The sequence below is a fragment of the Oreochromis niloticus genome, linkage group LG8, assembly GCF_001858045.2.
Source record: "Oreochromis niloticus isolate F11D_XX linkage group LG8, O_niloticus_UMD_NMBU, whole genome shotgun sequence".
Taxonomy (NCBI): Eukaryota; Metazoa; Chordata; class Actinopteri; order Cichliformes; family Cichlidae; genus Oreochromis; species Oreochromis niloticus.
The window spans coordinates 4755208-4970490 of record NC_031973.2 but is presented as its reverse complement, the minus strand read 5'-3'; the positions used below and the strand labels follow the sequence as shown (position 1 = coordinate 4970490).

General features: G+C 40.6%; 6 protein-coding genes and 5 non-coding genes across 16 annotated transcripts; 8 read left to right on the top strand and 3 right to left on the bottom strand.

Annotated features, from left to right (window-relative positions):
* Window positions 1–8194: 8194 nt before the first annotated feature.
* kctd2 (potassium channel tetramerization domain containing 2) lies at window positions 8195–21665 on the bottom strand. 2 transcript variants are annotated; one of them, XM_005453734.4, is made up of 6 exons: window positions 20912–21665; window positions 20109–20217; window positions 19933–20024; window positions 19677–19772; window positions 18437–18562; window positions 8195–8404 (listed from the first exon to the last, which is right to left on the bottom strand). In XM_005453734.4, the coding sequence occupies exons 1-6, from the start codon at window positions 21269–21271 to the stop codon at window positions 8399–8401; spliced, it is 789 nt and encodes a 262-aa protein (XP_005453791.1). In that variant the 5' UTR covers window positions 21272–21665; the 3' UTR covers window positions 8195–8398. The 2 variants fall into 2 exon arrangements, with proteins under 2 accessions (XP_005453791.1, XP_003448686.1); XM_003448638.5 differs by lacking the exon at window positions 8195–8404 and adding an exon at window positions 9665–15362 and having other exon boundaries at window positions 20912–21660.
* A 1259-nt stretch (window positions 21666–22924) lies between these two features.
* trnad-guc (transfer RNA aspartic acid (anticodon GUC)) lies at window positions 22925–22996 on the top strand. The gene has a single exon. It is a non-coding gene; the product is annotated as a tRNA-Asp (tRNA).
* A 1797-nt stretch (window positions 22997–24793) lies between these two features.
* On the top strand, window positions 24794–24865 carry trnad-guc (transfer RNA aspartic acid (anticodon GUC)). Its single transcript has one exon. It is a non-coding gene; the product is annotated as a tRNA-Asp (tRNA).
* Window positions 24866–25573: 708 nt separating this feature from the next.
* On the top strand, window positions 25574–25645 carry trnad-guc (transfer RNA aspartic acid (anticodon GUC)). The gene has a single exon. It is a non-coding gene; the product is annotated as a tRNA-Asp (tRNA).
* A 2565-nt stretch (window positions 25646–28210) lies between these two features.
* On the top strand, window positions 28211–28282 carry trnad-guc (transfer RNA aspartic acid (anticodon GUC)). Its single transcript has one exon. It is a non-coding gene; the product is annotated as a tRNA-Asp (tRNA).
* Window positions 28283–28990: 708 nt separating this feature from the next.
* On the top strand, window positions 28991–29062 carry trnad-guc (transfer RNA aspartic acid (anticodon GUC)). The gene has a single exon. It is a non-coding gene; the product is annotated as a tRNA-Asp (tRNA).
* Window positions 29063–34816: 5754 nt separating this feature from the next.
* tubgcp2 (tubulin gamma complex component 2) lies at window positions 34817–45861 on the top strand. Of its 2 annotated transcripts, none has more exons than XM_005453732.4 (18): window positions 34817–34969; window positions 35334–35494; window positions 36388–36516; window positions 36774–36950; window positions 37757–37916; window positions 38009–38216; window positions 39100–39299; window positions 40046–40235; window positions 40313–40458; window positions 40537–40717; window positions 41675–41855; window positions 41933–42105; window positions 42346–42474; window positions 42562–42682; window positions 42785–42928; window positions 43648–43764; window positions 43920–44083; window positions 45491–45861. In XM_005453732.4, the coding sequence occupies exons 2-18, from the start codon at window positions 35345–35347 to the stop codon at window positions 45564–45566; spliced, it is 2646 nt and encodes an 881-aa protein (XP_005453789.1). In that variant the 5' UTR covers window positions 34817–34969; window positions 35334–35344; the 3' UTR covers window positions 45567–45861. The 2 variants fall into 2 exon arrangements, with proteins under 2 accessions (XP_005453789.1, XP_003448685.1); XM_003448637.5 differs by having other exon boundaries at window positions 34873–34958.
* A 1060-nt stretch (window positions 45862–46921) lies between these two features.
* adam8b (ADAM metallopeptidase domain 8b) lies at window positions 46922–63436 on the top strand. Its single transcript, XM_013273464.3, has 23 exons — window positions 46922–47201; window positions 49423–49532; window positions 50051–50124; window positions 50211–50286; window positions 50587–50663; window positions 50963–51161; window positions 51581–51646; window positions 51727–51789; window positions 51870–52039; window positions 52122–52203; window positions 52280–52422; window positions 52554–52740; window positions 53027–53116; window positions 54916–55132; window positions 56086–56188; window positions 56293–56461; window positions 56551–56631; window positions 57245–57329; window positions 59033–59153; window positions 59234–59393; window positions 59469–59516; window positions 60196–60246; window positions 60769–63436. Exons 1-23 carry the CDS (start codon window positions 47162–47164, stop codon window positions 60895–60897), a joined length of 2541 nt encoding a protein of 846 aa, XP_013128918.1. The 5' UTR covers window positions 46922–47161; the 3' UTR covers window positions 60898–63436.
* Window positions 63437–67023: 3587 nt separating this feature from the next.
* LOC100698148 (inhibitor of nuclear factor kappa-B kinase subunit alpha) lies at window positions 67024–91818 on the bottom strand. Its single transcript, XM_005453731.4, has 23 exons — window positions 91801–91818; window positions 91503–91639; window positions 90961–91080; window positions 90708–90802; window positions 88146–88263; window positions 87352–87421; window positions 87176–87264; window positions 86451–86540; window positions 85056–85180; window positions 84719–84826; window positions 84381–84516; window positions 82375–82569; window positions 81455–81557; window positions 81221–81344; window positions 79411–79562; window positions 79256–79317; window positions 78700–78809; window positions 75353–75402; window positions 75134–75239; window positions 74198–74345; window positions 73531–73667; window positions 71688–71787; window positions 67024–70003 (listed from the first exon to the last, which is right to left on the bottom strand). Exons 3-23 carry the CDS (start codon window positions 91063–91065, stop codon window positions 69938–69940), a joined length of 2289 nt encoding a protein of 762 aa, XP_005453788.1. The 5' UTR covers window positions 91066–91080; window positions 91503–91639; window positions 91801–91818; the 3' UTR covers window positions 67024–69937.
* Window positions 91819–93004: 1186 nt separating this feature from the next.
* On the bottom strand, window positions 93005–189038 carry LOC100697881 (PH and SEC7 domain-containing protein 1). 4 transcript variants are annotated; one of them, XM_025909663.1, is made up of 17 exons: window positions 188668–189038; window positions 158757–161150; window positions 158504–158621; window positions 157356–157911; window positions 156665–157132; window positions 149344–149535; window positions 148284–148364; window positions 143882–143994; window positions 143382–143440; window positions 141532–141621; window positions 118112–118155; window positions 106469–106662; window positions 104159–104229; window positions 101880–102037; window positions 100156–100300; window positions 99859–100002; window positions 93005–99768 (listed from the first exon to the last, which is right to left on the bottom strand). In XM_025909663.1, the coding sequence occupies exons 2-17, from the start codon at window positions 160884–160886 to the stop codon at window positions 99505–99507; spliced, it is 4827 nt and encodes a 1608-aa protein (XP_025765448.1). In that variant the 5' UTR covers window positions 160887–161150; window positions 188668–189038; the 3' UTR covers window positions 93005–99504. The 4 variants fall into 4 exon arrangements, with proteins under 4 accessions (XP_025765448.1, XP_013128919.1, XP_019217867.1 ...); XM_013273465.3 differs by having other exon boundaries at window positions 149344–149538; window positions 188668–189037; XM_019362322.2 differs by lacking the exon at window positions 188668–189038 and adding an exon at window positions 175390–175535 and having other exon boundaries at window positions 149344–149538.
* Window positions 189039–196170: 7132 nt separating this feature from the next.
* On the top strand, window positions 196171–210218 carry LOC100697613 (elongation of very long chain fatty acids protein 6). Its single transcript, XM_003448712.4, has 4 exons — window positions 196171–196479; window positions 201800–201931; window positions 204948–205099; window positions 207103–210218. The coding sequence occupies exons 1-4, from the start codon at window positions 196382–196384 to the stop codon at window positions 207531–207533; spliced, it is 813 nt and encodes a 270-aa protein (XP_003448760.1). The 5' UTR covers window positions 196171–196381; the 3' UTR covers window positions 207534–210218.
* Window positions 210219–215283: the final 5065 nt, after the last annotated feature.

Below are 215283 nucleotides of genomic sequence, written 5' to 3'. Positions count from 1 at the left end.
GTAGAAGTAATGTTAAACTTTGGCATGGGTTGGAATATCTAAATAACCGACAGACATACTGTGCTGATCTCCATGTGATTTTAAACCAACTGATACATAATTTTCAAGCTCAATACCTATATTTGGTGTTTTATAAATCTGATATCTGTATTTTTTTTTATCTTACTGACATAATGTGATAATGCATTTAAAAATCAATTAATTTTACTGTCACAACAAGATGTGGATTACACCTTTATGTTTAGCATAACTTGACTCAGCTGATTTCTTAAACACCCTAACCTTAACAGGGAGATGCTCGTATTTCTTACTTAAAATTTTTAATTTATCAGCCAACAAATAAAAATTATTTGCCGATACTGATTTATTGGTGGCCAAAATATTTATTAGCTATGATTTAAATAATTTTAACAAACGGCACCTTTAATACCTTGCTAACTAAGCTAGGTAACATTATCTGATAACTCCAGCACTCCACCCTAGAGCTCAACTGTGGTCACTTTGGCACATAACAAAAAACAATAAAAATGCAGCACTCCATTCTAAAGTCTTAAGAGTTTAAAGTGAAATGACTAGAAAGACATGCAGTTTGAGGGGATAGGTTAATTGGATAATCCAAATTGTCACTAGGTGTGAATGTGTGAGTGAATGTGAGCATGAATGGTTGTCTGTCCCTGTGTGTTAGCCCTGCGACAGACTGGCGACCTGTCCAGGGTGTACCCCGCCTCTCGCCCTATGACAGCTGGGATAGGCTCCAGCGCCTCCCGCGACCCTGGAAAGGATAAGCGGAAGCGAATGGATGGATGGATGGACTAGAAAGATTAAGAAATACAGTATTTATGTTCACCTCAAGATAAAGTCCAAGCAAAACCATTTACAAATATTAATACATGTTAGCATGCTCATATATATACATACATATACATACATACATACATACATACATACACACACACACACACACACACACACACACATATATATATATATACACATATATATACCAATTAAATCTCATCAATATTAGTGCGTCAAAAACTTACTTGAACCCATATTTACCTCAAACCACTGTTGAAAAGGTAAACTGTCTGCTGTAATTTTACTCACTTTGCTCTGACCGTGAAGGACTCACAAAATGCCAGCAGAGCCAAGGTTATAAACACAAGGAAATCAGACAATGACTCTTTATTAAAACAGGTAATCGGTTACGGAAAACCAGGGGAATGTCCGAGTTATAATAATCTCACTGGCCGGAATGAAGGTTTGTACATCCTGAAATAAAGGAAATTAAACTTGGCAACGCATTCCAGCCGACAGACGGGTGACTGTTGTGTTGCCACAATCATTAGGAATGATTTAGCTGCAGTCATGAATCATCCCATGATTTCTCCTGTGTGCAGAATGAAAGCCCCCATGGGACTACAGCGTCCACATTTCCAGTTAAAGGCCTTCACTTATCAGCATTTCAAAATGAGTTTAGACTGAGAGTGCACTGACAAAAGACGGGTCAAAAAGGTTTAGGGACAAACGTGGCATGGAAAGGGAGACTAAGTTGACACTAACATGAACTCACGTAAACCTTTGAATGAATAGCCCTCTTTTACTGTAAGTACCCTAGCAAAACATTTCCCAAAGATACAATTTCCAGATGTGTCAACTACAAAGCAGAGAAATATCTTCACGGATTGTATTCCCAACTCATGTGGACACAATTTTGCACCTTTACAATCCTGCTACTATAACTTTTTAAGTTTTAGGTGGATGTTGTTACCTAAAGGCAAGGGTGTCAATCATGAACTAAAATGAGTTTGACATCCCTGCATCAACAGCATCAAAAGTCATCACCCTCTAGTTCCAGTCTCTTTAATAAGCCATGATAACTAGCCTAACCACCATTGTGCTATGCAAACAGAAATTTGCACATTACAACCATTTACCATTGAAATTGGTAACCCTGATCAGCTTGTTATAATGCTTTGAGCCCAGACCACCCACCTAAGCATTATTCCAGACCATGCACCCGTTAAGAATAACATTAAATGTTGCTGAGCCACCTTCTGAGAAGGTAAAGACTAAAGGGTTTGTTGAGACCCTTCTAACCCCTTCACATAACTGTAAAACAACAGGACATTACACACTTATACAGTAACAACTCAATCACAAGCCAGACCAAGGTTTATTCTCCTTTGTCACTCTAATGTGGATAATGTTTTAAAAAGTGAACATTTTGTTTTATTCTGTGACACCTGAAATGTTTTTTCCACTGGGTAAATGATTACTTTGAAAGAAAGAATTGTAGCAAAATAGCTAAACTTAAAGCTGTATTCACATTAGCCACCTTTACAATGGTCAATTAATGTAGATATCTAATCGGCCAATCAGTTGACAGATACTCAATGCATTAACAGTGTGTTTCTGGATAAGTCAGAAAATTTTAGTGGAGCACATCCTCAACTGGAATTTTCCACTAGTAAAGAGACCAGCAGACCAACATATACCGAGTTAGCATTCCAAGATGGCGGCACTGAACGTAAACAGTGCCAAAACTGTTAACTTTGAATCTGTACTGCATTGTTGTGTATTTTTGACTTACTAAACAAGCCATATGCAGAGCACTGACCAGGCTCTATCTGTGAATTTGTTTTTTAAGTGCAAAAAAAATAAGTATTATGCTATATTACTACGATTGATAACTGAATGGCTCTACCTTGCTAAGAGCTAAAACAAATCCTGTTTTTCTTTGCTCTATCTGGAAGTTTCCTGAAACTTGGGAGTGATGTCACTCCCAAGTTTCAATATGAGAGTTCCGAGGTATCTGGAACGTGGTAATAGGCATGTAGATAACGTCAAGACAAACCAATGAAGTTCAAACTGGGCATCAGAATGGGAAGAAAGGTGATTTATGGACTGGGATTTTCAAGTGGAACCATCTGCAGTTTTTACAGAGAATTATCCCGAAAAGAGAAAATAGACAGTGAGTGGTACTTCTCTGGGAGAAAATGCCCTGTTGTCATGCTTACTAAGGAAGAAAGTGAGGCTCAGTTTGAGGTCTCAAACTGGTTTCTTGAACATTACAAGGACTTCACCGTACTCTGAGGCCCCCGTTGTCACCAGATCTCAATTGGAAAACGCACCTTTGGGATGTGGTGAAACAGGAAGTTGCATCACAGAGCCGACGAATCTGCAGTGACCGTGTGATGCTATCGAGTCAACATGAACCGACATCTCTGAGGAATGTTTGCAGCACCTTGTCAAATCTCGGATCTGAGGTTAAAATGGGTTTAATAACAACTATTACTGATAAAGTTGCCACTGATTTACCTTAGCCAAAAATAACTGTGGTGGTAGCTTTCTGACTTCTCGGCTATAACAAAACCTTAAACTAAATAACTGACTCTGACAGTTAGACATTTGATTTGTTGTTAATATCACTTTCAGGGTTAGCACACAGCGGTTTCTTTTTTTAACCCAGGAAGCTACGTCGCTCTTTTAGAGTTCAGTACTATTGTACTTGGGTTTTAGCTCTGTGCCGCGGAGTTAAAAGTTAGGCATGCTTTGAATAAAGCAGCTGAACAACTATGCAAAACCAGCGTCTATGCAGCTTTTATTTGAGTAGTGATGAGGGAAGTCACCCACAGGGAAATTCAGAGCTTCTGTCACTTGATTTATGATGAAAATGTATGTCAACCCAGGGAACAATTTAACACACAAATGTTGTTGTTTGTTTTTATTATGAGGGAGACATGCTTCAGCTTCTTACATCTCCTCCTGTGTTTTCCCCCTATAAAGTGTATATGTCTCCCTTTCTGAGTGGGTGAAAATGAAAGGTTTGACATATCTTAACAGACATCCTGTTTCCCCATTTTCACTCTTTGCACACTGCACAGCTGCCTGCAGACACTCTGCACATCTCATGACTGTAGCTTGAGGTGTCTGGAAGGAGGGGAGCGAATATTAGGAGAATAATCTGGTTTTTTTTTTTTTTTCCTTTTTTGAGCAGCTGATTTGAGATGCTGAGCAGCTGATCTTTCATGTGGGACAGCCCACGGAGAGGATGGCAGCGCTACATAACTGTCACTCAGTGCATTTAATATTAACGTATCTCTGTATATATACTCATCAGGCTCAAATTGAATTTCCCCTCGCTCCACATTTCAGCTGCATTAAAATGCAGGCTTCCCCCCCGACACACACACACCTTCACCCACGTGGCAGCTCGTCATTTTTCGTCTTATTTATGGCAGGAAAGCATGTCTAAAGCATATCTAGAGCTCAGACCCCATCGAAATGGCTCAAATGTGCCTTTAATATGTTTTGTTCCCTTCTGTGTAACAGACAGCCGAATGTTCCCAACATCCAGCACTTTCGCAGCAAGGAGGAAGCAATTTAAACATCAGCCTCTCCCGTGAATTTCTACACAAACGTAAAAGCCGTTACTCGCCTTGTTTTTGAGCCGATTCTGGTCGTCCGTGTCCGGGTTTTCAGGCAGCTCCACGGCCGCCGTCTCTCCACGGTGACTGCCGGAGGAGCAGCAGCAGTCCGCGGGTGTGCTCGTCACGGAGATCCTCAGTCCGTGGGCGGAGACAGTGGCAGGGTGGGGTGGGATGGGAGCTGCGCAGGCCCCAGCTGCTACACCGATGTTTGTGTGTTTGGGGTGTTTGTGCCAAAGTGATATCTAGTGTTTCTATGTGTAAGGTCTTTATTTATATTGTTAATAGACTTTAGTGAACAGGGTTTACAAAGGGGGTATAGCTAACATAAAGAAGTTACCTGTTTTGGAATGATCTACATGACCGCGTTATTGTACCCAAATTGTAATCAATTTAGTCCCTTTTTGGACACTTAAAATATCTTCATAGAACTATTGTTATATTTGTTATATTCCTGATAGCCTCGTGGCCTGATCACACTTAAAAGGGGGGGATTTTAATGTCAGTGAGATTTTTAAAGTGGATAAATAAAGACGTCAGTTTGCCAAAAAACTGATTGTGGCTTCTACCTTGTCTCGGGAGATTTGCTGATATCATGTATGAGGGATATATTAGACATATATTTCACATATAGGCCAAAGGGTGATTTATAGCAGTTTAAATACCAGAAATCGCTTTTTTGGGCAAAGGATCACTTTTTGGCACAGGAGATTACTTACTCTGGCTGTACTGCACCTTACTTATGATTTTCTGTTTAACTTTACTTAACTTTACTTTTTAAACCTTAAAAATTCTAACTGCACTACATCACCTAACTCTGGATGACTGTATTTAAAGTAGGAGCATTTTTGTAAAAGTAAATGAAAAAAAAAGTCAGAAAGAAAGAATAAAACAGCAGTGTATAATGGCAAACTTTAAGGGGATTTTTTTTTCATGTATACCATTTATTTTTCAGATAGAGACATCCATAAGTTTAGAAATTAACACCACCTAATAGCATGAATTTGAACCAGTGATTATTTTTATGAATGAAGGGTTTTAATAATATAGGCTTTGTTAAAGCCACAACAACAACAACTGGGAATGAATTCCACATTCCATGACTGTGTTTTGATTTGATGCATCACTGACATCATCAAAAAAGCCCAGAAGTTCCCTTTATATCTTTTAAAACACAATCAGTTTTTGTGCATGATATTCAAACAGGTAACCTGCACAGTAACAAGCAAATCAGTGTAAACATGTGAGAAAACCATGAACGAGTTTTTTGGAATCACTCTGAGAAAGGATATTTTAGGGTTAGGGGTTTTAAAGATATTAGAGATATTGGGCAAATGGAAAAAAGCAATCCTACATATTTGTTTAATATGTGCATTGAAAGACATATCCTGGTCACAAATGTCTCCAAGGTTCACAGTGTGAGAAACCGTATCTCCAAGATGTATAGGGCTGAGTACAATAACCTCAGTTTTATCTGAATTTAGAAGTTGACAATTAGAGGTCATCCAGATCTTTATATATTTAAGACATTCCTGCAGTTTAACCAATTGGTGTGTTTATCTGACTTTGTGGATAGATAAAGTTGGGTGTCATCTGCATAGCAATTAAAATGTAAGCTATGCCTTCTAATGTTAATGCCTAAGGGAAGCGTGTATATTGTAAACAAAATTGGTCCTAGCATGGAACCCTGTGGAACTCCAATATTAACCTTAGTGTGTAAAGAGGACTCTCCATTTACATTAACAAATTGGAGTCTATCAGATAGATATGATTCAAACCACTGCATTGCAGTACCTTTAATACCTTTAATATGTCATAATCTAATCTCTGCTCTAATAAAATGTTATGGTTGAAGATAATGAATGCTGCACTGAGGTCAAGCAGGACAAGCACAGAGATATGTCCACTGTAAGAAGCCATACGACGATCATTTGTAACCTTCACTAAAGCTGTTTCTTTTTTTCCTTTTTCTTTTTTTTTTTTAATATATATATTTATTGAGATTTTTTGATATAAGAAAAAACAAACAAGCAAAACAAACGAAAAAACAACAGACAACACAACAGCAAGGGCTAAAACACACAAATAAGACAAAAGTTTACACTGCAACAACGAAAATATTGCTTCAACACTGGCAATAAACAAAAATAAAACGCTAAGGTGGAAGGCTAAGTTATTGGTGATCGATCAAATAGGACTTTGTTTTAATACATGATCTAAAAATGGTTGCCACACATCAAAGAAATTACTAAGTTTGTCTGCTAATATATACCTAATTCTCTCCATATGTAGTAGAGCAGTCAGTTCTGTGAGCCACATTTTAAATTGAGGTACAATATCCGTCTTCCAAAGAGTCAAAATAATTTTTTTAGCAATTACCATTCCGAACAAAACTGTGGTTTGTGCAGCAGAGCTAAGGTGTAAAAGGGAAGAGGAAGATCCAAACAATGCAATTATTGGGTCCGGCTCTAATGTGCAATTATAGATATCAGAAAAACAGTTAAAAATATTCAACCAATAGTTATACAATTTGGGACAAGTCCAAAACAAATGAGTAAGAGAGCCTTCTCCAAGTTTACAACGATCGCATATCGAACTGATAGAAGGAAAAATCACTAAAGCTGTTTCTGTGCTGTGATGAGCTCTGAAACTCTTCAAATAAACCATTCCTCTGCAGATGATCAGTTAGCTAAGACAGCTGGGTCAGTGATGGCTTTTTAAGTAACAGTTTAACTACTGCCAGCTTGAAGGTCTGTGGTACAATTATTAGAGATAGGTTGATAATATTTAAGATTGAAACATTAATTAATGCTCTAAATAAATATCAATGGTACTGAAAGTAGCTGTACATAATGTCACGTCTTTGAAATGATTACGGTTATTATCGAGCTGTTTGGTGGTATTGTTGGGAAAATGTTGGCTTGCTCTTTATGTTGCAGAAAGACAGGGGTACGAGACCAGGCTTTTCATTTTAAGATGTGAGGTAACCATCCTGAACACATCATATTGAACACAAGATATTTCTTTCAATTTTTTAAATGATCAATATTAAGTGAGCTTTTAATATAAAATCTGTATAGTTTTTCATATTTATATCCTGTTCATAGCCTGTACATAGCTTGTACTCACTACAGCCTGTACATACTTATAGTTATAGAATATTCATAACATACTTCATACCGTGTACATTATAACATACCATAATAGACCCATTTCTGTAATATACTTACATATCTATATTATTGCTAATATATATTGTAATATATCTATATCATGGCTAAAGCACTTCTGGATGGATGCAAACTGCATTTCGTTGCCCTGTACCTGTGACATGTGCAATGACAATAAAGTTGAATTGAATTCTATTCTATTCTATTCTATTCTAAAAACAATAACATGAGTTTTTTGCATGCTGTTTATTGAATCGGATGATTGAAGTCTGGATAAACAAGACATATGGGCAATTTACCAATGTATTCCTTTAACAAATGGGAGCTTTAGTAGCACGTGGAAGAGCCATACACAGCCACAACAGCCTGGCACCTCCTCCTAATGCTTCCTTTCACCAGCTTGGTCACACTTGGTGGGATGGCATCTGTCGTGTTGTGTTTTTTTGAGAAAAGACAAAAGTGCTCAAATTATAAGTATTCAAAATTTATTATTAAACAGTTGTTATTTCAAGTTCATTCTACGATTCCTAGAAAGACCTCATCTGTCTTTCTAGAAATCCTAGAGACAAATGATGCCGCACCCAAATACTAAACAGTTTTATTATGTGCCATAAAAACTCAATACTAATGTGCTTGGTCAGAAAGTCAGGCGAAGACCGTGGCTTTAGACTTGGCTCCTCCTATTTGTCTTGGATTCTTCCCTCAGGTCATATTACGCCCTGCATGGCATGAACTTTTCACTGTAATATGAAGGCAATTCTTCCTACTTCGCCATGGCAACCATCTCTTGTCCTCTGGTCAGACCTGAGAGAGAGAGGACTTATATAGGATTTATGGAGGATTTATAGAAGACTGCAATAGCAATTGCTGGTAATGTTAATGTTCAGCAATAGTCTGGCAGAATCAACAAGACAGTTGTGTTGCTATAATGTGCAAAACCAGAGTTACAAATGATTGAGGTATAAAGAAATATTACAAGATCTGACCTAATAAATCAGCTGATGATTAACAGAACTGATATTCATTCCCTGTAGCAAAGGCTATCTGTGATAAAATGCACAAATTCAAGTAATTTATTTTCTAAGAATTGACATTCTTAGAAACACACCAGCTCTCAAGTGGGCGATCTTTGCTTTATAAAACATCCGTTTGTATGCTGTTATGGTTTAATGTTAGGGGAATACCTGCTTTCATTGCAAGGGATAAAGCAGTGCTAAAAGGAGTCACTGAACTGAACCTCACCACTGTATTGGCACTGTTTTTGATAAATTTATAATGGCTTCCTGTGTGGTACATAGCATCCAAGAAGTACGTCCAGTGCACGAATTAGCAGTTATCATATCCACTCATTGTTTATGAATGGAGCTTGATAACCAAACCTCGTAGCCTCAGATGCTACCACCATGATACCACCCATAGGTGAGTGAAGTCCTGTTATGAAGTCTTAAGGTGACCATTTTTGATCCTGACATCTTGATCCTTTGGAAGGCTGTGAAACCACAAGCTCATTGACCAACAGCTTGATTGGCTAGTTGTTAGACTGGACAATCCTACTTTCTCACACCTGTGATGACCATAATTTGCTAATGAGAAGCTCAATATGACCTGAAACTGGAGACTAACACATGGAAATCATTAGAAGGGTATTTACTGAGGTAGCAGAGAGGGAGCTGAGGGCAGTTTTCCTGCAACTATAAGGGTCCCTGCTGGTCATTATATAGAATGCAGGTTTAAGGCACTTCTGTATTGGCTTCATCCATCTTTTGTGCTATATATGGCAGTGATGAGTGAAAATCTAAGCCCGAGGCTTCAACATGCAGACTCCACATATCAAAGGACTGTTGTTAGAGTCTCATGGAAACTCACCACCACGGGACCACTGACCATGGTTCCACATCCAAGGGACTAAGACCTAGATAATGCTAGTCAGATGGTTTTAATATTGTGGTAGGTCTTAAAGCTTTGTCTCTAACATTCAAACTTGGCTGCAAACAGACATTTCCAAAACATATATTTTGTTATGAACTTCACTTTGTTTAATTTTTTTTTTTTTTTTTTTTTTTTAATCCACACTCAAAGGAACCAACAAATAGTCAGTGAGCCACATTTTAAAACACAGACACATTTTATGAATAAAAACCAGACTGGGCTTTTGTTAAAATTGTTACATGGTAGACAAAATTCAGAAAATATAAAATAAATAAAAGTGAACAAAACAAAACAAACAATCAGACAAAATGTTTTGTCGGCTTCCAGACGTTTCTCCACAGTCTCAGTTGACAATATTCACATTTGACATCAATACTGTTGATAAATGAACACAAAGTAAGTTAATAGGTGACATTATCAATACGTCTAAATGAGTGTACAAGTGTGCATGTCCACAAACGCATGCAGGTGTTTACAGGTTAACTGGCAAAATGATCAATGAATTTAAAAAAACTTCTTTTTTTTTTTTCGTTTTGTGTTGACCTGCAGGTCGCATAAATGCTATATAAACCAAGGTTATGGGGGTGGAAAGGTCTGCAATATCATCAGTAGGGTAATATGTGATTAAAGCTAGCTCTTGTTTCTACTTTTAAGATCAATTGACGTGACAAAGATACAAAAACGACAAAGAAACGGAAGCTGTGAGTAGGAGAATACGTCGACTTGTAGACCAACTGTTCCACTTAAGAAATCTACACCTACAAACCACAGAGCCATGCCGTCCCTCTGCTTCCCACCACCATGCATCACATTTAGTTTGCACTAACACAGAGGTCAGACAAAATCCAGTACACGACATCTCTAGTACAATGCATGCTCTCATGTTTTCACAAGTAATTTTTTGCAGATTTGTTAACATTGCACGTTATTTGTTGAGTAACTAGCACAGGTGAACGTAAAACAAACAAACAAAAACCTTAAAATAAAAAAACAAAACAAAACCAAAAAACAGAGGTCAAAAGTTATTTCTCCGTTTAAAGAAAATATGGTTTGAATAAAATATTGAGATAAACACACTGCCAAGTTTAGCTCGGTCAGAGGTTCCCAACTTTTTTGGTTGCATATTTCTACTTTTTAAAAACTTTTTAGCTTGTCTGAACAGTTTATTTAATTCCTCAAGAAATAAAACAAAGAGTTAACATCAACACGCTAACACTGTCACAGTGGCTAAACAAAACGTTATTATTGTAGAGGACAATTTAAAAAATAAATTATTGTATAACATTCTGTTTCATGATGATCTTGTCGTTTAGTTTTTTTATTTTCAGCTAAACTATATTTAAATTCAGGGGGAAAAAATAATCTAAAGCTTTGCTAGTTATTACATGAAGATAGTGTGGCTAGCTCGATGCTAACAAGAACTTAAAAACTAATTAGCTTAACACATAGGTGGCAGTTAACAATAAAATTAATATTTCCAAAAGACTCTTCTGACTGTGTGTTTTTTAAATAAAAATGTGTTAAACCCATTACACTGAATAATTAGAATTCTAAATTTGGCTTTAAAATGCTAATATCTACTAAACAAACTCTAAATCGGCAGTTTTATCATTAAAAATGTTTCTTCTTATTTCATAAATCCCGTGTATCTTTTTCCTTTATAGCAGTGGCTAGCCCAAACTCCCACCCTACCAGTCTGTGATATATTTAGTTCTATTTACAATATTTTTTATATTTTAAGCTGAATTAAAAATTTAAATTAATTAAAAGATAAAATTTTGTTGTATTAATGGGAAACTAACGATACCAGCAAAATATCTGCGATGATGCTTTTTTTCAGGCTTCTGTACTTGAACGTTTCCCATGTAATCACCTCTTTTGTCATTTTAAATACCAACATTTCCAGTCTATAAACTGACTGATACTCCTAAGGTCTTGGGGTACATTAAGTGCTTTAAACGTTGGTTACACACACTTACAAGTGGGGCCATTGTAGGTAGCTTCAGCATGCAGGTCAAGGAGAAAAGAAGCTGCCAATAAGTTTGACATCAAATTAATTGCCAAGTGCATTTTTGGAGTTTTACTAAGATACGAGGGGGGGAAAAAAGAAAAAGAAAAAAAAAAAGGAACCCAGCTTGGACTGGACTTCCTGTTGTCCACTTCACCAACAATGCCAACAAACCACCACAACAGAAATGTCAAACCTCCAGGAGTGTGAGGGATTGTGGTTGGATTGAGCTGGAACGCAATGGCACAAAGAAAGCAGCAATTTGTAAAATTTACATATAATAAAATATTGCCAAGGGTAATGTTTCTGCTTGGTTCGCCTCTTACGGAAACACCACCGATAAAAACCAGGGTAAAAAGACCACAGTATACATGATACCTCAGATACGTGCCTCCTGGCTTTTTTAAGGTATGGGAGGCACATTATGATAAGAGGGGAGTACAACTGTGCACAACACAGGTCAAAGGCACAACACTGGACAAAGACGAAGGGAATCAACACCCAAGGTGCTTTGAATGGGCCAAGAAAACCACAAGGGAGGAAATAAAAGTGCTTCTGAATGACATTTTTGGGCATTTTTAGCAGTATTTTTAGCAAGTCTGCTCATGACTCTGGTCTGTCGAAGAAAACAGCACAAACACACTCAATAGGTGAAGAATATATATATAAAAAAAACCCCTCAACAACAAAGAGGAAGTCACATCAAAGTTTGAGCTCCGAATCCTGACTGAACATGGTCAGGGACAACAGCAGGTAAGGTACCATTTTCCCCCAATAAAATGCATTATTTTTCCTCATGCTTGGTACAACATAATTGCATCAAATAAATTCTTTATACAAAGGATGGATTGCCAAAGGGGTCAATGCCAGTAATAGGTGTCTGCGATAACGACTGAGCGCTCCTCAGCTTTGATTAAAATGTGAACAACGTGATTCTCAGTTCTCCTTCTGATATGTGTAAATATGGCTCAAACTATGCATCAAGTTGCTCACATGAACGAGCTGCATTTACCCCAGATGGTGAAATGATTAGTCACTGACAGAATAAATATAATAATTAATTAACAAATGTGAGTCACTGATGAAGCAGAAATATTAAAGAAAATCGCTTTTCAGTGTGAGAATTAGGTGCATTTCTTCATCACCTGTCAGTTAAATTGATTTTCTTTGGGTCTTTGACTGCTCATAAGCAAATAAATGAATACTGGCTGAACAGTTAGTGATTATGTGAGTAAAAATGATCAAAAATAGGCTAAAAGGTGAGAGGTGGGCCATCTGAAGCCAAAATATTCAGACTTTAAGAAGTACAAAAAGGTATTTTGCTATTTTATTGTTTTGGGTTTTTTTTAAAATAAATGTGACTAATTGCCTAATTTTGATAAGGCCCATGAACCCTTTTTGAACCATTTGGACTCCAGAAACTTTTCATTATGTGATAAACTACAAATTAGGGAAGCACCGATCCAGTTCCAAACCAAACTATATTCAATTTACATAAATATGAAAAAGAAAAAGCAGAAAACTGAAAGAACAGTTGTCCTTTCTGCTTGATAAGTGACTTGATATTCAATTGTGGCAGATTAAAGGGGACCTACTGTGCTACAGTGGTGGGGTCTATTATCAAGCTGAGTTAAAGTTTCATGTAATGAGGTGAGCTTATGTACAAGTAATCCCAGGGAGCCAAAAGTTCAGTTTGTCTTTACGAGGGGCAGCCAATCAGACTAGAGTCCGGGATCCGGGAGCTAAAGGACCTTGTTTCAGTTCAAGGATGAGCTAAGCGGCTGAACCAAGGCCCAAATGTAGGACAAATAAGGATTAGTCTGAAATGTGACTCATGCAAAGCTCAAGAATAAAACTCTAGAGCTAAAATGAGCAGAACAGATCCCTGTTTATTTTCTGTCAACTGACAAATCACTGTTTTCGCTTCAGTACGAGCCAGTGCACTTGCACACATGTGCACAGATTAAAGCTTGACTTATACTTCTGTATTACAATTTTGCAGACGCTAAGCTGTTGTTAGCATTCACAGCTAGTTTGTTTTCTATGCCACTAATAGTTTACTAAAAAAAGCAAGCAACTGAAACTGAATTAATTAGTCAGGCAGGTTACTGGCTCCTGCAATAGCCCTGTAACCCCCATAACCCCATTATATGCATTATGTTTGCAAAAGTAATGTACTGCATTATTCACCACCAAGCAGCTGTTACAGTTGGTGTAGAAGTATAACTCAAGCTTACATCCTGGCCTGTACACAGTAGATTTCTATGTTGTTGAAAGTGTTTTTGAAAGCGTCAAAAACAGCACAATAACATAGCAACTTAATGTTAAGCACAAGAACAACATACTTCAGCCAAACTACTAAGGCTTCGCTCTCCAGCTCGAAAAAACTGAACTCACTTCCCGTCTGGCAGCGTTGTTTACACAGCGTATAAAACTCAGGTATCTCAGGGCTTTAAGCGGTGAGCGGTACAGTTTAGCTTGCGCCACGGTTGCTACAAGTGCTGCAGAGTGTAAGACAACACAGTCATTTTGGTGTGGCAACAAGAGGCAGCTGCAAAGTGAGCGAATATTGGCGAAGAGAATAGCACAAGGCCCGAGAGGAGAGGGGTGCTTCAGGGTTTTGAGGCAGCATACAGACTGGCCACAGTCCAACCTCTGCCACGCCACGCTTTGCTTGGACAAATGGCAATGACAGTAGTTTTCCTTATCCCTAATTACAATTTTAAGATATGCAATAGTTTAAAGTCGGATATTTAAGAGAAAACTTACCGGTGTTATCTTCTTTTTTTCTTTGAGGAACACTACAGAAAACGTGCAGCTGAAAAACTGGTGATATTTCAGTCATGAACAGAAAGCAGAGAGGCACTGCATACACAAATTCACACCCGTGTTAGCGGGTGGGAAAACTGATATTTTCTCCATCGTTTAAATAGACTCAACCACCAGAATATGTAAATATATCACAACTATGATACAGAAATCAATAATTACACCATTTGCATTCAATTTTTCATATAATTTCATCATGTAGCCTATATAGATTTATATAGATTCCTCACATGCCTTGACAAATTGTACACTAGTGTAGGTAAGTCCGTTTTTTAGTCATTTGTTTTCTTTTCTTACAGATCAAAAGGAGCCACTGGAGATTTCGTGGTTCGCGGAAAAGATGCCGCTCCAGGTTAGCTCATAAGGAGTGATCGGTCCGTGCATCATCCGCCTGCGACTGCTCCGTCTCGGGCTCCACCTGCAGAGGAGTCGATGCTCTCTCGGTCAGTCAGTGGAGTGTTTTCATTCCTTTATGTCCTTTGAGAGTCCTGAGGAGGTTTCTGCTAAATCAACAGAGCCAGATGTGTAAGACATGAGGAAATATTCCGTCTGATAACGACGATGGAGATCCAGAACGGAGGTGGAGATGGAGACGATGATTTCTGGTAGCTCTGTCCATCCAACTGAGAACAACAAGAGGCTAATATCAGTGCCGTAGCCTGCGCTGCTGTCACACTGACCACCAAAAAGCTGCAATGAGGAAAAGCCCTGAACCTGTCATCTCTCTTTCAAAGTGAAGAAGGAGAGACGAGAGACAAGACGACAAGCCAGGGTCACGTTGCAGCACTGAAGGATTGTGGGGGACGCCAAACAGCGCCCGCTTTGGAAAGGCACACCAGAGGAGAAGGGAAGGGGCGGATGATCATGATGATGGTAAAAGGTGGAAGGGGGTTGATGAAAAGTGAAGAAAACGTTCAACAACAACGTGGTTGTTGCTGATAAACTGTTGTTAAGCTCAGGATCTCTTCACATCCGCGAGCCTCGCTCCTGAAGGATCTGCAAAAGGCAGACGGAACAGAAAAAAGATGACTTTTAAACAAGAAAAAAGCAAGAAAAAACAACACTTAAATACTTCGAATTTTGAGGGGGTTTTTGCAATAAAAAAGGAAGTGTTAGCAAGCCCTTTCTTCCAGATGAAATCACAGGGTAAAAGTAATTTAGTAAACTGATTAAACTGACAGAAAAAAGCCGTGGTGTTCAGGTTCCTGCACAGAAAGCATTCTCAAATCTTTGCTTTTTCCCTTCAGGAACCATGCGTCACATTTTCTGAGACATTTAGGAGAACAAAGAGAGGGTCAGGCAGACTGAAATGTTGTAATCCAGTAAATATTTCAGCAGTCAGTGTGCTGTACTGCACTTTGTAACAACTTTCCACCCTCTATGCTGCTCATACTGGACTTAACATTTCTACATGTTAGCTCTACAGGTCACTTTTACCATTACACTCTATAGTAGTTTTACTGATATTATTAACATATTTTTAAAATAATATAATCCTCTGTTGAGCCAGTTGTAACAAAATTTAATTCCTTGCATACTTGTTTTATAATGAATGCAGATGCAGAATAACTGCTTGGGGTTTTTGTCCAGCTGAAATTTGTCCAAAACAAACAATTAGTCAAAGCAATCTGGGTTTCCTTTTAGCATTAGCTTCCCCTTTTCAGCCAGAGCATGGGAAATTATTTAAATTGCTATTCGCTGAGGGAAAAGCCTGGACACCATAATTATGGATGTGAAACTGAGGATGCAGCACGCCAGTATGCTGATACAGATTTGTAAATCTGAATTGTACCCTGCTTTATCACCTATATTTCTCTAAAACAGGAACTAAATTTTCAAAACAAGCAGCATGTTGGATTTAATAAAATATGAAACTAATGATTAACAGCATTAGATTACTTGGAAAGTTAGTGGATGAAGTGAGAAGTAGAAATCATTTCCCGAAAGACTTGTATACAACGTAGACTACAGGAGTGGCCCCCTGCTGGTCATTTGCAAGAATGCAGGTCTGCAGTGGCTTTACTTTCACAAACGCAGAAGCTAGGTTCATGTTTTATAAAACAGTTTATAATGAATACTTGGTCAATAAATGCTTTATACTTGAGAAAACGTGCTTTCATTGATACATCTACATCTGATAAACCGACTCAGTTCCATAAAAAAAGACACAAGAAGAATGAATGAAATCCGAGTCTTTGCATTGCTTTTATGGAAATGACCGCATACATGAAAATAATCTTGCAGATCTTGTTAACTCACTGTTAAGCAGGTAAGAACTACGAAGATAAGCGATAACACATTATTTGAACACAATAGCAGCAGTGGCTCAGTAAAGTTCAAAAGGTTCTTGACTTTTGTGGCATCCTGGCTGCCAGCACACAGACTATTTCTATCTGAGCTCATCCATACGGTTATATTTAGCTCCTGCATTTGTTGCAGCGCAAGCTTCCACATTAAGTATTTAATACAGCACAATAAACTAAGCTACGGTAAAAGTATAACATGAACTTTCCACCAAGTGAAGGTCTCTAACTTCAGAAAATGCATTTTTCATACAGATGCATTTTGACCTTCAGAGAGGCTGCTTGTGAAAAACGCCGAAGCCACATGAGATGGTAAGGTCCACTCTACCCAGTCTGATCCAGCATGGACTGGTTTATGGTCCAACAGTCAAATATTTTCATTAGGAAGGTTCCTCACTGAGTCAAGTGAAATGGAAGTATAATTAAGGCTCATTAAATTCTACAAACACTAAGGAAGGTGCTTCAATGCTACCTTTATTACCCATGTTGTGTCTACCGTAGTTTGGGTTAAGCACTTGAATTGAGAGGGGAAGGATTAGAGTTGACCACAATCTGAAAAATTATGAGATGTTACACACTGTACCTAAAATAAAGGCAGAAGTTATACTGGAGCGTCTCTTCAGCAGGAAGTGAAAATAAACTATTCAAGTTTTATGTCATGAAACATGTCTAGAATGGATGTTTTAAATTAAGTTCCCAGCACATAACTTTAATCTTGTAGACAACACTGTGAGTAGCTTTTGGCTCTGGGTTTTAGTCAATTATGGTTTCAGGTCTGAAGAGAAAACTGTGGCTGTAAAGCGCTACAGACCAAGGTGGAGCAATGTGCACATTGTATGTAAACAAGATGATAATTATAATTATAAAAATATGTTTCTTATTATTTTGTTGTAGCCAGCTCTGAGGTCAGTTTAAAAAAAACAAAACTAATTTCTGTTAGTTCTTAGTTCTGTTACCGCAGGATGGGCTAAGAATCTTGCCGTGGTGAAAATAGCATTGATTACGGATCATTTTCCAGGGTATCGGAATTGAATTTGAAATTCAAGTATGGACCCTAAACCATCAGTGCCACCGTGCCGTGATTGACTGATGTTGACCGAGCCCAGGTTGTTGGCATGCTGGATGCTGGCAGCATGCCGGAGAGAAAAGAATCAACAGCACATCCAGACACTTGTGTAGGCTGAATCTCGCATTAAATGTCTTGCATACAGCTATACTGCACTGCCGGTCATTAACATTCATTTAAAAACACAAACTTATTGTGGGATACATTTAATTCCACTTAATAAGCTGTTTCACTTCCTTTTCTTTAAGATTACAAACTAGATAATGAAGTAATCATTTTCCACCAGTGAACCTCTTTTATATGAAACATTTCATGGGCTGAACCTGGTATCTACGATGCCCTCATTTTTGCCCATCTTTGGGGCACTGTGGTTTTAACACAGCAGACTCACATCAACAACATCTGGCCACATTATTAAGGAGTCTAGTGTCAGAGCAGTTAGCTTGTCTGAGCTGATTATAACCTCTTCAGATCTTTTAGTGACCTCATGACATTTTCTATCGAGTTCAAGAGAAACTTATGGGCAAAAGGAAGTAGGATTTAGTGTTTTGGACGATTCAAGTGCAGCTTTGGTTCCTACACATGTATCCTGTAGCTTCTGTGGCTTATAAACTGAGTTTTAATATACAAACACAGTCCTTCTCTGCAGTTTGCAGGAGATTTTCAGACAGTCTGAACAACAGTATGAAATGTCGGCTTACCTTGGCCTTCTCAGTGGGCTCAATGACAATGCCGTTAGTGGAGTTGTTGAGTTCCCGGGAAACTACGCATAGAAATTCAGCCTGGTCCTCATTGCCATAGTTATACGAGGAGCCGATGCTTATAAGCTGAGGGCAAAAGATCCGGAGTTAGAAGACAGCCTACTTTTCCAAGACGTTTCACACTCTGCACCTTTTCAGTCAATAACTTGTGTTTTTTTCCATTTAATTTAGTTCTACCGTGTTATTTACTTTTGGTTGTTGTTTTAGAGAAACTGTTGAAAATGTCTGGAAAAAAACAACCCAACAACAACAAAACACAACACAACAACAACTACGGTTTCCAAAGACCTTAAAATCACTGGGGAAACTCAAAAAAGAAAATAAATCAGCAGTCTGTGGACAAACAGGTGTGCCTTCACAGCCAAAGCCGCTGGCTTATGCTTTGTTTATGGTCACCACATTGGCTTTGTTGAGCACCAACTGTGACATGCCGGTGCTTGAGGGTGGTTGAAGATTAAAAATTTTCCCCTAGCAACTGGAGGATGCCAAGGGTTTGCCAATCGGTCTCTAGACGACTGTGACTGAGGCCTTCAGGTTATTTTTCACAAACATGGATAGAGCTCAAAGTTTCCTGCAGAGCTTTATAGCAACTGCTTCACAGTAGGCCTAACAGTGCTACTAGATCTGTCATGTTTGTTGGTAATAAAAAAGGCAAATGAGTTGTGTTATTTTAGCTCTTTAAATTTAATAAATGCAACATATGTGGTATTTTTTATTAAAGTTAAAAGTACCAAATAGTCATAATCAGACCTTTGCGGAGTAGTCACATGTGGCAATGACTATAATTATTTACAGCTATTACTAATGTCAGTGGTTTAATCCATACTTACCTTCATTATAAGGCTCAAAGATCTTTCGAGGCTCTACACAGATTTTTGAAGATCAAAAAATTGATACAGGTTCATATTGATAATACACGATTACTAATATAGGGGAAACTACAAGGTGACACAGTCCGACTGCATACAGATTCAGGTCAACACCAAATGAAGTACTTTTAGTATCCATTCCTGCTCATGATTGAAACATTTTGTGCCCCAGTCTTTCCTGTGTGAAAATAAATACCTAACAATGTGCTGGCATACATTTCAGGGCAAGCAGAGCTTAAAACTGTGACGTTGAATCAACTAAAGCATGAACTAAAAGATGACATATATTTTAAAAGCTGTGTTTTCTGCACCTGCTCAAACTTCCAACCGTCCGACATGGTTGAGACCATCTGCGTGAGTTCCTCCTCTTGGCACTGTAGTACTCGATACACATGCTTCACAGGGCCCTGAGGGACACAGCAAAGGCACGCAGAGCATTGCTAAAAAAGCATCCACAATCTGCAGGCAGGCACACATTTTGTTTGAACACTTTACAAGCTACCTGGGTTACATTTGCACTGGAAGAAAGTCAGCCACTAAGACTTATTTTGGTTTAGTTTTGTTTACCTGAGATGTCCGGTTCTCGTTGTCCCGTATCCTCTCTTTCACCAGCCTCACCAGGGAAGCAATGTTGTAGAACTCAGCTTCCTCCAGAACGCCTGAAACACAAATCGAATGAACGTGTTATTTGGTGTCTGAGATGCTGCTCACTGACAGTTCTGCATTATGTTTTTGCTTTTTACCTTCTTCTGCCAGATTCTTATCCATAATCAGTTTTCCATGCCGAAGGTAATTCAAGATAGGGCCAAAGTACGTGGGGTCTCTGTCGATTAGATAGGCTCCTGTATCGTCCTGCAAGAATTAACAGGTTCCAAGGAGCAAGTTCCAAGTTAACAGAGGAGCAAGTTCCATGTTTTGTTTTGTTTTTTATTGTTTGTTTGTTTGTTTTTTAAATTGGAAAGTTTGTTCATGTATATTTATAGTTTTTTTCTTGTAAATTTGACAAGATTTCTTACAAATCTTATGGGGGTTTTTATTGTAAATTTTCAGGCTTGTTGATTTAAATGGATAAATTCTTCTTGCAGATTTTTATTCTTGTAAATATGTCAGGTTTATTCCTCACAATTTTTCAAGTTTGTTGACCTATGTTTGGTATTATTTCTATTAAATTTCTGTTTTTTCTCATAAATTTCCATATTTTTTTCCTTTAACGTTGAAGTTTGTTAATGTAAAATTTGCAATTTTTCTTGTAAATTTGTCTGTGTAGTTTTTCCTGTCGTAAAACGTGTAATTTTTTTCTCGCAAATGTGGGACAAATTTAGAAAATTCAAATTTTTAAAACTTAAGTGTATCGTCCTTGTGCTTTTACCTTCAGTAGTCTATAAACATTTTGTACAGGGCAGATGGGTACTACTGTGGAAATGGATTTTTCACTTTTTAATTTGTGCTTTTACAGTTTAGTGTTCATGGTTTTTGTGTTGTTTGCGCCCCTCTGCTGTGTGAACCTGTGTTGTATGTATTTGTGTTTTTCTGGCGTCCCACTCACCTTGTCAGAGTCCAGGTCCGGGTCTTCCTGACACAGGCGGAACAGGAAAGATTTGGGGTCCCTGCACAGCGTCTGTTTGGTGGTAATGAAGTAGGTACCACCGACGTTAAGCCGGACCCAGCGTGAGCCCGGCTTGTCCACTGGCTCGGACGGGGAGCTGGGATTGCTCTTCACCGGGAACCCGAACACCGACCTCCCGCCGCCGCTGCAGCCTGACACCCCGCCCGGGCTGAGCTGGCTGCTTCGCGGCGGAACCATGAGTGTGGGCGACGCCAGACGCACCGAGCCCCGGATGTCGCGGTGCTCGGGCTGCTCTATGGTGCCAGCACCGCTCGGTTCCACAACATGCAACTCAGCCATGTTTCCTCTCCGTCTGAAGAACCAGTCGCACAGCCGCACGGTGAGCTAACGACACACTGCGGGGAAACCGTCTCCCTGAACCGCCTGGTAAACACACCGAGGATATTTTTCTCCTTCTGACGGGCTGCCTGCTCTCATCGGGGCGTTGCTGCTCGCAGTCGACCGCCTCCACCTCCAGGCCCAGAGATTAGGACACAAAAACGACTATGAGAGGCTGCACAACAGGAGCAGCATCACGTTTAACCGTTTCTCCAAACGCTAAATTGGTCATTCTCGTCTATTCAAACGTTAACCAGAGAAAAGGCATTTCTTCCGGGTTGTAACGTGATTACTGTTTACTTCCGCCGTGTCACGGCTTTTCAAAATAAAAAGCGAATTCAGCATGCAGAATTATTTATTATTACAGAATTATTAGGAAAATTATTTATTTTCCTTGAACGGGCATAAATAACAGAATATTGCTTTAAATTCTATTATGTAAAGGAAGAAGACCTTAGCCTTAATTATATACGAACAAATCATACTTATGTGCAAGAATGGGGCTTTTATGAACATTTTTTGCTGCTTTAAAAGGGAGCAATATGAAATACAAAATCTAAGGTTAAACTCGGAAAGTATATTTAAATAGTTATGAAAAAATCACAAAGTACAAATGGAAGCACTAGTTTCACAACTAAAGAGTTCAAATTTTAATTGCTATGGAAGCACTAAAGGTGTACTGAGGTGGAAATAATTAGGGTGGGGTAGACAAAAACAAGGTGGGAAACTGGAAACAAATACAAATCTTGTAATAACATGACATGACTATATACACTTACGTGCTATATGTACTGTTTTCATTTTATGAAAGTTTTTTTTCTCTGTAATGATAAGTGGAGTATTTCTGATTCATAGAAGATCAAGGTTTCTTTGTGTAAACATGATGTCAAATTAAAGTTGGAGCTCAACTAGAGTCCAACTCTGTCAAACAACTGAGAGAAAAGGAATTTAAATGGAAAAACCACATGAACCACACAGGATTTGTAATGACCTTTAAGCAACCATTCAGAACTTCTTCTTTTTTTTACTGTAAAACAAAGACATGGCTTGTTTTTTTTCTGCTGGGAGTGCTTTTACTGCTCACTCAGCAAACTAGCTTTCATGGGGAAAAAAGGGGTTGAGATTATGAGATATGGATGAAGAAGTCCATGGGAGTGAGGGAGAAAGAGGTTCTCATAGTGTTGGTGATGGTATTAAGTTCGGCTAATCTTGAATGGTATGGGACAAGGGGTGAAATGATTCATTATCACACTATTATGCAAGGCACATATCACAAAACTCCTTTCACATGCAGCAAAAAGCATTTCCTGAAGGTCAAGGTTCATTCATAAATGATCTTTTAAAAGATTCCATACAGTGATGTGTCCCTGTCGGGGAATCGAACCCCGATGTCCCGCGTGACAGACGGGGGAAACTCATCACTATACAAATATATAACAGCGCCACAAGACCATAGTGGACAAAAATATATTACATCCGTAGTGGTTTAGCACTCCCTTAGAGAATGAAGATGAAACAGTTGAGGGCCGTTTAAGTAAACAATTCAAGAGAATATGTCCTAAAATATACGTGATGCAGTGATAACAGACACAGCATAACATCACTGCACACCACTCCTCGTTAGTATAGTGGTGAGTATCCCCGCCTGTCACGCGGGAGACCGGGGTTCGATTCCCCGACGGGGAGGTAACACCTTTTCATTCTTAGGAATGTTAGTCAGACTGGACACCACTGGAAAGGTCCTCAACTATTTTAATGTTTAAGGGTTTCCTTTAACAGACTCAGTAATAAAACAATATTAACACTAATGACAGTTAGTGATCTTTTCTAAACTGTAGCCTCAAACCTCCTCCTGGACAACACTTTGAGTGCTCAGGTAGGACAGAAAAGTGCTATATAAGAACTAGCCCATCTACCATCTACCATTTACCTCAGCTGTTTTCCATTCATTCTCTATGGGAGTGCTTAACCACTTGCCTTTTTCGTTGAAGGTAGAGAACACTATGTTGAGGCGTCTAGTTATTGTAGTTAGGGCTGGGTATCGTCACTGATTTAGAATCGATTCGATTCTGATTCACAAGGTCCCGATTCGATTTGATTTGAATTGGGGAAATTTTGCCTCAGACAGTCAGAAATATTATAATTCTGATCATTTATCAGCACATATCCATATTTTTATATCTATAAAAAGAAAGCTGACACTTGTGAGACTTTATCAGAGGTGTAAGCATCACAGCAGATGCCTTTGCGTCAAAGTAACAGAGCATAAAACACAGAAAAACATGAAGGAGATTTTCCTGGCCTGTCTTTTTATATCAGATAACCACCTTAAAAATATTCTGCAGTAGAACAAAAACAGAAGAAAACCATGAATCAACATATAAACATTACCTGATGCTGCTGAAGTGAAGCAGAGCAAAGTTATAGAGGTTTAATTAGAGACAGCTATTCATTTTGCAATTTCACATAATTTTCAAAAAGTTTAGATTTGTTCACTATTGAACAGCAGAACTGAGACTTTCTTGTTGGAAGTTAGTTAAATTAAAAACAAAAACAAAAACACAGCGGCTGATAACACTGTACATAATGGTAGACGTGTGTAATAAGCAAGTGAATGATGCAGAAAACAGAGATTTTTAGATGGGAAACTGTTCTTGAAGTACACTGAGAGAGAGATGTGCATGAAGCATCATTTTACCATGGTGGAAGCAAAACAGCAAAAGTAAGAAGGAATTCATGACGATGTCTACGTGAAGTGAAATATGAAGTGTAGTTTGGATCTTCTCCAAAAGTCGAATCTGTTCATCTGGACGTAGCGTTTTGTGGGAGAAACGTTTCGTCACTCATCCAAGTGACTTCTTCAGTCTCCAGTTTGGATCTTCTTTTGCTGCCAGTTTAGTCAAATTTGGTTGGAGAGAGACAAAGCCTACAGCTTCAGAATCTAGCACAAAAAAAGACCTAAACACAAAGCACGGACTGCCAAAGCATCAGAATCTGTGACCTGTGGGCTTTCAGCCCCGACTGCGTGTCTCTGTATGTGCTGTCAGGTGAGGAAGCCGACATCTCACTGATTCTGATGCGTTGGCGGTCTGCACTTTGTGTTTACGTCTTTGTGCAGAATCCGTGTACCTGCTCTCATTTCCGTTTTCAGCTCTTTGGTGGTTGCTGAAATTTTGTGAGGTTTAACCTGATATTCTGGCGTTTCAGGCAAAATAAATGTATATTTAAAAATCGATTCAGGATTTTAATGAATCGATATCGCGTTATTCAAGCTAGATCAGATTTTAATCGGAAAATCGATAATCAAAACTCATCCCTAATTGTAGTCTCTCTGCCCGCTGTTATTTACATGTTAAATTTGATACACATAAACAGGTGTGCACAATTTAAAACGTATTAAAACGGGGAAACAGCAACACTACCCCATAGTGGACATTATTGTGGCCAAGATCGGTACTGCAACATAAAAGTTGCTGGGCACCTTCCTCGTTAGTATAGTGGTGAGTATCCCCGCCTGTCACGCGGGAGACCGGGGTTCGATTCCCCGACGGGGAGGCATTAACTTTTCATTCTTGGAAATGTTAAAAGTTAGACTGCACACCATGGGAAAGATTCATATATACTGCGCAAAAAACTAAGGGAACAAAAATAAGACATCCTCCATCTGAATGAATGAAATGTTCTTATTCAATACTAAATACTTAAATACTATGTTCTTTACATAGTTGAATGTGCTGACAACAAAATCACACAAAAATTGTCAATGAAAATCAAGTTTAGCAACCCATGGAGGTCTGGATTAGGAGTAACGCTCAAAATTAAAGTAGAAAAACACAATACAGGCTGGTCCAACTTTGATGTAATGTCCTTAAAGCAAGTTAAAATGAGGCTAAGTAGTGTGTGTGTGTGGCCTCCACATGCCTGTATGACCTCCCTACAACACCTGGACATGCTCCTGATAAGGTGGCGGATGGTCTCCTGAGGGATCTCCTCTCAGACCTGGATTAAAGCATCCACCAAATCCACCACAGTCTGTGGTGCAACGTGGTGGATGGAGCGAGACATGATGTCCCAGAGTGCTAAACCACTACAGATGCAATATATTTTGTCCACTGAATCATACGTTAATTATGTTTGCTTTTTTGCCGCTTTCATTGATGGCAGAGAATTCTACGTTGAAAACAGTGAAACAGCGACACTATCCCATAGTGGACATTATTGTGGCCAGGATCGGTACTGCAACATAAAGGCTGTCAGGCACCTTCCTCGTTAGTATAGTGGTGAGTATCCCCGCCTGTCACGCGGGAGACCGGGGTTCGATTCCCCGACGGGGAGGCAACAGCTTTTCCTTTTTTTTTTCGATCATGTAAACAATACACAGGTACATTTAGCAAAGAAAAGAAGAGAGAAAAAAAATACTACACAAAATCTGTTCGCTTAAAATAGCGAATAATGAAGTGATGTCCCGTTTAATATCTGTTTTGCCTTGTTTAGGATTGCAATGCTTCTTGATACTTTGGAAAGAATATATCTTAGGTGAGCTCTCCAGTTAAGTTTTTCATCTATTATTACCCCTAGAAATGTATTTTCACTGACTCTTTCAATATCAACACCATTTATTTATTTAACCTACTATTTACAAATAACACAATTTTAGTTTTATTCAAATTTAATGATTTTGTTTTTAATCAAGCCAGAACTTCTCTTTTCTTACTTCATTAATCATATCATCCAATAAATGCTGCAGATCATCAACAGAGCAGAAGATGTTTGTATCGTCAGCAAAGAATACCATTTTTAATACTTTGGACACTTTACAAATGTCATTAATGTATAAGCTGTAGAATTTTGGGCCCAAAACTGACCGTTGTGGTACACCACAAGCAATGTCCATACATAAGGAGCAACCACCACTTAATTTCACAAACTGCTTCCTGTCACTTAAATAACTCAGGACCCAATTTAAAATTACCCCTTTTGACACCATAATGTTCCAGTTTTCTTATTAATGTATCGTGATCTATAGTGTCAAATGCCTTTGTCAAGTCTATGAATAACCCAGCCACATATTGCTTATTGTTTATGGAATTTGTGATGTATTCTATTGAATCTAATAGTGTCAGTGATGTTGATCTGCTTGATCTGAAGCCGTACTGACTCTCTTTTAGTAGTTTATGTTTATCTATAAATGTTTCCAGTCGGTTGTTAAACAGTTCTTCAAGAATTTTTGAGAATTGAGGTAGTAAAGAGACAGGCCTCTAATTTGTGAAATGGTGTTTGTTGCCAGATTTGTATAGAGGTATAACTTGTGCTATTTTCACTTTTGCTATTGTGAGAAACATAGAATGTGGATTTCTGTTTATCAATGTATCCAGTTTTTCCTGTGCTTTCCCAGGATCAGTGATTGTTCTTGTTCCAGCAGTTACAAAGAATTTATTGAGACTGTTTGCCACATCATCCATATTGTATTCTTCATGGTCATTATCAATGAAATACTTGGGATAGTTCTTTTGTCCAGCCCCATGTTTTATAACACTATTCAGTATTTCCCATAATCTTTTAATATTATTTCTATTTATATCTAATTGCTTCTCATAGTATTCCTTTTTACTATATCTAAGTATATTAATTATTTTTATATCTTTTGTGTCTGATTTCAGCATCTTCAGTTCTCTTTCTTAAGAAATCTCTGTATAGAGCATTTTTCTTTACATGCATTTTGCAGACCTTTTGTTATCCATGTTCAGTCCATATATTTATGTTTCCTACTATATTGCTTTATTGAACAGTTGGTATTGTACAATAATGTAAATATTCTAAGGAATTCTTCATACGTGTCTTATTTATCAGGAGTCCACTTACAGTCTTATTTTCAATGTCATTTGTAAAAATGTTGTCTATGAGAGTTCCACAATGTGATGTGATCCTGGTAGGTCTAGTAATTTTAGGGAATAGGTTCATACAGTACATTGTGTTAATAAATTCCTCAGTGGTTTTATGTTTATTTGGATTTAGCAAATCAATATTGAGATCTCCACAAATGAAAAGTTTTTTGTGAGCTATTTCAGTAAATGTTTCTTCTATCCAGTCTTTAAATGTCTCAATACTACTACCTGGAGCTTTAAGTGCTGTCATTGCTGTCAGCTGTTTTCCATTCACTTTCTATGGGAGTGCTAAACCACTACAGATGTAATATATTTTTATCCACTTTAGTCTTCTGGCACTGTTGAGAGTTTACCAATTATATGTAGTGTTGGGGAGTAACAGAATACATGTACTGGCGTTACGTATTTAAAATACAAAATATGAGTAACTGTATTCTGTTACAGTTACCGTTTACAGTTACTTTGTTGAAATAAATTGATTACACGGCAGTCTTTTCCTGTTTCATATGTTAGGCTATGCCCTTCCTATTTTTGGTAATTCCACCCCGGTGGAAACCCAAACAAAACACGCATTAAGAGGCTCTAATGCCTGGGTCTCAATCTCACGGCCCATGTCACCTCTACTTGCAGCCTGCATAATGACATGAATAAATATATTTTTAAAAATTATAATTCAAAAAATTATTCAATATGAAGGCAATAGGCAGAGTGTTACAGGCATAGCCCTAAAGAATGTAGCCTCATGGGCAGTGTAGTCTGTGCTGCAGGGAGAATGGACTGCCATACCTGTTATATGTCTGTGAGTCTGTTTTTTTGCTTTTTTCGTTGACGGTAGAGAACTCTACGTTGAGGTATCTAGTCATTCTAGTCTCTCTGCCCGCTGTTTAGACGTTTGATACACATAAATAAGTCTGTACAACCTAACGTATCAAAACGGTGAAACAGCGACACTATCCCATAGTGGACATTATTGTGGCCAGGATCGGTACTGCAACATAAAGGTCGTCAGGCACCTTCCTCGTTAGTATAGTGGTGAGTATCCCCGCCTGTCACGCGGGAGACCGGGGTTCGATTCCCCGACGGGGAGGCATTACGTTTTCGTTCTTGGAAATGTTAAAAGTTAGACTGCACATGATGGGAAAGCCCCATATACACTGCTCAAAAAAATAACACAAAAATAAGACCAAATCTTCATCTGCCACTCATCTTGTTGTTCCTTCTGCTCGCTTTGTCACTATGGGGCACAGAGCTTTCAGTCGCTCTGTTCCTTGGCTCTGGAACTCACTTCCTTCAGCCTTAACAAATATAGATTCCCTTTCCTTATTTAAGTCACAACTCAAAACCTACTTGTTTAAACTGGCTTACTCATTTTAATACAGATTTTACTTGTTGTCAAATCGTGTTTTTTTTGTCTTGTTTTTTGTTTTTTTAAATTTGTTGTTTGTGGTTGTATTTTCCTGTTTTTTGTATTTTAATTTATTAGAATGTATTTTAATCTACTGTTTTATTGATGTATTTTTCTCTTTGTAAAGTGACCTTGGGTTTTAGAATGGCGCCCTCAAATAAAATAATAAATATCATTATTATTATTATTAAAAGACATCCTAGATCTGAATGAATGATATATTGTTATTAAATACTGTGTTCTCTATATCTTTATATAGTTGAATGTGCTGACAACAAAATCACACAAAAAATAGCAATGGAAATCAATTTCAATTTCAACAACACTATCCCATAATGGACATTATTGTGGCCAGGATCGGTACTGCAACATAAAAGCTGTTGGGCACCTTCCTCGTTAGTATAGTGGTGAGTATCCCCGCCTGTCACGCGGGAGACCGGGGTTCGATTCCCCGACGGGGAGGCATTACGTTTTCAGTATGAATAGTCCTAAAACAGGGGTGTCCAAAATTTTTTCACTGAGGGCCACATACATAAAAATATAGGAGGGGCTGGGCCACTTACTAGAAATTAGGTATATAACCTTAACTGTAGTGTATTAAAGTTAGAAAAATCATTTAAAAGTGGTCAAATGTGTTATATTGTTGAATATAATTAAAGACAAAACAGCTTTGGTAGCTCATTCTCAGAACAGCAGCAGATTTCTTCTTGGACAGAAGATTTACAGCACAGAGAAAAAACAATGAAGGGGAAAATGGGACGGGTAAATTTCAAGCTTGTTATTTAAGTTCTTAGACTTAGCAACACACCTATTAACGTTCATTTGAAACGGTAATCAACATTAAAAGACTGAACTGGACTTAATAACATGAGTCCATATAATTTTAGTGAATTATTCTGGTGAGTATCAGCTGCGCTGGGTATGTAAATCGAGCCATCCAGCCGCGGTGCTCATCGTACGCCACTCGTGCCAAAAATCCGGACAAATGTCACTTGATCAAGGAGCAGATCTGCATCAGATGAGATCAGCTGACTTTGCGTGTGCGTGCGCTGTGCACAGCGGTGTGTACTCTGTGTGTTAACAACAGTGATGGGAATAACAGCGTTACAAGTAACAGCGTTACTAACGGCGTTACTTTTTTCAGTAACGAGCAGAGATGGGCAGTAACGCGTTACTGTAATCTGATTACTTTTTTCAAGTAACGAGTAATGTAAGGGATTACTATTGCAAAAACGGTAATTAGATTACCGTTACTTTCACGTAGGAACGCTGCGTTACTGCGTTACTAAAACCGTGATTTTTTGCAAGAACGTCTCATGACAGTGACGTAAGCGAGTGCGACGTTCGTGACAACAGCTGTCTGCAGATCATAATATATCGAGTGCGGGACAGAGTGTAGCATGCAGCGTTTAAGGCGTGGAAGTACTGACCTTATTTTGAGTTTGATTCCATAAAAAGTGACAAAAACATTAGTGTCCGTTGTGCGTGGGAAGAAAACTTCTTTTTACAGCGAAACACACCCCTAAACTTCCAAGCAAGCACCGAGTGTACTACGACGTAATGTGAAATTCACAGAGAAACTCGCGGATTCTTCCACTGACCGCTGCAGCACACCTGCACCAGGGTAAACCTCCGCCTACCCCAGTCCTGCTTTACAGGTGAAAATAGAGCAACAGGACCGCTAGTCTTTGATTTTATTTATTTTCTGCTGTGTTTTACTTGCATCTATTTGAAAGAGTGAGTGTAAACACAAAAAAATATTTTATTTTATGTGCTGGAATGTGCAGAAAATAGGTTTAAATGTTAAACAAATTTCTTCCAGTCAGAGAATGTTGCATATAATTTAATTTTTGCTTGATGCATAAAGTTAAAAGATTAAAACTAATAAAACAAGTTTTAAAAAGAGACTTTTCCATTTGATTACATTTTGTATGATGGATTATGCAGAAAAAGTAGAATTGGGCTGAAAGATCTATCGCTTTATCACCTATTCAGGTTGTAAATCGTGTTTTTAAAAAGTAACTAACTAAGTAACTAAGTAATTAATTACTTTTGAAAATAAGTAATCAGTAAATTAACGGGATTACTTTTTGGGGGAAGTAATCAGTAATTAGTAACTGATTACTTTTTTCAAGTAACTTGACCAACACTGGTAATGAGTAATCTAACTAATTACTATTCCTATCGTTACAACGGCGTTACAGTTACTAACAAGGAAACGCGGTCCGTTACTATTTTTCAACAAACAGACGGTTGAAGCTGTGTTCAGCTTACCGCATCTTATATCAGTTGCACGGAAGTAGCTGTAAGTAATCTGGACGCTACAGCTTTAAGCAGCTGCGCGCTCCCGCAGACGCTAATCACGATCACTGTCTAGCACAACACCTGGAGCTAAGGAGGCAAAACAATCGCATGAGTGCTGCTGTTTGACTGAGGAAGAATAAAGTAGTCATAAGTCAATCACATGACCACTTAAAGACAAAGCAACAAGGTGACAGTTTTTAAATTGTGTCGATAGGCCACGTAAAACCAGAGTCATGATAAACAATATATACGCGGCGTTTTTCCCTCAATAGTTTCGCCACGTTAGCGCTAGCAAGCACTCTCTGCTTATGAGCAAAAAAACAAAACAAAAAAAAGTTTTAGGAGTGACGGTGAGAGAAAGAGAGAGGGAGAGAGGGAGAGAGCAGGAAAAGAGAGAGAGCGAGTTTTGAGATGTGAGATTTGTGACGTTTAGCGTGTTTGGAGTGTGTAGTTAATGTGTTGTCTTGTGTAGTTAGTGTGTAGTGTTGTGGATAGTTTTGTGTTGTGTGTCAGAACAATGAGGCGACTGCTGTCTCCAGGTAGAAACAGGAGTGATACACCTGCTGCTGTCAGACCTGCAGGTATCAGGCTGTGATGTTCTCCTTTATAGTGGACAGAAATGATTTTTTTGGAGTGGCACAAATAATTTGTGTGGCATCTTATTGAAGAACAGCTGATTGTTCTTTAAATAGTTTGAAATGGTTATTTAAAAAAGGGGTAAAAAGTAAATGGATGCAAATAACTTTGTTGTTTGCAAAACTTGTGCATAGGATTTTAAAATTGACAATTAATATTTGCATTTGAAGTTATGAAATATGATTCATTAAACATGTTTATGGTTGTTACAGTAAAAATAACTTTTTCTACTGTGATTTTATGTTTTTTGTCTGATTTTAGATCAATTCTGGTTATACAGTATGACAAAATGAGAACATAACTGTAAATTCAGGCACGTGAGGTTGCGCTAAAAAGAATGATACCAAACAAGGCAAAGTAAATAGTTGTTAAAGGTAAAATGTGGAGAGAAAATCAAGAGTAGTAAAAAAAATGGCCAATTATACCCTGGACGCCAGGGGGTTAAACGTTCTTTGTTTTTGTTTTTTTAAGTAACGCAATAGTTACTTTTCCAAGTAATTAATTACTTTTAGAATATTGTAACTCAGTTACTAACTCAGTTACTTTTTTGAAGAAGTAACTAGTAACTATAATTGAATTACTATTTCAAAGTAACTTGCCCAACACTGGTTAACAAGAAAAACGCATATAAGAAAGTGGTGCGCAAAAGCAGGATAGTGACAGAATTGATGCGCATTATTGATATTTGAAGCATGTGTACCTGCACATGCATGCTTATTAACACACGGGTACTGTGGAATATATTTTTTACTCACCTAAAGTGCTCGTGCTCTCGTCCACTCCCCGCAAAAAAAAAATTAGCAGCTGTGCGGTGTCTGTGGCATCAGTGCTCGGATCGCATGCGATGGAGTAAAAATCAAAAGCACAGCTTTATCAGACAGTTGCAGTTTAATGTTGGCTGACAGTCTTCAGTGCGTGGCACAACTGTAGTTCTGGACATGCTGACATTGTTGAAGTCCTGCACTTTTTTCGGGCACATTATTTCGGTGACTTTAACGAGGCAGCGTTTTATGAGGTCTCCATCTGAAAAAGGCTTGCCATGTCTTGCGATGAGTTGGGCGACCTCATAGCTGCTATTGGAGCCTTTTCCTGGACAATTTGAGCACGAAAAAAATACTGTTGCTGACCCCGCATGATAGCTAGCATTTGCTTTAATTTCTGCTCTCGCTCAGCACCAGTGTAGGATGCATAGGCCTGATGTTTGGTTTCATAATGACGTCGTACATTATACTCTTTCATAACTGCCACAGTTTCAGTGCAGATCAAACAGACACACGTCCCCTTTAATTCTTTGAAGAAATATTCACTCCCCCCGTGTCTGAAATTTTCTGCATTCACTTTCTACCTTCTGCTTCTTTGGTTCTGCCATGTTTGGTAACTTGGGGTAAATTTCTTCTGTGATTGTCCTTTTTGGTAGAGCAACTGCCTTGATTAACAGTAGCTCCCCCTGGTGTTAAAACTAAGAAGTGCAATACACTCAAGCAAAAGTTGAAGTGCGGGCTATTTTCTATTCTATTTATAAAATTACTTGAGGGCCAATTAAAAATGGACCGCGGGCCAACGCCGGACTTTGGACACCCCTGTCCTAAACCGTTTATTCTGCACTGACCCCTTTCCAGGGCTGACTCTAGGATTTGGTGGTCCTAAACAAGATTTTACATGTAGCCCCAAAACTCTTTACGCACAGCACTTTGAGTGCACAGGTAGAATAGAAAAGTGCTATATAAGAACTAGTCCATTTACCATTTAGATCCACCAAATCATGCACACTGCAAAGACCCCAGTACATACCTCTGCAGATTCAGTTATGTCGGAGAAAGCTGTAGAAGCCTGTGGTGCCTCAGTAAAGTCCTCAGCTATGTTCGGGGAGGGAGTAGATGACTCTGAAGTTTTGGATGATGTCAGCAGTCATGTCAGCTGTGGTAGATGTGCTTGTTGCATCAGAAACTCCAAAATACTCCAGTAATGACCCTGAGAATTTTATACATTAGATTATTATTTTTATACACAGGGTGGATGAAATTAAATAGGCATATTACATGAATTAGGGCTATACTTTATACTTTCGTCATGTTTAACGATTAACTGATACTGTGAATGTAAGCGACAGCGATTTACAGCCCGAAAAGTTACATAAATATAAAATAATTCAGAATCATGTGATCTTTGCTTAAAGTGGTGATTATTAAGTGATTATTAAAGGCGACATGCTGCGTTTTTCCTCGAGTTTGATTGAGGAGAAATCATCCTTTCAGGACGGCCAGGTGAACCACGCCCTGACAGCGGCGATGAGGATGGTGATGAAGGAATATCTGATTCTGGTCACACAGCTGGAACACCGCCAGCAACAGAAGCTCTGGTTCTACATTCAGCCCACGATGCCCATGGTGGAGGAAGTCTCTTTGGTCGTGGATCTCCACTTCTGTGTGAAAGACGTACACACGATACCATGATATCTTAGTGAACTAGAGACCCTAATATTTGATGTACTTCCATTAGTTAAAGAATTAAACTGTTAGTGCGTTTATTAAAATAAATTATGTTTTCTGCTGTTTTCACATCATCATAAACAGTAGGTTGATTTATATTAATTTTTCACTAACAGATACTTAAACTAAGGCTAGTTCCTCTTATTTTATTTTAATTAGGTTTTTTTAGTTCACAAATTCTTTTCAATTAGTTTTAATTCTTTATCAGAAGTTTATCTTTATTTGTATTTTAGTTAACTAAAATTGTTTGGGTTCTTTTTTTTTACATCTAATTTTAGTTTTTTGTTTAGTTTTAGTTAACTATAATAACCTTGGTCAGCATCATAGTAGCTGCAGTTAATCTACAAACTTATACATAAGCAGACATCTACCCGGGTTCAAGTACAGTAACAAAAGCAGTATTGTGATTTTAGAGAAAATGCCTGTTTTATGATTGATAGATTTTTGCGAAATTGATTTTTAAAAGTAGTTATTATATTCCTTTTTGTATTACAATTCGACTTTCAGCCCCAGCATTAAGATATTATTACCTATTAACCTAATCTTATTTGAAATATTATTTTTGTGAGATTTTGAAACTTCTGCATTATCAATGTTGATTTTTTTCTCCTTGACAAACATGAATAAATTGCACAATACATTTCATAAGCAATACTTTGCACAAAAGAGCCAAAATGTTACAACTTTTAACTAATATATGTGAAATTATATTTAATTTATTTTTTTATTTGTCAGAATATTCAATATACACTCCGGTTTAAATAAATAAATAAATACATAATTTTCTGGCTATTTTTGTATGGTCAGGCGTCACAAGGTCACTGACCTGTAGGGGTCAGTGTGGCGCCGTCACTTCGCTGCTGGAGAAGAAGAAGAATTTGATAGTAGTGGGCGCGTTTGCTATCTGCCCCGGTAAACGCTGCAGAAAGGCGAGTGCCAGGTAGAGTGATGACTTCAGACTCTAGTTAAACCTGTAACAGGGCTTCATGTTACTGAGTTACGTTGTTATTTGCTTTTATGGCATTTCATGTTTCACTTGGCTCAGAGAGCTACTAGATAGCATCCCCCTGCTGTAGCAGGCTAACTAGCCAGCTAGCGTAAACAACTGTTAGCTCTGCATCACCACTGAAAGACAGGATGTCATAAACATACAGCCGTTAAACCCTCAACTAAGCTTCATCTGATGTTTGTCAGTGTGAGCCGGCAGCTCTGATGTTCATATCCATTGTGACCGCCTGAGCGAAATTCTTTCTCTTTATTTCTGCCCTCTCCTACAAAGTAAAACCTCTTTGTCGTTATGGCAGCTGCGGGAGCCATGAGCGAGTTCAGGATCCACCACGACGTGAACGAACTGCTCAGCCTACTTCATGTGCGAGGCGGCGACGGAGCAGAGGGCTACATAGACCTGCTCCAGAAACACAGGACCCCCTATGTCACCACCACAGTGTCCGCGCACAGTGCCAAGGTGGGCTATACTGTACTACACTGTGCTTCACTGCAGTGCTTTTCATGGCTCATCAGTTGATAATTTAGTTTTTAATTAGCATCTGTCCTCTTATCAGACACGCAGTCACACTACAGCAGACAAAGGCTCTCTCAGAAGGAGTGTTTTTCTGCACTTGGCACCATAGTAATGTTTGTTAACTCCTCCCAGAGACATTAATCTCGCAGTTAACTTTAGCAAAATCCCAAATGCATCATTATGACCGGCTGTCCTTCCAGATTGCACATGTACTAATGAGTACAGGGAGTTTGGTGAGGAGGCAGAAGGAGTACTTTAAGATTCTTATGAATGAAGAAAATGAGGAGAGAGGATGATGGGATAGATGGGGGACAGGTAGGAAATCAGGAAGTGCAGAGGATTAGTAAGGAGTAAGTGAAGGCGACAATGGATGGATCAAGAGTGAAAAGGCTCTTGGTTCAGATGACATACCTGACATACCAATGACAGAGTATTGAAGTTAATCTTGTAGAGTGAAAGGATGCCTGGGGAATGGAACGTATGGCTTCACACCAAGAAAGAGCAGTACAGATGGGATGCTTGTTTTGAGAATGTTGATGGAGAAGTGTAGAGAAGTTCAGAAAGAACTGAACTGTGTGTTTTTGTAGATCTAGAGAAAGTATATGATAAGGTACTAAGACAGGATTTGTGGTAATGCATGAGGAAGTCAGGATTAGTTGAGAAGTCTGTCAGGGATGTAATCCCACCCCCACCTTGAGCCCCTTTTCTTGTTTGCAGTGGCGATCACTTCCCTAACGCTAAAGTTTTATAACTTACTCTTAGTTAAACACCCAATGTTCGCAACAGATATGTTTCTTTGAATATTTTATTCATATTGCATGTTGTGTCACTTTCAGGTCAAGTTAGCAGAGTTTTCTAAAACCCCGGAGGATTTCTTGAGGAAATATGAGGAGCTTAAGTCCAAAAATGTTCGGAACCTCGACCCTTTGGTGTATCTGCTCTCCAAACTCTGTGAGGACAAAGAGGTAATGCCTCATTTACATGCTGCTTTTCATCTGGTTCTTTTTGTCATAGAGTCCAAATATTTCTATACTTCCTGGTCTAAAATCACAATTATTTCCTTATTATTAATGTTGAAAAGTAGTTTAAAAAATGTAATCTACTCCAGACACTGTACACAGCAAAAGTAAGAAATTTGCTGATTTATGTCCCTCCATCAGAGAGTTGGTTGATAAAATACTTGAATCTAATTTTGCATCCCTGTCTTGATATTGTTTTGCAGACCCTCCAGTTTCTGCAGCAGAATGCTAAAGAGAGGTCGGAGTCTTCAGCAAACACCACCTCAACCACGACAACCAGTTACTCTCTGCCTCAAACCAGCACCAAGATGTCCATGCAGGAGCTGGACGAGCTGCGTAAGAAGCTTGGCAATGTAACAGCGAGCTCCAACGCTCCTCTGGTGAGCATCTCTTACTCAGATGTTACTGATCTGAAGGTTAGATTAGCCTGTGAAACTCTACAGGACAGGTTGGAGCTAAAATAAGTTCAGCTAGAAACTTAATTAAGATAGGATGTATTTATTGGTCGATTTTATATATGGAAACAGATTCAGATAGTTTTTGTTCTTTTGGCTCTGTGTGATGTCAAAGAGAGCGCAAAGTTCCAACCACCTGCTGGTCAAATAATTTTTGAGGGGCAGTCACTCAGAGGAAAGTGGGTTTGAAGATGGGGGAGCTAAAACAGTTTGGTTCAAACAGTTAATGAGCTGGGAAGCTGCACAAAGGCCCAGTATAAGATAAAGAAGGCTTATTTTGGACTGTGAGTCATACAAGGCTGCTCTCTGGAGTACTACAATTAAGATGAGTTGGAGGTTCACAGAGATGGTCCTTTTTAAGTTTCAGAATATTTGTTCATAGAGCTATTCAGGTTTCTTTTTCTTAAAGTAGATCAGATCAGAGATGATGAATCTCAGGCTAATAAAGGGGATAAAAAGGATTAAAAAAGCTCTCATTCACATTAGATTCTCATTGTATTTCACATAGGAGTGATTAGACATGCAGATGATTTGTTTTTGGCCACTTGGGCTCAGCAGAAAGATCCTAACATCCTTTTTTCTGAATAAAAAGCTGCCTTGATCAATAGTTTAATCTAAAGGTTAGAAGGGTCAGTCTATTTCTATTGATAAATATTAAATTAAATTTCACTCGGTTTACCATCTGCTGCTTTTAAATCCTGAGTTTCTTTGTTTTTGGAATTCGCCTGCAGCCGGCTGAAGTCACACGGAAGATGCTGAGGGACAAACACAACAAGAAGAACCCCACCCAGCCCAACCCCGTCTTCCCCAATTGGGTGTATGATCGTCCAGCTCTCATCGGAGACTTCATCACCAGCCCCACCCCTCAAGGAGAACCAGCTGTGCCCGTTGGTAAGTTGGTAAATTTACACATTCACAAGTGCAGCATGGAGTCTAAATATAGTCCCCCTGTGCGTATTGATGTGGTTGCTGTCCGTGGTCAGGTACGCTGCCTCTGGGGACGCAGGAACAAGCTCTGGTGGAGGATCTGCTGTTTGTGCTGATTGGAGTCGACGGGCGAGACATCACCGCTCAGCCGGTGCTGGGGCGGCAGAACCGCTCCTTCATCGTTGATCCAACACTGGACATGTCTGTCAAAGAGCTTGTCAACAGAATATTACCGGTCGCTTCATACTACTCCACTATAACACGGTAAGAGCGTAGACTGTGCCCGGTATGAGCTACTGCTAACAAGCTTAAGTTCACAAATGCACATAATCACTAATGAGTTTTCCAGATGAACTACTAGGACCCTCAAGGTTGATGCAATGCAAAAGAAAAACCCAACAGCATCTCTTGTAACTAAAATGTTTACTTCACATCAGCTTTGAGTTTTTAGAATAACCTTGAATCGAAGCTTCAGTTCAGTGACTGCAGTTAACAAAGGTTAGTGACTCAGCTGTCACTCAAAAAAGCCACACACCTGACTTTAAGCTTTATTAAACTATAAATGGATGTACAAAGAAAAGAGAAGAAAATCATACTGTAGAGGTTTTAGGTTATTACATGAGGAAATTTGCTTTAGAGATCAGTTTTTGTAGCTGTAAAGTTGGAAATTTTAAAAGTCTTTTTTCAGCCCTCCAGGTTTCTGCATGGGTAAAAGAGGCAAATATCAGAGTACCTCCAGTCCTGAATATCTGTTCACAAAACAGTTTTTAAATTTTTTAAATTAAATTTTCTAACTTTAATTTCCAAATGTCTTAAAATGTGCTGCATGTGTTTTTTTGCATTATCTTTGAAAGGTTTATTTATATATATTATTTAGACATCTGATTCTATGTATGATATGTGCGCCTTAAATACAAAGTATATATTTTAACTGGTCTCTTGAGTCCTTTTATCTATTTTCTGTTGCTCTTTTGCATTAATGTCATGTTTAATGATTGATATCAATGGGAGTCACAGTGATTTAGAGCTTGAAAAAAGTGACATAAATATCAAATAATTCAGAATCATATGATCTTTGCTTAAAGGGTCTAAAAGAGATTATGTGTTATAAGATTATTAAAGGTGATGTGTTGCATTTGCCCTCCAGGTTCATTGAGGAGAAATCATCCTTCGAGTACGGCCAGGTAAACCACGCCCTGACGGCGGCGATGAGGACGCTGATGAAGGAATATCTGATTCTGGTCACTCAGCTGGAGCATCTCCAGCGGCAGGGCCTGCTGTCCCTGCAGAAGCTCTGGTTCTACATCCAGCCCACCATGCGCACCATGGAGATACTGTCATCAATCGGTAAGAAACTGAAGATGATGCATGGTTGTTGTTTGCAGCCATGATGAATTAAAAGTTGGCAAAGAAACATTGAAAGAAGGATGAGTTAGGGGCGCCGTGATCAGTAAAAGATTTGCTGGTGTTCTGGCACCATCCTGGTGCAAAAGGAGAACAAGTTGCAAACCAGAGGGTGGAGAAAGTCTCTTGAGAATAGAGTGCTACTTCTCCTTTGCCAGGGTGGACTTGATTTAGTGCAATGTATAACTTAAAGTTGGATGTTTATAGATTTGGGGATCTCTGCTTCTGCATACCAGCAGTTTATTGAATTACAAGCCCTAAAATTTCATCTGCTTCTAAACGGTCTTCAGATGTTGTTTAAAATAAGCATAAAAATGTTTAAACATATGTTTCACAAAGCAGATATTAAGAAAAGATGTTGATCTGTTGTAGAGATATAGAGCTGAATTTGCAGATTAGTGGTGAGGAGGAGTTCTGAATGTTTTCAATTTGTAAAAGTTAGTTTGTGGGTCACAGGTCGTAGAAGACCTGCAGTCTAAGCTTCTTTAAATGAGCACCAGAGAGTTCATTTGACTGGAAGGCGATCTGACCCACTTTATAAGAGAATGCAGCACATCAAACCGGGTCTAGATTCACCAACGCACCAACACAAACAACACTGAACACTTTGAAAATGCCTGATTAGTGTGGAATCTCACCTATTATAAAACAGATATTTAGTTAAATTATGCTTTCTGTTGTGTTCACAGCGTCCTCCGTGGACAAAGGAGAGTGTATGGGAGGGTCAACGTTGAGCCTTCTCCATGACAGAACCTTCAATTACACCGGTGACAGCCAGGCTCAGGAGCTGTGTCTGTACCTCACCAAAGCAGCCAGCGTCCCGTACTTTGAGATCCTGGAGAAGTGGATCTACAGGGGCATCATCAAGGATCCGTACAGGTTCAGCTGCTCCCAGAGTTTTAACTCTGAATAATGTGTGTTGTAAAATTTTAAGCTCATATTTTGTGTCTCCACAGTGAGTTCATGGTGGAGGAGCACGAGCTGCAGAAGGAGAAGATTCAGGAAGACTACAATGACAAGTACTGGGATCAGAGATACACCATTGTGCAGCATCGGATTCCCTCCTTTCTACAGAAGATGGCAGACAAAATACTAAGCACAGGTAAAAACAGAACATTTAAGACTTGTTGAACATAAAATGGGAATCCTTTAGGCGATGTTGAGATGTGCTATCGTGCAGGGAAATATCTCAATGTGGTGCGGGAGTGTGGCCGGGACGTGACGTGTCCTGATGCTAAGGAGGTGCTGTACACCCTGAAGGAGAGGGCCTACGTGGAGCAGATAGAGAAAGCTTACAATTACGCCAGCAAAGTGCTTCTGGACTTCCTCATGGAAGAGAAGGAGCTGGTCTCACGTCTGAGGTGAGTATTTAATGGTTATTGGATATTTTGTGGTGAGAGGATGAGATGATGTGTGACCAGTTTGTTCTGTTATATTTGACACACACAGAACTAAATTATTGTCAAGATTAAAACTGTGAATTTTGAAGTCAGTGTCTAGTGTTAGGGCTGGGCTATTTCTGTAGCTTCCAGTGGTTATGAAAACAAGATAACCTGGATGAGACGGTTACTTTTTGCATCCATTTTTGTTTCAACTTGTTTTGTCTTGTTATAATAACTCAAATATACCTTTTGGCTTCGCTGTGGTGCATTTTCAGCCCAGATTTACTCACAGTTTAGTTCAGCTTAAGCTAAGATGACTTAAACTGATACTTTGGTCAAAAAAGATCCCTCTAGAAAACATTAGTCTTAAAAAGAGGTTCTCCTGGGTCTCTATTGTTCTTTGTGTGGTTACTGTAAAGGTTTCTATAGATGCACAAGTTTTATTGACTTAAAATACAACTGGTTAGATTTGATCTTAATCTAAATGTAAATACATTTTCGACTGAGGTGACTATTATGCTATATATGATTTCAGTAATTTTTACAAATGTGCCAGATTTAAGTGTAAACAATTTAAATCTGGCACATTTATAAAAATGTAAACAAGCAGGTAAGACGGCTTTAATTTAAACCTGCTGTGTAAAACCAACCAGCAGGTGAAAAGCTCACTTTTCTTTATGTTTAAGCTTGTTAAACAGTCTGATGAAGGATTTCTTCCTTCATCATTCATGCATTTTCTTTACTTGTGGTACCAAGACAAAATTACGATAGTGACATTAACGTTAGTCTGTTTGCTTCTGATGTGAAGTCAAAGCCAGCGGCCGGCCAATCAAACTGCACTTTTGTTTGTGTTTTTTATTTTATGTTATGTTTAAGCCTATGATTATTTTATGAAGTGGTTTGATCATTTCAAATGTCTGTTCTCTCTTGTGTCAGATCAATCAAGCACTACTTCCTGATGGACAAAGGAGATTTCTTTGTGCACTTCATGGACCTGACGGAGGAGGAGATGAAGAAGCCGGTGGACGACATCGTTCCTCCCAGACTGGAGGCTCTCCTGGAGCTGGCTCTGAGGATGAGCACGGCCAACACGGACCCTTTCAAGGATGACCTGAAGGTGGGGGAAGTGTCTGTCTAGTTTGGATTGTAAAATGTGAACAATTAGCTGGTCTGACCTTCCTCGCCTGTCCACAGATCGACTTAATGCCTCACGATGTCATCACTCAGCTGCTGCGAGTGTTGGCCATTGAGACCAAACAAGAGAAGGCCATCATCAACGCCGATCCGCCAGACGTGGCCCTCAGCGGGCTCGAGGCCTTCTCCTTCGACTACATCGTCAAATGGCCGCTCTCGCTCATCATCAACAGGTTCAGAGCTCCAGTGGATCTTATCCCAGATAAATACATCTGAAGATATTTATTAATCCGTGAATTGTGATAAAATATAAAAAATACACGCTGTAAAATAAACAAAAAAATGAGATGGTTAAAAAAAAAAAAGACGAAAAATATTGGTTTTAGTTTGACTGAATTAAATGTGTTAAAAGTAGGAAATCACAAGACCAACCTGTTTATTTAGAAGCGCTAACGTTTGCATTATTTATCCAGGAAAGCACTGACGAGGTACCAGATGTTGTTCAGACACATGTTTTACTGCAAACATGTTGAGCGGCTGCTGTGCAACGTTTGGATCAGCAACAAAGACTTCAGGCAGTACTCCTTACACTCTGCCAAATGGTGAGCCGCCACGAATCTGAGGTGACTTCCTGTAAAAGTTTCAACCAGTAGAACGTTCTCACTTTTGTTCTTACCACCTGTGTGCAGGTTCGCTGCCGCATTCGCCCTCCGACAGCGAATGCTCAACTTTGTGCAGAACATCCAGTACTACATGATGTTTGAGGTGATGGAGCCCACCTGGCACATCATGGAGAACAACCTGAAAACGGTGAGTGATTAAAGAAGGACCCCCGAGGAGCACTGAGAAGAAGACGTGCCGGTTTCAGGGAAAATGTGATCTTAAGTTGTTTTTCTTTTCTTCTTTCTGCAGGCTTCAAACATCGATGATGTGCTTTGCCATCACACCAGCTTCCTGGACAACTGCCTAAAGGACTGCATGCTGACCAACCCCGAGCTGCTCAGGATCTTCTCCAAGCTCATGTCTGTCTGCGTCATGTTCACAAACTGCATGCAGGTATTTCCACAACTGCATGAAACCAGAGATAATGAAGTCACAGCCTCAAAAATATAGTATTTGGTTACAGCGCTCTTTGATTCATGAAACTAAAGTAAATTAATGTATTTAAGCTTAAACCCTTCCAAAACACTGCGGCACACACATTTTTAAATTGAAGCGTTCTTAGTTTGAATTTCATTCAAAGAGCCACATGTCTGCCTTTAAGCTGTTTAGCCACGGTGGATAATAAAGTCTGCAGACTTCTGATAAAATGTGAAGTTTTTGTGTGGGTAAATAGGAGAAGAGATCACTTTTGATCTTGTCAGATTATAACACATATTCCAACATGCTTTTTGGAGACTTGATGAAACCCAGACATGTGAAGAATATGAGATAGCTTTTTGCAAATTTAGTTTGGGCGCCTGCAGCTTTTCTGTGACCATCGACTCAGAGCCTCATCGACGTAAAAATCTGGATGCAGAATTGCACAAAAGCCTCAGCAGGCATGTTTCATTGATAAAAATGAAACATGCCTGCAATAAAATTATTGTGCAGCGTCTATGGGACCTTCACTGTACTCAGATTATTGTTCATTTTTATAGCCGGATAAATGTTCATTTTTCCTTTTATTTGAACATTGTTTTACAACTATGTTATAAGTAAGCTACGAAAAACCTGAAAATGAAACAAACAGATGTGTTTTTGCCCTTTTTTTCCCCCCTCCTCTGCTGATGAAGCGTTTCACACAGAGCATGAGACTGGAGCGCCTCTCCATGGAGCAGGGGACGATGGATGAGCCCTCCGCTCAGAGCGAGCAGGCCGACGAGCCAGAGAAAAAGAAGCTGACCACGAAGGTACAAAGCATCCATCACCACAGCCTCCCCTCTGAGAAACACATACTGGAATAGAGAGGCTGTAAACCTTAGTAAATCAGGCTTTGTTCATTCATCCTCCTAAAATTTTCATTGTATGTTTGTTTGTCGTCCTTTCCTCTTGGCTGCTGCTTCAGTTTTTAGCCGATCACGCCGACTCCCTCCAGACCGACGCCAGCTTCGAAGCCACCATCAGCAAGTTTGACAGCAACTTCAGCATGCTGCTGCTGGACCTGCTGGACAAGCTGAGCATCTACAGCACCAACGACTGCGAGCACAGCATGATCAGCATCATTTACAGGTACGCCTGTCAGCATTACAGAGGACGTTTGTAATAGGGTTTAAATTCCAAAGCAAACCTTTTTTTTTCTTCATGCCATCACACAGGCTCAAAGCAGTTGCTGTACTATTCATTTGCATGGAAATGAAGCTGAATGTCAATTTTCTCTTTGCATTCACTAACAGTTGTTAACATAATAACCAGAACAGTTTTGTAGGTGGCTTTTGTTAAGATAGCATTTTTTAGACTCTTAGCCTGCTCCAATGGGGATTAAAAAAATTATCATGCCCATTTAAAAACAAAGGTTCTGGGTCATGTGATCACCTTAAAGGTACTTATCATAATTTTCTTTAAAAATAGTTTTAAAAAATCTTGTATGAACTAAACCACAGAGTTTGAAAAGACATCTACTCCGGGTTTATGTCTGTATTGTGTTGAAGAGACATCAGCTGATGTTGAACTTTTTGTAATACCACTTTGCACCACAAGATGGTGCAGTGAGTCACCGTTGCCTAGTGTAGTTCTTCGGACACATACAACTATAATTTGATCTTCAGTGGGCCGGACGACTAAACCTTCCCCTCTAGTGCAGAAAAGTTTAAATGTATTTTGAAAGCATGAATCAAACAGAGCTGCTGAGCATAAAACTCAGGTTTCATCTTCCTGCAGAAAAGCTGCTGTTTTAAATCAGTCAGCACATATTTTCTGTTATTCGATTAAAATACTACAAGTGAAAACACCTCTTTTTCTTTTGTTTAATTTTGTTTAATGGTATGTATTATTTATTGGCTTTATATTTGTGAGTAACTGCAATTTTGAGATCTTTTAAAGCCACTGGGCTGGAATTGGACCCTTTGACTGGCCAAGGCTGACCCTTGGGCCTCTCATTTTACATTGCTGAGATCAGTCATTTAGAGCACACGCTTATTTAAAAATGCAGAATATCGAAAGCTAACAGCAGCACACATCTGAAGGCTCTACAATAATTACAGAAGGTACCTTAAATTTATACTGAAGTTTCACCATCAGGGGGCAGCGTTTACAAATCCATAAGATTTGCTTTTTCTGGACCTCAGCTTTAAATATGAAATCTGGTTAAAAAAAAGTTTTTCCTCACTGCAACATCTTCTGGTATAAAATCATATTACACAAAAGTACAGCCCAACCCCAATTCAACTTCAGGTTATGTCTCTTTAACACGATACGTAGGATTTATGAACATAAAGGCAAAATAGTTATTTCTTTGCATCTTGTTGATATCATCAGTTAAGTTTTTAAATGCAGAAATGTACCTTAAAGTACCATTTAAACACTTTTCAGTGATAACATCTGCTTTTTTGAGGAATAGCAAATTTTTTGGACTGTAATAAAATGAATTTTATTTGAAACAAAAGGTGTTTCATCATATTCACTCTGATGATTCCTCAGGCTGGACTTTAACGGCTTCTACACTGAGCGGCTGGAGAGGATGGCCATCGAGCGCAGTCAGAAGGCAGCGGCGTAGCCTGTCGTCGCTTCCTGTGAATATGCAGTAATAAAAGTTTCATCATGCCTGCTCATCAGTCCAACTGCCCAGATAGTCACGATTCAAAGAGCTGAGACGACGTCAGCGTGTATGTTTGTTCATATATATATAAAATTTCTGTATTAACTGTAGAGTCATTCATGTCTGCAGTGTCATTTAAGTGCTTCAGCTCTGAAAATGTGAGGAGTCCCTACTTATGGGTAACTTATTGTACCTGTAAATTTATGAAAATGTATGTTTGTATTGAACTTAATTAAAACAAAATTGTACTGAATAACTTTGGTCTCTTGACCTCTGCCTTAACTGGTTTTTATCAGCAGTGAGCAACAAAGAAACCAGTATGAACACTCCCTGATGATGTTAGCCACAGAAACATGACTCATACAGGAAGTGTGGTAACTTCACAATAAAACCTTCTCTGGAAATTTTTGTTACAAATCTAGAATCGATTTAAAATGTCTGAATAACTCATTATTCAGGGTTTCAAAAAGTCAAAAAACTAGTGGAGAAAACACAATTTTTTTCTGATCAACTTTGTGGATTAGAAAAAACACCCTTCAGATGTTTTTGAGCTAAAACCTTTCTTCAGTCAACTCAACATGTTTTCTTATTCTTGCTACGTTATTTGAACTTTTTAATATGTCATACACTCAAAGGCAAAATAAAAATAAATCAGGTGATATTTAGATTTACGATTGTTGAAGATTTTCTGAGGTTTACTTAAAAAAATAACCTCCTTTTGGAAAGCCATGACCAAAACACAATATCTATCCAGGTTGTATATATCCTGATTTTATACTTTTAAAACAGTCCTAACTGCATGGGGATTAACAGAAATGTCTGTGAATACAGAGAATTTACTGTAAATTTAGAGAATTTTCCATATTGGGGTTGACAGAAATGACTGTAAGGGAAATAATCCCAATTCACTGGTGTCTGAACTTTTTAAAAAGCTTTGATTATTCTGTTTATGCTGACCCAAGTTATTTATCATAGCTTAAAGGTCTCATAGTTTTTATGATAATAAGGTTAACATTTTTAGTTTAAATCTTAAGGTGTTGTTTCCACGTATACATGACCCACTCCCACGTGTCATACTACAGTACAATGTATAATTTTACATTACACATATTTTGGGTGGATTTCAGACACATCTGGGAATAATCTGTCTTTGTCTTTGTCCCATCCCCCCTAACTGGTTGTCACCCCCCTGAAACTGGTTCTACTGGAGGTGTCTTCCTGTTAAAAGGGAGTTTTTCCTTCTCACTGTCACCAAAGTGTTTGCTCAAAGGGAGTTGTCTGGGGATTTCTCTGTATCATTGTAGGGTCTCTACCTTACACCATAAAGCCACCTGAGGCAACTGTGTGATTTGGCGACACATAAATAAAATTTGACTTTAGTTTTTTAACGCTTTATTACACCGGAAGTGTAACCACAGTTGGCTTAACGCTGGGTATCCGGTAAGTCTGCGGGGCGGAGATAAGAGCGAAGCTCGGCGGAGTCGCTGCCTGGAAGCGGCTGATTCACGACGGAGTAACGGGAGGTGATCGGCTGGACCCGAGCGGAGGGCATCATGATGGGGGAGAACTTGTTCTTACTGTGGCTCACATGCGGTAAGACTTTTAACTCCAACAAAGTTTCACGAAGAGCAACAGGCTGCCGCTAAATCAGCAGAAAAGTGAATGAAGTCTGGCAGAGAAGCTTCGAACTATTAATAGGCGAGCAGAAGTTCATGTGGTTTAAAAAAGGTTTTAAAGTCCCTGTAGGTCTGAAAAGAAAACATATTGGTTCAGTTTATAACAGTATTTCCCTCTATTTACGCAATTGTTGTTTTTTCTATAACTATATTTCATCTTTAACCAATTTACTGTTTTATTTACAAGTTATTCTGCTTTGCTAATAAATATTAACGCTCTTAAAAGATCTGATGTGCTTTTAAAATACAGTATTTGATTATAAATCTAACTTCTCAGCAGTACAGAGGAGGAAACATGAAACAATTAGATCATCTGAGATGATGGATAGGTAGACACGTGTGGTCTTAGATATGTTTACCCTTTATTTAAGAAGAAAAAGGACATTTGAGATTCAAAATCTATAAGTAAGAAAGTCATGACCGAGAAAAACTATTTAATAAAGCGGAGGCAGGTTTAGTAAAACAACTGCATTAAAAAACGACTCACTCGCTAATGTTTCCCTTTCTTTAAGTGTAAAAACAAGTATATTCTAAAAATGTTTAACAGGGGATATTATTTCTAGTTAAATTATTATTGTTATTTTATATGAAATTTTTATAAAAATCACATAATTATCCTGGCATAAGAAAAAAAAAAAGCATTTTAAAAAGATCAAGTGAAGTCAGTCTTATTAATGTCCTATTTAAAATACTGTGAGGTCTTCAAAATAAAACAGAAGAATATGATAAAAATCAACACAAAGCAAAAAAAAAAAAAAAAATCTAAATAATTCTTTAAAAATGATCATTAAATAAAATAAGATTTTAAAAAAATTGATTTAGCCAGAAATATAAATACATAGGTACTGGAAATTAAGTTAAATAATGGAAATAAAATAACTTCAGTTTTCCTCAGTTTTTTTGCCATCAGTCGCTGTGAGGTGTGGCAGGTAGATGATATGTAAATATTGTGCTTCTGAAATGCAGAGACGACAATAGAAGAGGATCTAAAATCGATCCTTGAGGGATGCCACATTTAATGGAACAGTTTCTGTCACAGCAATGGCATTTTTTGTTTTTAGGATTCAAACAGCTCATCTAGATCTAGAAACTAGTTTAGTTTTCTATACTTTTTCACTCTTTTGCAGTAAAGCTGGCATCACAACATCAGCCTTTAATTATTTCACTGCAGTTTACACACTTTTAAAGACCAATGAGGTCTGGCCCCCAGTTACACATAACTATGTATGTGTAATTACATTAAAAAAAACAGTCAAATCAAAAATTTCTGATTTGGAAAAAGCAACCAAATGTTTTTTACACCCAGTCCAAGTGTCACAATCTGAAGCCAAAGTCATAGTTTCAATAAATAGAAATCTGGATGTTTGATCTGTTTTCTAAATATTCACTGGAGAAAACTTTTTTAAAAAAAGGGCACCTTGGGCAATATTTAAAGGGTCATATGAACAAGTTACAGCATATGAAACATCTCCTTTTTACCGACAGTCTGAAACCAGGTTCTCCTTGCTTCTGTGGGGAAAATCAAACACCTCTGAGGGGGATCAGTCACTGATTTTATACAGTATACAATTGTGCATAATGAGTGCTTTTAGGTGCTTTCAGTATATTTCTTATCAAAACGTTTTGGATGCTTTCATGCAGATGACTGCTGTTTCCTGTTTCACCTCCCCTGTTTGTGAGATTCACATCTAATCTTGCCTTGACCTTTTCTTCCTCTTGAGCCTTGGTGGAGTTGCTCCTTTGCATATTGGGTCATAATTCTGTTAAAGGGTCCATTTCTGGGTCATTTCCAACTTTTGGACAGATGGCCTCATATTAAATATAAGCACCGTTGCATATTTTACTAAAAGCCGCAAAGCAACCCCACTCCAGAACATTTCCACCACCATGATTGTCTTCTCCTGTATGCTCTAGCTTTTGTTATGGGGTGACTCACACAGAGCTCAAATGAGTGAAACCTAGATGCATGCACTGGTGCAATCTGATGTGAGCAGATGTCTGCAGACTCTGTATTCTTGAATGCTTCTTTTTACATCAGACAGTCTGTTTTTGGGCTGAATTTGCATAATTTGCTTTGGCATTTGCACTACTCCTTCATGATCATATACAGACAGTAACCCAGTGTTTGTGGTGTGTAGTTTGTATCGTGCACAGCTCAGGGACGTTGTCTCACGTGGAGCGTTACGAGGTGGTCCGACCTCAGAGACTCCAGGAGAGACACAGGAGGAGCATTCAGGACCACCCACAGGTACTGACGCCTCAGCTGCACATCACCAGTGCTCTCTCTAAAATTTTTCTCATGTGATTCATTATTAAAAATAGTGGAATCTGCATATGTTACTGAATATCATTGTGCTGGTTTTTCCATGTCAGATAGGAATATTCTGCCTATAGTTCTCTGACATGAAGCTGATCTTTATTGTGTTAATGCATATTGTGAGTATCCTTTAATTTTGTGTTTTTAAGTCCTTTTTGATGAGATTAGCGACACCTTGGACTGAAAAACTGTTTTCACCATTTCAAACTTACCTCAGATATGTTTTTCTAATAACAGCTAATTTATCAGCGCAGTTCCACTAGTTGCTTTGCAGATTAAAAACGTGCAATAATCTAATCAAACTATGTGTTATCATAAATTATCAAAGCACGTTTGGGTGCAGGACTTTTACCTGCACAGGTATTTTCCTTCCTTGCCTTTTTTCCCACAAGTGAAAGATGTTCGGGAGGTTAAATGCCGCCCTGTGACTCATGCACGTTTCTCTGCAGCTTTATCCTGATACAGTTCGGTACGAGTTGGCCATCGAAGGGAGAAATCACACAATTCTTCTGGAAAAAAACAGGTGAGTTTCATTTCTGCTCAGCAAATGCAAATATTATATATATGTTGCTACGTATAAATACATGAAAATGAATTTCAATTTTATAGGAACCTTATTGGGAGAGACTACACTGAAACACACTATACTGAAGATGGAAAACGGGTGACAACATCACCAAAACAAGTGCGTTTTAACTTTATTTTAATGATTAAGTAAAATCTTGTTTGTTCAATCTCAAATGATATGTTCTTCACTTTTTGCAACATAAAAAGTGTTTAAAAAGATGAGTTATTTATGTTAAATAGCCTCTAGTCCTGTTTTAGAGGAGAAGGATCTGTTTAAAAATACATTTTATTGCCCCAGAAATGATAAAAATCTAAATTTTTAGACTTCTAATTGTGATTTTATGGAAGCAAAAACAAAGAATCTCTGCGTGAGCGATGTCTGTACCAGCCGGCCTCACTGACCGATCCGTGTTTTTAGGACCACTGCTACTATCACGGTCACATCGAAGGCGTGGACGACTCCTCAGTCAGCGTGGGGATTTGTTCTGGCATGAGGTAAGAGAGCAGCGATAGATATTTTTACAACATAGAACTTCCTGTTTTATCACTTACAGCATCTCTAGAGAAAGTTTCTCAGGTTTTTGAGAAACGCCTTGCTTCATATTTAGCAACCTGGTTGTTTTTCTGCTCGTCGTATTGCTGCTCTGTGGCTGACTACCGCCATTTCACCCTTAATGCCCCTTAACAACCCATTATGTCTGTTTGAAAGCTTTTATATTTATATAAGGATCAAAATCACATCTCTTCTGTTCTCGGCAGACGAATAAAGTTATTTCTTTAATGTCGATGTGCAGCGGCTTCCTGAGAGCCCGGCAGCAGGTTTACCTGATCGAGCCTCTGGGGCAGACGGACGATGGTGATCATGCTGTTTACAGACAGGAGCACCTGAAAATCAGCGGCAGGCCCAGCTGTGGCGCTTCATCCAACACCACCCTACTCTACGACCAGGACCAGGGCCCTCAGGTCGCTGGACTCTTCAGGTCCAGATCATGGGTATGCGCTAGTGCCAGTGTAGTTTTCTTTCACCTTCATATATTACAAAATTTATTATAACACTGAAGGAATCGCAGCTAAAAGATGGGCAAGTTTTCCTCAGTGAATGATCAGAAAGCAGATCAAACATCCATCCCATGAATGATACTGATGTTCAGAGTGGCTGTAAAATCGGAGTGGCTGTAGTCAGTTAGAACCTAACTGACTACATCGACTTCATATTTGGAATGCAGGACTTGAATTCATTCGCTCATATTTTTATTTACAGAGGAGTGGTCCTCTTTTGTTGTCCCCTTGTTCCATTTTAATGTGTGTAGATGTGTAGTAAAAGGACATAAGTGAGTAGATAATCAATAAATAATGAGGTTGATGTGTCATGTTAGCGCGTATTTCACAGGTTTTTTTGTGTTTCTTTTCAGAAATCGAATCCCACGCCGGGTCCTCAGAGGTTTGTCGAGCTGTATGTTGTGGTGGACAACGCTGAGGTAATAACATCTCACTTTAAATAAAACTTCACCCTCATCGCTGAGTAAATCTGACATATTTGCCTCCTTTTCTCCTGCAGTATACAAAATATGGAAGCAATACTAAATCCCGTATCCTCGGAGTCGTGAATCACATCGATAAGGTGAGTTTGCGTCCAGCTGTTTAAGATGTTTGACGTTTCTCAGCACATCTGTTCCTGACCGTCTCCTCCTCCGCCCGCAGCTGTATCGGCGTCTGAACATCCGCGTCCTGCTGGTGGGGTTGGAGATTTGGTCGAACAAAGACCTCATCGACATCAGCCACAATTCAGAAGCCACGCTGGACAAGTTCCTGGCGTGGCGTCAGGACGACCTCCTGCTGAGGGCGAAGCACGACAACGCCCAGTTTGTGACGTGAGGATCGACATCTGTGCAGATGTTTTAACCGCAGCGATGCCGCCGGCTTGACCTGACGGTGCGTTTTTGTCTTTAACAGCTGGAGAGATTTTGAAGGAGAAACAGTCGGACTGGCAAATAAGTTCGCCATGTGCACCGGAAACTCGGGAGGCGTGAATCAGGTGGGAGTAATGGTGTCTAACTCTCGTTCATCAGGATGGACGATGGAGGTGATACTGATTCATTTTTCTTCTTCAGGATCACAACGAAAACCCGATAGGCCTCGCCTCCACTATCGCCCATGAGATGGGACATAACTTTGGCCTTTCCCACGACACTCCAGACTGCACGTGCGGTTCCACATCCAGCGGGAAGGATTGTGTCATGGCAGAAAAGCTCAGGTAAAAATGCAGACCAGAACAGATGTAGAATTTTGTGCATCCGCAAACCTTCTCCCATTTGTAAACCGTTAAAATCAAAGCAGGTGCGCTGAACCTTTAGCTGAGCCCAGATCTCCTTGTCCCTCCCACAGGGCAGGAAATCAAATGTTCCCGGAGTTGTTCAGCAGCTGCAGTCTTTCTCAGCTCGCTGAATTCCTGGAGCGAGCTCAGCCCAGCTGCCTGCAAAAGCCCACCTCCTCCAGGATCATCGCCGTGGGCCCCCGCTGCGGCAACGCCATGGTGGACCCCGGAGAGGAGTGCGACTGTGGCACGGTGGAGGTAACCCCGGCTACATTTAAATATATCCTTTGCTGAAGGGAGATGCCATTTATGTTCGTCCATTTTATCCCACTGCTGTGGTTTCCTGTCTGAGGTTAGGGCAGGTAGCGTTTGCAGAGCTGCAGCCTTAAAGAGTTCAAATTTAAAATAGTTTTCTGGTGTGCTCACACCTCATCAGAAGGGGGAGAATTCCTGGGTGAGGCCACTGCCTTCATCGTTGCAGCCATGTTTGAGGATCAAGTGTGTGCACAGAAACAAACGTCGTGTGTCTTTGTGTTTTTTGCAGGAATGCAACAACCCCTGCTGCGATGCCTCGACTTGTCGGCTGACTGCAGGATCCCAGTGTGCTCAGGGACAGTGCTGTGAGAAGTGTCAGGTACTGAAGCTGCTCTGCTCCCTTCTAATGTGGGTTTATATTAATCCGTACCTACGCAGTATAAGACGCCTCATTCCAAAGCACGTTGCATCTAAACAGCAGTGCAGAAAACAACCTAAATTTGAATGTAGAGTCAGAGTGTCAGTGTGCTGCGAGGCCATTAATACTAATCACATGTCCAGCTGTGATTAATCGAGTTCTCGATGAAGTTTGAAACTCTTTGGAGACAAAAAAACGTTCAGCATGTGTTTTAAATTATTCCCTGACACATTTTTGGAATCTGGCGTTGAAGCCGGTCTGTGATTTGATAACTAACAGAGCTCACATTCACAAAAACACCCGAGTCCCAAATTTAGCGACGTGTTGGCCGAAAACTCCAAACTCCGGACTCTCTTTTGTCCTCAGAGTAATTTCCAAATAAAGCCGTGGGAGATGCTTTTCACTCAGCAGTTTCCAGGCTTTCTCCAGAATTTTAAGAACATACTGTATACAGTTTATCCCAAATATCAATGCAACCTGCAACACACAGCTGTGTGTGTGTGCGCTGCTAATCTCTGAACACACCAGTTGGATTCTGAACGAAGCTGCTATGTTTTTCTCAACTCCAGCTCTGCTTAATGTAGTGACACATTTTGTAAAGCACACCAGAATAAATAATGATAATTCGAGCCATATGCGCAGCTTCTCTGCTGTGTGTCACAGATAGTTGCCAACTTTAGTAAGGTAGTGAAAGTTGTCAATGATTTGAACTTCCAGAATCGATAAAACATGCAGTGCATGGAGCAGCTCAGCCACGGAAACCCACGAAGCTTCGGGCACACCGCTTTTGTGCTGATGTTAATGCGGGAGAGTGACCCCTGCTCTGTAACTTTATGTGGTTTGGTAAAGGCAGACTACATGGCTGGGTGCTTGGTTTCATACAACTGTGACAACCGGAGTGAAAACACCAGGAAACAGACACAGGAAACAGCTCGGGGCGCATTCAAACTCAGGCTTCTGCAACACCTTGCAGAGTATGAGTCACCTGTTCAACCCGGTGAGCTGAGCTGGCTCCCAGCGGGACGTTTTATGGAAAAACAGTCATTAACGTCACTGTGTCACAAAAATGATTGCACACATCAGCAGCTAGTTTCTCAGTAGGTGGTTTTGGATTGTTGTAATGAGTAAGATTTGTCTCCTATGAACATTAATCCTCTTATCTACATTGAGTAGATACTGAAATATTTTTTTTTAAATAACTGAAAAATATTGATGTGCTATAAAAAGTCAGGCACTATCAAAGCATGCCATGTTTTGCAAAAATATTTCAAAAGATATCTTCATGAAGGCCTTGGAGGAGGATCAGAGGCTCGTCTTCTGGTAACTGCTGAGATATTTTACTGAAAATTTGCAGGAAAGTCAGGGGGTCACTAAAATAGATCAAGATTAATACTCAGGATTATGAATATTTCTGAATTTTTTAACAATCTGTCCAGTAAATGAAATGAATGCCGGTTTTCTGTTGTAGCTGTTGGGATATTACAATCCCCATTCCCATTCTCTGTGAAGTTCAGGACCTTTCCTAAAGACACACCCCGCCTCTGGCTAATAAATGTAAGGTTACTCTTACACCCGCTGTTCAGCACTAACAGGAAAGGGAGGATAATACCCTGCTGTTTCTGTTTTTTTATAACTCACCACATCCTTCCTCAACTGACAGTTTCAAGGCCTGGAACAGTACCACAAAAACACACAAGCGAATTATAGTCTAGATCTGGTACATACAGAAGGTCAAACACTGAAATATTATTTTTGTTCAGTTGAAGTCATCTGGGAGCGTGTGCAGGCAGTCAGCCGGGAGCTGCGACCTGCCCGAGTTCTGCACCGGACTGTTGTCGGATTGTCCTGAAGACAGCTTCGAGATGAACGGCAAGCCCTGCTACAAAACGCTGCAGGGCAGCGGCACTGTCCAGGGATACTGCTACAACGGCCAGTGTCCCACCCGGGAGCATCACTGCTGGAGGCTCTTTGGACCAGGTACGCTCAGCACGCTGCTATCGAAGACATCAGCTGCTGGTTTGGGAAGTCACAGTTTGAGGCTCTTTTGCTTTCTTGGCTGATATCTGCACGCTCAGTTAGAATGATAGTTAGCAAGCTGCACGCTTAAACTGTACAGCTTGTGATTCCATTAAAAAAGGCCTGAAAGGCTTCAACAGCACAGACACAGAGAACAGGTTGAGCTCAGTGGCTCGGGTTAGCGTAGGTGAGCTGCCTGTGAACCAAAGCACCACACCGCTGACTCTGAGGCTTAACAGCATCCTAATGAATGAGTTCTTTAAAAATAATCATCCAGCCTGCAGCCGTTATGCACACCGAAACATGCGAAAACATGCAAACATGCTCCAGTAAAGTTGGACATTTTAACAAGGGAAGTCTTTGGGAACTGACTGGCTTTTGGAGCCTCAAGTGGCCATCAGGGGAACTGCAGGCCTTAGCTTGTCCCCCGCCCCACCCTCCGGGTTACTTCTTGGTTCATTTAGAGGGAAAAATCTGCACTCTTTTGAGTAGATGAGATAAGCCTCAAGGAGCTTTTAGCGATTGGTCTATTAACATTTAGATTTTACTGTCAAGTGGTGGAAATAACTTTAAGAAATCTGTCCAAATAAATATTTAATACATTTTGTTACGTAAGAAAGTCTCATAAGAGGTTTGTAAATACAGTCCATTGATAAAAGGCAAGACTAACACATTAAATCAGTACTTTTCTGGCCATTTTGACGAGTTCAGCAGCGTGCAGTTAAGGCGCCTTGTCACTTTAGTTATATTTAACTCTGCCATCTATCCCACTCTGGCATCTCTGGACGCTTAAAATTTAAAAATGCTGCTGAACCCATGTGCTCGGAGGTGCATTACTATAGCAAATGTAAGGATGTAGAGTCTCAGACCAATGACAGATTAACATGAAGCTTTTGTTTAATTTCTTCTTCCAGGGGCCCAGGTGGCACCAGATTTATGTTTCAACCTGAACCAGCGTGGCGAGGAAGGCGCTAACTGTGGGAAGAACAAATTCGGCTTCATTCGTTGTGCTCCACAGTACGTGCCACCATCTGTAATTCACCCTGAATTCAGAGTGATGAAGTTTCAGCACTGAAAAGAAGCGCCACAAAGCTCTGGATTAATGCCTTTGTTTTGTGTAGGGATGTTAAGTGTGGATCGATGTTTTGCGAGGAAGGAGGCGAGTCTATCACAGGGAAACGGGCAAGCTACAACACAATGTACGGCAAAGAGTGCAAACTCGCTGTGGACGACGATAAGACGAGAAACCTGGACATGGTGCCAAGTGGCACGAAATGTGCGCCGAATAAGGTAAAACTGTCACAGGGAGACACATTGCAGGAGGATTATTTTTTTGAATATGTTGGTCATTTTGCTCAGAATCAAATGTTTGTGCTCAGGTTTGCCTCAACAACAAATGTGTGGATGTGTCAGCCTACGGGAAGAGGGAGGACTGTGCAAAGAAGTGCAACAACAACGGGGTAAGTTCGAAATCAGAGAACTAATCGGGACTTAACTGTAATTTTCACACCATTAAACATGAACCTTCACCTCATCCCCTCACCTGAAACAACATCTGGTGTTAAACTGAACCCAAGCTCCTTGTTTGCCCTGAGTTTAGTCTGTCAGGCGACATACGTGCAGCCATACCCTTAGATGTATTAATGAGGGATGTAGAAGAAACAAAAGAGAGCAGACGGGGCAGGAACAATAGCAGCATCAGAGCCAAAAATTACAAAAAAAGAGATGAAAAAGCAGCGAGAGAGAAAGAAAGAGCTGTTATTACCAAATAAGTCAAACCAAAAGTGGTGCTAGGTATGAGAAAAGAGATGAGGAATGCACTGTTTATGTTGTCTCAGCCATCACAGCAGACTAAAACTGGACAAATGCAGCTAGTCTCAAGGAATGTAACAGCCTCCTAACGACGGGGGAAGAAACTATTAACGAGTTCAAACAATGACTGAAGAAAATGAAGAAAAGCTCAGATGAAAAACTGCAAACGCCTTTCAAAAGTGATCCAAACCAGTCGGATGGAACATGAGCTCCACTTCCACGACTCGTGTTTTTAACCATTTAACTGCTTTTTATCCGCAGGTGTGTAACCACAGGAACGAGTGCCACTGTAATCCCGGCTGGGCTCCTCCCAAATGCAACATCCAGTACGCGGATTTACCTCAAGGTACAGACGCTGCGGTGCATTTAAAGTTCACGATAAACTACGAAGCACGACGTTTAGAGACGTTCAGCTGCTCTTGTAATCTACAAGGTCAATGAGACTTTCAGATGAAAACGGGTCACAGCTGCTTGTTGAATCATTTTTCCAGTGAATAAGAAACATGAGTGATTCATTATGAGAGCCTCCCAGCACTGACCCCGTTTGCTCTAATTTAGTTTCAACACTCTTTTGTAGAAGACTTGGTTCTCTCTGCTTATTTACATTCTGCACATGAAGCTTGACCTCGAGTTGCGCCTCATGATTGTGCAACTTTCTGTCCACATAGTACCAAAGAAAAAGGGAAGAAGAGACTCTAAAACACACTTTCCTATGAACAAAACAAAGACTTGGTGAAACCGGTACACTCAGTACTGTTTTACCCAGAATTTAGTGAAACTAAAGCTAATTAAGAAAATAAGAGGATGACATAACTTCCTCTGAACACTGCTCTTGTTGTTTGTGTGGAAAATTCCTTTTACATAACATTTTCATGTTGCTCTTAGAAATCAAGTTTACAAGCTGTGATCAGAAAATTCTGCTCCTTAGGCCCAAGAAAAAGCAAAAACCGTGACTGGTTTAAATTTAGCTTTTAGATCATCTTCAGTCATTTCTTCCATCATGTCTGCCGTTTGTAAAATGCTCCGTGGAAATCCCGCTCCGACCACTTTCAGAGCGCTTTTGTGATTTCACCCTGGGCCACAAACCGTTCGTGTCGAGGATCATTGTTACTCACGAGAGCTGGCACCAAACAGCTGTTTTCAGAGAGCAAGTCAAAACCTGAAGGTCGGTGCTGTGACCGAAGTGTGGTCGCTGTGGTTGTTCAACATGGAGTTCTGCAGTAATGAAATGAGGGGATTAGGATTAGGATTCCTGCATCCTCATGAAACTAACCGACATGAAACCCAGACTAAATATTTATGAATGAGCCATAGAAAAGCACAAGTTAAAGTGCAGAGAGCAGGACTTAGACGGGGCAAAGACACTCAACATAGTGCAGAGGTTTGGTGCATTCACCTAACTAGCGAAAGATCCATGGTTTGACCCCGGGAGGAGAAACAGATGCCTTTGGGATTGTATCAGGAAGGGCATCCGGTGTAAAACCACACCAGCTACCTACTGGTGAGGAAGGGAGCAGCTGAAAGTAGCAGAAGTTGGTCCAGAGGTGCACAAGGAGCAGACCTTGAAGGGAAGATCGGACAAATATAAATCGGGTCTGGTTTTTGCTTTTAACGCAAGTTAAGCTGAACAAAATGAAAACGTGACCCAGTTTTATTGCTCAGAAGGTGACCAGAGTTCATCATCTGACGACACGTCATGGGAAATCCATTCGATTATTTTTGAGACCAAACTCAATGACTCCCAGCAGCTCTGTGGCTAGCAGTTTACAGAGAGAGTCAATATGAACCAAAGTCTCTGAGGGACGTTTCCAGCACCTTGTTGAATCTATGCCATGAAGGACAGTTCTGAAAGCAACAGGGAGTCCAAACCGGTGCTAGGAAAGTGTAGCTAACAAAGTCTCCAGTGAGGGAAGATTGTTAATGTTGTTCAGAATTTTTTTAATTTGAATTTTACATGCATGTAAATGTCACACATGCACTTAGAAATAAAGAGTGCAAAAAAAGACTGCACCAGTACTAAGTGCAGTTTTACGTTTCCTCTGTCTGCAGATCAGGTTGGGCTGATAGCCGGTGTGTGCGCAGCAGTCTCCATCCTGCTGGTCGTCACTTTGCTGATTGCTGGGCTGATGTGCTGTAAGAAGGACGACATGGAGCGCTACATCGCTACAAGGTAGTTTCCCCCCTCTGCGGTCTGGACTCTTCATCTTTGCCTTCTTCTTCCCGGCTAAATAAATAGATGTGTCTCCACAGGAAAGTGCATTCAGCTGAAGGGAAGCTGAACCCGTCGTTCCAAGAAGGAAGTGGTAAAGAAAGACCTCAGATCAGTCAGCCCACCTTCATGGAGACCACAGCAAAACAGGCCTGCACCCCTCTGATGGGTCGAGTGACCCCCTGCAGACCCGCCCCACAGGTACACCGAGCAGCCAGGTGTGTGCAGGTCTCCATTTTACTGTGAAATGCTGACAAACCGCTTTTTGTTTTCCAGCCACCGCTGAAACCGTCTTCATCGTCAGTCACGTCGGAAACTGAGCTGGTAAGACTTTTCTTTTTAAAAATAATGCAAAATGAAGATCGCAGCAACATGAGCGTCTATTAAAGCTTAAAAATGAACCTATCACCATCATTAAATAACATGCATAAAGGAGACCTGTCTTCTTTTTTCCTTACTTTCTGCCCCGTATAATATTATAATGAGCAAGCTAACTATAATTAGCTTGTACACCATGTGTACAAGCTAAAAGCTTAGGCTTCATTTTGTTTTTGTGACTCATTACCTCACTCAATCTTATATGAGGGGCAGCCAATCAGAAGAAAGCTAGCTTAAAGGGCCTGGAGGCCTAAAGATGAAGAGTTGAACAGTTTGCTCCAAATAGCCAATTTTTTTTTAACTGGCAGCTGTTTCTGTGCTGGTATCCTGTAGTCTGAGCCCAGCTTTAGACTCAGCTTTTTGGGACATAGTTTAGTCTACCATGTTGAGCTGTTTAATGAAAACAGCTTAGGGTTGTTGATTTTTGCAGACCTTACTGGAACAGCAAGTCACAGAGGACTGATAAACATCAGTGTAGCTCTGTGGTATTATGAAATAATGTCATTGTTGATTTTTGGTTTCCATGTGATCAAACTTGGACATTAATGTTCATTAGGAGCCTGTAAAGTGTCAACATCTGCTCTAAATCCCAGTTAAATAACCGTCTTCTTCCTTTTCACCACAGATGAAACCTCTACCTCCATCTAAACCTTTACCGCCTCTGAATAAAACACAGGTGAGCGCCAAAGCAGAGAATTTTAAACACTTTTCCACAGGACTTTATATAAAGGTCACACATTTTGTTTATTTTCATTGATTCATTCATGTTTAGATGTTCTTTCTTTGCTTTCTGCCTGTTTAAAGCATTTCCCTTCTGGGGATCAATAGGGATCAGCTGGTCTGTCCAAACATTGAATGCTCATTTTCCAGCTCTACATTTTTTATTTTTGGACTTATTCATGTAGCTTTGCATGATTCACAACTCAAAATAATCCTTATTTATGTCACACTGGGCCTTCGTGAAGCTAGAGCTCATCAGCTGTCTGAAACAAACCGATTGGGTGCCTCTTAAAAACAGAGAGCTGGAGTAAGCGACAATATAAAGGATCTCCATGACATCATGCAGAGCCATCATTATTTGAAACTTTAGTTTAACATGAGCATCCTCCCCGATGACAGGAAGCAGTGTTGAGGTGCAGAAGTTGCTAATTTACTTTCATAAATTCACCTAAAAATCATTTTTTGTTTTGTTTTTCAGAACAAAGCAGCGAAACCAACCCCTCCTCCCGTACCTCCGGTCAAGCCCAGCCCTTCGCCGGCAACCAGAATAAAGCCTTTCACGCCTCCTCCGCCCCCAGCGAAGCCTCGCGTTCACAGACTCGCATGAAATCCTCATCAAGAGTATCGACTTGTACCAAAGCAGAGACATCCAGGGTGTAGTTTTACTTTTTAAAAGCGAGTGGCCCGCAGCCGCATCAGTGTTTGAGACTCGCAGACGCTCGGCTCTGTGGAAAAGTTTACGCTTCAAAGCCGGTAAAGATGTTGTGCAGACCGAGGCTCCACCAGCTGAGAATATCTTTAATGACACGAGACCAACAGCTGCACAGCTGCTGTGGAAAAGTCAGATTTTTTTTTTATTTTCTGGCTGTTTTCTGGTGGTGGGGTTCGTTTTAAATTAACTGCTGCTGCAGTTTTCCTCCTGTGTAACGAGTGTAAAGCACTTTTATAAGATGTTGTTTTACAGTATTTATTTAATGAGTGTTTAAGGGACTGTATGAAAATTATTAGGCAATTATCTTTTTCGTGAATGGTAATGTGTTCAGTTTGTAGCTTGTCTGGGATGCACACTCACACACTCTGTGCCTCTACAAGCAGCTATAATCAGTATTTTCTATAAGATAATGTGAAAAAGTGTCTATGTCAAAGGGTCACTTGTCCTGATACCTGCACAGAACTGAGCTTGCAGCTCCACTGTGATATAAAGAGATCTGAATGTTGCTGGGACTCATTTAGGACGTAATTAAAGGAGCAAAGCAAAACTAGGCAACTAGTCTGAACATAATAAGAAAGAAAATCCTAATTATATGTCAAAGGTCTCTAAATCATGGGCCACCCTGCATTGTTAAAATTGCGCAGGCATAATCTCAGAGCACTTTTTAACATTTTTTACTGCATTGGGGAAACTCAAAAAGCTTCTGAGGTGAAAATTTATAAGACAATTTGCCAATTTTTTCCAGGCTTTGTGCACAAATTTGCTGTTTTTGCCTTTAAAAATTTATTCTCTTAAATTTGGTACACTTTCTTGTAAATTTACAAAAAATAAAAACAAATTACAATTTTTTTTCTTGCAAATTTGACATTTTTTCCAATAAATTTTAGTGGCCCTAATACGCCCTGTTAGATTCATGTCCACGTGGCCATACAGAATCAGTGAGGGCTGTTATGTAACACTGCAAATCAGACAGTTGACTGATGGTGTATACTAATACAGTACCTGACCACCAATAAATAGAAGTGACCACTTTCCTATTACTTACCTGATGGAGATTTGTGTGAGACAGCAAACGTCTGTTGCTTGCTCAGCAGTAAAAACACAAAACAAAACTGTAACTTCATAATGAATGTGAAAACAGCTGCAGGTAATACTCCAGTAAATGAACAATCAGCAAAAGCTCGGGCAGCTCTCACGCCTAACTAGCCTGAGTATATTCAACAGTGAAAACTCATCTCAAGCAGACTGCATGTGAGAAAAGAGCTGGAGGTGTTTTAGGAGGGAGACAGTCAGTCAGGAAATGTATGGCAGAATTCTTCAGCAGCAAATATGGTGGCAATGTTTTACTTCCAGTTAAAAAGATTTTTGAAAGTATATTTTAGGGAAAGTCGGAAAAGTTTTAAACCATTTTTATCAAATTTGATCAGTCGTGTAATTTCTGTCCTGGTGAGCAAAATGATAGGTTAGGGAGGAAATCTGAGTCCAGCAGCCTGAAAGAAAAACTAAATAACCTCCAAAATATCAGAAAGAAGCAGAAGAATCTGACTACGAGTGACAACAGCCAGTCTGTAAACCTGTTATTAATCCCAACCTGTTTCTAAGTGCTTTGAACTGTTGATTCGGGTGGTTTTGTAATGCTGTTATTCAATATTTTAACGATGTGCTACCCTTTACTTTATTTAAATGCTGGACTCGGAAACAAAACTTTTTTTAACCAGCCACGAGACAGCGTTCGTCTGCAACCTTAATTGTTCTTATTTAAAATCTTCTTTGGAGACCAGCTTGTAAAAATAGCCAAATGAGACCAAAAACAGCGCGACTGGTGAGGTTTCAATAATAGCTGCAGTCAGACGCAGCCTCAGATGTTTTTACCTGTTAGTTTGCGATTTTTGTGTGCCTTTTTTTTTTCTTTTAAATTAAACTAAGTTCCAGTTGATACTGATAGATCGTTGGGAAACAGTATTTTTTTCCTTCTTTTTTTGGATTTTTGACTTCCATGCAGTCCCTACAGTGCTACCACAGCCATTTTGTGCCTTCTACAAAGTGTTTTTTACATTACTTTGCACTGTACTTGAAGACTTATACTGGTACGTCCCTTACGTGGCCTCTGTGTGTTACTGTGGTTCAGCTTTAAACCTTTTTAAGCTCCATTGTTCGTTTGGTCCCACAGAGGTGGGGAATGGGTGGATGTAATGGAGCCTTGAGGAGAAATTACTGTTTTGTTTTTTTAAACTGCACTGATATTTTTCTAGGAAGAGTTGTGAGGATTTCGTATGTTGACCTGCAGAGTAGTCATTAAAACTACAGCATATGATTTCACATGATAACAGTCCTCTTTCTTGTAATCAGTTGCATATGATCAGATGTAAAAACTTGAATTCCCATGAAGCGCTTTCTGTTGCAATGAATAAAGTGCACTTTATTTCAACAGTGTGATCATGTTGCATCAGCTGACTGTGTAATTTATTGGTGTGGTCCAAAACATGAGAGGGAAATTGCATCCATTACATTGGATTTGTTTTCCTTGTGTAACATTTTATTAACTGACCGAGCAGCCTTCTATTGTCCTTCCCCAGCAAACAGTCTCTTTACTGGTCTCTAATGAGCGGCTAAAGGAAGCGGGGCTGAGAGGCAGCTGTGAGGACTCAGACTTTATCGTCTGAGTTTCCTGTTTGGCATTCAGACATTGTTTTTTTTTTTTAATGTCTTCTGTTAACAGAAATGCTGCTCACTTTTCTTCTGAGAAACAAGAACTTTCACAGTGAATCAATAAAAGGCTCAACTGACGTCTTACTGCAGCACAGAAAACAGACATACATGCTGGACCCGCTCTTCCCTTCTGAGCTGCCCTAATTCTTCGCGACGCCGTGCTGGAAACCTTCCTCGGGTTCCATCACCTCCCGGAGGTGCTCTGCTGGACTGAGGCCATTCGAGTACAGTGAACTCAGCGTCACGTTTGATAAACTGGTTTGAGACGATGTGAGGTTCAGGATGCTGCAGTAGCAATCAGAAGACGGGTACACTGTAGTCAGTAAGCTGAGGGGTTTAAATGATGCTCACATTACACCAGCAGCATCCTGAACTGTTCATACAAGGCTAGACTGTTATTTTCTGACCCTACCATTTGAATGTCACAACAGAAATCCCATTATCCAATGTATATTATGCTGTTGTCTCATTATAGTAAGCCTGTGGGAACTGATGCTCGTGGGGTCTCCTGCTGCTGTAGCCCATCAGCTTCAAGGTCTGATGTGTGCATTCAGAGATGCTCTTCTGCAAACATTGACTGTAATGAGTCGTTATTTGAGTTTCTGCTCCCTTCCTATCAGCTTGAAGAAGCCTGGCCATTCTCCTCTGGCTTCTGACATCAGCCTTTTCTCCCCATAGACCTCCCGCACACTGGATATTTTCCACTTTCAGACCATTCTCTGTAAACTCAGTGATGGCTGTGTGGGAAAATTCCAGCAGATCAGCAGTTTCTGAAATATTTAGGCCACAACGTTTGGCAGCAAGCACTCTTCCCCATTCAGATCCTCAGTTTGAACATCAGCAAGTTGTCTTGACCGTGTCTACATGCGATATGCGTGTGATTGGCTGATTGCAGGTTTACATGTACAAGCAGAGACAGTGAATCGGGAAATATTATCACAAAGCAGGACTCAAAAACAAAAACGGAGGGGTAAGTGAGCAGGTCACCCTGTATTTTTGTTATGAAAGGGGAAGATATCCATAGAAGCAAACCTAAACATGTTTATTTCTGCTTTAAAGCATTTTAACATGCGAGTCGGCCTCAAGTGGCCATGAGAGGAGCTGGAAGGCATTTATTCTGTTGAGATCAAACACTGATGTTCTGTGATACCGGCTCTGGCAAAGGTGTTTGATGGGGTTGAGGTCAGAGTCCTGACCTCAGGACCTTCACATCAAACCGGCAACCCTCTCGCTTTTGTCCAAACTATCAAAGTAGCTGAAGCAGCAAACTGCAGGACGAAGACAAGAGAAGCATAAATCCTCTGCTAGACAAACTCCCACAAATATTTAATGTCAGATGTGTAAATCTCACTCTAAAGGGGGGAAATCTGATTTTAAGCTCTGCTGTAAATCAGACATGGGAGTCGAGCCTGGAGGAATGTAGGACTGAGTAGAGGGGGCGGGTGCTGGTGGTGTTTCTCTCCGAGAGCTCGTCTGATTCACTCTGATTCACGGCTAATAAAACGAGTTAACAATGAGCGTGGCTTGTTTGGCAGCAGAAAGTTTCGCCTGTGCTTGCTGCCCATTTAATGAGCGCATTCTGCACGAGATGATACGCGATGACAAGCCTCTCTTCAAAGAGATCGGGGCGTCGACTCAACCCTGCAGCCAGCCTTGTGTTTACTCTGCTTTGAGCTCTTTTTGCAGGACAAAACCACAAGACTTTCTAGGGTAACAGACTTCAGAGTGACCTCCGTGTGGTCTCCCAAAGCACGTTTTAAGTTTCCTGGCTGTAACTATTTTAAACTCAGGGTAAAATAACAGAATATTACTAATAACAGCGTATTAGTCCTAAACGTTTCAGTGTGCAGAGATAAGATTGTAATCTAAGCCTATCCGGAGGCCGACAGCAGTGACCTGGGATGACTTTTCGTGCTTGTAACACTTCTGACAAATCACTTCCTGACGTGTGCTAAAACAGTCGATGCTGAGCCAGAAACACTTAAACCAGGTCATGAGAAGAAGAGTGAAGAAGATGATAATCTGCACTGACTCACTCTTAAAAGACTCAGATAAAATTCTTGAATACCCGAGTCAAATTATCTCGAATGATACCAACTTCCCCTGTATTGATACCGACCAAAAAACCCCCGTCTTCTATTGAGTCACGATTACAGAGAGGTGACAGCACCGAGTGCAATCAAACTGTTTGCATTAAGCTTGTTTGTTATGAAGTCCTGAGAAACACCGAGAGAACACTAATGCGTACAGGAAGTCCTGTCAGGACTTTTCCTTCCTTTTATTTGTGATGCTGCAATTAAAGACATGGACAGCAGTAAAAAAAAAACAGCTCAACTCTTGATGAGTCAAATCTGAGGACAAATTACTCAGCTTAAACGTAAAAGCACAACATTACAATTAGTGAGCTACATGCTGTCACAGTGTCACAGCCAATGACCCACTATGACTATGATTACTGTGACTAAAGACTCAAGTTTCAGCACAAACAAATACGATCCGCCCTCCTCCTCGCTGAGCAGCACATCTGGGAAGCATTTTCAGTCCGTGGTTACAAAAAGCAAATAATACGGACGCTGCTACGTCAGCGGGGACCACCAGAAGAATCCCAGCAGTACAAAAAAAGGAAAGAAATGAGCAGGAAATTAAATCTGTACATGCAAAAACAAAAACACAATAATACAACTGAACACAAAACTAATCAACTGAAGATCCTAAGTCTGGCAGCTAAAGCCCTCAGAGGAAAAAGGCATTCTCATAAATTCTATATTCACCTTTTTAATATTTCTAGAGCTGATGAGTTTAAGCCTGCCTACAGTTTGGGACCACCTGCATCATGCTTCTGATTTAATCAGTGCGTCACGTCTGTCATCACAGATGCACTTTAGTCTTTCTCCTCCTATCAAGGTGTACTCATCGTAGCTCCACTGTGGACGAGCTCATCGGATTCCCAAAATCCAGCCCGTTTCACTGCTGTGACCGCTGCGTGATGTATTCAGGGGGCGGTTAAGCGAATCGTGTCTTGGCTCAGTTGAAGAGGTTGGCTGCTCAAAGTGTCTTGAGAGGAGTGCTGTTGTGATTTGGCGCTATAAAGTTGAACTGAATTGATCAGATTAAACCACAAATTGGATGAAATTATAAACCTCTGCAAGAGTGCGAGGCAGAGGAGCTGAGACAAACCCAAACAAATATAAACTATCGCAGATGGAAATAACAACCTTCTTGTTATGTTGGGTCCAGCCCGCAATCAAGTGCTTGGCCGGGCTCCAGCTTTTCCTCACTGAGTAACTGAAAGCAGAAGCATCGACACAGGAATCGTGCCAAAGTGATTTATTTTATTTCCAGGTAAACATTTGATCTTCATACAATTAAATTTCTAAAAAGTGAACATACTTAAACCAGCAGACGGAAACAAAACTTAAATGGAAAGAAAACAAACGGAGTTATTTTTAAATACAAAACAAAAAGAAGAAAAATATTATTTTAGCCATTGCACTTTAACTTCATAAATACAAGAAAGCTCATTTCTCTCTCTGGCCCAAAGAAACACGACCGTACAGCACATTCGACCCATCGCTCACGGGTTCGATCGCTCAGATTAGAGGAAACCAGACCGTGTCGCACCAACGTTGTTGCATTCCTGTCATTATGGGATGTCAGAGAGAAACGACTCGTGTTTGTGGTGAGAGCTGAAACGATTAGCCGGCTAGTCTTTATTTGTTTTTCAAGCAAATTAACCCGAGACGTTCTCGGCTTCCTGTTACTGAGATCTGAGAAACCGGAGAAACAGGAAGCGTATCTTCAGCACCATCAATATACTGTGTAACATTATAATAATCACTGCTTTACTCTCAACCATTGATGAATCAATTCTGGGCTTTTAAAACAATAATAAGGACAAAAAACCGAATTTTTGACAGATTGATCATTAATGAGGGGAAAACTCGAGCTGGAGCCAAGTTTGACACTTGCAGACAATCGAAACAAACTAAATGCATCCGATTTGTTTTTATTTGCTCATTTCTTGAATGACAGACTCCAGGAGATGATACACTTGTTATCATTGAAAGGCTACAAATGTAATTTTCTCACTGTCAGTAACTTCAGTCGTGACCTCCTACAGGAACGAATGACAGTAAGAGCAGCTCTGGATCTTTTTACACCAGTTTTACCTTTTGGTTTTCAAACTGCGGAGTGCGTCCGAGTGGTGGGACGCAGAGCATCAGACTATCCCACTGAGCCGACGGCTAATGAAATAAAATTGAACCTGGATCCTGTTTTCTTGCAACTGATAAACGTGTTGAGGTGTGCCGTGTGACTCAGTGAAGGCTTGAGCTTTACACATGCAATTATTTAAAAATAGAGGAAATGATTCCCACACTCACTCCCTGCAAGCCTGAGCCGAATAAGAGGGTAAGATTACTCATTTGTTTTACATTTCCTCATTTTTTGAATGGCAGACTCCGGCGGATGGCACATTTGTTATCACTGACTATCACTCATTTCTCTCTGATTTCAGAAAAAGTTGAGAATCCTTTAAATTTCTCTCAACGAAAAGTCTGAATATAAAAATGTTCAAAAACTGCACAGACATTTGAGATGGTTTTCTTTTTGGCCGTATTTGATAAAGAAAAAGATACGTTATCATCTCAGAGAGATCAGAAACATTCCACATTTAATTTGACTTTAACCTGTCAAAAATACTCCAACAACGTTTCAGACTTTCAGATCTTTCAGATCCATAAAAATAAGATGAAAAGAAGATGATCAGAATTACCCAATAAATCGTGATTTGCATGAAATATTTGTTTTCAGCCTTGATAAGGAGACAAAGATATCAGATCTGCAGTGAAAAAGATTTTTCATGTTTTTATTAACCGAGCTTTCACTGCAGAGATCAAGATCAACAGACTTTCTTTGTGGTCGCCGACTTGAGAAAACCTAAACTCTCAGACGGGCATCACGAGGCATTTGCAGAAAATTAAACGTGTTCACTGTCACTGCCAAATGTAAATCCTGTTATTTTTAATCACCAAGAATATGCAATTTATTTTCTGCAACAGCAACTAAAAGTGCAAAGGTTACCATGCCAACTTTACTCATATGCATAAATTGCTCTTGGGAAACATGGCACTTTTAGACTTACATTTTAATCTGAAAAGAACTTCCTCTGGAGCAGCTCATGTGTGCAGCACAAAGCAAGCTTCGCCATCTTTCACCGTCCCATTAAATCTGCCTCCGCCCTGCGGCGCTCTGGTCTCTTAACCCCATCCTCTTCTTCTGCAGTGGTTTTACGGCACGGTCTGAGCACGAGTCCCACCACCTGCTCGTCTTGATGCAGAATTGATTACAGAATTACTCAGATTTCTATGGAAACTACGGACTAATCGTTTCAGCTCTGCACGACTATGAATTTAGCGTACATTATTTGCACTCGAACGAGACGAGAAAACCCTGCCTTACATCCATGACGGTTAAAAAGACACACATACAGTATACACATATCAACATAATGGCCAGCCACGGGTTTTCTGCCTGTAACAATTGTATTTTGAAAACGTACATACAGAGAATTCAACACGCGCCCTCAAACGTTTCTAGTAAATCAATCAAACCGACGCTGACAGTTTCTGCTCGCTTTAAATTCTGCGACATTTTTGGCAGCTGGGAACGTTTCACCTCTTCACAGAGAGGACACATGGGAGTATCAAAGTGCTCTTTGCTTGATTCTTATTTCCTCCCCACACCCGCCTTCCAGCGACCCCCGACACCTTCCTGCGTTTCCCTTTTATGCCACGGGGTCAAACAAGTTCCCGTCGAACGCTCTCCCACCTGACTGACCCATCTCAAGCCCTCAAATGTGGTGCTATAGTTTGCTCGATTTTTGCAGTGATAGTAAAAACCAAAGTGTGATGAATATTGTGCAGCATAAAGAAAAGAAGAGAGAGAGAGAGAGAGAGAGAGAGAGAGAGACAGCTTCATTGTTTGTCTTAAAAAACAAGCTCAATAATCAAACTTTCCACCATGTGAGACGATGGGAGGAGACGCACGCCGCTGAGCATGTGTGAACTCAGCTTTTTTTTTTCTTTAAAGATGAGCAGGAAAGTCGTTTCCACGAGAAAATCCCGAGTCCATGTACAACTGTACTACTGTACTGTTAGACGCCACTCAGCCGCGTTATCAGCTCACAGTCCTTAGTGTTACTCAGGCAGGGGGTGGAGGGCGGACTTTACGAATTTCGCTTTTTTAGTTTTGTTGTTAAAGTTTCGTATTTGGTCCAGCTCCAGTCTTGGTCCTTGAAAGATGGAAATGGAAGCGTTAGTAAAAGACAACCAAGAATATGTAATGTGCTGAAGTGCAAATATATCTTAATTTCTGAGTTTTTAATAAGTTTTGGACGTGTCGCAGAAGTCTCGTTTTACAGAGGGCTTCTTATCTAAAGTTTTTGGTAATGCTTCATAATAATCATCATTAATAAAATGTAAACTGATAGCTGACCCACCTTAGTTCACAGTTAAATATTATTATAATTAAAAATCTAATATTTGTCAACAATTAATGGTCTAACATTTTGTAGATGGTTATTGTAAAGTCAGTCTTGAATAAAACTTTACTATAATGGTAAAAAAAAAATCACTGCTAACATAAGATGGAAGTTGCAACTTTAAAGAGAGATGCACCATGTGGGCTGTGCTCTGCCCCATTTGTCGCAGGGCTTCAGATCACACCTGGAGCATTTTAGAGTGAGGTCTTTTATTTTGAAAAGCTTTTCTTTGTGTGACCTGCTCTATTGAACTTCTGTTGAGAAGCTGCCACTGGAGTGTTTCTGAAACACGCGGCAGCACATTAGTTAAAATTGGCAGGATCAGTTTCAGCGCCTGCGTCAGAGCTGAAATGTGACCCAGCGGCGCCCGTCGTTCCCACGGTTAGGCGTGAGACCAGTCTGACTATAAACGTTACATGTGTTTCATGGAACTGATGCTAAAGGAAACCTGAAGCATAACTTGCAGTACTTTGTACAGAGCGCTGTTTAGAGTGACCCCGTTAACGGCTCACTGCACGCATTCATGACCATGACCGGCTTCCACCTGATGCACTGCGGTGCGTTTCAGAAGCAGCGTTCTGTACTGCATCACTGAAAATAACCTCAGATCTGTCAAGATGCATAGAGAAACTACAGAGAGAATTTCAAAATAAAAAACCCCTGCTTCCAAATGCTCCTGGTGTGACGTGAAGACCTGTGAAGAATGGAAAAACACCTGGTGGGCATGATCTACTCAAACTGAGCTGTTTATGATGAACGTGGAACAAAAGTGACTTTTGTATGTTAATAAAGTATTGATCAAATTTCTGGGAGTCAAATGTCAAATTTAAGAGTATAAATCAAGCATTATGGGTTTGAATGAACAGCAGTATTTGGTAATGAGAACAGCGTCAATTGATTATCAGCTAGGATAACTCAATATATAACTAAATAATGAAGACATGAATAAATATGATTAACAGCATCCCTAATGTTTAAATAACTATCAATTTAACTATGATTTGTTTTTAAGTGGTGATTATTATAAAGTGTTAGCTTGTCATCGTCTTTAATAACTGATAAAAATATAATTCTAAATGTATAATTTTTATCAATCACTCTAATAAACATTACTATATAATATACAGGAAACTGAACACACTGTGTGATTCTGTTTTCTTATCACATCTGCAAGCTTAAAAAAATAAAATAAAAATTCCTTCCTTCATGATAAGACAAAAAAAGAACAGCGAGGTCCTGTCCTGTCCTCTTAAATGAGATTAAAGACAAGCTGACAGGCCTCAGGTCCTTCACAGATGCAGATAGGAGGCGCCTAGTGCGGCTAGTTTCCCAAAGGGAAAATAAAAATAAATTAAGACTTTATGGCTGATTTAAATGCAGCCCTCTGCAATAACAAACAAGCTTTAAAGCAGCAGATAAAAAGCAGCAAACTCACCACTATGCTTTTGGCCTGTTCGTCAGCAGCTTCCTGCATCAGGCTGGTCAGCTGACTGAGGTACTTCTGGTTCTCCTGCAGGAGTCGTGGGGCAGCATCACTGAAAGAAATGCACACAGCTTGTAAGACACAATTCAGTCACATGACACCTCCTTCATATGCACAATGTGTTTACTATCTTGCAACAGAAAGAAGAACGCCCACGGGGAAAACACAAAGCACTGACCTACAAACTATATATATGGCAGTATGTTCACGCTTCAGTCATGTGCACAGTTATTATTATACTAACAGCCTAGCTAACACAAAGGCTGGAAGAGTAATGAACAGAACAGGCTGAAATAATATTTAGAAAAATGAAGAAAAAAAAAGGACCAACTACGAGCATTCTGAAAAGCATTTTTCCAAATGCAATGCTCCAATTCACAGATCTTCCTCAGGCATGCGTCTTTTTTAATGCTTCACAGAAATAAAACTGTTATGAATGAATTATTGTGCATTAATATATATTCCAGGTCCTAAAAACAAAGTCCAGTTTTTGCCTGGAGTCCAGCTTGTACAGCTCCCTGCTGGTGAGCTCTCCTCCCAGGTCTGGCAGGTGCTGCAGCTCTGTTTTTTGAGTCATGTGGGTGATTTGAATCACTCCTCATCTTTCTTTGAAGATTTTCGGGGAAAAGCCAGCTGGGTGGAGACCTCAGGGTTGAACGTCTAATAAAGGTAGACCTAGGAATAACTCAGGATCCCCCCAGGTGGAGTTGGAAAATGTTGCTGGGGAAAAGGACCTCTGGCAGGAATACATGCTTAGTCAGCTGCCAACAAGCCCAAACTTCTTAAAAGCAGAAGGAAAAAAAAGGATGGAGGGATTTCATGACACATGAGTCATTCCTGGAACTGTGACAAACTTATGACAGCAACAAGGATTGCCTGTGGTGTCTTAATTCCTGGGAATCTTCTGTTGCATTGCACAGCTAGTCACAAACTTTAGGGTTGAGCAGGGTGTTGCGTTTTTAGAGCTTTTTCAATGCTTCAAAATGGCCTGGTGTGCCAAATAAGTGCCAAGATGATCCAATAAACAGTTCATAAACTTAAAGACCTGAAACAACCATGACCCCAACCAGTCAGCAACTGGTAACAGAGACTGAATAAAGCTTCAGTCTCTCTGGTACATCAACAAAGAGTTGATGCACCAGTTAGGAAGGATTCACACTTTGGACATGTCGATCTGATCGACTGCATTGATTCGAGCTCCAGCACCACAGCTGGTCAGCTTCAGGTTACTTTAGCTGTACCCATGGGCAGATTTGATCTGCACTTAGTGAGTCATCCATCCTCAAATGCAGTTTAAAAAAAAAAAAAAAAAATCAGACAACAATATGAGACATAATGAGGAAAATATACCAACATCATGTAGGAAATGAAAGATATGATTAATAGCTACTGGAACAAAGCTGTTTGTATCGTTCTCTTCTCAGTTTGAGACCGACCGAGTCCAGCTGTGGCTCAACAATCAGCCCGTCAGACCACTGAACAATTTGGCTGAGTGAGTCAAATCATGACCATTTGTCGAGAGAGGACGATGTCTGTGAAGTCTTTTGTTTGATATGAGATTTCCTGTATATGAACAGGAAATTACTAAGCTGTTTTTTATTCACACATACGCATCCACATTCACAAACAGGTACCTCACCGTGTCGACACTTCCTTAGTAATTTGGCACCAAGTGAAACAAACTACCAGCTGTTATCAATGCTGAAGGTGCTTCTGCTGAATTCTATGTTAAAGGAGTGTGAACATCTCGCTTGTAGAGCTGACCCCAGTCCCTACACGGCTGAGTGGACGTTACCTGTCATTTGGCCCTGGTAGGGAGGTGAGGGGGTGTGGGGAGCTGACTGGCTGTGCCGACTGGGACCACTGAGAAACCTGCAGCAGGTTGGACGACTCGGGACTGGCTGCTATCGAGCTCCGTGACGAGTTCTGAGCCTGAAGGAGAGACAGAAACACACCGGTACAGGCAGCAGTAAAAAACACGCCGCCCCTCTCCTACAGCAGGAATGCAGGCGGCACACCCTACCGCTCACTCTGTGCTTGTTACTTTATAGCAGCTGAGTCTGAGGAGATCACAGAAACAACAACAAAGCTCACCACCACTGGGTCTGACAGCTGCAGAAAAGGGAATCAGAAAATGAATAAGTGAACTTAACCTATTCCAGGATATTACCAAGATCCAGCTCCAGCAATTAGAAGACTTCCTTTTTTCTTTTCTTATACATCAGTAAACTAAATTTATCTGAGCTGGATGCTGATCAGACAAAACTTCTGATATTCTGTAGAATCAGAGAAAAGCTGATGACATTTTATTCTTAGTTGTACATAAGTAGTTTTAGTCTAGCAGTTACACAACTTCCCCCACTTCTTTGCATCATGCCCCGCACTACATTTCAAAGATAAATAAAGTCACAAACTTGGAAAAAGTAGACCGGTCTCCTAATGACTGATGTAGATTTACTCACGCAAGCGATCTTGAGTAAGTGCCAGAACTCCCTCTGTCTCTTGATCTGCATCTGCATCACGGTGTTGTCAGCGTCCTTGATGCTCTCCAGAGTTTTGTCAATTCGGGGAAACAAGTCAATAATCTTCTGTTTGCTGATCAGGATTTTACTGTTGGGGTGAGACAAATCAGGGAAAATACAACATAAATGATGTTTTCCACAGTCACTATGACCCTTTAGACAGACTCAGTGTAGACCCCACACCAGGGATGAATTCCAGTTCTGGAGTAATTTATGCTCCAAAAGTTTCCTCCTCAGCAGGGAGGGAGTAACTGAAAATTCAAAGTCTGCAGCTTAAACTTTCCTAAACACCAGCAGACGTTTTATGTGTTTAAGAGCCGTCACGTCTTTATAAATCAGCGGGTTAATCTAGGCCATGTCCTCACATAAACAGGATTTTCATCTACACATAAACATTATTTCACATTACTGAACTTTAGATAAACTCCTTCCAGGGTCAAGATTTCCAGAATCTCCATTTCTGTGCTTACTTGTGGACGAGGAACATGAAGACTTTTCTTGCAATATCAAAGGTGTGCACTGTTGGTGTTGTTTGCAGGCTTCTGACTGGTCAACATTAATCTATGAATTTGGGTTATAGTGTCACCTTTTGCTTTGGCGGCACTTGATACTGTTATTTGCATTTTCATGTGGATGGAGACGAGAGTGGAAACATCTTTCTGTACCTGTGGATTCAGCATTAACCTGCCCTGAGAGAACATATAAGTTCCTCGAGAGAGGAAAAAAAAGTACTTTGTGTGGAAATATAAATATGCATTACTAGTACTGTGGCACTTAAGTAAAAAGAAAAGTGTATGAGACCACGGATAATTAACAGTAATCAGAGGTGTAAAACTCTGGGTGAAATCAAACTGTCGAGCATGGGTGGACTCTTACCTGAGGTGTGTGAACAGATCTTTGAGGACCTTGTCTTGGTTCTGGACTGTCTGGATGATGGCCTTCACCATCTCAGAGCTGTCGCAGCTCACATCAGAGTCAGGTACTAACCAAAGAGAAAAAAAAAGTTCAAAACACCTCAGTTTAAAGAATGGATTCACTTCTCTTCTGATTTCAGAGTTTTAAATAATCCATTAAATGAAATAACATGTTTCTTACCTTTGCATTTCATTTTCAGTTGCCTGTACAGCTCGATTGCCTTTTCTTCCCTGCAAAGAAATTATTTCATCACATTAAAATGTTCTTTGAATTCTGAAGCTAAGCTCATAATCAGATTGCTGTCTGAAGCTGCATGTTTAGAAACACCACTGGTATCCTCTCCATATGTGTTGAAAACAGGCACTGGTCAGAACTTTCACAGCAGCACCGAGGACGGTTTGTAATTTAAAGTGGCACGCTTTCAATCCAGTGCATGACGTGACAGCAATTCACAGGATTTACAAAAGAAGTAAACTTTTACCCAAGAGCAAACTAGTTTGATCGACTGAAATGTAGAGCAAAGTCTTGTCCCTGTGGACTGAAGCGAGACACATCCAGGGGAGGTTACACCAGCACTTCAGCACCTCATTAATCTGTATGAAACTTCAGTCACATCCCTTATTGTCACTGCGATTATGTTTCTTCATTAACTTGGTGATATGTTAAGAAGGTCTGGCCTAAATGGGGGGTTTCTGCTGTGTCATTTACTGAAGGAGGAGAGAGGCTGTGGTGAACAGAGTCTTTAGCAGCTATGTCACTAAAAAGAGGAAGAGCACCGAGCCCATCATTATGTCTCTACTGTCAACAGTCGACACCAGGATCAGAAACTTTCCCACAGAGCCAAGCCTAACCCGGTCAAAACGCATTTTTTAAAGAAGAGGCACTTTAGGCTTTCACCGTGCACAGCTGCACATAACTGCAATGACCCCAGTTAGAGTTCAGCTGGGGCTCGTTACTGCATCTGGTACTTCCTAACGTGCGTTCAGACCAAATGTGTTCAAAACACACAAATATTTCCTTCCCACAGTCGACAGGAGAACAAGGAGGAGTACAACCAACGGCTGGAATCAAGTTACAGTCACATATTTTCAGCAGTTACCACAAAACGCAATAATTTCACTCACTTTTCTCCAAACCAATCTCCTCTTTCCTTTTCCCTGATTCTATCTACAAATAAAGTCGAATAAGACGTCTGTCCACAAACGGAGCCAACAAGCTTGGCCTCCGTTTATTATCAGCAATGGCGTCCGGAGAATCTACAGACACTTTTACACTCATGTACAGAAGGAAAAGAAAATGAGGGCCTGGAGGAAAATAAATGAAATCCTAGGACTTCATGCTTATTCCCAGTGAGTCAGGAGAGTCCACTCTGTGAGAGATTCTGAGCTGGCAGGCTTTGATGACACAGCATGAAGTGGATATTTGAGTTGTGGATGGGGATTTGCCTCCATTCACATCACCTGGCATGTATTCTCATTAACTTTGGTACAGACTTTGTAGTCCTGCATAAATTTCACTTTATGTTTGGCTGAACATGGCTGAAATGATGACGTTACCTCCGGGTTAACATGTTTTAATTTATTTATTTGTTTATATTTAGTATAAATAAAACCTTTTAAGCCAATTTTAAACACTGCCTCTCTGCCCCCGACCTCATCTTTATAAATTTTGATGTGTCAAGCTTAGCGTCTTGGCATCAGCAAAGCTTTTATTTTGGAGCCATTTTTCCAACCGTAGAGAAACGTCCGCCAGCTGGTGGTCAGTCAACATCGAACTGTTTGCTGGACCTTTTCTCTGCGTGTGTTCTCAAGATCTCAAAGTAAATGAACTTTTTCACTGACAAAAATCTGCCAGCATCATGGTGGCGTGGTTAGTGGTCTAAAGTTGCCTCACAGCAATAAGGTTCGTGACTCAAACTTCCTGGTCAGCTTCTTGCCTTTTTAAGTGGCGTTTGCACATTTTCCCTGTGCCTGCATGCTTTCCCTCCACAGTCCAAGTTTATTAGTGTTTTCTTTAACTGGACTTTGGTGTAGATTGTGGAGCAGCACAGCCTTTTTACTGAGATAAAGCTGCAAACTATGACCGGCTCTGAAACTCTAAAGTCCAAGGAGCTTGGAAAGAAAAGCGACTGGATTTATTTAAAGAAGAAATGAAAGAAGTCCTTAGATTACCACAGTGATGACTGAGAACTTAGACAGACATCTCAAGTCAAAACTTTAATTTATACTGCTTTGAATCGCTACAGTCTTTGTAAGGTGATCCATTAGCATCTCTGCATGTAGCTGTGCATTTTCTCTCTTTAGAGATGCAACATATGGTTACAACATATTGTTACAGTGTAAGTTATAGCACAGGACTTCAGAATGGTGTATGGTTACAAAGTACCTACAGTACAGATTTAACGGAGATGTACAAATTTGCCTGTAAGGAGTCTGACTTTTAATACATTGCCGTTAGGAAATACTGTCATCATGCGGCTCGTGCAGATTAACATGTCACTGTCTTTTGCTGCCTATGAGGAAATTCCAAGCTAGTATAAAGTCACAAGCTTTACACAAACTTCTGTGGAATGACCAAAACTTCCTAAAACTAAATAAAACTAATAAAAGGAAACAGTTGCCGCAATGACAAAGACCGGGAAACTTCCACTACCTAGATAAAGGTAATGAACGTATGCAGACTTTTTGTTTTTTCCTCCTTTTTTGTCAGTTATGTCGTCAGTTATAAGCTCAGAAACAAACGTGTCAGTTGATGGAGGATTTTTAGAGACAAAACAATCTGAGTAAACACATTAAAAAAGTTACTGGGTTAAAAAGGAGAACACATACAAATATGAAGATTTCTGTATAATTAAATATAGATGTCAGTTTCCTTTATGATAACTGTGGTAAGGCAATTGGAAGCATCACACTGAAATAAAACATATTTGTCCTTCACGTGTTAGATGCCTTTCAGCATTAGTAATATGTCCCATATTCTTTCACACAATTGTCCTCTTTGTCCCACATTTATTTGTTGCGATCTCAACCTCTTAGTCATGAGGGAAGGTTTTTTCTCCCCTCAATGTTATCCATTTGTTTGTTCGTCCAAACAGAGCTGGAAACCTGGAAAAATTCTCCATCATGACATTTATACACACCACACAACCATCCTTACAAACTGGTGACTGAGTGGACTGTTTACAGTTGTTGCAAACATTCAAAGTACATCAGTATACGGTCAAAGCATGTGTCATATTTGAAATATTTAGTGTGCACGTAAATGTATTCATGATGTATAATTGTTTTTGGCACCGTCCGGTCATTTTCTCAGGTGAAGCAGGGAAATCTGTTGCATCAGTCTACAGACAACCAAAAAGTGTCAAAATCATCTGCAGACTCCATTATGTAAACCAACCAAAAAGAATCAAAGGCCAACAAGTGACTGTTATTTATGTCTTTTAAATTAGGGGAAATGTGGGATTTAGATGGCTCTTCATAAATGTCTACAGATTAAATGATCTCAGGTTAAACCCTTTTAATACTCACAGCTGCTCCATCTTGTCTCCTTGGCGTCGGGCATATGGGCTCCTCTGTAGTTCTACTATCTCAGAGTGCAGAGCCATGATCTCATCATCCAAATGGCTCACCTCTGCCACCTGCAGGACAAACAATGGATCAACCAAAGGCTGCTATAGGAAGCCTTTGCACTGGTAAACATCACAGTGATTCCTACACGTGTGCTTTATTAAATTGAATTTAATACATTTATTCAGGCAAATGTTTTCATTAGCAAAGTGCTTTGAACTGAGCCTCCTCAGTGACTGTGATCCTGCAGATGAACATCAATTCCACTGTCTTGGACTACAGTAGGCGAAGCTAGTCCTTGTTCTGGTCTGCAGCCCTCACCGTAGGCCAGGTGATCACCTAAGAAGTGATCTTGAAACCAGAAGAAGAACTACTCTCACCAGCTGCAGTCCAAGATGAGAGCAACCTGGTAAACCCACTGGAGTAAACCAGTAGGAAAAAACAAAAAACATGAAAGGGCCTGGACTAGCTGGTTAGCAACTACCAGTCTGTATCTTATTTTTAAAAGATGAGTTACCTGAGCAAAAGCTGCAGCTCTTTCTTCGTTCTCCTGCCAGGCTTTCAGCATCTTTTCTGAGGCTTTGGACAAATCAGACAAATCTGAGCTCACCGAGCACCTCAAAAAACATGTTTACTGAAACAAAGAGCAAACAGCTGCCAGCAAACACTCACATATGCCATAGTGCATCTGATCGCTGTATTTTTCCAAGTCATATTGGATGCTACTCTTGAAGAAATCCAGCTTAGCTTTGAGCTGCTGCGAGAAGCCGAACATGCTGTTTTTACACCTGGTCAGGTTGGTGTTGTAGCGGAGGAGGCTCAACCTTGAGGGGAAAGGGGAGATGGTAAAGTCAGAAAGCTTGAAGAGGAAGGCGGAGGACTGAAGAAGACAGACTGACATTCCAGCCACAGCTAAAGCTTCCAGAGGGATAACAGTCACAAGGACCAGAGTGTGAGAAGCAACACAGCAGAAAGTTGAATTCAAACTAGGCCTGCGCTCTGGAAGAATTACACTGGAAAATAAGCAGAGCTGAAGGGCGTGTACTACACTACAACTATATTCAGCTCAAAACTAAATCATTGCGCTAAATATTCAGCCAACAGTTAAATGTTGGAATAAAGTTTACAGAAAATGTTTAGATGGGTTTCTTCAGGGCTCAAATTTAAGGCTTCGAGGTACAAATAATACAACCTGGACCAACAAATGCAATAACTAAAACCATTAAATTATTTTTTTTTTGTTTACAAAAACTTGCAGATAAATAAGGAGACACTGGGATTCCTAGCTACTAAGCAGAAGTCGTGACCGTAACAAAGAGAAATGATTTAAATAGCATAAACAGAATTGAGAACCAGTTTCAGTTTTGAACCCGTTTTAAGTGATCCACCCTACTGAAACTCTGGGCCCAGGGCCTTATCACTTTCTTTCATAAATGTTGGTGTGTCACATTTCAAAACAATGTCGTCAGCCTAATAACAGTAGGCCTTTGTACACATGAGTCACCAGGAAGCTAATCTTTCCTGCTCCATTTCTACACTTTATCCACACTCAGAAAATAATGCAGGTATCTAAAGCCTGTGTAAGTGGGCTGCTGGATAAGAGCAGAAATCATAATCTGGATTATTTTGATTAATCCTGATTATTAATCAGGATTATTTCATAATTTAGTCCACAAAAATATCTTTTTATAGGAGATTTCTTGGGACTCCATAATTTGAATTTAATTTTTTTTTTTAAAACTCATAAAAAGCAAAGAGGAGGTTGAGGTGAAGTTCAAACCATAATTTTGACCGTACGGCCCATGTTTCGAGGGCAGCCACTGGCAGACGGGAGCAACATGTGGCCCAAACGGCAGTAGGCTCGAGTGCATTGAAAAACCAACATTGTAGCCACATTGAGAGAAACAAGGAACCAAAAGTCAACCAATACCTCACAAAGCACGAACAGAAGTGGATTATGGTAGAGTAAAAGGAATCTGGATGCAACCATTAATGGTCCATTTACACGTTCACCCACAGTAGCCTTTTACCACTTTCAGTTCTTCGTTCTGGCTCGTGCTGAACATAATTGTTTAAAATGATGAACTAAAATTAAAGTCTAATATAAACAGAGCTACTGATGCTGGCACGTGGGATAGTAAAGCAATGAAGCATGGTGTCTTTTCATCCGTAGCAAACACTGAGTATCATCTCCTCCTTAGAAAAGAAAAACTAATATTATTAACTTGATATGAAACTAATATCGGTCGTTTTATTTCTGTGTTTGACAATAACTATTCTTCACCAAAACAACAACATCTGGTTGTACGCTGCTGGGATGTGACATAAAACACTCTTAATGAAAAAGCTCAACTTACACCGTTTAATATTTAAATAGCACAGACGCATAAAGCTGATGTTATTTCTTAATCTTGTCATGGATTCACATTGTAAACCATGATCTGGGCTAAAGCACATCACACATGATTGTTATGTGACTCACATGGCAGCTCTCTGCCCCTGGAAAAGTCTGCTGTAGTCGTCTTTCAGGCCACAGATGTAGCTCACAGCTTCACCCCACACCTTCTTCATCACCACCAAAGGCAGCTGCGTCTTGGCATCTTGCACTGGGAAAATAAAAACCATGAAAGTTTTTATAGAGAGCAGAAGAGAGCCAACGCTGTCATGTAACAGTCCTTTTCATTTCAGAAACTGGAGTCACTTCATATGAACTCACCAATGGTGTTGACTTTCTCAGGGAGACGTCTGGCACTGAAGGGGCCGGTGTACTTGGTGATGCTCTTATCAAACAGGTAGACAATGTAGCTGTCCCATCCTCTCTACACAGGAGGAAAACCATTACAAAGATCCCAATTAGTCTTTTTACAACTCAAGAGAGTGATTTCAAGTCTCTCAGCATAGATGCAGTTAGAGGGAAATGAGTCATGATATTGATAGATGTAGATTGATGTTGTATATGCTATGCAAAACATAGCGCACAGGTCATTTTTTCCCTTTTTTAGACAGGTAACAGAACAGAGTAGTGTATGGGTAAAACAAACAAACAAGATTTTCAGCCCTGTGATTTGTGACAGATCGAACTGATTTACGGCTGTTTACAGGCACTGAAGCAGACACTTATGGGTGTCATATATTGATGTAAACAAACCCCACAGTGATTCAAGACTACATCATGTGATATTTATATATTCATGTTGCTGTGACACCGTTGGCAAAGCCACTGGTGTCACAGGCCTGAAATACCTTCAGTTTACCGGTATCGACCCTCTACCACTGGCACTGCTGTGTGTGCACAGATAAAACACAGCTATATAAAATTAAGTGAACAGATGGACAACACAGCCCTTTGTCACTGACACCCGATGTAGAAGAGACAGGATCAGGCCAATATGCAATGGATGTATCAGAAAATATAAAGACAGCATGGTGAGGGACACCAATCAGTGAGGAGCATTGCCAATAAGCTGCACCTTTAGCTCCTTGGATCACAAGATAAATATGATGATTTTTTAATTCATTGAAAAACTCAAAGCTGTTATGTATGAGTATTTTAAAAATAAGTCATTGTACATTATTATGTGTGATTTAAGATTTAAAATCCTTTCATTCATCTAAACAGTGGTTAAATCAACGCACCACTCCATCCAGGACACACTGTGCGGCGGGCTTCCTGGGGTCCAGCGACACTCCCGTCTCCTGGAGCAGCTCCTGGTTCACCACCTCAATCTTGGTCTCAGCTTCGATGCGCTTCTGCAGACTGTGGAGACTCTCGTCTGGAGTCAGCTGGAAGGAGTGGACCTGCGCTGTGGTCATGTTCAGGATGTGGACCACCTGAAAACAGAAAACCCGTCAGTATAAACTAAACTACTTAGTGATCTATCATTTTCTGCAGTATGTGGCAGTACATGGACCAGCAGAGGGCTGCAAGAATCTAATCATTCTTAATATTGATTAACTGCTGCCTCACCACAGAGCTGGAATTAATTTATTACTAAAAACTGGCAGATGGGGAGGGGCGCTGACAGCCGAGGCCAGCCAGTTCATTTTTATAAAGAGGTTGTTAAATGTTATGTTTGGTGAAAGCTCTAATGTGTAGCATAAACTGGAAATACAAGAATTCTTATTAAGAACCCTCACTCATCCCCACACACTTACACTTCTTTCCCACAAGAAGACAAAAGAAACCAAAACATGGATTTGGAGAATTGCTACACAAACAGTAAAATACATGTGTGTGCTTGTGTTTTGACAACATTACTCCACTGAGTCTCTTGGCCTCTCTTATGGCACAGAGAAGATGCTTTTAAATGAGGTGGGATTACAGGATTGTGTCAGATATGGGGAAGAATATAAAATCTCCACAGCACTGAAACCAAACATTTGAGATTTTGTTGCAAAACCAAACTGAACAAGAACGCAGTGGTCACTGTGAATGAGGCCTGGAGCTCCTTTGTGAAGAAGCAGCCCTTCAGTAATCAGGCATTTATAATAGAGTAGCGAGAAGGAAACCAGAACAAGTGAAATCCTCTGGTCTGGTTTACCTATCTGCCCAGTTTATAATGATGTGTGTGAAGGACACTGTACAGACTCTGTATCACCTCATCAATACTGTCCCTAAGTCAAACAGGATGGTAGCATCAGGTTTTTCCCTATTAGAGGAATTTAGACACTAAGTAGGACAAAGCAAAGGATGGGTATATAAAAATATGGGTAATCCTGAGCTCAGAAAAACAAAAACAAAACAAACATTTCCCCGTTGGCTAAAAAAAAACAAAAACAAAAACAAACAAACAATTAAGGTTTCTATTTCAATATTTCTAACAAGACACCAGCTCAAAGCAGTTTCCAAACCAAACTCCCTTAAAAAAAGGTGGGCACAGAGTTAATCCCAAGACGACCCGAGTCCTCAAGTATGGGTCTAAATACTTACATCACAAGTTTACAACCTTTACTATCAACATTTATCACCACAAATCTGTACAGACCTATAACACATATTCGAATTACTAATTAACCTTTGAACATGACTAATACTTTTATAACTATAATCTGTTTTTGCTGCATTTGCAACATCACCAATAATCAATCTTGTTTAGTTTAAAAATTATTTTTGATACTAGCAAAACAGAAAAAAATGTGACAATTTAAAAAAAAACAACAAAAAAAAAACGCTGCGTATCTCTTAGCATGTTTAGGCCTCCTTAACATGTCACTTTGGATTCTACCTGTGTTTGTGTAAACTGCAAAAACCTGCCGTGTGGGTGGTGACCGTTAAGTTACGTACAGGTGACCCATGTTGAATGTGACGTGTGGAACAAATGGAAACAGAGAGCATAACAATCAAAAGAATTTAGATTTATAATAAATCTTAAAATGACAATAATTCCTGTATGAGCGACAATAATGGTGTAAAGTTTCTTTCAGAGCGGCCCACCAAACATACAAACGCTACCGTCGTTTCAGTGAGATTAGCAGTAAAAAGCCTAAAAGTAGTGAAAGCTTCGGTGGCAGCTTTTGTATTTCTTGTCTTTTCAATTTTAAGATGAGAAAAGTAAAACACTGAAAAATTCTAGAGCACTGCGTGTCATTGCAAATTACTGACTGAAGAGCCCTGATGAAAACCAGCTCTTCCAGTGCCTCACCTTCATGCTCAGTATCTGCTCAAGGAGTTCAAAGCAGAGGGGTTTCTTGGTTTCATGGTTCACTTGGCCTCCTCTGTGCACTGGATCCCACTTTAACATCAGCTGAAGCAGCGCCTCCATCGGCTCCAACAGCGTCCTGTACAACACCGGTTAAAACATTTAAAACAGATCTTCAGGGAGGGTAATTAGCAACAACCACAGTTCACATGCTCTGGGCTATTTTGCGTTCCATATTAATTACTATAGAACAACACCATGAAGAAACTAATTTATCCTCACAGGAGACAAACACCTCAATAAAATAAGTAAATGTTTCAGTTAAAATGATTTCAGCTGACCTGCTGAGATTGTTGGGATAGGGGAGATGTGTGGAGAACCTGACTTCTCCGTTTAGTTCTTCTACTGCCATGATGTCTTTTGGACCTTTATTCCTCACTTTGCTGGCCCTGAAGACAAGATCAGAAAGGATCAATATCAAATTCAATACAAAGTACTAGAAGGCCTTAGAAGACACAGTTCTCAATGTACCTCAGTTGAATTAAAGCACAAATATGTGATGTAAAATAAAATCTGACGTGAGAACAGAGCTGGGCTCCTGCATACTCTACTCAGACATCTGACTCATCTAATTTCCAGTAGTTCATACATTAGTGACACAGACTAGGATCAACTCACCACTGCACAGGTTGCAGGTTGTGTAGGAATGGACGGAAACCACAACTGCACTCAAAGATCATTGTTCCGAAGCTCCAATAGTCCACAGTCACAGTGTACGGTTTATTCTCAAAGAGCTCAGGTGCCTGGAGAGAGGAAAAAAAAACAACAGTGTTTCATCTTTTCACAAAACACCAAGTGATCTCTTTTAAAGACTTATTTGGCATTTCCATCCTTTATGTGACAGTAAAGAGTAGACAGGAAAGTAGGAAAAGTGTGGACAGGAATGACACACAGGAAATGATCTCAATGGTGGACCCACAGCCCTGCAGCAGCCGTGGGTCACCCACTCATCCAGGTAAACTGTAGTGGAGCCCAGGGAACACTTTTACAGAACCTGCAAATTGGCTAATTTTTTTTTTTATATATATTAATATAGTCATTTTTATGTATTTAATGAAGCCATCCAAAGTGTATCTTTTATATTTACACCCTCAATATATATATTTTTTTTATACGTATACATACAAAGACAGTTATAGGCTGACTTTGTACGTAGGGGTGGGTTGAAATGTTACCATTTTTATTAGTTTTTATTTTTTGAGCCTTCATGACATCATTTTCAGAGAGGGAAAAAACAAGCTTTAAAAATTCAAATAAAATTCAAATAAAATAAAGAAACTGCCACAACATCAGGTTAACATCTGATCCGAGTGTCACAATCTAAATGCCACAATATTGTTTTTCTTCAACACAATATTTTTTTCATAGCCACCTTTGAGCATTGGTATTATGAGATATATCATAATTTCTGTAAGAAAACTGCACCAATTCGATGTTTATGACACAGATGAGAGGCGAGCATTGCTACCCTGGATGTTTGTTATGTTTTCTGATAGTTAACCGGAGAAAATGTAATTCTTAAGGGTTATATCACCATGTGGTTGGTCAACAAGTTACATCATATGACAGGTCTGCTTTCTCACTCACATTGTGATACCAGGCTCGTCTTCTAAGGCAAGATAATTTTCTGATATAGTCCTATTCAATTACTTAACACTCCTGAATGTAGCCCGTGGCTATGAGCTGGAAAAACAATACGGGTGTTCACGTTTTTAATTTATTAAAAAACTTTTGGTCCTAAAAAGGTTTTTCACAATCCTTTCAGCAAATCAAAGGGCCTAAATTATAGAGCTAGTGTCTCGAGATCAATATACTGACGTTATTATAGAAATCAAGCTGACTATAAAGAGGTGAGGTGGGAGCCACAGATTGATTTTTCAGAATGACCCTGTTCAATCATTTCTGTAAAAGGCAGAAAGTAAAGTCAAGGAATTAAAATCTATAATTATTATAACACATAGCACATAACATCCACTATCTGAGGATAAATAAATGCTTGCTGTAAGTGTTTACCAGGTACTGAAGTGTGCCAACGAATGAAGTGCACAGACTCCCCTGGTCCAGGTCTTTAGCATAGCCCAAGTCGATAATCTTGTGAACCAACTGCAGAATACAAAAAAAAAAAGATTATTTAAGGCGAGCAGTCAAACAGTGGGCTGTGAATGAGAGGGAGACAGGTCTAAAGGTGGACATGCAAGGAGCAAAGATAGTGAAGGTAGAGTTTAAATACCTGGGGTCAACCATCCAAGAAAAACACACAGTGCATAAGAGAGGTGAAGAAGAGAGTGCAGGCAGGGTGGAGTGGGTGGAGACGAGTGTCAGGGAGGGTTTGTTTACAAGATGGTAGTGGGACCTGCTGTGATGTTTCAAGACTGTGACACTGACAAAAAGACAGGAGGGCGAGGCGAAGATGTTAAGAGCGACCAGGATAGACAGGATTAGAAATGAGTACATCAGAGGACAGCTCAGAGTTTGAGAGGCAAGGCTGACAAGGGATACTAGATATACTAGATAAAGGATCCTGAAGATGGAACTGCCAGGCAAGAGGAAAAGAGGAAGACCTCAGAGAAGATTCATGGATGTGGTGGAGGAGGACATGTAGAGGGTTGGTGTGACAGGAGAAGATGCTAGAGATGATACGGAGGCAGATCTTCTGTGGGGACTCTTAAAGGGAGCAGCCGAAAGCAGAAGTAGTCAACCAGATCAGACAAAAAAAAAGGGAAGAGTAGCTGGTTTACCTTCCCATTGATGTCTTGTAGCACAATGTTTTCCGGTTTAAGATCTCTGTGTATGATCTTGTTTTCATGGAGATACTGGATACCGGATCCTGGAGCAGAAGTCAGAGTTAATCAAAGCCAATGACACATGTTAAAAGAAGAAATGTCTGAATGAAAAAGCCAAACAATGCACATACCAACATCATTAAGTAATGAAAGCACTTCACTTTCTTTCAGACCGCAGCAGTTTTCAGGTTTGCTCAGCACCTGTAAATCAGGAGAAAGAAATCCTATCAGAGCTGCGGTATTTTTTAGAACATGTGACCAAAGGGTGAGAAATTTCCTGAAATTAAGAAGTCTGATATGATGTCCTTATTTTCATCTTCTATTTATCAATATGCATGTACTTAATGAAATGTACATCTTATATAACTCACTTTAAATAATCTTGTTGAAAGGTGCTATACAGATAACATGAGCTGACTTCACACTATCACTCCATATATTACCTTCTATATACTGCTCACTGTGTGTAGTGGTTTCTATATTTCAGGAGCAGGACCACACTCCAAACACTACCTGCCTCACACACCTGTTTATCATCCTCTTTCATAGGTGCCAGGCTCTGGTCTTGCTCACTGCTTCTCATTAATCTGCTGCCTTCATTATCTTTAAATATTTTTTTAATGATATTTTGAGTTGTGGGTGGGGCTAGTGAAATATGACCCTGGTCAGTGACTTTAATCCACATACTGATAAAGTCTTCTGATCCTTATTTTTAGTCTGAATTTATTCACATTTCGTCACACTGGAGCCACAGAAAGCACGCTGAATTTCCTATTAAAATCTTGTTCATTGTCACCATGACTGCCCACAAAACTATCACTGGACAGAAAATATTACAGCTCTCAGGCAAAGTCTGCTGCATATTCTTTCTGATTTCTAAACTCTCCAAATAATATCAATCCCATCTGAATGAACCCCGCCTCACCTTCCTCAGGTCTCCTCTGGAGCAGTACTCCATGGCCAGCAGTGGAAGATCATTTAAGGCTATGGGCTCCACTTCCTCTGGGACCTCCTGAGCTGTCACGATATTGATATGATTTAACCTGAGTGAAAGAGATGGAACCACATTACTTTTTAAAGACATCCAGACAGACTTCTGCACAGTCATCCAGTGTCTGCATAACAGTGCAACTCTTTATTGCATCTGCAAGCCTGTGGGATACACAAATTGATTAATAACTACCAATAACTGTGAAGAAGATCACACTGTATAAAGCCAGAATTCTCAGAAGGCCCACAACAAGGAACAAGGAAAGAAAGCACCAGTACACACTTCATTTTATCTGTTCACACATTGTGGCATGCTGTCTGCTTGTTAAGTCTAACGTCATTCACCATTTCCTCGTGTAAAACTTCCTTCAGCTCCCAAAATCAATCACACAGTGAGTTCACTGAGAGTTAGAAAACAGTCTAAATACTTTCAGCTCCAGTAAAATGATCAGTGGGGCTTTTCTCCCAGGTTTACATTAAAGCTTAACGTCCAGGTATCTGTGAAACAGAGGATGACAGAGTATGTTCTGATGGATCTAAACAAACACATACATAAATAATGATGCACTACCTTGTGGCTAGCTACAGATTAGTTAGACTAATATAAGCACATTATCACCAGGGAGATGTCAGATGAGGGTTGAATCACTTTTGTGTGTTGCCAGATCAAAGCAGACATCTCTAATGATTTAATATTCTTGGTAATAAATATCCTAAAAGCAGACTTATTAATTTTTCAATCGGCACTCTTCTTCTTTCGGCTGCTCCCATTAGGGATCGACACAGCGGATCATCTGTCTCTATCTAAAACTATCCCTTTCATCTTTTTCCTCACACCAACCGTCTGCACGTCTTCCTTCAATACATCCATAAACTCCTGTGGTCTTGCTCTTTTCCTCCTGCCTGGCAGCTCCACCTTCACCATCCTTTCTTCCAATATATCCACTATCCCTCCTCTGCACATGTCCAATCCATCTCAGCCTCACCTCTCTAACTTTGTCTTCAAACTGCTCAACCTGAGCTGTCCCTTTGATGTACTCTATTCTAATCCTGTCTTTTGCTTTGTTAGCTGTAATTCCTTCAGTGTAAAACAGACTTGGAAGCAAATGAGGATCAGGCTACATCAACAACACAATACATTTAAATTCCTTTGATGCACAGCTTGAGCTGCTGTAAATACTGCACACCTTCATCCTGCAGTGTTAACGAAAACCAGCTTAGCAGGTTTCATATCCAAAAGGTAATCCCCAGCAGAGAATCTGTATCACACTTGGAGCGTACTGCAATTACATGAATCAGACAAAATGTGGTGCTTAAAGTGAATAATAAACCAAACCTTTGAGCATAACCTGATCTGGAGGCCAGACTAAAAAATGAGTCCAATAGGTTAGCGAGGTGTGTTGTGTTCACTGTCGCAAAGCTGGCTCTCTTTTTACCTGGTTAGATCACCATGGTAATAATGCTCACTATGGTTATAAGCTGAACATATACCCTTGCGTTTCGGTTTAAAAATTAGCTTACAGTACCACATTTTCACAGATTTTCCAATTTTCAATATGATGGGTGTGATACAGATTAATTTAAGAGTATTAGTATGCGACTTGCTGAGCTGTACTTTATTGACACCACTGAAAAGATAGCATGTATTTATTTGATGATGCAGGATATGCATAAATATGTTTTTATGCTTTATACTCATCTGCTTGTCTGTTTTACAATTCAAGAACACAGATTAGTCTATTTTACTTTAATGTTGATACAAAAGAAAGTGATTTCCACAACAGCCGTGACAGTCATGAACACCCTCAGTATGCAATAATGTTTTTTTAACCTTCCAAGAGCTAAAGTGCACATTAGAAATAAAAGTCAGCATCTACAGAGTGATAAAAATAAATATGTTTTTTATCCATCAGCTACAGTGAGGGTCAAAAAGTCTTCTATGTGCGTAAAGAAAGGCTCTTGCAGACACTTCACAGATCAGGCTTGGTAGTCATGATTTGCATGTGATTTGGAATCAAGTAAGGATGTGAGCGCCTCACTGTCTCGGATGAGCCCACCTGGATCCAGTGTAGGACATAGTCAGAACAACTGGAGATACACCAGGATGCAGGAGGGCCAAGACCCCATTTTCTGCCAGGGTTTATTCCCTTGGCCTCTTGGGAGTGGTGCCATTTATCCACAACTGGGGTAACGTATATTAACTTCTCTCTTGTCCTATTTGCACAACCAGTGATGCCTTTTGCCACTTTATTTTTAGTATTCTTTTTTAGATCTTTATCCCACACTCATCTAACAACATCTGACTTTAGTAGCCAGCGATCTTTATTATCTCTGACTGGGGTTTCAGGTTTTGTCAAGTCAGGTAACAAGAAAGCTGAACTTGATTCAAATGGCACCTCTTTGTCACTTTTGTGACACTAAGAAGCGTTACATACAGATGTGACACATTTAAATAAAAGCCACTAAGGAAGGAAAATAACAAAAAATAAATACAAACTTTTTCATGATCTGGATCTCCCTGCTCCATCTGTCTTTATTCCTTGGTGTAAGCTCCAGGCGACACATTTTTATAGCCAGTTTTTCATGTGTTTGCTGCAAAACAGACAGCAGACATCCCATTATTATACAAATACAGACAAGCAAAAGCAGGTGGTGAGTACTTCAAAACAGGCCATTTCAATTTCCAACACCCATATCCTCCTTTCCTAAGTTACGTATAGGGTCAGGAGCTCTCCTAACTGGACACTCACCATATGCTGGTAGAGGTAAACATGGGCAAAGCCTCCCATGCCCAGCCTCTCTTTCAGTTCCCAGTCTCCGAAGTCCTGGTTCTGCCTGAAGGGAGGTCTCTCCATTGTTGTTAACGCAGCCTGTACCGGAGTGTGGGAATTATATTTGAGTCACGCGACAGAAACACAGCAGACCCTTTCAGTTTATTAAGTGACTGCGCTGTTTGGATTATCACATAAACCTATCAAACACAGGGGCAGGGCTACATACTGAACGGCTGCTAGGCTAATGTCAGCTCGATGATAGAGCAGGAAAAATGCTACCACTGACGTTTTGTGGCAGTGTGACACAAGTGGTCTGCCTACTCATAGACAAGACATACCCAACTCAATATACCAGACAACAAGATACACATTTGTTTTTCATATTTGACAACAAACAAGCAGCTAGCTAACAGCTTAGCCAGCCAGCCAACGGTAGCCCTACTAGGAAATAGACGGAGCCGGTTATTAGCTTCCTTGCGTTAGAAAATGAAGGCTTCTCGGCGCTTTTTGACACTTACCTGTGGTCTCTATGGAAGTGTCATGAGCCGTGTGCAGTAGAAAGGTGTAACTGGAGTGTGTCTTGTTTTCAGGTCAACGCAGCACCGCGACACTGGACTTCCCCACATAAACGTCACCAGAAAGCCCGGCTGTGTCTCTTGAAAATGAAACGAGGGTGCGTTCAAAAAACACAACGCCCACTGCGTTCAAAACATTGTCAAGACTGTTTAAAAGCGGCATTTTTGTGTTTATTTTAAGTCGTGTGTTTTTATTCTGGGGTCCAATAGGGTTTTGTTGATTCATAGTTAAACAAATTACATATTTATACTGCCCCAGAGTCTGCTATGCAGCTCCCCCTGTCCAGCATCTTCCCGAACAGCTCCTGGTTCTTAAAGCCCGCCCCATTAATGCCCACTTTCTTCTGATTGGCAGATTTTGCGGAAGCCTACAGTGGAGTGCTTGTGAAATTACTTTTAAAATAATACTGCCATATTGGTCATTCTTCCAGTTATATTAGCTGACTACTGATACATGTGCTACGTGTTCATTAGTCTGATCTCAAATTTATCTGTGACCAAAATCTCTGAGTTATGTTTTTAGCACTAGAAAGATGTCTGGTAAGAATATACAACCAATCAAAGTTAGATGGACAGACATTGTGATTTAATCAATATTCCAGCTGTAAGTGAGACAGTTGCTTTATGAGGCTTTCACCTGGTTCCAGAACTAAAACATGACATAAACCCAGTCAGGTCCAGCTGTGGCTGTGTGACCGATCTTATTCTACCAGCCGTTCTTTGGACCACACATGAAGGGTGGTTTTCTTTATTTTTTGTTTTTTGTTTTTGTGTATGTCACTGGGCCAGACCTAATCTGCTTGGTGAGTAAGCGGAGGACACTCAGATTCCTCAGCTGCAGAATTAAAACATTAATTTGAATCTTGTGCATTGGAGTGGAACTGGGACCAAAATGGCAACTCCCCCAAGAGCCCCAAATGTGTATTTTGTGATCAGTTGATTTCAATAACACCTGAACCACTGTGAAAAGATGGGTTTGCATAGACTGTTAATAAAAGATGGCAACTGGCTAGATTTTTCAGCCATTTCTCCCAAGAGATGTGTTAATAGAGGCAAAAAACAGTACATTTTAGCTGATAACAGGATAATCAGCTCCTTCTGCACACCACCGATGGAGCTAATACCATAATGTAAGATAAAAAGTACATCAACATAAAATCTACTCATTATGCAAAAGAATCACCTGTTTTAGTGCTATATTATATTAATGGGTCATTCATACTCATATATTAACATGTAGGCTGCCTTTTAATACTGTAGCTGGTCAAGGTGGAGCAAATTTTTATACATTATAGTAGTTTAACTGGTGCTTAACAAAGCACTCTATTTTATAAGGACATTTTTTGAAGTATCACACATTGTACAGAAACATTCAACTAATGCACACTAATAAAGCACTCAAGTACGGCACTTTACGTTCCACGCAATGATGTTCACACATGCAGTAAACCTTTCAAAACACTTTTATTTTTATCTCCTATGCTTCTCAAAGTGAGAAGCTCACAAACAACATTTCCTTGGTGAGTTATAACAAGGCAGTGACACATGTAGCTCACTGTATGTATAGCATAAAATGAACATCGCCTTATCTGCACCAGTCTAAAAAACACTGAGACGGATCAGATCAGACCTCTACATGTAAAAAGATTCGTATGAGCTGGCTCAAGTCTCTAAAACACGACAGCATACAACAGCATTAAATATAGCCATTCCCTTCATTCACATTGATTAAAAACAAAAAGAGAGAAATGACCATGAGCTCAAGGACAGGAAAAAATGCTGACCTACCTTATATATTAACCCTTCATTTAATACTCTAACCATAATATAAATGAAAGCAGGCCGTAATATCTCATGCTTTATTTACATTCAGAAATGAGGCTGTGATGTACAAGTGCACGCTGAAGAGACAGTTTGAGCTGCACATATCCTACGTCTGTGAACACGGTGCAACACTTTGACTTGAGTATCACGCAGGCGTCATCAAGGGGAACCAGCCATTTCTATGCTAACCAGTGCCATGGAGGACCAGCTGCTGCTCTGTGATGTATGTGAGTGGTGAGAACACATGGAGAGAGGCCGCGGGAAGGGGATAACTTTGAGATACAGTGAAGACTCTAAACTGCTTTAAATCTGTACTGCATATAAAGCCACAGACGATTAAGTGACTGCTCTCGCTGTTGTTGGTTTGGCTTTGGCACTTTATGAATCGCACTTCAGTGCAGCTCTTTATATCCCCCAAACAGTCAGTTAATAATAAATGGTGAAACTGATCTGGCCACAGAGTTTGCAATGGTATGGAGGCTATGTGCACCGATAATTGCATTAATGATAGCAGAACACAGCAGCTGTTAAAGGAGTTCGATCTCAGTAAGCTAACATTAAGCTAACATGCGAGGTCAAAGCTGGCCTAGGACACTCTTGTGAAAAAGATTCTGAATCTTATGAGTTTAAGATTCACAACTAACCAGTTGCAGCATATAGCCGCCCCTCCCTAAGCCTCTTCTCCCTGTAAGTTTCTTCCTGTTAAAAAGGAGTTTTTCCTTCCCATGTTTGTCAGTTTTTCCTTTCCACTGTTGTTGTGATTTGGTACTATATAACTAACACTGAATCAAACTGAGTTTTATTCTTATTTACCTTTCAACTAATATACTCTTTTGAATGTCAGCACTGTTTTTGTTGATTTAATGAAAGGCTGCCCGGGTTAAGGCATCAGATGAGGCATGCAGCTGATATGTTGCTTGATTAAGGGTTAATTTTGGTTTAAATCTGGTGCCAGAACCAGTTTAGGATCAGTTGGGTGACAGCCCAGGGCCCTGCTGCTCTAACAGCTCAAATCATGTTGTCATTTATATTTGAAAATATAAATGTTTTGGCATCGAGTCTGTGGAGCCCTAAAACTTGAAAAAGATGATATTTATTGTTATCTTGTGCAGACAGCAGTGCTGGATTACCAAAATTAGGCCGAATGGGCCACTGGCCCAAGGGTCCCCAAACCCACTTGCTCACAAGCGTTTCATTATTATACTCATATATTGGAGAATTTGCACCATTAAGAGGGTAATCTGGCCTTTAAGCACAAAATGGAGAGCTTCTGATTGAATTTCTGATCAACCATTTGAGGGCATATCATAAAATATTAGCATAAAGGTACGAAAAAGCTATTGAAAACTCTTCCCTCTAAAACCCAAAGAGATTTCCAAAGCAGAAAATCCTCACATTTAAAAAGTTAATTTCCTTCAGCTCTCCTGTTATTTGAGCTTAGACATCAGAGGCAGCAGTTGACAGAGAAAACAGAAATTTGTATACATTTCTATAAAAACAGCACAAAATTCATGTGCAGTTTGGCTTGTTATGAGACGCGTACGATGTCAACACAGAGGAACTAAAATGACTGAAATTCACACACAAAAAACATTTACTTTTAGGGTAACATAGATAACAGTTTCTTGTGTATGCAATAACAAGAGATGTAGGTTTTCAAGATAAAATCTGACAAGTGTTTTCATATTTTATCTGTGTAGACCTATTATGCTTTTCCTTATTTACTGTTATTTATATTCTGTTTGAATGATGGATGCTCATATCAAACATGGCCATTATTTGTATAAATCAACCAAATCCAAAGTGGCTGCTGATACTCTTAACTCTGTGATTCCTAATGTGGTGATCAAAGCACAGAAGCCCCGCCCACCTGCTGGGGGGGTAAAGTGTTATGACGGGCAACCAATAAGGAGGAAGGTATCCTCTGTCTAAAACCGTTTTATTTTCAGACAGAGGATGCCTTCCACCCGAAGGACCCAGTATCAGCTAAACCAGGATTATTTTTGAGCTCTGGATCATGCAAAGCTACGCTAGTTAAGTCTAAGACTGAAGATATATAGCTGTAAATGAGCAGAATAGGTCAGTGTTAAGGTACTCATTGTAAGTCTGGCTGCTTATTGACAGTTTGGCCACATAACAGACAGCAAACACTACAAATAACACACAAGTATAAAGTCTGTAAAGTTACACGAAATGTACAGGAGGTCAGTTATGGCAACAATATACACATAAAACCTTTTAATACCACCAGCGAGCGCGAAGGTGCAGACAAGAGAAGCAGGCAATGAGCTTCAAATGAAATAAGCTGCTGAGAATTGGGCATGTCTTTAAACTGCTTCTTCTGTCTGACAAAAAGCCCCAAAAGCAAGTAAAAGTATCACATAAGACAAAGAAAAGACATAAAGGCCGATGACTTCTGGGGAGGATGCTGCCTTAAAATGACTCACATGACAGTCAATAACCAAAAATTCTAGGTAGATTCAGCTCTACGCTGCAGGCATCTACATGATTAAGAGACTTACACCGTGACACGCTTAAGCCTGAATATTCAATCATCTGTTCTAGAAACTGTACAGCTTTAAACAACACATTTGGCGCTGGATAAAAGTCAGATGGTCTGGAAGGCTCTCTGCAGCCTTTCACGTAAGCACACACTCCCAACACACACTCAGACTTGACATCCGTAGTTACAATACAAACAGGTCCTATCTCATTTAGCCCTGCAATACCCGCCCCCACCCACCTGCTCGGGCGAGCGGGTGACGCCGTGCATATTCACTGAAGGTGCAGCAGGTGTGATTATGGCTGAAAGAACATAGGTGAATGCTGACAGCTCTCCCTGCTGGTTGGACGCTGGCACTGCAGCTGCTCAAGGTGTCGTTTTAAAGCCTGAGTAATAAATGGCTGTGCATTAATAATGTTATGAAGTGTATATGGCTACCAAACATTATGTGGTTCCATAATTAGATCAGTCCGCCCGCACACAAACACACAATCACACTCACTCCTGAATAAGGAGTTTCTTTGTCTTCTTCTTTTTTACATTCTGTCTTCATTCTTTTTTCCATGCATCTTTTACAACAGTATCAGCCCTGATCCAGTTTAAATCATGGCATTAGCTCATGGCAAACAATGAGACATTATAAGAGAGAGAAGCTGTGGCACTCAGAGTCCCGGGAGAGATATGAGCCAATCGTTTTGTTGCATCACACATATTAACGGTAAAGTTTTGCTGCTGTTTCAGCTGTATCCTGGCAGGAGGTTTCTCTTCTATTTAATGTAGAAAAATGTGTGAGTACTTGCAGTGCTATTCAGTGCTCTGGTAGGATAACCAAAGACTTTTTTTGTTTTCACACTTTTGGATTGAGCCCTTTTGAAGGCAAGTGTAAAGTCGCCAAACTTTTAAAGCATTTTTTCAAAATCAGATTTGACTAAATATCCAGTTTTTATGTCTCTGTGACGCAATAATTAAATTTAAAGCCCTTTATCCTTTCATTTAGATTATAGAGCTGATCTGGGGGAGTTATTCCACTTTCTGTTAATACTCTTGTAGAGAAATTGGATGCGATTCAGGAAGGAATGCAGAAGGGGGCACTCTTGAGAAAGTCCTTAATGAATTAGAGGTAATATTAATATTTACACTTGCTTCTAGACAAAGGAAGAAAAAAAACATACACTTCTTTTAGTTTTTGGAAATACAGTACAGATAATATGTCTGCAAATAAAATATGCTTCCAATTTATTTTTCCAGAAAGACTAAAACTGTCAATTAACTGCTGACATTTTGCTAACGCATGCTGATTGGTGGGACGAGGATTCACCACACTCACGCCGCAGTCGCTCTAATCTGACGGCACCCGTTTTCCAAAAACAAAACCAAAAAACCAAAAACTAGACAGTAGAAGCGTAGTTAAACCTGCAGCTCGTTGTGGTGGTTAAAGGTGACTGTTACCTGCAGGCTTCCTGTCTGAAATCAAATTCATAGATTCCATAAAGTGACTCAGGGTAGTTTTACATCTCTAATAAAAAATAATAATAAGATAAAAATTGTAAAAAACTGAACTTAACCTCTTCTTTAAAAAACATAACAATAACAAATGCTAACACCACTGTTTTGGCCTCCATAGATCCCCAATCATCATGGATTATCTCACAAGTGCCCCTATGAAACAGGAAGTGCAGAGACTATGAGTTCAAGTATTTAAAAGATCTTTGGATCTGCAAAATTTCACTGGTGTTGTGGCAAGTTTATCTACTCTTCATCGTAGAAAAGAGGAGAGTACTTTTCTTGGCTTATGGTGTTGACAGCATAAGTCTATGGTGGGTTAAACAGAGATGTTAACAGTGTTGGGTAGAAATACCAAAACCTAATATTTTGACCAGTTTCTTTAAAAGTCCAGTTGCGTCCCAGAGACCACTAGATCAGCTGCCTAATTCATTTTAGTTGGGGGGATTAATTAAACTGCCCAAGGCGGGGGGGGGGGGGGGGGGGGGGTGTTACCAAGCTGGCTGCTGACTGTCAAAGAACCTCGAGCATGATCTGTCTTTGGAGTAGTTCCCACTGGAGCTGAAATCCTCACAAGAATTTTCTTTTTACACTAAAATCCTGCAAAAAAACTCACCCTTACTAATCTTTGATAGACTTATTTTGATAATATTCATAAAGTTTGTAAGAAAAAATAAAGTAATGTGATTACCAAGTAGCAATTTCCAAACTTGTGTGTGTGTATACCTAATGCAGCTTCTCATGAGTGTGCTGAATATATTGTAAATATACTGTCATATATCCTACAATATATGGTGCGTTATATACAACATATCCTGGATGTTTACAAAGAGATAATTCATACACTTGACATACACATGAAGTTCAACACCAACAAATGACTGTAAAATACTGTAAAAATATCGAAAAACAAAGAACATTCAGGGTCTGTCCAGTGAGTCAGGTTTATAAGTACAGATGAAGATTACACGTGTTGGGTATGGCACCGGCATGAGGAGAGCGACTGAACGAACCTGCTCCCCACCCCTCACCGAGAGCAGTTTCTCCGCTCTCAGATTTTTGCCTTCAAAGTAGTAAAAAGCCCTAAAAGAAGCAGTGCTGGATGCAGGCATGCGGATCACTGCAGAAAACAACATTCGGCCAAGAAAGAGAACATAAGCACATCACAGGACAGAAGCAAAAAGCAAGAGATGTTCGAGTTCAAGTAGAGCAAAAAAAAAGACCTCTTTCTCTTTGTGTCATGCAGTGTTTTGCTGCATATCAGGAGGACTGTGAACTTCTGCTGACGTCGTCGCCTCGAGTTGGCCGTCAGCTGGCTAGAGAAAGGAGGAAAGACGAGCTGCACGCAGCGGCACCATCTCGTCACGTCGCATACTGCAGCCACACACTTATTTAACTGGAAACCACCTTCAGCGAAACATACAGGAGCTAAACGCTGGAATTTACGGCTCCTGTGTGGAATGTGAACACACCGTGGTGGGAAAAAAAAGGAGCTGGAATGTAATGGCTCCGTAGACCTGGTGATGTTTCCTAAGTTTTTTGTTTTTTTAAACTATTATTACAGCGCTTCACCTCAAGAGCGGCGGCAGAAATTCAACAGAAATCAAATCGTCAGTCGTCTGTAATGTGATGACAATTCAAAGTGTGTGTAAACATGTTTGGTCCCAAAAAACGGAGTGAAAGGTCAAGAAAAAAAGGTGTGAGAACGCGGCCGGAGGTGCCTTGAAAGAACAAAAGGGGAAGAAAAAAGGAAAGGATGCTGGATGTAGGTCCCTGTGCGCTGCCCCGTCCGATCCGTAAGCAGCCTCTCTGTCTCACAGTCTGCTGCGGCACCCAGCGTACGTTCTCAAAGACACCTCGTCTGCAGATCCGTGACCTCCCAGCGCTCCCTCCCACCTCCTGCACTAGCCTCTCTGCCAGTCACAGGATCTGCACCTCCTCGGTTAGATGAGAAGATTGGGGTGCCGGGTAGGGCGTCGTGTTTTGGGGGAAGGCGTGGGGTAGACCCTCACTCCTGTTCCCCCCTTCAAGCAGAGCTCCAAACAAAACCTCTGCAGGGAGACAGCCTGCCGCTGGCAGTGCAACGCCGTGCCGCTCCCGGCGCCCCGCCCCGTCTCACTTCTTGACGGCCTGTCGGTAGCTGTGTCTCTGGCCTTCCTGCCGCTGCTTGCTGCTGCAGCCGCTGGCTTTGCTGCTGTTGCCACCGTCCCTGGTGCTGCTGGCCAGGCTGGCCTGGCTGCTGTCCTGCAGCGTGGGGCTGGAGTGAGCCCTCTGCAGCCCGTTGTCCTCCAGAAGCTGAGACTCAAATACAGACAGGTCTTCCTCGCCGCTTCGGATTTTAGCTCGCAGCAACATGACATAGGTCCCGTACCGTGTTTTCTATGAAAAATGAAAAGAAAAAAATGCTTAAATTTAAGGCGAGACAGTTTCATGTAAATACTCGATTCCTCATCCGTGAATCCAGCTCACCTCAAAGTCCAGGTACTCATCTCGCTGGCGGTATTCTTCCAGCTCGCGTCCTTTCACCTTGCGGTCAGGTGGATAAGAGCGCAGCTCAGCCAGTTCAGTGGAGATGGCTCTGAATCGAGCTTCATGGGATCTGACCTGCTCCTCCTGAAAGCACAGAGTAACAACCCAGATTATGAGAGGAAAAACTTAAAACCTTGACCCAGAGGTATAACTGATTTCCTGTTGGAGCAATTTACTGGGATGGTTTGGGTCTACTTGTATTTAAGCCGCCTGTCAGACTCATTAAAGTTAGGATACCTCAGACAGCTTCGACATCGTCCCCGGCAGGAGTGGCCGGCTGAACTTCTTCTGCGAGCCGATGGCTGCTGGAAAGGGAGGAGATGAGAACATGGCGGCCACTGTGTTGATCCGTGTGATCCAAGACTGCATCTGCTCCGCGTTCCTGAGATGGTTAACACAGACACACACAGACACACACAGACACACACACACAGACACACACAGACACACACACACGATTAATTACAAACAAGTCTTAAACTCCAAAACACATACAGTACAAATGCTTCTCCTCTGCGATGCCGCTCACATCTGCTCATGGCTGGTTTACAACATCAAAGGGATAATTATCAGAGAAAGCAGCGCTGCTGTTAACAAAGAAATGATTTTGGAGCCAATTAACAGATGAGAGAGAAAAAAGTCCTGTTTTACATTAACAGGCCCATTAAGAGCCTGAGTAATATCAGATCGAATCAGACAGCATCGCTTAAATCATCGGGGAGAGACGGGAGGAGAGAGAGACGAGGAGAGGAGAAAGGCGCAGAGAGGGGTACAGTATCTGGGACAAATGCAAGCTGCAACTGGAGCACAGAGCCGGTCCTCCTGGGGGCTGAAACATGTGGCCAATCATGTGCCACTTCCTGGATCCTGCTAAGACACACACACACAGACACACACCTTCACCTTCACCGCGCATCCTCTTCATGTATCACTAATCTGTAAGCACATGAGTGCTGCTGAGGGTGGACATTCAGCTGTGATCAGCAGCACCATATGGCCAGAAATATGTGGACACCATAGCATTGTGAACCAAAACAGCCTCTACTCATGCCATTGGTTCAATAACCCCAAATCCTGGCTTTGGTTTTGTAGGACTGTTGGATTTTACTGATTAATTTTAAAGTGCATCTGGGTCAGAGCAGAAATGTTGACTCCTTATAAGCCAGTGCACAGCCTTATTCTTCAGGTGGATCTTTCTGTCTGTTCCAAAAGTAAGGCTGGGCAAGGTTGTAATCAGGGCTCCCCGGCTTTAAAAGGACCTACCTGAGGAGCAAAGGCTTGAAGAATGATTTGCCTCATAAAACACACCTTTACAGACTTCTATTTTATGTGATACTGCATTTGAGTTTCCTTTTAATCATGTTTTATAGTCTTTTTTTACCATTTATGTATTGTTTTCAATTGGCACTTGCATTTATCTTCACTGTGCAGAGTGTGTGACACCTCTCGCACCATGGTAGCTGGAATAGACTCCAGAAATACACATGTAAGTTCATGACTTTATGCAGTTCAGATTTCCACGTGACACGAAGTGAAACAGAACAAAGGCCGAAAGCAAGTTCAGGCATGCAGCTTGAGCTGTGCTGTGTCACATACCAAACCTCCTCCCCCCTCTGGAATATATGCGCAGCTCTTTGCTTGCATCGCTTCCTGCAGATTCAACCCCTCCACCACCCCAGCATCCATCAGTATCTGTTCATGTGGGCTCATGTAGTTAAAAACAGGGGTGTCCACATACTTTTGACTGTTCAGTTTAACATGGCCAGAGACTGCAAGTCAGCACTAAGAGAAGAGTGGAATAAAACATGGGTGTTTCTTATTTCTTCTTTTTTTTAGCTCTCTGAATTTTCTGCTGTGCTGCAGATGTTGCACAGCTGTCCACGCTGCTCAGCGTGGGAGCTGTAAATCGTACAGTGTGTGCGTTTGTTCAAGCTCAGCGAGAAGAGCATAAAGAGACTCACGGTGCTTGGAAGAGATACACCCTCCAGTCCGCCGTCCGCAGGTAAAACACGTTGGGTCTCTTGCTGTAGTCTGAAGCTTTCATTGCCAGAGAGTGATGAATGGACACAGCGTTCTTCAGGTCCTCATCAGAGAGCTGCTTATCGGGCCTGTACTCCCCCTGGAACGACAGGTATAAAGAAGAATGGTGTGTTGCGCTGCTAAGGCTCATTAAAGATGCTGACTATGATCATATTTTATTGGTGGGTGACGCTTATACACATTTACATGAAGCAACTGATATTGCTCTGAATGTGAGCTCTGTAGGCGTCTCTCATCAGGTTTTTGTTTATTTTGAATTTTAGTCTAGTTTCAATTAGTTTCTTGTTTCTTGTTATTTGTCACAGTTATGCAGAGATCAGTGCATCCTAAGGCAGGTTGTATTGACCTTATTATTATTATTATTAATACTTAAAATAGGTATTTCCTACATATTTTTATTTTATTATGGTTAGTTTTGAATGAATACACAATCACCATTCAATTTAGTTTTGATTTTCTGTAAAGGTCTAGTTTTCTTTTCTTCTCTTTTTTTTAATTTCTGGCAAACAAAATGTGTTTTAACTTTTAGTTTTCATTTCTTAAGTTTAGTTTTAGTTAATTATTAAAACATTGTTCCACAGTAAGAATAAAAATATAAAATATATATTTGATACCTTATCTGAGTTGAAGATCTTTTGGTTTCATGACAGAAGTATACGTTTATATTTAGGGAGAACAAAGCTGTGGACATAAACTTCTCAAGTCTTCTCAAATTATTTTTAATTTGATAAAAAGTTTTTTTTGTTTTTTTTTTACCTCAGTTAACTTTAAAGGTTTGAGTTTTGACAGTTCTCATATCTAAACTGAAGCACTAGTGGAAGATTTTTTACCACGACAAAGTCTGAAACAATTGAATGTAACGTAAAAATATCCAAATTAATTATTTTGATTCGAATGCCTACGTCTACAAATCACACGGTAATCAATAACCAAAATATATTGAAGTATCACGTTTTCCATTAAGTTTTTATTTGATAAACCTGATCTGGCAAAGGTTTATTAGATGTTATTGTATTTACTTATGCTCACATTCACCCCTACAGCCAACATATAACCACCAGTTAGCCTAACATCCATGTTTCTGGACTCCAGAGTACAGGGAGAACATACAAACTCCATACCTGGCTGCTGGATTTGAACCTGAAATCTTCTTTCTGTGGGTTTGAACCACTGCACCGCCCTGGCCCTAAACATGCTAATGGATATTTTTCCTCCACATCACATATGTGACATTTTTGTTTGTAATAAAAAGTAAATAATTCAGCAATTTTAGTTCTATAACAATGTAATGAAAACATAATTAATAGCTCTGCATAGCATAATTAGTCACATATTAAATTAAAAAAAGTGTTTGATTACAAGTTTATGTTATTGTCTAAAAAAAATAAGAAACATGGTTTTGAATAGCTCTATAAAGCATTATTATCACTTTGACCTTCAAATTAATCTATTGATCTTGAAGGAGAGGTCAAAGGTCATTGTAAATCCTTACACAGGACTTGTGTTGACAACATACACCACAAGAATCATGAGCCTTGAATTAACCTTGAAGACCTTGGTGAAAAAACCTCAGTAAAAATAAAGTTCAGTTAGTATTTTAGAGAGCGGAGCCACAGCATCCCTACAGGCACATTTTTCTCTGCATTCAGGGGGAATTTGGAGCAGCAGTGGCCTGTTATGTTGGCAGAGGTTACCCAGGCCCACCGCCGCTCCGTATGGGTCCTCTGCACGGTGCCAAGGCCCGGCCTGCACGAGGACATTATGTCACAGCAACATGTATTCGTGTAAACAGGAAGTAGGCACCAAAACGTGACTCTAAAGGACAGATTGCTTCTTGAGCTGTCAGTGCAAAGCTGCTGGTTTTTTCATTGCTGATATTTTGCTTAAATTAATCAATAAATTATCTTAAGAGATCGTTTGCAGGCAGGCAGGTAACATTTGGTGCAGAACTTTTTTGTTGTTGTTTGGTTTCCAAAGAGACATTCACCGCAGGGATAAAGAACCGCCTTCTGTTAAAAATCTGCTGCTGGCATGAAAGTAAGACAGGATGTTTATGGAGATGCAGTCAACCGTTTTTTAAAAGGTTGAATAATGAATATCAAACAGTGGCTGTTGCAAATTGTTTCTCACTCAGCCCTTTAGATTTTATTTATTTATTTATTTTTTATAACTAAACATGTGTCTACTGTGAGAAACTTACTTTTTGCAGGTAGAGGATTAGCCCTTTAAGGATGGCATAGAAAGTCTTCCACCCTCTCTTCCCTCTCGGTGCTGCGAGGAGCAGAAAACATTAAATGTTAATTACAGACTTTCAGTCATGGATACAAACTTACATCATACTCTTAGCTTTGCAGCACTAAGTCAGAGGTGCATCCAGGAAACCTTCAATCAAAACTGCACATGTAACCCAGTGTCCTCTGTCCCCAGACAGTCCACACATTAGGGTATAATCTGGACCACTTATGGCACTTTATTTCTAGCACTGGCCAACGTTGTTTGGGCTAGGTGTGGCCTAAAGGTCACGAGGTGGGCTCGACTCGAATTACAGGAACTTTTGGGGAGAGCTGACACACCTAACATCCGACCCTTATACTGTGAACACACAGCACAGAAAACTGCCAGGCTGGGGCACACTTGTTGCTATCTGTTGTAGTGGCTGGCCGCATAATTAAATCCAACACACAGTTCCCTGCCAGAACATCACAGTTATCAGTCTCACATTCATCTGGTCTATTACTGACATATTTGAAAATCTTGCCTGTGCCACTTTCATAAACATCTTTACAACTACGTGCTACAAAGTGCTTCATGCAACGCGCCTCATTCACACCCATTCATGCAAGCCCATTTTTCCATGCCTTTTCTTACTTAGTGATTTCTATCTAACATTCACACACATGCTCGGAGAGCATCCACCAGGGGTTATTATCTCGCTCAAGGATATTTGGCACGCAGAATGGAGCAGCCTGGGACTGAACCACAGCTCCAGCCACCACACATTCCCCACACTTATCTGAAAGTAATGCACTCTAATCACTAGTCTGTGATTTCCCTCAACTAAATCTGGTGTATAATTTATATATTATATTGTATTTTTGGTGTTTTTGACTGTAGTGAGAGGCCCCAGTCCTAACTCATCTCATATGGATTTGATTTGTGTTTTGAGGGCCCACCCATATTTGATTTGACTTATTTATCTAGTTTTAAATATTTTTAACCTTTATTCAACCAGAAAGTGATTGACCGAGTGTTCGTGGCTGATATAGGTCGCATTAAGCTAGCATATATTTATTAAATAGTGGGAGTAAGCAGAGATCCAGGAGAAAACCCAGGTAAACATAAAAGCCTCCTGCTGAAGGTGCAAACTGCTGATATGTTGACATGTTTTAAGTGCCTAGACCTAACCAATATCAGGTGCCTTCAACACAATTTAGAGAAGTTGATAAGGATGCAGGTGGACACATGCACAACCTGCCGGATCACCGACAACTGTGATCTGACAAACATCTGCATCACCTGCAGAAATTCTCAGACTCTGTGGGGTGTGTCAACAGTGGTGAGGAGGCTGGAAACTGGTGAACTCCACTGGTTTCGAGTGGTGTTGTAATAACAACCTCCTCCTGAAACGTAGCCTATATTAAAGAGATACACCTCCAAAAATCTGTCACTAAGATCTGCCAGATCCCTGCACTGGAAATGTAGCAGACTCTACTTCTTGAGGAAACTTAGGTGTTTTAATGTATGCAGTAAATTGTCATCAAATTGAGTGTTTTCAGCAGCAGGCTCATTCAACTGCTCTGCAATAAGGAATAATATAAATAAAGACTCGTGTCTGTCCAGGGGGAGGACGCTTGCACTGGACGAAGAACACCCTAATTCTCATGTTCACACTCTTCCCTACAGGGAGAGCCTAAACCTAACCAACTGGTTTTGGAGTGAAAACCTAACTAATGTGGAACCTGATGCATTAAAGCACCAGCGCCAAAGACTAGCAGCAAAGTACATGCTTTTGGGGGAAATCGCACTTAAACGGGGGTCAATATTGGTTACTTTTTATGCATATATATTCATAAAAACAAACAAATCCACCTGATGAATAACACATAGTTAACCTGTGAATGTGTGCAAATGATTTCATCTGATTGTGACTCATTAATGAAGCAAATAAGGGAGGTCTTTGCTTTCTGTATTTCCTCAGATCATTTCAGTGTTTTAAATTCAAATACCAGCCTAAATGTTGTTGAATAATAAAGCTTATTTTAAAGACATTTGAGTGACTAATGTGACATTTAATGCTGGTTGTTTTTCTTGGAATTAAAGCATTAAAATCCCAAATCCTCAGCATGTGTTAGTCTCTGTGCTGTTGCAGAAAAACCATCTCGCTTTGGAGTACAAACACTCCACACAGGATGTGCTCTACATGACATGACCTACAGTTTCACTTATGATCCTCTGGGCAGCAGCCAAATGTTTCAAAACATCGTCTAAATCTGAACTTTGTAGCTCGTACTTCTCTTCCCGTCTGAGTCGGCGTGGACTTTGCGAACCAGGAATCCGTTCTTGTACAGCAGCATTCCCGTGGGCTGCAACCCATCCGACAGGGGCTTCCCGCTGCTGCCCACCCTCTTCATCGATCTGGAGGTGTTGGAGTCACACAGGCTGTCCCCGAGCTCCGAAAACGACTTCCGCAGCTCTTCCTCATCCCTACGAGGAGGAAAAAAAAAAAAAAAAAAAGAGTTCAGACTCCATGGTGATCAACACTTATGTGTCATGTCTCATTACCATCGCGAATAAACACATCATCATGCATCCTGTCCATTTGCCTCACACTCAGCACAGGACATGAGGTCCGGAGATTTCACACACGTACACATGAGTAATATCGCTGTCCGCTGCTGGTGTCTTGGCACAGCTTCTGCTCTTCAAGACATTTACAAAGCATCATCTCACTGGGGGAAACCAGAGCGAACAAAGTTTTCTTCAAAGCTTTAATTGTGTGTTTTCCTCTCGCCTTTCTCGCTGTGCTCTTGTTCTCCTCAGAACAGAAGTCCACTCTCCTTGATCAAAAAATACCACAGGAAAAGAGTGACACCATCCATCTTGCTCCTGCTTTGAGGTGAAAAACAGGGGCATCTTTACCCAGAGGGACAGCTGCTCTCAGAGATGCCGACACATCACACAGAGGATGCTAAAAAACGCTGAAGCTTTAAAGCTTCCTCAAAAAGCTAAGAAAGCATAAACTCTTATTCTGTTTTTAAAATCTAAAAATCTCATCAAGCTGCTAAGTCATTAACATGCAAGATTGAGCACCAAAGATTTTCTTACACTTAATCTCTAAAAGACTGCATCTTTGTTCTTCAGTTTTTGCTGTTTAGTATTATTCATATAATCCTATTGTTTGGCTGAAAACATCCTTAAATAGCATTTTTTTCAAACTGTTAAAAATAAATTTTAATGCAAAATATTCAAAAAATAATTATGTTAAGAAACTGCTATATGAGTCTGAGAACAACTTTTCTGTTACTGTTACTAAAAATAAAATTCCAATTGTATGATTGTTATTACTGCTCTTCTTCTTCAATGAACTGTATGTAAAAGATGGCCATAGTGGTGTCACTCACTGACGTCAGCAACTTCAAGTCTCAGCATCAGCATTTTATCTGCTGCCAAGCTGACGTTGGAGCTAATTAGCTTGCTTTTCAAATTGCATCCATGAACTGTACAACAAAGAGGGAAATATCTGGTATTTTAGTCACAGACTAAAAAACAAATACATGTATTCACTCATTAAAATGAGAATACAGACTTCTTGGAGTGATCTCTGCCACACAGCAGCCATATTTCTTGTTAGATAACTGCTAAAAAATTGTTAGATATGTCAGGTTTTCTCTTTCATCCTTCCCTCGTGTCCCTTTGCATGTTTTTCTCCCTCCTCTCGCTGCACAGATCAGCTGTTTTCCTACTCAGTCACACATAACTTTCCTCTAAGATCGCGGGCTGTTCGTTACTCTTTGCACTCCTTCTCACCCACAACCCCTTTCCAATTAGTTTTCTTTCCTTTTTTTCTGCTTCTGCACCCTCTATCATTACGCAATCATTATTTCATCTGCACGGCACGCTCACGCTCACGCAGATACGCACTACAGCCTCACAGTGCACACAGACACATAGGACTCACACACAGAGGTGTGCACACACTCGATCATATAAGTTCATGTGCACACATGTGATCAGACAACACCAAGCACCACTCGGATCTATGTATTTGCACTTTTATGGAAACTCTCACCACTCACTTTTTTACACCCAATGGATGTGTGTTTTTTTTCATTCATACGCAGCGCTCAACATTAGCCACACACACACAACTATGGGCACACTAAGGTTTATCACTTAGAATGTGCATGGAGCTGGCTCCAAAATACAGGCAGATATTGTTTTACTACAAGAGACTCATAGACTTGTCACAGCTACAGAGGAACTTAAAACACCTGAGTTTTCTAATGTGTTCTCAGGTTGCTATAGACCTAGGCACAGGGGAGGAGCAATTTTAATACATAAAACTGCTCATTTTACAATACCCAACACAGTTATAGATCCAGAGGGTAGATTTCTAATAGTTACATCATTTATAGGTAGCAAAAAGTTCTGTACTGTCAGTGTATTTGGCCCAAATGTTCATGACCCCTCGTTCTTCCACGATTTTTTTTAGTGCACTCTCTGAACACCAAGGTTGCTCACTTGTTCTCAGGGGCGACCTCAATTTTGGACTAAATGAATAAATGGACAGCAGGAACTCGGCACTGTTGGCAGTCCACAAATATAATTAAACAGTACGTGTGCGATTACAGACTTTGAGCTGCATGGCGTTTCCCTCAACCGTAAGGAAAATACTTTCTATTTTCTACTCTCATCTTGATTATTTCTTAGTCAGCAGCTCACTGCTGAGAGACACTTCAGGCACTGAGATAAACCCTATAGCTGTCAGAGATCATGCTCCTGTGTCTTTAATTCAAATAAATAAAAAGGTCATTCCACCAAGTAAAAACTGGAGATTTAAAGATGAAGGTTTTATTAAATACTTTTAAAAAGAGTGGGCTTTATATTTAGACTGCCTGGATCATCAGCATCTGTTCTCTGGGAAGCAGGGAAAGCTGTAATGAGAGGTAAAATAATTTCATTCACATCATAAAAAAAGAAAAGAGAAAACAAATATATTCAGGAATCAAAAGAAATCATCAAATCCTTAGAAGAAGCATACGTGTTGTCCCAGAAACAGGAAGTGCTGAGCAAAATACATAAAAAACTAGACTTAAATGATATTTCTAGCTAACCAGTTAAAACTAAAGAAAGATTAAATAAAGAGTTAAACTGGGTCTGGGAAAACAGTATATGTGTCATGTTCCTGGGTTGTTTGACCCAGGGTTTTGAGCTTTCTTATATTTTGATATTCATTGTTTATGTTTAAGTCTTAGTTATCTTAAGCTCGTTTCTATTTTGCCTAGGTTGCTCTGTTATAGATCATTGTTTATTAGATTCCCCCTGTGTTTAAGTCTCCCTCACCTTTCGTGTGTCGTCAAGGTCGTGTTGCCATGTCTGCGTCCCGTTATGTTTTCTGTTTTATTTTGAAGAGGTCTGGTCACCCATGTTCATTGTGTTTAGTTTCACTTCCCCTGTGGCGTCATTATGTTCATTCCAGTCAGCTGCTTCCCTGTGTGTTTCCACTTCCCCTGATCACCTCCTGTGTATATTTAGTGTTTGTGTTTTCATTCATTCCTTTTCTGGTCGTCTGCTATGGTCATGTCATGTTTCTGGGTTTTTCATGTATCCATGCCAGATGTTCACGTTAAGGTTTTTTCCATGTTTAATCTTAGTTCACCCAGTCTAGGTTATTGTTTAGTTTCGTCTTTGCCCTTTTAGTTTTGTATTGTTTAACCAGCCTTAAATAAACAGTTCGTCCTTAGTTAAATCAAAGTTTCGTTTTGCGTGTCTGCACTTGGGTCCTCCTCCTCACTCCACACAGTCAGCTTCAGCCAGACTGTTACAATATGACCCTGAAACAATAAATAACACTTTCAGGGACCTTTACAAAACTTTATATTCACCAGAGATAAACCCATCTAAAAACCAAATTGATCACTTTCTTGATAACATAACGCTTCTGAAATGATCAAATCAAACACTAGCACTGGATTCACCGCTGACATCAGGTGAACTCCAGGAAGCCCTGAAAAGTATGCCCAATAATAAGACTCCAGGTGCAGATGGATTTCTAGCAAAAGTCTACTCTGGACAATTCTGGCAGCAGTATTTCACAGAATGTCGCAGGAAATCAAGGAAAATGGCGGACTACCACCAAATATGAATTCTGCCAACACTAGTCTCCTGCTAAAACCAGGCAAAGACCCTGTATTTCCCACCAGCTATCGCCCAAACCCTTTATTAACACTGACCTTAAACGAGTCTGGACAGCTCTCTCAAAGAGATTAGAGACATAACCCCCCTCATAATACATCCTGACCAAACTGGTTTCATAAAAGGTAGGCACTTATCAACAAGTACACCTAGATTACTTAATTTGATAGACTATTCATGTAGTAAAAACACTACAATATTGTCTCTAGATGCAGAAAAAGGATTTGATAGTTTACTAGAAATTTTATGTGCAACTTTACACAAATTTGGTTTTGGAAACTCTTTCATGAACTGGTTAAAAATATTATACAGTTCCCCAAAAGCATGTGTCAGGACAAATGACCAAACATCCTCCAGCTTCTGTTTCCAAAGGGGCACCAGGCAGGGATGCCCACTCTCCCCTTCACTGTTTGCAATTATCTTATCAAAGCACTGGCAGCAGCAGTCAGACAGGTTATAGTGATTAAGGTTTATTTCTGCTGTAAATTTGGGCCCTTTAACACTGGAGTCTATAGAGACTGACTTCCTACAGGAGCCAGCCTTAACTGCAGTTTTTGGTGCTACCAGCCTCGTTTGTCAGACATGGATTTTGCTGCTTGACCTTCTATTGCTGTTACTACTATTTGATCCTTTTCAGTTAGAGGTTTGGTCCATATTACTCTAGTCCACATTACTATATGTTAATTGTTGCCAAGGATGGAAGCAAAGGGTCTCTTGCTTCTTGCTGCCCTACAGAACTCACTGAAGTCCATTGGGGTATACACATACTCATAGAACTGGGGTTACAAAAATAACAACAACTTTTCTAGCGGCACTTTTATGCAGAACATTTTCCCATGGCTGTCATTCCCAAATGGACAGCTTATAATGCCTTAAGCACACATTTTAATTGGAACCGTCTTCCATATAATGACCTGTCTTTTCAGTTAACTGCTCATGTGATTACTTTAATGAAGATATTACAAATAATTTTCATCCTAACCTTTAGAAACACCTCAAACATCGACCAAATTTATTGTAAAACTGGAAGCACCATGTTGTCTCAGAGTGTTATATCAAACACCAGGCTTACTCCACCTTTTATTAAAATGAGTTTATGGGCTGGGAGTGTTTCTGGTGGATCTGAAGTTTTGGTGCAGGGTGCACATCGCTCATTAGGAACAGGCCTTGAGGAGCCATCTCTGTAAATGAGAAACCTGAGAAGCTGCTGAGTCGTCGACTGCAGCTTCATTTCTTTCTAACTACCCTCATGTGAAATGTGTTTCTGAGCATTAAACTTCCCAGAAATAAAAGAGTCTCAGTCTGATTAACAACTGAACTCTTCACCCAAAAAGATCATGTCTGTTTACTACCCACCAACCTTTTTAAAATATGTTATTTGGTTTTCTTTAACTGTTTTAAGACATCTTTCTGTTTCATTTTTATTGTTTAATCTACTTTTGTCATGTATACCTCTTTTCTTTTAAACATATTGTATTTATATTTGTATTTACTTTTGTTTCAGTTAAACAAATAGTATATAGTCTATATCATCCTTCCTATATTTTTTTTTAAATTTTTTATTCAAAAAGGGCTAGAAGTTATCCAAATAAAATACTTTTAAATATGTAATTCAACCTTTTTTTTTTTAAACAAAAACAATAATTTTATTTTCTTTTTTAAAATATTTTTAGATACACATTCATTTTTACTTTGAACAGATTTCCTACAGTTTGCTTCTCGTCTTGTGTGTCTAATACAATTTATTTTGATTTTTCCTTTTTTTTAATTCCTCATTTGACAGGTTATAATATTTTTTGCCAGTATGAAAAAAACTCAAACTTTTTATGATCATATTCACTTTTGTTGTTGTTGTTTTTTTGTTTATCGTTGTTCATTACAGACGATTACAATTACAATTTTCTAAATATTCAGTTTGTAAACAAACCCAACAATGAACGTTGCTACAGCAGCGATAATCCCATTCTCCTCTAAATAATCCTTGACAATGCACTGCATGCATCTTTTGGTGTTTTTAAGTGGATTTGTCACATTAAAGAGATGATAGATGCTTTAGGCTGCAGCAGTGAGCCTCTCTGCATCCACCCAGCAAGGTAATATGGCAATTCCACTTGTTACCTCACCAGGCGGCACCCATGCAAAAGTTCAGCCTGAAAATAGAAAATGGCTGTGTGCCGAACCCCCCCGAGACCACGCTATGAGTAACCAACAGTACATAACAGCAGTTAACCCCATGCAGGAGCTGGTGAGAGAACGAGAGGCAGAGACAGAGCCAATGAGCATGTAGCCTGTTGCCTGGTAACTGCTGGCCTGCCTGAATCCGTCTCCACACAGAGACAAAGTGGAGAGGAGATGGATGGAGAGAGAGAGAGGTGGAGGGGGGTGGATGAGTGGAGGAGAAAGATAGAGGAGTGACAGAGACGGAGGGGGGAGAAAAGACAAAGCTGATCGTTCTCAGATGGCAGAACATTTAACATGAGTGAGAAAGGAGGTGAGGAGAGAAAGAAGAGAGGAGAGGAAAAGATGAAAGGAAAAAAGGGAGACAAAGTATAGGGGTGAGGGCAGAGATGAAAGGAAAGAAACACAACAGAAGGTAAAAGGATGACAAGAAGAGGAATTCTGGCGAAGAATGGAAAATTTAAGGAAACAAAGAAAATATATGAAAGCAAATATAGTAATAAGAGTGAAGGGAAAAGAAGTCCAGGAGAGGAGGTGAGGAACAGAGAGGGTAAGAAAAAGGAAATACAGCTGTACTGTAGTTAAGAAGGAAAATACAACAGAGGGCAGCAAAGGAAGGACAAAAGAAGGGCAACATGAAAGATGAATGAATGAAGACAGAAACAAAAACAAAGGGAAAGAACCAAAGACAGAGATGAAGAGATGACAAGAAACGGAACAGGAAAAAGAAAACTGAAGAAAGGGAAATAAATAAAAAACTATAACAAAGGAAAAAGGTCTAAAAAGGAGGAGGAGTCAAAGGTAAAGGGAAGACATGAAATTAGAAAGGGAAGGAAGGAAAAGGAAAGCGATCTGCTGTGTTTCACTGACTGTGAGTCACTGTACCAAAACACTCCAAACACAGTCAAGTGAAAGAGGACAATAATTCATAAAAAAACACTCTTATAGATGGCAAAGCATTTCCTCATTCACACAGGCTTTAAATTACCTGTGCATACCCCCAGACAGTCTTATTTTGAAAGGATGGGACTGACCATAATTGAGTTTTTGTAGCCAACAAAACAACTCTTCATTCTTTTCTACTTGACTTTGACAGACATAAACACATGCAGTCCTTTCTGCAGCGCCCCCGGTGTGTGGATGTCTGCATTTACAGCTTGTTTACATTTTTTTTTAAATACAAAAATTAAGTGGCAGGTATTCCCCACTCCAGATGGGACAAATACATGAAATGAGTTGGAGATAAAACTACTTTTTGCATTTAATAAAAGTGTATTATACTCCCCAATTCACATTCAAGGCCTTTAAAAAGTTTTATTCCACTACCAAAAACTCTTCACTGTCATGCAAGAGAAGCTTTTTTTTAAGTGTATAAAAGGAAAAAGCAGGAGAGACGAGGCTTTCTCAGGTTCTGAGCCTAAACTGTTCGAGTAAACAAGACGCCTGGAATTACAGACATATTTCAGTCAGTATCATGGCATCAAATCTGCCCTCCCGCTGCAGGTGAGCGGTGACGGCTGCAGACAATAATAAGACACGATGATTAGAGCCAGCGAGGAAATAGGAGAACTGGGATTAACAGAATAAAAGGAATAATAGAACAGGAAGGTCTCGTCTCCCTGCCTCACTTCATGTACAGCATGCTTCGTTCTCCCGGCTCATTATATCCTACTATCCTGCCATTCTTTTCTATCCAGGGATCCACTTCTCCCCGTATCTCCGACTTGTTGCGTCTCCCTTTCACAGCACAATGCCCACCGCCTCTCCCTCTGCTCTCCATCCACCCCCGCTCCTGAATGAGGAACCATGTGTATACGTCTGTGTTGTATCTGTGAGCGAGCGAGTGAAGAACATGTGGGTGCATCCAACTGCACCGCTGAGAGTGGCCATGTCCACGTCTCTCTCTGCGGGGGTGTGAAATAACATCCATTGCAAAAGAAAAGAAAAACAGAATAGAGCACAAACACACACCTGTGATGGGACGCTAGATTTCACATATACACAATCGCAGCGAGTGGTTTGTTTTAGAGTGTGAATATCACGCACAGAGAGGTTTTTTTAAAAAAAAATATGGGAGTAAATTAGTAAATCGATACTGGAACAAGCTAAATATAGAAAAGAACTGCAAACTCACAAATCAGCCTGTATAAGAACAAACAGGAACAAGGTTCTGCCCCCAGGGCTCGATCATTACGCTGTGAGCTCAGTAAGCAGCTTTAACAGGTGTCGCTGTAGCTCAGGAGCTCATCTACTTATCGGAAGGTTGGTGGTTCGATACCTGGCTGCTCCGGTCTGCGTGCCAAAGTATCCTTGGGCAAGATACTAAACCCAAGTTGCTCTCTGATGCATCCATCTGAGAGTGAATGTTAGAAAGCACTTAGGTAGAAAAAGCATGAGAAAAGTGCTTATATAAATGAGGCATACTTACAGGTAGAAAAGCACTATATAAGAACCAGTCCATTTATCAACAGCACAGAGATAATTGGATATAATCCTAATTCATACACGCCCACGGCTCATGAGCTAGTTTTATCCTAAAAATGTGTTAGTACAGAAATTCCAAATCTTTCCAGGGATGGCAGGTTGGGAAACTTTGATGTTATTTATGTTATTTTTATTTGTGTTGTTGCGGGTCCAGCCTCAGACTCTCCACAAAAGATGGTCTGATTGTGAAGCTAGTGATGGTGTGCTTTATGGCTGCATTCTTTCTAACGGCCAGCAGGGGGCTCTCAGCTTTGTCAATCAGTGACCTCAGGAAACACTTTCCTGATGAGTTTATGATATTAGTCACTATTTTTAAGAATTAGCAAGTAAAACATGCCTTTACGTTTCTCCTTGTCACACCTGGTTTAAAAAATGCTGACCATGTTTATATGAAAAGGTCATTTCATGCCCGTCTTATGCAGTTGTGGTCACAAGTTCATGATTATGAATGTCATGATAGTTTTGGTCTTTTAATGATTTCTTGGAGTGCTTGTATGGCAGAGTTTAAAAAAAAACAAGAACTGGGGGCACGAGTTTGAATTCATTTTTGATTTTGTCTAATCCACACAGGCTCAAATATACACATCCAGCCCCAGTAACATGTGGCTAAATATCCCCTTAGCAACAGCATTCATGTCCATGATGAGTGGATGTGAACTTCTGTATGTAATGATAGGTCTGTGCAGGAGCACAGAGATTCACAGATGGTGCAGAGGGAGACTGCTGCAAACTTTTAGAAAAGATCCATGAATATTAAGTTTCTTGCTTCGGTTTCTTCTGTTTGCATTCAAGAGTTAGAGAGGCAACTTTTCTTTTATTTTTGAGCAGCGACACTTTTATCATTTAGGACAAGACTGCAGCGACTTGAGCTCACCTTAAGTATAATGCTCGAGTTCCCAAAAATGTAAATAAACACCCAGCCACACAGACCTCAACATCTGCAACACATCTGTTTGGCTCTAATATGTGATGTAAACAGAGTATACTGATTAGAATGAGGGCAATGTCTAAGTGTAAGTAAATGTGATTCTGTCCAGCTTGCTGATTATGCTAATGCAACAGCTAGTATTCCTGTGCAGACATGTGGCTTTTTCTTCATTTTTATAGCAATGCAGACACACCAGCTTACAATGACATGGATTCAGAGCTGTGAAATAAATTAAGATTTGGTTAATTTTAAGTTTAACCGCAGTTTGAAGACTACCAATCAATGAGCCAGGCTCCGAGAAAGATTCCTGAATATTAAGGCGGATGAGTCTTGTCCATAAGTATCAGAGTTCCAAAGCAGATTCCATTGCAGAGATCTCCACCAGCTAAAGCATTAAAAATGAACAACAGACTTCTGTGGGCTGAATCTCTTCATCTGTAACCGGTTTTGTTTGGAGGTGGATTCTCCTTCGCTCTGTGGTGTTTACGTGTCTAAAAATGACATCTCTTCTATCCCCGCGCGGCCTCCTGTGCGGTGGCAGTGTTTAAATAGCTGTCTATATGTCAGCGGAGATGTTTGAACTGGATTGCCTGCCTCTCTGTGGATCTCCTCCGCAGTCTGCTCCTCTGACCACTTTTGTTCGGCTGCTTCGGGAGCGCTGCAGCTGCTATTTTTGGAAAGGTAGTGGGAGGCTGTGGTCGCACCTTTGTACAGGATGCAGGTAAAGAGATGTTGAAATGGAGCTGTCTTGTTCTCATTTTCTTTCAGATTTTTTTTCTTTTGCTTTAAATGCATACAAAATGCAACATGTTCACACACATACATGTGATTTCTGCCTATACATACACTTATGTGTGCATTTTATCCGCCTGTCACTGTGTGTGTTTGCTGCCGAGAGAATGCAGGGAGGAAAGAGCATCGTGGTAGCTATGGAGTCGTATCCATGGTGCTGTAACTATGGCAACAAAGCTTGGAAAGCTGGCGACTTAATTGGCATCTCTGAGGCGCCGTGGAGCTGTGATCCAGAATAGCAACCCTTGACACACTAATGTTTCCTTCACATGCCAAACAACACTACCGTCATCACTGAGGATGCAAACAAGCTGATCAATATCCCGTATTGTTTCCTGCCCTCCAGTCTGTGTGTGAGAATAAAAAGCACAGAACGTATGGAAGACTCAAACTACCAAAATCGAAATTGGAAAAGCCAATAAATAAAGAATAAAAAACCAAAAGAAAATGAAGTTGTTAATTCATTTTAAAAACATGCAATAAATTCATATTTATTTTGTGGTTTAAATTAGATTTTTTTCCACATTTTTTTAATAATTTCAATTTTATTAATATAAATATTTTTGTAACTTTGTAAATTATTTTCTCTCTTTCCATTATTTTCTCCAAATTTATTTATCTATGAATTTCCTTTCTTTCTGTTTTTTGGAGGCCAAGTATGGGGGACCATAACTGCCAATATGAAAAAATAAACAAGTACATAAATGATTATTTGTAAACAAAATAAGAAAAGAAATGAAGATTTGACTTAGAAATAAGACTCTATATATTCATTAGTATTTAGCTTAAAGATAAATGACTTACTAAAAAAATGACAGACCATTACATGCATCAGAAACAATAAACAAAACAAAGACAGGCATTAATTATTCATGATAATATTATTATTGATTTATATTAATTTATATTTTTGTATTAAAAATATAAGCTAAAATGATTTTTTAATAGTTTAAATTAATTAATTAATGTTCAATTTATCAACACAATAATAAAGTTAATAATAAGGTCATTTGTTTTAAAAAATTATTATTTTTTTATATTACTTATTATTTTATTATTCTTTCATGCATTTATATCTGCACAGAAGACTTCACTGACAGCTTAGCTCCCCATTTGAGGCAGCCAATAAATAACTAAATAAATAAATAGGTAATTATAAAAAAATTTAAATTTAATCATATCAATTCCACGTATACTGAAATACTGAATGATTTATTAAGTAATTTATACATTTCTTTCTTTCTTTATTTTTTAAAAATTGGGTACATTTGGTCCTCCACAGATGGGAAACCATAATGAATTAAAAACAGCTTAAGATAAGTAATATTTACATTAGGTCAATTTAAAAAGACTTACAATGTCCACTGCAGCTTCTGGTTCTTGATTGAGTTGTAGAGAGCCTGCAGAGGAAACAAGAAAATCACATTAAGGAAAAATATTAGCAGTGTTCAGGTGGACAATTGATCAGATAATGTAGCACGCAGGTAAAACACATAGGCAGGTTTATTGTGGTTTTCTGTGAAAACTGCGCAGTAAGCAAGCTGGCTTCATTCAATAAACTGTAGTCAGAGAAATGACATCCCTTTTCATGCTGCTCAAACTGCCTTTTGCATGAGCTTTACTCATTTTCTTAGCCACACAATCCATCGATCATCCAATCAGTCAGCCACCATCACCACTGCATCAGTAACAAAGCCATTATTCGCCAAGCACCCAGGCCTTTCAATGAATGGACGGTCAAATCAATCAGCCAATAAATAATTTAGACAAATGCATCGACCCAGATGGAGGAAAATTAAGTTACAGTCTGGGAGCAAAAAGCATAACAAAGACAGTAGTTCACCGCAACTAACCAGGCCTTCAGTGTTTGTAATGTGATGAGTGGAATTTGTCTTTTTATTGGAAAGAGTTTGTACCAAGCTCAACATAATGAAACTTGTTGGGAAAGAGGAGCATGGGCAACATGAACAAATAAAATCCAATAAACCCAAATTAATTATAAGCAAATATTTCAAATGTTTACTGGTTACAATTTTTCTTATTTTTTTATTGTTGTAACTTACAAAAAAAATTTCTTGGCTAAATAATTTTATTTACTCAAATAATAACTGACACGCAAACTCTTCCTACACAAACAGGAGTTGAGCAATTAAAATTGGAGCACAGGTACAGGTATCTTAGATGTAATGACATCATCACGTTGCCAAGCAACCAACTATCAATGGGCTAAAATGACTAATTTGTAGGATTTACGCACCTGTAACACCTTATAAAAGCATGGCATCAATTTAACTTTATGACACAAAACATCTAATTTATATCCACTAAATGTTCATTATGATACATCATTATGCATAGTGAAGGTGCCTAGCAACCATCTAACAATGAGCTAAAATCACAGACTCACACCTCTGATTTGCAGTGGGGATGCGTCATGGGTTTGAAATGTGGCTATGTTTATTTTTCATTCTGCTCCCTCTACCCTGTTATCAGTTTTACTTCCTGTCTCTGCTTTTATCTTTTATTGCCGCTCCTTTTTTCAATTAGTCAGTGTAAATACACAACCTGTGTAGCTCTCCCCATTTACTAGATGGTGTTTATTCATAGTTACTTCAGGAAGACTTTCATTAGCTTACTTTCTTATTTTAATGGGCTCCTAAAATAAGGGCAGGAACTTTAAGCCTAATTGGTCTTATTTAATCCATTTTAGGTATCTAGTGAACGTATGTGAGTACGCATGAAACTAGGGAAATGTTATTAAAGCTTGGTGTTACTCAAAAAAGGCTTCCGGGTTTTCTCAAACTTGTCAGACCTTTGACGCTCTCGCTGTTTACCTGAAAACTTCTGTTTCTTCCTGATTAAATTTTTGGGTTCAGGATTTTACATTGCCTGGATTTAGGTCCTTTTCCTTTCTGATAAATGTGATAAATCAAAGAAAAATTGTAGAGAAAAAATCCAAAGAAGTGTTTTGTATCCGTTTGCTTGCTTATTCTCCACATCCTTTGCACCAGTTATCATTTTTAGGTCATTACTTCCCCTCACAGCAAACACCGTCTTTTACTTTTATTATCGTCATGATCAGCACAAGATAAAAACAAAAAACAGAGGCAACGATGGGTTTTAATGAGAGATCCGGTCAGCTGCTGCTTCTCTGATCTGAGAGTCGGCACATTTGGCTTTAGTTTCCTCAAAATCTGTAGTGACAGTCAGAACCTTTAGACACTTCTCATTCAGCTCCCCCAACACCTCAATGACATCGGCCTCGGCCAGCTGAATGTGACACATAGCAGCTTCGTTTCACAGCCGGTCTGCTGCAGAGGAGCGGGGGGCAGAGGAGGCAGCAGGAGGCCATCAGGCTGTAGAGTTTAAGGTAGTGAGTGCAGCTGAAAGACAGATGTGCCGGCTGAGGTGATGGAGAGGACACTTACGGGCAGTTCATCTCCGAATTCCTCGTGGATCAATACCACGCGTCTCCTTAAGAAACCTCAAACTAAAATCAGTTTCATTACACATATTAAGTTGCTGATCATCACTCGTGTTTTAGACTTTTCTGCTTAAACCGAAACCGACTTTATGATGGTGTTTGATTCAGTGATCTAATCAGGTTCATTCGCAGCTTTGAAACTGGGCCTAATCACAAATACTTCCAGAGCGCCATGAATATTGATGACCACCCAGAGGAGACCGTTACAGATTTGGGTCTGTTTTGCTCCCGCTACTGTAAAACTCTCGAGTTATGTTTCAAACTCAAATGCGCTCATGCATTTTAATAATCATGACAGACAGGGAAGATCTTCCTGGGATGCCCGAGTAGGAGACAAACTGCTACGGTAGCACAAATCCGACCGACATCAAATATTAACGGTGAATTTGTAAGCAGTAAAAGTGCAGCAATGTGACTGCAGAAGTTTACGTGGACAACTGAGGAAAACTGCTCGTTTTCAAAAGATTCAAAATGCTGACAGCATGTGTGTTATATACAGTCATTCCCATGGTTAGAGGGAATTAGAGGTTTCAATCACTCAACACCGAGTTTTGTTGGTTTAGTTCTTCCCAGTAATAGAGCCAGATTTTGACTCTGTATTTCTTATTAAAAAGCAAAAAGATGCTGTTTTTCTCAAAGATCTGGATCAGAGGTATTTTATATGGATATTTCACTTCTGATGAGCTTTTAAAACTTATCTACCCTCTCATGTGGTTCTGAATAAGTGTAGTATGGTGAAAAGGAGATTTTAAAGCATTTTTCATTAAAATACCCAAGATTTCTCATTTAGGGTCACGCTTGTGGAACTTTTAGTGAGTGAATCTGGAGAAATTTCAAAAATAGCCTGGAGCTTCAAGTATGCGTAATATGCTACATTTGCCTCCATAGCTCTGATTTGCATGCTGCATGTGCAGAAACTGTGTCACAGCTGAGTCTATTTGGCGAGTTATTTCTGAAGAAAATGTTTTATTTGTATTTCCCCTGATTGTAAATCCTGAGGGATTGACAGTATTGAGAGTCATTGAGTCTGAAGGCTCACTCAGACAAAGATGGATGCTCGTCACCTTCACCTACTTGCTCCATCAACGTCACCAAGAGGCAACAGATGAGAGCTATTAGCCCTGAGTGATGGCGTTAAGCGGCACGCTGTACTGAGCCGTGCTATACGTGCCGTCGGGTCTGGCAGAAATCCAGCCGCCTTCATCAAACGCTCTGCACTCCACATGTATACAAGCAGCACAGGTGGTAAATCAAACACTAAACACACGCTCTCTCAGACATAGGGGTACAATAAAAGGCCATTTCTGTCCCTACAGGTGCAATCTGCATAAATATACACACTCTGTGGGTAATTACCAGACCTTCTCAGAGCAACAGAAGGACACACACATATTTCTTACCATTTCAGGTATATATTTGAACATTTTGCTTTAGATTTAAAGGTGCAATATCAGGAGGTGACGTATAGAAATAGGCATAAAATCCTTGATATCTATTTGGATAGCTTTTAGTACACTTTGAGCTGTCTGTGAGAGTAAAAAAGTGGTATGCAACTGAAAGTTTATGAATGAATAACAATAAAAATATATCTAAAAGATAATAGATGTCCCTGGGACAAATAGAGCCCATCCTTTAATCCATCCATTAAGGTACAAACCACAAGGGTACAAGTAAGTACACCTATCAAGGGTGCAATGGGAGTACCTTAGAGGCTATAGCTAAGTTTTACCCCCTCAGATATACAATTAGCTAGGCTTTAATCAGTTTTGATCAACTGGATTTTTTCCATCCAGCTCATATATTATGAGAAAAAAAGAAAAAATACTTGAAATAATAAATAAAAAATACATTCCTGGGTATCCGCGTGCCCAGTTTTGCACATTAAGGTGCAAAACTGTCATCAAAAGTTCAGGATTGATCTCTGCGAGGTCCAAACAATCTGGGTACAGTTAAATAAGCTGCTGTGCTCTAAATGTACAATCAGCAAGGCAGCTAAGAAAAACTAGCCAGTGCTCGTCTATCGGCCCTGATCGGGCTTCCTTTCATCGACTTTCTGAAAACATTAGACTTCATTTTAGATCATTATTAACCCTACTCGAGTAGTTTTTGATCCGGGTCAGTTTGAGTAATTAATTTCTTTCTTTTGTTATATATTCTAATTGTCTAAACCAACGGTTAGGATTGAGGTCTTAGACCATCGAGTGTAATTACATACGAAGCCCTACATAGCCAAGCTCTTGTTTATATAATATACCTGCTGAGACCTTATTCCAGCGACCTCTCTAACAGCTGATTGGGGCCCTTTAACTGTTTCATTTTCTTACTTTAAATCGAGCTTTTGCAGCTGTAGAATTAATCAGATTTCAAACAACTGCTTAAAACTTATTTTATAGGTTAACTGTAACGACTCCCACTTTCAGACATGTGCATGTACTCTATGTTCACATCCTTCATGTGTTTTCTCAAATCTGAAATTCTACTATGTCTGAAAGACAAATAAAGTTATTGCCAATATTTGCTGAGTGTACAGTGCAGGTTTAGGCTGTAAACAGATGTGTGGCTTTGAATGGCACTGAGCACTTATACCGTGTTGTGACATGAGCATGAAATGGAAAAATGATTCATCTCCTTTGTGCTGCAGAATTCATCATTTTAAATGAACAGCATGGTTTTAAGTACCTTCCTCCTCTTCCTGGCCTGTGGGTGGTTCTGTCCGTCCTGAGCTTTGCCCAACAGGTCTGGGAATACCAGGGGTTTGAGTGAACGCGAGCGCGGGGTTCTGGGATACCGGAACGGGTCCATCATCCGGAAGTCCCTGCCGTATCGCACGGTGCAAAGAGAGCGTGAGCGCAGGCGCCCAGCAGAGTGCAAGCTGTTGACACCAATCATGGTGACGGATTACACAGAAGTGTCTGAAGATCAGTGGAAATCAACCCAGATGATTCAATTCTTATTTTTAAGTCTTGCAGAAACCACGCTTCTAAACAAAAAAAGAGTAAAAAAGTTGATCCGAGTATGAAATGAGGTGCTGGATGGAGTCCAGTAGACGCCGGGAGTGCCAACAGACAGCTGGGAGCGAATTCAGCTATTACAGATAGCAGCCGGCGATCAGCAGAGGCCGCGGAGGGAGGCAACACATCATCAAGCTGCTGTCAAGTGAGTCAACAGCATCGGCAGACCGTGCTCTCAGCAGGCATCAAGCCCCAACAGTCTCATCCCTGGATGTCTTGATCAACACTCGCCAGACCCACCTGATGCTGAATTATTGATAAGACAGCCATGTATTATACATCCTGTGAGGAGGAAACCAAGCTCCCTGATGCAGGTGAGAAGCAGTCACAACTTTTTCCTGGATTGTCTTTTAAAGATTGAAGGGAAAACTGCACCATGGACATAAAGCTGCCTCTCTCTGCAGCAAACAAGACAGTGGCAGCAGGTTACAGGCATGAATCCTTAAACATGCACTCAAAAAACAAAAAAACACAGACACAAAAGAAACCAAAGCTGACACTCTCACAGATGGCAGAGGTGAGAACGGACAGCCAGCGTGAAACAGATGGGTGCAAAATGTGGAAAATGTGGAGGTAGAAAACACACGAGGAGCTCTTTCTGCTCACGGGAACACAAACACACTACAATAGAGGGAGACAGAGAGGGATGCGAGGGAGGGAGAGGGGGGACGGCCGCCCTCGGACTTCAGAGCAGGGATTCCAAAGAGAGCCCTCGATTTCGTCACAAGTCCGAAGACGCGATACAAACAGAATAAAATTCAGAATTCAGAATCGAGGGGCAGAAACGCCGAGGGGAGAAGACGGCACGGTCCTGTTGCTCCCGCTGTAAAATGGATACCGTCGGTTTAACAGTCACAGCGCCGACTCTCAGGTTTTCTCTCACTTCTTCCTCCTGCTCTGTCCACGAGTAGAGGTCCGCTGTCATCCTTTACTCCTTCATCTCCCCCCCCTCCCCTCCAACTCTGCCATCTGCGATCCACTTCTCTCAGTCAGTATTTTCTCTCACACTCTCTTCGCGCTGGTTTTAGCCTCTTCCCACCGCACATTCGGCGGGTGTGGGTGTCTGAGTGGAAAAAAACGCAGCTCTCCTGTCGCTGATGTCTTTCATGCCTTCCTTATCTTTCTTTGTTGAGTCCCGATTTTAGTCTTTTTCATCCAATGCTTTCCTTCTTCCCTTCTCCCCGCTGCTGCTGCCGCTGCCGCTGCTGCCACTGCCGCTGGAGGAGGTGTAGGAGGAGGAGGAGGAGGAGAGGAAAGGAAGGCTGGCTGCCTGAATCGCAGAGTGAAAAAGACACTGATAGGGACAGTGCTCTCTCTCTCTCTCTCTCTCTCTCTGCCTCTCCCTCGCTCTTGCTTCATCAATGCGTACCTCCCTCCCTCCTTCTCTCAGTCATCACCAGCAAATCACAGTCTTCCTACTGCCTCTTCCATGCGTACACGCTTGCAGGCGAGGTTATACACAAAGACACCTTTTTAAAAATATGTTTGCTGTGGCAATTAGTATGCAGTGGTGGTCTAGTGGGAGAGAAGGTGGTAAGGTGAGAGAAAAGAGGAACAGGTGCAGAGAAAAAAGTGCACAAAACTGTGAGGAGTTCAGGGTTTTTAAGAAAAATAATTTTTGGGCTCCACGTCCTTGAAACCAGCATTAATAACAGGAATAATAACAGGAGATTCGAGCATCATGACCTCTGCCTTTGAAAGCTGCCCAATCCACAAAGCACCGGACCTCCTCAGCTCCTCCTACAGGTGCTGCGCCCACAGGAAGATCAGTTAAGCCTCAGCCACCAGGCGCTCCAATGAGCCTGGCTCCTGGTGTCTTGGTATGGACCAGGCTTCTTTAATCCTTGTTCACAAGTGTTCCCTTGAATCCTGGGAACACTTGTCCACCATGTTAAGCTTGTGATTCATGGATACTGAGGAGCTGGGCACTCAAGTAGTAGTGCTGCTACCTTTCCTCTTCAAAAAGAGCCAATGGAGATGGTTCAACATCTGAACATGACGCCTCCTGCATGCCTCCCAGATTAGATGCCGGTCCTAGATCAGGGGTGGGGGAACTCCAGGCCTCAAGGGCCGGTGTCCTGCAGGTTTTAGATATAACCCTTGGTCAGCACACCTGATCAAATGATTAGTTCATTACTAGGCCTCTGGAGAACTTCAAGACATGTCGAGGAGGTCATTTAGCCATTTAAATCAGCTGTGTTGGATCATAGGCACATCTAAAACCTGCAGGACACCGGCCCTCGAGGCCTGGAGTTCCCCCACCCCTGTCCTAAATGGAGGAGACCCAGGGTATGCCCAAGGTATGCCTCAGAAGATTATGTCTTGGCTTCAGTGTCCCAGAAGAGCGTCAGGTTAGACCGTTTAGCAAAATAGCAGAAAACTGATGGATGGATAGAAATACTTGGCTTCTTTTATGTCTATCCATGAACATCAAGAACCCCACAGAACAGACTTTCTCTGATACATAAATAATAAGAGTTACTCAAACTTTGTCATGGCCAAAGTTCCAATAATGAGGTCAGTGTATGTATAAACAATCCCTGTAAATCAGGTACTTTCTTATATATATATATCAGATATTAAGGCATCACCGTGTTGCCTAGCAACCACCTATCAATAAGCTAAACTGACTCATTTTTAACATTTATGCACCTGTAACGCTTTATTAATGTGAAAGAGTTTCAGGCTGCTCTAAACCTGAAACTGGGTGGGACGTGTCAAAGTGAGGTTTCTCAGCAGATCACTGCCCAAAGCATCAAACTGCCTCCTGAACCTGTCGCTTGTTCACTACTATACCTTACTTGGATCCAGCATTCTTCACTTCACCTGTCAGTGGTCGTAACCTTATGCCTGATGCCGGTTCATCATTTCTAAGTCATTGTCACAGTTAACTGCCAAACATTGTCTCTGCTTTCAGCGAAACTAACCTCAGCTAACATAAAATTTTTAAAGCAACCAAACATAACCTTTGCAGTAACCCCTAAAGTGCCACATCAGGAGGCGAGTGACAACTACAAGTGATCTCCAAAGGCCTAAAAAAGACAAACATAAACCATACTGTTTTTAGGCCAAGTGAAAGTAGAAAAGAAAAAGGAGGTGACACAGAAAACTGAGGATCTGACTAAAACCTTTGCTTAAAAGACAAATTAATGAAGCGCTTCCTAAAGAGAGATTTGTCAACTGAAGTACGCACTTCAAACAGGGAACAGGGAAGCAAAGGGGATGATGACACTGACATCAGCATAAGGAAACTAAGCACAAATATCACCATATGTTACAATTTACAGTAAGACAGTTTTCATGCAACCGAATTTCAATGTGAGTATTTTTTGCCTCTTATCATTCAACCTAAATCCATCCCTGACCTTACTCAGTCAAGGGCACAGAGCGGGCTAGCAGGCAGAATACTGGGTCAGTAATTACTTTTTTACAGGTTGTCATCTGGCTTACATATGGGCCTGATTTGCTAGATTTATTGTGGTGATTGCAGCCTGATTCAGGTAACTATAGTTGTGTCTCACAACCCAGACTCAGACCAGTATCTGTGAGAAGTACGTTTAATCTAATAATACTGAAAATGGTGATTTGATGGGCACGTCTTAGTCTTTGAAAGCAGTCAAAACAGTCAGGACTGAGGGCGTCCACTGTTGGAGTGAGGTTACAAAAAGCAGTCAAGATATAGAGGCAGAATGGGTGAGAGAGTGGGTCCCATGCCTGGGAAGAGGGATGATCCCTATTCATGGAGATTACAGAAGCCCCAATAAATGGGTGCAAAATCTCTGGTATGGAGAGAAATGCTTGCCAACATAGAAAGTAAACCCAAGAATTGCATGTGACAAATTAGCTGCAATTAGTTCGGTAATATTAGACGATGTGCAAATATCCATTCGTTTTCTTCTGCTTATCCAATTGAGGGTTGCGGGGGGCGGGGCTTATTCTAGCTCCCATAGGGTGAGAGGTGGTATGCCCTGGACTGGTTGCTTTCCTGTTGCAGGGTCAACGAAAACAGACAGACAACCATTTGCACACAGATGTGCAGTTAACCTAACCCCACTATCTGGATGTCTTTGGATTACGGGAGAAAGCCAGAGTACTTGGAGAGAACATGAAAACTCAGCACAGACTCCAGAGAAACTCCTGGATGAATCCATGGTGGATTCGAACCCAGGACTTTCTTGTTGTGTAGGTCAGACGCCATGCTGCCCAGGTTGTACATAAACAGGAAAAATGAGCTTCCTGTAAAGAATGGCTGGGCTCACAGTTAGGATACGGCGCTCAGAGATTCAGAGGGATACAGATGAGCTGGTTCAGAAATCTCCTGGACGCTCAAGTGGAAGGAGACCCTGAGAACTGTAAGTGCTGCTGGGCAGAAGGACGACTGGAATATCTGCTTAGTGTGCTGCCACTGTGACTTCACATAAGCCAAAAATAATCGATGGATGAATGCATGAATGGATGGCTGATTTGCTGGGTTAAACGTACCCTAGGACTAGATTTTTTAGGGGGTGGTCACAGCCCTAATCTATCTGTGTTTTAGATCATTACTGAGTTTGAGAAGACTGGAGCATCTGGCAGAACAGATTAGCACCACCGTGCTTCACATCACAACAGTCAGGTATAAAAACTTAGGTTCTGATGGACAGGTTTGTTCGACAGGTTGCATTCCTCGCCAAAAAGACAGGGAAGAAAATACTGGATGAAATGGTTGTGTTTGTTGTTGTTTTAAATACTTAATGCGCTGTGTCCTCCTGCCCTTCTTTACCTCATGCTCTCTGTTAAATTTAAAATGTTACAATAAAACTCTTACTTTTGCTGTGGGTTTTTCTCTTCTTATACCAAGCATGAACAAAGATGGACACAAATAAAAAAAGACTGTTCCTCTCTCATGACCAGCATCTGTCTTTTGACATCAGGGTGGACATTTTGGTGAGCTGAGATGTGAGTGGTGTCCCTCGGGCGCCTGCAGCTCGATCAGGAGGAAGAGGAATGGTAGGAGCTCCGGGGGAGCAGAGCTAACCTTTGACTGCAGAACGCAAGCACCCTGCATCAAAACAACAGCCTGCTGCAGGAGGAGGTAAAAGCTTCTCTATTTTCTCTTTGCAGACCTCCTTCTGACTATTATCCATCCTTTTTGCTGTATACGGTTGGGAGCAACTTGAGAAAACCATCAACCTTCAATTACTCCAGTGATGGCGGGTCATGTCAGGTGACTTTACGTTGAAGAAGAAGGGAACGCCTGCTTACTGAAAGCAAACCAAACTGTGGTAAACATCTAAACAAATGTGGTATTTTTAGTTACCTTATCCCCTCCTTACTGTTTCTCCTGCCTGCTGTCAGTCTCCCCCTCTCCTTCTCTCCTCCTCTCACTCAATATTTCACATCCTGTCTAAATCTCTCCTTCTGTCCCTCACGGAGAGTCCAGACAGCTCGGGGAGAGGGGGAGCGCTTCCTCAGCCACATGCCTCCTCTGACCTAAGCAGCTGTCTCTTCTTTACACTCCGCCTTTCTTTTTTCCGCTTCATCTTTCTCTACCCCTTCTCCCTCAGCAGCGCTACATTTCAAAGTTATTTTTGGAGTAAAAACTGTGAAAGATTTGTACCGATCAGTGTCTCTTTGCTGTCGAATGTGAGGCTGAGTGTAGCAGGTGTTGGCAAAAGGAACATTCGTTTATCCCGGACGTTACGAGCTTGAAAACATTGTCTTGTTTTTCTTGATTTACCAGGGAGGGTTGACAAATATCCGTAAGATTAGAAGAGGTCTATTCAGGTCATTTCCAGCGATATATTTTTATTTCTGGACCCGACAAGCTGTTTTCACTCATATCCTTTTAAGCCAACTGTCTCCTGATTGGCTGCCCCTCACAAACAGAAGAACAGCAGGTGGGGTGGGGCTTCTGATATCCAATAAACTGTGTGAAGCTAAGTGTTTGTAGCAGTCTGAGGCCCGAGCTTTTGCCTCACATGGACTACTTGCACACCCACAGACCTCAGACGCTATTCTGCTGCACAAACTATGTGACAGCAGCATTTCTAATCAAATTACCCCACATTCTTTTTCTGCACAATGCTGCTCACTGGAAGCTGTTGTCTTCGCTCTTCTGTCTAAAGCCTGTACTGAAAGTTGAACAAGGGTTCCCTCCTCGTGAAATCAGCTGCAAAATCAACTAAATGAATTAATTTAGTTGATTTTAAGCGATCTGGGGGCTGCAAATGTTCTGTCCGAACAATAATGCCTGTTGGCTTGGCCTGACATCAGTGTGATGGCTATCGTAGAGTAGAAGTTTAAGTTGTATTTTGCTGTTTATCTCGGCTGATACACTCTTGCAAAAGAGAGTTATTTTTAACATCAAGAGTCACTGTTTCCTGCTTAAATAAAGGTGAAAAATTAAATTAATCTTAATTAATGTTGCTTTATATTAGACAAAATAAGAAATGATACCGAGCCAGACCTGGCTAATAGCAAAAAGCAGATGTGCTTCTCTGTTACTCTTGACCTTCCGAATCCCCCTTAAAATCACAGTCAAATCATAAATCATGTGATCATGTGGTCTTAAGATTTTGTAAGTTAAGTTTTTATAAGCTTATATTTTCTGTCATATGTTTTTTTAAATTACCAGAATATAAGATTATATTGTATTTAGCAGGTTTCAGGTAAATATCTGTTGCACAGGTATATCTTGTGAATAACATAAGCTAAGGTCAACTGTTTGCAATCTTGCTATATGTACAGCAGGTATATTAGCAACTGCAATTATTGCCATCTTGGCTGACTGCTCGCACTCACACTTGCTTATATTAAAATGGGCTAAACTGTATTTCTTCCTTTTTCTCTTCACATTGATGCTGTTCGTTAATCTGATTTAGTTTATCTGTATTCAATAAGAATAAATGTGCAGAATGCTTTTATTTCTACTCGTCCTGCTCCATCGCAGCACCTACATACGTCTGTTTACTGACTAGAAAAAGACAGCTGCATTATTTTCCTTGCAGCTGATCTATTAGCAATGAAAAGTAAAAATAGTGCAGCGCTAAGCACCGAACACAACAGTCTCAAACTACTGACTGCAAGCAAATTCCTAAGGCTTCCCATAGGCTTTTCTTTGAGCAGGGCTGCAGAGATGGAGCCATTAAAATAAGATTAGTTCACATTAAAAAGAGACGACCGACAATATTTTATGTGTTTGGTCTTGCAAACAAAATCCAAAACCAGTCAGTATGTCTCAAAGTCTGCTGCTTTCTCATGAACTTTTTAAGCTGCTGATTTCTGCCACAACTTTGGACTCAATCTGTCACCAACTGAGAGAAACCTGAAACTCTTTGCATCGGACACATCGAAATGCTAACTAAGAAAGCGAACACCATCAGTGTGTCAGTGACATTGGCGCGGTTAAATTCTCAACATGCAACTCCACCAGATCTGCTGCATCAGAGCTGAAGCACAGCACGGCTGCATTCATTTTAATCACAGTGAAACCATGTGGCCTGTCACTTACAGAGTGCATCACTTGGAAACCTTCCTTAAAACAGCAGTAGGCTGCATTTTTAATAAGAGAGACAGCGTGATGTTGATACAGAGATATGATAAAAGTCTTTAAAAAAATAATATGTACTATAAAAATTGCAAAATAATACAAAAAAATGGCAAATGTGTGCACCATAGTGTTTCTTACCACTGTGTGTTTGAGACAGCAGGATGGTGCATGAGTCAAAATAAACAGCAGCAGATTTAGTGAGTTTTAGTCTGACGCACAGATTATCAGAAAATGTATCATTTAAAGTAGAAGTTTTACTTTAACCTTTATTATGAGCTAATTGTTATTTCCACAACTGGACAATTCCTTCTGCCTCTGAGTATGAATTCATCTGAAAATGAAGGCAACAAAGAGAAGGAAATTCAACAAAAGCTTTTTTTCCCTCCTGTTTGCTATAAGTAACTTTATCCAGGTAGTTAAAACAGCAAACAGTGTCCTGTTGCCAGAAGAGCAAAAGAAAGCAAAGACATAAGATGACAGAAACTGAATGAAGAGCGCTCTAGGACCAGCGTCAGTGCCAGAGCAATGGACTGGACTGGACTTTGACAGAGATTTCAACTTACTTTGCGATTTGCTTAAAAAAATAATATAAAATAAAAAATGCAGACACCTTTACAGCCTACAGAAAAATTCAACATGAATAACCGCATCATGAACCCTTATGCATATAACCCTATATCTAAAACTGCCCAACTCTGCAGGACTAAACAATAAATGTTTTTGCACAGACAGAAGAGGGAGGCTGCACATGCACAGCTCTGCACACAAGAGGAGACACAAAGACACTCCAGGGATATGTCACTTCCAGCCTAGAAAAAATAACTTCTGTATTCATATATAATGATTTAGCCTATTTATCTATCTATAAACAATGAGCAGTTGTTCTTTAAGAACAATGCAACATGAATGGAAGAAAGCCTGTGCGCTGATTCAGACAGATAACTCAAGCTTTTCCTTGTTTTACACACAGAGCAAAGACCAAAGTGTGCCAAACACACACTCCAACACTTGGCGGTCTCTCTCTCCGACATGTCATCCATAGATATATATATAAAAGATGGATGTAGCCACTGTGACGACATCAGCTGGTTTGTGTAGTCCTGTGCAGAAGCTTCAGGCTCTTCCCTGATGAGCTATGGTTGCACACTTACCGGCTTGGATAATTCTTCGGCTAATCGCGTTTCTGACACTAATCGTGATCAAAATTTACAAAATAAACTTAATATTTTATTCAGTATAACCAGAAACTGGCAATTTAGCCAATGAAAACCATCTATAATGATAGACTTTTATAAAACTGTGAATCCTTTTGCAGCCTGAGCAGTCGCCCCCTGCTGGCCATTAGAATCTCAAACCTGAAAGCTGCATCTATATTTCATACTGTCCATCACTCAGAATAGATATTTACTCATCTGTCTCCATCAGCTATGTGTGCCATATTTGCAGGAAGTGATGAGGTTGGAGATGCCAGATTCTAACTGTAACCTGCTGCCGTAATGAATCATCTGAGTCCGACTGAAATCTAATAAACATGCAGGGCAGTATGTGGAAAATAAGAGGGTAAGCGTTAGGGGTTGCTCATCCTTGAAGGGTGTGTAGTTAAAAATAGAAGAGGACAACCTGCTCCAAAGTTACACGGGTTTCAAATTCTTGACAGCTTTTACAAAATCACATGTGTTGCAATTTAAAAACTGCTGTTTTCTCCCTGTGCACCCTGTCCAGACGTGTAGTCACACGTGCAAACAGCAGCATCTGTCCTTAGAAATGACTTGTTTGTCTTCGCCAGGCTGGCTCAGCCGCCGAGCGCCAGCACTACGGCGCTCCTGTGCAGATTTCAGACACATTTATCCATGAGCCAGACCGACAGCGGGGACACGTGAGAAAGATTTCTTCTCCTTCATTTACAAAAACAAATAAACCATCCGTCTTTCCTCCCCGCAATCGATGCTTCCATGCAATCGATAACATCAGTGTACCTAATTACTGTTTGAAGAGCGTGGCTCGCTGCATGATTGAGCTCTACAACATTTTCATTTCAGCAGAATTTGTTCTCCTGCTCTACTGCGGGCTGGTAACCTACTTCAGTGCATCATTAGCTCCCACTTCAAGCTTTGCGCCCTGAGCAGTGCTGAGAAGAGAGAGAGACTTAGAGGGAGTGCAAACCTATGTATCTCTGAGCCTCACAATAAAGGAAGAAAGCTTCCTCTGAAGCACAAGCTTGGGCCAGTAGCCAGAGCTTCAAAATCTGCAGGGAGCTACAGTAGCTACAGAGCCGCTATGCTTCCATGCAGGCCAGTATAGAGGGAACATGGAGTTCTCACTGTGGCACTCAGAGCACAAGTCTTAATCATTTCTTTTTGTGTTAATGGGCCAAACACGAACCACTTATCAGTCACGAGCACAAGTAGTCCAAATACTGCATAACTGCAAAAACAACAACAACAGAGGCAAAAGATTCAACAGAGATGAGTCTACTTCTTCTTTTGGCTGTTCCCTTAAGGGGACGCTGCAGCGGATTATCTGTCTCCATCTCACCCTATTCCTAGCATCCTCCTCCGTCACATCAATCCTCCTTCACTGTTTTCCTCCACTGTCCAATACATCCACTATACCTCCTCTGCACACATCCAAACCACCTTAGCCTTGCCTCAGCATGAGTTGTGATATAATCTCATATACTCGTGTTTAATCTTGTCTGCCCTGATCAAAATAAGTAAATGGTTTAAATGTGAACAAATTACACCAATATGAAAAAGCCAAAATAAATAGTTTAATTTTTAGGTAAAGCAATGGCTTGTTATTTGCTGTTGGTCATATATGAGACTACAGGCAATAGCTGGTTAGCTTAGCATCAATCCTGTTGGCTTTAACAGAAAGAAACAGGTGTTTTCCAGGTGAATCCCTTCACAGGGAAAAATGTTTTGCTCTCCTATTTTAGCCTATTTCACTGCTCAAAACACACGAAACTCCAGCCTGTTGGTGTGTTTCCTCACAAGCTGTTTACTTCAAGTCATTTTGCAACATTTTAGCTCAATCGAGGTCCGAGCTTTGTTTTGACTGTTCCCAAACATCACTTCTTTCTGACCATTCGTTGGTAAAGCAACGTTTTGATTTGACAACTGTTCTTTTCAGGTTTTAATTTGGTTTTCAGAAAAACATTTCTGATATTTCCTTTAAAATATGTTGGCATAATTCAGAATGAATTCATCAATCAATCATAAAAAAAATCAAAAATCATCACTATCATTACCATGTTTCACACAGGAGACAAGCTATTAAACAAATGCTGCTCATTTATCCTAAAAAGTTCTGTTTTGGCCTTATCTGTTAAAAAAAAAAAAAAAATTATATATATGAACTTTACCAAATTAAACACTGGCTGCTGTGTTTTTTTGGAGAGCAGTGGTTTCTTGTAGCAGCCCTGCCATGCGCTCCAACGCTGCTGCTGATGGTGGACTCCCCACTGGACTCGCAAAGAAGTACATCAGACTTTTACTGGCCTACAAAAATGTAATTACCTTATATACTGCTAGGTTTATCTTTAAAAATGTAGCACAATTTATTGGTAAATTTAAATGGAACTATGAACAGCCAACTTAATGATGTTTATTGGTATCTCAAGGTGAAAGCACTTAGTATAGGTGTCAGCCAGTTTGTTTCACGGTGAATAGATTGGCGGAAAAACCGTCATTGACCCGAATGAAGCCTGAAGCTGGCCAATCAGTTTGTTCAACAGTATATTCTTACTGGCCCTGGACCTCCATTTACATTGAAGTCTTTCTTTGGAAGCTGCTCCGAGCTCCTTTGTGACCTCGCCGACTCTGACCTCGCTCTTGTGAAGACCTTTGTTGGTCGACCCTTTCCGTGGAATTCCCTTTAATTGTACAGTCAGTCTAACTGTTGCCTGGTGAACTCTAAACTCTTATTTTCCTCACCAATCGACTTGGCTCACACCATAGTTCACATCCTCAGACTTTGAGAAAAACAACACCCGATCGTTATCTCACTGATCAGAAACACCTTTCAAATTTACTGTTAATCCTGCAGTTTGTCATTTCCCCCTCACAGAGAACGATATCAGTTAATTTAGGGAAAAGTATAATATTTTTTATTTTTATATTTATTATATTTTTTGTTTTATTATTTATGCAAAAGAATAAATATATATGATATGTTACATATAATATAATAATACTATACAGAAATATAAAAAATGTCCAAGTTTTTCCTGCAACTACATGTGATAAAAAATTTATACGTAACACTGCTGACTAAACTGACCGGCCTCTGTGCTCGAGCTGCGAGCACCCTGTCAGGCTGTCACATGCCCGCTGACTGATAGCACAGCGCGGGCAGCTCGGCGAGGAAATATCCTCTGGACTACATTAAGATAGTTTATGGGCTCATTACGAATCCCAGAACAAGACCACAATGATTGAGACAAATGAGCACCAGCGCTGCAATAGAAGCGTGTGCTGAAGCTGAATGCATCCATCCACCGTGTCACATGTTGAATTTAATAATGTGTGCACATCAACATATTACCAGAGATCGTATCGACCAAACATTTAACTCAGCCTTTTACTCTTTTATTCTATCAGATTGCACAGACATGCGGCCTGCAAACCAATACATGAATTAATGCTGCTCTGCTTATGGTCTCAACCAATGAAAACATAATAATAATAAAAAAAATACAGTAAATGCTAAAAAAAAACAACCTAACGATGTGATGTTTGCCTGAAGCCTTTTAACATTCAGAAGGATTGCCTCATGTTTCTATTATACTTTTAAATGCTGTAAAAGCACTGAAATCAACCAAAGTAAGCAGCATATTTAATGCAGAAATAGATATTTATATGTTCGAATAAAACCTTGCATTACATTTGTTTGGGAACTTTACTCGTGCCACTGATAGTCACTGCAATTTGGGAACACCACCCCCTGATTTTATACCTGGTTAATGCCTTTGTTTCACCTAATCTCCTTCTTTATCTCGACTCTTTCTGTGTCATTATTACTGTTGAAATGCAATAAAAATAAAATATCTTGACATAAAAAGGCTTTCGGGGAGTTATTGGTGTGCTGGAAAGTGTAAGGGCGGGCAGTGGAGCTGAGGCTTCGCACACTCACTTCAGGAGATTGCTCTATTCTGCTCCTCTATTGTGGTGGTAATGAGGAAACATATCATAGGGTTTAATCAAACGAGAGAAAGCGAGGGAGGGTCGAGAGGAGTAATTGAGAGAGAGAGGAAGAATCTGCGACAGTTACTGAGGAAGGCACAGCCAGAAAACAAGACAAAGAAAGAAAATAGAGGAAGAAATGAGTTAATTGACGATAAAAGAGGGAGTGTAGTCTACCTGAGGGAGAGAGGTGGAAAGAGGTGTCAGGGGGATGCAAAGCCTCACTCATTATTTTCCAGTCCACCAGGCAGCTGATTTCTGTTTCAGCCACAGGGCTAAAGTGGCTCAGTGCCACGTCAGTGTTTCTGCCCCTCGGAGTAAAGCTGCGACATATGGCACCATTTTAAAGAGTCACACTGTACTGCTCTTTACGATGGCTCTCTTTTTGATTTTATTTCCCGACATATCTAAAATGTGTATGCCACTGCCTAAAAGTAATTAAAGGTCTAAAATTCTGCTCTTTGTGCTAAAAAAGAATATTGATCTCTGTGAGGAGACAGTATTTCTTATTGGAAAGCTGCTCAAATGATGATAAAGAGACACAATGTGACGCCAAAGGTTGCATTAAGTTGTAGTTTAAGATCCAACAGCTGTGGTAGTAGCTAGCAGCTAGGTGCTTCCATATTCACTGCACAAAGTGCGGTGGAATCAGGATGAGATTTGCATGTAATATGCACAAAGTATATTAATGACTATAGGATTCATTCTTGCTAAATTTCAGAACTCAGTAACATCTAAAGGTTTTAAACATATTTATGTAATTTGTAATTTATCAGTTTTACTGCTGTGCTTTATAAACTGCAGATAAAAGCTAACCACTGTGATGTCACCTACGTTTTTTGGCACTCTGCATTTTTAGTCACCGTGTTAGTTTTCTGCAGCTGACCACTTTTTGACAAGAAATGGTTAAAGGTCTGGCCCCTGTACATTTTCGCTTACAGCTTTTTCCTTCTTATCCCTGTGAGTTCATGGTGCAGATGCCTATAAACTTGTGGTTGGGGTACTTCAGCATGTAGCTAGCCCTACAGAAAAGAAGTGAGTAAAAAATTAGACATGAAATTAAAATTAAGGCAGTGTGGATTACAATGACTTACCAAATTCTACTTTTGCTACTAGCTTTATATTGACTTGAGGTTGAAATTTAGCCACAGTAGCTTGCACAAAATCTGCTTAAATATTCCTGAATTCTATTGGTTAATCCACAAAGAGCAGCAAATCTCAGGTCACAGCCTATACACAAAGAATACTATATATACTGCAGCTCACAATACAAATGATTGTGACTTATTTCTAAGTAATTTTTCCTCCGCACTGCACTGCTACATCCCGTCTACTGGCTTCCCCACCTGCCAAATCTCACTTTAACCTTCAGATGAGAGGGTGGAGTGATAAGTTATCAGCAAAAGTTAGCAAGCTTGGTTAGAAAGGTGCATCCATAAATTGACCCGGTGCAACACACAGTAATAGAGTTCTGCTATTAAAAGCTAAGAAACAAAACTAACAAACAATTTCATGGAAAAACCAGTTAAACCTGAAGATACAGCAAGGAAAGGTGGGCACAAAAGGAGACAAAGATGCCAGGAAAATTTAAAAAACTGTGGAAAAATAGAAACAAGCTCTGACCCTAGAACACCAAATGGAATACAGCACGTGTGTGTGCTGAAAATGAAACTGAATGAGGGGTATCTCTAGCTGTGTTCTAATGTATTTACAGCAAATACAAACACGGGCACCAAGCACAAATGGGGAAATGGGAAAATAAGAAAATGAACGGAGGAAATGAGGAACACATAGATGGGAGGGAGAGAGAAGGTCATTTTGTACCAGGAAATGATGGTGCGATAACAGAGAACAAGGGAGGACAGGAAAAAACAAGAAAGGAATGAGAGGCTACCGGGAACAGATACAGCAACTGTTTGTGAGTAAAACCTGAACGAGTTACAGTGTTTATTTAGTAAGAGACGCACTGACTAAATAAAAATGGGTGGCAGCAAAATTAAGACCTCCAATAGTGTTTCTTATTTTACATGATACACAGTGTACTGTTGTGGTGAACGCTCTTATTAAACATGGCTACATTTTTAATTCACGAGGTCAGCCTATGCACCAGTAGTCCCTGTGAGCCAAAAGCACAGATTTCATAACTCTGTTTCAGACTGGCTTTTCTAATCTTGGATTTGTATGATGTCATTGAGAGGTGTAACCCCCATAATGGTCAGCTATGGCTCACCCAGCCGATGTTCAAATAAACAATTTAAGACTAGTGGCCAACCAGAGGTGGGACGAGGAAAAGGAGCAAAGAAAAAGAAGGATTAGTCTGAACTGTGAATCATGCAAAGCTGCTAGATTAACAATACTGTGGAGGAAGCTGATTGGCTGAATATTATTTATTATTTTTGAAGGCAGAAAGTGATAACACCTCCTCCTGTTGAGCCCACCAATGTGCAGACAAACAAAACAAAAAATAAAGGTGAGATGCGACGTGTTAAGTGTGCTTACTTAGCTCTCAAACAATTAAATTACATTTTATTTATAAAGCACCAAATCACAACAGTTACCTCAAGCTGCTTTGCATTGTAAGGTACAAATCCTATATTATTAAAAAGAAACCCCCAAAATCAGACGACCCCCTATGAGCAAGCACTTGGTGACAGTGGGAAAGAAAAACTCCCTTCTATTAGGAAGAAACCTTCGGCAGAACCAGGAAGAAATCAGGGACGGGCAGCCATCTGCTGCGACTGGTTGGGGGTGAGAGGTAGGAGAAGACAGCAGAGAGAGAGAGAGGACAAAAAGCAAGACAGACTTTAATTGTTCATCTTTAAATACAATAGTGATGTAAAAACATGTAGAGAGTATAAGAGGTGAATCATGACGAAATACTCAGTGCATCATGGGAAGTCGCCAGCAGCCTAGGCCTCTGGCAGCATAACTAAGGGAGGGTTCGGGGTCACCTGATCCAGCCCTAACTATAAGCTTTATCAAAAAGGAAAGTTTGAAGCCTAATCCTAAAAGTAGAGATAGTATCTGTGCTGAATCCAAACTGGGAGCTGGTTCCACAGAAGAGGGGCCTGAAAGCTGAAGGCTCTGCCTCCCATTCTACTTTTAAATACCACAAGTAAGCCTGCGGTCAGAGAGTGAAGGCTTTTCGGGGAATTTTTAGGACATTCTGATAATAATGAATTACAGTAGTCCAGCTGAGATGTAATAAATGCACATATTTTCTCAACATCACACTGAGACAGGATCTTTAGAGATATTGTACAAGTGCAAGAAAGCAGTCCCACATGTTTGTTTAATATGTAGATTTAAGGACATAGAATAACTCTAAGATTCCCCACAGTGTTACCTTAGGCCAAAGTAATGCCATCCAGATAAATATTTGTTTAGACTCCATATTTCTAAGTTTTTAAGGCTGAGTACAATAACCTCAGTTATAACTCAATTTAGAAGCAGGAAATTAGAAGTCATCCAGGTTTTAAGTCTTAATAAAGTTATTACTAGTTGATTTATATCATCTGGCTTCACTCTCAGATAAAGTTGGGTGTCATCTGCATAGCAGTGAAAATGTATGCTTTGCCTTCTAATGATACTATTTAAGGGAAGCATGTATAATGTAAACAGAATTGGTCCCAGTAAAGTACCCTGCGGAACTCCATAACCTTAGTGTGTGAAGAGGACTCTCCATTTACATGAACAAACTGGAGTCATGAACAAACTGGATAGATATGATTCAAATCACTGCAACGCAGTTCCTTTAATAATGACGGTGTGTTCTAATCTCTGTAGTAAAAAGTTGTGGTCAGCGATATCGAATCCTAAACAGAGGTCACTGAGTCCACTGTCAGAGGCCATGATGAGATTATTCTTCACTAGGGCTGTTTCTGTACTGTGATTAATTTAAATCCTGACAGAAACTCTTAAAATTATCAGGTAAGTTATAAATTGGGTTATAATTTGCTAAGACTGCTTGTGATGGCTTTTTAAATAATGGTTTAAATACCGGCACCTTTAAAGAATTTTGTATGAGGAAGAAATTAGTTAAGTTAACTCAGAAAGCTTGATAGGAGAGAAGGAGTTTAGGTAAATATCAGCAGCTATTAAAGTTGCTGTACTTAACTACATCTGTAGGAAAGCTGTGAATAATTTTTTCTCTAATGGTTAAAATTTTATTTGTGAATAAACTCAATGTAATTCATTTTTATAACGTCTGTGATAAATGCATGTTCTTGTTTATAATAGCTGCCAGGGAAAAAGTAAAGTCTCTAGAGGAAATGGGGTTTGGTGCAAAAAGAAATATCAAAAGCTAAAAAAGCAGCTTTAAATGTTTTAGTTCTAGATTTCATTAACTTCAGCAGATATAAACACTTGGTCTGATCAAGGCAAACTACTGAATTAGCGTTGCATTTCCAATACACTTTGCAAAGAAGAAGTACAGTGAAATATCTCTTAAGCTGTAGTCCACAGGAACAGATCTTTTTATAGTTACAGAGAATGATAACAGTTGGAATTTTAACTGATAAAATTATAGGTAACAATGACTTAAACTACAAGAGAACAAATGCAGAGATGACCGGTCAGGAGAGAGGAGGCAAGAAAACAGAGCAGAACAGGATGGAGGTGAAAGCGAGCAGATAAAGGTGGCAGTGAGACTTAGTCTAGAGGCAGAGATTAAACTGCACGGGAGCTAAACGGAGCCGAGATAAGGAGCAGGGCAGTGAGCGCGCAGGCAGAACATTTAGAGAGTCAGAGGATGGGAGGCAGAGGCTTGAGGGTAAAAAAAAAATAGAGTCTCATTGAGAGAGAAAGAGAATAAAAGAGGCTGTGGAAAGTGGAATGCATGATTAAAAAGACCGTTCCTGGATTTCCACAAGCATAAATAAAAGAGATAATGCATGACTGGTTTTGTTGCAGCCACAAGGCCTCAGCGTGGATACTATCTGCCCTTAATAACAGGCTCGGCTTTTCATTTCAGGGTTCCCCCCATTTCAGCAGAAGGACTTGCTCCCTCATGCATTATAAATACTGCAATGCAACTTGTTGACTCGCACTAAGGGGCCCCGTGGCATGCTGATGGACCGCTCTGCAGACAAAACTATATCAACAGCATCATCATTATGAGCACCAATGGACAAGCAACCAGCTCTGATTGGATTATTTCCCCCTGTCATGTGGCCTGCAGGCCTCTGTCTGACCGACCGAGCTCAACTGGGTTAAGCTAACAGGCTAATCTAATACTGCTGAAGTCACACACACACACACAGATGCCCCGAGGTCGGCTGTGTGTCACTCTCTTCGTCTCCAGACCACAAAACAATTAGTCGTCAAGCCCCAAGGTTCCAAGCTGGAGCATACCGGGAAGTGGCGGGCCTGGGGTTGCCTTCTGATTGGATGCCCCTGGAGATGAGGTGAATGCCAGCTGGCAACAAGCGCGAGCCAGACAGCCAGGCTCAGGCGCGCAGTATTTGAGGGACAATACAGCGCTGGCAGAGGCAGCCCGCTCACTTTCATGTGGGATGTGTGTTTGCGTATGACAGCATGTGCGTTTGTGCTATTTCAGACTGCCTTACTTTGAGCAGTTCTTTGGGAAAATCCTGGCCATCGTTCAGTCCTTCCAGGTTGCCAATGAATTGTGTGCATGACATCCTCTTGCCAATGTTCTGGAAAAAAAATTAGACATTTACTATTTATTATTTCATGCTAACACACATTCCTTATCCTCTTTATTTCACAAAAAGTACCTGCTACTTTGATTAAATGTAAATTTTTATTGTTAGTGTCCCTTTGACTATGAAAACTTATAGAGATGTAGAGAGAAGCTGACAATGCAAAAAGCAATAAATCACTGGTTAGGTGTCAAAATTATTAACGCTGTTGAGTTAGTGTTTGATGAGTTAGTTTCTAATTTAAATGGTTACATTTTAGATAGTTTTCAGGCAAAGTCTCTCTGACAGTTCAGTGAATAGACCGTATTTATACTCGTGGCCAGAGTCTTACTTCTGCTCATTCTGGGGTTTAAATAATTTCTTTTGTTTCTTTCGTTCAGGGTGAAATGGTTGTACATAATACATGTTTAATGAGTTAAAAAAAAACAAGATGCACAAGTATAAATTTATTTTGTAATTTCTCTAATCCATACAGGCTCAAATATATACATACATCCCCACTAATATTTGGTTAGATGTCCCCTAATTTTTTGGCCACATGCTCAGGCATAATTCTGGCTGGATATTTGTCCACTCTTCTTGGCAGACATGGTAGAGTTCATTTAATTTGGTTGGTTTCCTCACACAAAACTAGCTTTTAATCATAGTCCACAAGTTTTCACTACATTCAAGGTCCACATTTTTCGACGTTGTGGCCAAATGCCTAAATCTTTGTCTCGTCTGATGATAAAACTTTTCTCCAGAAGGCATCTGGCTTGTCCATGTGGGAAGCTGCAAATTTCAGTCACTTGAAGGTGTTGAAGTTTTACCTCCATGGGGATGTAAAACTGGCTTTACTGTGGACAGTGATGCAGGCTTAAGCCTTGGTGGTTACTGAACTCAGCAAAGTGGTGACACATCCTAATAACTTGTACTTATAAACAATAATTTGAATCTGCTGCCGTTTGGGAACATCTCCCAGAGACCTTCCCAACTCTGTGGTTCTCCTTATTAGATCTTCACTGAGTTCTCTGGACTTTCCCATTCTTTTGAGTGTTGGTCAATCCAGCGTGTGCACTCAAACAAATCCTTTTTATTCCAGCAAAAAGAAACTACCAGTTGTATTCAATCAAGATCACTAATGAGAAGTTAACAGGCCTCGGGCTTGTCAGGTTAAAAGACATTTATAGAACCTTCATCATCATTTATTCAAAGATTTAAGTGAGTGTATACTTCTGACTCTATGTTGATTTGGAAAAATCCAAAATAAATTAAAACTTGTGCACCCGACCTGCCAATCAACACCAAATCCAATTATAATCACTATTAGAGGGTATTTATAGAAAAGAACAGCCAATATTAACAGGTAGACTCGCAAAAAAGTTCACAGTTAAATTTGTTAAAATATTCCTGATGTGCTCTTCCCTGGAAGAGCCGCTCCCCGATCCTGTCACCTCGCAGCCACTTTAATTAATCATTCATCCACTGAGCTGCACTATCACATAGAAGAGCCACCAATGCCCCAGATTTCCAAAGGAAGGCTCTGATTATAAAAGCAGCAGATTAATGATGGAAAAAGGAGCTCAGCAGGCAGACCTGCAGACCCAGATGAGATGGTGATCAAACCGAGTCTTATATTCAAAAAAACTCCGCACAGCTAATCCAAAGGGCCTCTGAGGAGAACGCAGCTCTCTTTCTTTGTTTATCGTGTGAGCACCTACACACTTGCTGCACACTTCCAGCTTCACTGAAACACACTCGAGCATTATACCTACCTGACCATGCAGATCAGTGTTAAGCAGCATCAGGGCACAGGTGAGAGTGTGAACTGCATCTAAAACGTGGAAACACTGTGTTAGCTTTCTCTGCAAAATGACTCATCTGCGATTATGAAACTAGTTTTACTGGGAACTTGCATAATTACAAGTGCATCCTTCTGCAATACTGCTTTCATATATGCTGTTAACTTTTACTACCTGCCACTGCAGTCACTACACAAAACAAACACCAAAGGTACTACAATTAGTCCTGTTTATGTATTAATCATTAACTAAGTAAATGCATATTAATTTACCAGCTGCTGTGAGAAATTAAATGATCTTACTTGGTTATTACACCTGCTAAATTACCTTAAAAGGACCCAGTATACTATTGTTCTACTGATTTCTACTCATTTATTTATGCTGTGACTATTTAAATCTATAGGAAGTAAAAAAAAAAAGCAACAACCCATAGACACATATATATACATAAATAAATTTATACCAGCACTCACCTTCTGATGGTATGACTTTTGGGTTGCAGTCCAAGTAACGCCTGGAAAAGTGTGACAGCACCCTCTCCCTCTCCTGCGTCTCCCCCATCAGTGCAAACTGCCTGAGGAAAGTCCTGCAGCACAAACACAAAGTCAGCAGATGGTTGCTAAACACCAAAATGGTTACAGATGACCTGTTTTAAACTGTTTTTACCATTAAATTGCAGTAAAATAACAGATGTAGTGTTACATTACTATTAAATTTATTAGACTCTTTTTTAAACACGATAGCTGTACTTCTAGCTTTAGTGTTTCCATGAAAAAAAAACAACATCGCAGAGAAAAACAAAGTCATTCAAAACTTTGTCATTGTTTTCAGCGACTGAAGGTACTAATTCAAGCATGAAGTAAAATAAGATTAAATATAATTGGATTTTTATATTTTAAGTGTTTTCTTTTAAAGCGTAGTCATGTCATGTAATATTGGAGTCTAATTTTAGACTTTTTTGTTGTTCATTATTAGAAGTGTCGAAATTAAACTATCAAAATAAAAAATTTTATTTATTTTTTTAAAAATAGGACGCTTTATGTTCCTGAAATTCATCATTTTCATGTTCCACAACATCACCAAAATATATTAATACATGAAAATGCTGGAATGACTGATTCACATGCTTCTGAGGTAGATTTTGCCCTTTTGAAGATTTTAATTCATTTTCTCTGTCAAAAATGATTGTTGAGTTTATTTTCTCTTCATGTTTCTCAGTGTGTTTATTACCAACTTCCTGTTTTAATTTGATAGTGTGTGTCTGCTGTGTAGGGATGGGTATTGATAAGATTTTAACGATTCGATTCTTTATCGATTCTCTTATCGATTCTTGTTTTTAAAAAGGAGAACACTAAGGTCGATTAGCTTAGAATTGTTTTATATCTTCTCTTTCAACAAGATAGAAATTTAGGAGTAACATGGCCTTACAAACCCAACAGTGAGATCTTAAGAGATCCACAGCCTACGGCTCTTCAATGGGGTGTCACAGGGTCCCCGGGGAAAATTGTAAACGTAAAATAATAAAATAAATATTCTTCTGTAGCAATAACAAAGTATAACATAAATTATTCTGTAGCAATTACACAAGAATATCCAGTAATGTCCCTGCCAACAATTAAACACATTCACTTACCATCTGCTGTGGCAAATGGCTGCAAGGTTTTGACCACAAACTAGTCACTGCTCGGTGACATGCGGGCCTGAAAAGAGACGCTACCGGTAGACTGCAGCGACAACTGCCAGCGAGCGCCAGCCAGACTCTGTCTGTCTGTCTCATCATGGTCACCTAAATGCACAATGGCAGGTTTTGTAATAAAGCAGATCGCGCTAACATAATATGCACTGTTAGTTGATTATTTACCTGCCGCATTAACGGGAGATGACGTGCAAACGTTACCGCTGCTGCTGCTGGGTTGAGATTCACGAGTCCGGAGCGGAATTAAAGACATTCATTTAAGTTCATCGCGTGTTTTGTGAGCGAATGCTTTTGCATATTCGTAGTGTTTCCTCCCTTAATGAAATATCTACTTTGCAAGTATTGCAAGTTGCCCTGAACGGATGACAATCCGTTCTCATAAAGTATAAACAAACTTTTAAGCGTTTGAGCCGCTTAGGCGCCGTGTTTCCTGCCAGGTACGCTCCGACGCTCCGCAACGTGGTGACGTCATTCGGGGCGACTGGAATCGATAAGGGAATCGTTTGCAAAAATGGCAAACGATTCCAAGGAATTGAAACAGTGGGAACCGGTTCTCAACAAGAACCGGTTTTCGATACCCATCCCTACTGCTGTGCCTATTCTGTAGTCTGATTTCCTGTTTGTCATTTTCCCTGATGACCTTCACCTGTCCCACAGCTTTCCCAGCTGTGTTCACTTACCAGATTACCCCATGTGTGTGTATCATAGAGCCGTCTTCACTTTGCATTTTGTTGTAATGTCTGTTAAACTGTGCTGGTATCGTACCTGTTGGATTTGTTTCAAATTTTGCCTGCAGACTCTTCATTGAACTTTGTATAATCTAGAATCACAGGCTTTTTCTTACGTAGTCTGTCTTTTTGTTTGTATCCTGAAAGCCAAACATACAATGACACCACACTCTCACTCAAGAAACAGAAAAATGTTCTTCAATCACATTTTTGAAATGTTAGTCTAAAAAGCTCCTACTCAAATACAAAGTACAAAGTCATGTGACAATTTAAAAACTGACTTAAAATAATCCTAATGTCTTTTTTAAGTTTAAAAAAATACCATCCAAACTTTCATATGTTCATAATATTTCCAAGAGATTTAACACCAGGATGTTCTTGCTTTTAATGTTTCAATTAAGAAATTAGTCCTGAGCTTAGAAATGATGTTTTATTGCAGGTCTGACATATATTTAATTTGTACGGAGCGCCTCTGATGACATGGTCCAAAAAATAAATACATTGTGGCCACAAAATACTAGTTCGTGGGCACGAAATGCTAATTTGTGGGCACGAAACACTTGACCGATAACCGTGATCCTTCCCAGGCCCTTGCAGTTGGTTGACAACAAAATCTATCCCGGTGTCCAGGTCGTACTTACGTCTGTGAAGCAACTGGGCTCTCAATATCCTGTTTAAATGTCTCTCCGTAATAATGGTTCCTTGCATTGCCAGGCTTTTCAAAATGCATTTGTAGCTCATTCCCAGCCTAAAATAAAACTCAATCATACCGTCTCTGTCCATGGTGTATAGGTTTAGCCTACTCTTATGCTTATGTCTCTATGCAGCTGTCCAGGAATTGTATCAATATGATGTGCGCACGCTATCTATTTCGTTGCCACAAACGTGTAATTCGTTGCCACGTTATAACCAATTCGTGCCCACAAATTAGCATTTCGTGCGCACGTTATACCTATTTCGTGCCTTCGAAATAGTATTTTGTGGCCACAAATAAGTATTTCGTGGGCACGTTTTACTATTTCGAGGGCACGAAGTAGTATTTTGTGGTCACAATTTATTTATTTTTTGGACCATGTCATCAGAGGGGCTCCGTAAATTTGCTTTTGTTTGCCTTGGATTAAACATTGCCTTAAAATTTCAGGCAATCCAGATAGGTTAAATGACTGAGTCATTTCTGACACATAAATTGTTATTATTATTGTGGCGTGTTGGGAGTGGCTAGTTATCTCCCATCATGCCTTGGGAATATGTGTTGCTGTTTAAGATGTTTATTGTTTACGGTTACGTGCCTCTAACTTGTTCTTGATGCTGCAGTATAAATTCAGCGACAGTTATTGTTGATGGAAAGAATGTAAATGGCCTGTATTTGTATAGCGCTTTACTAGTCCCTGAGGACCCCAAAGCGCTTTACACATCCAGTCATCCACCCATTCACTGCAAGCTACATTGTAGCCACAGCCACTCTGGGGCGCACTGACAGAGGCGAGGCTGCCGGACACTGGCGCCACCGGGCCCTCTGACCACCACCAGTAGGCGGCAACGGGTGAAGTGTCTTGCCCAAGGACACAACGACCGAGACTGTCCAAGCCAGGGCTCGAACCGGCAACCTTCCGATTACAAGGCGAACTCCCAACTCTTGAGCCACGATCGCCCAGAATGTAGACCATGAGTGAGTTCAGGCGACCCTCTGAAGCACAGTGCAGTCCAGTCTAAGGGTTCAATAAAGAGCTCCCCCTATCTGTTTGGAGTAGAACAACAAGCTCAACCTCTCTGTGGGTGTTCTGTTGTTAAGATTCCTCAGCTTGCCACATTATAATAATTATTATTATTATTATTATTGTTATGCAGATTAATTAAATCAACAACATGTAAAACATTGCACTTCCTTAAAACAGGGGTGTTGAAAGAATGTTAAAGAGTTAAAGTCCCAGCTTTTGTATGTGTAATCTTGTAGTACAAGGAGTTTGCACAGAGAATAATATGTTTGACTTTTTTTTTGAATGGAGCATTTTTACACAGTAATAACACTGATTTTAAATCCTGTAGATTATTACTTTTTCTTGAGCAAAGTTCATGAAGAAAAAAACGACAAAAAAAACTCACAGCATTGGTTGTTTTTTAGCTTATGCCCAGAATGAATAAAACTAAATAATAAAGATAACAAACATAAACCTCTTTAACATCATGCATGTTTATACTGTCAATAGTCTTTCAATGCAATTTCACAGCTGGCCTCTAGAGAGCAGTGTTTACCAGAGGAGGGCGACCACAAAAGAAAACAAAGACATCAAATGTGCATTTTTCTCTCTAACTGGGATCAGCATCACAGAGAGAGAAGAGGTTTACACCAATAATCAAATGCTTTGTTGATTTTAGGGGAACTGTTGGCCATTTTTCAGTTATCTAACATCAGGAGTCTGATGTTAAACTGACTTAACTGTGATTTCTTACCGCAGCGCCTGGTCCAGAGTGAGGCCTGTGAAACTGAAGAAACTCAAATACTCTTCTGCAACCATGCGACTGAAGTCATTACTGCAAATAAGCAAACAGAGACACAGTAGAATTATACGCAGGTTTATTAGGAGAGAAAATAACTGCGGGAAGAAGCAAAGAAACTACAGCGATCATAAAAGCTCAGAGTGTCAGTCAAACACTCAGATGGCAGCTTTCTCAGCTCGGTGAATGGGCTCAGTTTGGGCTGTCAGTCAGTCGGCGTGCACTGGCACAGTCAGATTGAGATGCAGACCGGAGGCCAGAAACACAGAGAAGAAAAAGGGAGGAGATTCCCAGGGTGCAGCTGTCAGAAAATGAGAAAACCCTTTAATCCCAAATTCTTTCTCATCAGCACGAGCAAAGCAGCTGACAGACTGACGGGCTGATCGAGCAGCGGAGGAATGCAGATCTGCTGTAACACGGCGCTTTTTAAAGGGGAGCAGAGTAATAAATGTGCAGGAAACTGAATTTACATGGGTCACAGTTTAATAGCTTCCATTAAATAAACATAAGATGCAGCAGGAAGGAGATTTTTACATTCATCTTACAGTATGATGACACATAGTAACCTCTTATTGTTATTTTTGATTTTTTAGTGGCAGTAGCAATACTGTAGAGGTTGATTTTGTTGAATTATTATTGATAATTCATGATGCATATGAATATAGCACAAATGCTTGGTGCATTGCATTGAACTACGTTAATTAAACTACAATGGATTCGTTTGATTGCCTTGCAGCCCAACCTTGGCCTCCAGTCATGTTTGACCAGGGTATGTACCTTAACATGCCTTCTTCCATCTCAGGATCACTAAAATTAGACACATCCTGTCTTAGAATGATGCTAAAAAACTAGCTTATGCATTTATTACTTCTTGGCTGGACTACTGTAATTAAACATCATCATTATTATTATTAGTTTGCACTAAGAGCTTAATAAAAAGCCTTTTAGTTGATCCAAAGTGCTGCAGGCGAAGCTCTATCAGCCACAAGGATTTTATCACAATACAGCAGCTTACTTCTTGCTGAGGTGGCGTGCCACATCCGACTTCCTGAAGCCGTCCAAGTTGAAGAGGCGTTTGGCCAGGCGTTTGGCCGCTGCCACGTCGGCACGATGGCTGCCGTTGGTCAGGGTGTCACTGCTGCCCAGGCCCAGCCTGTCGCTGAGGTCCTGGTCCAGCTCGGAGTCGGTCGCAAGACGGGCCTTCTCCCTGCTGAGGGGTAAGATGGGAAGGTGGCAGTGGAAGACAAAGTGGAAAGAGTTATTAAAATCAGGTGCTGAGAAGGAAATAAAGCACATTATGGTTAACAGAAATGGTGAATAATTCAAAGGGACAGTGCACAAAAGGATAAAAGGGGGAACAAAGAATGACACTGATATAATAAACCCCATAAATCCAGTTTATCAATAATTTAATGATATTAATGTCTCCTGTGTGCTTAAAGAGTTCAAGTAAAGAAAACGAGAACAGATAAAAGAGAGATGAAAACAGCGAGCCTGATCGGGGAAAAGCGGCTAAGAAAATGTGAAAATGTAAAATAAAATAAGAGTAAAGACACGTGATGAATCCTGAATGTGCTGGAAACAACCGAATAAACAAGCTGAGCATCACATACATCAGAACATATGCAGATCTTTAATTTTATATTCAAACACAGCATGCTGTAAGATTATGTAGTTTATTAACTGCATTCAGAATCTCCTCCGTTGCCAGAGTTCCCACTTTTGTTATCACATCCTAATTAAGCCCTTTCAAAGCGTTAGCCGGTTCAGAAGTGTGAAACTTATTACATCTGAATTATTCCTGTGATAATAATTTAAGCATGTTATGTCACACCGAGCTAAAAGAGAAGTACTTTTCCATCCTCTTCTTAAAGATGAACGAGGTCTCTGAGTTCACTTTCCGAAAACTCAACATGACGTTGGCTTTTTTGTTTTTTTTGGTCTGTGCCATCGAGAGCTGCGTGGCCATTCTGGTCACGCCAGAGAAAACAAAGACAGTCCAGCAGCCCAGAGATGTAATCCAAAAAGAAAGAAAGAAAGAACGAAAACACTTCCTGAATAAGGCGAGCTCTCACTTGGATTTCTCAGCATGAGGAGCGAGCCAAGAAAACCCACAGGCTTTGCTTCGCTCATTCACACATTCTCATACTGTACTTGAGTCAGGCAAATCACACCAGAGCAAACAGAGATTAAAAACAGAAAGCCACAAGGGTTCAAAGGTCAACTGAGGTTTCACAAAGCACACAGAGGATCAGCCGGTAAAATGTTTACTGAGACTGAGTCTGAGGTCCTTGTGTTAGCATGCTAATTTGCAGCAAACACAGTGCAGTTCGGCGGATGGGTGCCTTTATTTTGAAAATATTTTTATTTTGAGTTTAAAAAAACAAGATAATGGAGAAGTGTGCATTTTTACTAGATTGTGATCCAAGATGAAAGTGGAAGGATGAGTACATGTGGGAGGAGTGAATGCCTGATTATTTCATTACTTTTTAAATAGAAAGAATTTCCCAAATGTGGAATAAAGTGTGTCTTTTATTATTATTTATCATTACCTCTATTCTACCAGAAAGTCCAACTGAGATCTCTTTTACATAAAAGACATAACCAAGATAGGAGACATAAAAGCTGAAAATGCAACAAATACAACTTAAGATATTTAAATTATTTCATGTCCAAGGTGCAACCGCTCAGAGGAACGTAGCTGCTAACTGTTGGTACTGGAAAGAGAACAAATGGGTTTATAGAGGAAAATATACAATTCGTGTTTTCTTTGAGTGGTCAGTGATGGCCAATCCACCAGATCTCTTGTTGTTTAGTGAATTCTACAGCAATGCAGTCAATAGATGTTGAGAAATTGAACAGAATCAGCCCAGCGCCGTAGAAAAATGTGAAGTAGTAAAAAAAAAAAAAAAAAACGGTCTGTGGTCATAACTCAAACTTGGATCTCTGATGAGCTCTGCTCCGACCTCTAAATGTGGACAAGAATCAGTGCACATGAGGGGAGACAGGGTCAGGGTCATAAAAATCAGAAGAATGATCAATACATTTGTGACACTGTGTTGGATAAAATACAGAGTGAATCTAACCCTAATGGAAAAAGAAGAAACTGGGCCACCATCTCACAGCAAAACTGATTTTTTTACTGTTTAATTTTCCATCTGTTAACTGCAGAAATCTGTGCACCATTGCTTCAAACAGATATTCTGATGTGGCCTGCTGGTACAGGCTGCTGGAGGAAAAGTCGGGGGGTCTCTTAAATAATATGAGTTCAACAGCTGTTAAGACAATCCACTAAGAGCCAAAACATGTCAGCCTGCTGCTAGCTTTAGATACAAGGTCAGGGGATCAACAGGAATCGTGGGCATTCATGACCCGGGACCATGAATGTCCCGGAAGATGCTGAAATAGTAAAAGAAGTGATGACCTGCTGGTGGTGCTAGAGCTGAGGAAGAGTGAAGCCCTCTCTCACTAGACTTCACACTCCAGGAAGTGTATGTATTCACAAAACATCGAATAATTTATGAGAAAGTTTAAATAAAAATCCAAACGTGAACCCAAGAAGTCAAAGCCCTTACAGGAAAGGGATATTACAATCTAAACAGATTTTTTAAAGCTCATTTAAAGCTAATTTACCAAATGTACAAATACCAAAAAAGATAAGGATATTTCTTTGTTTGATTGTAGCTATTTTTAATTTTTAAAAGGTCTGTTTTGTATTTTTGTTAACCACAATGTTTTTTTCACAGCTAGATTTAGTTAACTATAATAACCAAGTGCTGATATAACATCTGGGAGTCGTGACTGTTCAAAGCCTGATGGTAATGGATGTCTGGAACTTTATAGCAATCCATGCCAAAATTTACAATGACATAAAGTTCTGAACCATCCCGCGATCAGCCGTCATCACTAACTTGAAATTAAAAGTCCAAAGCAAAAGAAAAAGTTTGGCAAACGTCTTGGTGTTCCCATTTTATTCAGAGGCCTCGGGTTCACGAGAGCTACATGGGCAGTCAGACAATTTTCCCAGAATTACTGTTATCTGCATATCTGCACGTCTGTTCCACAAACATGATATTCAAATGTTCACATATACACGACAGACAGGTGAGACAGGTTCCTGGGTGGTGACCTACCTGTGGCAAGACCGCCTATTTGCTAAGTACCTCTCCTCCCCGGCTGCAGACGAGCCCTGACAACAGAAGACGGCCGGTGTCCTCGCTGGCGTCACATGGCCGGCGCTTCTCCTCTGACCGCTCGCCCGACTGAACCTTCTTCTCCCCCTCGCCTCGTACCCTGAACGCATCGCCATCCACTTGGCAGGCCTAATGTAGGAGAACACCTGCACTCTCTCCCAGGAGGCCGGCAGGCTTTGACGCTCCTCTCCCGGGTCTCGAAGCTGACTGAGACTTCATGGGTGCCTCTTTTCTTTCCGTCCACTTTCTCACTCTCCCCCTGTGTTTGCTGTCATTTGATCTTCTCAGCAAGCCTCCTCTCCCCCCAAAGTAAAAGAGCTGTTTGTCCTGCAATGCCTCTCGCTCTCTATCTTTTCCCCTCTGAGTCTGTTTGCTGTTGTTTCTCTTCCCTCTTTTCACTCCTCCCTCTCTCTTTCTCCCTCCCTGTTCCACTGTGTAAACTCTCACTGTCCCCTACTGACCTTGGATTCAAAGCATGGCATGAGACTTGGCTTGTCTGTTCCCTAAAAATCACCCTCCTGCATTCATTCCTTTCTCCCTCTCTCCGTCTACATGCATCTCCAATTACACGCACTTGGCGTGTCCATCCTTTGAGTGTTGTGCAAATTGTAGTCTACCTTGTTTGTGATGTAAGCTTTTTTTCACACACCTACACAGAACACCAAAAGTGAGAAGTGTCAGGTTTAAACTGCTGGGTGTGTGCACCCAAACGGTTTGCTCTGCTGCCTCGGGCAAAGACGAGGTGGCCTTTTGTCTACATCTGTTTACAGCATACGCTTCATCTGGGCCTGCAGGAGTGTTCATAATTATAAGATTAAGCCAGCACTGTAGCTTAGGCTCTGCCACCTGTTAGCATTGTCCCATCGAGAGCCAGCACAATGCCGAGAGGGCCTGAGAGAATTCCCAGTGTCAGCCTGTGCTTTAACGGTGTCCACGGATAATTGAACCCCCTCTCAGTCCACTGGGCAGCTCGACACAATGAGCCACTGTCTAATGGTACAGAGCATCTGAAAAGGGTGATGTGAGGGAAGGAGGAAGAGGAGGAGTAGGCGGAGAGGGAGGAGGGGAGCGAAATTCCAACTTTTATCAAAGTATGGACAAGCCTTCAGGGATATTTGCCTGGCCGTCTCACTCCTGGATTCCACAGCTTCAGGCCAGCAAGAGTGCGATAAGATCAGCACTTAGCAAACATTTGCCTTCACTGTTTAGTTCATCAGGAAAAAATCTGAAACTAAAGTACGAGTTCAGGTTTACAAAATGAGAAAAAATGAAGCTGCTTTGTTTTGTCAGATTTTGACTATGAATCAGCTGAAACTTGAGACCGGATTCCTTCCTTGGACACACAAACACACTAAAACACACACTGTGCTCAGGCTGCAAGTCACACACCTGCAGCATATTATGCTCACTCTTTCTAAACAGCACTTGGTAGCAAGACTGCTGTCCTCTTGCGCCATCTTGTGGTGAAAGAAGCAGCAGTGCACTCACTCCACCTCTGCAGTGCTGTCACACTAAGTTAGGGTGACATTCACAAAGCAGTCACACATAAGCAGAGTTGGAGACACCAAGAAGCAGAAACAGGTGGAATCTGTCACATATACCGGCATGCGCGTGTCAGGGCTATCTGCATACAGATAAACACTCAGCAGAGAGTCAAAATGACGTCTTTGGGACAGTCAAGGTGAGTCTGTCACTGCTGCAGCCGCCATCTGCTGTGCATCACACATCCGTGCATGCACTTCACGCACACACAAACCCAAAGAAAAGGGTGCATGTGCATGCACAAACACATGCGCAGACAGATGGATACACCCATACACGCCTGGCAGACAGCAGAGGGACCACAGGCGGCCTTCTAATGACCTTCACTTTAGGCTACTTGACTCTCCAGAATAGCACTGCAGCAGTGCTCTGTGCAGGGAGACGGATAGAGGCAGAGACGCTCGTTAGTCTGGAGCCTGACAACAGTCCATTAACAGGGCTCTGACCTCAGATAGGAGACAATCAGCGCTGCATTAGAACTGAATCTACTTCAGAAACTGTGATTTATAACTGCATTCAGAGAGAACAGATCTGTGCGAATGAGCTGCTCAGCTGACAGTGTGGTGTGTTGACCTCTGAGTGGGCATCATGAGTCCATCCACTCAGGACCAAACTGAGAATTTTTCCTTTTATGTGAACTATTTCCTGCTGTGTGATACAAGTTTTACAAAAACTGTAAAATATCTGGATCTGATTCTCCTAAAATTATCTGAATCTGTCCGTGTGGGAAAACAGCTTATGACCGTTGGAACATCTCCTTCCAAAAAGCCAGATTAATCTCCTGCTGGAGCAGCCTCCCCTGCCTTCTGGTTTCAGGCTCTCTGCCAGATCCTGGCTGCAGGGACTTGCTGCCATTCAGCCACAGGAGCGTTAGTGAGGTCCGGCACTGATGTTGGCTCATTATGACAGGCTGGGTGGCAGGTAGGGGGTCGACTCAGTGAAAGAGTCAACTTCAAGCATACTAGGCAGACCTGGATTTGTTTGTTGTGTGTTGTAGAATTAGTATTTAAAGGGAAAAAGGATTCAGAAGCACAAAAGATAAGGTGCTGTATACATACTGTAGCTTTGCCTGTCCAAAGAGGTTTATATTAATATTATTTCTCAAGTATAGAGTCTAATTATATATCTTTAAAAAGTCATATTGGTCATATTTTCCTTACGATATTCACATATATACTTTTGGCTCTGCATAATGTCATAGAAAGGGGGATCCCTCCCTAATACAGTAAGTTGGCTTATAGAGAGATGGAAGGAACACTACAACAGCTTATTTCAGGTAGAAGATGAACTGATGGGCTTTACTAAGCCCACTATATGATAAATTAGGCTTTGAACTGCAAAGCTGATGCAGTAGAGTGAAAGGATAAAGATACAGAGATGCAATGGAGCACTTTTAGTATCACTATGCTGACATATTAACTCTGTCTACACTTGTTACATGTTGTGCGGTCGGATCGTAAGTGGACACTGGAGACACGTCGGCGTTTACGGCCGTGTGTCCAAGGAGTCTCCTTGTGTTCAGATTTCATTACGGTCTGTGTCACTTCTTCTCATAAAAAAATGGCCTCGACCGGCGAATTTATCGCCAGTCAAGAGCGAGAGCTAAATTTAAAGCTTTTGCTCATGTGCGGCTTATTCGAATGTTGACATTGGCAGGGTGAGGTCATTTGAGAGAAGCAAAAAGGAGCACGAACAGATGAAAAACGGCCACCACATCCTGTGACGATGGTGTATTTTCCCATCACGGCTCCATCAGGACACATTAACCTTTACATGTGAAATAGATCCTTCCTCTTTTCATCAGACCCTGATCTCAAAGAGAAACAGCGATAAGCTTATTCGTTATCAAGTTTCTGTTCTCTGTTTGTGGGTTTGTGACGTGCTCTGTTAGTCAGAATAAGGTTGATGTTTTGGGGATTGTATTTCCCGCTCTTCTGATGTGTTTTACATATGTTTCCTGGAAATCAGCGGATTATAATGGCAGTGAAGACAAGTTTGGATGATTATTTCCTGAGTAGTAAAGGGCTGGAGCACAGTAGCAGTGCAGGAGAAAATGAAAGGGGTTTTCTGTAACCACTGGCACTGTTTGAATGACCGGTTCTCAAACACCACTTTTCTCCTCTACTTGAGCACCGAAGCACTTTATACTTCATGCCTCATTTACTTACTCACACACACTGATACAAACACTTTTTCTTCATGTAAGTGTTTTATAGCTAACATTCATGCATCGGGAGCAACTTGAGGTTTGGTATCTTGCCCAAGGATCCTTTGGGATGACGACTGGAGCAATCGAACCACCAAACCTGCTCTGCCTCCCGAGCCACAGCCCCCAGCTGTACTTTTTATACTGTGATTAAGCGTTAGACCCATGGAGGAGGTGGCAGCTTGATGTGAAGCTGTGTTTTCTGTAGTTTAGTGTTATTTTCTCCCTAGTTTGGTTTAATAAATAGCTTTTTTTGAACCTGCTCCTCCTCTTAAGATCCCATTGAAAGTGATGCAGAATTTTTCAGAATCCTCCCCCAGATTTTTGTACATGAATAATATCTCAGACTCACCAAAAATACTAATCAGTGAACTTCCCACCTGACAAGAGCTCACCTGGGTAAGGAGAAGGAGGGGTTGCTGTACCAGCTGCTCCCCAGCTGTGAACGCTCCTGCCCTCTGGGCGGGGTATCATCTGATCCACTGCTCAGCCTCTCGCTGGAGGGAGCTCGGGTGGCGTCCGAGTCCCCCGTCACAGTAAAGATAGAGTCAGACAAACTGGGCCTCTCATCGTGCGCCAGCGGGGCAAAGCTGAGCTGGACGATCTGTCTGGCGCTCTGGCACACGGGGCCGTGGATAGCGGGTGTTAGCGTGGGCAGGTCAAAGGTCAGGACAGTGTGGGTGCTGGAGGTGAGCAGCTCCTCGCTGTCCAGGCTGTTGTACGACGTCCCTTTGGCTCGATGCGACTCCATGATGCTCTCAAAGTGGCGACTGAAGGTGTCCTCTGTGGCGAGGCGGGGTCCGGATACCAAGATGGGGGATTTCAAGGCTGGATGGTGGTTGTCGAAAAAGGTTTCCACTGGTCTGAACACACAGGATAGAAAATAAAGAAAAAGAGACTTTTGATAAGATGTTTTTTAAATGGAATTTACTGAACTCTTGAAAAGTTGTGACTTTTACTTCCTGATTATGACCAACTTGAAAAATAGGTTAGGGATGAGATCCCTACATGTAGGTCAGGGGAACATCCTGCATCACCAGAATTCTCCTGTTTGTGTTTACAGCCTCGCACGAGACGTCTGCTCACCTCTTCAGAAGGTGTCCAAACACCTCAGGCTCCTCCTCAGCTGCATACTGCTGCTTCCTGCTGTCTCCCTGCATCCTCACACTTGCCCAGCTCACCATTTCTTCCTCTTCTTCCTCTTCCTCCTCATCTTCTTCTCCTTCTTCCTCCACAGCTCTTCCTTCCCTTATCGCCTCCTCCTCCCCATCTGTTCTCCCATAAGCCAGCCCTCCCAGAGGGCTGCTGCCCGTCCCTGAGGTTCCCTGCACGCTGCGGTTGCTCCCAAATGCAGAGTCGGCGTCTTCCTGCTCGGCCAGCAGCACCTCGTCTATGTCCGTCTCACGGTAGCATCGAAGCGGGACAGCGTCCAGGTCAGTTTCTGAATACTTGAGTGTCCTGCGAATGATGCCCGTTTTGGGCGATGTTCCTATGATGGCTGGGGGAGGGGTCACCAGCTCTACCTCCACGTGCTGCACCTCGTGGTTGGCTGAAAGCAGAGGCAGGGAGGATGGCGGAGTCGGGGTGGGAGACTCGCTGGAGTTACCACTAGGAGGAGCTGTGGAGGTTCCCTCTGGAGAATCTGCAGAGGAAGAAAATCATTTATGACCACTTAAAAGAAACAAGCTCTTTTTGCTCTCCTCCCCCTTTAAGACCATCCTTTGTTTAAGCAAGCTTTCTTCTGATTGGTTTCCCTTTGTAAATGGCAGGGAGTAGCACACTTCTTTCTTGCATTGTGCTGCTAAACACCATTTTCTCAAATTGTGAATGTTATTGTTGACTTTGCAAATTTGGTCAACTTGATTTTTTTGACTTTTTTCAAATATTTCTGTGATGATAACAATAAATAAAATTCACAGAAATCCTTGTTGAAACTAAAATGTTTACAATAAACGGGAGAATTATATTAGGAAGCTCACTGATTTTATTTTCCTTAGTTAAACAGAAAAGCTTTTGTGACGAAATCCCTGCTGCCCTGTTCCTGTATCAGCTGACACATCACACCTGAATATGTTTCCCTGAACGACACACTGTGACATTGAAAGCAGTACTGCTACTTCACTGGCTTCTCTATCTCTGTGTGAAATGTTCCCGTGAGAGGAAGGATGAGGAAGGAAGAACATGAAGGCAGAATGTGCAGAAACTCAATATAAGTAGGATAGAAATGCTCTCACGTTTCTCCCCCCTGCCAGCAGCCTCCTCAGCAGGGGTCCCAAATAAAAACTCCCACTTAGCACGAGCGATCTTCTGGCAGTGCAGCGAGGGCATGGGCGCTGCACATCCACTGTCCGTCTGCAAGAGACACACACTAACTTAAAGCCTAACTCAGTGCAGCATTAATGGGCAGGAGGGGAAAAGGTGGTTAGCAAACAGTCAAAAATCCAGGTATACCTTCCTTCCTTCTTTTTTGGGATCAGCAGAACCCACCTGTATTCCTGAGGTGGCAGCCCCGGTCTCGTTGCTCTGGTGACTGGACTGGCTGGACTCTGGGGACACACAGTCCCTGTCTCCCAAGCTCCCCGTTACCCCACTGGAGCTGCGTGACGACCCTCCCATGACGCCATTCTGCTCCCCCTCAGGAGGCTCTGCGACCCTCCGTGAACGAGGCTGCAGCGCTGCACCGTATCCCTCCCCCTCGTTACCTTGTCCTCCCTCATCACAGCCCTCATCCTCCTCTCCAGAGTCCAGGACCACAGGACCCAGAAGAAGGATCTCCCTCCTCCTCTGCTCAGCCCGCTTCTGCTGTGCTGTCGGGCTGAGAGGCCTGCGGCGCTGCCTGGATTGTTGATCAGGTGTTTGGACCCTTTTAGACTCTAATCCGGGCTCGGGGCTTGGCTTGGGGCTGTTTTCCATGTCATTCCCCCACTGCTGCCTGGAAGTCCAGCTGACTGGTGCCTCCTCAACACTTTGATTGATAAAGAGCCTGCGAGCGAGCTCTGTGCAATCCCCTTTCTCGAAACAGCTCGGATCTCCTTTCCTGTCCAGGCCTGGGGACCAGGAGTCTCCGGTGTACTGTGGCGGTTGACGGCGATGCAGGGTGGGGGTATCTGGTGGTCGGAGCTCAGCTTGGAATAGCCTCGGGTCCCTAATGGGGGAGCTGAGCTCTGTGGGAGGATGAGAGGGACGAAGGACACGTGAAGGAAGGGCGGGGGAATTCTGAGTGGCTGATAAAATGGAGCTCTGCTGCATTGTGTCATGATTAGTGTGACAGTTTGTCTCTTGTGATTGTGAGTTTTCAGGCTGGTGCGAGTCTGTGTTGTCGGTTGCTGGCGTGTGTTGTTGGTCGTTTAAAGGGATGTTCATTCTGAGCGTTTGCTTAAACTGTTGTGCATTTGGAGCTGGTTCTCCAGAGTTTGAGCTGCTTGTGAGCTCTCCTAAAGCATTGTGCAACGAGGACCTCCTCGCCTCTGTGAGAACCGAAGATGCTTTGGTGGCCTCCTCAGCCAGCCGGCGAGCAACTTCAGGACTGTGAGCTGGAGAGGAAGATTTGCTGTTGCTTAACTGGTTCAAACCGTCGACTCCATTATTGCCAAGTTGGAGGATTGCGCCCTGCGGTGAAGTGCTCATATTGCAGGTCCTCTTAATGTGTCTGTTGACAACTGGACTTCCAGCCAGAAGAGGGCTTTGGGGCTCAGGGGGCCCGGATCTCTCAAGGGAGGACTGCTTGGACTGTGAGGATAGCTGGTCTGAGGCTGGGCTCCGAGGCAGCCCACATGGAGCCAGATCTTTGGGGTTTACGCTGATGTTCTGACGCTGAACGGGAGATCCAGCCCAGGACTGACAGCGCGGTTGTTGGTAGTAGCATGAAGCTGAGGTGTGCTCAAGTGCGTGGGCCAGTTTAATCCTCAATAAGGGGGATCCAAACTCCTCTACAGCCCTCTTGGTAGCTGCCCTGCCGATGGGGTCAAAGTGTGGCTGGCAAAGGCCGGGGGAGAACGTCTGCTGGTGACTTCCTGGACTCTGGAAAGTCAGCTTGGGACTGGAGCTGCACGATGAATCGGGACTCCCAAACCAAACTGGGTCACTGAGGCGTTTTCGAAAGCGGGAAGGCGTGGAATATTCCTCTCTGGCTCGTCTCTCGCACACAGAGTTGCGCGGACTCTCCACTTTCTTCACATTTGACTTCTCGACGTAACTGAAGGTGACCACACTCCGCTTCCCATCACTGACTTCCTCTTCATTAAGCCTCTTGTGAATAGGAGGGGTGTGAGGGACACTGACTTTTCCCGAAGAGGTCGCTGGTGAAGGGTGCAGGGGTGAACTCCAACGCTTGCTGATCGTAGGTGAGCTGCTGGTTTGCTGGAGCTGAAAGCTAACGGTATTTCGACAGGGAGACTGGCCGTGCGTGCAGTCCTGAGCCAGGCGGCGAGCCGTGGAGGCTTTGCTGACGATCTGGCGTGTCGTCTGGCTCGTTAGCTGAGAGAGGAGCTCCACGGGACTGTCCTGAACCGAATGCCCCTGAGCAATCCCTTCTTCACTCTCCCTCTTTCCTCCATTCTGATCTGGGGCAGACCTCACTTCCACATACAGATGAAGGACTTTTCCAGACTGGGACATGACCTCCTCTCAGCACGTAATGAGGACACAGAAACAGAAATGGAGCAGAGAAAGAGGCAGACAGGGTGGAAAGAGGGCTCTTCTTTGCTCTTTTTCTCTGTTTTTGTCAGTTCGGATATTGTTTTCCTGCTGGTGGTGGGTGTCAGTTTATTTTTAGACGGTCTTTCTTCTCCCTCCTGTGTGCACGGCAGAGACACACAGGCTGAACGGCCAGAGGACAAACATGCCCACGGGACGACTCCAGCAGCTCCCTATTCTTCATACCTGTGAATGAAAGAGAGGAGCTGTTGTTATCTTTATGTATCCTCAGATGACTCCTGATACACACTGGATGATTCAGTATTTACGATGCTCAAAAGGACCAAGCATCAGCTTACTCTCTGGAAACCCACTCACACGTTTCGGAAGTCTTAATTTGTCAGCTGTGTTCGATGCTTTCTGTAACCGCCATCTAGACACAGTTCACTCCTAAACTGTGTCAGCTATTTCTGTCATTATTCATGTAAACACTGGAGCAAATATATTGAGTATCTTCCATGATTGCCCTGTTTTCTCAACATATTCCCACGATATTGTGCCTCTAATGTGTTTATGGTGGCCAGCTTTTTCCTCTCCTGCTTTCAGTGTGATTTCATCCACGTTTTACTTTGCTGCTTCTTTCTGAACATTTTTTTATTATTCCCAATTATTTTTAAAACTATATGGTAAAACATTGAATGACCTTAAAGAGACTCTTCAAAGTCAGTGATGTTATGTGGTGCAATTACAGTGTTAGGTCCAGAAGTTTAAGACAACAAAATGAAACAAATTCAATCTTGGTTTTTTTTTTCGTGGAGTTTGAAAGAGTTAAGATGTGACTAAAGTACAGACTTTGAACTTTGATTCAAGGGTTTTAATAAAAACATTGTAGCTATTTTTATACAAAGTACCCAATTTACAGAGACTCTAAAGTAACTGGCGAAAATACTTTGCAGTCAATGAGTGTTTCAAGTCTAGAACCAATGGAGAACACCAACTGCTGCATATCGTCCTTTGAGACTAAAGCCACCTTCAGCTGCTAATTGTTTGTGGGTCTCTATACTTTCTTGGCTATCTCAGGTTGTTTATGCAGTTTGGTTTGGGTCATTATCCATTTGCACTGTGAAGCTCTGTCCTTCAGGATTCATCCTGCTGCTGTTTCTATTGATGCAGTCACGTCATCAATAAACAGCAGTGATCTGCTTCCACTGGCAGCCATACATACCCATGGCATATAACTGTCATGATCAATAAATATGAAGCAACAACTCTGAGTAAAACGCAACTGAAATATGAAAAAATATAACAAATTAAATGTTTATTAATTAATAATTAACCATGAAGGAAAATGTGCTTCTAAACAGACAATTTGATCAGATTCAATTAAATGTAACATTTTACACTGTAGTTATAAAACAAAACTACATGAAACATTTTACATGTATGCATTTTGTTTGAGCCTGTCTGTGGCTCCTTTTTGTACTTAAAAAAAGTAAAAATGTAATTATGAAGCATACTTAGTGTTTTAAATGATTTGATCTTAAATGATCAGAGATAAATCTGGTGATCTTTCAGTATTTTAGCTGTTGAAGTTTTACAGTGAACAAACAGCGGAGAAATGTACTCTGTGTACAACAAACTATTGTTGCTGTGGTAATGGCACCTTAAAATAGTTTCCACTGTATGACGCACAAGTGCACACAACCAAGTCTCACAGATTGTTTTAGTGACTGCATCGCTTCATATAAAGTCAATACAAATAATATGTTTAAAGGGTGCACACTTGTTTCCTAAACACGTGCATCATGAGAAGGCGAAGAAGAGTGTGCAGGCCAGGTGGCGCGGGTGGTGGAAACCAGCGTCAGAGGTGATTTGTGACAGAAGGTTTCCAAGATGGTAGTGAGACCTGCTATGATGTAAGGTTTGGAGATGCTGACACTGACAAAAAAACAGGAGGCCGAGCTGAAGATGTTAAGATTTTCATTGGGAGTGAGCAGAATGGACGGGATTAGTAATGATTACATCAGAGGGACAGCTCAGGTTGTTAGTGTGAGACAAATGTACAGCAGCAAGGCTGAGATGCTTTGGACATGTGCAAAGGAGGGACAGTGGATACAGTGGACAAAGGATGCTGGATATGGAGCTGCAAGGCAGGAGGAAAAGATTCATGGTGTAGTGACGGAGGACATGCAGAAGGTTGGTGTGACAGAGGAGGATTCTGGGTATAGGGTTAGACGGACACAGATGATCTGCTGTGTTGTGAACCCTAACAGGAGCAGTCGAAGAAGAAATGCATGGTGTGTGCGTTAAAAACACAGAAAAACCTAAAATGAAGCACAATGTGTGGTTGCAGAAATATAAAATGTAAAGCTCAGTGAAAAGGAAGAAAGGAAAACTACAGTGACAGTCAACCTGACGACTGTATGTGGCTCCATGAGCTGAAATGAGCTGACACTCCTGCAATAAACCAAAGTTCTCTGATGGTTAAGTGAGAGAGGATGGAGTCTCCTCATGATCAGGTCCTCATCATTTCCCTTCTCCCCTCACCCCCAACCATTCACGGCAGATGGCTGCCTCTCCCTGCGCCTGGTTCTGCAGGAGCTTTCTTCCTATTAAGAGGGAGTTTTTTCTTCCTGCCATTGCCAAGATTGTTGAGGTTTCTATATATTATTGTGGGGTCTTTACCTTACAATGTAAAGCACCTTGAGGTGACTGATGCTGTGATTTGGTGTTACATAAATGAGTTGAACTTTATCTTCAATGGACACTTGGCTGATATCAACACTGCAGGATTTAGTAACATTGTTTGCACTTTGTCGCTCTGCTTTCATTGTTACATCAAGCTTTCCACCTCAGTCAGTTGTGTTTTTCTTTTCTTTTTCAAATATTTTCTTTTTTGTATACAATTGATTTTTATTGAAAGTATGCATAAAACAAATTCATGGTTCCTGGGTTGTTTTGGAGGCAGAGCTCGTATGACTGTGCGCTGCAGCTGCACTGCTAAAATCTCAGCCAAGGAAAAAGGCAAATAAATAAATGAAAGTTTCAATTGGAGACAAATGATAGAAAGAAAAATAAAAGGCCTCTGTTATTTCCAATGACAGATACTTCCAAAAAAGTAAATAATGCAGCTTTTTTATGATGTCAGAGAGAAAATGAGCTCATCCTGTCATCCTGTAGAGGAAGCAAGAAATTATCCCCTCACGTCCTCTCCCGCTCTCTGAAAAGAGCTGATGACCGGGATCGATTTACATTCTGAATAAAACAATTAAAGGCTCTGGACTCACAGGGAAAATGAGAAAATGAGGCAGGTTCAAATGATTCATGGAAACTCTGATCGGATTAGCGTGATCAGATTTTATTCAGGAATCGCCGTGACACTGATGCAACGATGATGAAGAGGACTTTCTCTGTGCAAAGATATTGAATTAAGTAATATTTAGTTCCTGTCTATTCACTGACAAGTCCACCATCAGATCCAGCTGGCTGCTCAGCCACAACATGCACATGAAGCTAAACTCTAAGCACAGAAATCTCTTTGTTATTCTCTTTGTTATAGTCCTCGTTTTCTCTTTCGAGCTAAATCCCCTGGCGGTTACTCATCTTGGCCGAGCTGACCTCTTTCCAATCGTCTCCATTCTGTTTAACATTGATGCAGAATGACTTTCCACGCCAGTGACGACGCAGACAACAGAACTCTTGTGTTAAAAAAAAAGAAGTCACTCAAATGAGGACGGTGAACTCCAGCCTGCTGCCAGCAGTGACAGATTGGAGCTGCCTTATGGTAGCAGTGGGAGAGAACGTGCACGCTCATAACTGAAGCCGACAGAACAAAGAGAACTTGTGAGTAAGTTGGCACGCCGAGCGACCAAACTTTCCCTCCCGTAACCCCAACTCATGTTTCTGCCCTCACTTCAAAGACATCAGTCTCACCGAGCTGACAAATTCTCCCTGTGACGTTTAATTATTTCCACAAGATTTGTTTGGATGTTTGCAGCAGGTTTGAGCCCTTGCATGCAATTTTTAATAAATCCTTTCCTATTTGTTGCGGATGGCAGCATTGAGCTTCACCCGCAATAAAACGTCTCTGTCTTAGTGCATTTCACTGCCTCTGCATTAGTCACATTATCTGTCATTTTCACACTTTGCAGCTAGTCTTCCCACAGCTACACTATTCACCGCCAACAACTGGCCTTTGTCCAGTCGTTGGTAGCTCCCTGGGGGCCTCTGTAAAAAGGTGTGAGGAAGACAAAGTGGCTCCTTAGCTCTAAATATGACAGAAGTAGCTGAGACTAAGGTGGAAACCTTATCCTTGAGGGCTAAAGCTCCCCAATCTGCTACCATGCCAGTACCCTAGGGTCTGCTTACACCTGCACAAAACTGTATGGATGTACTGCAAAATAATTTGTATGCCTTAATTTCCTCTTGGTGCTATTTCGGTGTAAAGTTATCACTATCTGTATTATGTTCAGAGAGCTGCATGGGAGGGTGGTGGGGTTAATGGTTTGGCCGTAAATAAGGGATGATACTGTCGTATAAATGAGTGGCTGAACTAAAGATGAATTCTCAATTTCAACTATGATTTATCATTTATAATGTGAGCTGGTCATTGTGCCCCAGGCAGACATTTAAAAAGCATTAGTAGGTTTTGCAGACATGTGATCACTAACCATGTGAGGTTAACTTACAGACCATTTTGGATGTGTGACAATCATGGGGACAATCTAAGATCAAGTGAATAAGACCCCAATCCTGCAGGCCTAGAGACTGGTCTGCAACCATCTGGCAACCACCAGTCATGGGGGGAAAATTTGTTTTGCCCAGTTGGTTGTAAATGGTTGCCCTAGGCTGATGGCAGTTGTTGGGAAAATAATTCCTAAAGTCTCAGTCACTCATACCTACAGATTGCTCAGTGAGCCCCTGGCAAAATGTGTATTCCCCAACCAGTTGGCAAAAACCTCAGCCCGCCTGCTTTGGCCACCTAGCACTTAAACACGAAAAATTACAACCAATTGCAACCAAAGAAATCCCTACGACAGTTCACATAATGAGAGTCAGCAACCTGCAGGAACCACTGCCAACCAGTTGGAAATTACACATTGTTCTCAAGAAACCAGTAGTTGTATCACATCAATGTGGCGGACAACTCTCACACATGATAAACCTCATCAAACAGATTTTTCAGTAACTAACACATAAAAATGCGGAGCTTTTTATTAATGTAAATATCCGTTTGAGGCACAGATCCTCAGAGATCATCTGTACTTATGATTTTCCACCACGAAAAGGTTGAAGTATGCCAGTCAGTATTGATTCAGAGAGAGCGCGGATGAGCATGAACTTAATTTGGGCCTCTTTCATCCAGTTATTCGTCATCTGACCGAGGCGGGAGCTGATGGGAGCGAGCGAGATGAAGTCGGGCGATGAGAGAAAGACCACAAGAGATAGATAAATAGATAAAAGACAGAAGGAGGAGGGAGTCGTGTAAGTGAAGGAGAGAGCTCTGCTGGCAGGAAGCCAGAGTGATGGGAGTGTAGAGTTACAGGAAGGCCAGAGTTAAAAGCAGCAACACAACTGCTGATGTAACACAACCCCACTTTTCTTCTGTCAGAAAACACAAAGAAAACACTGCTCGGCTACCTTTTCCCCACCAACTCCTGCTGGCATCTAGTCATACAGATAGTTAGTGGAGATTTACTTTAATAAAACTTTCCACACTCACAGTGACACAATCATATAGGAAAATTACAACTGAACCTAATTACAAACACCGAATCATTCATGAGTCCCAAGAAACAGCTTTAACCTAAGCTTAACCAACCGAGTCTGGATGCCAGCATCACAATCTCTAACAACTTGTAAGCTACACATGTGGGAAATGTAATGTTTCCCTGTGGTTCTGTTGTTTTGTAATTGGTATTTCAAGTTGGAGCCTTAATTTCGGTGAAATGTGTCAAAAGTGGTGCATAAGACATTGTTTTTATGATGCAACCATAAAAAACAACAATAAATAAGATGTGTCAAAAAAATGTGACTTCCCAATTTTAAGGCTGAGATAAGAAGAAATAAATACTACACAGTAAACAGTGGTGGAGTTATTACCAATCTTCCTGTATCCAGACTGTAATGTTAAATCCTGGGTGCAGCAGTGCTTGAGTGCTCCGTTTCCTGTCAGCTGTCCAGCTTGCCAGTAATTCTGGACAACTTGGCATGAAGTCTGGTGGGAGCGCCACTGCTGTGCCAGGAGTTACAAGAGAAACAATCCATTTACCAGCTCCACCTGCCACACTCAGTCTCATTGCTTTGCATGTTTCCTATCATTTCAACTTCTATACTAGCATGTAAAAAAACTCAACTAGCTTTACAAGAAACTGTCCATCAACCACAAGCTAAAAATGGAAAGCTGGCAGCATCACTGAGGGGGTAAATTTCACTGGCTAACCGATTGCACCCAGAGAGCACGTGTGGATGCACTGAGTGGGGTTTTCACTTCATAGCTAAGAGGTTTGTAGGACAAGTGCTTGGGGCAAAGTACTGTGTTGTTTATTTGCAGATTATTTGCATCAGAAACTATTCGATAAATGACATCATTTTTATTTTTAAGCTTTTACATCTAAAGGTTTCTGACCTCTTCAACAGTCACGTGAGATTTGTTCCACAATTTAGTTTTACTAACTACTTTTATAGCCAAACTTTTTTATCCAGTAGCTATTTCAGCAATTCAGACTTAGCCATTGCTTTGTGTGTTAGTGGAATGCATTTAGGTTGGGAATCAATCAGCTGTGTCCCAGCAAAATCTCAAGCTACTGCATTTAGTACTGGCTAAATTTAGATTGATATTAATCAAAATTTTTTCTGCCCACAATGTTAAAAAAAATTTTAAGCCCAAATACAAGCTCAGGTGTGCATTTTGCAGGCGTGTCTGGACATGCAGCATGCACAGCAATTCTAACTGACTGTTGAGTCATCGTTACTGACAGTTTGGCTAAAAAGCAAAACAGAGAAATGACTGTCTCTAATCGGATTTGGTTTTGGACAACAGAGACATGTTTTACTTTTAGATTGTGTATTATGAACACACTATTTAAAGTGATTTTTAATACTTTTACTACTACTATTATTTTGAAATGCAGAAGAATGCAAATGTGCAGCAAGCCTACTTTAAATAATTAAGACCAATTTTTATTATGTGCATGTATAGGGAATGACTTTTACACCTTAAAACAAATCTGAGATTTAAAATGTGTACTGAAATAAAACACTTTGACAAAAGTTTCTTATTGTTACATTTTTATCATTAGCTGTAGTTGTGTCAGTTTCAGACATTGCACTATGGTAAAGCCAAAAATATTAGACCAAGGGAGGAGAGTTTGTGCAGGACGCCTGAGTGTGCGATCGGAGCGAGTCTGTTAAAACATGTCCCTGATGTTTGCCATTTTCTACTTTTTGGCTAAATATCTCAGCCGTTTATGACTACTAATCTTTTTCCACTTATCCAAATGGAAAAGTAATTTTTAGCTACACTCTGATTTTCAAAATTTAGCCTAGCGTTATTCATCCCATTTTATGGTTTATCTTTAGTAGATATGTCACTTGGCTGATAATCGGACACTTTAGGCTAACTATATCAGTATTAATATAGTAGTATCAATATTCATGTGAAGCAGATAGCTAGGTTTTTAAAAAGTGAGGGTGTACACTGTTACATGAAACAGTGACTGGACACAGTGGACAGTTTGCAAACCTTGCAGGTTACAGGTGTGGCTGCCTTTCGCCCTAATTCTTTGTAAATATGCGGCTAAACAGCTGCTGCAGATTTGTCAGCTGTACAACAAGCAAATCTCTTGTTCCACCTCCCAAAGTCGCTCTACTGCAGTGAGATCTGGTGACTGTGGAGGTCGTTTGAGAACATTAATTAGTTGATTAAATCTTTGTAACCAGTGTTGGGTGTAACAGTGTAACGTTGGGTGTAAAGTAATGCAATGCATGACTACTATTATGTAGTTACTTGTTCTGTAGTTATGATACAAATAAATAACAATGTCAGACACACCTTCCAGCACACCTGCACCACAATCAGCTGATTTCAGTTTGTGTCAGGAGGAGGAAAATGGTGGAGCGAGATAACTTTGGCTCTTTGTAAGCACCTGCCCAGTGAGCATGCTAATGCTAAGCTAGCCAAGACCCCAGAGCAGGGGTAGGGAACTCCAGGCCTCGAGAGCCAGTGTCCTGCAGGTTTTAGATCTCACCCTGGGTCAACACACCTGAATCAAATGATTAGTTCATTACCAGGCCTCTGGAGAACTTCAAGACATGTTGAGGAGGTAATTTAGTCATTGAAATCAGATGTGTTGGATCAAGGACACATCTAAAACCTGTGGGACACTGGCTCTCGAGGCCTGGAGTTCCCTACCCCTGCCTCAGAGTGATGATAAAGCTGAGTGTGTACTGACCCCAGCCCAGCAGCCACAGCCTGAACTTCAGCAGCTAATAAAGACAGTGATGAACAGTCAGGCTTGCAGCACCGTAGCCTCTGTTTCTTCCTGTACATGTTTCCAAAGTACAATTACCACTTTAAAGTCTTAATAGACTGATTTTCATTTTTGCTTTGTGTTCATAATAAGGACTTTTGTTGATAAGTGGAACTGTAGCCTCACATTTATATTGTTAACTGGTAATTTTGAGACAACGTGTTTTGATTTATGCAGCAATGTGAAAATATAGTAAACAAATTACTTTATCCAGGAAGCAATTTGATTACTTTTAAGAAAAATAACAAGTAATGTGTAATAGATTACTTTTTTTTTACTAACAACAACCTCAAAACTGTTTGTGACATAGCATATTATCTTGCATTGTCAGTAACTATACTCAGCGGTGTTGTGATGCTGAATTTGTACTGATGGGCTCAACCACCACCGGCCACCTGAACCTTTGAGACAAGGCAGGATGGAGCCGTGTTTTCATGCTGTTTATGCCACTGTTAATGTGCCAGTGTGGTCTTCTGCTGCCATCCATCTGCTTCAAGGCTGGATGTGTTGTACATTCATAGATGCTCTTCTGCATACCCTGACTGTAGCGAGCGTTTAGTGAGTTAGTCTTCCCTTCCTATCAGCTCAAATTCTCCTCTGACTGATATAAACAAAACATTTTCATCCTCAGAACTGGCGCTCACTGGATAGTTTCCCTTTTTCACACCATTTCCACTAAACCTAGATATGGTTGTGTGGGAAAATCCCAGTAGACCAGCAGTTTCTGAAATACTCAGACCAGCCCAGCTGGCACTAATAGCCACGCTGCGTTCAAAGTCACTTAAATCACCTTTATTCCCCATTCTGATGCTCAGTTTGAACGTCAGATCATATCAGTCACATCTACTTGCCTAAACACACTGAGTTGCCGCTTTTTGTTAAAAAGCAGTTGTACCTAACAAAGTGGCAGAAGAGAGCATATTAGATTTACAGTTATGATGTTAATGCTTCAGCTGTACCTGTTCAGAAACAGCTGGTTAAGTTCCTAAACAATATTTATAGAGCAAAAGCTGTACGTGTGGTAAGGCTGCTGATTAAACCTGTGACTCTTTGTGCAGCATGAGCTGTTGGAAATGTGCTATAAAAAATAAACTTGACCTTGACCTTAAGCCTTCATTAGTGGTTGCTGCTTGATTGGACTGTGCTTAAAAATACAAATAAATAAAAATATTAGCATACTTTGAATTGCATTTCACAGGCAGAGTAACCGGTAGGTCACAAAATAACTACCAGTAAATACAGAAAAACAACAACAGCAGCAAAAAGAATGCAAAGAATTCAACAAATCACAGACATATCTATCCACCTCTACCGAAAATCTTTGAGTGCATTTTTGATGTCAACAGCTTTTATTCACTGTCATACTCTTTTTTTTCAATACTTGTTTGGTGAAGGCTGTTTATGTTCTTTGGTTTTAAAAATAGCGACAGACTCGATGGGGAGCCTGAAGGATGGCGCACCTTTGATCAAACCTCAATAAACAGAAAGCCACAGCTGCTCAATAAAGATGACTCATCTTCTTGTTGTTCCTGTGGGTTATAATGCTGACACAAGGGACACACACACACACACACACACACACACGGATAAACTCCTCTGGGTCCTTGGGCCAGGCTTTCATGAGTCAAATCACACAGGTAATTAAACCCAAGCCAAAGAGTGCAGCTCTAATATTAGCTCCCTGCACATGATGGGGGAGCTGGTGCTAATATTAGCTCTCAGCTTGCTTGTTGCCGGCGCTGTGCACTAGCAGCTATGATTTCAGCAACATGACAGGTTGTGCACATTAAAAACCCGAGGGGAGATTAGGAGGTTTGTGTTAAGTTAATGGATGGCGAGGGATACTCAGAGGCATTCACACTGCAACGCGAAGCACCCTTATCATCCTCTCACTCATGGACTATCGATTTATCTGCATGTACTATTATGTTACATCATGTACTGTATCTGGCAGAACTGCCTACTCTTATAAATTCCCAAGAAATGGCTGAACGTTAACCGTTGCACCACAAACGTGTCGCTTAAACCCTGTGAACTCTGCTGAATCATAATTAACCAAGCACCGACTGAAGAGGATGAACCAAAATGAAAGAAAGCCGTGCCAGAGCTTTCTTCGAAGCACGACTTTGTTGTTTGCACTTGTTACAAGGCCGGATCGCTTCCTTTCCTTCTCACGGTGCCTTCAAAGGCATTTTCAGACAAAAGCTGATTGGTCCTCTGACTCATGCAGAGGCAGCAGCAGTGCGTATGAGATGCAGAGAGGCTTATTGGCAAAGAAAAGAAGGGGGAGACATTCAATCAGCACCACGTTGGCCGTGACCTTGCTGCTGCTACAACTCCTCCACTCACTACCTTGACTCAGTGAATGAAGAACCACACTTAGACCAAAACACTAAACAAGTAACGAGACAACAAACTGTTCTTTCCTCGAATCGCAGAAAAGTACGATGTTGCGTTATGCAACAGTGACAGAAATGGAGTGCTGCTTCCACCTGCTCATGTCTCATAGCTGCATATTTGCTGCAACATCTCAGGTAAGAGAAATGAAGGAAAAATGCACAAGTGCAGAAAAACTGCAGTTCTTCTAGTGGCCACCTGAGTCAGTGCCCACAGACTCCCCCAGAGACTGTCAAAATGCCCAAGCTCACTGCAAAACAAACGTTTTTATAGCCTGGTTTTGTTTTCTATGGATGTTTGTTTTTATGAAACTGTTTAGCTTAAATTACCAACATGTGGAAGATATAGCTGATTAGTGTCAGCTAGGCCTCATCTCTGCCAATTTCAGTAATTAAACTGGACTTTGCTGACGTGTTAGTGGCGTTTTGAAGCATTTTCAAAGAATTATCTGACAAAAAAATATTACAGGTTTAATGAGTAAAAGTCTGATACTCTGATGACTCTGTTCTTTAGAATTAATGAGCACCAGCACAGTGTGTGGACTCAGCTTTCTAACTAAGCTTGCTAGAGTAAGCTGACAACACCCATCCATCTTCTTACATCGCAGTGGTGCTGGAGCCTAACCCATTTGTCGTAGGGCAAGAGGATGGCTAACACAGAGAGAATCACCAATTAACCTAACAACCCTCAGCTTTTGGACTGTGGGAGGAAGCAGGAGTACTTAGAAAGAACCAGCAGACGGATCATGCATGGATTCAAAGTCAGTGCTACACTACAACAGCATTCAATCTTTGCAAACAATCTATGGATTGCATGCATAGATTAGACAAGATCACTGTTCCATTAACAGTTACTGCATGCAACGTCATATGTTTGGTTAACACAACCACTGTGCTATCACCAGTTTTTGAACTTTTTGATTATCTCACCTCGATTTGCTCATTGGTATCAAAAGTAATGACGGTAAATGAAACATTATGGGCTTGCAGAAGTGATTAAAAATCACCTTGAAACAGAAAAAACACCTGCAAAGTTCACACTAATCCATGCAAATGTTTCAGAGCAATTTTATGAGACAATTACCAACCTCCTAGAGACATTAGAGAGTAAACAGATCCATCTACCACATTCATGACTATTTATCACAAGATATTTTGCCTAGAGACTTTCAGAGCCGTATTAGCATCTGCAAAGCCATCGTGGTTTAAAAGTGCAGTAGTCATGTATTGATCCAAACAGCATTATGGGCATTAATAGAATTTCATGCCTGTAGGGATAGCAGACCATTATGACCCATTAAATAATCAGTTTGAATCTGCTCCGCAGTCAGTCATGTCTGTCATGTCCATCTCCGAGCTCACTGTGGTTTTCATGAAATGTGTTTTCAGATGCATTTTCGAGCCACCAACTTCTTTGAAATCTCACGAAACAACTCCCACATCAAAGCTCATCAAAGGCCACTTTTGCCAGTGTTCGACCTTGCACGCTCTGCCCTGCTGAGGAGTCATTTTCCATCAAATGGGTAAATGTACCAGACTTTAGAGAGGACAGCAGCTCGGTCAAAGGTCAAAAAAAGCATTTTTTCTTCTCCATACCAAAGAGATTTTAACCATTTTCCTAGATAAACCAAAACTACCCATTCAAGCCAATGGACTTAGGAGGACTGCACATCCATAGTGAGAGGTTAAGATAAAAGCAAACTTTGACTGCAAACATCCAAACAATAAAAATGTCTCATGTCTACAGGAAGGAACAGTGGACAATGTGCACACATCTGGAGCAACATTAGCATTTATTTGGAGTTGGGCTTTTCGCCATCAGACGACAATCACTTATCTTAGCTCTCCACAGCAGATACCTCTGCATGTTTAACTTTGGTCTCTGGCTGAAATCAAATCAGTGACCTTTCATTTACCAAGCAAACATGTTAACCACTACACTATGGAGACACGCTGGGGTATGAGACAGTGAGAGACTTTTAACTTTCAAGGAGGTGTGAAATTATACTGCGTAAGAGACGTTTGTCCCTGTGAGTTTTCATCTGTTTGATCTAAGTGTGCATAAAATAATAACAAACACTCACTCAGAAGAACTCAGAAGTTTGAGACCTGTAGGTCACTCACTTTAAACTTATTTAAAAAGTTAAAATATAATTTTTGCCTTTTTTTTTTTATAAAGCTCTGTTTTCTTTCTGACATGAACATGGAGAAAAGTCACTTTTTCATGACTATCTTGCTTTTTAAGACTGAGTTCACCGGCAGTAAATGCGGCTTATTCTCACTTTGGTGCAATTCAACATCGCTGCATCCCTTTTAAGTTTAAAGTCAGATAATGGATGACTGCTGTGTTCTAGTAGTAGTATTTCTCTTCTCAGCCCCAACCAGCTGCAACACCTGGAACACAACCCGCCTGTTTGTTTTTTTTAACATTGAAAATACCACTGCAGTGCCTTCATTCATAGAGCCCAGCCTATTTAGTGAGTCACAAATGCACAACAGTTCTGCAGCTTTGCTCATGTTTACAAGTGCTGCTGCCATCTTGAATTATGAAGTCTGGGTTGGTGTGGAAAGTCTGACTTGAGGGGGCGTTCCCATTGAAAATTCCAACTGGAAACTGGGAAATTACAACTTCACACTTTAAATGTAATGCAGCTCTTGCACTGGGGAGCTGCCAGACTAAAAACCAGCTAACGTGCTGGATATCCACCTCCCTCAGTGAAAAGAAAGTTGCAGAGATGCGGTGCATGTATGAAAATGGCTAATAATGCTGATTTGAGCAGCAAAGAGAGGCGATACCTTTGGGTTTCTCCAGTATTAATAATATTAATTTGCAACACTAAAAATTATGTATCCATTATGATGCAAGTTAAAGCAAAGCAGAGCAGAGAAGGGCTCCTTAACAGTCTAAAAATGTGACTACTTCTTTAAATATTTATGTCTTCTATCCATGTTCGACAACATTTAAATTTAACACCTTTGCATTAATTAACATTTAAATATAGACAACTTTTAAAAAACTGACAACAGTGTAATGATAAGTGCACTTGACCACATGCAAAATTTTACGGCTATAAAATGATTATATCGTGAATATATGATTTATAAGTAACTAATTATCCTGAATGGTCACCATGCTCTAGAGTACAGCAGCTCAGTAATGGTATACACGAGTCCAGGAGGGGCTGCGTGCATTGACATGCCCACACAAACTGATTATACAAAAATATGCAGTCCCTTTCCTCACACATGTAATGTCATTCATGGTTTCACACTTACCCTCTCATCCACCCACACAAACACACACAATATAGTGTAGAGCGCCACTTTTTCCCGTGCATTAGTCATCTGTCTGTAAGTCCAACAGCATGACATGCACATCTGTATTATCGGCATCATTGTGCAGGGCTGTCAGCTGCCTCAGTAGTGGCTCTTTATCACCCTGCGCTGTCAGCAGAAACCTGAGACACTCACAGCTACATTTGTACTACAGAGACTCACAAAATCTTGCCTCTCCTCTCCACTGTCCTCCTCCCCCCTCCATCTCAATCTCACACTCACCTCTCCTCCTCTCACAGCCGCTTCATCCATACAGGATTTACACCTCCCACATGGTTTATCTCGTCTCATCCTTTCTCCTCTTCCCTCTTCCTCCACTCTCATCTTCAGCTCCTTCCTTACTTCTCTCCAGCTGAGCAGTTAGTGCAGACCTGTCCAACCAGCACAACCAGCTACATGCTCACACTCAGCCAATTAGCACACTCATATAACCCACTGCCCTGCCCCTTTCCCGCCCCTCTGCCTGTCACACACATGCTGAGTCAGTGTGGAGTGTTTTTATGGGGCTTGGGAGGTGCCGCGAGGAGGAACGTGCAAGACGGCGGGGGTGTGAAGTGTTTAAAGGCACTGCTACGACCACCCCCACCTCCACGTGGGAAGCAGTTCAAAATAAAAGTGGCAGATGTAAGAGGTTGAAAAGATGCAAGGGCATGCGGTATCCTCTGCAGGGTAGTGACATCACGAGCAGGTGTGAACCTCTCCTCTGAAACAATATGGTGGTAAATGGAAAAGATCCACTGACGTCACAACATTAGACAAATATAAAACATTTTAAAGATAAATCAAAGTGATATTACTTACAAAAAGATGGAAATATCTCGTGTATAACACCTTTGATTTTAAGACTACAAGCGTTTCATATATTCTAATGAGAAAAGATACATTTTATACATATAAAGCAGCTTCTGTAGTACATTTTTCTGGATGTGTCTTCTGTAGTAGTTAATGCATTTGCCTAAAATGTTAAAAATCCTCAGTTTGAGACCAGATTTCTAAAAATCCTTTGTTCTAAATAAACGTTGTCATCCTTTATTCACATAAAACCATTCTGCTGCTAACCTGTAATTATATAGTGGCACCACAGACTGTATATAAAAGATGGACCTAGCTGCTGGAATGTCACTCACTGGTAATGACATCCTGTTATGAAGTTTTCAGCTGAGACCTTCATATTTTGGCATGATGGTTGTCTAAAAGCTTTTAAACCAATTAGCATATCTTGGATAATTCTCATTTGTGACTCTAATAAAGAATAGCAGAGAATGGAATGGAATTGTATTAATCCCCTGGGGAGGTCCCCTTAGGGAAATGATGGTTCTAGCAGCACAATAACAGTTCCTTACCCTAAACACCTTAAATACAAATAAGAAAAAAAATACTAAACAGGTGCAAATAGTTAATAATAGCATATTAAGACTAAAATTAACGTAATATTTTACTCAGTATGAGCTGAAACTAGTGTCTTAACCCAATAACATATGTAAACTGTTTACTGATGACGGATTCACGTTTCAGCATGTCCTTGTGCACAGTCTTTTTTCCTTATCCTTAGGTGAGACAGACAGGACTGTGCCTAAGTGCAGCTCTGCTCATAGGAGTAGACATCAGGAGCGACAACAGCGAGTTTTAATTCCCACTTCAGGAATGCTATATAAAAACCAGCAGGAGAGCACTGACTCATATTTAACCTCCTTTAAATACATCCACCAAATATTTAACCCAAATTTATCTAAGGAAAAGTATCAGGTGAACAGGTGAGGCTTCAGTTACACAGGCCTGGAGACCGTTCAGCGACTCGGTTGCGAGGAGTTGCTGGCTGACACCAGATGGTGCTCCACTAAAATCCTCCCTTCTATTGCTTTGGTCGCTAGCATATTGGAAGACGCCAACCTGTCTGCAAACACTCACTTTACCCTCCGAGCTGTAGTGAAGCTCGAAAGTGCAGCATTATATACATTTTTGCAAACCAAGATAACACCAGTGACTGCCAGCAACTTGCACAACACCTCAATGAAATACACCTTTTCCTGGCAACTGTAACAATAAGTCTAATTAGACATCACCCTCACCCAGGCGAACACAGAGATTTATAAAAAGCTAAAAAAGCTAAGTTGCTAAGGCTAAAGCAGGGTTTTAGCCAGCTACAAACCAGCAGCCTCGGTATGAGCAAAGGAGCAAAGCAGTTATAAGGAAAACTATGAAGATGATAGAAGTTATAAATATACTGAAAAGTTATGTAAGTAACTGACATTTGTTTTGTTATATAAATCTGGTGCATCTGCTTTTGGTTATTAAGATAAAACATGTCAGGTAAAGGTGGGTGTATAAAAGCTCATTTTCAGTTAAGTATTTGTCTCTTCACTAGTGGGATCCTTTACTTTTAGTTGTTTAGTTTTGTTCTATTATGCCACCCAGCAGCATCCTTCATGCTTTACTTCAAAGTTGAGAAATGTTGGTCTTCGAGACAGGCCTAATTTTGTGGCACAAATGGTCACTTTCGCTTCTTGTTGCTAAAAGTTGCCAAATGTCATTAATTTTCCACATCTATGGTCCCTACATCTCTTCCTTTGTGCATACCCCGTTACTCCACATTCACTGGATAACGATAGGTGATTAAAATAAGAACACAGACTGGTTTATCTTTCTTTCTGACTATTAAGGACAGATAAACATGCTTTATTCAGTAAGATGTGTAAATAGCAATTGAGTCCATAAACCCATCAAGAAAAGAGTTACACCCCCTGCTGGCTATTAAAAAGAATGTACTGTCCTCGAACTTTTATATACAGTCTATGAGGACTGTACAATTCATCTAATTTTCTCCACAGTTACTTCATAACAAGTTGAAAAATTCACATTTATACTTAATATTTAGCTAATCTGGGTCGTGTTATCTAACAGCTTGTATATTTGGAACATACAGCAATACCAGCATTTTTTTTATTTTATTTTGCAGCAGCTTTTAAATAATTCAGTGACCACAAAACAGATGCTGCTGGAGAAGACTTATTGGATGCTGACACTATATAACAGATGTTCAATAATTTACATGACATGAAGGAAGTTGAACGACACGTGAGCTCTTAAATCAGTCCTCTCGTATGAGCTGAACACATCAGAGATATAAAAGCAGGTACAAGCACGCTCTCATTCCCCTGAAATATTTAAGAGAAAAAGCATTTTTCACTTTTTTTCCTCCCCACACAAACATGACTCTTTCCATACAAACATTTAAAGGCATTCCTTTAATAATATCAGACACCTAATCCACGAGCAAAATCTGCTTTTTAACAAGCAGATCGAGTTATTGTTGAATATTATATCACTGGGCCATAAAAAGCACTTCCATCAGCACAAAGTGAGATGTCACAGAGAGCTTTCCACGTATAGCAGAAACCAGACTCGCCACCTCCACATGTAACAGGTACAAGAAAAAACACGTTTCCATCTGCAGAGACACATTTGATGATATCATGTATGTGGGTCTTTAAACCTTTTAAAGCTTTACTTAAAAAATTGCATATAATGGTTAATTAGTTATGTGTAGAACAACTCCTCCCGAGTTGAGACCACAGCACAATATTCATTGTGATGTATTACTCTTTGTTTCCAGGGCTTATCTGAAATCTCAATCACGGGCAACATCAGGAAGTTAAACTGACAACAGTGTAACAACATGCAAAGAATTACAAAATAAAACAGGAAATGACCAAACAGATGTTCTTAAATTTACACACAGTATATAATAATATCCTGCATTGGGTGGACATTTATTGTGACGGTGACTTTATTTTCTTAATAAATTTTTAAATAAATGATTAACTTTACGACAATAAGGAAATATAATACGCGAACACTTTTGGTGGACTAAATTAACAACAAACGATCATGCACAATCCCCGACATCATTCAGGTCAGCTCTGGGTCATGAGAATCAATTTTACCCCAACTAATAGCGACATTATTGATCCTGCTGGGTCGTCATCAGACAGTCAATACATCAAAGTCGTAACATACACTGTATGATATTTGATTCAGACTCAAAAGCAAATAATGTTTGTAGTTGTGTCTGACCTGTTTGTCTCTCTGTGATGTTTAATGCCAGTGCGACTGACCCGTAACATCTCAGATTTACACTGTGGCCTTCTCAACTAAGACTTTGTCCTTCTCCTGTCTTCTCAGATGGCCTCTGGACAGCTCGTAAGCACGAAAGACGCTCGAATCAAAGTTTAACTCATCAAAGTGAGTTTAAAAGTTTGTAAGCTGAGATGGAGTGTGAAATATTATCAGTGTATACATACCAAAAGTACACTGTTTAGAAAAATAAAAGGGACACTGCTGGATGTCTATACTGGACTGGGTATCAAGCCATAAAGGGCTGAATTGGGACATGCTCCTAATGAGACGACAGATGGTGTTCTGGGGGATCGCAGGTCTGGACCAGGGCATCACTCAGTGGCATCAGGATTTCTTCATCCTGCAGGAACGTCCTACATACTCTCACCACATGAGACGGGCAGTGTGGTTCACCAGGACAAACCCAGAGCCCACCGCACCAGCACAAGGTCCAACACTGGGTCCATGGATTTCATCGCGATACCTCATGGCAGTCAGGGTGCCATTGCCTTGCCCGTAGAGGACTGTCTCTGTGTCACTCACCCACCACCAAACCAGTCATCTTGAACAATGTTACAGGCAGAATAATGTTCTCCATGGCTTCTCCAGACCCTTTCAAGTCTGTCACATGTCCTCAGGGTGAACCTGCTCTCATCTGTGAAAAGCACAGGGAACCAGTAGTGGACCTGCCAATTCTGGTATTTTATGGCAAATCCCAGTTAGGCTCCACAGTGTCAGGCAGTGCCACAGGGCCCAGTAGAGGATGTTGGGTCCTCAAACCACCCTCATGAAGTCTGTTTCTGATTCTGAACAAATTTCCCACCTATGGGACTAATAAAGGTCATCTTATCTTATCTTATCTTATTGCTTGGTCAGAGACATTCCCATCAGTGTCTTGCTAGAGGTCATTTTGTAGCTATGACAGTGCTCATCCTGTTCCTCCTTGGACAAAGGAAGACACAGCAAACCTTCTGGCAACAGCATCCTGGAGAAGTTGGACTACCTGTGCAACCTTAGCAGGGTCCAGGTATCACTTCATGCAACCAGTAGTGACACTGACCCTAGCCAAATACAAAACTGGTGAAAAGCAGCCAGAAAAGATGAAAAGGGAAGAAATTTCATTTCATTAAACACAGAGGTACTTTATGCTTTGACATCTAGTTTAGCCCTGGAAGCAGAGTCATCGTTTATGTAAATAAAGCTCCACGGCTCTATGAAACGTCAGCACAGTCAACGTGCATCCTCCTCCTCCACCGAGCACAAGGCTCATGTCTGGTTCTGAGTAACAATACGAGCTAATCCGGTCCTCTAAGAAGACAAAGTTAGAGCTAAAGCAGCTTAAATGTACCCGTATTAATACCTCAAAAAGTTTGGAGATGTTTGCAAGTGATGTACCTCTGACATCATGGTGTTATTCCTTCTGGAAAATCTAAAGACTTCACTTGGTTTCCTCTGAGGTGACACAGGTGAAAATGACAGGCAGAAATCAGCACCAGCCCACCTCATCCTCTCTCTCTCTTTCCCTCTATGTCTCTTTCTCTCTCTGCAGACTGCACCAGCCAACACCAAGCCAGCTTTCGCCCTCCAGCAGCGTCAGCACTCCTGAGGCAGATGCGGATGAGAGTTTGGAAAAGCGGCGAGCCTGCAGGACAGCAACAGCTCTCTCATGTTTGACCGCTGTTCTAATTTAGACAAATAACGTTAAGGACAATCAAATTAAAAGATTATGTCGACTGTCTCCACCGGCCAGTGACGATCTTTGAGGGTGATCTTGGGAACAACGGCACTCATTGATCGATGGAGTTGTAAAAATAAACTCCTTGTTGTGACAAGCAGAGGATCAACACTGGATGTCCTTGACTCCAGAATTTGCTTTCCTATTATTTTGACAGTGTAATGCAGTTTTAAGACGTCGTCTTCTGCCCTGGGAAACCGTGACTGACTATTTTAAATACTTTGCACTTGTTAAATCTGTGACTTCTTCTGCTTATTAAATGATGAAAGGAAATGAAAATCACCAAGACAACATACACTAAGGCAAGCTGCTTGATCCGAACAATACATCACTTTCAATGCTCGTCTCTGAGTCTGTCTCAGAGCTAATTTAAAATACTTAGACTAGAGCATGCTCATTATCATCCTTTACTGTCGGCCATGCAGAGATCCAAGCTCCCCCTCTGTAACACACCTGACTTCCAGTTGGCTTGTAATTTAAATAATAAGACGACTTTCCTAGACAAATGTTAATGGACTACATTCTAAACCCTGTTTTAAAGATGCTTCTTTCAAGTTAATGCATGCGTGGAATTTCTTTTTGGACCATGAAACTGTTTATAAATAGATGGATTTAGCTTCCGTCCCATCCAGCTACCCTGGAGTAGACTTCATACTCAGACTCCTTCAGTCTGTGGATTCCTTAGGGGTAAAGATCAAGGAAATCAACTGTAAAAGTACATATTTTGGAATTCTAAAGACCTGTGTGCACAAAACAAATAAATAAATGGACATAGGTTTGTCTCATAGGAATTAGACCCAGTGTTTCAGTGTTTTTCACTGTAAAGTCTGTCTCATAAAGGCAAGCGTCGGTTCCTGTGGGAGATAGCAAGTAACGACAGACCCAAGTGTTACTGGACTTGGAAATTCATACAGTAGCCATGTAGGGAGTGAGGGAAAGTCAGCAGCTACACAACAGCTTAAAGAGGACTGGGTCAGAAACTGCAAGTCCAGAAATAAAGACAGAATAAACCACTAATGATCTCTAGAACTCCGGAGAGAACTTCTGGACCAGAGCCTGTCTCTTTCATTCATACCGCCACGAGCTGAACTAAACTGTAAGTCAGTCTAAGGGTGTTTTTACACCTGTGGAGTTTAGTCTGTTTAAACTGAACTCTGGTTTGTTTTTCCCCCAGTGGGGTTCATTTGTGTAGATGTGAACGCAGTATCGCACTCGGATGTGAACCAAAACAACTGCACCAAAACCACCTCCTTCAAAAGGTCTATTAACTCCAGAGAAGTTTGTTCTTGGCATGAACCAACTACCAGATGTACGCTGCAAGTTTGCATTAAAAAGCTTCCTGTAGCCACGTATGGTTTGTATTCAGGAATGTGGCAAGGTACTATAGATGTGCAAAGGTATGCACGGGCTAGCAACTAGCCGTGAAATGAACGGAAGTTCTCTGTTTGTTTTTGTTTCTCCCGCCTGGGACACATCTGGGGGTAAGTGACATTCTCTGTTGGTTTGTAGTGACATATTTTGATTCAATTGGATTTTTCCCTGTGTGAAAAGAAACTAAACCACAGTTTACAAACTCATTAACTGATTCGTACCAGAGTAATCGAACTGGTGTGAAAACACCCTAAAATTGCAGGGTGGGGCAATCGTGTACCATTATGAAGGTAGGAGGTGCACTTTGTAGCCAGGTCTGTCTCTGAGCGATTGTGTGAGGCATCTGTCTTTCGCACAGCTGCAGCACCGTGCAGTCAAACACCAACACAGATACTTTGGTCTTAGTAACAAAGAAACTAAATGTTCAAGCGTGTGGATACATCTCACTGTAGTGTATGCTGATAATACTCATTGCTACAGGTGCAACAAGTTGTTTTTCATGCAAACATTAATGCACACACATAGAACATGTCCAGGTTTCTAAATGCTCCACCAACACATCCAGGGGCAGTCAGGTGATACAGCAGAGTGTGCACTGGATCCTCCACATGCAATGTGGAGAGGAAATTAAAAGCTTTCTCACAGCTTGAACAATAAAAACTGTAATTATAAATATTTGCAGGAAATTCAAGTCACAGTTTGTTTGCCTTTAAGTGATGCACGTAATGCAAAACTCCCTGTGAGTTTGCTGCATTTTATGCAAAATATTTACTGAAATCATTGTGTACACTGTACAGGAAATAGAATCTTCTAGAAAATAAAAGCAGCCTTGTAAAACGGATTCCTGACAATCAAGTGCACTATAAAAACTTGAGTATACCGACAATCAAAACAGTGTGTAACGGAGCTTGTGATATATGCAACTGTACTGCTCAGTTAAGCTCAGATAAACAGCAATATCACTTGCCGCCGGACACTTTAGCAGGGTGCTGTGGGCTATCAAGCATCAGGAAAAATCAATTACTGGCAGTGAAATGTGACCAAACAGCCAAGAATGATCCCCACACTCATATTGTACCGTTACTTAGTGGCCAGCATGACACAAACAAGGAGGCGTTTCAGCACGTAACAAGCCGAAAGCGCCTCTACGACAGATTTGCATTTCATTAATCACACAGGATCCAGGCCACTGCAAAGCGCTCCATCTGCACCGCAGCCAACATCCAGAAAAAGCTATAGAGATTGGAGGGGTGAGCAGCACATGACCAGTCATTACAGGGAAACACAGCAGGAATGTAAAATGCTAATACTCTCCATCATCACACAAGCCTGCTGCTATCCAAATGCTAAAAGGCCCCTTTCATTGCCAGCACTGTCGCCTCTGAAATACTCCCACTAGTACCACACCTCCAAAACGTATTCCTGGGCCTGTTATGAGTAGAAAATACACCTTACGGCTCTTCATAACAGTTACTTCAGGGGTGGGCTTACTTACTGCTCATTCGTTGAAAGAAAAGAAAGAAAAGAGACATTAGTAACCATGGGCTGGAGAGAGCAAAGAGTGGGAGAGTGTAGGAAGAAATAAAAACAGACGTGGGAAGGAGAAAAAACTGTAATTCAAGACTGCTCTTGTCCCTAATGCTGTTTTCTCAGCACCATTAACATCATGAGAACAGCAACAGGGCTGACCAGTTCAGTCTTCCAATAAGAACTGATGGGAACACAAACATTGTTAGCGTTAACCACTTTGTTATCGTAGCTCACACACAGGCCACCGAGGCATCAATATAACCTGTTATCCACTAACCGAAGCGCCAAGCTGTTGATAATTATATTTTTTGCTAACTGTCAGCAAATATGAGCCGCACTGAACAACATGTTCCATAAATACAGCCTGAATCCCTGCCTGCATCTCTTTTTCAAAGAGTGTGTCTGACGTTCTGTGCTTGAAATGAAAAACAAACAGGATGAGATTGACTTTGCTGATCAACTAGAGAGAGAAATAACTACTAAACAGTTACTTTGGTTTGACTGTTGCAAAACTACAACAATTTTCTGTTCAGAAGAAATTCTAAAATCGATTTAGTCTTTTGTGAGCAAAAATGTCCACGATTTGCTGGTTCCAGCTACTCAAATGTGACTTATTTGAATAACAAGCAGGATCTTTTCGTTTCTTCGCCTTTCAAAATGTGTATATGTGTACGAGGAATATAGGAAATTGTAAATGCAGCTCTAGCAGCTAGAAAAATGTCAAAAATATGACTTTTACAGTTACTTTGTAATTAAATTCTTTTCTTTTACTGGATTTGAGAATAATAAATTTTTACTTCATATAGCCTAAAATCAGAGACTGTATATGAAAGATGAACGTGGCCACCATGACATCACACATTGGTCTTGGAGTTGGCCTCAAGTGGCCATTACAGGAACTGCAGTTTCTGGCACTTCCACACCCACAGAGATTATTTTAGCTCAGCGGTCCCCAACCTTTTTTCCCCCACGGACCAGTTTAATGTCCAACAATATATTCACGGACCAGCCATTAAGGTGTCGTGGATAAATACAACAAAATAAAATGATACGACCAAGACAAAAACTGTGGTATTTTGTAAATATAATAATAAACGCAAATTCACTGTGTAATTATGTAACTTTATTAGAAGTGTCCTCCTGAAATGCGCCAACAACATTCAGAGTAACATCCTCGTCTCTGCCCCTTAATGCTCTCTGGTCGCTATGGTAATGCGTAAATATTTCTTTCAAAATACGACACACAACTACAACACGGAAAAAGACCGAGTTAACGATAAACCCCCTGAAAACCATAAATTTCACACCTGAGCCTCAACTCTAGCGGCCGGGTACCAAAAGACTGACGAACCGATACCGGTCCATGGCCCGGGAGTTGGGGACCGCTGTTTTAGCTCAAACTTTTAAGTCAAACTACCGTAACTCTTGAACCCCCAAGAGATGATTGTGTTCATCTAGATGTAGCGTTTTCAGTGGGAAAACGTTTCATCACTTGGATGCGTGACGTAATGTGACCTCAGTCTTGACGTCTTTGATCGAGACTACGTCCAGATGAACAGAATCAACATTTTGGGATTTCCTTACCCGGATGATTGAGCAACTCTTGAACCAATATCAAAATCACACAATTCCAACGGTTCCTGAAAGCAGCAACTCACTGAGTTGACTCATTGAGTCACTAAATAAGTCGTACACAGAGCACTGACCAGTCTCTATCCATGAAGTGCAAAAAACTAATAAGTTGCTAAAAAACACAACAGCAAGGCCAGAATTTGGTGACTTTAAACACTTCGTTTGAACTAATTTTGCAGCTGGAAGACATTTAAATTAAAATATTCGTCATAACCGAAGGTGTAGTTAGTTTAGAGTTTTTGTTAAGAGATAAGATTGACCTTCACATGCAGTTACAGATTCAACAAAGCAGACAGAGATGGTATTTATCAGGATATCGTCTATGTCTTTATTTATTTATGTGCAGAAGGTACATCATGATTGTTTTTGGTTTTTGAAATATTTTATTAATATTTTCAATAAAATGTACATCTATTGAAAACATTTAGAAGATATTGTTTCCTACTACTTGGTGATAAGACCAAGAATAAAAAGTTTGGCTTATTTGTAAATTATTATAAATTAGGTTTTTATTTATGTATTTACATTATATGTCACCTTACATTTCTACTTTTCCACATTTTAGAAGTAGGTATCCAGTGTGTTAATTCTACTGTTTTATTTTACAGATTTGGATAATCAATATAAAATACTATCATCAAATTCACCTGATAACAGTAGATAAAATTTTAATTAAGGAACCAATAATCAAACACACCACTCTGCAGGTTATTTATTTATTTTTTGTCATTTTAATGCTACTTATGTTTAGGATGTCCTGGATGCTCCTTTGCTGTCTCTCTTCAGCAGGTATGTCTTTTAAAGCTTTATAACTTTTTTCATATTGCTGGTTAAAGTAAATAAATCCAAACAGTAAAACAAAATTGTCCTTTAGTTTGAATTTAAAGAGCAGGTTGCTGCATGTACTGTGCTGCATATAGTTGAAGTCTGTATTGATCTGCAGCAAAAAATAGTCCCCAACAAATACTTTATTTATGTTTCCTATAGTAAAGTTTGCAGAAAACTGCTGTTGCAGGAAATTACTGAACCCTTTTTTTTTTTTTTAGTATTTTTGAACTTGGGGCTTGCACACTGTGGTGCAGACTACATAGAAAGTTCTGGAAATCCTGGAAATCCTTGTCTTTATACTATAATTAGCCCTTTGCCCTTGTGGGGGCATTCAGCAGCTTTTAATACCTGAAATCGATGCTATTTGTTACAGAATCAAAGAAATAAAGTGATATGAAATTATGGGGCTGCAGTGTAACACCAGCAGCTCCAGCCTCCTCAGAGAGCGGCACTGACTAACAGTCCTGCAAACATGATGGAGTAGCTGTGCGTTTATGTGTGTTTTACTCCTCCTGGAAACCAGGAATGATGGGAAGAATAGAGTCCTTTTCTACCCCCACCATCCACTCCCTAAAACCCAGAAGCTGGGTCTAGACTGAGCCCCACACAGGGGATTTATAAACTGCAACAAAGGAAGACAAAATGCTTCCAGCTGCCCTTGGTGGAGGGAATGGATCTGCTCTTGGGACGTTCGACAGGGTCTCTGACTTTTCACACAGCTTTGTCCTTTCTGAACAGCAGAGCAGATGACATTTTTTCTGCAGTGTAATTTATCAGGAGCGAAGAAATTTCTGCAAATTCTGCAGATATTAAAACGCAGTCTCACAGCAGCATGCATGTGACACAGCTGAAAGCTTTTTTAATCTATTTGTTCTCGTGTGTACTTATATCTGTTCATGCTCATAAATTTTTGAAGGGTGACAAAAGTCCACATTTGGACTGGTTGATGATGGCGTGAATCCATCACATCAAAGACTTCTGCACTTCAGTTGTAATTTTTGATAGATTTTTTGATTACAGATTTTCAAAACTTTATTCCTTTTCAGACAAACTACTTGGTTAGGTTTAAGAAAAACACTTGCCACTTTTTTTTAAAGCTTACTTGGTTGCCACAGTAACGCCTCCTGCAGTGTCTGGATAACATAGATGCTGCAGGCATGAAATATACTTCCTACTGAAGTACAGCGAGCAGCTAGAATCCTCCATCAGACAAGGATGGGACGACCTTCCTCTCCCAAACGTCCAACAGCTGTTCTCCTCAGTTCCCAGATGTTTACAAGCTGTTGTTAAAAGCAGATGCTACGTGGTGGCAAACGTGGCCCTGTACCAGCTTTTCTGACAGATGACCTAGTATTTTTCTTAAAATGGAACATGTTTACAGATTTAACGGGTTGGAGTTAGGCCTTGGTGCATGGTCTGATGGTGTTTCCACGTCCAAAACATTGGAAACACAATAACCTGATTGGTGACCTGCAATGTTGAACCTGGACCTACATTAGTTTTGATGATACAGGAACAACACCAACATGGCGACATCACATCGTGCCACGAGTCTTCTTACGCCTAGAGGAGTCGCCCCCTGCTGGCCATTAATAAAATGCAGGTTTAAGCACTTGTGCGTTGCAGTATGTAAAATATATACACAGCCTACTGGACTGAGGCATTGTACTGTAAAGTGCAAGTTCTTACTCTATTGTAAAATTACATTTTAATTTTTTTTACTGTAAAAGTGAAATTAAGAAAATCAGAATTTAAAACAATCTGAAATCTGTTTCAATGATTAATGAATGCACCACACAAACATTAAGTAATCATTACGGATTGAGCTGTTGCTGTTACATCTCAGTGTTTTTAGCTTTTTAAATCTTAGATCTGGGGGAATATTCATGGTTGGGCGGAAAGATGCATATCCAAAAAAATCACCTCATCCTTTCATCTGCCTGAAATCGGGACCAAGGTGCATTCGCCTGCGTGTCTCCAGGTGCAGACCAACTTATCTGGAATCCTCTCACGTCCACACTCACCTTAGCTAAAACAGTGCAGCGCCAACTTTTGGTGCCAAGGGCAAAACTTGGCTGGAGCTGTGAATGGCACGCACAGATGCGTCAATGACACAGGTATCAGTGCGCTGTTGTGACCTTTCTCCGGCGGTTCCGTATCCTACAGGTCGATGTGCCAGTGATGCAGTGCCTCAACTTATGTGTGCACGCACACACACAGTAGGGCTGAGAGCTGCTCCGTCTCCTGCACGAAGGTGAGACATAGCCGACAGGAAAGCGTCTACTCACCAGGAAACGTGCTCCGGAGCAGCCTCTTGTCTACCCGGTCCAGGAGATGATGAGACGCTGTTGCATCGCTGTCTGCTGCAGGCGGCACGCTGAGAGTGCCACTGCGGTCCACATTTATCCGCTCTGTGTGCGCGCGCTCGCGTGTGCGTGTGTGTGTCGCGTGAAGAGAAGAGAGCCTCGCTGTGTTTCACGTCAGGTGGAAACTGACGCGTTGCTGTGAAATGAGCATCTCCTCCTCGTCGGGAATTTTCTGTCAGACATCTCAACTCTTCCACTCTCTGCCTCTCTCTTCGTCTTTGCCAGGCAGCCTCCTCTCCTCTCCCTCCCCTTCAGGCTGGGCATGCCCAGTCTGTGCCTCTTCGTGAGCACCAACTTATGACTTGCAAGCTGTAGTGGAAGAAGAAGCACTTACATCCTAAAAGTGGCCAGTTCAAAAATAAATAACCCAGCGCAAATGCAGTTGTTGGTTTTTTGTTTTTTTTTGTATTTGTAGAATACAAAATCTAAACTTTTTATGCAGCTTTTAAATAACAGTAGTAAGGTGTGATTGGTTAAATTAAATTTTAAGTATATAAAATCATTAATGGGGGAGTTACGCACATTCTCCAGCTCCATATTTGTATTTTTGAGTTCTGCTATAGGAGCTTTGCATGATTCACAGTTCATCATAATCCTTGTTTATCATATACTCAGTCTTGATGCAGCTCCTCAGTTCATCCTCCACCATTGAGGCCACCTTGCCTTTAAGCCTGCTCTCTGATTGGTTGGTGCTTGGAAAAAGATATGGTGGGTGAGGCCTCTGAGATTACCATATTAGGGAAATCCTCTCTTCGTGAGTCACACAGAGCCAAAGACAGAAAAACAAAACTTTTGTGCGCTTTTGGCTCACAGGCAATAGTTTTACATACACTATTTTATAATTTTGTTAAGAGTCTTTAATAGTGCTTATTTCTGTCATATCTGCACTGTTACAGTGGTGGATTCTCATTAAATATGGTCAAAATTTCAAATAAAGAGGACAGAGTTTGTATCTCTCTGAACCAAAGGCCAAGTCTTCAGACAGTTTTCTCTTCTGCTGTTGGTTAGTCTGGTTTTAACAGTAATGATAATATACTTGGCTTCCCTAATATATATCTCTGGCACACAGCTGTAAGCACAGACATCTCACCAACCTGTTGGTCAAACCTTTTGTTTTCTTTGAGATAACCACACAGTAAAGGTTGGCTTAATTGTAGCTAAAATGTGTTTTTTTATTCTGCCCATCAGATAAAAGCTGCAGTTCCTCTAATGACCACTTCAGGCTGGCTGGGAATCAGTAACCACAGACGCCTAAATTAAAATGTCCAACTTCGCAGAATTTATGTTTCAACCCTGGTCTTTCATCGCAACTGTCCTGCTGTTGTTGTTTTTAATCATTCCCCTGTTGCTTGCTGACCAAACGTTTTCTTGCTCACTGATAATTTGCCACTCACCCATCTTGTCCAGAACAGTCACCTCATGTTCGAGGCTATACAAACAAAATTGATTTGAACTGAAAAAAGCGCAGAGTCTTCAACATATGGAATACAGAGGTCTGCAATAAAAGTAAAAATGCAGGATTTTGTCTTATCCAGGTAATCCTGGAGTTACCTGGATAAGGTAACTTGTGACATCTTATCCAGGTAACATCAGGATTACCTGGATAAGATGTCACAGTATCTTATGCTGTAAACCTAACCTGCTCTGGAACAGATTCTGTTCAAAATGAGAGATCAACAGGTCACCACCTACTGGCCGATCACTTATCTTGGAAAAAGCATCACCATTCTGTGTGTGGATAGGAGGATCTAAAGTTTTTCACTTATTTCTGCAAACAATTTTATTTTTCTACAAGTATTAATAAAGGACCCTAAAGAGGATTATGCGACTAAATCTACATTTGTTTTTATATTTTCAATCTTTACTCTCAGACTGTTAAACACTGCCAGGGTTGCAAAGGATAAAAGCTTTTTACAGGGCCCAGAAACCACTGGGTGCTATTGTCATGTCTATGTTTTATATACGGCTATAGTTTCAGACCAGGAGAGGCTGCTCCAAGGCAAAGTGTAATGTAGAAAAAGAATTATTTACCAGTGAATCATCCAAAGCTATTCTAGCAGAGTCCAAAAATAAAAAGTGGGCAATAAGCATATCAGGGACTCTTTGATTAAAAAAATAATGGCATTTATGTAAGCACTCAAGCTGTCTGCACGCAAACACCACAGAGCGCTGCAGAAAGAGGTTAATACATCTTTAAGGTGCCGGTTGTGCATTCATATTTAGCCTCAAGTTGATAGACAGTACAGTGAAATTCGCTGGCATGTACAACCATCGTCTTCTTCTTTCAGCTGCTCCCTTTAGGAGTCGCCACAGCAGATCATCTGCCTCCATCTCCCTATCGCTAACATGTCACGCCAACCCCCTGCACGTTCTCCTTAACCACATCCACGAATCTTCTCTGTGGGCTTCGTCTTTTCTTCCTGCCTGGCAGCTCTGCCTTCATCATCCTTCGTACGTGGCTTGTACAGCAAACACAGGCAAATCTGTTCTGGTGCCTCTCGACCAAAAGTGATATCAAAAAGATTTCTAAAAATAAAGCAGCGCTGAGACACATTAGGACATCATGAGCATCATCACACTGTCCTCTGGTAGCTTTGCTTTTGTTTGGCTGAACTAGTAATGCACTCATCTTCAGGTCACTGTGATCTGAATGCCGTTAAAGCCTGGGAGCCCAGTGTACTCATATTTGTTCCCTCTGAAATTTGCTTCCTTTCAGACCACAGTGACAACTGAGACTGTAGGAGATGTTCATGCCTGTCTAAATTGTCAACATCATTTCCTGCCAGAGGCATTAATGCCAATTTACTGTACACTGATCTAAAAGGCATTTTGATTGCCTTAATTCCTGCTCTAATCCCTTTGGATCTTGTTGTGCCATAAAAGAAGTCTGAGCTGTGACAGAAAAATGAATTATTTAGAGATATCTACAGTGGGAGGCAGATCAGCTGCATTGTACCTGCTGACATCTTTGATCTAAGGCATTAGTGTGTCTGTCTTCACTGCAGGTCTCCATGTAATCCCTCCATTCTGAAAACCATCTCAATCACACAATGCAACACTGCTAGCTTGCTGGCATGTTATGTACTGTCTAGTTTCTCTCTTAATACAGGCTTATAGGTTCTTCTACCACCAGAGGGCAGCATTGTACCCAATGCTCACATGGAACTGAAATAAGTTGTGTGTGTGCAACAGAGTCTATGCTGTAGCCAATGTGTATTTAGTCCGTGAAGTCAGCTTCTGTGACAGTACCTGACTCCACAACACATTTCCCTAAGGGGACAACAAAGTATATCGTATTATATTGTAAAACAGGACATGATACTGTGTGATAGTAGATGTCCCTCTCTGAAAATGGGTGTTATAAACCCCCCAAAATACGGTCTCTGCTCTTTGAAACATTAATTAATGATTAGTCATCCGTTCTTGTCATGCAGACTGGTTACTAAACTGACTTATAGATCAAAATTCGGTTTGGAAACTAAGGAAATTCTCAACCCAGACAGCAAAGTGTAAAGGTATAAAGTATGTCAGACTTAAACTTGTTGTTGAGCTAAGTTAAATTTTCAAGGCAGTGTGGTGATCATTTCACAACTAGTTCGCCCTCGTGGGATAGAACAGAATGACAGCTGGGATAGACTCCAGCTCATCCAGACAAGGAAAATGGATTAACAGGTTTTACCCGTGAGTGCAGGTGAAAGGTCACATTGAGTTTGCTAGGTTCCTCATTCTCCAAATACCAATGAAAGGTGCTTCCTTTATTAGGATTCATGCTGCTCTGATACTAAAATGCAATTAAACCTTCTCATACAAACATCCATCAGTTTGCTGCACTGAGCACCTGTTTGGAAACATAATGAGCTTATTCCTTTCAGAAATAAAATAAATAAAAGAAGAAATATTTACAGACTGGCTCAAACTTCATGGTTTGTCCAGCAGATGGCCTCCTGCACTCATCCTGTTCACACTGTGCTGAGTTGCATTCAGAGCCTGAATTTATTAATGTTTTAAGTTATTTTCTTTGGTGATCTTACAGATATGATGTCAGGTTACTTAAAATATGAAATTTGACAGTTTGAACACGTGTTTCATTGATCTACTAAGTTGGGTACCATATACACGGCTGGAATAATTCATAGGTGCATGTCCTTGGGCACCTTAACTCTTCTTAACCTTTATTAACACATTTTTACTGCGTTTGTATTTTTTACACAATAAATAGCACAGCGTCACCATCTTTAAGGGGGCAGGGATTGTAATGATGTACAAAAGTCGTTACACTATGCAAAACCTTTTACGTATCCGTTTAACACTGTGGATATTTTCTGAGTTGAAGTACATAAAGGTATGCCAAAATTTTGGATTCTTGCTGTGTTTTTCACCACTTATAACTTCATACGTGCGGGACATATCCACACGAGATCTTCAGGGCTGAAAAACGCATTTAAATTCTGTTAAAAACTACAGCCAAAACAATTTCACACAGACTCCGAAGCATCACAATCTAAAGCCAAAGTCTTTAAAGGTTTTGTGCACCACAGTTTTTTTTCTTGTGACCAAGTTTGAGTATCAGTATGATGGGATACATACCATAGTTTTCCACAGTTAGCACTGTTGCCTCACAACAAGCAGAGCATGGGTTTGGGCCTTTTTATGTGCAGTTTGCAAGTTCCCCCTTGTCACTGTGGTTTCCTCCCACAGTCCAAAGACATGCTTGTGGTTAGGTTAAATGTCAGTTCTAAAGGTGTGGATGTAAATGGTTGTCTGTCATAACTACTGAACTGCATGAGAGGATGGAAACCATAGTTTCAGTAAACTGCATGGTTCCTTCTTTCTAATTTTTCTAATATAGTCATATTTTTGCACTGCAGTGAAATAGAGAAACAACTTTGGTGTTCATATGCTCTGCGAAACAGTTTGGAGAGTCTCGCTGATCTAACAATCTAAGTCCTGAAGCAGTTTTTCAGAAACCCTTGATGGGTCTGGACAGTGAGTATGAACACAGATCGTCACAGCGACTGGATCTTTCCTAGTGAGTAACAGGATCACGCCATCTTAGGGCAAAAGAAAATTCCCTCAAGCTGAACGGGCGATGAAGAAAACAGTGACGAGGGTATCCCCCAATGCAGTTTGCAGCTGTAGTTATTAACAGAGTGCAAATGTATTTTTCATCCCACAAAATCTCAAGTGTCTATCTCCTGTACTCATGAAGGAATGAGGGCTCAAAAATGCTGGAAAAAATAAGCTAAATAAAAAAGTGACAACATTTGGACCCAGCCTATGTCTCACAGGCCTGTATGAAGGTAATATTTTGCATGCTTCATTATACTAAAGTTATTCTACAGTCGGTTGTTTTGCTTATGAAATGTGTTCAACGGTTGAAATGGTGCATAGAAAAAACACCTTTGTGCAGGAAGTGAAGCATCTGCTGCTCAGAGTTTCCTGGTCTTTGTGCGTGTATTAAAAGTAGATATTAAAATAAGAGCTTATCACATCACCACATTATCGCTGAGACTCTCCCAGCTTCCTTTATCAGGTTTCATGTGCAGTGCTTCCGATGCTGACAGGTGATGTCTTATGAAACTGTACACCAAGCTGTTCCAGATGTACTTCAAGGGACTCCTTGTGTTCTTTGTACAGGATCAAAGAGCAGATCAATGCAGAAAGTCAATTTTTGTGATCTTATTACAGATAGGAGCACTGCAGACTGCCAGTGGAGAAAAGGATTCATTGAGCAGACACGTGAAAGGGAAACTTAAATGCAAATAAAGGCTTGTTCCTCACTTTGTTTAATAGTGTAATGCTTATTTTGCAAAGCTCAAACTGCATATAGTTGTTATCAGTTATTCTGCAAGTCATTTTGTGATTGATAGATTAAGCCTTTGCAAAAATATTCACCAAAAAAAGAAATGGAAGAAAGAAGTAAATTATAGCCGCATGTAAAACTAATTTTGTGCATTAAAACCAGCCCAGATTAATCATTTGAGTGCACACTGCTGCTGTGTGCATGTAATAATGTATTTGAAAGGCCCCAGTTAATCTAAATGATATTTTTCTCTTACATAATAAAGCAGCTGGTTTTGACTGACAGTATTAATCCAAGTATGGATATCTGGGGTCCTGGCCCTGCTGACAGGAGCAGACTGGTCCGACTGGTCCCAGTGCTTTTTATGGGGTCGATACTCCCAGCGCTCTCGCCTGATGACAAAACGTCACACCCAAGCCCCGCCTTTCTAAAAAACAAAAAATAAAAAACGTGTTCTTATTGAATCGCCCAATGACAGCGCAGGGAATACCGGAAATGCCAGCAAATAACTTCGCAATAAAAGTTGAGACTACAACCGGTGGAAATTTTGATATTGAGCACTTGAACCTTTAACTCTAGTGCTGAATGAGATATCAAAACTATCTCTCCCCAAACAATCTAAAAGTAGATATCAAAATAAATATAAAATAAAGATATAAACATTGCTTATTCTCACAGTATAGCTAATGATGAAAAGGTAAAACTAACATTTTACCAAGAAAAACAACCAAAGTAGTATTGTGGTGATTTCATTTTATATCCTTGTTATGATTTTGCCCTTTTGTGTTTCGTTGCAGTTAGTTGCTCTTTGCTTACACTGGATTTGCATATATTTGTATGTGATTAGCATCTTTATAAGTTTTGGGTGGGACCCTTGGTGGGCCCTTAAACGTGAGCACAAGAGAGAGGAAGACACCCTACAATGAGTTGAAACATCAACTTGTTATTTATTCCTGCTTAAAACTGATTTTTATGAATTTCAAAATCTTATTTGTTTTTCAAATATACCTATAGGGACATATAAAATTGAAAATATATTTTCAATTATATTAACTTTAATAGCAGGAAATTAACTACCCAGATGCTTTTTTCTTTCTCTCTTTTTTATGCCATATTTTTCAAGTAACCTATATTTGACAACAGCATAATAAAACTGGAAATTCTGTTTTTCGTGTACCCTCCCCAATATTTTTAGGGGCCCCCATATGAAAACATTCTGCCCCTGCCTGTGCATGCTATTTCATGCAAACCTATTTCAACAAATTCTAATCCTATAGCTACAATCCACACTGAGATTTGATGCCACTTAGGCTCCTGATCATGCTTTTATTCATGCCTCTCACTGTCACAGATCAATTCATAGACTTCAGAGTGTTCAAAATGAACCAGCAAGACTTTAAGTTTTTGTGTGTTTTATTTTGTGGTTTTTAAAACGATGGTTGTGCCACAGAAATAAATCTTCACTCCTGTTTATTGTGTTTCCTGATTGCTTCTGACTCAAAAGTGCAGATAATATATATATGCCATTGTCTAGGTCAGAAAAGTTATTAGGACTTGTCAGTTAATAGTTTTTGGAAAATACGTTTTATTTTGAAATCCTAAACCGGAATAGCGGCGTGCTCGTGCAGCTAGCTTTCTCGCGCTAAATAAAAATTGTCTTGACAGCCCCTCATCCTCCTGTCATCTCAGACGACCCAAAGCAGAGTTAAAACGGCTGATAGCGGAGGATAACCGAGCAGCAGTAAAACTATCGCTTCTCGTTTGCTTCTTCAACCTTTTATTGCATTTTTTTCTTCCTTCCAAAACTAAACCAGAAACTTTTAAGTAAGAAAAATGAACGAGAGTGAGCCGAGCAGTTACCCGTTGTCAGTGTACGACTTCGAGCAACGTTTCGACGAGAGAAGAGCGATGGAATGGATGCAAGAAAACTGGTAAGAACGAGGAAGTTGGTGAAATTTCAGTAAATAATAAGTCATTCAGTGGACTGCAGCTGTCTCTGTCGTTTGTTGTTGAAGCCGTTTAACGTAACATGTTCTGCATGTTCGGCCTAAAACCCATGAAATCTCTTTAGAACCTCAGGAACAACTTTCCCCCCCCCCCTCGCTTTAGTTCAAATAAACTTGAGTTAAGGATGCACTTCAGGGAGAAGAGGCGAGCCCTGCACGGAGTCCTGATTATGTAATTAACAGCTATGAAAGTAAAGAGAGCATGCTGGATCTGCGGCTGCCTGTCTTCACCTTCAGGCACAAATATTGAGTAACACGTCAAAAATTATGCCTTCCTCACTTGCACGTTTTCACTTTTTGGCTAGTTTGTAAGACTCAAACAGCGGCATCTGTACGTTACAAACGTCAACCTTGCTCAGATTAATGACAGACGTTACGTTGTATCGATCGTCGATCATCGATCGTATCAAAACATTTTGAGTTCCTGTGACGTTTTCTCCCCTATTTGAGTTAAATTAAGTTTATTTACTTGAACTATTTTGGGGTTTAAGTAAGCATGAGTTAAAGGTGAAGGTGTTTCATGCCTTGCTGGGCAGCGGCACAGATTTCTGTACTTTTTCCTGTTATTTTCTCTCCATGTTATGAAGAAAAATCATTTAAAAGATTAGGAAAAAGTTAAGCAGTTCTGCCTGTCCAGCGTGTCAAAGTCAAATGGGCTGTGTGGGGCACACTCGTTGCTTTAGATTCGAGACACATGCCTGCAGGGGTGAGGAGAGAGATTTTTTTTTTTTTTTGATAAAGATTTTTTTTTAAGCTTCATTTGTTGAAGTAACTATTTCAGTTTGTCTGTATGTAATAATTAAGAGTAAGATAATTGCATCTTGTTAACAGACATCTATTTTGTGCTGCTACTGTTTGTACAGTAGACGAGGAGATACCCAGACCTATCTCTCCCCGCCCACCTACTCCAGCTCTTTTGGTGGGACACTCAGGCATTCCCAAGCTACCAAGCCAGCTGAGAGACATAATCTTGTGTGTCCTATGTCTACACCGATATCTCCTCACAGTTTGGGATGCATGAAACACCAAGGAGGCATCTTAGTGAGATGCTGAGCCACCTTAGCTGGCCCCTTTCAATGTTGAGGAGTAGCAGCTCTATTCCGTTTCAAAGGACTGAGCTCCTAACTTTATCTCACTGTATCCTTCAAAGAGCCCCGCACAAAGCTTATTTCTGCTTTTGGTGTCTGTAGTCTCATTCTTTCAGCCACTGCTGAGATGCAGAGCTCTCTCTTTCCTACAACAGACCTGTTTAATCTCCTGTCACACCCTCCCTCACTTGCAAAAAAGACCCTGGAATATCTAAACTTCCCGACCAGAAGTGGTCAGTCCAACGTTTTCCAGCTCAGAACTCTGGCCTTAGATTTGAAGGTTATTCTCATCCCAGTTCCCTCCAGCTTGGCAGCAAATCTCCCTCAGAGCGAGCTGGAGGTTGTAACTCGATGAAACTAACAGAACCACAATGTCTGCAAAAAGCAGAGACGAGACTTCTGAACCTGAAGCCTGTGAGCTGTGTCTAGAATAAAAACTAGGAACACAGACAGTGACACAGTGCACATTTTCCATGAACCATATGGTTGTTTTTTCATCATATGATCAGAACCATTCTGTTGCCATTCTGGAAAACCAGAGTGGATGTTTTCACTTTGCTGCTTTGTTCTTGTCTTCAGGATCACTTGTGGGCTGGGTATGCCTGTGCTGATAACTCAGTGTTGATACCATGTCTTCTTTTCAGTCACAAAAATATTTAAATTAAAGTTGTAGCTCCTTATCTGGATGATCCATAATCTGTGTATTGTTTTTTATTTATTAACCTTGTAGCAGTAGCTGACCATAAATCAGGCCACCTACGATTAGCTATCTATTAGGAGTGGACTTTGTATTAAAACAGATTCACACTAAAAAAAACAGCAGGAAAAAGTTTCTCAGGTGTACAAAATGTTCCACCCCCATGAATCTGACAGCATTTGTATGTGCTTTGTTGAACTGTCAGAAAAGCACGTCAGTAACTGATAAAAAGAAATGATAAAGATAGAGGCATGTGAATCAGATCATTTAGACAATTTCTGAGTGACACTTGCACAGAGACAGTTGACAAAATTATTAAAGGAGGCCAGGAAGAAATGCTGCTGTAGTTAAGTTGAATTACCCTGAAAACACCCACTAGCTTACTGACTCCTGGAGACAACACACTCTGCCAGGTGATTGTGGCTCTGATAGCTCACGTCTGTCTCACCCTATGCAGGGAGATAAAACCTGGAGCGTTTATATGCACACTGGTGTGAGTTTGGCATAGTTCCCGAGTAGGCAGCACTGAAGTATTGATAAGAGTTTGGATGAACAGTTCTGCTTCATTTTATCATAGCTGACCTTCCAGTCAGACCCCAATAATGACGAGTCTGTTTCACAACACCAGTTGCCTCAAGGTACTTTTTTTATTGTCGGGTAAGGACCCTACAGTAATACAGAGAAAACCCCCAACTGTCCTCCTTTGAGTAAGCACTTGGTGACAGAGGGAAGGGAAAAATCCCTTTGAACAGGAAGAAACCTCTGGCAGAACCAGGCTGTGGAGAGCCAGAGATTAATAATAACTAATGATTAAATGCAGAGAGATTTGTAAACACATTTAAAAAAAGGGGAGATCCCCTCACCCTGCAGCTCTCGAGGTCCTTAAAAACCCTTGAAGTAAAGCTCAAGGTCTACAGTTTAGTCACATTTTGTTTAATTGATTGATTGTGTTGGTGTCCAGAGGGACAGCTACATTAAAAGTGTGTCATTGTCCAAAAAGTTATGGACCTGAGATTATTACTGAGATTTGGACGTTTGAGTGAAATGTTTGTAGCTGAAGGACTCTGTGCTTTTAAAGCTGGTTTAGGTAATCTCAGGATTAATGCCTCTGAAATCGAAATTATTGTAAGCTTTACCACATGCTCCTCGCTGGGTGCACAAGTCTGTCTCTAGGATAATACACTTTCTTTCTGTTTTTAATCTGAGATTTCTTGGTTGTTTTAAGTTTTGACCACTGAGTCTGGAAGACAAATTGATTGATTAGATGATTATTCAGTTACTGAATTTAATCTCGGTATGCAGGGAACAAACAGCATGTTGTCTAAGATCATGTGTTATTAGCTTGATGAAGAACTCTTGGTATGCTCAGAGGTTCAGATCTGTGCAGCAGGAACAGCTTTAGCTTTTTGCTGGTTTTTCCTCTCCCACAGGGGCAAACTGGGACCAGCTATCAGAATCCACTATAACCACTAACTGGGTCAAGCAGCAGCAGCAGCAGCAGTAGTATCTACTCATCCTGTGTATTATGTATGTTGCCAATCTGGATTAGTCATCTGCTGTATTCCCAAATACCCTCAGCCTCACGCACACCCTCCCTACTTAAATAAAAAAAAGCTTTTAATAACATATGAGAAGCAGGTTAATGTAAAATTAAAAATATATGGTGTCAGTGCACATGTGGTCTCTGTTTCCAGGGTTTAGTATTCTCCTCGGCTGTTTCTGCTCAGCCAAAAATCAACTTTTTCATCAGGCGCAGTGGTGCCCAGTGGAAACAGCCTTATTGCCCATAGCTGGCAGTCTGAGTGGTCTGTGTGTCAGGAGCTAATCTCTTAATCCTCTACTATCAGTATAATAATTGAGTTGGCTGGTGTCAGGAGGGCTGACATGTTGTAATTCATAGCCTGATGTTTCGACTTGTCATACGACTCTGGAGTGAGCACAGAGTTGTGATGTCAGCTCGTATTTGTCTTTAATTGCAGTTGTCTGGTTCACTCACACTAATTGTGTAATATCTTTATGTAAGAGCGCTGTGCCTGTGTAGTCGTCTCCAGTTTCAAAGTCTCAGGAGGTGATTTAGTGTTTAATAGAGCTGTTTGTCAGGGGAAGTGAGGTACTTCCTCTTTATTGTAAGCTGACAGAGGTCAAAGAACACACAGATCTGTGTGATGCTGGAGCTTTTAGGCTGGCATTTTGTGTTAAGTAACATCAGTGTTTCCCACAGATTTGGGCTCAGGGACGTGAGGTTGTGGCTAAAGACAAGTACACCCTATTTTTAAAAGATTTTATGTATATGTTTGCTACAGGAATTAAGAGGGTAAGTGTAGTAGCAGCCAGGTGCTGTTATTTAAATGCACTGTGTTAATGCACAGAACGCAGAAGCAACAGTTGCTGCACGTCAGACTAGGAACGGCTGTAAAGATGTTTCGAGTTAACATTCAGCAAATTCATCCCAAGGTCAGACCATGCAGTGCTCAGAGAAACTGCAAAAAACCCAAGAGCTGCATGTCAAACTGTACATGCCTCAGCATGTTAATGTTAACGATAATGACAGTACAATTAGAATAAGACTGAGCAGGTCCTTGTTTGGAACGGTTGCCAGGTGAAGATTTCTTCTCTCTAAAAGAACATGGCAGCACAGCTTAGGTTTGCAAAGCTGCATCTGGAAAAACCAAAAGACTTCTTTAAATGTTCTTTGGACAGATGAGACCAGAGTGGAGTTTTCTGGCTGTGGTGCACAAAACCTAACTTAGCATATCAGTGCACACACCTTATACTTACTGTCAGCGCAGGGGTCATGATTTGGGCACCTTGCGTTCACCATGAACTCCTTCATATACCAAAGTATTCTGGAGTCAAATGTGAGGCCATCTGTTTGACAGCTAAAGCTAAATTGGGTCACCCGACAGGACAATGATCCCGAACACAGAAGCAAATCTGCAACTGAATGGGCTGAAAAGAAAAGAAACAAGGTGCTGCAATGGTCCCGTCAAAGTCCAGACCTCATCCTGACTGATATGCAGAGAACTGTGCATGGACGAATGCCTGCAGACCTGCACTTGTGTTTAATAATTATAGAAGCTGCTGAGGACCAAAATGATTTTCCTATTATGGCCTGATTAGAATAACAAGAGCAAGTATTTTCTTTTTACATTGACGACAGCCGAATTTCCATGCATGTGTTTCCCTGAAATTAAGTATTAAATATTAATTGCAACAACTACAAAATTTGATCCTGTAAATTTTCAATCTAGTGTTTTGTGTCTGAGGGGAGCTTTTTTTCCTGTTACTGTCTCTATGCTGTAAGTAGTGCATGTAACAGTATTAACAGCATTTTAAACAGCACCACTTTAACACTTTAGTGTTTTCTTTTTAACACTTTACTGTTAAAAAGAAAACACTAAAGTGTTAAAGTAGTGCAGTGAGGATGATTGTGACGTCTGCTGTGTGTGTTTCTCTGCAGGACCAAGTCTTTTATATTCTCCGGCCTGTACGCTGCGATCATATTTGGAGGGCAGCACTTCATGAGAGAAAGGCAAAGACTGAACCTGCGGCGCCCACTGGTGTTGTGGTCACTCAGCCTGGCCATCTTCAGGTGAGTGACTCTCAAGGTCGATGCAGCTGAGACAGCTGACGTGACCTTAACGCTCAGTCAACCAAACATTAGAATCGAGTGTTTCAGAGAAAAGTTGTTTGGTATTTTTTCTCTGAAGGTCATTTTCCTTTCTGGGTAAACAGGAACATGAACTGAAAGAGGGATAGTCAAAGAAGGAATGTGTTCTGAGTATTTCTTTGTGATGCCACAACCAGTCTGATAACAGCTGTCACCTCAAGGTTCAACGCAAGATTTAAAGCAGTGTACTTCAAGAACACCACAAACATTTCACTCACTAAGAGTCCTGATGTCCATCTGCACATGGTATCTGTGAGGTGCAATCTAAAACTTCTAGGGGCTGACCTATAAAACTGGTTTACATTTTTGACAACCGAGACCATCTTCTCGGAGATTTCCAGGAAGATTCTAGAGCAGCTGCATTTTCAAAATAGGACATTCCACTCGAGTTGCAGTTTCACCACAAACCTCAAAGCAGCAGAGAGCAACCTCAGCTTCTCATTCAAAATGACCTGAATTTCATGCAAAGGATCGTTGCTGTTGATAAGAGCCAGATTTTTGGCATTTTTCACCTATAGGTAGTGGGATTTTATGTCCCTGCTGCTTTATCTTCTTGGATCAAGTTGAAAGATCTCCATTTTGACACGCTGAAGGAGATCAGGGCTTCTACAAAGCAATCTTTAAAAAAAGCATCCGCGGTAGAATACCTGAGAAAATTATCTAGAGCAGGACATCAGCCAAACTCCAAACAGGTTTCTGTTAATGTACTCCTTCAGTTAACAATTATCAATCTAATTTGGTGATTTGTATATCGTTAGCTTCATAGCATAAGTGCCTAAGTCATTGTCTGGTCAAAGTGACTTAGGCAATTATGCTATGAAGCTAACGATATGAGGACCAGGGGTGGGCAATCTCAGTCCACGAGGGCCGGTGTCCCTGCAGGTTTTAGATGTGTCCTCGAACCAACACAGCTGATTTAAATGGCTAAATTGCTAAATTACCTCCTCAACATGTCTTGAAGTACTCCAGGGGGCTGGTAATGAACTAATCATTTGATTCAGGTGTGTTGACCCAGGGTGAGATCTAAAACCTGCAGGACACCGGCACTCGAGGCCTGGAGTTGCCCACCCCTGGTCTAACCCACCATAGCCTGCAAGGATCCACTTGGCAGGTGTGCAGGAGGCCCTCTCTTTAATCTTAGTCCCAGTGCTGTGGGTACATCCTGCTCCTTTCACCCTCAGCTGTCCGCACACAGGACGCGATGGTGTTAGTGTAGTGGTTTTTGCTTTTTACTACATCCACCCTGTTAACTCTGTTGTCCTTTAAAGGATATGTTTGGTTTTTACTATCGGTATATTTTTGCAACCTCAGAGACGTGTGTCAGAAATGATGACACAACATCTGGCACGCTTTGTTGCTTTGCTGTCATTTGGGCTTACTGTGACTCTCTCGTGGATGCCCATGTTAAAGTAAACAACCTGACAGAAGTGAACGTGATGAGAGGGTTTACTGGTTAAGAGAGGGATTGACTGCTTTAACGTCATGTAATTAGGGGTGGGGTAGCTTTGAGTGGCAGGTGGGTGCTGACACAGACAGGTAGCAGCTAAGTGGGAGTCATAAAGCTAGACCTCATGCCTGTGTTAAGGCCTCTTGTAGCATTTTTAACTCAAATATGTGATAAATATATCTTTATGCTTTAGTTTTTTTAAAATTACATTCTAGTGTTTCATTAGTCTTGGTGCTAATTAAGAGATATCAGTGCAATCCACATGTAAACTCCCAGCTTTAGCTGACAGTTTAGCACTAAACTATCGCTACTGAGCTATGAGGCTACTACAGCTGGGCTGCCAGCAGAAGACAAGAGTTTAAAACTTAGACATTAACCATTATTTTCTGACTAATTTAACTACTAATGAAATATTTCTGGTGCACTTAGGTGGAAGTAAAGCTGTTTATGGAGACTTAACCTCAACAAGTCAGTCGCCAAGCGCTCAAAATATATTCATGATGGAATGAAAAAAGAAAGTACTTCCTCTTAGGCTAATGTGCAGTGGGCCACACAAGGTTTTCAGATTTGTAATCAGGTTTTTTTCACTGCTCTCTGGCCACTTCGGCTATTTATTCATTCATCATATAGTTAGTATTACAGTTATAGGAAACAGCAGTTCATTTACTAATGTGAAGGCTTGTCCAACTGATATATTGCAGAGTCTTTGAGCAAAAAGAGTTTAAAAGTGCTGTTTGAATGAGTGACCGTGGCTTAGTTTAAAAGGACTGTAAGAGTATTAGAGGACTATATTTATAAACAGGCATCCATACGCTACATACACCATCGTTTTGTGTCTGATACTCTGAAAAAAGAGAGCATAATCCCCATCAAACTCACAGTTTGGTCCTGTTTGACCTGCATTTGATTTGTGTCAGATCGAAGGCCAATACGACGATCAGTCATCAGAGAAAATGACACAGGCTGGCTCCCTGTTGACTGCGATCTGGTTTGCAATTGTTGGAACATCAGATAAAGGCACAGGGAGTCTCTGAGGTGTGTTTAAGATGGTCTGACTGAGATTGCGTATGAAATCTCCACATCAGTGTTGCACCATTGTGCAAGTTGCTCTTTGTCATCAGTGTAATGTCAATAAACCTTTTGACATCAAACCTTTATGGCTGCACTGTAGCAGTGATCTCTGCAGCTCAGTTATGGTTTTGTTTTTTTGATTATTTTTTATGACAAACAGTAAAATGGGTTATAAAAATGCTGCTTTCAATGCTTCATTTGTCCACAGGAGGCATGGCAGAATGATTACACTTTAACACATCAGGGCTGCCAGTTGAGACCATCCCTGTTTTTACTATTAGGATGAGAAAACAGAAGCTGTTCTAGGAAAGTGGTGAAAAATATGAAACCAGTAAAGCGGCATAATTTTCTAAAAGAAATGGCTGAGCGTCTGTGATCCTAGCTGTTGGCTAACATGTTCTTGTTGTGCTTCCTCTGCAGCATCGTAGGAGCGGTCAGGACCGGAGCTTACATGCTGCACGTCCTCACAAACGACGGCTTCAAACAGTCGGTGTGTGACAACAGCTTCTACAGCGCTCCCCTCACCAAATTCTGGGCCTACGCCTTTGCCCTCAGCAAGGCCCCCGAGCTGGGTGAGACTTCATTTGATCTCATAAATGTCAGAATATTACTTCCATGAATGAAGCAGATACTGAAATCTAACCTATTCATAGACCACCAGCTGTAGATTCCTTATTTCTTTTTTATTGAATGAAGGTGAAGCAGGACCTGTTTACACTATAGGAGCTCCACCAACTCAGAAAAAACACTGTTTTAATCATATTAAGGGTGGGGGTTAGCATTAGCCAAAACCATGATGTGGCATAAAGTGCTGTGCAAAAGTCTTGATCCACCCCTCATCTCTTCGTATTTTGCTTCTAAGGAGCCAGACTTTCTTGTAATGTTTTTTTAAAAAGGTCTTAATCAGTACTTTCTGAAGGTCTGTCAGAGCTTTTCTTTGGTTCAGTCCTTAACACTGACCTATGAATAATTCAAACATAAATGCATATAATTCAAGGGATGAACCTGTGATGTCATTTTTTTATTTCGTTTCTTGACATGTTGTTGCTACTAACCGTGCAAAACCACGTAGTTTGTTCCCATTTAATTAGGTGAATCTTTGCAAAATGCAAAGGTAACAGTTTATTTGCAACAACAACGTGATTCCCAAAGAGCTGTTAGCTGAAAACTTTTTTTTTTTTTTTTAATTTTTTGGCATGATGTGCAGGGAAAAAGATTTAGTGAGAACAGGTCTGATGGAGCGATGAAACATGAGTTTCTACGTCCATCTGTAAAGCATGGTGGAGGCTCTGTCATGGTTTAGAGCTGCGTTTCAGTGAGTGGTGTGGATTTTTTTTCAAAATGAATGTAACTGTGAACACAAGAATATTAAGTCAGAGCTTCATCCACCATGCAGTACTGCCTGGGACACATCTGATCGGCAGCAGCTCCTTTTTTCAATAAAAGATGATCCCAGACACGCTGCCACTAAAGTAAAAGTTCACCTGGATTAAAAAAACAATAAAACAACACATACAGTGACAGTCATCAGTCATGGATCGTACCAGATAAGTTATTGTTATAGTTGTGCAAACCTTTCTATTTCCATGTACATTTGCACGTTTCACCTGCCTTCCTCGCAGAATGTTAAGAAATGAGGGTTGGTGCAAGACTTGTACGCACTGAAAGCGTGTAAATGTGTAAATGTGTTAGATGTGTTTCAGTCTTTGGTCCAAAAGGATCTAAATTCAAACTGGATTTTTTTTCTTGCTCAGCCACTCTAAGAATGAAATGATTTGCTCACTGTAGATTAAAGTGTGCGCCACTGTGCAGTAAATCCATCAGCAGGTGATTCCCTTAAGAGCTGAAATGGAGGCAGATGCTGAGCTGGCAAGAAAAGTCCATTAGCGCACAGCTGATACTGTACAAGCAATGTTTCCTCAGCCGCAGACAGGAAGGATACGTCTGCTTCCTACTGCAGGATAAAGACTCTTTATAGAGACTCAAATGAGCTTTAAATTAGAAATACAGGTTGTTCTATTTTATAACAACTTCATGGGATTCACCAGCATCTGTATTTGTACTTATCAAAGTAAGCTTTGGGAACACGGAGAGGAAGTTTGTCTGTGTAAGCTAAACCCTTTTACTTGTTAAATCCACCTGAAAGATCAAACATAAACCCACAAATCTGTGATGGATGTTCATGAAGCTGTAAGCTAACTGCTTTCGCTGCCTTCTTGAAAGTCTCTGTGCTCCTCACGTACCTGTAAGGCCATCATAAAATCATTTAGTACACCCCCCCCCCTTTCAAACACTGTAAGTGAAGGATAATAAGTCAGGCTTTATTTGAGCTGCGGTAAACTTGATATGCAGTCAGGTCCTGTCAGGTATTTCACTTTTTTCCCATTTAAGCTGTTTTTCTGTAGTTTTAAAAAAATATATTTTTCCTGCTCTCACACAGCAATTTTTCCATCTTTTGTGATATATAAAGTACATCTGGTGTTATTAATCATGACACCAGATGTACTGAGGGGTTGAGGTTTGGTGCTCGGCTATGGTTTTATTTAAACGATTTCCTCTCTGCCGCCTCTCTCAGGAGACACCGTGTTCATTGTCCTGCGGAAACAGCGCCTCATCTTCCTGCACTGGTACCACCACATCACCGTGCTGCTTTACGCCTGGTACACCTACAAGGACCAGCTGGCGGGCGGCGGCTGGTTCATGACCATGAACTACATGGTTCACTCTCTCATGTACACGTACTACGCCGCCCGGGCGGCCAGCCTGCGGGTGCCGCGTCCCTTTGCCATGGTCATCACGACCTTGCAGATCCTGCAGATGGTGATGGGCCTGGCCGTGCAGGGCCTCGTGTACCACTGGATGCACGAGGTGCGCTGTCCGTCCCACCAGGACAACATCGTGTGGGGCTCTCTCATGTACCTCAGCTACTTGATCCTTTTTGCCTATTTCTTCTACAACACCTACCTCAAAGGCTCCCCGAGGGACAAAGGGTCCAAGAAAGAGTAGCGCGCCTCCCTGCGCTCGGGGTCGTATTAAAGGCTCTGAACGTCCTCCTCTTCTGACTGCAGCTCAGAGAGGAGGACGATTTGGAGCATTTTAATGTGATCTCACGATGAAAGTGAGGAGATCGAGGGGCATTTCCGTAACTGTGTTTGACTAAAAATAGCGCTGTCGTCATTTAAACGATTGCCTTGTTTACTTAAACTCCTTTATCTTAAAAACAGCCATATGAGGGCCAAATACTGTCAGAGGCGACTGACACTTGTTCGTGTGTTTTTAAAGAAGAAGTCATTGATTTATATGTAAGAAGAAATGCTTAATTTTACTTTGAGTGGGGAAATGGTTAGCTTAGCATAAAGGCTGGAAGCAGACTTTCCTTTCCCTGGAAAACTGACTTATTTAAATTCTGTACCTTTCTGTTTAACCTGCAAATTAACAAAAACATACAAGCAACAGATTCTTGACCCCAGCTGAAATCCAAGACGCCACAAACATCTTTTACAGACAGGATCCTTATAAACGTGGCCAGCATTTACACACCGCCTGCTCACTGTCTTTATGCTCGGCTAGGATAAACAGTCTGCACCAAATGTTGAACTATCCCTTTAAAAGTGACACCAGAGGAGGTGCTAATCTGATGCAATAAAAATGAGCATCACGTGGCGCCAGCAGGCGCAGAAACTGTACCACCTGTGTCCGCCTGTGCAGGTTATCAGGTAACAGGGAGTGAAGACTAATGCACTAAATGGCAGAGAAATATTTTCATGCATGGCACGTAAACGTGCAGGAAGAAAAGCGATACGAGTTTAGTTCGGTGTAATTTTTAAAATGCTGTCACCACTTTACCTTGATCTATAAAGGAAGCCTTCTCTGTCTGCTCCTCCCAGTTTACCTCGCTGGCTTACAGCTGCCTCGACTTGTTAGCTTAGGTTTTTTTTTTTAAGGTATTGGTTTGAATCGAGGTGAAGTTTCTGAGTCTGAGAGCACAACAGTAAAGTAAAGTAACTATATTCTTATAAAACGAACACTTAGAGCGGTTAAATTTAGTGTTGCTGCTAACGCCGTCCACAGCGGTGCGTTGCTTTGCTTCACCCTTTACTGCAGGTGATGCACTGACCACTAAGTACCTCATGCAACCCAGCTTTCCTTTAACATAGCCAATATTTATAGCCGCTTTCACCACGCGTACACTCTGTAAGACGAGGCCTGAGTGAGGAACGTGTCCCTCAAATGAAAGCCGTCCCAGCTCGAACAGCTGACAGGAAGTGCGTTAAACCGGACGTCCTCCTGTCCCTGTCGTTTGGGTTGTTTTCAGATGTTCACGCGCTGTACAGTATATATTTTTTAACATTTTATAAGAGATGACAGGGAACGACATGCGCTTCACTGATGGAGTTGGGACGCAGTTTCCCGAACCTTTTCTTCTGTGCAGCTGTGCGATGGATTTAAAAAGGAGACGTGTAGATGTGATGAAGATGCAGACCTGTAGCTTTAACTCGGAGGTTTAACAAAAACATTCCACTTCTATGGTGCACATTTATTAAAAGCGATAAAAAGCATCTGAAAACTGTTTGCACTGTTTGATTCTGTGCTGAGCAGCAGCAGTTAAGCCATATTGTCTCGTGTGAAGTATTTAGCAGACAAACAAAAAGGATAAATTGAACATAATGTGACGTAACAGGAGATATTTTTGTATCTTGTGACTCCTACGAGGTCCGACCACTATATTTGCCTTTTTGTTGCCAACACTTGATTCCTGATGTTTGTGTTTAGTTAGGGGAAAAAAGCTTTATTTTAATCCATCCTTTGTGATTTTGCCCTGTGCTCATGTTGGTTTTGGTTATTTATTTTCCTTTTGTGCTTTAAATTATTTGAACAAACTGATACCAAACATACGGCAGATGACGAGGACCAAATTTATGTGGCGATTGCCGCTGACTCTTTATGACCTGCTAAAGAGGAGGCCACAAGGCGCTGATGTCCGTTTTTAGATGAGAAGGATGTTTTCTTTGCGTTTTCCAGGTGTGAGGTTTACTTGGCAGGTGTCACATTAGGATGCATGTTGAGTTCAGTTTTCTCCATCCACGCTCGTGCTTACACCGCTTCGGAGGGTGAACTGCGACAGTGTTTGTTTAAAATTGTGCAGCACGTTTTCAAACCACGTCCTGTTTAACGGGCCTGTGCTCGCCACAGAAGCTGCTCGCCCTGGTTGGAAACGTGTTTGCTGAGCGCTGTGGTTTAAAACCTGTGTGGAGACTTTTGACTTGGTGTGACGGAGCTGATTTTGTGTTTGTGTCTGTAGTTGAATTCCGATTTTTGTGAATTACAGTTTCCGCCTTCCGTGAGAAACGACGTAGTTCTGATAAAAGCACCGTTTTCAGATGCACTTATTGTTTCAGCACCAACCTGTTCTAGTAGTTTTTAAGTGATTGAATGTAAAAGAGCACTGAACACTGTTTGAAACTGCCTGCTTTTTAAAAATCTGACACATTGTAACGCTGTTAAAACTTGAAACGATTCTTCTCGTTATGGATCGTTGGTGTGCCAAACATGCTTCTGTTTATTTTCTCTCCTGCTTTACTTTGTTTTGTTGTCTGTGCTTTGTTTCCTACTGATTTTTAATCCCTGTGGTTTCTACTGGAAAAAGGGCTTCGTGTCGAAACGTTATAATAAAAGTTTTCTGGTTTCAAATGTCTGTTTGTTGTTTCGGGGGTGAAATATTTTCACTGTGGAGAAGAATATCTGTGTTTAAATAGAAAAAAAGGACAAACTCACCATAAACATGGACAGGTGTTTGATTTAGAGTTTCCTTTATTAAGATTATCTTAAAAATATAAAGCATATATTCAAGCGTCTGACAGGCATGTGTGATAAAGCCAGGACTTCAGTCTGATTTTCTTTTATTTTCTTTTAAATGAGTTTTCCTTTTTATTGGCACATACATTATAAACATATTTAATTGCTTTTATTTAACTAAGCAGCGGCTCTCGAAATTTAAATGCCATCTTTTGCAAGATTGTCGAGTCTTATTTATAGACGAGAGCTAAACTCAGGCATACACAGCTTAATGTAAAATGCATTTCTGAGATGGTGATGAGTTCTCAGTGACCTCGACCTCAGGGTGTGACAATTATGTGTGTGAAAGGTTGTAGCGTGAAGCCCTTTGAAGGTCACTGGGACTGAAAAGTGCCGTATAGATGGCAGTCTCACATTGTTCTGTTATTCAGGCCTGAATGTGGCAACCCAGCGACCGTGAGAGAATTTTTTTAAAAAGGTTTGTGTACATTTGACATAACACCTCCCATCACTGCACTGGTCGCAAATAAAATCCCAGAAAGTGCCATAAACAGTTTAGGTGTCAGCAACAGCTGTGGGAAAACAACTAAATAAAGATGGAAAGGTCATATTTCAGTAAATACAGGTACACAAATAAAATCACAGACAAATATACAGAAGATAGAGAGTGAAATAGAAAAAATTTAAGGCTTTCAAACATTTGTTTTTATTAAACATGAGGTTGACTATAAGGTGAATTCCTTGAAGACCGACGGCGTTATTGGAAAACTTCTGAAACTGCTGTTAAATGAAACTTTTATGATGCTCATGCTGTTCCTGTGTATTTGTGTTGGTTTTATTGGCATTGCTAAGAAGGTGATAGTTCAGTTTCATTTATCATTGCGGTCATAGTGCATGTTTAAGGAATGGGAAAAGTGTATAATAGGATTGTGTTAAATTGTAACCATGAATTACAGAGGAAAGAAAATGTCAAAAGTAAAGTAAGAGAGAAAGATAATATATAACATGTCAAATCTACATATTAGGTCTTAATAATAGATTTTTCAGTTCTAGTCATTAAAGCGAGCTCTGTAAGAAAATAAATAAGATCCAGAATGTACAGAAGTATGTAAACAAGGCTCTCAGTATACTCATATTGGACACAGATGTGTATTTTCTGTATAAACTTGTGTGAGTCTAAAGGATAAATTGACTGATGAGCACACAGTGGCTCTACAGTCAGTCTCTGATGATCAGAAGCTGTTAAATCCCAGTGAGGCCTTTAAACTAGAGGAATTTGTCTTGCTGACACAGTTAAAACCACACCGGCCTCCTGCAGCTCTCCAGCTCGCAGCACACTGCCCTACAAACGTCCAGGCTGAGCCGAGCGCTCTCTGGGAGGTCGTGGGTTGATGGAAGACAAAGCTCTGCCTGCTCAGCACATTATAGTCTTGTAGCCGTGGGTGGTGACACCAGAGGACCGGGAGGAAAGACACGCAGTGGAGAAGCCGAGAGGGAAAAGCGTTAAACAAACTTGTCACAGAGGGTTAGGGTCACGACAACAGTGAGATTTTTCTGTGTGAACACCACCAGCTCGTGTTCAGCTCGGCTCTGTGATGGAAAACAAACTTTTTATGAAACTTACAGAAATAAGTCGCATTGTTAGGAGCTGAATGTGTGCAGTGCGCAGAAGAGGACAATCATCTCAGTACAAACATCAGCTGTTACAGTAGTTTGTATTTGTGCAGGAGCTCATTTCATGAAATATGATGTAGTGTTTAAAGTAATTAAAGATAACCTTCACATTAACACATCCAGCACATATTGCTGTAATTACACACGATGAACTAACTGTATAATTACATGTGTTTTAATAATTGTGTTCATATTTATTAACAATTATAACCTGTAACATGAGATTAGACTGATAAAAATTACCCGGAATGGTTAAATGGGGGATACTTGTATGTTTAACCCTTTTTTAAGTATAATAAATAAACTCCTATTTGTAATCGAGTACTTCTGCATGTTAAATAATAAACTCCTTCTGTCTGTCCACGTTTATTTAAATTGCTATAACAATATAAAACCATAATTTCTTTATTTTCGAGGACTTTCTTCATCCTGACGCTCTGAGGCTGTTATTGCAGTCTTTGGCGCCCTCGTGTGGCAGGAGGCTGTCATCACCACTTTCTCCACATGTGCTCCAAACTATACATCAGCGGTGCGTTTGTTTCCTACTTACTACAACACACATTGTAACGAAGAACAGCTGTGCGAACCTCTGCACAGGCGGGCACGCGAGGAGGCACGTGAGGCAGCCTTCAGGTGCCGCCACAAACCTGGTTAATCTGAACTTCATGTGTTTCCTTGTGAGGTTTTGCAGCATTAGTTGCTTGTTTTTTATGGAAAATGCAGACATGTGGTTGAGTATTTTTCAGTTTACTTTATATGTGTACAGTATTAATTCAAAATAGGGTCACAGCTCCTCATTCTTTCAGGAAGCCTGTGACTGATTGTTTTTACCATGTAAAAGATGAAAATACTCATCTTCTCTGATGAGTATTCTTCATCTTCACTTGGCCTTACCTTGTGGCCGATTATTTCACAATAAAGTTTCACCCCACGAGGCGCCTCTTTGACCCAACCATAGACCACAGATTTTTCTTGGAACAATCTGTGGAATAACTTTTCTGAGAAAACCCCAGAGCCCCTTCAATTTCATGGCTTTTTAGTGAAATGAAAAAGTCATTTTATTGAGAAGAGCTACCCTTTTCACTATTGATTCATCTGCCGGGGACCTGTAGGGTGTTTTTAAATGGGACACACTGGTACAGCAACCAGCTGCAGATGTTATTTTGTCTTTTTCTTTACTCAGCCTCTGCCGGACGACAAGACAAGACAGGCATGTGTTTATCACACTTTTCAGACACAGAGGCTTAAACATTTACCATCCTCTCTCCTTTCATTGATTCTTTCTGTTAAAGTTAACTTTACTAATTAATTTCTTTAAATCTGCACCATGCCCCAAGCAATCTGTTCTCCCCAACCCCCCACTGATGTTCATAATCTGCTGTGTGACCAACCAAAGCTGGAAATAGGAAGTGTGAGTAACTGTATTTACTTAAATTATCCCTATAAATGAATTTCTAAACAAAGCAATGGACGTTTAAGAGTTGGTATCACTTTTATTTCATAATTATCCATCCATCCATCCATCCATCCATCCATCACTTAGCTGTGTCTACTATTTTGCATGTAGAATTAAAAAAAACTTTGATGACATTTTCAAGGACACAAAGTCAAAGCTTCTAAAACCCTGAGGCAAATTTGTGATTTGGGGGTTTAAATAAAAGTTACTTTGTTCTGATTAATTTGTGGACATGTCTTAGTTTGTCGCTACAATGTACTTAATCTGGCATTATAAAAGAAGAAATAAGTATATACAGAGAGCCTTTCATCTGCCTGAATGGATTTGTTAAAGCATTCACACAAATATAAGCAATAATTATGGACCTATGAAACCTCTGCCAGACTAAAGTGAAAAAAGCATTACATCAAACGATTCAACTTTAATTCATACAGTGTCAGTGACAGTCGACTCAAGCTGGCTTATGTTATATATTAGATAGAGAACCCCAACAATCATACAAGTAGCATTTGGCGACACTGTCTTTTCACAGGAAGAGACCTCTAACAGAACCAGAATTGGAAGGGACAGCGAAGAGAAGAGAAGAGAAAAAACAAAAAACATAGAGAAAGTGGACAAAAGTTAAAGACACGCAGCAGCTGAATGTAAACAAAGTTGAACTCGGATCAGCTGATCTCACTGCCAGCTCAGCTCAGATCTTATTTATGGTGCATTTCTTAAGCTGCTTTAGCCTTCTCACAGTTGCTGTGCATCAGCAAGCCACTTTGCAACCCTCCTCCACTCGACCTCCTCCTTTCCTGCTCTCAGACCTCCCCCACTGCCCTTCATACTACACCAAAATAGTTAAGTAATAAATAAACAACTGACTGGTAGAAATGTTCCTATTTTTTACTTTCCTCTATAAAAATGTCTATTTTTATAGAAAAAAAAATTCTCTGTGAATTAACCAAAACTTTATGTTTTATATTCGTACAGGACAGTCGGGGCAATGAGCTTACCAGCACTTTTTCAGTAATTTGACTAATTTTATTTATAGAAAAATCACGACATGCTGTTGAATTTGCACTTTTAATCTCAGAGGTTGCTGTTATAGATACACTTCTTTATTTCTTTACACTGACAGAAAGGGGAGTTTCAATGGCACCCCACTCAAAACCAAAGTGGGCTGTATGTGGTCTACTGTGTAAAATGAGTTTGACATCCATGCTTAAATCAAAGTTGTAACACCAGGTCTACATTTCTGCAGATACAAGTATTAGTTTTGAACTCAGTTTAGTAAAACGTGGAATCAAACTATGATTTTCCCCCTGTTTTCTCTTTATGGGATATTTCGTAGTGGTTGTAATGAGAGAAAAAAGTGGTGAGACGTCATTTTATTTGACTTTTTCGGATTGTTATTGATCATTTTTAAGTCTTTAGCTCTCAAATGCTCATTTCAATAAGAGGTTTAGAGAGGTGGAACTTCTTAAAGCTCATTCAACCTGACAGGAACTTTTTCTCATACATTCAGGCAGGGGCGGATCTAGAGAAATTTTCTTAGGGTGGCATGAGGGTGGCAAAGAAATCAAATGGGGTGGCAAAATCAAAGCCTTTTTTTCCCCCTAAACACATATGCAGGTGGTTACATATGGTTAAAATGATTCAAATGCAGTAAGTATACACGTTTTTCATATAAATATAGTCTATAACTTAATTATTGTCTGTAGCCCACATAATTACACACTTTAGTTACATAAAACATGTGAGTTTTGATTTTATGTACTGTATAGCCTGTATAATAAATAAATATGTAGCCCAATAAGTATAAAATCCAGAAAGCTACACAACATG

Bases quoted from the DNA above. Each gene is read 5' to 3' on its own strand.
- kctd2 (XM_003448638.5), bottom strand. From the start codon at position 21,271: ATGGCTGAGTTGCATGTTGTGGAACCGAGCGGTGCTGGCACCATAGAG. The intron at 19,773-19,932 runs GTAAACAAAACT...TGTGTCCCTCAG, and splicing joins ACGAGAACCGGACATCTCAG to GGCCCTGTGAAGCATGTGTA. The intron at 15,363-18,436 runs GTAAGCCGACAT...TGCCTTTTGCAG, and splicing joins AGCCCACTGAGAAGGCCAAG to ATCCTTCAGGAGCGAGGCTC.
- tubgcp2 (XM_005453732.4), top strand. From the start codon at position 35,345: ATGAGCGAGTTCAGGATCCACCACGACGTGAACGAACTGCTCAGCCTA. The intron at 42,106-42,345 runs GTTCAGAGCTCC...TTATTTATCCAG, and splicing joins CTCTCGCTCATCATCAACAG to GAAAGCACTGACGAGGTACC. The intron at 42,475-42,561 runs GTGAGCCGCCAC...ACCTGTGTGCAG, and splicing joins TCCTTACACTCTGCCAAATG to GTTCGCTGCCGCATTCGCCC.
- adam8b (XM_013273464.3), top strand. From the start codon at position 47,162: ATGATGGGGGAGAACTTGTTCTTACTGTGGCTCACATGCG. The intron at 50,287-50,586 runs GTGCGTTTTAAC...CCGTGTTTTTAG, and splicing joins TGACAACATCACCAAAACAA to GACCACTGCTACTATCACGG. The intron at 59,394-59,468 runs GTACACCGAGCA...TTTGTTTTCCAG, and splicing joins CCTGCAGACCCGCCCCACAG to CCACCGCTGAAACCGTCTTC.
- LOC100698148 (XM_005453731.4), bottom strand. From the start codon at position 91,065: ATGGAGAGACCTCCCTTCAGGCAGAACCAGGACTTCGGAGACTGGGAA. The intron at 84,517-84,718 runs GTCAGCTGAAAT...GGTGTTGTACAG, and splicing joins TATCCCAACAATCTCAGCAG to GACGCTGTTGGAGCCGATGG. The intron at 75,240-75,352 runs GTAAGAAACATG...CTCTTTGGTTAG, and splicing joins ACTGAAAATGAAATGCAAAG to TACCTGACTCTGATGTGAGC.
- LOC100697881 (XM_013273465.3), bottom strand. From the start codon at position 160,886: ATGTCCCAGTCTGGAAAAGTCCTTCATCTGTATGTGGAAGTGAGGTCT. The intron at 102,038-104,158 runs GTAAGTTTCTCA...CTGTCGTTCCAG, and splicing joins TAATCCTCTACCTGCAAAAA to GGGGAGTACAGGCCCGATAA. The intron at 100,301-101,879 runs GTGAGTCTCTTT...TAACCATCTCAG, and splicing joins GTGTATCTCTTCCAAGCACC to GAACGCGGAGCAGATGCAGT.
- LOC100697613 (XM_003448712.4), top strand. From the start codon at position 196,382: ATGAACGAGAGTGAGCCGAGCAGTTACCCGTTGTCAGTGTACGACTTC. The intron at 201,932-204,947 runs GTGAGTGACTCT...CTTCCTCTGCAG, and splicing joins CTCAGCCTGGCCATCTTCAG to CATCGTAGGAGCGGTCAGGA. The intron at 205,100-207,102 runs GTGAGACTTCAT...CGCCTCTCTCAG, and splicing joins CAGCAAGGCCCCCGAGCTGG to GAGACACCGTGTTCATTGTC.